The sequence below is a fragment of the Homarus americanus genome, unplaced genomic scaffold, assembly GCF_018991925.1.
Source record: "Homarus americanus isolate GMGI-L3 unplaced genomic scaffold, GMGI_Hamer_2.0 scaffold41027, whole genome shotgun sequence".
Lineage (NCBI taxonomy): Eukaryota > Metazoa > Arthropoda > Malacostraca > Decapoda > Nephropidae > Homarus > Homarus americanus.
The window spans coordinates 3221186-3445944 of NW_024745073.1; the positions used below are offsets into that span (position 1 = coordinate 3221186).

The following is a 224759-nucleotide window of genomic DNA, read 5'->3' on the forward strand; positions in this document are numbered from 1 at the left end:
CAGTGCCACCATGGTAATAAACCTCCCATCATGTGGGACCCGATACTCTTCCCTCCTGAAATACTGTAATGTCAGCCCGTGTAGAAAGGGGGCGAAATAAAAAAGAAAGAGAGAGAGAGAGAGAGAGAGAGAGAGAGAGAGAGAGAGAGAGAGAGAGAGAGAGAGAGAGAGAGGGGTAGTGAGAAGTTAATCTATTTAATCTCTTCATACCTCCAGGGCAAAAATACTGACGGGGAAAAAATAGATATTGAGAAACGGCTTTGGCAAGTAAGTTTTGATTAGTTTTAATTAGAAATATCTACTAATTCTTTGTTTTCTTAGGGTAGGTTGAGCTTTTGTGTGACTCAGAGTGTTTATCAACTAACAAATACAATTATTCATACATAACGCTTAGGAGTTACATAAGTGAATGTCACCTCACATTCGAGTCACCTAAACAATGACATTCATGACGCTCAATAATATAAACATTACTTCTTAAATCCATTTATGCTTGTGGGTGCGACCCTCAACCTAACATGCATAACTCATTGACAGTTCACCCTCATATAACACGATGTCCTCTTTCTCCAGTGAAACATACATGACTGTCAATGACTCATTTACTAGGGAGACCTGAAAGGAAAGGGACGGCTCCCCACGGTGAACACTGATAACGAAATTCTCAGCAACCATCACGTTACATATCACACGCAGTTTTAGACACAGTAAGATAGACGAGTCGATGGCTACATGGTTACACTGCTGGAACACACACACACACACACACACACACACACACACGTAATTGAACCTGGGAACAAAAGACTCAGCAGCCGTGGCCATGTATGAATCAGAAACAACTCTTCTCAGTATAACATTCATGATACGATCCTCCCCTTAATAACACACACCTGGGTGGCTACGAATCTCAATATAACACGGACGACTTAGTGGTGTTTCACTACAGCATTCATCACTGTCAGCGGGCGACACTCAAACACCCGTGAGCGTGAGCAAGCTTCACTGATATTCCCTGACCATCATGAACTTCACACTGTTATTTAAGATCGTCATTTTTAACATTTATGACTCACACGCGAACAATCAAGACCTGTACTCTACCGTTTATGCCTTACTTTGCAAACAGATCGTTCTAGGTTTCGTTTCCCGGCCAGAGAGAAAGTAGGAGCTAAATTATTTACACCATTTGTCAAGAAGTTAATCGATTGGTGGATCTGGTTACGAGGGTATTGATTAGCTAGTGTTCCTGAGATATTCCTTAACAGTAGGTCATACAGCTTATTTCCTCATGCTGTGACTGTTGTGTCGGCGATAGCTTCTACACCTTAAACAAACACAAGCTTAGGTCTTAGGTTCAGTCAGTAAACCTCGAATACTAAGGGACAACCATTTGCTGATGCTGCTCTTATTATTAGTCACGAGAACCTAATCTAACCTAACCTAACCTAAAACATATATGACCCTCCGTGCAACATTTATGACCTTACCAATATCATCTATGACCTTCAACGTATCCCCCATCCACCACCATACCATTCATGACCTTTACTTTAATATGCATGACCCAGCACCAGGAGGGCCGCCATTACCTTCATCACTGGCTGGACACGTTCGATCTTCAGCCAATTTTCTTCGGGTCGCTGCCAAGGTACAATGATCTTAGAGGTCGTGATCCAGCAGCGAACTCTTGTCTTCACTTACGATTAAACTTTTCGTATGCCTTTAGTAAATAAAAGTACTGTTAAAGTGGTCAGAAAATACACAAAATAAAATCCAAACTATTGCTTTTTTTAGGTGTTGTAGTAATCCCCCCCCCCTCTCTCTCTTCCGCCTTCACCACCTACCTCTCATTAAAGCCGTGTGCACTCAAACTCACCCGTGACAATGCATCAACCGCTGAAGTAAAAAAAAAAAAAAATGCTTCTCCTTTGAACTCTACCTAGCAAAAAAGATTCATTGTCATACATTCTGCATGGTGCGATTGTTTACCTCTTATTAAAAACACCAGTAGAGCTGCTAACGAAGACTGACTCTGAAATGACTTAAAGATATTCTGAGCTTAATTTCTGTGACGGTGTTGAATATTTTATGGTACAGTGTAAGGCTTGCTTGTTTTTGTTTTCACACTACATTACCGGCCTTATGTCACTTGGAGGCAGCAGTTTCTCTCTCTCTCTATCTTTATTTTGTTTTCTTCCTCACTCTCCCGTTCGTTCGTTCGTTCGTTTGTTCGTTCGTTCAATCGTTCCTTCCTTCATTCTGTCTTTCTCTCACCCCATTTCGTTTTTCTGAGCACTTTCTCACACCCTCTCTCTTTCTACCTCGTGTTCCCTCTCCTCCACTCTCTACTTTGTGTTATTACCTCTCTCCTTTTTCCTTTTTTTTCTGTTTATATATTTCTCTCTCTTTCTCTTGTTCCTTGTCTTCCCCTGTTTTCCCTTTATCATCTTCATAGTTCTCGAGTTCGTCATTCTATATAAAATTAAAAAGAAGAAGAAACACTATCACTTCTATTCTACATATGTTTTAAGAATATTAATTAGCCCACCTAACAGCTCCATTGACATTTGTGTTTTATATATATATTTTTTTTCTAGTGAGGATTCCCGAGCCCACATATGCCATCACACCCCTAAACAAAAACAACTAAAAACAAAAACAAAAACACCGGCTTTGTTTACCTATCAAAACTTTGCCTCGTAAAATGGTTCGTGTGTCTCTATGTTGTTCCCGCCTGTGTTGCTCCCAGTATCGTCTTGTGCTTATTCTCACAACACTCCCCAGACAGACTATACCAGTGACAGACCTATTATTATTATCATCATTGGTCTTGTAAATGAAGTGCGTCACTTAAGATGTCGCTTTATGATTATTCAAGTGCTGTCTGAAGGTAATCAAAGGTGGATTAATCTATGTTAACCTTGGTTTAGTCATTTTCCTTTGATCCTTTGAAGCTTATTAATTCTTCGTGTCCATTTTGTAGTGCATTTAGTAACTATATGAATGGTGACTACTGCCGGTCCTCTACGGAGGCGTCCTTTGAGGTGCACGAGCCACCAACATAAAGAAGGCCCACTCGTGTTCTCTTTTACCAGCGATGGACACAATCGCTGCGGGTGTCACTATCGCCCCCACAACCTCTGAGTCACCTCACAGTAATTCAGACTATGTAGGAACTGCTAACCCCAGTAGGCACTATTTTATCTCTAGGATGCATAATGTGACAGTCTTTCACAGCTCGAAGTATGAATTTGTTCACTTAATATGTTGTATTATTTAATAAACAACAGTGTATGCTCTGGTTAAGAAGTGTTGGCTAGTTCTTCTATCTAATCTTTGGTGAACTAAGCTTTATCAGTTTAGGATGTAGAGTGTGAAGGAGACTTATAAAAGATTCAACACAATAAGATTCACTTACTCTATATAAACATATAATCTTAATTCGTTCTAGTAGTAAATGTTAAAGTAATTTTGACACTACTAGCAACATGTAATCTTAATGTTAAATGTACACTACTAGGAGCCTGTAACTTCAGTTCACGTTATCATATAATGCTTAGTTAACTGGGAGGAGCAGTTCCATTGTTAGATTCACCAGATGGGAAGATGCGATCACACGCTTGAGAGTATCTGGTCGGGACGTCCCAACCATGCGCACTAAGCCGGGACGCTTACCAACTTTCTACATAAACGCTTAACGAAGAGAGATGCATCCAGTATAAATTTCTTTTACGACTCTGGGAAAAATGGTACACTTGGTGAACGCGTGTGTAAGTCAGAAGGAGGCTAGTGTGAACGTTAGAGCGAGAAAGATATACGGCTGGAAGGAACGATACACGACACATCGATGAACTGGATACTGACACACATTCTATTGGTGAATCAAAAGAAATACGATAAAAAGAGAATTATGGGAAGAATGTGGTAGAAGTGTAGTTAGCTTATGATAAACGTAAGATAAGGAAAGGTGGAAATATAGCAGTCACCTGGAGTAAATGAGGAACGTAAGGAGAACACACACACACACACACACACTCACACACACGCTATAATTTCCACAGGACACAGGTGACCTTGACTTATTGGTCCCCAGACACCAGTATAAGTTCTATTCCAGACTGCCTCCCTATAAGACCCGCTCCTTACCACAGTCCAATTCTTGTTCGTGCAGGATATGACGTAGAAAGAAAAATTTGACCTCACTTAACCTGCCATCACTGAGGTAGGTTATTCCTCGCATTCTTACTCAAGGTCATACTTGCGTCTAAATTAGGGTACAAATAAGCCTTCTACTCGATTATTATTTTTTTTTCTTCCTTCGCCTCTACTGTACCTGGAAAAAATTGCATGTTAAGGCACCCTGGTATGGATTTTGTTTTTTAAGTCGGATGATATTTCAGTAGTAAATTCTTGAAGATATGGGCTCACGAAAGGTATGTTATTGCATTTTTTAAAACCTAGATGATGGGGTTTTTTTTTACGACTAAGCTCATAAAGTTAGAGAACGTCTGTTATATCTACAAGGAACTTAATCTTGAATTATTTTCTATAAGTCTCGAACACTTGACGACGACGCGGTGGTCTGATTGCAGGAAGCACGCAAGTACTTATTTTTACCGACCAATTTACTGCAAAACTCTTGAATAAATAATACCTCTCACCCTTGAGTTAAGAATTCCATCCATGATTTTCTGGACGGTTTACATTATTAAATATATTCCCTCACACAAACTCAACACCTTCACGAGGAAAATGACTCCTTTTTTTGTAAAGAACTGTATCATTGTTATTACCCCGATAAGTAGACAATTATTGGTCGTTAATCATCTTTGAACGTTGTAATTAGGAAGTCGTAATAGTAGTAATTAGGAAACGTTAATCACTGGCGACCTTCAGGTTTAGACACCATTACCTTCTTAATAGTTCCGAACAGGTGTGAGAAATGTTGGTGGGTCGAATAGTGTTAATGAGAGTGACAGAAAATATAGGAATATTTATATTCTTTCTATGTGTGTGTGTGTGTGTGTGTGTGTGTGTGTGTGTGTGTGTGTGAGAAAATTCGTCTATATTTATGTATAATTATGCTTCTTCCAAATACACGTGTTCTTCTATTTCATGCATGAGACCCGGGTAAGGTACATTTACTCAAGAAATCTCCTCGTGTATGCTATTGTTAATAAATCTTGCTATTTCAGTGACTATTACAGATAACTAGAAGCTTCAGGATATCCTCAATGAAAGACTACGTAAATTGTCTAAATTACTAATACACTAGAGTAATAAAGTAGTCAACATGCAAAGTGTAGTTAAAATCATAAAAACAAAATGTGTAAATGAGTAGATGTAAAAGATGTAAACAGATAATAAGTCACACTTTACAAAATGGAAATTATTCTGTACAGTATATGGTACTAACACCCATCTCGTTCATATGATTACTATTAACCAGAGGGATGTAATACCAAAAATTTCAGTAGCTATTCTTTAATCTATCAGCTAAGTAATTATATGTGATTAATAACTGTGGTTGTTGTAGCACAGTAAAACCTTATGTTAATGTTGTTGGTAACATTTTTAACATAATATCTCCAGTGTCCTATGTGTTAATTTGTCCTTGATATCCTCCTAGACGGCTCAATCGATCGGAGGCAAACTCGAAGTGTAGAATCTTTCCAGCTGCAGGTAAGGTCATGTGTGTGTGTGGGGGTCACGAGAACTGCTTCCCAAAAGGTATTAGTTCTAAAGACAAGAGTGATTCTCCGGCATTATTCCCTAATTGACTGGGTTTTTTTCTTAAAAGCTCAAATAACTGTTACCATCTACAATATTATATGGCGATTTTCAAGTTTTCTTTCGCTTTCGGGTTTACGTTTCTGGGACCCGGGAGCCGTACTCTGGGCCTGCAGCGTGGAGCAAGAGCACGACACAGCTATAGTACTATAAATGTAATGTCCTGGAAATATTAGTGAGATGTACGGATTATATTTTACACTGCCAGGTCGCACCAAGAATTACCCCCATGAAGTGCTAAAACAAAAGATTACTTTGCCACTTGTTGAAGTCTTTTACGTAATTCCAGGTGAATTTAATTTTTTTTTGTGATCAATAACAGCAACAAGATAGATGTGTGTGATTATGCTGGCTCCTCCCACACGGCACTAGTGAAACCAACTGTGGGTTAAAATCTTGTTAAACCTAACAGCATTACGACTTAAAGAAAACGCAGTGCTGTAAAACTTCTGCTCGAGTTTTTATGTTGGGACCAAATTCTGTTTACTTTGAAATTATCTTGTGGGATTATCTCTTGTGGAATTCTGGCCGGGTGGTCTTCGTTCTTGCTCCATGTTAAATACAAAGGCTACGTAACATTGTCGTCTCGTTTGTGTAAGTGAATTGTTACACAGTCGAGGCAGTCCTTTCTATCAGTGATACTTGGACGACTACCCATTTCTTATAACATTAAAGGACGTCATTTGTAGGCAGGCGCACGCAGGCGTTATCCGGGATGAAAAGGAACGCCAGGCGATGTTTATTGCTCTTACTGGCGCTGTTTTTTATGGTCTAAGTTGTTATGTTTCCAAACTCTCTGATATGTTGCCCTGTCCAGTTATAAACCAATTTGCTTTCAAACCCATACTGTCATCGCCATCTTCTGAATCACACTGACTTATACTGACGGCAGAGGAGACTTTGGTTTATCTGAGCGACGCAGGTAAACTGAATTCGTCCCGATTTACAAGTGAAACGACCCACCGAGTGCATTCACTCGGTTTCAGAATGGGAATTTGACTTTCATGGTGCGATCAAAAGCGTTCTTGTCACTCTGAGTATGAGAAAGAGCGTAATTACGGAATATCAAAGTCAGCTTTAATAACTCACTTGGTCAGCAGGTTATCTGAGGGCCACACAACATACTGTACTCGATGGACCAGCGACCAGAACTATGACAACTATGACGCCCTTGTGTGCGTGATGTAATAATAACAAATGGTTAGAGTACTACGTCTGCATACAGTGATTGTTAGTATTATTATCATTAGTAGTAGTAGCAGTAGGATTACCAACAATATCATAACATAAACAGTAATCAAATTTATGATGCAAATTTTTTTTTGAAAATCTATAACAATAAAAGGACGTGTCTGTCCGTGTGAGTGTCTGTCTGTTCCAGCCATAGCTCTAAAACGGAAGCGGTTAGAGACCTGAAACCTTACACACATATTACAGGGGTCCCAAGGTTGTGCACCTTGTTATTACTATTGACCACGGACCCCCGGGTGGTCCGGGCAAGAACCAAAATTCTTCCCCAACTGAGATATCGTCACGGCGATTGCGGGAGGTAGTTGCCCGTGTCAGAGAGGGCAAACTGTGACAGTCAATGTTATACTGTATATACCTAACCCAAGCGAAGCCGGGCAATTTTGTTAGTAAGGAATAAAGGTACCAGACACCCTATTTACTCAGGAATACAAAATATTCTTCCCCAAAGTTTAGACAATAACTCGAAGCTAAACAACATTAAACTTCCAGATGCGAGAGACGAGGACAAAACACCTGAAGAGAAAAATTGGAAGAAACTCTTCCATACCATCTGTTCATGGCGGCGGTGTTGACTCAATGACAATAAATCCCAACTTTAGAGCTTTCGTCTGGGGGTTATGGGTGACGGGATGGAAGCAAGTGGGGAATAGGAGAGTGGCAGCAGGGAAACGAATAATGTGTGAGGTCGGGGGTGTGATATTAAACGTAATGAAGCAATCAGAATTCATCACGTTGATTCTTTTTACAGCTGTGGCATAGGAATGGGGGTTGGTGAAGGGAACTGGGTGTTGAATGTCTTAACTTTAGCTAAATGAAGGGACCATAGACTTTTAATTTAGCTAAAATTTAAATACAAGGTATAAATGTAGAGGGGAAGTTCGTGGTGTAATGATATTAATAATAATGATGATAATATTAATAATAATAATTCATTTCACTATGGCTACTAATATCAAAGAAAATATATACTATAATATTACTACTTATAATAGTCGGACATTAATAACTGTTATTATAAACTCAAGTAATTTAGTCAAGTAAAATATTTCCGAGAAAATAACCTTCTTGCTCCATCTATTGTCAAAATAATAAACTAACCAGATACTCAGCCAATCACACAACAACGCGGGATTATTCAACCAATCAGAGAACAGCAAGTCACAGGAGTGCCTGCCTTCCAACAGGTGAACTAACACAACTACCTGTATCATTACCTAACTGCTACTTCCGTGTCATGAACCCCGGCCTGTCTCTTTATCTTCCAGTGTATGAGCCATCCATATTTGACGCCCTGCTAAAGCTGATTTCTTATTGGCTAAATGATTGTCAGGTCATAATTTTTGACAATAGATGGCGTAGGCATGCAGAGCTTAAGATTCCCTACCTTTTTATTTTTGTCAAAGCGTCTTATTGCCGACCTATGTTCCCATTGGCATGAATAGAGCCCTTATACATTTTTTTATTGGCTGAACGAAATAAACTATTCTTATATAAATAATTCAGTAGTTGTGTCACTTGTCTATAGTTGATGTTACAAGATACTTTTTTCTTCGCCTATTAGACAGTTGAAAAATTCATCATTGGAATAATAATAATAATAATAATAATAATAATAATAATAATAATAATAATAATAATAATAATAATAATAATAATAATAAGTCAACCCCAAAGTAATAAAAAAAATCACCTTATGAATACACTCCACGATCTGCTCAAGTGCACACATGTAAAAATATATATAAGTTGCCAAAGAAATGTATATTGCAGGAAGAATTAGGAGTACAGTGCGTGTACCATGAACTTACCTACTTGGTCTCTCTCATCTTTTATGACATTCTGAATTATTACTGGTCATTCACTCACACACGAGGGTAATTTGTGCAGGGGGTCAAGGATACAGTGTACAGTACCAGGGTCTAACGAAACTCACTTCCTGTATAAATGAAAAACTTGATAGTAAGTATGTGTAAGTATCATATCCCTACGGTTATATTACGTGAAATATAACAAATTAAACGTAAAATTATTGATCAAGATGTAAAGATAATTAGACAAATATTCCTCGTAAACAATAAACGTATAATGGACAAGCACTGAGGAAATGTCACCAATAAATAACTTGGCCGTATAGAAGAAAAACTCCCCCCAAGAAGTAACATGAAGTGGCTGGTGAACTTCTCGAGTTGCCAATATATGTGTGTGAGTTGTGATATAATCAGTACCTGTAATCCAATAATGTTTCTACCTACTCAGAGAACGTGGTCTTATATTCATCTACCTGTCTACCTGTAGGGATACGGTGTCCGACTGGGATATTGCTCTTACTTCCTGGATTAAGTTGTCGCTGGATCGCACCTTAGGGACCCTCAGTCCACCCAGCTGTTGGAAAGTCCAGGTGGTTGAGTACAGTGTTCTTCAGCGTGTTTGTATTTACCTTGCCTATGGGACCCTACTACCTCCTGTCTGTACACTGATAATCTGGTTATATATGTTTAACCATCCACCTGTTTATGTCGTCACAGAAAATTTACTGAAAAGTGCACATTTTAACACACCCACACACACACACTAAAAAAATATACACGCAATCATGCAATATCACAAGACAAAACATTAATACACTATTCATGCAGTTCTTTCATGGATCATTTTTTGCTTTTTCGTCGACAACAATTTAGCTACCAGTCAAGATGGGTCAAAGAACAACCCTGTATACACCCATGGCAATCAGTAAACCCGTCTTTATTGATTTTGATGCAGTAGACAAACAGCTGATTTATATTGTGTACGTAACGAGTAGCCGTGATGGATGATAGACAAGAAGAGCGCCAGGATGAAGATAAGTGTGTGGTAGGATAGTGTGAATTTCATGCGAAGACTAATTATTTAAGTGACGGAAAATAGGAGAGGAGGGGATGTTGAGAGATGGATGTTATGAGGAGGAGGGACGTATGTTGGTGTTTAGTTTGGTATATTATGTCGAAGAAAGATGAGTAGTATGCCAAGTGTGTGTGTGTGTGTGTGTGTGTGTGTGTGTGTGTGTGTGTGTGTGTGTGCGTGTGTGTTCTAACGTAAAAAAAATTACTTTTGTGTTGCTCTTGAGAGAAAGTAAGTCAGGTGGCATACAGGGGCTGTCAGAAATAATTAGGGTAATAATTCTTCCCTATGTGTTCAACAGGTAACCCCTCTGGATATTGCCTTCATTATGACGACGTGTTGTCACCTTCCTTCTACATTTGTGTCCGTGGGTCATTAACAAGTGCTTCATATTTCCACAGTTCTGACTCACAAGAACCAGAAAGTGTGTAGATGGCCAATATACGCTCAATAGTTTCCATACGGTGATGGTAACTGATGCTCGTGCTTTCGACAATGACGCATAAGTTTTCTTCTTTGATCTAGATGCTCTAAAATCCAGTCTTATAGCACACCTGGAAGGTTAACCTTTACAGCGGCTAGGTACAGGCAGTGTTGACCTTTTACTCTGGGAAGGACGCATCAGTGTTCTCCCAGCTACACAGGTTCATTCTTAACTTTTGCACCTGGAAGGTAAAGTCTAGTTCCAGAGTAGAATTTTGGAATATAAGCCAATTAATTAGTCAACTTCCTACAGTATTGAGTTCACTGTAGATTACAGAGAATTACTAACTCTGTACTGTACATACTGCAACTAAAATATATCAACCAATATAAAAGTGGAGCATTTTTATACCTAATTTTATAAATGTTATGAACCGCTGAGGAAACTAGTTACCATACGATGACCAGGAAACATTAATAGCATAAGATACACTCAACTTTAAAACACATACAACTATCAGTTGCGTTTGGGAGTATTATGCTTTACTTAACATCTTAGCTATTACTTTCTTTGTTCCTCCGGCGACTATTTTCATCTTCATAAGCCTCAATAAACCTCACAACAGGTGTAGCGCAGCATAAGATAACGCTAGATATACTTGTACATGCTTCAGGGAGGGTGATGGTGTGATAGATAATTAGAATGTCAGCACAGTCGTCTTGGGGCACAATCTCTCTCGACTTGAAAAATAAACGAAGTAATCTAGGATACCGTAAATTGGAATTCTAGACGAGACATCTATGATACTATTAAAAGCTGAAAAGACAATATATTTTCGACACTGTAGAGGGGGAATTCTAAACAGGAACAATCATTAGGTATTTCTGTGGACTAGAATTCCTGAAAAAAGAATTAATGAGTTACAGTCAGGCGTATGGACACTATATGAACCTAATGAGGTGTGGGAGGGGATGTCTCCTTGACGGGGTGTAGAGTGGGATGCGGTAATGGGTCACTCAGCTTCTAATTAGTGACGATGTGGGAGGAATAAGAGGTAATGTTGCGTAATACTGTATAATGTAAGATGAAAAAATGCTGACAATGTTTATGTATTTCTTTGTACACACACACACACACACACACACACACACACACACACACACACACACACACACACACACACACGCACACACACACACGCACACACACACACACACACACACAGCAGGACAGACTACACTGAACAGTTCTCAACATCCTAACTGTTCAGCGTGTCAGAAGACAGGCACCGTCCTCATGACCTCTTCAGAACAATTAACAACATCAAACTCATCCACTGGAGCTAGAAAATACGAAATTTAGTCCGAAAAATAAAAACAATATTATACTGGTTTTCATATTCATTAAAATAGCAATTTGTGTTGAAACAATATAATTAACTCGGGCAGCAGAGGGGCCTAAAATGTACGATATAAACATGATAAACTTACCCTAACAATTCGAATATGTTAATGTTAACCCTATACATAGATTATATAATTGCCACATGTTTCCCTCTTAAATTAATGAATGTCGATGACTAACGTTTTTAAGCCTAGATTACATACTAGGTGACTATGAGTGACTGTATGAGATTAGGTTAGGTTATTGTTGTTTTGACCCATGATTCAACGTTCTGGGGTAGTGACCCATGGCCCAAACGACCTACATTCCTTAACAATACAGAGATAGTTGAGAAGTAGTATAGGATGCAATAATTAAAACAATAAAAATGTGTGGAAAAGGATATGTATGAAAACACTTAATAATGTGAACGAGACTAGCAACTCCCACACCCCGTTTGCTTGAAAAAACTGGGTATCACTATTATTCTCATCATAACTGCTACATCAAAATAAAACTACATAACAATATTCTATTTTGTGCTTCCCATTTATTGCCAGCCATTTGATCAGTTAATATGATATTTTGCCATTTCCTAATATTGTAAAAGATCACAATATGATCACACTCAACGTTTCAAAGTCTTTTCTCCTGTCTCACTACAAGTACCTTACGGTAATTCCACCTCTGGTAGTATTTTCCACATGTTTAGCCAAGACAAGCTATCTTTGTTTCCCTACCAAGATTAATGTGGTTGGTTCTTACCGTACTGGTGAGATGGATCTGGTCACATCTGAGACAAATATTTTCAATTGTATTTTTCCACCACTGAGTGTAATTGATATACGTTTAGAGGAGATCTTGGGTATTATTTACTTGTATTTTCTATTCCCTTCCCCCTTCCTTCACATCTCTTCCCCTTCCTCCTCACCCCTCCCTCTCCCCCCATGCACGTCATTACCACTGCAGGTCACCGTACTTTACAGGTCGTTGACATTACAGGCCAGGTCAGTTTAGCAACCACTATTTACAGTTCATGTTAGTTAAGTTGCCATTGCTAATGCAGGTCGCCATCATCACTACAGGTCATATCAATGAAGCCACCACCGTCACTTTGTATGTATGTATGTATGTATGTATATGCAATACCTAATGGCTACATCGTGCAAGTACACTGTACAATATAAATAGGCATTACAGGTATACATAGACAGTATAGGTAAACTATATACTTAGACAGTACAGGTATACAATGTATCTGTCTGTCTGTCTGTTTGTCTTCTTAATTCACTTTTATTTATGGGTTTTAATGAGAATTGATCATTTTCCATTATAATACACCAACACAAATAAAGTGTGTGTTTCTCTATATATTTTATTTTCTGTTGAAATTAAGTAATAGTAGAGAGTAACAGTAATAGTAAAAAGAAAATTGATTTTGAATCAAAGTGAAAGTGACTCTAACGGGCGGTGAGGATATAGCACACTGAGGACTAAGCCTTCAGTACACAACCGAGAATTAACTCTACCTCCTTCTACTTCCCATCAAGAAAAATCAACCAGAAAAAATGTAAATATTAATTCACTAATGCTTTACCCGTATTAGAAAAAAATTATTACACCAGTCTAATTTTCCCAGATTTTGACAATCATTATATATTTTAAATTGAAATACAAATGTAGTGGAAAATTACGTGTTCCATGACGGTAAAAACTTATTGAATGTGATCAAATACATGGGTAAAAATAATTTTCACCAAAAATATTAATTAAACATGTAAGTTTTTCCACCCGACTCCGGGCTTTTAAATAGAAAAAAATCACTCTAGATACGACAACCATTGAACGTAAAAATAATCCATGGAATAAATATATTATATTTTAATATACAGTAAATCGACGAGGTTTATCAATAGATGTTACACATCAAACACTTCTACTGTTAAGAGAAAAAAAATGGTTATCAACACGCATGAAATGAATTTACGGGTCGTTTGTTGAATCAGCCGCACTACGACGTGTTGAATATTGCATATCACGTTTCGATATGTGATTTATAACGTAGATATTGGTAACTGTAACAATTTGTAAAATCCTCTGAACCGATATCAGCAATCTCTGACCTGGTGGCCAAGGAATTATTTCTGCAATAAAACATTTTAGTCGTTTGATGAAAACTTTTTGTTTATAGATCTCTTTGTGAAGACCTCATTGCTGTGTCTGTTTCCATTTTTTATTAGGCTTTTGAGGCTGGAAGGGCTAAACCATCTGTGTAGCTCTCATCAAGAGTAATCATGGATCAACTTACAGTGACGAGAGACGAAGGTGAAAGGATGAAAAGATATCGATATGAGCATAGCCAGTGTGATATATGCAGTGAAATTGTTTCATATGAGTAGATTACAAAAAACACGTTTTGATATTCTTAACATGGAAAATGGAAGATTTAGCGTGAAAAACAAAATACATGTGTATTGACGCCTGGTAGAATGAATACCTTTACTCATACCAGTTCAGTTTAACATCAGTTTTCCAGCAATAAAAGAAAGTTCAATCACTTGTAATCTACTTTCTTGGGAAGATAAGAAGCCTAGGAACCTTATATGCGTTTCTAAAACATTTCCCAAGGGCCTCCATAATGGGTGTGGGTAGAGGGAAGCCTTCAGTGTTGAGTACCACCTGGGAGTAGACCTGCTGAGGAGGGAGAAGTACTGTGAGGTGTTGCTGGGAAAGTATGTATCTTCTTTACTTGGTGTTTCTCCATTTGGGTTACATGGTAGATTGTACGTCTGGTATATAAATATATATATATATATATATATATATATATATATATATATATATATATATATATATATATATATATATATATATATATATATATATATATATATTTATATATAACAAAATACCTTCCATCTTAATGTGGCATCCCTCTTGTGTGATGCCTCTTCTTTACGTTACACAAACATACTAATGAACGTAACTTTAGAGCATAGTTCGGTGAAAGCACGGAGAGAGAACATAAGACGTTGTTGTAAATGACGTCTGGCAGTCTCAAGTTTCGTAAGGGTAAATGCAGAAGGAAAGAATCTCTAACTAAACTAAAAGATGTTTAGAAACACCATCGCCAGATTGTTCGATTTGAGTTCATTAGTCAGAAGTCTAAGAACACTACACGACTTATAGAGCTTATCAGATTCGTTTTAGATACGTAAGCGATATGATAACATGAGTAACACAAGATGAATAGCAAATCAACATGGTAAGTCTCTTGAATAAATCTCTGTAAAGGCAAGAAAAATTCCGGGACAATGAATGGTGTTAATCCACTAGGAAAGTTAAATGGGAACTGGAGGTACAGGAGAGTTCCGGCAAGTGTTGGCAAATAGGACAGACTATTACAGTTACTCAGGAAAGCTTTAAACAGCGACCTCATTCACCTGACTCGTTGTCCTTTACCAAGAATCCCCTAAATTTTTTTTAGTGAGAACCGTCAAGAACTATGTTCGGTAATGTAGGGAGAAATTATCCCTGACACTGTTCATAAGTGCAACTTTAGATCTGTTACCACTCACTGGCAGTCTCCTGCCTTCCAGTGTCTGCCAACTGAGTTTAACCTTCCATAAACTCCCAGACAAACTGGTCGTTGAGGTGAGATATTCACCTGACTTACTGCCACAACACAATGTCTTCCCAGTTTGAGAATCTTGCCAACAGACCTACCAATCTTTTTTTCATGTAGCTCTTTCATGAAAAACAAAAACTATTGTGAGGGAAAAAAATTGAAATGGCTTATATACTTTACAGACTAATGAGGCGTTCTGTCGAGATAATTTTACTAAGTTATCATCTTATGGAAACATATCAAGTATTTTTTCTTTGACTTTAATTTCTATTATTATCTAACTGTAGTACATCACTCCTTCATCACAAAAAGCTAATAATTCGTTGAGTTCCCGTGGAGAAACACTGTATTAGTCCAGTAACCATTTATCTAACTCCAGTCCTTCCTTCCCTTGACATTAAAACTAGGAATTCTTCTCTCTGTGAGGTGACAATGGAAGCGTATCACATCTCTGTTTCACCCCAACAAAATTAATGACTGGGCTCCCCCCTTAGCACCAGCACCGCCAGTCTAACCTTTGCTTTTCAACATCCAGAACGATACAACACCAATTCTCCCAATAACACCACACCCGCTTCATTACACAGATTCTCTCATCTAACAATAGCCGAATACAAAGGCTTTTACTGCTAAAATATTATCAGGGCAATATTTTCAAGGGTATGTGTTCGTTCCTGGTCTCACATATCAGTATTAAATCTTCCTGCAGCCTTCTCAAATTACCAATTATAATCTGGTTTTTGTTTTATGCGTATTTTATTCTTCCCTTTTACGCTGACGTCTTATTTATTCCATAATATTTTTGGCACCGTTGCTTTTAATCACTGGTAAAGACCATATGAATTGTATCAGTCCTTTAGAGGTTATTTTTTCCCTCTGAGTCGTTGGAAATAATGATGGAAAATATTTACGTTTCCGCTCAATATTGTCTCCCGTCGCACCCTCCTGCCTAAGGGAGTATGGGCTTAAATTGCTTGTTTTACATTCATGTGTTTGGGAATTTTGAGCACAATAACTTGAGCAATTTAGCCATGACTATCAACCAGACTTTGTTTTCTGGGTACAGCACAACAAGATTTCTTAAGTATTTAGCATTTAACTTTTCCTGTTGTAAGTTTCTAGAGTTTTGGTGCTGTGTGTTTGAGGGGAGAGGGGGGACTGACCCATCTTTAGTAATGATCTTATTTATCACCTATTCCTTTCTCTCCCTATCTTATATTAATTACTAGTTCCTCCTCTATAACATTCGAGATAAAAACAGGATATTTCACATTAGGAAGACTTTATTACAGTATATAACTCCCCATTGTATAATTTTCCCCCCATCTCTTTTCACTACTCGATTACAAAAACACAAATCCAATCCCATCATCGAAGCCTTTCTCAGTCAGTCCCTCTTTCTCACTCGCTCTGATACTCACAAAGAGCGATGAGACGCATCATAAGATTCTGATGAGAAGATAATGCAAGTTGACAGGTATTAGGGAGTCTGTAGCACCTCAGTGTGAGAGGGATGGAAGGAGGAAAGGAGGGAGGGTGGGAGGGTGGGTGGAAAAAGGAAATAAGGAGGGCAGGAGAGAGGGAGGGAAAGAAGGAAGGAGGTTGGGAGGGTGGGTGGGTGGAAAGGGGAAGTAGGGAGGGAGGGGCGATGAAAATCAAAATCACAGAACAAAATCACAGAAAAAAATTGGGTACTTCAGTTAAAAATGAATATGGAGCGCCCCTTCCCGTGTGGCCATAAATCTTGATTAATTGCAGTCATAAAGTTTGAAATAGAAATTCCTCTTTGTATTGGATGCGATGCTGACATTCACTCACCCTTGTCGATCCCTGGTTAAGTAGAGACGGAACCATTTTTACTGGCGAGGGGACATTTTGTAGTGGCAGTGGAACAATATATGCGCGATGCTGTAGCGGCAATGGAGCAATATGTGACATTTTCCTGTAGCAGTAGAGCTAATATGTGTGGTATTTTGTAGAGGCGATGTAACAAAAAATACCATGTTAAAGATTATTTTTTTCTGTACGGAAGCTGAATGGTTTTGTCTCCAGCCAGACCTAAACAGCCAGTGTTATTTTTTCCGGTAAGTTGTTCTTATTATGACATTTACATATTTAAAAACGAAATGGATGTATTGTCTAGATATTTACATGTTCATAGCCGTAACGAAGCAGTCAGATACAGCTCTAGTCTTCATTATTTTACCTGAAGAGACTAAACACCATTCTAAAAAAAAAAAAAATATTATTTTTCGCCATACACAGAGAAAAAGCACAAACGTACAGACAAACACAAACGTACAGACAAACACAAACGTACAGACAAATACACAATCGTACAGAGAAATACACCCCACGTACAGACACACACACACACAGATATACAGAAAACACACAGACGTAAAGTCAAAACACAAATGTACAGACAAACACACAAACATACAGACAAACAAACAGACATACAGACAAACAAACAGACATACAGACAAACACGCAGACATACAGACAAATACACAGACATACAGAAAAACACACATACAGACAAACACACAGACTTATAGATAATCATAAACTCGAAATGAAAGCAATAACCTCTTGATGCCTGAAGACAAGAATAACGATTTGACATCACGATATATAAACTCTTTCATGACGAAGAAAACTTAAAAACATTTGGGAAGATTTTTTGTGTTTTTTTGTTGGGGAGGAAAATGCTGAATTGTAATAGGATCGTAGTGGTACAATAGTCGATAGATCAAGGAGAGATATTTCCAATCTTTGTGACTTGACACTGGCCTTCACAGTTCCCTGGTCACCTAATTACTACCATCAGCCGTCTCCTCTTCCACTTGTTCACCTTCAACCAAATCTGACCTCTCCTCCCTCATCACTTCACCTAACCTGAACTCTCCTTTCCCATCACCTAACCTAATTTCATCTCTTCTCTCCCACATTTCCCTCCCACCTACTCAAATACTTAATTTCTCTCACTATTCCTCATATCTGCTTCTCACTCTTCAATATCATACTTAAAATGCCTCACTTTCATGAATGCATCCATGTGTGTGTGTGTGTGTGTGTGTGTGTGTGTGTGTGTGTTATACGCATGTAAGTATGGATGTCTGGATGTGTATGGGAATATAGACTTTCATTCGTCCCTGTGTGTGTGTGTGTGTGTGTGTGTGTGTGTATGAGGCGCGTGCGTGGAGGCGAGTGAGTGAGCGTTGTGTTCACGGGTGAGTGAGAGAGTGCGTGAGACGCAGGCCAGCTCAGTTCGGTTGCAGCCTCGTGACTGTACCACAGTAGGGAGCGGGCAGGCTGGCTGGGTGTGTAGTCCTACTTCGTTGACAGACCACACACATATACTCCTTCCGTCACTCCCCCATAACTTGAAAGTCTCCAGATAACTAACAAACCTTAACTAATCTAACTCTGTGGCTATAGTGATTCATGAATTAGAAAACTTTCGGACGAATACTCAGAGATTTATAATTCTCTCACGACACCAGGAAGTTTCAGAGACGGGTGGCAGCCTGTTGCTCTATGTTAATGTGGACGTCTTCCGGGAACATAGATATTTGAAGGAAGAAATTTGAATTTTTGGGGTTGTAAGTATTTGACTCGTTTTACTTCATACTAATTGATTGCTTAGACACTTATTGTGTATGTAAACTATTTTTATATGCATCTTGTGAACATTGACTGAATATGTGCTAAGTAGCATAGAAAAAACTATTTACTTTCATTTACAGTAAGAAAAGGTATGTATAGCCAAACGCATGATGTTATGTATATGCAAATACAATCCCTATACGAAAAATTACCAATACAAAATCACATACATACACAAATAAATAATACTCTCCTTCCATAAGAAATAAATAACGAGAAATTAATCCTCAATAATTGCTGTTTAAGATAGGGAAATAATAATGTAGATATGATATTACATGATTATCCAGGAAGATCTTTGAAACAGTGTTAAAATCCCCGATGATTTACACGCTATTAAGTTATCACGAGGCTGACAAGTCTTCCAACATTGGCACGACAACATTGATCTCTCTATCTGTGTCCAAGCCGTGTGTGTGTGTGTGTGTGTGTGTGTGTTCTTTATATTATCGCGTTCACCACAGCTACCAGTCACTCACATTCTCAGTCACTCACATACCTTGCAGTTACACACATTCTCAGTCACTCACATCCCTTACAGTTACTCATACCCTGACAGTTACTCACACCGCTCACAGTTACTCATCACCTCTGACAGTTACTCATCATCTCTCACGTTACTCACACCTCTCACAGTTACTTACACCTTACAATTACTTACACTTCCAGCCACTCACTCTCCCACAGTCACTCACACCTCACAATTACTTACACTTCCAGCCACTCACACTCCCACAGTCACTCACACCTCTCACAGTCACTCACACCTCACAATTACTTACAATTCCAGCCACTCACACTCCCACAGTCACTCACACCTCTCACGGTCACTCACACTTTCACAGTTACTCACACTGCCACAGTCACTCACACCTCTCACAGTTACTCACGCTCCTACAGTCACTCATATTCTCACCATATTCACTACACCTCACCATCAATCACCCCCCCATAACATCTCACCTTCAAAAGCACTCTTACCTTACCTCTAAATACCTTTCAAACTTGTATATATAAAACGCGGTCTGCAAAAATTGTATACCTTCGAGGGAATTTTACAACATTTCATCATTTCACCTTTAAACACAGACAAACAGACAGGCAGACAAACAGACAGGCAGACAGACAGCCAGACAGACACACACACACACATTAAAAATAAATAAAAAAAAACCTTCACACGAGTCGTAACATTCCTAAATATTTTTCGACAGAGCTTAAATAACATGGAAAAATATCCGCATGAGGATGAACACGTAATCAAATAATTTAACAAGAACAAGAACAAAAGAAAAATACATGAATACAAACACAATGACAATTTAAACACATACCGTACGAACACTGACAAATTAAACGGACCAATTATATAACCCCCACTTATCATTAAAGGTTTCTTTTTACCACACATGCACGAAAACATTTTAACTTCTGCTTAAAATGAGGAATTTTTTGGGTGGTCTCTGTATTATAGGGAATTTACATCACCAAATACTGCACTACTTTCTGTGTTCTTTTGGAAACAAGATAAGAGTATTGGAGGTTGCGAAGTGGCTCAGAAATTTCTTCGAATGTGTGTGTGTGTGTGTGTGTGTGTGTGTGTGTGTGTGTGTGTGTGGAAAATACACATAACCTCCAGACTCCCAGAATTCAGGAACAAGAACTGAACTTAATAAAAGTCTTGCTTCTACCTGGGTATCAGATGCGAGGTACGTGTGTGTGTGGGCAGGTAAAGGGAAGAGTCCTCTTGTCAGTAAAAGAAAGAGTAGCGACTCTTCCTGTGTGTGTGTATGTGTGTGCGGGGAGTGATGGTATGGATCAGGGTCGAGGCTGGTGTGGTGAGGGGATGGTGTTGTTGGTAGTTATGGAATAAGTGGAAGTGGTAGCAGTAGTGGTGGTGGTGGAAGTGATGCTCGTGGTAGTAGTAGTAGTAGTAGTAGTGGTGGTGGTGGTGGTGGTAGTGGTGATAGTGGTGATGGTGGTAGTGATAATGGTAGTGGTAGTCTCGTCGGGGTGTTTGGCAATGACCTTCAAGATAACATAGCTTCCGTTATGTTCTTTCCAGACGAGAGTTTCAGGCTTTTATATTGGGGATCTTCAGTTGGTTGTATAACGCTATGCGATACTAAAACAAGCAGGCTAGTGGCTTTACCCTTGCAGTGAAGCCACCTAACAGCGTCATGAATATAGATAGAGAGGAATGCTCGACAAACATTTTACCAGCCAACAGGGAAGGCGATTCTGTTCTGCGTTTTTTTTTACCATAATATTTATCTATCAATGGTGGTATTAAATAATGTGAAGTATATTACCTTGACCCCTGAAGTATTCTACCCTGATCCCTTATATACTAAAGTTGCTAAGCTTGATTGCAGCCATTCTGAAGTGACTTAGTATTATAATCGATATTTACCACTACAATCAACATAATCGACTTTCTAATGTGTCATAACTTCAATAGTGTGTAAGTGTGATATATGAAGATTACCAGAAGTTCAGCATCGGAAGTTATATTCATTAAGGGGATTACATTCCGTCTAAGATGCTTAATGTAATAACCGAGTTTAATTACAATATTGTTAAGACATTCATTACGGGATGTTAATTTTGGTGTATAATGGAACTAATGCACATATTTGCTTTAAATTTGATACTCTGGTTAAATTCTGTAATGAAGGCTAAACATTAAGCTGTTGGGATATTTAAGGTTAATTGAGAGTGTAAATTGTTACACTGTTACACTCCCTAGCGAGAATGTAAGATATAATGCTATCCCGCACGTCGTTATGTCCAGCTCATCCTTGGCCAGTGATTCCTATGAACCTGAAAACAACACTTGATTGACTTACCAATTTTCTTGAAGTTTGGCAAGAATATTGGTTCCTCTTCGCCCCCCTGCCTCTGCCTCCCCGCTCACCCTCCCTTCCCCCCATTCTCCCACCCCCCCATTCTCCCATCCCCCTTCCCGCTAAGAGCCCGGGTGAGTTTCATAACAAGGGTGATCCAATTATTTTAATCAAGGTAGGTGAGGTTGTTCGAGGATAAAACATGTGTTTAACTTTAGCGAACGAAAATAAGCGGAATGCAGTTTTGAATAATCAACCCTAAAGAGCAAATTAATATCTGAACATGTAATCTTATTTATTCAGTTTCGTGTTATTGGTAATGTTACGATTTAGACAATAAGGTGAGATGATAATCATTAAATTGGCCCAAGTCCTTTATGGTTCCATAATTCATCACTTAGAATCATCGTTTGGAAAGAGACATCATCATTAACACATGATTGTAATATTAGTCTGGTGAGAATAATGTGTAGGGAATTTCTGTCAGTGTAACGTAGCTTTTAATGTATACTGTGTAGGTCTGTATACATGGGCACTACTGAACGTGGTGACTGGTAAGCTTCAATCAGATCTAACCCAACCTAATAATGAGGATTGGTGATTAGTCTTAAATTGATCTAGTCCTAGTGGACTCCACTTCTAATAGGCTCCAGTTTCAATTGTTATGGAGGGTCAATATAATACTGAACATAAAGTCACGGGAGCTCCACTATTACCAAACACTATGTGGCAACCATTTTTTTTTCACCACACAATACCGAACGTGAATTTGTGGTATAATGTATGATTGACACGCGCTCTTACAGCCATCAAATGTCCTCAAACAGCTCGAGGCAATAGTCGAGTTAAAAGGGAAATAAATAAAATTTCCCAGAAAATATTATACGGGCGCTGTTGATTTAGGCGTAAAAACAAATAATGAAAAAAAAAATCATAGCGCCTTAAGGGGTTTCAAGACCGTGTGCTGGAAAGTCGTGTGTAAATAGAGCAACTCTTTAGCAGTCTATAAAATATTTCGCCATCGGAACACTACAACACTACAACACGTTATCATATAAACTGATTACTTAGGCAAAATATCTGGAAGGAGAGTATTACATGTCAATCTAATAATGTCTTTACACAGGTCACCCAGTCCATGGTAACCAGAGGTAATTGTGGCAACTGAGGAATTACAAACCATTACCATTACCTGTCGATGGTAATGGTAGAGGAATGAACCACCGAAGGAACACATTTTTTTGTTTTAACAAGAACACGATAAAATTTCGTTCACCAAGATTGCTTCGTTAACTCTCTGGGATCCTTAAACAACTTGAGGAAATTGAGTTGAAGTTGTGGTGGGTGTATCGGTGGCTGGCTCACAGGGCAATGTTAAGTCGCAAGTCTTCACCAACTTGTGTGTAGTCTTCCTTCTCTTCTTCCTTCTCTTCTTGTCAATTTTGTTGTTGTTGATGTTGTTGTTGTTGATGTTGTTGTTGTTGTTGTTATTATTGTTGTTTTTGTTGGTGTTGCTACTGTTGTTGTTTTTATAGTTGTCGTTATGGTTGTTGTTGATATTGTTGTTAGTGTTGTTGTTGTTATTATTCTTGTTGTAGCTATTGTTATTATTGCTATTGTTGTTTTTGTTGTTGTTGTTGTTATCGTTTTGACTGCTGTTGCTGTTGTTACATCCTTCGCCTTAATTTAAAATTTTCCTGATCACTTTACTGAAATGAAGTTCGCCACGTCTCTCATGCAATACAAGTCTCCTGTTTTTCTTTCATACACTTCGGATGAGTCGCCAAAATATTGCAGTGTTTGTTGAGGATTCATGTTGGCGTAAAATTCTGCCCACTCCTTTGGAAAAGACTTTGGTAAAAGGATATTGACGAGCAAACTTCATCGCTTTCGTTCTTATCGCCTTTCTTATCACATTCCCCTTGTATATCATCGTAATTTTACATATCTATCGTCCGCCAGGGATAATCACAGGCCATCAAAGTTCTTATCACAAGCCTTCATGTTTTCTAATTTTCCTCCTGAATACATTACGTCAAAACCTATACAGGAGACCTCACGACTGCTGTCTTTTGGGGTAAAGAAAAATGAAGATTTAAGAGTACAACCCACTGTAAGATTTCTTCAGCAAACTCGTTCTTTTTAATTTAATGCTACTGTAATGTTCACTTCACAATATATGTTTAATGAGATGATTCAACAATTACTCTATTTTCCTTTATACAAATTAAAAGATTTTTGTGTTATTGTAAATATTATTCATAGGTAGTTTATTCAGGAACATAAGTGCAAATGCAGCTACAGGTATTAATTATAGTTATATGAATTTCCATATGCCGATAATATCACATAAATATAAGTTCATGTAAGAACAGCTTAACTCAACGTGTCAACTTGGTTCGGTGATCTGATTAAAAGATGACAACTTCCCTTCCTGCCAGTATTTAAGACGCCACCCACACAAACACACCCACACACACGCACACACACACCTCCGCCCCCCCCCACACACACACCCCACACACGCATACACACATACACAGTCTAAACTGAAGCTGGCGCCGGGAATCTGCAATAACACTCTTTTCCGAGAACGCCGGGGAAAAGATCATCTGGACTCTTGCTTTTGTTATCGCCTTTTCAGTTAGAGATAAAGAGATATGCAGCTCTGGTCTGGAACTGTATGTAATGTGACGGTAAGTAAGACATCCAAATATTTCCTCACGTCTTACCATGATAAATTACTTTTATTTTCGTTTATGCAGAACTGTTTTATCTTCTTTGGCGATAATAAAATAAAAACGTAGAAGGCAAAACACAATAAATAGAAAAAAAACTCTAGATAAAAGTAGATAAAAATATAGGAACTGCCGTAAATGTTTTGGATTTGGGTAAAGTCCGTGAGTAAATTGCCCATGATGTCATAATTAGTCGAACAAGTGGACTCAATACATAATTTCGACACTTTGTATCCAGCGTATACAGATCTCTGTAATGTATAATCTATCGGTGCTCATGGTTTACACCCTCTGTATACTTCGAATCTAATATACTATAGGCCTAGGCGTGTGTCTGTCTGTCTGTCTGTCTGTCCGTCTGTCTGTTCTGGGCAGCCGAAACGGCTCAATTGTTTTTCATCAAACTTGGTGGAAAAATCGCAAAAAAATCGTAGAGTGGAACAAACCTGGTCTCATGTCGATGGTTTCCTTAGGAAGGCATTAATTAACCATTTTATTTACGATGGAAAAGATGCAAGTCTACGGACTTGGCTCACCCTCATTTGCTGTACGCTAGCCAAGCACGAGCATTCAAACTTTCACTGGGCACGAACGTGCCCGCGATCACTTGTATACTCTACACACGAAGAATTATGGAATTTTATTTGTTCTCGTGTGTGTGTGTGTGTGTGTGTGTCAAGGTTATAATTTCCTGACAAACTCAACCACACTCAACCACATTGTTATCTGGATCTGAAAAGACTCACCTAAGTTCTCTGGTGCTAACTTCACTTCAGAGTCTTTTAACACCTTGTTTGCCTTGTGTCATCTGTGTCGTGTCGCTTATTGATACAACACGCCTAGATTATTTGAACATTCTGAAAGGTAAAAAAGTTTGCCCTGAACAAAATACAAATAAGAAACAAATAATGCAAAACAACTAGGTCATTATTGTATTTTAACTCAAAACTTGTCTGACATATTGGCGAATAAACAAACAAACAACAAACAAACAAATGGAGCAGCAACTAATGAAACCTCTCTTTTTGCACGCGTTTCCCTTGACACCTGGAGACGGTATGAGGGAGAAGGATGGGGAGGGGGGCGGTATACAAATATATCACCAGTGGCGTGAACTCTTGAAGGATATATGTTGATATATTAAGCCGTAAATTAAATGTAAGGGAAATATAGCGAAGTGGGGTAATATGGTGAGGTAGACCACGCGAGGGTAATGTATTGCGGTAGACTATGCGAGGGTAATGTATTGCGGTAGACTATGTTTTACACTATGCAATGTTGTGTTCCAATTATTCTTGTCATTGTAATTATTCTAAGTTGTGTCTGTCTGTAAACGATATCAACTAGTAAATGATAAAGATTCAATAGATTGCTAACTGGTTACTCCTTTTAATAAGTAAGTAATTAAAACGTAAGTAATATATAGATAAAAATAAGGTAAAATGTGGATAAGGGTTCGAGCTCTCCTCACTTTTCCACCTGATACACGGGCACTTTGTATACATTAGAGTGAACGACGTCACCGGATATCCCAGCCTGTGATGGGAGGGGCAACAGAGGAGCACAATGTAGTGAATACATTAAACAGTTAGCGTTTCAGAGTCTAGTGACCGATGTCCCAAAGTGCCTCGTCAAAGGGAAGGAGAGAGCGAGAGAGAGAGGGTGTGATGAAGCAATGTTTCACCATGATTGATCAACGTCAACAGTGGTGGTGTGGTGTGACAGGCCGCGGGCACACACACACACACACACACACAAAGTTGGTGTATAATATAATAGTCTGAAGCTCTAACCGCGTTATATCGTTTCTAATAGAAGATATAATTGTTTCCTATTAATGTTAATAGTTTGGTAGGGATACAAAGGAAATTTATAAGTTAAAAATACGAATAGATATGAAATGGAAAGCACTACTGTAGAGAGCAGAGACTGACTAAATCATAAGGCATTCCACAAACACATACTTCACGGTACAAAAAGAAAGAAAAAGTATTGACAATTGCATGTAATAAAGAAAAGGATGTAATTTAGTGGAGTGGTTTACCAGTGTGAGAGGGAAGGTGTGCATGTGAGTGTGTGTGTGTGTGTAGAGAGAGAGGACAAGAGGCGGCGGTGGCTGTGACGGGAGGGAGGTTGATCAGGAAGAGTGGCAACAAAGCGCCAGCGGTGAAGATCGATGACTGGGAATGAGATTCAAGATCAGAAGAGTAAGTCGCCTAAATAACGGGAAGATGAAGAGGAGGCGAGGTAGGTAAAGGCTCTAAATCTTACCTGGTGCGGCTAACGAGGGAATGAGAAAGTGACTGGGAAATGAGGATGTAATGTGGAATGGGAAAATTACTTGAAAATGAGGAAATAATGAATATGACGTTGGGAAATAACTTAAAAATGATAAAATAATGAATGTAAAAAGATTGGTCAAGCAAATAATTATGGATTATGATATTAAAACAAGTGGGAAAACTTTAAGAAGTGTAAATAGAATAAATCAGTACAATACAATTAGGAAGACAGAGTTAATAATAATTTAAAATTCTTCAGATCTAGGAAGCGGAAAAACAATTTTGGTGAGGATTTTATATCTTCCAGTTCTAATGATTTACGTAATTGTACAATATTTATCACAATCAACTATAATGAGTGATGATTAGATTTATAGGATTATGAAATAGGTTAGAATTATAGGTCTTATTTTAACAGCACTCAAGACGTCATTCCTTTGGTTGTAGAAGAGAGATTATCAAGAAAATTTAAGTTAATCTTCAATTGTGTACAAATGACCAAGTGTTTTATTATTTATTAGCCCAAATTATGTTACCAATAGGAGCCATGAAACCTAAAGGTGCCACTGAGATCATTAGCTTTTTCTCTCGAGCTGCCATTTTAGGCACTGATAAGGTAACATGCTAATAATAATCCTTATCTCTCTTGCAAATAACCCTTATCTATATCATGATGGTTTAGTGAGGGCGAACTACCACGCGACACCATAAATTAATACCTCAGAGTCTAGTATATCCTTTATCGCCTCTATGATCATTGATATATGGTGAACGTGAAGGTAAGGACACCATCTATGGGATTGAACAGAATTATTTTTTATCACACACGAATTAATTTAATTTCCTCGTCCCCTTTACAAACATTAAAGACTATACAAATAATAATAGAAAATATTGACAATATTAGTGGACATATCTCTCTCCATATACAAATTTATTTGGGGGAAAATTTTCAAAGGGAAGTAGATTACGTATATCAATTTTTGTGACCAACAACTAAAAAAAAACAAAATTCTAGTCTGGAAATATTTCTAGACTCAATTAACCTTCCAAAATACACAGACGAAAAATAGCTAACGAAGAGGAGAAAATATCTAAAACCTGTTATTAGTAATTAATTTTGCCTGCGTTTGTAGACTTAAGAAAAAAGTTTGAGCGCCGATGAAGTTAAGCTATCCTTTGGTGAGAGATTTGTTCACAAAGCCGAGGGCAGAAAGCTGTCTCGATTGGTTCAGTTTCTTTATGCATATGTGTGTACTGTATATACCTCGTATTCATGTGAGCAATTTTGTGCATATTGATGTATGAATGAATTTATGGATGTGGATCTGTTGTATGTAGATTACGTACGTGTGTGTGTGTGTGTGTAGTTAAGGTGGAGGTCACTATATAGGTCACGTAGTGTTGTATAAGGTCAGCAGTAGGTGGAGGGACACACAACACTCACCACACAGGAATAAAATTAATATAATACGTCTTTACCACAAGTATATGTGACCTTTGACTCCTGTAACATCAACAATATGTAGCATGAATTCAAACTATGTCAACAACTGTTAGTGAAGTGTTACCAAAAGGAATAGTTGAGTGGAGTTGCATCTTCGTGTTGTTTATACAGTCCCTTGATGTTTTTGTTTACATACACAGAGGAAGATGACCTTGGCGATATATACTCCATATACCTATTTTCTATATATATATCTACATTATAGTTTTGTATATATTCACAGTAGAATTTATAGATAACGCATCGTGGCCTACGGTGATGTGTTCATTAAAATATCATCTTAAAACAATTTGTTACTGAAAATAATGGATTAAATACCCATGTTTTGGATGTATGACTACCCCAAGGGGACTCTGTAAACACAAACATCGAGGGACATTCGAAAACCCTGAAAATTAGTTTTTTATATGACGTAGCATAAAGCAATTAAAATATCTTTAAAAATATTTAAATGAACAGATTACCCAATATTTTACAGTGCCGGGAGGGATTTGGCATGAGTGCATTTTTAGATAAATTTCACCTTTAATTAGAAACGTTTCGTCACAAGAAGTTTGGAATGGAGCGCGGCGTCTGGAAATGTGCATTCATGGGCCATCTATTGAGAAATTAATGAACTGTCCAACCAAGTGGCCAATAAAACAACAACGCTCTAACATTCAGTCAATAGAAAAACAGCAAGTCAAATTAGAGGTTTTTTTTCTTTTTTTTTTCACTGGCCTTCAAGGATGGCGATGAAACAAGACCGACAACCATCAGCTAGTTTCTGTGTTGTACCGCCATCGTCCATACTCAGCGAATCAAAACTCTTTTTTATGATTTACTGCATTAAGTTGCCTTCTCATTAGTTGGATGTTGCTACATTGTCGTCTTATTGGTCAAGCGATCCGTCACTTCATTATCTGACAATAGATGGCGTTTGAATGCACTTTTCGAGCTTAAAAGAGTGTGTCATAAGTTGGTGCTATGACGGAATATAATTGTTTGTACGTAATAACCAGATGAATTTATTAGTTCTCAATGACTTATTCAAAATAAATCTTTATTTCTCAAATCATTAAGTGCCTAAGATATTTTCGTACATGGTGTTGGGTGAAAATACGTCGTTCAACCAAAATACAATATAAATACTATATTCCTGAGTAGTGTCATCCACCTATCCTCTTTGTTTATGGCGTCTGATCGTTGTCAATCAATAAATCAATCAATTCGTCATCCTTATGTCTGACGGTTGGCGACCAATATAGCCTCCACTCCAATATTTATCATGCTGTCTTTACCTCTATGCATAAGATCAACAATATCCCACTAACTCACAATTTGTCTACATGAAGAAGTGTTCGTTCTCAAAAATGATGTTTGTGTGAGTCTGTGCGTGTGTTAGCCCATCATTGACTTCCATAACTCATCCCCTCCCCTTTACTCTGTCACGCACCGGGAGAAAAAGAGGAGAGAAGAGGAAGAGAGATGGTAGGGGAAGAGGCGTGTTGGGGGACTGATGGAGTTGGAGGTTACACGAGTAGACGGGGGAGGAGGGGGGGGGAGCAGAAAGGGTATTATAAATGAAGGAGAGAGTTGATCAGGTGTGGCAAGAAGGAAGTAGAGTTTGGATGGAGGAAGAGAGAGGTTTGAGGAGAAGTAAGGGGAGGGAGGGAGGCGAGGAGAGGTGGAGGTGAGGGAGGGGAGGGAGGGAGGCGTGGGGGAGAGGGGCGGAGGCGTAGGGGAAGGCGGTGGGGAGGGGGCGTAGGGGAGGGACTAAAGGGGGGGAGGCGTGGATGGATGGAGAAATAAAAATACGTAGAGGGAATGAAGGAGGGAGAGGCGTGGATGGATGGATGGATGGATGGAGGGAGGGAGGGAGTTGCTGGCCTGAGGTGTATTGTGAATATCTGTGTTTCTGGACAGACAGTTGATAACGTTCTCTGAATATCTCAGTATGATACCCTAGGTGTGTGTGTGTGTGTGTGTGTGTGTGTGTGTGTGTGTGTGTGTGTTCTTTTGCATTTTTTCATATCAATTATACTTCATCATAATTATAACCTCTTCCATCATCATCAGTAACGAAGAAAAACTACAGAATATTCCTGTGTACATATTGATATTAGGATACTTAAAATAAACTCATTAATCATATAATGCGACGGGCGTATTGTATAAACTACTTGACTGATGGAATACAGTTAATTAAACAATTTATAATTTGTATGTAATGTTAAAAGGAAATTGAAATGGAACTGAACTTTTAAGAAAATTTTACTAGGATCGTTGACTCGTACGAAGACCTCCAGTATACATATGTACACCCTTTACAAGTAGTATTGTGAGTGATACATACTGAATTGAACACCTAACAAGTCTTCCATACTTGCAATGTACACATATATCGACCTTCATCTGACTCTTGAGGTAGTTGGAATGACATGTTTTTGCTTCCATCACCGAGTGTTATTTCCAGATCAGTTAATCACCTTACTTCCCCTTCCAACTACGACCTAACCCCCTGTACCACCCATATCCACGTATCCTATATATCTGTGTTTTCTGTCAGTATCACATGATCATTGTAACCAACATTACCACTACCCCCATTACCAACAGACTTCTTTCACACAGTGCCCGCTGCCGTTCCTTACCATCAGTACCGTTACATGGGTCTCGTTATGCTTGTTGATGTCCCCTACTCTCAGACACCCTTCACGAATGATATTTACCATTACATAATACCTGCAGCCCTCACGCGGTGCCCACGACTATCACACTTACTGTACATGAGGCCCACACCCCTCACATGGTGCCCACGACTATCACACTTACAGTAAGGGGCCCCACACCCCTCACGTTACCGTTACATGTTGCCCACTAGCCACATTTCCCTCACACTGTACCTCCCGCCCACTGTCGCCACACGTACTCCACCTGCTGCTGTGAGGCCCTTTGTGTCACCTGGGAACACGGGTCCTTTCTGCTATAATTATACCTAAAAAAAAATTGATACTATTTATCTCATAGGTTAAGGACAAATAAAATTATAATTGTAAATTAATTCAATGATTTTTTTAAAGGCGACGGATATGGTGGTTATGCCAAGCGTCGACCGAGCGCCTTAAGGCTGGTTTCCAATACCTAACCTTTCTTCCTGTTTCTGCTGCCGAGAGTCTCTGTGTGTGTGAGGAGGTATTTGTGTAGTGTATGACCTCCTCACTTGACGCTCTGGGCTAAAGCCTTTTAGTCAGGTAAGTGAAGCAGCATAGATGGATGAGCGGGTTAATAATTGTACGTCATAGAGGTAATTAAGCCATGAAAGGCAGCTACCTGGAGCTCGCAATTACAAAGAAAATCACTTTGAGAGGTGATACAGACAGACAGACAGACAGACAGACCAGACAGGCTGACAGACAGACAAAAAGGGGCGGAATGAGACTGTGACAGAAAAGGGGAGATGGAGACACTCTGAAAGGGGAAGAAAGAGACAGAGAGATGAAGAGAAAAAGAAAGGGATAGAAAGAGAGAGACAGACAGACAGAGAGACAAACACAAACGGGGAAGGAGAAAGAGACAGACAGATAAACAAACAGAGAGGAAGAGACAGACAAACAAACAGACAGACAGACAGGCATATGATAGATAGACAGAGAAAGAATCAAGGTAAAAATTACTCAATAAAATACAGGGAAAACGAAAGAAGAAGAAGAAGAAAGTATAAAAGAAAGGAGAAATATAATCCACTGATTGATAAATAGAAAAACAGATAAAAAAATGCTGTGTAATATTCAGTGAGAGTTTTTAGAAAGAGCCTCAGGTATTCTCACAGTCCATGCAAAAAGTAAACACCGAGGGGAACCACCTCTCCGACCACCCTACCTGTCATGTTGTAAATAAGTGTCTAGGAAGAGCTGGACTACGCACAGAATTACAAGGGAGATGGAAAACATTGAAAGAATCTATGAGAGCATCCGATGATAACGTTTTAAAGTATTTACATATGGCCACCCAATAACAACGTTTCAATTCCCTTCATGGCCACCCAATAACAACGTTTCTAGTCCCTTCATGGCCACCCAATAACAACGTTTCTAGACCTTACTCGGTCAGACAATAACAACTCCAGGGAGAGAATAATATACACTTGTTTAACTAGCCGACACAACCACTAAGGTCCCCGATGTGTGTGTGTGTGTGTGTACATTGGCACTCACATTTCCAGCACGAAAGACCCCGAGTGGGCGAGGAGCGGCTCCCTCCCCACCCCCCACCCGGCCTTGTTTTTGTGACCTAACTTTTGTTTTCATCCCTCGAGGAAAAAAAAAACTTTCTGATAGTTACCATTGCAATAAATATCCTCTGTAACAAAAACACGAATAACTTTCACACTGGTCTGATTCTGTTTGAGTGTGTGCGTGTGAAAATAGGTTGGGTTGCCTATTTGTAAACGAGTGATTTGTATACATGTCTGGGGATGATCTTACACACACTCCCACTATATTCAGGAACGGGCGACAGTATGGAAGCACCACGACAGCGTAAATTCAGGTGAATATCCCCAGAACAGGACTGTCTTACACTTCACGGGTAACTTGACATGCCTATACACATATCGTATGCGGTAATACGTTTCTCATGTGAAAACAAAAACAAAAACACGGAACTAGTGCAATAATATTATCGTCATATGAACTCAAATATTTCGATGTCGCTTCATAAATTGTTTTGGTGATTGAATTTTTTTACGTCACAATGTCAAGAGAAAATAACATGGTATATAAAAGAAATTACTCCTAAAAATGCGTTAGCAAATTGACCATCTACCACTGCCATTACCTCCAGGAAACTGATCCATAAATATGCAGCCCGAATTCTAAGAGGAATTATTTCTGAAAACATTCCTTAAAAAAATGATTTTTTTCTCTATAAAAATCTATCGTGACATCACATTTTTTTTCACCTTTACTCATATTTTTTTTTGGCTTTATAATTCATATTTTTTTTATTATTTCTTATCTACAGCATAAGGTTCTTCATTGACCAGATTACCTTCTACATATATTCGTCAAGATGGTTGGTTGTATCACTGCGTTGATGATAAGGAGGCTGGCAGCTATTTCAGGAATTCAAGAGCCTCGTGAGAATTATCTTCTTCTCAGGTGAATCAAATAACAGACGTAAAAGTAAAATTTAACACAAATTTATGCATGAAAAACACAGCCTCAGTTCAAAATACGTAGATATTCATTTGTCAGACGTAGAATAAATACAGAATACATATAAAGAGAAATGGAAAGAGATTAAGTTTGGAATTCATCGGGTTCTTTTGTCTAATCGTCACGTTAATAAGTTACACGAGAAAACGAAGCCTTACTACTCTAAAAGCGAAAAAGGTTTAACACGTCGTAATTGTTTCATGGCCGGCACGTCGAGTTTTTCCGGGGATCATTGAGCGTGGCATTTGTACCGGGGGAAAACTTACCGCCTGGCTGGAGGGGACAGTGAAATCCACACATAACAGATAGAGACTACAGCTCTAAAGCAGTGTTCTAAATCTAGCCAGCGTCCAAAGCAAATGAAATTGGAGATAAACGACTCATCTTGCAGGGCTCGACAGTGCATTTACCACAGCTGGACAACAACACAATTCCGCTAGCTAACTCGAAAGTCCGGACAAGTTGATTGAATTTTTTGATATTTGAAAACTACGTTGTGTTCTTGCAGAAAAAAACAAGTTTGACAGTAATTTCAATGTAACTTGTTTTGAATGACAACCATTTCCTTTGAAATGCACAGTCGCGGACAAAAGTTCTCTCCCCGTGATGAAACTGAGTCATGGGAATGAATCTCCGAATTTACTTACCCTGGCTGAGGTTGTGCTGGTTCATCTCATTTGGGGTCGATACTGCTTCATTTTGAGAGGGAGCGAACTTTTGACCCTGACTGTACAATACACATACCTGTACATGGTCGCTGCTGTTGATCAATTTTTACGTCAATAAATTGCAAGATAATTAAACTGATATGTATGTTGATCTCAATTCATACTACTGGGTTAAATGTAAACTTGGAATTAAGTGATAGCCGCCCTCTTGGGGTTACAGTCTCACACTACCTGTAAAAACAAAACAAAAAAACTGTTCCAACGACTCCTAAGTGACCAAGAGGATAAATACATACGAACTTTTTATGCATGTGTACAAGAATTGGAGTTTTAGAAGGGATTGGTGATTGGGTGCTTAGAAGGGGGAGGGAGAGAAGGACAGAGGGGGGGGGAAACTGGAGATTGGGGGTTTAGTAGGGGAGGGAGAGAGGGAGGAACTGGGGATTGGAGATTTAAAAGAAGGGAGGGAGGGAGAGAGGAAACACATCAGGTCTACGGGGAATAATAATTCACTATCACAAGGAAGCTATATATCTTTCAGAGGGCCATCAAAGCCTTTTCTCGCCGCCGGACAAAGCCTCAAGGAGATGAGGGCTGGTAAAGATCATTATAGTACCTTTATGCTCCTCGCCATCAGCACAACGCCTCGTCGTCTGTAAAAGCGCCACCGGCAACACGCATACATTATATGGGTCGTTAGAGAAGGAGAATCCAGAGAAGATATATAGAATTAAAAAATTTTCCCAATTGATAAAAAAAATTGGTTGGCAAATGATGGTTTGCACCTGGTATAATGTTTGAACGAATCCTGAGTGAAGAGATATAGAAGAAGTGCCTGCAGGTATCTTAGAAGCTTTATGACCGTCGGAAAAAAATGTGTTTGTGACTTCATGCATTTTTTTTTCGAGGTCATAAAAACACGTGGTTTATAGCTGGTGTTATGACTACAAGATCGTATAATATTATCGTGTCTTGCCCTTGGTGGTGGTTGTAATAGTGGTGATAGTGGTAGTAATAGGTGGTATTGGTAGTAGTACAAGTGGTGGTAGTAGTAAGTGGTAGTAGTAGTAGTAGGTGGTAGTGGTAGTAGGTGGTAGGTGGTAGTAGTACTTGTGGTGGTAGTAGTAGTAGTAGTAGTAGTAGTAGTAGTAGTAGGTGGTAGAAGGGTGAAGTGTGTTGTTTCAGGATCTTGGGTGTGTTTGGGTGTACAGGCGGGAGGTTCTGTTCAAGGTGTGTCTCCTCAGGCCAGTCAGTATACACGTCACCTCACTTCTTAGGTGCACACATATTCTTATAAACATACATAGAGACACATGAATGCATATATACAGGGGGTAAGTACATACATACATACATACATACATACATACATACATACATACATACATATATACTCTAATACAGATGCACACACGATCGTAGACAATATATACAGTATTATACACACACATTAATAGCCTTCTACCGTTCATCATAAGACGTGAATACTCAGTGTCTCACAGAGTAATGTTATCAGGTAAACTGTACCACAATATAATAAGAAACTCAAAATAACTCGATCTGTTTGTTTAGCAGTTTACCAGCAACTACAATGTGTGTGTGTGTGTGTGTGTGTGTGTGTGTGTGTGTAGAAAATAGTGTAAGCCAGAAGCAGCAGCATCAGCAGCACACGAACCCACTTGAACGACCGAGTGTTACGATTAAATCCCGAGAATCAGCACCGGGGCTTAAGGGTCAATTAACCACAGGTAGGCTGGTATTAAATAGGTTTATCTCCCCTATACCTGACTGGACATTCTGAACGATTTTTTTTTTAAAGTCGATAGAGATATGATTACTGGGGCTAGGTTACACAAGCTATACAATAATCAGATACCGACACCTCGTCAATCGAAATTTCAACCTACGGGTGTATGTGCCACGTGTTTTAAACTAACCTTACAGCTCTGTGAATACTGTTCCTTGATTGACTGATAGGGAACAGCTTTGCAACATCCTGCACTGAGGCAATTTATGACCAGTTCTCGCTCACATGTTTTTCTATTTTATGTTCTGCTTTAAGGTAGTCATTTCAGGTTCACTTTCCAAGAAAAACGAAAAAAAATTAAATGCGATTACTTGTCCTTTTTGGCAGATATATTTTGAAGGTTTAAGGGAGGAACCGTGTATAAAAATAAAGTTTATTAGGTTACTGGCAATGTTGGAGGCACAGAGGAGGATCAAACACGATTTATTCAGCTTTGAGAGGATAAAAAATATGGCCGCTATATAAGACGGAAGTGGGAAAAATTCGATGACAAAACATTTATACAAGATACAATAAAATATATTATTCTTACCGTATCTAACATATTATTATCATAGAAGACAATTTAATCATTATGTCGTAAGATCAAGGATAATTCTCAGTTTCATTATCCTGTTTTTCTTGTGATTAGAGCTAAGTGGATTGTTCTTACCTTGGGCCTCACTAAAGGAGACATTGGCGGAGGAATGTTTACTGCTCCCTGAAGGATATTATCTGACCCCCCCACGTGCTGTTTGTTGGCTTTGCGGGGAGCAGAAGGGGGAGGGGGGTTGTTCCTGCCTGCTCTGTAAACGTCAAGATTCTCAAAGATTCGTAATATTTTTTGTCGTAGCACGGAATTTATAATAAGACCGAGACGTGGAATTTGTGGATTTGTTTGAAAATAATGTCAAGGAGTTTGGATAAAATTTTCATCATTGTTCTAACTATCGCAGTCAACACTGAGCATTGGGATACTCTAGACATCTACCTCACATCTCGTTATCTACAAAGATCAGATGCGGTTCCTTATTCCACGTTGATAGTTTAGCTACGGTTTATAATATAGATAGAAATTTAAGACAAAATATTTTCTTCGAATAGTTTAAACATGAATCCTCCTGTTCTTTAAGGAATATTTATGAAATTTTCCTCCTGACTGACCCTTAGTTATCAGGCATAGGTGCGACTCCACAAAAGGAATATCACTATAACAAGACACCAATCAAGCCTTAGTAGCACTTTTAGGAGTCCACCACCAAAATATTTCAGTCTAAGGAAAAGTTCAAGATAGATCCAGGTTTATTGTATCTAATTGACGTTCTTGGTTGGAACTAATACTCCAACCTAAGTATTAATTTTTTCTAGAGTGATCCTTGAACTCTAATCATTCAATTAGTTAGTATAGAAAGTCATTAGAGTTGGTTGTAGTGTGGAACTAATAAATACGATAATACTTTAAGTGTGTGTGTGTGTGTGTGTGTATTGATAGAGTCCTGCTTTGAGGGTGAATATAATATAGACAGTATCCTACTCTGATATCCACATAAAAGCGGCCGGCTTCCCCCTTGCTGTAACTACTTTAGTGATGAAGTTTTTATGTGATTTTGAGAGTAAATCCTGTCCCCTTCATCATGCTTTTATATTCTTCCTCTACCCAGCCACTCTATGGAACTCTAAAGGCCCAGACTTCTCAGGTCCATTCCCTAAATTAAACTTTTCTCCTCTTTCTCTTTCTGTCACATTTTCATTTCTTTGGCTCTTTATATTTGATGTTACCAGTTCCTATCGTGTTTAGAAGCCCCTTGGTCCTCTGTTGTGATGAGTCTTTCAGTTCAATTAGTGCTGTGTCAGGTTTATGCTATGTGGATGTTAGTGGCGGTGCTCCAAGGCGCTAACTCAGTCTCTCATGAAAGTAAATAGTTTGGGTTTGGTGACTCTCCCCCTCTCACGCCTAATGGTTTTATGTTTATGGTGTATCCATTGAAGAACCCATTAGAGAAATGATTCACCCTCATTCACGTCATGCTGGTGTAAATATCAATGACATCAGTTACTTTAGGAAGACTGAGGTTAAGTAATAAATTAAGACTAAAATTCCTGATAAAAATTAATTACGTATTTTAATTTTCCATCTTGGGGTTATTCATAAAAATCAGCTTTAATCTGCCTGTGTGTTTTTTGTCACTAAATTTCTTTTATTTAATATTTTATTATTCTCTTTGGCTTTCAATTATTTCCTGTGTTTCTCTTGTCTAAATCCTTCTTGGTCGTGTTCATGTTGAAGATTCAGTTATCTGTCTCTGTTCTATTTTTTTCTTTTTAAGACAAATATTAGTTGGCAGCGTCAATTAACCTCAATACAGATCCTTCCTGGGGAGTCGTGTACCGCGTGAACCTGCTGCGTCTGCTTCTTATACCTCCCGAAAATGGTCTAAGTGCCTTCTTTAATTACCTGTTTTACCTGTGATATTCGCCCTTACAGTGTTAACGCGGGATATATAATATTTTCTTATTTTGGTATGGTATTTTTTCCTTAGTATTACAGTTAGCGATGAGACAGGATTTGCATAAATGTGTTTCTCTCAAAATTAATTTTCTCTGGCAGTTCATTTCTCTTGGTAAGTCCAAACCTTGATTAAAATTGCAGGGAAATTCACGAAAGATGTATCCTATCTCCTTCCATTCAGTACTTGTCTTGTTCAGTTTAATCAGTAAGACCGCAAGAATATATATTGCTTGACTGTGTGGTCTTGGCGCTACTGAGCGAGTTAATTTTCGTTGCTGTTCTTGTTTCAGCTTTATTATATATTACTGTGGCGACCACGGCCATCTATCGCAAACATTTTCGTGCTGACTTTACCAATTGTCTCAGGTTTTATAAGTCTCCGGGGTCGCAGCTTTTCATTTCTCTTTATTCTTTCTCGTTTCTGCCTCCCCCTGGCCCTTTTACTCTCAGTTTTACTCATTAATATCTTTTCCTTTATCCCCTCTTTCCTACTTAAACTCTGGGCAGAAGCTGCAATAAAAGATTACATTATCTTTCTCTTGTCTAGGTAAAAGTTCCCCACTTTGCCTCCAGATTTCAGCTGTTGAAGTTTTCTTATTTGTGAGCTTCCTCTTCCATTCCGCCTCACGGACCGTTAATAACAAGCTTGAAGGTTCATTGCCTTCTGGAGAAATTTCTTCCTCGTGGTACACCAGTCGTGTGGTCAGCAGCTGATGATGTGCTGCCAACGTCACTGTAGGCCAGTCATTCTTTCTCTTTCTCTCTCTTTCTCTTTTTTGCCCATACTGAGAGCCAGAGACTTCTTCCAACATATAAACTTTTCCTTAACCAACAGATTCTTCGAAACTATTGTTTTCACTTCTGCTCGGGAGCCTGAGTGATGTTTTAAGTGACCTAGTTCATCCTCTGAAGCAACACTGTATTGTTCTCAGCAGATGTATTGAACCTGCACGATCATGGTATCCTGGGAGTCTCACCAGAACTGTATTTCAAACACAGCTTTACTCGAGTTCCTTGTACATACACCACCTACTCCATTTCACCTGCAGGTGCTACACAAAGGATCTGCTGAAGGGGGTACTCTGTGATTGCTCCGTATGCTTGTTTGCTTGATTACTTGTCCAAACACTTTCTGATCCAGGGAGCTGAAATTTGGACACAACAGTAACCAAGGGATTTTTTTCCTCGTATATACAGTAAATATATTTTGTTCATGGCATTAGCATAGGTAAGGGGGGGGGGCGGTGTATCTGAACGTACTAAAACTTGTTTATGGTCTGGTTAAAATTGTATCTCTACTGATAACTAAGACCACTTGAAGTTGCTTTACATTTGGGTTGAGATGTTGCTTGGTGAGTCTCTAGAACAATATGTGGTTGGGATTGTATCTCTTTATCTCTACCCAAGGTTGTTTGTGTTGACAGGAGTCGGTAGATTCCAATAGTTAGTTTACATTACCAGGGTCATGTGAGCATAACAGTAATTACGTGCGCCTTCGTCCACACACACACACACACACACAGCTGCACCAAGGTAACAGAGGTGAATCAACACAAGATGAAAGACTTAGAAATTAAGCAAGAAGCAGTCAAGAAAACAGTATCGTAAGACGGTGAGAGGAAACTTGAGAATATCTTGGAGATAAAGAAGGCGTGAATTCTGTATTGAAAATAGAGATAAGATACGATAAAAAGGGCGCCTTTAAGTCTACATCCTGAAGCAGATTCCATTTATTATTTATTTTTCATATACTCTGATATAGTGTATTTATTTTATTATTACTTTATTACCGATTTGCGTGTTATCTATTACCGGTTTACTTTAACCGAAATCTTATTGTCTTGCAAGAATTATTAACGTATGTTTTTTTTCTGGATTTTCAATTTCGCTTCGATATTATTATCGTTGTTTTCGTCTCATACACATTTATCTTTTTTCACCGTCATTACTCTTGTATATCCTGTTTTTTTTTAATTCGATTAATTTTTGTTATCGTGGTTTAATGTAAAGAATCTGTCTGTCTTGTTAAGGGACCCAGCTGGGCACTTGACTGTCAACAGGAGTGGCAGCACCAGACGGTTGTGGACAGTGAACAAAAGCAACACTTCCTCTTAGCCTCGGCCTCGTGTATTACTCCCATCATCTCGGTTTATTGTTCATATCGCTTGTCAAGACAACAGTGTAACCCAAGATGTTATCACAATACTAAGTTTAAATGACACAATATTGTGGTCACACACACACACACACACACACACACACACACACACACGAATTATACAGTCTAACAGCTTATAATGTCTGCAACAATACAAGTGTTAACGAAAATTTAAATCGAGTATATATGAGGGAGGGGTGGAGGAGTGAGGGCGAGACTCACCCACTCAGTAAATGGAGGACAGGCAGGGGAGTAGGAGTAGGAGGAGGAGGAGGAGGAGTTGTGTCAAGGGTTCCTGGAGACTCCTGCAGGAGGACTTCACACTCCTTCCATCTACATATTGATGTTGGGAAGAAAAAAAATGCTAGAAAATTGGTTTCAAGGAGAATTTTACCATAAGGGTGAAGACACGAGGGGGGAGGAAGATGAGTCTCTTCGTCTCCGCCTACTGCACTAGTACCTCCCACGTCTCCACTTTGCATAATAGATTTTCATTTAGGTTTGGGGTTTATATACTGCACGTGTGGCTCCAACGAGGGCGTGATTCTAGTACTAAATTAAAACTATCATTCATATCAACCGGTGCAGTTAAATAGCGCTTAGAGAAATTTATGCGGCTAATTCAGAGAGTTTGTATCATATAATCAAGTCATTATAGATTAATCGATAATTACACCAGTCAATCGCGTCGTTTAAATCTAACAGTCGAAATATTACTGACACTTACATCATACAAAACTGAGCAATTATTCTCCTAAATCACAAAATGTCTTATTTATAGATTACCACAGCGCTGTACCCTCAAGACATCTTTATATACTGTAAGTAACGTCACGGACAAGTAAATAATAGAATCCACTTATCCTTGACATCTCTGGTACTGCAAAACATGACACTGACAGAGGACATTTGGGTAGAAGATACCGTCAGAAGAGGAACAGTTGTCATAGACTAGATAAGCGGACATGAAGAACGATATATAAACCTCAATTATGACGAGAAGCAGTTAAGATAGAACCATTGATTAAATAAATATGGATTGTACTTCAAGGGGAAACTTAATTCTTATTGCCAATCTTGAAAAAAAAAAGATGAGGAAAACGTTGTTGAATAAAATGTCGAATAAAACGCTGATGAATAAGAGTTTGGTAAAAAAAAAAGACTTTTGTGAATATGAATAGGACATAGAAAAAACTGAGAACAAGGATAATTACAAGGCCACAGTGACCCACATATGGACCTGTAGGTTGGCATAGTGATAAGAGCTGTTCTATCCCCTACAGTCAACACGTTTATCAATATTTTCCCCTCACATTTTATCTAAAGTGTTACTAGAGGGGGGACGGCAGGTGATGAGTGCTCAGTACACAATATAGTATGAACTATAATAATGAGTTGAGATACCTTGTTGATTATGAAGTAGAGAAATGGTCACAGAAAACGGAGAACACAGTTGAACCTCACCGTCTTTTTTTCTGTGTCTTTGTCGCCTTCAGGGAAATGGCTGAAAAGGTTTATGCTATCAGAGTACAACAGAGATAAACCTTGAGATAATGTGTGTGTGTGTGTGTGTGTGTGTGTGTGTGTGTGTGTGTGTGTGTGTGTGTGTGTGTGTGTTTGTGTGTGTGTGTGTGTGTGTGTAAAAAGATCTGTTTTCTAATTCCTAATGCCTCATAATTTTTCTTTAACAATTAGTATATTTCAAGTAAATTAAAGTTTTTTAGACAAGAACTAATTCACCACTATACAATATAAACCAACAGTTGTGAGGTATGTATATATATAAACTTGTCTTTATCTAACACTCAATGGTAAATTAACAGTATAATGATCAGTAGTGTAAAATCATCTCAGTATATAAAGCCATGAAACTGATCAAGGTTCCAAGTAATTTCAATATCACTCAATTTATTTTGTAATGAATATGGTTAAATTGCTTATATTATCATCATCTAATATAGCCACATCCACCAGAGTTCTCTTCTCGAGTAGGGGCTATATCTCTCATGCATCTCTCCTTTCAGTTACTTCTGTCTCTCTTTCTGTCTCTCTTTAAACCATCTCTCTCAACCTCCACCTAACTGCCCTGCACACTTATTTTCCTGGGTTAATTATATAGTACCTCGACATCTGTTATGTAGTTCCGTGAAGGGTAATGGTGTGTGTGTGTGTGTGTCTCTGATGAACACATTACTTCCAGTACTTCGTGTTCCTCCCTCATATCACTCTACACCCCCCCCCCCTTGACTTCCTGTATTTTGGGGTAATTACATAAAACTATCTTCTCATTTTTCCTTGGTAATACCCCTCTTCCTTCCTCCTACCTCCCCTCTTATCACCAATCTCCCTCCCTCCCACCTTTTATCTCATCTCCTCCCTACCTCCCTTCCTTCCTCCGTCCTCTTTAATCATCTCCTTCAGTCCCATCTTTCATCTCACCCCCTTCCTTCCTCCACCCCTTACTTCTCTTCCCCTCCCTACTTTCTCTCATCTCATCCCTCCCTTCCTCCTTCCTCTCCCTTTAACCCCTCCCTACTTCCCTCTCTCCTGCCTCTTCCTTCATTTCCCAGCTAATACCTCAACATCTCCCTCACTATTGAACCGTAGTGTTAAATAACAATAACCTCCTGATAACAAATATCTAATTTTAGCCTTGAACGTTATCCCTCCTTTATGAGCAACCTCTGCAGCTTTGATTCCCTCCATTGGTGAAAATATAATACCCTCCGTCTCCCATCTGTGGCACCCCCTCCCCCTCCCCGCCCGCTGCCCTGTACCATCAGTTTGGTTAAAAATATTTGATAAAGAATTTGATCTTTTTTGGGGGGGAAGGACCCACACCACCACCACCACCACCACTACCACCACATACTATAGCTGTGAGACACGACCTAACTCCAGCCCCTCCCTGATAATTAATCCCCATGAATTACTCGTAGACTCTACCCTCCAATTCTCATGGTTGACCAGCAATTGGTAAACTTTCCCCATGAACTACCTCCCAGCCTCTACTACTGTACTGTAATAGTTCCCAAGCCTGCCAAACATCGACAAACTTTCCTAATAAGTCTACCCTTAGTACTAACGACTTGCCCGCATCCCCCACAAAATACCCTACTAGGTAACTATAAACTTTTCCTATGAACCTTTCCCCTACCCAAAGTGACCGTGCCTAATCCTCACGAAGAGGTTATGATTAGTTGCTCCAGTTAGGGAAGCCATTAAACAGCGGAGTAATCAAGACGAGCTGCAGGCTCCTCGATGATGGACCAAGTTGAAGAGCGCCAAACTCGAGTACACAACTTGTGGGGTTTCCACCGGCAGGTTGATTTGGTGGTAACACTTCGAGACGAAGTCGTAGTGTATCTTGTCTGTCTTGAGATTATATATTACATTATATTATATATATATATATATATATATATATATATATATATATATATATATATATATATATATATATATATATATTAGCCAAGAGGGAGAGGGAGAGGAAAACTAATATGAAGGAAGGTTCTGTTAAGTCCCTCTTTTATCCGTGGCACTGCCCGCTGAGCCGATTATGTCACCAGATATCTCGTTCTTATTTTGCAGATTTGTAGAATAAGTCGCCTTATTTCCCCCAGCTGCCAGCCTTACTATGTCCTTCCTATATCTTGAGGCACAGACAAGAAATTACTTTTTTTATATTATTATTGATGTATAATCAGTAGGATAATCGCCAGCCATCAATGATAAGTTACGCTTGTGTTACATTAGTTGTGATTATTCAGACATATGAAACAACATAACAATACATGCGTGTGTGTGTGTGTGTGTGTGTGTGTGTGTGTGTGTGTGTGTGTGTATACGCATATGTATAAAGTACATCATAATAAACACACTGGTGAATATGCTGCCTGACTATTACAAGAAGAACACGATACTTGAACGTTACACTATCTTAAGTAATGTCCTGAGCTAAAATTTTAACACTGAAATAATTTATATAAACAAAAAAAAGAAAAACATAATACAACAGAATAAAAAAGTAATTGATTTTCTTCTCTGGACTTATTGATCAAAGTGACAATAGTGAGGATGGTACTACTAGCGGGCGCGTCAGGCTGGATCTGTTGGCGACCTTGTAGTGAAGGAGACCACGGGGACGGTGATGGCGCTACAGGATGTGTTAAGTTACTGTGTGAGTGGAACTTGGTCTCTCGTCACTCATTAAGTCGCTCTAAGTATACAATGTGGAGAGCTTCCCCGTATATCGTGTCATTACAGTGGTGTGGTACTGGAAATGTGAGGAGATGAAGGTTGTGTAAGATGTCGTCAACTGCAAAACAGATAATCCACATTTATGGGTCCTCCTCGGTGCTATTCGATCCTCTTCGCTACTCCTCGGTTCTAAAAGGCCTGTGTAAGCTTTTGATATAATTAAACCTACACTAGACCCATCTCAGATTACTTGAGATAATATCGCCCAAGAGAATAATTGGGATCAGTTAGTCCTACATAAGGGTTATCCATGGGATGTTAACTTCCCTATAGTATTATTCTCTGATGTAATATTAGCCTTCATTCTATTCGTCTTGCCAGAGTTGATGAACGTCGAATTTTTTATCTACGTAACTCAATATACCAAATAGCAACTAAGAATGTGTCTAGATTTGTTACAGCACGGTAACAATTGTAGGGTTACCTGCAAATGTGAATCGATTTGTGATTTAGTGGTTATATAAGTGTGCTAGCCGGTGGTATTATTTGATTTTATGAAAGTTTGTAATGTGACTTGAATGTTGCTCATAAAAAAACAAACAATAGCCATTAACACTTCTCTTTTTTTATTCCTCTTTCTACGTCCGATAGGAGGTTTATTATAATATGCTTTTAGGTAATTTTTAGTTCATTTTACTAATATATAATTATATGTTTATCATCACATTTATACGGCCCCGTGTTTTATTTTGATGTCCGTGTTCTAACTATAGCTTTCCTTGATTAATTCGTTTCAAATATTACGAAAATAAGGTTGATATGAAAGTACAGGTCAAGTTCTCTAAGGGCTAATGTCGGACAAAGGTTATCAATACAGGTCACCAGGCGCTAGGATGCATGTAAAGGGATACACTTATTCACAGAGCGTTACGAAGTATTCACTAATCAAAGAGTAAAACCTTTTCCAATAAACACTTTACTCCAGATCATCTTACACCACTGACCGTCTAACTCTAACGTAAATGTCAAAGGTTACTAAAAGGTCATATTCTCAGTTTTGCACCCCAACGTCTATAATTTCCATCCGAGTGTTAAGAAAATTATAAGCTAATTGACACTGATTTAACAGAGGGCCTGCACGCATCTGGTTCACATTGTATGAAGGGCAAGTTCAGGGGCCAGTAAATATCAAGAAATATCAAGGCACGGAAGCCAGTCATTAAAATCACTGTAAAACCATTATATATGAAATACAAATTAGTGCATAGCACATACGCTGCAACGAACTTTTAACAATTAGAATGTATTAAAAGAACACATCAAACAAAATTATTTCTAAACATAAACCATTTTGCAAATTCAAAAGTTTTTTGCGTTTACATATTAAAACACATTTAATAATAATAATACTGATAATGATACCGAACCCACAAGTTCTGCAAACTCATAAGAACTGTGGACCTTTCGTTACGTGTTTAAGTAAATAAGAAATGTGGCAGTATTATACTCCTCATATAATTTTATCAGGTGATTTAACATTACTGAGAAAATATTGAATGTTTTGAGAATAATTTACAATGATTAGAGTCTTTCCACGTTATGGACAGTCGCCTGCACTAATGCCTGGTACAGTAGCTGGCGCGTTCTGTGAGATGTGGCACCTCTGTGTTTGTTTACATTGTATAAAAACTCCCAGAATAGCCCTACGGAACCTCGCAATAGTAGCCAGACTAAGGAAGGTAGATAAGCATTCCACAGAGTTACTACATCTAACAAAATGCGCCAGCCACTGTACCAGGTATGAATGCAGACGACTGTACTTCTCAGAGTTAATAGTTTCTCTTTAAACTTTAGGTAACAGCTGTGTGTACTAATACTGTCGCGCTTGATTACGAATATCTCGATAATATTGAATCATTACACCTCAGCTAGGTAAGGGTGAGGTACAGTGGTCGGGAAGGAAGGTAATTTGGTGGGGGGGGTGGGGAGACACCACGGCCAGTAACAGCAGAAACCAACATATATTAGTAATAATAATAACAATAACCAACATACCGTTTACATACAGTATTAGTAATAGCAACAAAAACCATCATACAACAACAACTACCACACAAGCAAAAACAACAACAACCACCACCATAATAACAATAGGAACAAATCATTACTCATTTCAACTATTACTATTTAGCTAACAAGGTACTACATCACTGTCAAGGCTAATGTAGCCACCGGGTAATTATAATTATTCTGTCACTATTAGTACTGTCAATATCTATGTATCCATATTTAACACGACCATTACGCATATATATTATTATTATTATTATTATTATTATTATTATTGTAATTATTATTATTATTATTATTATTATTATTATTATTATCATTTTTATTATTATCGTCTCTACTTTCTCTCGCTATTTTACCTCTTTCTTATTTATATTCATATCTATTTTGTTATTTTTTTCTGTTACTTTATTTATCGTTATTTACCTGTTTATCATGTCTCCCCTCTTCTGTAATTTTGTACCCCCCCCACCTGACCCTCACTTCAGATAGGTCAAACTTAGTGTGATCCAAACTTCCTGTAAACACTAAAATAATATGACTCTTGATATTTGAGAATATTTTTTTTGTTACTCAGTTTTCGCCATAAGTCTTTAAAAGAAACTAAAACAATGTATAGTTCAGATGTTAATATGATATAATTTTTTTTACTGTTTCAACAACTGAGGCCTTTAAGCGCGTAATGTGGTTAATAAATACAATAGTCTAGCAACTATGCTATACAGATAAGATCATTAGCAAAAGGTAAGATTCAGAATCCTAATGATTCGTAAGATGAATATTCCTCGCAAGTGAAAAATGTAAAAACGTTCTTAGTTGGTTGACTTGCGGTAAATGATAAAATTAATATGAAATTACCCTGTGACATGTAGCCTCCTCTCAGCACCTTAACAAAATTACCGTAGGGATAATCTAAAATATATTGCATTCCGTACCTGATGCTAAGTGTTCGTAGAGTCTCAGTGTGTGTTATTTAACCCGGAAATCTTTGAGAATCTTATCCCATAGTTTAGTTCAATTTCGACATCATTTTGGCTTCCTGTTTGTGCCTTAGCCTAATCTAGCCAGCCATATGCAGCCTCACATTTCCATTTAGCGGAAATATTCATGATACGAAGCCTTGAAACTCCTTGTCCTGATTGGCTTAGCTGGAGATCAGAGGCTACGCGGCGCCGTCATCTCCAAGGTAACAGAGTCCGCCATGTTGGTTGAAGAGTGTAAACAAACTGCTACTTCGGTGCTTTCTCGGTCGGATCCAGTCGACTCATGTCTTCCGCTTTGTGCGTGAGAATTGCTCCTCCTGCCAGATTACGCTTTGCTAAGAGAGACTTGAGCAGTGTATGAGAGACTCCCACGTTGTATGGTAGACTCCAAAATGGTATAATAGACTCCCCACGTGATATTTTAAACTCCCACATTGTATAAGAGACTCCTATATTTTGATGAGAGACTCCCACATTGGATGAGAGACTCCGACACTGTACAGTATAAGGGACTCACTCCCATATTGTATGACGAACTCCCACATGGTGTAATTAACTCCCACACGGTATAAGAGATAGGATCAGACTAGTAGCTATCTGCTGCCGTATTTTTCTCTGTTGATCAAATACAAATATCAAGTGTCGAACCTCCCCCCTCCCCCCACCACCCACCCCCCACACACACACATAAAAATACAGTGGTACAATAAAACCATAAAGTTAGTGAGGAATACAAAGACCTAATGGAACTGATATGAAGTTAATTCTTGACATTCTCCACAAGCAAACGTGATAAGGACTTCAGTTGACTCGGTACTCTTATCTAGAACCTTTGTCTGGGTACAAAACTTCAAGTGTATTGAGTGTATAATGATCACTCCAATATACCTGATTTTATTTTTGGGGGGTTTAAGTTCGGTATGATGCTGTTTTGGGTCACCTACAGATTATTCACCCATTTTTTTCAATTAAATATTAAATAACCTAACACTAACCTATGTTAATTTAACCTAACCTAACCAATGCTAACTTAACCTAAACTAACCTCACTTAAAATTTAACCACCCCTCAAGTAACGTAAGGATGGTTATTGCTCAGTTCAAATGAGCTGGGATGTCTAATCTTTAGGTGATCCACTTAATTTGGTTTATGCTCATGAACACACGGTTAATATCTTATTTACACACACACACACACACACACACACACACACACACACACACACACACACAGATCCCCAAAAGCAGAGTCATGCCAGCTTTCAATCCCGGATATGACCTTCTGAGCCCGAGTCCCGCTGAATACTAAGTCCTCAGTACACAAGGAGACTGCACAACACTCTGCCGCCTTCACTTCCTTGTCCACAACTGGGGAGGAGGAGGAGGAGGAGGAGGAGGTGGGGGACTTGGGTGACCTAGACACGAACCAGTGATCCAAGAAACAGGAGAACAACACTGTATCCACTCAGCCTCCGTATCTTATAATCCTTTTAAGAACAAGGAAAACAGAAGTAGCTAGAAATGGGGAGTTGGATTTTGAGAGAAGGGAGTTATGCCTCAACACCTCCAGTCAACACATGAGCCCATTCCTGGCTAATGAAGTTTCAGGGGACGATAATTCTCCCGACTTGACATGTTCAGTATGAGACTGGTCATTACCCTAGTCCTATTTCCGGTTTTGATTTACATCCATTAGTAAGTTCATTCACATCTGCTTAACGATACCTTTCTATAACACAGCAGATAATTAATATGTTATTTTACTCATACTTAACAAAACTAAGAGACTCGAGGGGAGATAGCTACATATAATACATAAACTGTAATAGGAACAAAATTAACTAGACCACAAGTTACACGTTGAGATACATAAAGTTATATTTAGGGTCATAAGATATGCACATTTGGATTACTGATATGTGAGTTCTGTGATGTGGACTGTTATTTACATGTAGCTCAGCAGTGATTAACCTCAGTGGGTATAAGCTTTCATATCAGATGCGTTAACGTGAGGATGAAGACTCACAATTTTTGGATGATTACACTACCACACGACCACACTGGGAAAGAGATGTCTGATGTTTACACTGGTCGCTCTCTGGTTACCCGATGATATATAAAACTTTAATTATATTTGAGAGTCAAAACAACATCAACAGTGTCAAAGGTAACCAAACACGACGCTGTGCATTTTTTTTATGATCTCTCCTCAAGCATACTTGATTACTTACATACATTCTTGTCAGAGTGTAAATGAGTAGTTTCATCACGGTTGGTGTGTGTGTCGTGCTTATCACTCTTGTCCATCGTCTCTCGATATTTTTTTTTACCCAGGCGAGATATTATGGCCATATGACTGATGGTTATTCGTGCCTGTGTGTGTGTGTGTGTGTGTGTGTGTGTGTGTGTGTGTGTGTGTTTCACCATTTTTGTTTTATGCTAGTTCACTGACGACAGACGAAATAATGAATTTACTAAAATAAAATCCCAGTAGTCGGAATTGGGTTATTTACTGAAAGGCAATTTGTTGGATTCGGTTGTTTCGAAGGTGACGCCAAGATAAAACTCGACTCATTAACCCCGTGTTGGGTGTTGAAAGTTGATCAGGTGACACTTGACTCTACCTTTGTGTTTAATTCGGAATAATGATATGAAAATGTATCCTCACGTAAAAAAAAAAAAAGGCATTCATAGCCATACCAAATAAACTAGCTTACATTTTACCATTACGGACACAAACCCCCCAAAAATGTTCCTTATCTACTCAAACCTAATCTTCATACACAATAAAAATCATATATTGACATACTTATAAAAAATGCCGCTTAAATATTGTTGAACAAGTATCATGGAGACTTCGACGTGGAAACAAAGACACCCACAATACTATATTTAACATGTTACCTATATTCAGGTATAGAACTGCCCAGTACAGTACCCCGCTTCAGACCTATGACTTAAAAACTCAAATATCATAACAGACATTCAGGCAGTTGACATAAAAAACAAACGACACTTGTAATAATTTTTTTTTCGATACAATTTATCCATATATGTATATTACGAATTATGAACATAATGGAAGGCTTTACATAGTAAAATAAATTGAATCCTCGTCCATTAAAAGCTGGACATCGGGTAATTTTTTTCTTATTGATGACTCTTCAGGGGAAAATAAATAAAAGATATGATATCCACCTGAAAAATCATGTGGGCCATTTTATTGCTTGTTCCGGTATAAAACATTAGCGGCGTAGGAAAATGTGATAAATAGCAAGATGGAAACTGAGTGTCTGACGTGAGATGAATAAAGAAGAAGAATGAAAGGTAAAGAAAAAAAAGAAGAATAACTAACGTAGGATAAAAAAAAAAGGATAGAAAATATAGTGAAATTCTGTGCCAAAAAATTAACAAATATCACCAATTCTCTCCTCAAAATACACAGTACTAACTCGACAATATGGTAATAGATATACGGTTATTTTCTCATGAGACAGATCAGTCACTCGGTACATTACACTCGTATATCATACCAGACGCGGCCACACACTGCGGGGATTTATAGGACACTAAACAATAACAACCTTGTTTAATAGGATGTGGAGAGAGAGAGAGAGAGAGCGAGAGAGAGAGAGAGAGAGAGAGAGGTGTGTGTTTCGGATTCTGTTAGGTAACTAGACGCACAGGAGCCAAGATAATAGTTATGGTACAAGTGATATAAAATGATACGATTATGGTAATGCAATAAAGAATAGAAGTGTGATATAGTGATAGAGTAAGGGGCCGATACATAAATAGAATGTAAATATTAGTGGTTTAATACAATACTATAATATTGTACCTGATTTACAGTAGTATAAATATTATATGAAAATTGTCATATATTGTAGTATGATATGACAATAAAGTAATGTAATGATGGAATATTACAATGATATATGCTAATACAGTGATATAGCAAAATGGTGATACAGTACAGAGTTATAGAAGGATGGAAGTTATAGTACAGTGACAGGTTATGAGAGTTGTGACATAGATAAACACAGGAAATATTAATTTAATAATGAGTCCATATATAAACCAGCGCTGTGTGAGGCAGTGAGACCACCTGGGTTAACACAACTCTGCGTCACGGTGTAAATAAACATGGGAATTATGACCCTCAGGTGGGTTGCCACACACTGAGCATGCAATAAACACACCCACCACATCCTTGACAATGTGATTTACAATGAGATTTGGACTGTCCACCAGAAACACGCTGGTAACATTGTCCGTGCTGAGATTATTGTTATCAAATACAAATTCCTCTTTTAGAAATTTATCTTGGTGTATTGTCGGTTTCAAAATATAATACAGTCTCCGATTCATATTTGCTCCAAACAGACTCGGGGGCTAGTTTATTAGGCACCACTTTGTGCTTTGTGTAAAGAGAAGCACAACAGCATTACAGGTGCCTCTGTAACTGAAATCAACAACATGACCCCGAACCTCTGAAGGTCAATTGTTATTCAAAATTTAATAGTTATTTAGGTTAATGAAGTATTAATACTACCCCCGAGGAATATTAACACCATTCGGGCACTGTCAATAATAACCTGTAACTCAGTTAATTTTAAATAACATAGAATATATATACCTCTAATCTCGTTGATCTAAGCCGCTGTAAAATACTACATATTACTGTTCACCGTAATTACAGACTTTTAAGTTACTCGTTTCCTCTTTCGCTTCTCCACTCTTTACTTACCTCAACTTCACTTCAGCCAAAATACACAGACAGAACAAATTATATATGTGTGTTGACTGAAAGACTTTATTTTTTTTTATTTTAGGTTTTAAGATTATTTCATTATGGTAGGCGCGTAAAGGACTTCAAACATTAATGTGTGGGTGACAGGATTAATGATATAATACACACTCCAGAAATCCTTAAAAAAATCTTTAATCACACACACATTATATTATATTATATTATATTATGTTATATTATATTATATTATATTATATTATATTATATTATATTATATTATTTTATATTATATTATATTATATTTATTATACAAAAATATGTATGAACATCACTTCAGACATAACCACACGTCAGGTGTAAGAGCACTCAGCAGGTGTACACAAGGAACCAGTCAACAACATAATGTCCTTAACGCTCCAACACATGATAATTACCGTGAAGCAGTAATGAATATTGACACAAATTATACTCCTTAGCAACACCATTTCTAATCTACTAGGTGACACATTATGCTTCCCTGTAAGATTATGCTAAGTTTCACCTTATTATCATATTCTACGACTACGTGAATACTTAAGAGAAAATGTGTTTTAAATTGTAGATACTATTAGTGGTTATATACTGTGAAAGTAGATTTTATAGACGTAATGTGAATATTATTTTTTTCCGCTACATAATGAAGGAATTTGGTAGAGGGGCTTCACTTTCTCAACTGTCAAGTGGACACAGGTGGTGCCCCTAGCGAGAACCAAAGACCCATAGGACAGGACGTGAGCGTTGTACCACTCAGCCACCACAGTTTAAGAGTCAAATATACTGTACGTCAAAATAAATTACTCAGTCATACATTTTTCTCCAGATTAAGGAAAAATGTGAAAAATAGTAAGTATTTTCTCCGTCACAAACCAATTAACACTGCAGTATATAATTTGTTTTCGGAAAATAGTGAATAATAGTGAATAATTTGGTTGTCACGAAGGAATAAAAATAGAATGAAGGTTAATTTGGTACAAATGATGATGCGTGTTTGTAATACCCGGAATATTGCCCAGTGTTGTGGTACATTATTTACACTAGCATGTGTTCACGTGTATTCTCTTTTACGTTTTAATATTCTTTTCTTACACGAAATTATATTAGAGAAACTGCAACGAATATAATCTTGAATAATTTAGAATTTGCAAAGAATGTTGTTGTTGCTTTTTAAATTTCAAGCATTTGTAGTGAAGTTTAACTAACACACCTCAGCACACGGCAACTAGACCTAGATTAACTGGAGGTGTGCTAAGACCCTTAAAGAGTTATTATTCCTTTAATTGAAGAATATAATTGATGTGATAACTACCTATGTGTATGAGCGAAAAAAAAACAGTTTCAAACCCCACGAAAAACGTATTTTACAAGAAAGAACAAACAAACAAGACTGGGCACACAACTTCATTAACCCATAACCTATAAAACCTTTCCCTCCCCTTTTCTTGTCTATAGTAGCCCACCCGGGTGAGGCCTTGCCATATATCAGACGCTTTCCACCTTTGTGCCCTAAACGGTTCGCCATAAATCCTCCCCTACAGCTGTTATAACACGAACGCCACACCTTCATAATCCACCGCCGTTTGGGTCCTAAGTTATACCAATATATTATGAGATTTGGTGCTGTGGACTCCTGTTCTCGTAGCTTATAACTTCACAGTACATAATATAAGCCAGTAAATAAACAGTGCTGGTTATGACAGGTCCGTAAAGACAGCCCCTTTATAATGGCGTTGACAAATAGAGAGTAATATTTTAGGGGGGTGTCTTGAGTGGTGACAGGTGTGTGTGTGTGTGTGAGAGAGAGAGAGAGAGAGAGAGAGAGAGAATTATAAGGTGAGAGAGATACTCACACGAGCCATCACTGAAGCACAAATTACCCTTCGTCTGTCCTGAAACAACCTGCGTCCGGTGGGAGGTCATTAGTCACTAACGAGAGGTAATGACATCCACCGCTCCCACCAGAGAGCCTCATTTGTGCCATCCTATGGTGATGTATCCACCAAAGTTGTCTAAATGGGCCTTAAGATGCCACGTTTCCCTTTGTACTACACCCACACTTAAGTATATGGCTGCACCCATGGGATCATTACGAAGAATGACTATGTACATTTCAGCAGGAGGAAAGGAACACTTATAAAAAACGGAAAATATGGAGAAGAAAGTCCGTTATATCGAGGGCCCTCCTGATGCGCAACCTCCATCTAATGGAAATATGGAGAGAGAAGTCCGTTATCTGAACGTTTCACTGTTAATTATTTTCACCGTAACTGGATGGGGAAGAGCATTCATCTTAGTATGGTAGAGTCACAATGCAATTTTCACTTCATGATTATCGTAAAAAAAATCGTATTCGCTTAAGCTCACGAGAGAGAGCAATAGTCATTCCTATGTTGTTAGTTTGGAAAAAGGGTGATTCCTTTAAATAGTTCTCATTATTTGGATGTTCATTAAAGCTGAAACTTGTGATAACTGTAACTTTTTTTTTTTTACTGGGATTAGTCCACTGGTGACGTGGAGTTCCATTCAAATTGTCCCCAGCCTAACCTAACCTAACCTCCCAGGGCTGTAGGACCAATTCGTCCTTTTAGTAGGGTTCCAATCGTAATAGATCCTAAATTTAATGGCTGGGTTAGATTAGGTTGGGGCCTATTGGTACTCGAGTCTATTAGTGTCGGCGTCCATTTGACAAACAGCTAGCAATATGAGCCGTCCCTCACCTGGCCGAGGGATGGAGTCGAGAGTCGGTGTCCAGTGTGTTGGTATGTCGATGAGGGGAGTAGGATGTTGCCAAGCGTGAAGATTCAGAAATAGGGTGGGTATTTGTTTGTGTGTGTGTGCACGCATGAGAGAGGGAGAGGGAGGAAGAGACACTGTTGTTTACATGTGTGGGTGAGTGTATTGAAGTTGTGAATAACCAAGAGCAATGAAAATTTAATTAATTACTTTTTATCTGAAGGTTACATATTTAGTCAGTTATAAGTTCTACAAATTTATAATGCCGAGGACGCATTCACTTTTTTACTTTTCTCTGAGTCTGGTGTTCCCGCCCTGTGTGAATGTGGTTCATTTTTAACTCGACAGTCAAACTCGGTTGGTGGCGAGTGGTGGACCACAGCTGTTACCAAGCTGACTTCGGGCTTTGGATTTTGTCATTCATCACTCAGCATCATAGAGGTAACGTTGTAAGTATATATACTATTATTATTTTGATTTATAATGCTTTATTCTTATGATAAATCATTTATTATATCATCATGTTAAGCGTTGTAAGTCGTCGTATATTGTAATTGGCAGTGACAAAATTTTGTATGGTCATTAATTTATTTTGTACCCTGTGGATTGCTGTTTAATGACACACAATGAGCCTGACAATTCCAAACAGTGCCCTGGTGTACTTAAAAGTACCCTAAAGTGCCTTAGACTTTAGAGTACCCTAGTGTGTACCTAAAAGTACCCTGAAGTACCTAAGAGTACCCTGATGTACCTTTGTTACGTCAAGTTAATTTAGGAACACCTGGGTGTACTATAAGGGTGTTTCTTTTTCCAGGTGTATGTGTTTTACCAAGGTGTTTATGGCCTCAGTCTGGAACAACTGGACTAAACAGCCAATTTTTCCCAGTGTGTAAAAAAATTCCCCCTTAGCTATCTTTTGGAGCGTGATATTGGCCATGCGAGAAAATACACTCAATTTCATTCTATCCATGCACATGAAACTCCTACAACAGCTAATTCGATTATACGTAATGTACTGTACATATTGTATTGTATGACAAGGGTTTACATTTTCCCTAAAAGAGTAGGTTTTATGTCTTATAGAACAGTGATGATTGTTGAAAATGTGTTCCTCATTCATCTGTTGACAAATTGATGAACTTACTATTCAGCCAGTCAATGAGACAACAGTGGAGGAACATTCAAACCTAAATTCATTACTTAATTGATTGGATTGAGAAACCTGTTCGATCAAACTCTGCAATATTACAATACAATATCTTATATTTAATCAATGGCAGTGGAAAATTGATTAAACGATAGTTAGAGATGAAAGTCAAGAACTAATGAATCAATATTTGAAAATAATTCTTTTTGGTTACGGTGACAGGTGTGAGGTCAAGGTTGTTGTCAATTTATAGCCTGTCGTCTGTCAGCAATCACGTTTTATAGCCAATTTGGACATGAAGATAGATATAGAATCTGTATGTTTCTTTTATTAGTTTTTTTTAAGAATCAAAGGTTACAAAAAAAATGGTCGGGGGGGGGGGGGCGGTTGAGGTAGATGAACTGTATTCGTTCACCGGGAATCAATGTTTCTATCTTAAGTATTACCATAACTCCTCCCAGTAATTCTTTTCTCACCACAACACACTATTACACGTCTCTTCAGCAACCATCGCCATATATTCCTTCTTTTTTTTTCATCACTCTTCCCTCATTTATTGTTATTTTTATTCTACGAGTTTCCCTTTTCACCTTCCCTCCATTTCCTTTATGTCTTCAACAAACTTCCTCCGTCACCATACTTTTACTCCCAAGTTTGTCGTCATCAAAGAGTCTGTCGTGCGGCGTTGTATATCTTTATGGCCTCAAGTTGTAGGCCTGAGGGAGGAGGGTGGGGTGGACTGGCTGTTGGTATTGTGTATTAAATAGCCCGTCCACCTCCCACACCATTTTGCTACGATAATTTACTTTTTTCTTGTGATTTCTTTTCTTAAGAGCGGGGTTGTGTAGCTGTCGTGGTCGTGGTCGTGCGTCCTCCGACAAACAGTAATTTTTTTATTTTTTTTCCCTGGGAGAGAAACATAGCGCTTTGTTGTATCTCACGTCCTGACAGAAGTTTTAATTGAGAATGAAATCGAGTAATTTTGAACACAAAAGCTTCTGAGAAACTGTTCACGGGTAAAGAAAGCTTGGTGGTATCAAACTAACAGTAGCGATATTTTCTCTATTACATTAACGCTGCAATTTACATTGGAAAATAGCACAATGGAGTTTAGCACGGGAAGTACGAGGCATTAACAGTCCGATACATTTAATAATTTCCTTAGAAATTCTCAAAAAGAAAAATGGTTCGTGTCTTAATATAAGTACACTAAAAGAGTACACTGTATGGAAAACGCCGAGACGACTGGCCAAGACGCCTCGGAGATTTCTATACCAGAATATCTCTCCTACTAATGTGAAACCCGTAACATCAGAGACACGTAAGAATCTCTGAAACACTAGACACTCAAACATGAAGTCATCTCTGGTTTCACCGAGTGTAAACATATAATTACTGAGGCGATATTGTCGACCCTAAGTGCCACGTTAGTTCAGGGGATAAGGCTTTTCATGTTGTTGTGTTTGTGATGATCTCTGGGTGAACCAATGACTGAGGCTGAGTACGTATATGAAGATATATCAGGACATGCCAAGGTGTAATGAGGAGCGTATATGTGTGTTAGGTCTCTGGCAAAGTTTACAGGTATGGGTGCTGCCAGGTGTTGGACTGTCCCTAACTCCCGGCACGATCTATTGCCAGTGAGGGGAGATAGTGATTTGTATCTCTTCCCTTATTATATGTCCCTCCCTGTGTCCTGGTTCACACGATCTGTAAACTACGCCTCTGAACACACAATTAACAAATGATACATGGCATTTAATAGTACCTAAAAAAAATAATAGATAAAAGAGTGAACTTAATAGTAAGAAAAACCCATAAATAAATTATATGAACAAATAAAAATATAAGTCAATCTGATGGAGTCTGTTATTTTTACCAGCTAATCTTTCAATATAATTCATTAACATTTGAATCCCAATGAAACTACAATGGTCTTAACCTCTCCATATTATGTCCTGAGGGAAGTAACTCTAGTTCATCATATATTTTTCCCAGAGAATATTATGGTAATGTTGTAAGGGAAATATGTCAAACACTTTACCTGCCGGCCATTGGTGAATAGATATTAATTATTATATTATTATTATTATTATTATTATTATTATTATTATTATTATTATTATTATTATTATTATTATTATCATTATTATTATCATCTCTTGTCACGGGTCCATCGTAAGCGGTATAGCAGGTCCTTAATAATTGAGATGTCTGACTAACAATTATACAACTGGAGTCGCTGATGACACGGCTTGGGAGTTCTCGGGCTGATAGGGGAGTGAGGGGTAATGTGTACATGAAGGAGAGGAAGAGAGAGAGAGAGAGAGAGAGGAATAAAAAATAAAAATGATCAAGAGAGACAATATATAGAACTCGTTACATACCATTAACCAAAAACAAACCTAACCTCAACTATTATATCTCGTCTCCTCTAGCCTTCTGTTTCTACTTGACCACATCACTGACCGACCACTGGGCACGAGACACGATAATCACCACATAAAAGAGATGGTCTTATGGCAAAAGAAGTTAATATCTAGAGTGATTTATCATATTGGTTAACCGTGTGAAATATTGGGGGCTACTCTCGCGAGGAAGAAATATATAACATAGGAAAAAAGTATCTCTCTCTCTCTCTCTCTTTGATATATATATATATATATATATATATATATATATATATATATATATATATATATATATATATATATATATATATATCAAAGGAAAAAAAAATATCTCAAGGGGAAAAATAGCCCATTGGGTAAAATCCTTCCCCTATAAAACACCACCAGCAAACAATTCCTTTTTTTTTCAGTGGATAAAAACACCCACTGGCTGTAGGATTTCTATGAGGGCAAAAACCTACTAATTTTCCCACAGAATAAAATCCCACTTCCACTATTTTTACTGTCGAGTTTGTCTACGTTACGTTATGAAGGATTATCTCCCCGACGGGAAAATAAAAGTAGCTTAATGTTTTTTTTTCTTATTTCGTTTCTCTCCAATTTACATTTCATTCCTTTAGGCATTTTCAGTTATCATTCGTAATTCCAGGATATAGTTTCGCCCCGTGTATATTTGTATCTATAAAAAACACTGAATATCTAAAGTAAAGAAACAAAAATGTTTTCCTCTGGCATATACAAACAAGAGAGGAATTAATTAATAACCTTTTTGAAGATTTTTTTTTTTCAAGACTACTCCAGAATCACTGCATAAATTACAACCATAGTACGTATTTTTCTCTCGTGTTTTTGTTTTTTGTTTTTAGATGGACGCGGTAGAGATGGGTGGTGGTAATGTTGCGCTGCGTGAGAGGGAGGAGGGTGTTGGGGGGGAATAGAGGCCGACCAGATAGGTACAGTAATTGGGTGGGAGGGGGGGTCTTGCTGTGATAGTTGAAGACCACAGCACGACACATTTATCGCAGCGAGGGACTGGACAGGAATGAATCACAGCGAATGAAAGAGACAGTTTGTGTTTACAACTGTGGTCTCTGGCTACTCCCATAACGGTATGAAAGATAAAAGGAGTGAAATATACCTGTTTTTGTTGACCTGTTTCACTATTATATTCTGGGTATTTTTTCGATCACTCTCTCTATGTTATTTCCACATCATCTTTTGCTTATACAGTAAAACTATTATTTGCCTGACTTATATCTCTGTGTCATCCGTTATATAGAGGTTTTTAGATCAAATGAACCCTCGATATAACGGAATTTCATATCTATATTGTTCATTAGATAGAGGTTTTACATCTAATGGACTAATGGGCCCTTGGTATAACGAGCACTCCTCTACCATATAATCCGGTAAATAAAGCTTTCACTGTATAAGTACAATTACCTAAAAAAAAAAGATTAACTGCCATGGGATAAATATTAACCCATTTCTACTGCAGTGAAATTAACAATCATCAAATTTATCCCATAAAGGCATTCAATTCATTTCAATTTTTGTGGACTGTGATGTGTGATAAATTTCCTTGTTTTAGGGAGTAAACTTTCACAATTATTTTATTTCCATACACAATTTTTTTTCCGCTGATTCCCTTCCCCTATTCATTTAGATCAAACACACACAACTATTCAACCCCAATCAGTGATGTGTTAGGTGGATGTGTACTGTTGTTATCATGCCAGCCAACATTTTATAAACTATAGATAAATATCAACATTTAGGCAGAGAGAGAGAGAGAGAGAGAGAGAGAGAGAGAGAGAGAGAGAGAGAGAGAGAGAGAGAGATATCGACCATGCAAGAAATGGGATTTACCAAAGTCTGTTGATACTACAGGCCTGGGTGAGGTGAGGCAGTACAGTACATAACTCTAGCAGAAAACACTACATTATGCAGGCTTTAGTTTAACTCTCCGTCTCGGCTCACATCATTCACCTTCCGCTGTTATCATGGTGGGAGAGGGAGAACAGAGGCCCCCTGGGGTTAATTAAAACTTTGTATTTGTGACTATGCAAATGTAAATAAGTTGTTTCGAAGAATTAAACATATTTTTTGAGGATCTTTTTTAATGTTCTTGTCATACTGTTGATATTATTTGTCTGTCTTTCATTGTTGTTGTGGTTGTTGTCTTTGTTTGTGGACTTCTTCTATTTTTGGATGGTCCTAATACCCCGCCACTGCCCAAGGACTTATTCTAACTCCTTACTTTACTAATTGTTGTTTTTATTTATCCTACAGGACGCGGACAGAGACTAGGGAGTGAGCTGTAACTGACGAGGAGAACCTAAGAGGTGTTGCCTATAGGTCCAGTGATTGATAGTAAGTACACGTTTGTCTTCTGGTGTGTATGAGGGAAGTGTAGCTCCAGTCAGTAATCTTCACGTTCACTTGGTTGTATGTTTACAAATATATATTTTTTTTATATCAGGAGTACTGTTAATAATGTGACCCTTACAGCTGTGAAAATATTTTGGTTGTTTTATGGTTATTTGACAATTAAAGTGCGGCCTTAGGAAAACATTAACGCATTTTTGGCTTTTCAAATAAATATCTAACTAAAATTAACTAAATCAACTAAAATCTAAAGTCAGTCAGATTAAAAACAGGTTTAAATCGCAGTGCTGGAATTGGGTCATATGTCAGGTCACAGGTGAGTTGATACGCCCAGTTTAGCAGGTCAGGTGAACAGCAACACAATGTTACTCGAGACGTTGTGTTGAGCAGACCTTGTGGATATTCTTAGAGGCAATACGAGATATGCTTACTCCTCACAAACTAAGTTATTTTCAAATAACTGAATATTTAAGTATAACCGCTACCTAAACATCAGGGATAGATATCACTTCTTCAAATTGTAAGATCTGCAACGCAAGGCTGAAGAAGGAAACATAAATTTTAGGTCAGAATGAAAGGAAGATTTTATATTCATCATTAAAAGCGGGAAACCTATGTGCCTTATCTACAATGCATCAATCACTCGCTATGAAGTCAGCAACTTGAAACGTCACCATGAAAAGAATAACAAAGCCTCTTCGTTTGAGTATGCTGAGTATCCTTTTTTGTCAGATCCGTAGAGAAATAAGCTACGTGTTAAAATCATGCTTAAATAGCCAGCCGACACTAGACCATTTTCACCGTCTAGTAAGGAAGCAGACATATCTACAGAAGCTACATGGGAAATTTGCTAAGAAGAATGTTGCTGAAACTGTTATAGTTTTGGATCTAAGGCAACACAAAATTTTCGATGCTAAGACCATATACTGATTATACTGTATTTTAAATCCACGCCACATTAGGGAGAGGTGCCCCTCCTAGTTCAGTACAAATATTATAAGCAGGATGTAAAACTATCTGAAGAATCGTCTATCATTTAGCATAATTTTCAGTTTTTACCTACAAAAAGTGCCTGGTATATCACCTGGACAACAAACAAACTATTAATAAAAGGAGATACCGATGAGTAACCCAATTTTGCGACTCGTATCCTCAGGGCACACACTTCGCGCAGCACCTGAAGACGGAATGTGAGAGGTGAGGAGGGGAGAGGCGATATACAGGAACATATTTTCACAAGTTCTGTATGAGCAAAGGTCTCTTGGGGAACCTGACTCCAGGAATGTTATTAAGTCAGATGTTCGGGTGTCGCTGTCGCTAACTGTTGAAGGGTAGGCCACTTGTCTCCTGCAGGCGGGTGGAGGAGAACACAAGTGGGCCAGCCTGACAAATTGCATGTAGTGCTGGCACATTCCAACACCTGTTGGTGTCAACTTCGAGAGCGATATATATATTTTTTTTTACTATCTTGCCGGTTTAGTAAAAGGAATTTAACTATAATTCCTCAATATCGGGTATGAATTAAGTTATGTATTTGTGGCAAGAAACTAAATCTCTGGAAGGCTGATTCATTAAGTGTAACTCCAATTAATGTAAAAGACAGTGCCTTACAAAAATTAATGGTGGTGATTTTGTTTTAAATTTTTTCCAATGTATTTTAACGTTTTTCAAGACTTAATATATCACCTGTCAGTTATATATAATTATTAAAACTCCAATTTAGGTCTACGTGTAACACAATAAGCTGCACCATTTCTTGTGCCACATAACTTATACAATGTTATTCGTGTAAATATTAATACATTATAACAAAACTCAAATTTAGTGTTTCACATATCTGACCAACACAGTTGTAATTAACGGTAGTTTATATTTCCAATCACCAGAACTTTGTGAGTTTATTAGTAATAAATCACCTCCATCATTGGTGACTAGGACACTTGATCATCGCGTCCGTCATGTTTACTCTTTGATGACACGTAAATAATGTGAAACTAGTATTGCCTGTACCTGAGTTAAATAGTCACCTGACAATATATTCAGGTTAGTTAAGTCTTGGAAACATGTAAAATAACTGTTATTGTCAACAGGAATATATTGAAAGCTCTGGCTATAAAATGCAAACATCTATTTTGATTACGTACAGCCTAAAGTATCAACATGGCCACGTGACCCATTAGATGTTTGTTTGATGTCCTTATATAAAGTATAATGACGTGACGTACCAGAAATTTTCATGACGTGACGTACCAGAAATTTTCAGTGTCGACAACTTATCACCTGGTAGTTTGATGACTCAGACACATGTCAACACGATGTTACACGAGTGTAATGAGTGACAACACTATAAACATTCGATAGCAATCATTACTCATATAAAACATCAATTTCAAGGGTTACATCAAACGAACTCTATAAAGCTTTCACTACATTGCATTTTTCGGTTATCATGTACGCCTAAACCAAAATAATAGTAACCCTTTGAGGAACATAGTTTTGGTTATCTGATCCTCATGGGGATAAAACATCATTAGTCTCGAACCATCGTCCTCAGAGGATTAAACCATCGTCATGAAAAGGATTAAACTATATTTCTCAAAGTTTTTAAATATCCTCCTCAGAAGATCAAACTATCGTCCTCAGAGGGGGAAAAAGTCTAACTTATATCATTGACTGTCAATACATACCCAGTTTTGTAATAAAATAAAATAACGATATGGCATTCAGGTGATAGAATGATTTCTATTAAGACTTTCTCATAACATTATATTATTATTATTATTATTAATTATTATTAAATTATTATTATTATTATTAATTATTATTAAATTATTATTATTATTATTATTATTATTATTATTATTATTATTATTATTAATAATAATAATATTATCCGGTCTGATATGGGTAACTATACACTTTCTTTCTTTTCATATTGTATTTGCGTATTCATATTCTAAGAAGGAATAAAGGTGACCAATATCTCTTTTTTTTCTTACTACGACTCTCAAGAAACCTTGCACAAGCCTGATGCAGATACACGTAGGTGTTGACAACCACACAATAATATCCCACACTGAAAGCACCGAAGCCTTCTTGACGTTAGGCTTCGTGCCTCCATCTTCCCATTGCAAATCCGGCTGATGTGAATACCTGAGTGGAATGTAAACCACATGAATCACGATTGCTTGGGAAGAGTAATGTTGGATGGCCTTACAGAGATAAGAGTGGATTTCCAAAGCACGGGTTAGCGACTTTGCTCAAGATCTTGTGAAACATTCGTAAGGAATTGGATGTTTTGTTTTGTCAGCTTTGACAAGGGATGAGATGACGAGAGTGACTAGACACGTTTTAATATGTCGAGTAAAATATCACTGAATGTCTGTAATTTATCGTTGGAATTTTCGTTGTATTAACCATATAGTTAATGACAGGTATAAGAGAAAATATATAAGTACACCATGTATTAAGAGGGAAGAGTCTCGTTAACAAGGTATTCTGTAGAGGAGGTTATGGTTGAGGTGCAAATTCATTCAAGAAAAAATTATTACAATGGATTGACTGAGTGGATGGAATATAACACAGCAAGACTCTATGATAAAAATCCTTAAGCAACATAGATGAAGGAAAACATAGGATCCATATATCAGCAAGGACAACTTTGACTACAAGCATAAAATATTCACAAAGTTAAATAGTGTGGACGTAGAATAGTATCATCAAATAACACCACAATTGATTTTTTCTAGCAAGATAAGATGTACAGTAGTATGTGCAATGTGTCGTTGGTGTAAGATTTTTAGTGTACTGTACCTAGTTTACTCGTCTCTAGGGCAAGAATACGTGAAGTGGCCTTTGTGTTTTTGATAGTGGATGACCAAGATAGTGACAAACCTGACAAACAACAACGAGGGGTCTTAAAGTTGAGAATCAGATATAAAAAAAGTTTAAAGATGAGCTGTATAGGAAGTTAAGCGAGGAGTACCTCGTAGCCACATAAAACCGCTGAAATGAGATGAGTGTGTTGATGAGAAACCTAAGAATATCTCATTAGTGGATGCGGAGGTCACTATGCAGGGAAGTAAAGAAGGAGGAGAGAGAGAGAGAGAGAGAGAGAGAGAGAGAGAGAGAGAGAGAGAGAGAGAGAGAGAGAGAGAGAGAGAGAGAGAGAGAGAGAGAGAGAGAGAGAGAGAGAGAACAGAATAATGAGACGAAGATATACGAAACAAAGATGATGATACTGAGAAGAAGAGAGAGTCCGAAGGTTTCACGTAACGACAAGAAACAACAAACACTGAGAAAACAAAACATACAACATTAAAAATATAAAGATATATATGTAAATTAAAGAACAAAATCATGTCATTTAATACGTAGAAAGGCAATGAAAATATCAGGGAAAGCGCTATCAACATCTTGAAAAAAAGGTAAACGAATGCAGAGGGGACGTCAGCGTGTGAAGAAAGAAGACGTGTTTAACAGGGTGCAGGAGGATTTTACTGAGAGAGGGTGAAGCCTGCCGGAAATGGAGAGGGTGTTCCTGAAGAGTTAATAGGATGGAAAGAGGGGAAGGTAACGATAGAAGAGGAGGGGACCTGACATTACAGGGTTAGACGACGAGAGAAAGTAAAATGAATGGAGAGGAATAGCATCATCTTACAAAGAGGATAATTAGAGTAATATCGATACAGGGAGTGAATGGAGAGGAATAGCACACCTTACAATGAAGATAATTAGAGTAATATCGATACAGGGAGTGAATGGAGAGGAATAGCACACCTTACAATGAAGATAATTAGAGTAATATCGATACAGGGAGTGAATGGAGAGGAATAGCACACCTTACAATGAAGATAATTAGAGTAATATCGATACAGGAAATGGAAAACCAAAATGGGAGGCTTGGTGGGGGTGGGGGGAGAGATTTACTGTATTGATTCATGAAGACTGGACCTTGGAAGACATCAAGTGGAGAGGCTGCTAATGACAGAGCAGAGTGAACTAAGGACTAGACAAAGATAATGACCATGTTGGCGAGTAAAAGGAAAGACTAGTAAGAGCTAATTCCAAAACTTTAGTTGAACAAGTCTACTTCAACGTAACTGATAAAGGATTGTAACTTACCTTGTGAAAAAGAGGTTACGTGGGAGAGGTTCGAGAAGAGATTCGGGAGTAGTTTGAATATGTGTTCGCATTTAACACTTGTACTGTATATAATAATGTATAAAGAAGGAAATATATTCTCTCCTCAAGGTATCAAAGAAGTTCATTGTAACATTAAATAGAAAATTGCTATTTTTTTATGTATATAGGAAACACCTGAAGGCCTTTTAGCGACCAGAAGGGACCATTTCAGTACATTATTGCTTATCCCAACAACACACACAAGGTGAAGGAAATAATTTATAATCCCAATACTCTGACATAAATATAACCAAATAATCGTAGTTATTCAAAATTATATTGACTTTTAAACGCAATTAGTTTTTTACTATATTCAACCTGTTCATTAATTCAGGGTGTGATTAATAACCTTTTTACGTGGTTAATGACTCTAGGTATTAAGACGTAGTAATAACACCGTACAGGACCATCTCTTAATTGATCTGGGGTTTTGCTCCGCCTTAGAAGAGCGAGATTTATACATTTTTAGACACACTGAGCTGGCATCACCTCTAGGATGCGTGAGAGGGAGAGGAAAACCCCCAGAGAACTGCCGAGTATAGAGGAAAACTGTGTAGTGACGATGATAAAGAGAAGGTCAGAAACAAAAATGAATTAATGGTCGAAGTTACTGATATATAGGAACAGAAATGGAGGAAGCTGTGAACTAAATGAAAAATTATAAGACTTGCGGGGTTAGGTTGATCAGCCTTCAACAAAATTCCTAAAATGGATAGACATGACTGGGATCAAAGGTGGAGTAAAAAAAAGATACCGCTTATCACTGCTCCAGTTCCAAGCCTCGTCGACTATATGGCAATAACGAATACGGCTCTTAAAATTAAAGACGATTATAACTTGACCTAACGAGCTTAACATCTTAATTTTTAAGTTGTTACCCTTAGATAAATTAAGTTTCTAAATCTCTCTTTTTTTTGCGTCGTAGCTCAACAAGAATTCCAAGAACGTGCAAATGCCATATACTCAGAGTACGATATTAGTCATTCTTATGTCAATAACGATTTGATATTTTTCGTTATTTACCTGGTGAAATATGAACACCAGAAGAAACAATATATTTGTAATAATATTTTCGTTTCACCAATGGGTATCTTTAATGCAAGTTATATTATCTTCCTTATACATATATTACTTATTAATCACAAAACTGCTGTAGAATGTTCATAGTTTAGAAACTTTGAGGAGGGCTCATAAGGTATTAACAAAGTTTAAGGAATCACTGTTATACATAATATATTTAGGCCAGTGGTACCGCTCTTGCCTTCACAAGCGAGATGTCACGGGTTCGATTCCCGGGCCGGTGGAAGTTGTTTGGACACTCTTCCTAGCCCCCATTAGTCCCTGTTCACCTAGCAGTAAAGTAGGTACCTGTTGCAAGTCGAAAGTTGCGAATTCGTATTCAGGGAGTTGTTGGAGCTTCCAATAACTTGATGACATAAACCACTGACTCTTCAGGCTTCTACGCCCTTGACTCTTCAGGCTTATGCACTTCACCTTACACAAGGATGTAGGGGAGTGCCCAATAAAAAAAAAAATTGTAATGGACTTAGAGTTATAAATAGTCAGGGCAGAAATTTGATTATTTTTTCCTCAGATTTTTCTCCCAATCCTATATAATTTTTTCCCAAGACTTCACATTGCACGGGATATTAATCAGCATAAATGGAGGGTTTTCAATTGGTAGTTCCACGGCCAATAGACCGGAATTGGAGTGCAAATTGATCATATTCACGCTTACTGACCTCTTGGATTCACTATTCCACCAAGCCGCTGAACCCAGGCACCGAGAAAGAGTTTATGGGTATTGGATTTCACCTCCTGGGTATTGGGTTAAGTGCAAATATTTTTCATACTTACGAAAAGTTAAGAGGCTGAGTCTGGTCTGGAGTACCGTGATCTTCCTTATCTTTTGTATATTTATATATGAAGGGGACCATACTAGAGCCTTAGGTACTCTCTGTGTGTGTGTGGAGTTACCATGGTGTAGTGATATAAACACTCACCTCGTTAGGGTGTGATCCCGGTATAGGATTCTGATCGAGGCATAAATTTGGGTAAAATCCTTTGATCTATTTGCCCTCTGTCTACCCGACGGCAGTAATTGGTTACCAGGCTGAAAATTGATTTGCGAATTGTGCGGAAATGATATATCAGTCTCGTGGGCCAGTTGTCTCTGTGTCTGGGTTGCACAGCTCGCTAACTAAGGGAAGTTGGTGGGGGGGATTAGCACGCGGCAGCTTCTACACCTCAGACAAATTTCCTCCCTTGTGGTTTAATCTCCAGCCATCCACTATCATCAGGCACGACTATTGTCCGTGTTGTTGTGTATGCTTGGAGTTTGGTGCGCACGCATGTGTACGTGTGTCCTTGGAAATTGTCGAACATGGTGTGTGTGTGTGTGTGTGTGTGTGTGTGTGTCTGCGTGCGAGCTTGGGATTAATGAATACACTTGCTAGCGTATGTACATGAATAACTAAAATTTAATTCCTGTGTCCGGTACAACGGCCTTGGAGTCGCGTGTCCAAGAGGGTAAAAAAACATAGATTTACAACACTTTTTGATTTTAATTAAAACGCATCGACTTACACTAACACGCGTCCTTGTAAAGTATTATTGAAAACACATTGTTCTATTCTCACAATACCGAACCTTAACTGGGTGCTCTAGTGCATTCCCTTGAAATTCTAAGACTTTTGCTGTTATAAAAATGAGCTAAGATTTGAGCTCCGTACTTAGTAATCCTCGCAGCTAAAGGACTCGTAAAGCTAAAACAAAAGTCACAGCCAAACACGAAACAATAAAATCGTCTAACATTAGCAAAATAAAATAATAAAAGTAGCGCCCAGTATTAAAGGGTTTAAAAGGGTGGTCCAGCTATCTATAAATTACACACTGAAACAAAAACAGAACTTTTCATCCAAACAATAGCATATATAAACCATACCAAATTATACCACTGTATTGATACCAACCACCAATTAATCAAAAATTACAACAATAATTAACAAATTACACACCAACAACAACCACTCCACTGCACCATACCAACAGTTCACCGTAACCACACCAACACCACCACATCACAACACACTCACTGTAGAGTACCAACACTTTACACTCCTAATGTACCATACCATTCACTCACTGCACCATACCAACACCACTACGGTACCCGACATACCAACAACACTCACTAAAATTACAGCCCAATTCACCAACAAAATTATTATCACACTGTACCATACCAACACCACCACTGCACCATACCAAATGACCAATTAATACCATACCAACCACCTGATTTGCACCATACCAACACCACTCATCAAATTATACCAACACCACTACACTGCACCATACCAACACCACTAATGTACTATACCAACAACACCACTCACTGCACCATACCAACAATTCACCCAATACCACATACCAACACCACTCCACTGCACCACACAACACCAACACCACCTGACGTAACGTTCAACACCACCACTGCACCCATACTAACACCACTCAATGTACCATACCAACACCACTCACTGCACCATACCAACACCACTCACTGCACCATACCAACACCACTCACTGCACCATACCAACACCACTCACTGCACCATACCAACACCACTCACTGCACCATAATAACCCCACTCAATGTACCATACCAACACCACTCACTGCACCATACCAACACCACTCACTGCACCATACCAACACCACTCACTGCACCATAATAACCCCACTCAATGTACCATAGTAACACCACTCAATATACCACACTAACACCACTCACTACACCATAATAACACCTCTCAATGTTCCATACTAACACCACTCACTGCACCATAATAACACCACTCACCAAAATTACACTAACACCACTCACTACACCATAATAACACCTCTCAATGTTCCATACTAACACCACTCACTGCACCATAATAACACCACTCAATACAGCATATTATCTCACACAAACCTGACGAATTTACATGTCGAAATACAAGTTAAGGAACAGAGTTTGTAGTCCAGTTTGACGAGTAATATATTCTCCCGGAAGAGTGCATTAGGCAGGAACTTGCTCCGTGAAGTACTAAGTGTGTGTGTGTGTGCTGACGTCGGATAATTCTTTCCTCCAGAGACTTTGTTTACAATGATGCGTACAAATACCTGATTTAGGAACGTAGGAATATTCAAAATGTCTCCTCTCTGTCTCTCTGTCTGTCTCTCTCTCTCTCCTTTTGTCTCTTCCTTGCTCCCTTTACCTCTCTATCTTTTTTTTTCATTTCTCTTTCTCTCAGACAGACAGACAGACAGACAGACAGACATTAGACACACATACTAGATTTTCACATTGCCAATATTTCCTTCAGAGGAACGCCAAAACCAAGAGGATGAGCACCAATATGTGTTATGCATAAGGTGAAGTATGACGCATAATCTTATACTGCATAAAAAACCCGCCAAGTGGAACAGAAAGATCATTTGCATATATATAAGATGATAAGTTATCTTGATATGCATGTGTTCAGAGTCAGCTTATTGGATGATGATAACTTTATTGTCCCTTAAAATATTCATATGAAATTACTTTTTTTTAAATTGTATTGAGGTTAATGCATATATGTGTGTGTAGGGGGGTTGTGTGGGGAAGGGTGTAGTGTGTGTGTGTGTGTGTGTGTGTGTGTGTATGTATGGATGTGTGTGTGTGTGTGGTCATATGGATCTGCTATGTATATTAAGGTAGCTCTGTCACCTTATACGCATATGATTATGAATATGTATACAGTCATATATGTATAATTGTATCATAATTATTTGCTATGAGAAAATTCACTCTATACGAATACGTTTCCTTAAATGATAAATAAGATAAACTCTCCCAGATTTAATCAAACTTTAGTCATCAAGTGATTTTACAACTATTAGTTATTCGAGCAATATATGACAAGGCTAAAAAAGAGTTCATACCAAATTCTCCATAAAAAAATTGTTGCTTTTATTGAAGTGTTAAACCTTGCATTCTCAAACCACGCGCCTGAGTCACCGTCGTACATTTGGCAATATCCGAAGAGTTGCCAGATGTACCACCAGTGACTAATTTATCAAGAAAGAGCACCACTATATTAACTCAATAGTTATACTTAAGGCATATCAATCATCTGGACGATATACTACATGCCTCGTTCAACTGAATGTATATTTCTAGGATATAAAGTTCCAACCCACATATCTTAAGTCCATGGTTTAGTATTAACATTCTTCTCGCCTTAAAGAATGTTATTAAGAAAGTTGCAAGACGATTATAGTGAGGGAACGAGTTGCTGAGTGAGAGGTGTTGCTAGTTGTTGTATTGCTTCAGAGTGTTATAGTTATTATGGTGAGAACTGTTTCCCCCCAATAACTTCAAATTAGTATAGCATAAGCTACAGATAATAGAGGGCATTGGTTTGATTCATTGGATGTTAGGAAGATAAATTAAGAAAATAAATGTCAGAAGCTTAACCCATTGCGTATGATGTCACTTCTCTGAGTATAATAAAGTACCCCCCCCCCCCATTGAATAACGTATGACACCCTTTCAAGTACGATAATTTATCCCCATAAGTAACATAATCCATTTTGTTGTGGTGTCTTTACCCCTTGAAGTACGATGGCTTATTACCTTAAGTTCGATAATTCTGTATTATTAGTACCGAAGTGGTTGTCTTTGTATTCAAGAAGGAGAATACAAAAACCAAGGTTGTAATAGAAGACAATTTTAGTTAGAATCACGGAGTTTAACTGAAAGTGAAGAAACAAAAGAAGAATGACTAAAGAAAACTTATTACAGTGAAATATATAACTTGTTGACATGTAGTAGTGACAGTTGGGGAACTACATAACAGGTAATACAGAAGGATACATGAGAAAAAACTACAAAATACATGGATCAGCGAATCAACCAAATAAACTCAAAACTCTTTAATTTCACCTTTTTAATTCACCGTACACTGTAGACATAAACCAACGACTCTTAGGACTAAAGACGAGCGTTGAATCCACTAAGCCACCACACCCGCCAAAAATATTATCAATTACATAGGAGGTAAGGTGTGAAGTCTTGTGCAATGGAGTGAATCGTTTGTTTACACCAGGCTTCACCAGTTACTTTACACCAGGCTTCACCAGTTACTTTACACCAGGCTTCACCAGTTACTTTACACCAGGCTTCACCAGTTACTTTACACCAGGCTTCATCAGTTACTTTACACCAGGCTTCACCAGTTACTTTACACCAGTTTCCCCTCGGACATTAAAACTAACCTAAGCTCGGTAATGGCTTCAGAACTTGTAATGGTTATTGGCCGTTTAATAGTCTTCGATTAATGTAACGAGCTGTGTGTGTGTGTGTGTGTGTGTGTGTGTGTGTGTGTGTGTGTGTGTGTGTGCTATAATCTGATTAAGACTACACAGTATCTACACCATTATATTTTCTTTAAAATCAAGTATTATTAACATGACAATATCTAATCAGGTTCTGTGCCGCTATAAGGGATTCAAAGCCATAATATAAAATATAGCAAGGTGGTTCATCAAGGTGCCACACATAATTAAATTCCTTTACTTAAATCCATAAATTAGACTCGTGTTGTTAATGATGTATTTATTCTGTCATTGTGTTTATTAATTGCCTTAAGGGATGATTTACACAAGACAAATTACAAACCATTGTTACAGTAACAGTCTATAAACGAACTGATAACCAGTAACTCATTAAGTGAAAAATTCAATTCCCTTTACACGTCGTAGCGAATCAATAATTGATTTAATGAGTCATAATTCACTATAGGATACAAATACGCAATAAACCCTAAGATAAATTTACTCCTTAAGAAACGCCGATCATGTTGTAGCTTCGTAATTACCTGCATCAGTCACCAACATATCAAAAAAGGAATTGTACTCTAGGTGTGAGATATAACCTACTTAACGGGTAAAAATAGAAGAAATTTGGGCACACGAGCCGAGCAAGACAAGGCATATGTTATCCTCAGGAGGCCAGTTGCAGAGTGGCGCCTGGTTGTTTTGTCGCTGGTTGACTGGCTGGCTGCTGGTCTGCTACTGGGAGGGGGGTAGTGGTAAGGAAGGGAAAGAGAAGGATGAGAGATAATGGAAGGGGAAGTGTTATGGAAGGGGGAGACAAAAATGACAGTTAATGGAATGGGAGGGGAGGGGGGGGGTGAAGGAACGGAGGAATTACCGTGATTAAGGGATTTCTATCATACAGCCAAGTTTTAAATAATTGTTGATTAACTTAAGGCCAATCTTCCCATCTAAACTAATTTTTAAATAATACTATTGTAATGAAGTTATATATTGTTCTTGTTTGCATTAAAGCATCTCAATAATGATAGAATATCCCTCCCTAGTAAGGAATAAAATTAAATGAATAAAGAGTTAAAACAGATCCATTATATTCTTCTGTGTTCTGAAAGTGCGAGATTTAAAAGGTACATTTTCTAAGCCACGGAGCAATATCCAGGAAAGTATAAAGGAAGTCAGGAAATAGGTCCAAATTTATGTGGGAGTTATATATATAATAGTCTCATTCCGGGAGGTAATTAGGAATAAACAGTCGCTTATACCAAAATAAAGGACTAAATTGCCAGGCCATTCTCTTGAAATTAAATGATTATGATCCCGCAGCAGCGATACTCGGCTGTGAAACGTACTTTAAGGTGCCCTCAAGAGCTGAAACTTTGATACACCTCCCCTTTTCTCTCTCTTCCTCCCACCTTTTAACCACACCACCCACCTTCTAGCCACACCACCCACAACCACTACCTGTATTATTTTGACACACATACATACACACACACACACACACCTCCCACCCACGCCTACATAACCAAACATAACCAAACCTAATTTAAGCTAACCTGACAAATAGAATCTAACCTAACCATTACCCCTAGTTAGCGTTAGGTTGTTTAACTGTTTAATCATTTGGTCTGCCACCACACAGGCCTCTCTTACCACACACAGTTTGTCACACGGAGGCCTATGTTAACACAAACATTGTCACCATATAAACACCCCCACCACATAAAACTCAGCCACCGCCACGACCACCAACATTACCTCGAGTCGTGTTACTGCCTAATGGATTTTTTGCTTCTTCCTTGAACAACTCTCTCTCTCTCTTTTCGTCTATCTATTTTTATTTTTGTTTCCGTAATAACTTTCGCACCTTTGAATGCATGAAAATATATCTTAAGCCACAATGATGTACCTTCATGGAGATACAGGAACAAAAAATTCACACACACACACACACACAAACACACGCGCGCGCGCTCAGACATGCACAATGGTCCACAAAGGTCACCCTGCTACCACTAAGGACGAAAAATATATACTTTATAATAATCGTAAACTACACGCCCAGGCGGTGGGTGTACAGTGTGTACTCTGCCATTCATACAGTGAACAGAAGTATTCTCTCCTGTGGACATTAGACACACTGAGAGGAACTTCGGTTTCACCATGTTCGATACGTGTAATAAGAAGCTTCATGTAATTGTTCTGACTCTCCCCAAATACTTGTGCAAGATATGTCGTAACTATCGAACTATCGTAAAAATATGAACTGATGTCAAACAGAGAAGAGTTAAGGGAGAGGAAGACTGACAGTGTTGTGTCCTGTGATGAATGATTGGGAAACTCTAGCTTAGAAAACAAGTCCGAGGAATCATTAATAGAATCTCCATATCATATTAGAAGATAATCTTAAAAAAATCCTTTCCTGGAGCACTCAGGGACAGACATAGGAATACTATTTCACTACTTCTACGTAGTATATCACACAACACTTACTACCGGATACAATAACCCCAAGGTTGACCTAAGGCAATGGGTTGGACAGCTTTAATAACAATATCTCAGACAAGCAGAGAGGGTTAATGGAAAGTTATATGCACATACATACATACGCGAACGCACCTCCACCATTAAGGCCCCCGGGCTCCCCCTGGGTAAATAGCAATAACCCAGCGTCCCTCCGCCTCCCAGGGTCACCAAGGTGTTCCCGTCAACTTCGCTCGAAATAACGTTAAGTTTCCGAAACATTTTGGTCTCGGATGAAAATGTCTCGGGAAGAAGCCGATGCCAGTATATTCACTTTCTTCGTAGATGATATAGTAATTTGGTTTTCCAATTTTCAAGGAAAACATTCAAAATTTGAGAGTGAACGACCTCGTATTTATTTATAAGTAAAGGCATAAATATACGGTTACAGTTTTGTAAGCCAGGAATATCAATAATGCGTTATATGAAATAATAATAATATACCTTATAAGGATACTGATACTATTAAGAAAATGCATTTCAGTATTACTACAATATAGAAAGTACATTATTATATTACTACTAATAGTAAAATAACAATCATAAGTTATTATAAAGTCAATCATTTAGTTACGTAAAAGATTTCCGAGAATAGGACCTTCTTGCTCCATCTATTGTTAAAATTATAAACTAACCAGTCACTCAGCCAATCACACAACAGCGCGGATTATTCAACCAATCAGAGAACAGCAAGTCACAGGAGTGTCCCTTCCAACAGGTGAACTAACACAACTACCTGTATCATTACTTAACTATTACTTCCGGGTCCTGAACCCCGCCTGTCTCTTTATCTTCCAGTGTATCAACCAATCATAGATGGCACCCTGCTGAAACTGATTTCTTATTGGCCGAATGACTGTCAGGTCATCATTTTGACCATAGATGGCGTAAGCATGCAGAGTTGGAGATTCCTTTTTTTTGTGTTTCTTTGTCAAGGCGTCTCATTGTCTTATTACTGATGTATGTTCCCACTGGTTGAATGCATCACTGGTGTAATCTTATTGGCTGAACGAAATAAACTGCTCTTACATGAAAATTTCGTCAATTGTGTCAATTGTTTACTGTTGATGTTAATATATTGGACGATTTTAAAATTCATCATTTGTCTTAATAATTATAATAATAATAATAATAATAATAATAATAATACTATACTACTATACTAATAAAAAAAATCTATTGTATTTCAGAAAAGTTGTCCGCCTCGAAGCTAAACCAAACAGAATCAGATGTGCGGAAAAATTCTCTCAGGTCGTTCACTTCAGCCACAACCCATAAATTATCACCTGTTAAAATAGTCCCCCAACAAAGTATTTTCATCTCGAGAAATAACCTACAAAAGTATTTTTTCTATACATATTTTTGAAATGGTTATATATATATGCAAGTAAATCACTGTAGGTGCGCGTGATCTAGGTATATGCTGATAACCACAAAGAAAGAAGAAAACACGAAGTTCCCAAGCGCTTTCGTGTTTTCTTCTTTCCTTCTTATCCTTGTATATATATATATATATATATATATATATATATATATATATATATATATATATATATATATATATATATAGATTTACACATATATACATTCGTGGATATTCATACACATAGAGTATATAGTACCTGGATATGTAACGCGTTTTAGGGATGATAGTCCAATCAAGGTTTTAATCCCCAGTTGACAGTGTTACGACATAGATCTAATTCTTTGTATTACTAGAATTCCCTGGAAATTAATGCTTATAATTATGGTGGTTAGTTTAGATTAGGTTGGGTTAGGTTAGGTTGGATAGAGTAGTGTTAATGCTATTTAACTTAAGTTTTTATTATATGTATTTACACGATCATTCCAGTTCAAACCTTAAAAAATAATAATTAGAACTGTACTGAAATTATCGCTTTATGCCGATTCAACGGATGAATGAATGAATAATAAAAAAACACAATTTAAAGAGACACGTAAACTCCTGCACCTTAATTGATAAACCTAACCGGGTATTTAAGGCGCTGAGTGCGACAAGGGGCCATGCGCCATCCCCCCCAAAATTTAGTTATAGTATTACCTGTACTTCCTGACCTTTTCTCTATCTGCAGAAAAAACAAACTGCCCCAGTAGCGCAATATTTGTAAGGCTGGGAGCCATATTAGTGAAGGTAGGCAAAAGCGCCTCTACATAGCGTGATATGTGCCTCGAGACGGACTCAGGGGAAGAGGGGGACAACTGCCCTAGTCCCCCCCCCCAAATCGTAGCCCCTCTAGCTCATAGCGACTCATTATTTTCCGGTTTCTTAGCTAATGGGAGTCCATGTTTCTACAAAAATGTCATAGGGATGCTATGTAATAACGCTTGAACCTTTTTTTTTTTCCCAACTAGCAGAAAGGAGGGAGGGAGAAAATTAAACAAAACAGAGAGGAGGAACGGCGAGGAGGGTGGGAGTGAGGGCTGGCACTAATAGGGTGAAACAGAGGGAGGAGGAGGTATTTTAGTCGTATAGTTGCTCCTATAACTGCCTCAACCATCATTCTTTTATAAACAATAATCTATCAAGAAAAACAAGAAATGAATAAACATATAAACAATAAATTCACAAAATGACTCGATGGAAAAATAAAGATGGTTCAAATTACCCTTCCTTCCTTCCTTCCTTCCTTCCTTCCTTCCTTCCCAATCACGAGCTGAATAAAATCCGTTTATCTTGGCCAAGACGCTCACATCCTCCCTCACTGAAGATTATTCAAGTGTGAGGACATTTCTTTACAAACTTTCGGGATAATACGGCAAAAGCTGGCAACAATCAACTGGTTTTCACCTCATTAACTGCCGGGGACCCCGTCTAGGACCTCTTTTGGGCCAGATTTTTTGTGCCAGATTTTTGTGCTCTTTATTTCTGCTGAAAAGAAATATTCTGAGTTGTAGAGAGGGCTGAGGAAGACAGTGGAAAAGTGTTGATTGATATTTACGTTTGAGTCTCACCTTGAGAATTTATATATATAGTGTGTGTGTGTGTGTGTGTGTATAGGGGTGGGGGGGGGGGTTATAAGCGTAATTGTTTAAATACGGAGAAAAACTCGTTCAAAGTTTTCCAACACAGAAAATGTCATAAGTGTCGAATGTGGTAACATAGTAACAACATTTTATTTTGTTTTACGGTGAATTTTGTCCACTTTCATTGTTGAATGTTTTTAATGCAACATCTAAGCCCCGAGATTTATGAGATAATAATACATTACTTTTTCGAACATCAATTAAGATTCGTTAACCTTAAAGTCGTCCACGTTGATTGGTTATACGAAAAATTACAAGTCAGTGATGGGGTTACTTTTGTAATGGTTGTCAGGTATTATCCTACAATGAATATACATAATAAAATTCTACTCACCAGTCCAATGTCAGAGAATACCACACATTGACCGGGTGAGTCTGTAGCATCCCGTAAAGTCAAAAGACGGGCACTTCACTGTACAGAACAAGGAAGGCCACAAAACACAAGCGCTGTCCGACAAGTATGGTCACAAGCCAAAGTCACGACTTGTTTTTGTTCTATTTTGACAACTTTCACTACGTTTAATGCCTCGTGATCACTCTCTACACGTCCTGATTCACTGTTCTGTTCTATTATGATTGTCAAAGGACACGCTGAGTGGCTAGAAATATATGCCAGCACAACACGTAATGCAAACTATGGCTCGTTGACTGAAACAGCGGCCGGGGTAGGGTAGACATATCACTTTCTCCCGCCACACACAGACACACACAGACTTACACACACACACACACACAGTATGCTACTTATACTTAGTTGACCTGCCACGTATACTAAAGAAAGATTAACTACGCCTTTATTTTCCTCAATAAACACCATAAATGCCGCCATATGGAAGGAAGAAACGATCATTAAAGGTGTGTAAATGTAAACCCAAATCATTGTAGCACACGACAAGACTTAGGACTGGCTGACAAGCGTTGAAAGTCCGAGAAACACCGATATTCACAAGCAATTATAGTACATCTTCCCTCCCACTGTTTGTGTACATTGACCCTCTGAAACCCAAACACAATCAAATCTACTTTAAAAGCTTTTTGTATCCATTACTGTCTTATATTGCTATACAGTCTTGTCCTTATTGGCCTTAATTAATGAAGTTGTGAGTGAAATAACCTTTGCTGTCCCCTGCGCTTCTACTTGATACAGTGGCTGGCGTTCCTTAGGGCCATTCCGGGAGTTTGAATACGATGTAAACAAACACAGAGTTGCTACATCTCACAAACACATTTTCTTAGACTTCAACAAATAATCAAGTATTGAATCGATCATTAATATTGATACAACTACCTAGATGCTTGTCCCTTGGTTCAGCCCTCTAGTGACGTCATATTTTAGGGTCACTGCAGAGTTGATATGTCAGAGTTGATATGTTATTAGTTAAATGACTGATCAGTTCATAGATTTGTCAATAGATGGTGCAAGAAGGTATTTTTCATGACTTCATCGTTGTTCTTTTATAAAAATAAATAAAAATTGAAGCTCTGACTGATGTTAAAACATTTTGTGAAATAAGTACTTAATTTATATTTCTTATATAGAGGAAATGTCGTACGATTTATGAAAAAAAAGAATAAAATAAATATTTTTCAGTAAACCAGCCGCAGTAAGCAAGCAAGTGACAGACATTTGCTCTTTTTATGAGTGGTCACTGACCCCTGGAACACTAACACAACACACTAATAAATCTAATTGTATCTCTTAGCGCTGGTTCTCCAAAAATTAAATTGTGCAGAGCTCCGTTTTTATTGACTAAAATATAAAGGAATGGCTGTTGAAAAACCTAATATTGCAACTGTTTTATCCTGGACCCTTCTCATTACGTTAATTATGTAGATTTTCGAAACAAATTTGTTTTAACTTTTGAAGTTTGCCGTAAAGCATCTCGTCACCAAATAATTTTCCTTAATATTTCGTGTTTATGTTGTTGTGTTTTACCACCAAAACATAAACCGCATTACAGAATTAAAAAAAAGGAAAACTATTTTTTTAGGCAGATTTATCACAAACCAATGTTCGTTCACACTCAAAGGAAATACGGAGATATTACTAGAGTCTCACAAGAGATGGTCAGAGATATATTACTTACTACATACTTATCAGACACAGAGAGACATATTATAACAGTCTCATAGAGGTCAAGAGAGATACATTATTTACTCGGATTCAATTTTCATCAATGGTTCGTGACTGTAGGGGGAGTGGAGAGCTGCAGGGACTAGCACTTCAAAACCACCATATATTGCCTAGTTTACTTCTCTATTGGTTTTTCTACTCGTATACATTTTCTGTTTTATTCTCTCGCTCTCTCTCTCTCTCTCTCTCTCTCTCTCTCTCTCTCTCTGGTTCCCAGCACTCGTCGTTTCTTCTTTTTCAATGTTTTCATTTTTTTATTGTTGGTCTATCTGTTTTCTTTTATTTTATTTTCAATCCCTTTCTTCTTCCTCCCTCTCTTTTTTTTTTCGCTTTAACTGCTTACATTCATCCCCCTCTCTCTATCTCTCTCTCTCTCTCCTTTATTTATTCCTCTTTCTTTTTTCTATCGTTAAACCTTATCAGCCACTTCCTCCTCTTTTATTCACACACTTAAGTTACTGGTCTTCTTCTCCTCTTCCTTTCCTGCCCCACACCATCTGGTCCCGCTATTCTTTCTGATGTCACCTGTAAATCGATGCTCGAGGGACTAAACAAGTCCTTTTTATCAAGTGTCAAAGGGAAGTGTCTCTTAACATGGCGGGGTGGTAGGAGAGAATGGTTCGTAAGACGTCCATATGTCCTTGACCCTCACAACTGTACTCCTCACAGGACCCCGGGGAGGAGTAGCAGTGATCGTTCCTCTATATATCGGTAATGACCAAACTTTTTTACAATAAAAATATTTCTCTGCCGACGGGTGGCCCGTAATAATGTGCCAGCTGAGCCCCATTAAGATATCTCCACGGTCTGGTGGAAAATTTATTGACAGATCAACACACAAACACACATGGGACCTTAAATAAATACACATAAGCATATAAACATGTGTGAGTAAGGGGAAATATTAGATAACTAAAAAAAAAATACATTTGAATACCATTATATACACGTAAGTTCACATTTTATCCTGTTTTACACTACGGAACGAAGTTGAATATGAACTTTAAAAGTGAAGTTTGTTGTTTTTCTAAATATGATTTCCTTCATCCCTGAAATATAAAATGACACATCATCTCCTCCCCCACTTACTCTACAGGCAGGTTCCTTCATACACCTGGAGAGCGATTTAATACGTGAAAATGCTGACTTTTTTTAAGCAAGACATTATAGCAAGTATTGTCGTACTCCAGGCAGAAGGGTTATTAGAAGCAGGGTTGATGAATTATACATTAGAAAGTGTACTACCACTGATTAGCCAGAAGGTGGGACCAGGTGTGTGGCCGCTGTGGCAGGTGAGGTGGCGTGTGTTTCCTGGTGACGTGATGTGTGTAACACGTGATACAATAATAAAGCGCAATAAATACTTACTAACAGCATGTGTACGAGACATATGGCGTTCAATGTCTTTAGAATCTTTATCATCATTCACGCTAACATAAAGGTCACTATATATTATCTTCAGTCTTGTATTTTGTACTGAAAAAAAAAAGTCTCGAAGTATCAATAATCCTTGGCGTCACTAAACAACCGTCAAGGAACAACAACAATAACCAGTAAAAAGTTTCTGAAAATACAGCAACAACACAGACATCCCTATATAGGGACACAACCTCCTGGAGAAGAACAACACCAACCTACCTTCCTCGGCGACAAAAGAACGGACTGCCAGAGATGTTGTGAATCAAAATGAGCTTTGATTTATATCCCCTCGTGGAGCGCTGAGAGTGCGCCCCGTTTTTTATTCTAGCGACCAACACTTTGCTGTAATCTTGACAGCGGTTCCTGCCACTTGGACAATGTTTTTTCTTATACGTCTATAAAGAATAACCACGATTCATGGACTTGGAAATTCTACCGGATTTTCAGAGGCGGGGATGCTGATATGCATTTATACTTGAACGACGTAATTCCAACAACTCTACCAGGCAGGAATTTCATCCGGTTATATCACGATTTCATTTTGTGCAAGACAAGGAGAAGGAGGAAATGTTTTATGCATTTCAGTGAGTCTGAGGAATGCAGAGAGCCAGTTGTTAAGGGTAGCGTGTGTCCCTGAAAGGAGTCTGTCAAAGTCAGGGTGGAAATGGAGAGTGACTACCTCCTGCCTACCCTGTAAAACCTAATCTCTGTCCATGGCTTTCTGTCTTTCCCTTTGTATCTCTATTTCTATGCAACTCTCTCTGTTACTCTCTTCCCTTCTTCCCTCTTTCATCTCAATCCCTTCATTTCTCTTTCTCTTTCTCTCTCCCACGTTTGTTATATCATATCCTCTCTCGTTCTTTATTTTTTCTCTCTCCCTCCCGTTTCTCATTTTATTTTTTTTCTCTTTCTCTCTCATTCTCTTATTCCTCCTCTTTCTCTCTCTCTCACTCACCTCCCGACTGGTATCCCCTCCACACACAGGTCTCAGTGAAATTTACGTATGAGAGGATTCCTTTGGTCAAGTGTACAACCTCAATACAGACTAACCTGAGTGGCGTAAAACACACCTGAGCGTAAATGGGATCCGAAGCTGCTGAGGCGAGTTAGTTAATGTTTAGGGTAAAATACTACAGGGCTACGTTTATTCAAATACACAAACACAAGCATGAAAAAAAAAATCTGGTTTCGAGAGAGACAACGTTTTTGGTAGACTGAAAACGTGTGTAACATCGTCATGGCTCTCAGTTGATGTGTTTGAAGATGATCTGATGTTATGGATATGTAAATGATGAGTAAAAAATTAGAGCTTTTTATATCAAGGTATATATTTTTTTTTTTGTCTCATAATTCTCAGTGGCTTGGTGTCACTGAGAAAGGATGTGAAGAAAGATCATCCACTATTTTTTTTTTCAATGTGGCAAACATCCCTATGTAGTGTACAGTATAACGTCTGGCAGTTAGGAAAGTGTAGAAAACACTTAAATCATAATACAAGATATCTGCCATAATATCCAAACTGGCAAATTTCTTGATGTAGCGATGTAGCGTCTGCCATTCAGGGGAGTGGATAATGACATATAATGATTACATGGATCTTAAACTGTCAGTCACAGAGACCCGTTCCTGAGGTCCATTATCACCCATAATGCCCCGGCCAGGTGGAGGTGACACCCTTCACTGTGAACCTGGCGGGATAATGTATAACCCGCCTCAATATGTATGCTATCATGGACACACACACACACACACACACACACACACACACACACACACACACACACACACACACATACACAACGCTACGAAACTAAATACACAAAATACACAACCACTCAGTATGTAAGAGTGTGTTGATGTTATAGTTTACGATCCAAGTGAATATATTTTACAACAGCTCTGTCATCTCCAGGGACCAGTTCATACCTACAGCAACATTGTCCTTTAAAGAGTGTTTAATGCTCAAGGTACATCATACTTCTCTCTACAATACTTATAACAGATATTTTGGTATTTTTCCTAGCGTAGGGTTTTATAAGTACAGTTTACAGAAATGTGATGGAATGTTTCCTTTTACTCTCTCTCTCTCTCTCTCTCTCTCTCTCTCTCTCTCTCTCTCTCACCGTGAGTGTTTCTTACAGATTATACTTGCGATTAATTACAGGTTAAGAATGCTAATGTTACTCTCCAGTTAGATGAATTAAAAACAGTTTGCATCTTTTGGGATATTGTCTTAACTGCAGGGAAATTAATTACATATCAGTATATCTCAACACTATGTATATTATATAGATCAAAAGACACACAAGACTGAAATTGAAATGTGTACTTCTATTACATAGTCCCTCTGTGTTAGTTACAATTAATACTTTCCATGAAATTAATAAAACTTTGACAAAAATGGTAATATTCTTTTAGCTTAACTTGGATGGAAATTTCATACAGCATCCATTTACTTTACTACTCATTCGTGACGTCATCTGAGGGGCCCTCGTCCATTTAATACTTTTCTAAATAAAATTACTGTACAAGTTACATCACAAAGGTCACAGGTTAAAATATTGGGTCAATAATTCTATTTAACGTAAAGTTATACAGTATCTGGATCTTATAATTACAAAATAAGTGATGTACAGTATAAGCCTCACTTAATACTGTGTTAATTATGATGTGTGAGCCTAACTACCTGTGGTGGCCCCTTGTTGTGTGTCGGGCACCACCACAACCACCACCGTGTTTACCTGCACACAGTGACAACGTTCAGGTGGTGTTTTGTCTGACGCCTCATTTCGCTAAACATATTTGATCAAAAGGTAGTGAATTAGTTAAAATGATTTATTAACATATCTATCTGTACAGCTCCCAGTCATTATAAATCTGTCGAAATAAATTTATAATAGAAGTGTGAAAATTACTATGAAGAATAGAAATTTATTCTAAATGCAAGAAATAAATTAAGAAATAGTCATAAAAATTAAGAAAAAATTCCATACACCATTAACAATTTTTTAACATATATATAAATGATTACGATTATTTAAATAATCATTACAGAAACATAAAATTACCATAGCTGTTATAAAATTGGTGAGGTATATAGAATAACATTGAGAATTCACCTGCCCGGCTACTGAACACGGTGGCTGAGAATGTTAAAGTGGGACGTTGCCCAGCAGGATGATCACAGCGGCCCCAGCATTTGCACTTTTCTTTTGGGGTTTCAAAGCTGGAGAGTGCTATAATTTAGAGGCAAAACTCTGTCAGGGGGACCTTTTTCTAGGTGGGAGTGGGGGCGATATTTATCCAGCGTACGTCAAGTGCTCGCCCTTTGAGCGGTGAAACCAGCATCCGTAAAGGCTTCGGAAATTTGAGGCTTTATTTTCTTTAGAACTTTAAGTGTGTGTGTGTGTGTGTGTATTAATAATTTCGTGGACGTAGAGTCTACCATGTGTGTGTGTGTGTGTGTTTGTGTGTGTGTGTGTGTATTAATAATTTCATGGACGTAGAGTCTACCATGTGTGTGTATGCGTTTGTATCTACGTATGTGTGTGGGTAATTACTCTTTCACCAGGTGACTCATAACACACGGTGAAATTAATATTGTACTAACAATAGCTCAAATTGAAAACAAAAATAATTCGGTACACAACATCACGCCACTTAACGAGAGAACCTGTTATATTTTTTCTCTCGTAATTGCCAAAATCGCTGAGTAAACTACCTGGAGGATCAAGTTGGTCGCTGCCGCACCATCGGTCACGTCCAGCAAGCACAAATATTTGCCTTGCGATCATTCTTTTGCTCGGGGGTCCAAATTTATCGTCCACTCTGCTCTTACACTACACCAGGCTCCTCCTGTTCATCCTCCTTCCTTCCGTGTTGTTTCATTTTTTTTCCTCTGCTTCTACACCTTAGTTTTTTTTTACCCCTATCATTTTGGGAACGCCACTTTTTATATTTTATTTGGCTAACGATAGATGATTTTATTCAGCACAGAAGGGATCCCGTACACAAGGGGGTTAAGCATGTAGACTAAACTAAGTGGGCTTTATACACTAAGTCAGTCACTTCATGCATTAAAGAAAGTTACAGCTGTTTATATAAAATGAAGGTCTAGGCTATTTGTGTGGCCGATAATAATTGAATAATTCTCGAGAAACCTAACCTAACCAAACCAAACCTAACCTCGCCTTAAGTATGACAAAACGTGAACACAATTTCTCGGCCATCAAGAGAGACAAGGCTACTAGATTTATCCATACGAATAACCTCGATGTATAATGTATTAACACATCTTAACAACTTAGGCATGTTAGTGCGTATTCTACGGTAACACACACACACACACACACACACACACACACACACACACACACACACACACAACATCAACAATTACTGCTCACTACAAAGTCACGATCTTTTTCTCATATGTTTCTCTATCCTGACGTAATAGTTTGTTTGGAGGGGTAGAGTCGATCATCAAAGTAGTTTTCGTAACATGATTAAATTTCTTCTCCGTGTCCATCCACTGTTAGGTCAACTATATACTCTTATAAAAGTCATCGGCCAGTACAGTACAGTGACGTTCTTATTTTCTTCTTTAGATTATAGTTTCCCCCCTTAAGTTGTTGCTGCATATTGAGACATACAACAAGATACTTAGTGAAGGCATTATGAACACTTTGTATCAGGATGTTCAACTTAGATTTCAAAAGGAGATTCATTTGATAATAACCAATTGGCAAGGGACCAGTCTACCTTCCTCACAATGCTAGCAATAACACGACCACTTATGGGCATAGATTTGTCATTCTCTCTCTCAGCTGCTGATCGAAGGTACTAGAGAGAGAGTGAGAGAGAAACAGAGATGAGGGAGCGGGAGGGAGACAGATATAAGAGAGAGGAACAGAGTAGTAAAGAAGAGGGAGAGGCAGAAAGATAAAGGTCGTGGAGAGACAGAAATAAGGAAGAGGAAGAGAGACAGAAGGTAGGAAGAAAGAGATAGACAGAGATAAGGGAGATGGAGAGAGTTGTAAAAGAGAGGAAAAGGCAGAGAGATAAAGGGGGGGGGCAGTGAGATACAGGAAAGTGAGAAATTGATATAGATGAAAGGGGAGAGTGTGTGTGTGTGTGACGCGGTGAAAACAATGATGTTGGCGGAAGCAGCCACTTAGGGTGAGTGATGACAGGACTAGTGAGAGGGAAACAAAGTGAGAGAGAGCGAGAGATGGGTATACAGTAGTTCCAAAACCCTTTCCTGAAATATTGTATGTTCCTATCTGCCTAAATCCATCTCTTGACTCTCTCTCTCTCTCTCTCTCTCTCTCTCTCTCTCTTTATTCTATAGTCTGCCGTTCAGTCGTATTTTTCTCTCTGTTGCTCCCACTATCCTCGCTCACATCAGTATTTTCTTTTGTTCTATCGTTATCGAAACTTGTTAAAAAATCCAATTTTTTATTATGTTTCCACCTCACGTATCTCTATGTTCTTTTATCAGTCATTTGTTATATTAGTTTCTACGTATATCACAATTTATCTAGTATTTTACATTTCTTTTTTATTCACGTTTCAATTTATATTTTGTGCATATTTCTATTTTCCAACCTGTTGTATGGAATAATAAAAGTGACAGGATTTGGCTCATAGGATCACATGAAAAATAGACACCCAGTTAATGTTATCGTAACCTAACCTAATCTAACTTACCCTACCCTACCCTAACCCCCGCCACTTAGCGCTAAGGTGTTTAATCTTCAGGTGAAACACGCTGTGAAGTTTAATCTTCATGTGATCCGTTTCTTTAAATCAGCCAGTTTTTGTCGCCGTCTTATAAAGATTTGCTGTATATGTATTGTTATTTGTTTATAGTAAAAAAACATTACAAAACATTGAGACAAACTCCTGTCATTATAAATCTCAGGAAGAAAACTCACTCTAAGCCACCAACCAGACAGCAGCTGATTCCCACTACTGCTTGTTGAGTAAGACAAGTTTTGCTACGACTCCTCCACTCACACAACAGTGTCTTGAGGGAGTCACTGTTGACGGCCAAATATTACAACGTTTAAAAGTCAATGTCATCAAGTTATACCTAAGAAACTAAGGGATTTCTTATTTTAAGCAGCGTTTACTGTTTACACATTTTTCATGAGTAAACATTTTAGGTTCGCTTGTTTGAGTAGGCAAGTTATCGCAAGTAGCTCGAGTTTTTCATTAAAAAAAAATTATTCCTCCTGTAACCAAAAAGAACTACTTTTAGTGCAGAAAACAAAATCTAGCAAAAGTATTCGTGGACGTGGCAGAATACTTTACAGTTCAGTAGATGTAGAACAGAACTTGCAAGACAAACATAAGACTTAACACTATTTCTTGTGGAGTGTCTCTGGATCGAGGCACTTAAGAACACCTGATATATCCTGGATACCTAACCTGTATATAAGATGAAACCGGACGTGAAAAATAAAACTTTAAAACAAGCTGATACTCTATAGCGATATATTGTATATACTTCAGGCGGAGGGGAACCATATTTCAGTATCTGTATTACGTCTCTTATTCTCTAACCACTCACTAGTCGTTGATGTTGACGTTATAATGTTATTACTGGGCTTCAACAACTAAGGCCTTTCAGTGGGTAATAAGGTTAGGCATTACACTAGTCCATAAAAAAATGAATAATTATGAAAGATAGAACTCTCTGTTTCACTACTCAGAGAATTAACAAGTATATGCCACCCTTGTCCCCTGGTCCTAGATCAACTAATTATCCAACTACCGGCCAATCAAATGCGCATTCTGCTCCTCATTAAGGCTCCCACACTGTCTTTCTCCCTTTGCCAAACTCCTCCCTCTATCCTATGTCTACATCCAGCAGCAGCAGTGTCGGAGAGAAGGGGAGAAAGGCTGAAACCGCTGAGTGGACAAACAGTATGAGTAGTTTTGTCTCCTTTGTGGTGGTGAGATAAAGGTTAGAACCAAGAGTGATGATGGTGAGTGCAGGGGAAGACGCACACACACATTGTATCCTGTAAACACTATATATAGCTTTGAGTAATGACAGTTTCTTTCTCGGCCTGTAATGGTAAGGAGAGTAAAAAGAAGAATATCATGGGAGAAATTGAAAAAAAAAAAAAACGTAAAGGGAGAGGGGAAGAGAGTTGTGTTCATAACCTGTTCAAATTTCGGTATCAATAACAGGAAAAAAATATAGAAATCTAAACTATAGTCTTCACTTGTAGAGTAAAGTGATCTAAATGTCGTGTATCCTTTTATTCAAGCTTTACAAGGGTTACAAGCCAACAATAATCGATAACAATTATTATCTTTTATCCTACTGTTCCTTTATTTCGGATTTAATTCTACACAACGAGACATTTTCACAATCCCTTTTATTATTTGCTGAACAGATTTATAAAGTTACTCGGTTGTGTTGATATTGCACAAGTCATCAGGCAACAAGCGATGAAGGAGACATATTGGAAACAGCTTGTATATTCTCTTGTGTTTCTAGGTCCTTCAGCCTTCCCTAATCACATCTAGCCTGAACCTTCTTGTGTGTCGTAACATATATGCATTTCAGGGGTCTTAAATGGTCTTTGTCCTTTGAAATGATGGTGCTTATGATATTTAATGTAAATGTAAAATGTCTTATGTAAAATTAACCTCGTATGAGAATATCTGAGAAGCCAGCTGTGGTGTTGTGTGTGTGTGTGTGTGTGTTGTGTGTGTGTGTGTGTGTGTGTGTGTGTGTGTCTTTACCTCCAACAACTGACTACAAAGTAAACCAGATGTGTCATGTATAACCAATAATCTTTAAGAAGAGTATTTAATATGTAAAGCGTCTCTCATCTCTGATCAGGCCACTCCCTACCACAGTTCATTCTGCCTTGTATAGCGGACCTTTGATGAATTTACCATCGCCATTCCAATTATCTCCGGTAGTGTGTGACGCTATTAACGGCACTCATACAGCAGTGTACTTCATCCGCCTTGATGGCACTCATCTTGGTTTTACTTTCTTGACTTCACCCCTTCTTAATGTTACATCTGATCAACTTTATTCTTGAGAATGTTAAACAAATATAACTGTGAATTAAGAACATTTCAGAGAGCATTACCAGAAATTTAAATTTCATGATCGACTCGTTAAATGCAAGCACAGAATGGCAGAGTAATTATTATTGTATGTTAATTAAATGAGTACCGGTGTTGACATTCACTCAGAGAACAATTTTCACTACAACAAAAGTAGAGAGACCAGCAGGAGGAGATGAAGCCCTGCTGCTGCTCTGACGGCTGTCATCAACTTCTCCCCCGCCGTGGCGCTTATCGCACGTACCCATCTAGACTCCCATTCCTAAAGTCCACGCTGGACCACGTCCGGAAATTGATCTGTAGCAGAAGTTTCAAGGCGGAAATAGAAATCTCAGTGTTGAGTTTGACGTTCAACTCTACTGAATTGAATTGTCGGAACACCTTGTAAAAGTACAGATAAAATGGCGTATGTGTGGATAGTCTATACTGAACATTTGCATCTTTACTGTAAGTGGACACAAGGGACAGCCTCAGTGAGTTAGCCAGTGCTTAAGTCGGGGCCAACTTCTCAAGGCCATTCTCTCTTATATTTGCAGTCGTGTCACGTCTCACGGATAGTGTCCTTGATGTACTCAACCAGCAAGCAGTTTTATAAGTGTTTTGTGGCCAAACAGAACACACACACACACACACACACACACACACAGAAAGGCGTAGGCACAGACCCCCTACAGTGATACACAACTGAAAACAAACAGAAGCATAAACACATACATTTCATACACACACACATACACACAAACAAACTACAACATAAACATACTGTACACCATAAACTCACAAGCAAGTAGAAGCACCGACATATTTATTTCTAGACACAACAAACAAGAACCTGACACTGAGGTTAAGCCTTGGGTGGGATTTGGTTCGCATCTCCTGTTCTTACTGTACTGTATAATTGTGTTGATTCTTTTCATATTCTCCTTCGTGTTTATGATTCATTATCGTCGTTTGTTTAATTATGCACATTATATACAGCCATTAATAACCGATATAATGACCAAATCTCTAAAACATTTAATTTGTGTTAGATTTATATCGTTTAAAATTCAGATACAGCTGGTAATTATTTTAGTCATGTGTTTACGAGATTAGTTGCTGTGTATGTATGTGTATGTGTGTGTTAGTATGTGTATGTGTGTGTTAGTATGTGTATGTGTGTGTATATATACGTCTATGCTTCCTTATGTATGTCTGTGTATGTAATGTAATGTTAGTTTTGGTATGTGTTTATTCAATATATATGTCGATGATTTTTTTTTTTTTTTGTGTACGTTATGTGTGTATTTTTTTTCGCATAATTACACATGAGTGGGTATAAGGAACTGAGATCACACACGGGAAGGTTCACCCCCCTGAAGACCTGCTAATAGAAATGAGACACAGGGGATTTAATTTTGTTTAGAAAGAGAAGGTGCAGGACTATAATTAATAGCCTGGATAATGGTTGTACGTCTGTTTTGTAAGCTCTGATAAATTGAGAGTAGTTTTTGGTTCATTGGCTGCTCCTGATTGCATTTTTTTTTTACAGCGTTTCCAATACATTTATCGGGAGGAACCAATTTTATACTGGTTCACTGGGCCTGTCGACCACCCTGGACTCTCACGCACAACGATCTTAACGACAGCCCTTTAATGCATGAATATATATTTTTTTTTTACACCACCACTACCTTGGGCTTTATCATGTATACCTGTGGGTGACGGACCTCCTACAAGACAAAAGAAACAAGAGAGATAAAAGAGACGTGCCCATTGATTCTATTGGGCACTAGGGCACTAGTCTTGATAGGCCCTAATCCAAATGGTTTAAACCTACCGTGGCCTAAACATTATGAATGCGGCCCTCTGAGGTTTAAGCTCGTCTGAACTAGAACCTAATTGTAGTGTTTAAGGTAGGATGAGACCTATTAGGAGTGGTAGGTTTTAGATACTGTATAGGTACTATTTAATCGATCACCTTAAGATTATTTCCATCAGAAGTAAGGCCGCCATTGTAGCGTGAAGTAAACAGAACGGACAGACTGTAAAATTATACCGCCAGCTGTCGCGGCGGGTCCTCCATGAAACCGCGGGAGGGTGGGGGGTGTTGTTTACATGTTAATGGTACTTCACATGCGGGACCCAATTTCTCTCCATAAGATTATTCGGTACCAAAATGGTCTCGTGAACTACTATGTAAAATTTGATATATTTGAGCATTTTTTTTCTCTCAGAAATGGTGGTAGATTTGGTGAGGATTATTTTAGGATGTCAAGTGAACCTGCTAAAAGGAATGTTATTATTATATATTATTTCTCGTTTTTTTTGTATTATCCGAATGACGTGAACATTTACGTCCTTGTTCATCCATCACACCCCTTCAGTCAGAGATCTTTCTTTAATTAAATCATGTGTAATAACTACCGCTAAGTTGAAGAATTTTAGGAAATTGTAGGAAAATTTTTATTTATTTGTTGGTTAATGTCTCTTTGTGTAGGAATTATAATATATATAATCTATGTCATCCTCCAAATAATATCTCGTAATTATTCTCACAAGATTAAATATTCCATACGCATCAATTCCTAATCTTATCTCTTTTTCTTTCAGAGGGAGAATGACCAACAGTGAGGTGAACTGGTACTGACACAACACTAACGGCGTGAGGACATTAATGACATTATCATGCAGCGGCTGTGATACTTTATGATATAATGTTAACTGAAGCCGACATAGATAAAACGAGAAAAAAGTTAAGAATTTACGATACAACATCACCAACAGACGAAAAAAATTATCTTGAGTATCGCAAGTTTAATTAAATCAGCTTAATTCAAAGTGGTTATATTATCTTATCTTAATATTAATAAGTAGTACCTTCAAGGGGCTGATTAATATGGATAGACTCTCCTTGATAGTTTAACAGTTTTCACATGACCTTCACGTTTAGAATTTTTTTTTACATATTTCCAATAAATCCGAATCCAGGACACAACTCCAAAGCAAATAATGACGAAAGAACGACTCGTATGTTTTATTCATGCGTATGTAAAAACCCTTTGTTCAGCCGTATTTAATATGAGGTGAAGGCATGGTGTCCCCAGCTACGATAAACATTAAATCTTTTAAAATTTTAGAAATACAAGGAAGAAATAGTGAAAATGGTGAAATTAGTGATGGTATATAGACTTCCGGAAAAATCTATGAAGTGGTGATAAACTTACTTCCCTCTGCGACCAGTTCTAATATGTTGAATGTAAAATGGATTATGAAAACTTATTATTTTCCTCTTACTATTGCAAATCAGATAATAAATATATAAGTCCTCTACTGGTAAAAATAAAGTGGATTTTTAACACAAAAGTTTAGAGATGAACTAATATCAACAAATATAAAGAAGGATCAAGAACATAAGACTAACATATTCACAAAACGTCTGTGAATATTCTTCTAACATTCATCAAGCTTCAACGTTGTTAAACTTCCCCCAACCTTTAACCTTCCCCTTGTCACTTGTTCAAAACTAGTGTCTACCTGTGAATTACTGTTTAGTATACATTCATTACCTGTTTGTGAATTGACGCCGTTACTCTTTAATAAACACGAGAAATTTAATTGATAAATCTTAGATATGACGTAGACACAGTTTTCAGCCCCATTCACGCCTGTTTTACCTCTCCCTCATTTCTAAGTACCTTCACTTTGTTGCCAGTCCTATAGTAGTAAGTTCTCTTTGGCCAGCCCTTACTGCAGCCCTTCCTGACCCTCAAACAACCTCGTCATGGAGCAGGTGGAGGCAGCAGGGGGCCCTGATGCCGCAGTAACACTGACCTTCATCACCGCCCTGGTTAATGCTACCATTGACCCAAGTACCTACAGTGACTACATCGAGGACTACAGCTACTCCTACAACGACACTGAAAACGCGACACAGCCAGATCTCGCCGCCAATGTGAGTGACTCCTGCTTGTTGTGTCTTGTTACCTATGCGGGATGACAAGAGCCTGTGTGTGCTGTATTGATGATATTAGTAGGCATACCCTTGCCCCCCCTTGATATAATTATACATACACTAAGAAATAAACACACTCAGTAACACACTCAAAGCGTAACCAAATACTCTCGAGTAAATTTATACATAAACGATTCACATATCACAAAAAATATAACTGTCAGGCACGTAACACGATATTAAACTTTATAAGGTACAAGAGGGTTAATTAAATCGTATTCCTCAACGGGTTAAACCATTGTTCTACGTGTGTTAAGTATTCAGGAGGAGTTCTGTTGTTAGGTCAGCCGCAATTATACGTGGGAGGGAGATATATTATACAACAACAACAAAAACACCTCTAAGATATATAAAGTGGATGATATTTCTTGTGTCAGGAGTGTAATCTTTTCCAGGCCGGGTAGTCCTGCCTTGACTCAACAATTGTCTCTGGGCGCTCGGGGGGTAGAGGGTGGGGCTGATGTATTGTCCTGGAGGGTGGGGCTGATTTACTGTCCTGGAGGGTGGGGCTGATATGCTGTCCTGGAAGGTGGGGCTGATGTACCATTCTACTAGGGAGATTGATGTAGTGTCCCCGAGGAGGGGGCTGATGTACTGTCCTGGAGGGATGGGGCTGATGTACTATCCTGGAGGAGGGGGGCTGATGTACTATCCTGGTAACGAGGTCTTCGATGTCGTAGATAGACAGGAGGCAAAATAAAAGGTTAGTATTGGTAGAAAATCCCAGCCAGTGAGGTTAAATGGCAAATTAAGACAAACGGTGGCTCTCTGTTGTTATTCCAAAGGTTGCCCACAGCCAGCAACACAGATCTATGTCCGGGAGGTAATGCCAGACAATGCACCAATAAACTCCTAATTGAGTCCCAGCCTTCAGCAAACTGTTAAGGGGCCAGCTGAACACTACACATTATTCATCTTAATTAATGTTTTGGATGACTGATATCAAGTGACTTAATATTAATCGCATAAATTAAACTCCTCTAGCTTATTACTTCAAATTTTTTTAGATAATTTTTATTGCAGTGAATATATTAAAGTTCTAGATATCACAATGCTGTATTAAAAAAAATGCCCAGTGTAACGAAAATACCCCTCCTCCCCCCTCCTACACCAGACAAAAAGACAAAAACACTCAACATGTAAATGATATACGAATGAACGAGGACCTGACATAATATTTTGGCTCGCGTCAGTGTTTTAATCTATCGTGACGTGGACATTAGTCATACAAAAGAATCATTTTATCTAGATATGGTCACGTGATGTCGTCCCAGTATTGACATCAACTTTATCATCTTTTTCTTTTTTACGTTATCATAACTCTCTCCCGTCTTTCTCCAGTATTTATGATGAAATTTGTAGTCAGAGAGAGAGAGAGAGAGAGAGAGAGAGACATTCATTTAGTCTGGCGTCATTGAGTTAAGAAAATTGACGCTTACCTTTAAGAATAATGAAAAGAAAAAAACAAACATATTTACACATCTGAACTCCTTTCTGTCATTCATTTTTTGTTTATTCTTCAAATGTGTTTATCCAATTACAACACTTATTTTACATTTTTTATATTATTAGTGAGGTATTGAATGGTAGTAGTCAGGATCCAGGTTATATTAAAGAGAGTAGAGGGGACAGAGGGAGGAGATGGATGAGAGGACATGTGGATGGTGTGGGGAGGGGGGTGAAGGTGGATAGCTGAGTGGTGGTGGTAGTGGTTTTGGCAATAATGGTCAGACGTGCGGCGTCGCTGGGCACTGGTGAACCAACCTTCACACACACACACATATATATATACACACACACACACACACACCACTTTCTGACTATATGTATAGCAGTCGATGTTGTGGGGTGATTTAGGGTGTCTGTTAGTCCACTCTCTCTCTCTCTCTCTCTCTCTCTCCCTCTGTCTCTCTCTCTCTCTCTCTCTCTCTCTCTCTCTCTCTCTCTCTCTCTCTCTCTCTCTCTCTCTTTCTTTCTCTCCCTCTCTCCTCAATTTCTCTTCATCTCTCATTTTCTCTTTCCATTCCCCTTCCCGGATCATTTAATATTTCACGGCTCCTGAGCAAACACTGACACACGCTACTGTAGCTCAACAACAACACGGAAGTACCTGGAAAGACTGCCAGTTCAGGAGATGCCAACCCTTCCTCACACATACGGATGACACCTCGATTAATAATTGATCACCTTAATAATTATTAGTATCAACACCATAAAAACCCTCATGTAAATATAGAATAAAAAAAAACACCTCTAATACTTTGGAAGTAAATTCAACAAGTAGAAGCTATTATCACTCCGCGGATCTTAACACGTTCCGTAATGATAGCGGTCTGGAGCACATTCTAAATCGACCTTAGCACGAACCTCACGTGAAAGGGGGGATCAACTACTGTGTGAATATCCGGAAACAACAGTCCTTTTTTTTCTTTGTTCCTTATTGATTGATATTACTCTTATATATACAATATTTATATCATATATCAATCGTTAGAGTGTACTGTATTTATTATATATATATATAAATATATATATATATATATATATATATATATATATATATATATATATATATATATATATATATATATATATATATATATATATATATATAAATGTATTTATAACTATTTTCAAGAGGTCCCTTCTGGGGTTACAAGGTGGAGGACTCACGGGTCAGAATCCTGGCTGACTCGACTGGATCAAACGATGTTCCTCTATGACTTTTCCCTTTAAAGTCGTGGAATTATCTTGCTTCAGCCAGCTCGAGGGAGGATTATTGATCGCTTATGAAGAATTGAGAGTTAAATTGAGGAGAGTTTCTTTGATGGTGAGAGCGGTGAAGAGGGTGGGAAGGAGAGAGGCTGGCACAGAGGCTCTACCAATACTGACACGAAAGGGCAAGACGGAGGAGGAGCCGTGTGGGTGTGGCGTTACTAGCTGGGTGTAATAGGTAATTTACTATCATTTATTCAACTATAGTTTCACCACTTACCAGCTTACTATACGTTCGGGCGGTTGGTCTGTTCTGTCACTTTGTTATGAACTTTTTTCCAATGTTAGTAAATGAGGAAAACTTTTAGCTGTTTTAGGTGATACAGGATATGTTAACAAATGTAGTTTAGTGTATTTGATGCTTGCACAAATACATACACACTCACACAAGGTCATACATAAGAGCAAGCACTCATATAAACAGAGCAATAGTCACACACACACACACACACACACACAAAATAAACCTTCCTTTGACTTTATGAAACGTTCCAATCACCGTTGAGGAATATTATTAAAACAATTTATTAAAAAAAAACAAACATCAAGCAGTACTGATGAAAAGGTATTTATCCATCATTAAAACTTCACATAAGTCCTCCAATCCCTCAGCTTTAGTAAACAAACGAACATCATCAACAGAGAGCAGCAGCTGGGATTAGTATACTGAGGAGTTGTAGTTCAGTCTTTGGTTAAATTCGCTGCCTCTGATTTCCAATAAGACAGAGAAGAGCTTTTTTAACATTAGAGAAAACGAAGCAGATAGATAGATAGATGGATAGATAGATAGATAGATAGATAGATAGATATATAGATAGATAGATAGATAGATAAATTATCACATAGACAGTGCAGGTATACAAACAATGTACAAAGACAGTGCAGGTATACCGTACAAACAATGACAAAGAGAAGTAGCATCAACCATGGATAACCCAACAAACCCCACAAGAGCTGTTGGCTGTCTGATCCTCTTGCGCATCTATCCGTGTAAAGTGGTCAGGAGATATATTATGTCCTCTGTATTATCGGATTTAGCGAGGATGTTTTTGGGGACTCTGCCTGTGTGTTTTTCACCCCACCCGTGAGAGCTGTAGCAATCCAAAACACAGAATTAATCCCAGGCAGTTAGACTAATGCATATACACTTGTTTGGTTGTGACTGTGGACGCCGAGACCAGAGACTATGACAATAAATGCTCTGTGGAATATAACCGAACTTTTAGTGAAGAGCCTGAAGTATGTAACCCATTTATGGCTTGGGGAATTAAACCAGTATTTCTATATTGGGGTGAATCTTGCTGACCGTATATATACACGTGCAAATATATGTAACTACACGTACAGTACATATTCACATACACGTAGACATAAAATAACATCACTTCCCCCCCTACTCCCACAACACACAGGGACATGAGCACCACAAATAATTATATAAAAAGGATTAATGTCTCCCACGTAAGATCGGCTCCTTCATGTCCAATCTTTCATCCAACTTAGCCGTCCAGACCAGGTACCTGCCTCGCGAGAGTAAATATTAGGATACACAACACCTCACTGGGAGACAAACGATCAATTGTTTTAAGACACTTGCCGAATCACAACAAAGTTTACCTTCTTTCAACAGACTTACGTAAAATAGGTCAGCTAGGATGATATCTGTCTGTGTTGCTCTTGATGCCCGACACTTCGCCATATGTGACACCGTAGAATGTGGGAGTTGTTAAGTCTTTAGTATAATATCCTTCACCACTATTTCTCAAGGGCAACAAAAATATTAGTACGTGCAGTGTTTCCTTGCGCTGTTCAGAACTCCGGTAAGAAATTATGGCAGAGGTATTATTGTGCAGAATTTAGTGAGTGATGTTAAGAGTTCCTAAGACCTCTGAAATATACACCAGTTTCCTGGAGCTCAAGATGGCTAGTTGAATGGGTCCCAATCTTAAGATACAATAATACTAATGGTTATGTTAGGCTAGGGTGTACTAGGCAACACCCATTTGATCTACAAGTGCTGAGAGAGATCGATAGAGAGGAGCACTCATAGCACTGCATAGCTTATATAAGTCAGAATATATTGTTTCTAATAATATAATTCTTGTTGATACAGTGCCCTTGACATTTTATAGAATCCCTTAAGTCTGCCCGATTAAACCGAGGCTTTGGTCTGGCTATCGCTTTCTTTTTAAGTTGACAATGTCTAAGACTAAGAGCTTATTTATTCACCTACTTTCTTTTTTAACACTGACTTGTAACCAAAGTACTAAGCTAGTTACTGTGAGTTTCAGGCACTTTCAACGACATATTGTTGGTGTTTTTTTTATGGTGTAAATGAGTCAGTGAAAGGCATCCTCATTCGTCAGGTTACTGAGTAAAAAACAACTAATTTTCGTGAATTCAGATTCGGGAATACTAAGAGATTTTCCCTTGGGTTGTTCCAGCATGAGGCTGTCGGTGGCGGGGTATGGGTCGAAGCTTTCAGGCCTCATGATAACCTAGAGTTAGGAAAGCCCTAAAGCAGCCCTTAAACCAGCTTTACGCGGAACTCACAAACTGCATTTAGTAAATAGGCAGCCCGCGTGCATTATGCAGAAAGCTTTTGGGTCTATGTGCGTCGTGCAGCTGGCTGTCAGGACCCAAGATACAGATGATCGACTCTGAGCACAGCCTTGGGTGCTCTTGTGGGAATGATGCCACTAATTGATATTTTCTTCGTGGATAATATTTACTGTTAATAAAAAACGAGTTTGATTTCTACAACACTGAATTGTATGGATGATAACTAATCAACAGTCTCAAGCGTAGTACTGGGGCTTTATGGAAACGATGCCATAAACTGATGCTGAGAATATTAAATTTCATGCACTACAGTGACTACACGTACTTTTAAATATCGCCATGATTGTTTTTCTAACGCAATACTTTATTCTCAATAACTGACAGCAAACTTGGGCACATTGTTGTGATCTGACGGACACATGATGATATTTTGTTTATACCAGAGAGTTTCTGTTACAAAGACAACAGTAATTTATTCTTCATGATTATTTTATGTATGAAGAATCAGGAATGTTGCATCATCACAGTTTAATGATACAACGAAATGTATACTCTTTTCTGATTTACCTCAATGAAGCCTCAAGTTTGAATGCATTCTTGGTGCACTAGTCAAGTAAGCGTGTAGCGTAGCACGAGTCTCTTCCTTGGTTATAAGATTACAGTGATACCAGAGTCTGCAGTTTGGCGTGGTAGTAATCACTGGCAGTCAATGTTCGAGAACCGGAGAGAGACTTTGGATTACCTCTACCAACTAATCGTACCAATGGTGAGTGATCTGTGAGGTAGTTCTCCATCGTCTGAATAGTTTATTAGTTGAAATGAAGTATAACAATGTGTCTTTTATAAGAAAAACACATCTCGCATTTTTTTTCTTTTTTTGCTGATCTGTTGCTCCTTCTTGTGAGCGAACACTAGGAGGGTGACAAGCTCTGCATCACGCTTAACTCTATACAGAATATCCTCCCCTCCCAACAACTTTGAGATTCAATGTTCAATGTAGTCACTAACGGGAGAAAGGCGGACTGCGTATCGTGGTCCTAATTGTTCTGGAGCGAGAGAGGCCCTTAGTTTCAACGCTTTAATCACTAACAAAGCCAGGATACTGAAATCAAATGGATCTCAGTTTCGGAGGATTAATCTGTACTGCCTTACATCAAGACTTCCTTACTGGATATGTCCCGAGGGATCTTAGCGATAGTCCATTGTAAACCTGCCGGATGATCACGGATTTATTATAGTCATGATCAACTTCCTCAACAGATCAGAAACATCAAAATTTTAGAAAAAGAAAGACCATAAACACATAAGGATTAGAGTATTCGCTGTATATATGAGAATAACGACATTAGAGCGAGAAGAATTTCTCAGTGCCACTCACAAGTTTTATATTCATTTGTTAAATGTCTTCATGAAGTGATCCGGCTCACTGTGCAAATCCTAAAGGATGACCTTAGGGAAGAAGACCAAAGGCATGACTACAAAGGTCCTCCGCACGTCAGATAGAAAATAATTTACATATTTATTGACAACAGAGAAGACGTCACTTGGTCAGTTCCTTTACTAAGAGGTCAGAGGTTAGAGTAACGAGAAGTTTTAATAATAAAAAAAAGGTGTTGCAATTCGCTATGATAGATAATTTTCTTACACAGGAGTAAAATTATCTCACACCATTTCATATTGACCATTTTTAATCTTCATATCTCAGAGAAAGTTATTCCTGATATGAACTTTCCCTACAAAAAAAAAATATACATACATATATATATATATATATATATATATATATATATATATATATATATATATATATATATATATATATATATATTGGATCGTGACTTTTCATCTCTTGGTAGGATCTTCTTTCTTCCCCGTTGACAAGTGCGATGAAGGAAATTATTGCAGTATTGGTTATATTAATCATTCAATAACTTAACTTACCTCTGTTGTTATTCTCTTGATATGCTAATTGCGTAACGATTATTAAAGGTTAGGGTGATGCCTTCTGTGAAATTATTAAACCAAGGCACTTTTTTTTTTGCAAAGGAAGGTTTTAAACTCGCCTTTCTCATCTAACTCCTGGTTACACCTTTCCCCCGAGGCGATAGGGACGCTCGCTGCCTTTAATGATGAACATACAGAGGAATTTATCATTTCTCTGACTCGGGAATTCACAGTCGATTATTTTTTTTATTTAATAGTTCTTAATCCTTCTTTACTGTTGACTGAGAGACTATGTAATGTAATGAGTAGGAGAGAAGCCATTGTATAAGGCATGATGTATAGCAGAAAGAGAAAAGGTGTGAACTATCTTGTGTCTCTAGGTGGTCTCTGGGTGCATATGATGTTATAACAAAGTTTTCATCACATTTCTTCCCCGTGACCACACACACACACACACACCCACACACACACACATCAAATTAATAAAATAACTTTACAACATGACAATGAGTTTCAGCAAAGGAAATGTACTTATAATTTAACCAGGTATGTACTGAAGGAAGGAGGGGAGTGAGAGGTGAGACGGGAGGGATGATGGAAGATAAGAAGGATGAGGAGGATAAGGGAGAATAAGGGAGAATGAGGGAGAGAGGGAGGGAGGGAGGGAGGGAAGGAGGGAGGTAAGGTAGACCATCTAATACGATTATAATTTCTTTTAAACATATTCATCAAGTTTAATGAGGCACCTTTCGGAGTTTTATCTGAAAAACACCCCAAAAAAGTTTCAATTTTTTCCTCCTGTCTAACTTCTTGAGACAGCGAATATTATTAGTGTGTGTGAGTGAATTGGTTAAAGAAGGTGGAGAGAGATTTTGTTACCACAGGGGGAGTTCATCAGACGGGTGCCTATTACCTCTCCCGTTCATGGATTCCTCAATGTAGCTGAACACGTTGACGTTATGATGTTATTAATCCGCTTCAACAATTAAGATCTTGAAGCGTGTAACTAGTCCATCAACGATTATGAGAGAGAGAGAGAGAGAGAGCACACACACACACACACACACACACACACTCACTAACACTAAGCTAAGTTACTTTGCTGTACGCACAAACACTGGCCCATGGCACCTACGTCCCTTGATGATGAAGTACTGTAGAACGCCCAGGTATATTTAGTCAGGTCATTGAATCTTACGGATATATTTAGTCAGAATATTTTGTCTTATGGATATATTTAGTCATGAAAATTTTGTCCTGAAGGCATAGTAGAAAATTATATTCTCCAGTAACCTTCAAAACTAATTAATACTAATACTAATTAATACTAATGCTACTACTACTATTAAGAAAAGCAACAATAATAAAGAATTTCACTAATGATAATAATGATAATGAAAATACATATAGGCTATGGTACTATTATTGTTAATAGTAATATAGCATTAATAACAATTATTGTAAAGTCGATCATGTAGTTACGTAAAATATTTCCAAGAAAAGAACATTCTTGCGCCATCTAGTGTAAAAATAATAAACTAACCAGTCACTCAGCCAATCACACAACAGCGCTGGATTATTCAACCAATCACAGGAGTGTCGGCTTTCCAACATATGAACTGACACAACTACTTGTATCATTACCTAACTGCTACTTCTGAGTCCTGAACCCCGGCCTGTCTCTTTTTCTTCCAGTGTATCAGCAATCCATATTTGACGCCCTGCTAAAGCTGATTTCTTATTGGCTGAATAACTGTTCTTTTACATGATCTTTTTATCTTTACGTTTAATGTCCCATCTCATTTTTTTACTAGTTTTGTCTTATCTCTCATATCTTGTTGTGTGTAGCCTGTGATCATTATCTATCTCCCGGCATCTTCATTAGAGTGTCTTCCATATATCTCATTAAGTTCTTTATGAATTTGTATATAAGCCTCAATTTCTCTGTCCAGCTTTGATGAACCTTGTATTAATTTATTTCACTATACATTACTGTAATTTGTGAATATAAAGTGTTATGAATATATTGCAGTATATGCTATACAATTGTATTTATCGCTAGTCTTATTAATTATTCGGTTTATATACTTGTGCAGGAGAAATACTGCAGCACAGAGGGATGGAACCACTTCCGGGAGAGTTACCAGGCGGTGCACGGCTGTATGTCGCTGGTAGTGTGTGTCTTCGGATCTATCGCCAATGTGATCAACATGGTGGTGCTGACGAGGCGCTCTATGTTATCACCAACCAACGCTATCCTGACGGGGCTGGCTATGACAGACCTGCTAGTGATGGTGGAGTACATCCCCTACACCATGCACCAGTACGTGTGGCAGGGCCGCCCCCTCACCTCACAGTACTCTTGGGGCTGGGCCGTCTTCGTCCTGTTCCACGCGCACTTTGCTCAAGTCTTCCACACCCTCTCCATCTGCCTCACTCTGATATTGGCCGTCTGGCGCTACATCGCTATCGCCTTTCCGCAGAACAACACCACCTGGTGCTCCATGCAGCGCACCAGTAGAATTATCGTAGTCTCCTTCTTCTGTTCGGTAATTTGCAATATTCCCAACTACCTCAACTTCACCATCAGCACGATAGAATACAATGGTCAGACATTATATATTGTAGGCTTCAGTGAACTGGCACAGGCGCACGGTGACTTAATGAAGAGCATCAACTTTTGGATTTACGCAGTAATACTCAAGTTGCTGCCATGTGGCGCCCTCACCGGCTTGTCTTTTGCTCTTATTCAGGAATTATTATTGGCCGCCCGAAGACGCACACAGCTCATGAAAAGAAACTCAGCAGGCCGCGCCTCTGACGCTGGGCGACAAGCCGACCGGGTTACAAAAATGTTGCTAGCCATTCTTGTGCTGTTTCTGGCCTCTGAAGTACCACAAGGTATCCTTGGACTTCTGACGGTCATTCTAGGCTCCGAGTTCTTCCCTTGCTACCAAAAACTCGGGGAAATCATGGACATGTTGGTGCTCTTTAACAGCGCCATAAACTTCCTGCTATACTGCGCCATGAGCCAACAGTTCAGGGACACCTTCAGCAACCTGTTCAAACCGTGCTGTGTGTCGGTGCTATCTATCCGCACGCCTCGATATATTCTAAGCTGGAAGGCCGTACCCTCGGCAGATCCAGGCCTGGAGAGCAACAACACATGTATCACACATGTCTGAGACACAGAGGTGCTTCAACTAAACATGTGTGGTCGCAGTGCGCGCTGCTGCCGCTCCTTGTATCCCCAAACATTTATGAACAAATTAGTCTCAGGCACCAAGCCAAGAGCTTTTACCGTTCATTTATTCAAGTTGCATTTTGAGGAGCCATGTTTTTCTGACAATGTTTAAGAATGATTTTTGTTGACATTTTATTCACTGACTGAAAATAGAAGATAATGGACCTTTCACTCGTAAACTATTATGTAATATAAGTCTAAAATACAGCCGTAGTTGTCAACAACACTTCGTAGAAATCCTGTCGAGTTTTCATTATTTTCACGCTCGATAAACTCCCTGCAATTGAGACATAACTTTATATTATATACATCATAATATAAATTTAACCTTAAAAACATTTTGTCAAAGTTAATGCGCTAAAAGTGTCAACAAAGGAACAACAAACTGATGATCTGAATACCATCTTGAACATACATTTACTGTCAAGGATAACGACTTTAGAATTACACCAAAGAGTTGGGACATTTGTTCCTCATCCACAGCGTGATAATATGTTGATTCAGTACTGGATCTGTGTTGCGAGTTGAGGTTGTATATATTCCTGTGATGAACTCCCTACTACTGTAGAATAACACGGAACATTACTTAGATGAAAGACGGTGGAATGATGAAATATTTTGGCAATAGAAATGTTTGTAATTCATGTTATAGAAGATCATTATGAGTGATTTATATTTACAGTTTCACAATGCTTAATATTCTTGTGTGTGTGTGTGTGTGTGGAATGAGAGTATGTATATAGACAAGAATAATGCTGACATGTTTTACAGAGTGATTAAAACAACATCAAACTTTAGTGATTCATAAATTACTTACTCCTACTGAGGTGACAAACTAACAGAATCTAGAACTGACTAATTTATTTATGTATTTATTTCCCAGATCTCACAGCCCAGGGCCTTAACACAGCTATAGAAGATTTGCCTATCGTGTAGGTATTTTGTGTAAGTCTGGACCAAAAGCAAACAAAAGCAAACAAAATGGCATATTAAAAAACGGGTCTAGTCAAAAAATATATTCTACTCTTAAGACACGTAAAAATTCTTGTGAACAGATAGAAATTATACAAAAAAGATTATTACACTGTATATAATATTCATATATATGTATAACATATTTATATAGATAGACAATTATATGGGTGAAGAGACGAGATGTAAATTGACATATATATATATAGAGGTAATATGATCCAGTGTATGTGTCAGTGTATATTGGATATGTAAAGCTTGATATGTGATACTGTTATGTGTTGCTTGATGGTAGTATATTACTGAAGTCCCCAAAACTGTAGGTGTGTGTATTCAGTAGATTCTCTTGTTTTCTGCTTCAGGTATTCTTAGGTTAGAGGAAGCAGCAACTAACTGGTCTATGTTTCAGTGTATATGTTAGGTCATCCTGTATCACTTTGAAACATAGTAAGCTACAACAATTTGTTTTTTCTTGAAGGCATGTACTTGTTTAAAATATAACACTTGTTTAAGAGCTCAAAAAAGACATTTCTTTGTAAATAGTAATATTTTTTTAATGTATAATTTAGTGTAGAATTAAGGTTCCTCTTCTTCTTATGGAGTTGGAGCCACGTGAATGGAACATGTATTGAGCTACATTCATAAACCTCCATCTTAAAGACCTCTCCTCACAGATAGTTGATTATTACTTTATTCTTCGTATCAATGCCACATTAGATAATATGAGATTTGTTTTCCAATATTTTGTATATAAACTCGAGAGCGATGTTCACGTAATAAACACACACAGTTTTCGTCCACTTGATGTGATGTGTAATTTTTCTCCTCTGAAGCTGAACACTGAAATATCAATTATGTCAACTGAGGAATTCTGTCTCAACTTACACACAAGTTTATATTTTATATATCTGAGAAAGCAAATATCATTCAATCTATTTTCCTGTCTATCTCCAGCGACTTGAGCCTCATTTGTGCTCTGATAAGTTTAAAATGTTTCACTTAAACTTGTCAGTCTCCAGAAATCCCATGTCTTATCTCCATGCTCCCTCCTGTCATATCTTATACACACATTCTTCTCCGTTTTATACAGCTTTTATCATCATATCTACACACCCTTCACATCACACATTCCTTCACTACATTATCCATCACTATCCTCATCATTCCTCTTCTCTCATATTCCTACTTTTTCTTACGTGTAGTTCTCTTGTTACTTCCCTTTCTCTCTTCCCATATAATATTTCTTCTTATCTCAAAGATCTCATACTTATCTCCCATGTTTCCTCTTATCTCTTACATCTGTGTGTTGTCTGGTACGTCTATTTACTGTTCCTCTATCATCACTGCTGCCTATAACCACCAGAGGATGTTGCCTTTCTCCTGCTCGTATTGTACTGTTCACGCTTGTTGCTAGTTAGGATGGTGGTAGGGAAAGGTAGTGGTTGTGTAGGGTGATGGTGTAGGGTGGTGGTGGTGGTGGTGGTAGTGATGGCAGCAGTGGTGTTGGTGGTAGTAGAAGTGGTGGAGTGTGGTGATGTTGGAACGTGGTGGTGGTGGTGGTGATAGTGGCGTTGGTAGTGTTGGAGCGTGGTGTTGACGGTAATGGTGGTGGTTCCTGGTGATGGTGGTGGTGATGATGGGTGTGATGGTGGTGGTAGTGGTGGTGGTGGGGAATGAGGTCGTCCCCTACAGAGCCCAAGGCTGGACGCCCACTCCCCAAACACTACCGCCCGCCACATTTACACACAAATAAAATAATTACATCTGTATAATCTGCCTTTCATTATCCTTTAACGTGATTGTTCCCCCTTAATAATACTTCACTAGCATTATCATTCTAGGCTTTATATAACCTGAGTGCTCGTAGATCTTTAGATTATCATACAAGTGGGTTAAACCTTCCAACCTCCTCCTCCAGACCACTTTACCTGTCATACGTTGTTGAAAATCTAGTAAAGTTAAGGTTATATGATCAATGGTTTGTATTTATATGGATGGTGTTGAATGTCTACTAGACAACAGAATAAGCTGGAAATTCATCACAGGTCTACTACCAATATTATAAACATTGAATTAAAGTTCTTCAATAAATTCGTAAACTTGGGCCATCCTGTGTCCACGAATTGTACATAAGTAAGGCAAAACAAACGCACCTTCAGTCCGTCATTATTGGAAATGCCTTACCTCTGTATATAACTAATACAGCGAACAGAAGAATAAAGTAATTTATTAACTTATTCGTGAAGATCTTAAATTTCTAATTAATATGCCTTACTGATCCTAGACCTTTGACTCTGACTCTACTTCTTGAAAATTAAGAGCAGGAACATAAACATCAAGAGGCTGCCAGCAAAGAATATTAGAAAACTCTCCTTTGGTGAGAACTACCAGTAATATAGAGAAGTAATGCACTTAATATCGTGATTACCATTAGGTCTGCACCGCAGGAATATGAAGTACACGAAGAGAAATCACTCGACCTCCCCATGCCTGGTCAGAGAGATTGTTTATACCCTCATACTCGTATACTGCCTTACTGTTTCCAGCTGCCAGAACTATACTATACAAGCAGTCATTCAAACATGCATATTTCGTAGTATTACCAGAATCGCTGTATGTGTAAAAGGATGTTAAGCTACATAGTAATGATATAAACGATATTCCTTCTGTTGTAGAATACTATTTGATTATTACCATATATTCGGAAATAAATGGCCAGATATCTGAAAAAAGTTGAGTGTAAACCTTCAGGACACTTTTGTTGACCCGTGTGAGCTGTAGTTGTATCCTGGTAAAGTCACACACACACACACACACACACACACACGTCACCTCAGCTCATCTGTAATATTAAGTCTCTCTCACTATACTTTAACTAATATTTCAATAAACTCATCAGAGTACGGCGCATCACTCAGAGTAGCGCCAGCACAGGACAAGAACACCACTAATGGAAGTAAACAGAGTGAGAGGTTACTGTAGCGACCACGCCCCCTTCGAAACCAAACGAGGTAATTATAATGGTTAGATCATTGTTATAAAAACCAAATATCCGTCAGTATCAGGAATATCTCCCTAGTAAGATGATGACCCTCATGTGAAGCACTGTACTGTAAGCTTGGGCTATACATTATGAATGATGCTCTCTTGCAAACACATTCTATCTCCATTAGTTGTTCTTCCCTCATTCTCACTGCCGGTGGAAAGTGTCACATGAAAAAGTATATTTCACCCCATCATCGAAAAAAGTAATTTATATCATTTAAAAAAAGAGAAGCCAGATAAAACTTGTACCAGAGATGTTAGAGGAGACAGATAATAAGATGTTATCTTAATTGTCTTATAAAATAAACAAAAACTTTAACACATTTCCGAAACCCATTTAAAAAATCCCGCTTAAGATCAGTATAGATACAAGTAAGGTTTTTGTTTCATCAGCTTTATATAAAATATTTTGTTCGTGTAACTTAAACAATACAGTATTACATCTTGCAATAATAAGCATAAAAGATTAATTCGGTATTAACCTTACACATGTAACCGCCACCTACCAGCCCTCATATAACACGCTGGAGGTTATAACGCTAGTATATTAATTTTCTACAAAACGTACGTCGTGAAAAAATAAGGTTTTTAATTACTTTACACACCATAACAAAGAGAGACAAAACAAGTTATTCATCACAGAAAAAACAGACAGAAGCTCAGTAGCACAGCACTCCATCTGATGGAATAACATGACGAATATTTACTGAATATGGAGGACTTTGTGGGGCTGAGAATTCTTCAGGATCAGGTGACTGAATAATTGGTGATGAGAAGGACCACAGTCTACCGTCTAAAGAGCCATCACAAGAATCAACAGACTCAATGCTGAGTGTTGGTGACGCCTCCCGAGCTCCTTTCTCAGCTCCTATCTTCACTTCCTGGTTCGGTGACTCATTCTGGCTTTCTGGGTTTTCGTCTTTCTCGATGTTTTTATGTACTACAATCTCCTTCAAGTGAGGTTGCGATATCTGTAAAACATGGAAAATACACCTATGAGTATTTTACGTATGGATATTTTACATGATTAGAATTTGTTCATAAAGTTAATTTCTTTTACGAACAATTACATATACATATACAGTGTAGGAGACTCACTTTCTTTGGCACCGTGATAGTTAAAACACCATCCAGAGACATAATAGCCATGATTGCTTCGATCTGGACGCCACCAGGAAGAAAGAAATGACGCAGGAATTGTTTTACGGACTTGGGGTCCCCTTTCACTTTCTCCACACGGCCCTCCACCACCAATTCTCTCTCGTCCAAGAACTTGGCACTGATCTCACCACCATTTGCGAAGTCGTGTACATCCAAAACAAACTGAAAAAAAAATATTGACTTAACTGTACTTCATATATTCAGTGACATAATGTCTCTTTTCCATTTACAGATTGAAAATACCATTAAAAAAAAATATATCAACTAACTTTATAGTTGAATTCGTTCTCGGATGATCTCACAGCTTGATTATCGTCCCTCATGTTACGAGCTCGTAGACTTCTGTAGCAGGTCATGTCGTCTGTGGCGGAAGATCCATCACCCCATTTTGACACAACGTCCCTCACAGCGTCCCGGAAGTCTTGCCGGCTATCCGCAAACACAGGATCTTTGAAGAAAAGACCTCTTGTTGGGATAGAAAGACTGGAACAGCGTGGAAAATGGGAATCACTGCATGCACTGATAGTTTCTCTCTCTGGAGATTTAATAAAGAGTGATTTTAAACTGTTCTTTGTTGGGGCATCTGTAGTATTGCTTCGATGTATATCTTTTGTCTCTTTGTCGTTTACAATACTTTTTTGTGAGTAAACTGAAGGTGATTTTGTTTTTTCACGAGAACATGGCAAGTATTCGCAGGATAGTTGTGAGCCCTTAGTTTGTGAATAAATTTCGTTGCTTGCAATATCTGTGTCAAAAATTTCTGATGTAGTTTCTCCTTCTCTATAGTCTTGTGAATTTATAACACCTTGGCGGAGTTCCTGTTGTTGATAGTCTTCCAAAACACACGTTTTCTCTTTATCTTGTAATTTCAGAGGGACGGCAGGTAGGCACTTGTCGGCCACAGCCTGAGTGTTCAGACCAGGAGTGTGCGTGTCTTTGTTACTAAGGACTCCGGTAATTCTTATGGGAATTCTCGACCACACTTTCCTTTGTGTTTCCTGTTGAAAATTATATGGTATAAGCAAGCAGTTTTATTAACATGAATCTTGATCAAATTTACAAAAAGAATATAGAAAATAATATTTCATTATCCTTTCATACACCATGTAGTTTATAATACTCTCTAGTAATATTAAAATGGACTTTAGTGTGAAACAAGACGTTAAATTTTGTCATATCCCTGATTGTATTAGTGACTGTGTGCTTTAATTTCAATTCCATTTTGCTGACAACCAACGCATCTTACCATTTTCGGTACAGTGACGGTGAGAATCCCATCGGATGATATTACTGAAGTGATGCTCTCTATTTCAGTCAGGTCAGGCAGGGAAAAGCGACGCCTAAAACTCTGGCAGGAACGAGAGAATTCACCATTGTTTGTCTTCGTGCGTGCCTCCACTACAACTTCCGTCTCTCCGACAACCTTCACCTTCACCTCCCCGTCCATGAAATCATGAACGTCCATCACTATCTGCAAGAATCAACATACCTTATCAAACTTACTGTATTATACGGTTGTTGACTTAACCGACTAATAAAAAGTAAAACAGCTGTTAATGATTATAACACATCTACATGTGTTTCACCTTTAACACTTTTCTTTGACACCTTACCTTATGGCCCGTACTATCAGAGGTGACGGTGACGGCTTGGTTCTCCTCTCCCTGGTGTTGTGCTCTTAGCCGCCTGTAGCGACTGAGGTTCTCTGAAAGGCGGAAGTTTGTGTCGTTCCATGTGTTACCGAGGAACCCTGTCTCATTCCATCTTCTAAGTATATCTCTAATAGTGTCGTCGAAGACCTGGCGTACATACTCAAAGAAAGAGTCTTGTAAGAAAAGTCCTTTACGGAAGATAGGCAAATAATAGTTCAACAAACCGTCGTCACAACATCTACAGACACAGCTGTTCATCTTCAAGGGAGAGCTGAAAGTCATGATAGAATGAACCTTCTGGTCGTGGATGGGAGCCATGTTCTTCTCAGCTGTGAAACACCTGAACAGCTCTTAAGGAACAAGTGAAGATCACCGGAGTCTCACAGTGGTTCACCGTGCACTGGCGGACGTCAGCATGGACTCAGCTTTATACAATAAACTCCCACCTTCTTCCGTGACGTGGCCGAGGCGTCACTTGTTTATTCTTAGACCTGTGTGTGGTGCCAAAGATCGGTGCCAAACATGTCGAAGATTCGCTATGTTACTCATAAGTGATTTTTATACTTAAGATGGCCATGTATTTTCAGTTTTTACAATATGAACCAAGGGTCAAGGTCAGTTGTGCGTAAATTTCATTAGGATTATTTATCAGTCTGTCTGGAGATTCACAGCCTCTCAAGCCAACTGAACAGGGTATAGAACGATGATCAGTCTTGTCTTTTGATATTGTATACTCACCACATACGACACAAGTCACGTTTCCATCAGATTTCATTAGGCAATTATAATGGAATGCCATATATGGTGCCAACTCCCACATCATGGTAGTTGAAAGTGCCCCTATGAATATTAATATATATGATAAACAAATATTTATTGAAAACGAGATACAACACTTCCTTAATCCTAGGATATTCCCAGTGTATTTATTTTCTAAGACTATGCCATATACTGTATTTGATATAGGCAGCTTTAACAATTTTCGTCTCTACCAGTCTACATAACTGTATACTGTATGTGTCTGTCTGTTTCTTGATTCTTGGTGGTTATTGTCATATACAGTAAACACACACACAAAAAAAACAATGAATGCTATCATGAGAACGGGTGGTTTCTTCGGTGAGCTTTAAATGTATCAAGGAATTACTCTTATATTGATCGGCAAAACTCTTAAAAGAATCCTTGGTCTAAGGCAGTATGCAACAGAGACGCTCTCTAAAGATATCATTTATTGTCACATCATGTACACTCGCACCAAAAAGTATCGGTGCAGGGTGAGATCGACGAGTTCCGAAACGATACGTATACACTGTGATATGTCGGGAAGGTTGGTAAGTGTATCCCCATAACCCCCCCCCCTCTTCACTAGGTGTTGCCATATGGCTGACAATCAGGGCTGCCAACATACGGCTGGAACAACTCGCCTTTCCCAATACCTATCGTCACTGGTCTCAAATTGTTCACACTACAGTATGCACCGATAATTTTTGTTGCGAGTGTACACAAAACATCTTAGTTTATCCTTTTGGAACAAGCTTAAGAAATTAATTTATAATGTCTACCCATAAACTTCACTGAGAATGACAGTCAGCTCCCAAAACGCTATTGAAGATACTTCAGAACAAGTTACTTACTTCCCAATAGTTTATCAGTTTTCGTGTGCTAGTATAAACTGATAAACTAAAAACACAATATATCACCAGTCACCTCGCCGTTCACATGCTCAGACGTTTTAGTTCTCGGTCAGGCCAGCAACAAGACTGACCTACCCATCATTGAAACTCTCTTTCAATATAAACTAAAACCTGCTATCAGTGATATGGTCTCGCCTGAACTAATGTGTTTCTCATATTAAGGTTTGTGTACCTCTATCTTTATTCCTCTTATGTAAAGTCTCGTTCAAGATTCTTCGAACACTGCTGGAGACAGCTGGCAACTTAAGGCCGTTTGTTTACTATAGTACGTAATATAATATAATACGAAACAACAAAGCCCAACCATTAAATTAAGAAACGGAGAGCTAATTAACCAATCATCGATCACTTTTACATTTCTTCATAATTTTTACTACGTACCATAGTAAACAAACGACCCAGAGTTGCCAGCTGTTTCCAGCAGTGTTCGAAGAATCTTGAAAGAGACTGTACATTTGTGTTCTTATTTCAGCACTAACACTTCTTCACTTTTGTATTTGTTAATATTAATGTTGTGACTTTAAAACAATATTAAATTATGTATTCCATTATTATAAATTTACACGCGTTCCGAAACGAAAGCTAATCCTTTAAACAACTCAGTACCCAAGATGTTTGTGATTTCTCAGGGTTCCTTTTTGTCATCAAACTACGTTTTCAACGTAACAAGTTTATTGTTGATATACAGGGTGATTCAGCAAAGAGTACATTAAATTGGAGGATGAAATCCTTGGTTAATTCTAAACCACAATGTCTCCATGGTAAAATGTCAGATTCTGCATCGTTCGCGACAGGACATTACCATTGCTTCAACTAAAGCAACACAACTTTAAATGAAGGAATGTTTTATGTTCTAGTAATGGAGTCAGCCAGAAAGTCAAATAAAAGTGTTTTGTGAGTGATATCGCTGTCATATTTTGTATACTCCGGATTAAAAAATGCATATTGTCTACAAAGTTTATATTGTCACTAAATTTTCGGGCAAATCAATTTACACTCATCCGTACTCAAGATGGTGTAGATAGATAGTAATTTTCTCCTCTATTTTGAATTTCTTTTTACTCTTATTTTTTTCGCCCCCCCCCCAGGCCCTGTTGTGGGTCGATGACCTGTGCCCGGGTGAGCTATTCCCTGAAAAAAAAAAACAAAAAAAAACACAGAAGTAATAAAATTCAATTAACAGTAAATAATTTTCTGCCTCTTTCAAATTAAAACATCAAATTCAGCTTTAATTTATTCGCTTAAAATAAATATAAATCACTGGAAATTAATCCTTTCCTTCTTAATTTGCCCAGTACAAAAACGTTTCAAGAAAAAATATATCCCGTAAGTATAGGAAAATTTCTTATAATTAAAATTGTTTATTGGAGGAATATTGCTGGTGGGAGCGGTGTGTGCTGCTGATGGTGCGTGAACTGCATCCCTCAGATTCTTGAGCGGACTTTCGCACATTTTTTTCCTCCCATGCTTGGCCTCCGTCGCTGTGAGCATCCTTCCTTGATTTACTTTCCATAAACATCTGCTTGCTTCTAGCGCCAGTTTCACTTGAATGTTGCAACTTCGGGGAGATGATGGTGAGGACGCCATCTGAGGACATGACGGAGGTAATAGCCTCCAGGTCGACACTGGGAGGAAGAGAGAAGCGTAGTAGGAAGGTCTGTGTGGCCACTGATGTTCCTTCTTCTTTATTGGCTCGTCCTTCAACCACAACTTCTTTACCTCCAACAACTTCAACCTTCACATCACCTCCAATAAAGTCATACACGTCGACGACAATCTGTTAAAAAAAAGATTCGTGACACAGACGAAATATATTGTTGTGTGTTAATGAAAACTTCCGGTGTGAATAAGACAAGAAGTAACAAACCCTTACATATTACATCCCTACCTTTAAGGACTGTTGATCTTCCTCTACACGGACGGCTTGATTCTCCTCTCTTAGATCGAGCTGTCGCAGATTCCGGTAGGTAGTGATGTCGTCGCATTGGAAGGATCCTCTTTTTGTCCTCTTCAGTACATCCTTGACAGCAGCCACATAATTTTCCCTGGCATCTTTGAAGAAGGAATCATTGAAGAAGGCTCCTTTCAAACTTATGGGCAAAGCTCTGTTTTCAAAGAGAGAACTTGATTTCAGACCTTGACGACGGTTGTATTGATTCACGTTTGACATATTCTTGTCTATGTTAATATTCATATTTTTATTGGCATTGGAACGAGTTTCCAACCTGCTGACTTGATGATCAGTCTCAGTTCCTTGGAGGTCGGGAGCGACTTCAGGTTTTACATCGGCTTTACTGACATTCTTCTCAGTGACATCTTGTTCAGTAAGAATTTTGTTTACTGCCGAGACATTTTGCTTCTCCTGAATGTAGAAAGATTTTCCTTCCTTCTTATCAGATGTTTCAGTCTGAGATTCGTCTTCCTCAACAACATGAACTGGAATGACGTGCTCCCGTCTAGGACCGACCTGTCAAATGTAAGATTCGCTCTAATGACATGATAAAAAAATATTATATAATCATTTATCTTTGTATCATGAAAACTTACAATTATACTACATAAAATTAAACAGAAAAGGTGCAGATGTAAGTTACCGTGGCTGAGGCAAGAGAAGAGTTGTGTTGAGTTGAAAATTCCTCATGTAAAGAAGCCTCAGTGTCAGCTGATGAGCCCGAGGATAAATTTACAGTTGATGAATCAGAGGAATCATGGGCCTTGATGCTGACTGCCGGGGTCGGTTCTCGAGTTTGTGTTTCAACTCTTGTCTTCAATGTATCACTTGATGACTGGTTATAACTTTCGGTTTCTTGGTTTCCTTCCTCTACGCTAATAGGCACAATCACTTCCTTGATATGAAGTGATTTAGGCTGAAAATATCGATAATATAAGTTAGTGGTGTGAATTCGGACAAAAGACATACTTCATATGGTAAGAAAATTCCTAAGCAAGTAATACCAAACTCTATTTACTTCCACTATTTTCATTTGTAAACAAATAGACAACTAACCTTCTTAGGCGCCGTGATAGTTAGGACACCATCTGCAGACATGACTGATGATACTGATTCTAAATGAATATCCCTTGGCACAACAAAACGACGAAGAAACTTCTTTGTGTACTTGGAACCAGCTTCTTCTTTCTCAACTCGACCCTCCACCATCAACTCTCTGTCGTTCACTGCCTTAACGGAGATGTCCCCACCAGTTGTAAAGTCCTGGACATCCACAAGAAACTGGAAAAAACGATGATTCAATTAACAAATTGAGGTCGTAAGTAAATAAACTTAATGATTTCATTGCCTTATCAATGTTCAACAATGCCTTTGATACATCAACTCACCTTATAATTGAACTCGTCCTGAGAAGACTTCACAGCCTGATTCTCGTCCCTCATGTCACGAGATCGTAGGCTCCTGTAGCTGGTCATGTCGTCGTTGGCAGAACACCCTTTACCCCACTTTGACACCACCTCCTTGACAGCTTCTTGAAAATCTTTCCATGCATCTTGGAAGAATGAATCATTGAAGAAGAGACCCCTTGTTGTGATGGGAAGAGCTGTCGCCATGGGGATGTGCATTGCACTTGACTGAGAAGTAGACTGTTTCTCGTCAGAGTGCTGAGAGTGAGATGTACAATTCGATTGGGCAGAAACACTTGGCAACTTCACATTCCCGTCATTTTGTGCTCTAGCGGTTCCTGTGGAATCGTTTGTGATTTGGTGACACTTTTTCTTTTGACATTCCTGAGCCTCACATTTATCTTCTTTCGTGTCAAACTTTTGTGAGATGCTGGATGAGGCAGAATTACCCGAGGCACCTTCAGAGACAGTGGTTTTAGTAATCTTTGCATCGGTAGGAGTATTTAAATCTCCCTGTATTGTGATAGGAATGGTGGTAGTGGTGTCCTTTATTTGGCTTACCTGTCAAATAAAGAAAAGTTAGACTCGAGGTGTTTTACTAATTCGACACGAAGCCGTAAATATTGCAATGAAAAGACATTTAATTTTATTGTGAAATACTCACAGCAATCGGAATGGTGATGGTGAGAATGCCATCAGATGACATGACAGACGTAATGGCCTTCGTGTCAGTCAGGTCAGGCACAGAAAAGCGACGCCTGAAACTCTGGCAAGACAGAGAGAATTCACCATTGTTTGTCTTCATGCGTCCCTCCACTACCACTTCTGTTTCTCCGACAACCTTCACCTTGACCTCCCCGTCCATGAATTCATGAACGTCCATCACTATCTGCAATAGTAAAGACAACTCTCTTAATGTCACTGAATTTATTAAACCGAAATAAACATAAGAAATTAAAAAACATGAAATGAGTAGTTTTGTTTCTTGTGAAGGGAGTTGTAAACTGCTGTTATAACCTAATCAAATCAAATAAGATTTTTTTTTGCTGTGCATATGAATATGTATATGTAATATAAGGCAGTGAACATTTAAATAACGAGATATCTAGAAAAAGGAATAGCCATAATGAAAATAGTTTATCGCAAAAATAAGTCACCAATTAATGTGTTATATCTACCTTTCAGTAGCATTATAGGGGAATGATAATTTTCTTAGCTACTTATTGGTAATCTTCGAAGGCATCATAGTTCATTAATACCTACTGAATATTTATAAGTATCCCTGTGTATGAAAATCTGTTTTATCTTTCACATGCTTAAGTCTTTAACAGCAAATAACTTACCTTATGACAAGTACTGTCTGTGGAAACAGTGAAGGCTTGGTTCTCCTCCTTTAGATTTTTCGCTCTTAGCAGTCTGTAGCGACTGAGATTGTTGGATATAAGGAAGTTGGTGTCATCCCATCTGTCAGTGAGGACATCTGTCTCGCCCCACTTCCTCAGTATCTCGTTAACAGCGTTTTGGAAGTCATTTCTACTATTCTCAAAGAACGAGTCATTGAAGAACTGTCCCCGTCTAGTGATTGGTAGAAAACTGGACTTAGACAAGGGAACATTACGGATTTCTGTGGCTGTTGATGAAGATTTCTCGGTGTGAACTTCCGTGTCAGAAGTGTTCTTCATTTCGTTATTGGTTTTGCACTGAGACTCTTGTTTAGATATTTCTCCTAAATTACTGGAATGTTCACTTGAACTTTGAACGTCACTGGAATGAGAATTGCATTCGCTTTTAACCAGCGTTGAATTGATCTTAATAGGAACTTTTTGTGCTTCCTTTAGACGTGTGATGCTCTTTTCCTCTTCGTACTTTTGACAGCAACCTTTGCAGTCACATTCTTCATTTTGGTTCACAACAAACTGACCGTCGGTAGAGGAAGTCGAGGTGTTTGAAGCAGCCTGAGAAGACGAGGTGGTAGAGCTGTCAACAACCTGACCATTTACTTTTCCTTCAACTTGAATTGGAATAGTTGCGCATTCTTTTTGTGTATCATTTTCCTGTTGATAAAAATGTAAATTAATGTTAAGATATTCTTAGTATAAATTATCGTATCCCCAAAAAGTTGAGTGTTTGTTATGATTTTGTTGGAGTAATTTTGCCCTAATAATATAATTTTCTATGCACAGACGTCTCAGGCTAACAGTTTTTCCTATAAAGACATGCGCACACTAACAAATGTAAACATATATATATGTAATGTATAAATGTGAATATCAAAATTATTTATAATAATTTCACCACGCCAACTTTTCAGTCATCGTGTACTTACTATTTTAGGAGCAGTAATTGTTAGTATACCATCAGAGGACAACACGGCAGTGACGGCCTCCATGTTGGTCATGTGTGGCAAGATGAACTGGCGTCTGAAACTGTGGGAGGACGCGGAGCTTCCGTTCTTTGTTTTCTCTACGTGACCCTCCACCAATACTTCTTTCTCCCCAACAATCTTCACCTTCACTTCCCCGTCCATGAAATCATGAACATCCACCACGATCTGTAAAAGTGTCAAGAATTTGATGAGTCTCTTAAAAAATTACCATGCTTAAATACACAAATATTCTCTTTTCTTAAAGAGAATATATATATATATATATATATATATATATATATATATATATATATATATATATATATATATATATATATATATATATATATATATATATATATATAATTTTTTTTTTTTTTTTACCAAAGAATGCACCTCACCTTATGACAAGTGTTGTCGGAGGAGGCAGTAATGGCTAGGTTCTCTTCCTTCAGGTTTTGTGCCCGTAGCTGTCTGTAGCGACTGAGATTGTTAGATAACCGGAAACTGGTATCATCCAATTTGTCAGTGAGGAACTCTGTCTCGCCCCAGCTCCCAAGTACCTGCCGGAGGGCGTCTTCGAAGAGAGCATGTGCATGACCGAAGTGAGAATCTTGGAAGAAAAGTCCCCTTCGGCTGATAGGCAGGTAAGTATTCCATAAACTGTTCGTAGAAGAGTTACAGTGACAACTGGTCATGTTTGATGATGTGGAAGAGTTGTTGGAAAGTGAAGTCCGACTGCAGATGGGTGCCATGTTGCCTTTCACTTGATTTATTCTTGAAAAACTGTTTACGACTTAAAGTTTCGATGGTGGTCTACAGCGCTCAGTTGTGTACTGAGGGCAGAGCTATGAGCGTTGCCTTTATACCAGAGACACCCACCTACGACTCTGACGTGGGTGAGGTGTCTTTGTCTTATTTTTGGAGCGGCGATCACTGCCAAGTGTGATTAAGATTTGTGCCAAGAATACTGAAGATTTATAATGTTAGTCATGAACTGTTTTTGCACGATACATAATCTTCTTCCAGTGGCTTCTTAATATATATATATATATATATATATATATATATATATATATATATATATATATATATATATATATATATATATATATATATATATATATATATATATATATATTGATTTATTAATTTTTATTTTTTACTTTTCACGGGCGCAATATTCATAAACATATATCATATCTTACTTTAAATACTTTTTTCAGTGATCATCATAATATTTCATGAAATCTTACTATATTATTTTATTCTATAACTCCCTTATTTACGTACGATACTTCCAAATGAAACCACATAGGAAAAGAGCGATAATAATAATTTGAACTTATTAAAAGCCTATGTATATATTTCTTAAATATTTTAAGCGGGATATGAATCATAATTTCTAAAATTTTTATCCACCAAAATAGCAATGTAATACAAATAAAAGGAAAGTGAAGCTGGAAGTACGAGTTATGAATTACTTTTTTCAGTAGGTATCCAAAAGTTATCTACTTTGTGGATTGTACTAGCACAATTTTTCCTAACCTCTTGCATATAATGGATATGCAGTATTTTGAGTCTTAATTGAAAGTGAGATAAACTTTGCTGATTTTTATGTTAGTGATATCATATTCTGTGACTAGATTAATTAAATATTCCCCCAATTATTAAAACGTGCCCTTCCATGCTAAATGACTGCTAGATGCAAAGACAAAACATGTCATGAATGTTGCTACCAATAATGGAAGTAAAAAATTAATTTTTTGGGGGTAATTGCGGACGGGTCGTAAGCTTGGCAGTGGTGCCTTGTACTGTACCTGTAGGTTCCCAGTTGATGGATTAGGCTACCCGTCCCGCGGTCGACCAGAAATTGCTTTGCGATCTACTGGTAGATCGCAATCGACGTTTTGGCCAACTCCTTGGAGTGACAACGTCATTCCATGAATAAAATGTGAATAAAAAACTGTAAAAAATTTAGTTTCGTAGCTCAAAATATGTTTCATGCATTACATGCCCAAAGAAAAGAACAAACTACTGAATAAATAATAATACAGAAAAGCGACTGAGTAATCCTGTATCAACGAGCTCCGCACAGCACTTGAGTCGGATTGGGTGAGGGGAGAGTACAGGGTACGAAATTGTGCCGAGTAATTGCTCATTATTGCTGTGCACAAACTGAGGTTTACCCATTTGGGACTAAAGTGAGAAATACTAATAGTTTTCTTAAGGTTTGGTTGCTGGAAGTAAACTCAGAGACACCCTCAGGTAATTATTATATTAGATATCCCAATTTAAATGTTCTTAACTAGTTTCAATTTTTACAGTGTGCTGTATTAATATTTTGCTTTGGATAACCACAATAAAAATTATTTCACCATTATAGAGCGATTTCCCACTATAATGTGGCACTTCAGTTTTCCTATGTTGTTTCCATTCAGCAGCACCCCAGTTATTTATCTGGTTTATCCCATGTCCCTGATTTGTCCATTCCTCATAGTGGGACGAATATCAGGTACAATCATGCAAATGATCACACAAACATGAAATTTGGTTTGAACATTCAATATTGGTTACTTATTAAATCTATCCGATTGGAAATTCAAAATTCCAAGATGGCGGACATTTTTCCATGATGGCCGCCATATTTGCCTAACCGAAAACATTGTTTTACATACAATTACTTAGTATTGGGAAATCTGTGCACATAATATATCTATTCCTATATTTTAAAGCATACTGGAACAGATTATGATTGTTTTGGTATCCTCGGATATGTCTTTTATGCATAAAGTAACGGTTCTGCACATACCTCTACCTTTTTTCATAAAAATTATTGAAAGCGATTCTTAGTTAAACAGTGATAAACATGTTTATATCGTGCTCATATCTTTGGGAGATATTATTATAAGAATTCTTTCATATTTACAGCTGCTGGCATGTGCATTGTGACGTGACTGGTCCTCCTGATGGGCTGGACGAGGACGCTCCCGGGACCTACCTACCGTCTGCCGTAGCCAAGTGCTGAAATTATTACCGATGGAATTGGTGTACCGACTGCTCAGGGTCATATGTGGACAAGCTGCTGAGTGGACTCTGCACCTGTCAAGACTCTGCGCCATCTCTTGCTGTAGGAATCGACTATGAATACTCCTCTGTCGTATTCGTCCTTAGCGGCGGAGGTGTGACGTGACGTTGAGTCCCAGGGGTAGAAAGGATCAATTAGAAACTTCCGGAACAACAACAACAAATCATAGCTAGATCACGTGGGTATGGAACGTGTGAAGCCGGCTGAAACGTCAGAGGTGACGTTTCATGGCGCCACTGGAAAACTGATGCCTGATTGGTTGTAGATTCCCGCCAAAATGTGATGTGGTAACCATAGTACACTGGACAGGAGGAGAAGCAGATTTGACGCGGCTGAGGGAGGTGGAAACGGTGGAAGGAGTTCAACACATAGCAAAAGACATTTACTTGAGTATACATTATATTGTTGAGAGTCTGTGAGGCAAGGAAAGTGGAGGAAGAATAGGATAGGATATCGTCTGTGTATAGGATGTAACATTGTGTAGGATATAATATTGTGTACTTGGCTTGAAATTTCGTAACATTATACTGGTAAAAAAACGGTGATGTTATATAATCTTCTTTGTATTGAGTGGTGTACCCCAACCCTCGTTATTGTTTGCTTAATTGTCACTGTTAATTATGATTAACGTAACTTGTTTGTCTGCTTAGTTGTGAATATTCCCAAATCGGTTAACACTTGTAAGCATTTTTTTTTATTCATGTTTTTGTACTTTTGTTAGATGCTTTATTTCTTTTGTTAAATGAATTTGTATTTTAATTTACTCTAGTGTATTGCTTATTCCTTTCATTTATTAATTTCATTGGCGACCTTGTTATTTTTTTTACTGTTACCGGAGTGGTGAACCTGTGGTTTGACCACACAGAGCTGTGCAAGTGAGACCAGAGCCGATACATTTACGTCACTGTCCACAGTCTTTCTCATAGCAGCTCGCTGCTAATGGTGGGAGGTCTGTCCAGTGCATTTGCCACATATCTCCTTTCTTTTTCCAGCCCTAGTTAGCAGGACTTGGAATGTCTGGTTGGGCTACTGTTGCCTGACCCCAAATCATTCCACTCCACCTTGATAGGTTGCACGCTTTACTTGTTACTTTGGGGCAGACCGTGTTGGTGGAACTGCATTATTATGATCTCAGTTTACGAGCAAATAAATCAAGTCTTGCACCATAAAATATATAAAGGTGGACTAGACCTGTCATACACCACCACCACAAACTGATGTAGGACACTGACTGAGTTTGGTGAAGGTACTGGAGACCTCGCTAAACATATTCCATGTTTGCCATGCAGTCTTTTTACCTTTACCACAGAAGGCTGACACAACATCACAACCACTGAATGCATGGAAAAAATGTGATTCCATTGTTTTTTCAGGCCCTATGGCTACAACTAATTCATAAACAGGAATCCATCTTGTATAAGCCCCTTGGCCATAAGATCCACATTTCTTCAATATCAATTTATTCTAGTGATGTGAACACAGATATAGCTATGGCAATGATATTCGTGTCATTGGCTTTTACGATAACTCTTTTACTGCCTTCCAATACAGCTTGTCTTTCATGTACAAAGAGGCTAGTATCTGCCTCTTCATGGGAGCATGGAGTTAACTCTTCCACTGTAGAAGCGTATCATGGTTGCTAATGGCATCTTCTCCCTCTGTTACAATAATTGTACATGGTGTAACAATTTCACACCTCTTGTCCGCAAGGAAGTGAAAAATGTCAGTCTTGTTATTGTCATCTCTTACAAAACTTCTCCAATTTGTTGGAGCTTTGCTATTTCCTGTCACCCTTTTATCTGATACTCTGACCTTGTTTTTACCTGGTTCCAGCCTCTAAAGTGTCCTTTTTAATGACATCAAACACAACATCCGCCCTCTTATATTTGGTAAAGTCAGATTCCAATTTTGGAAGAATATCTTCACTGGCACATTCTTTGAAAGTTTTTCATGACTTTGGAAGAAAAGCATTAATCATAGATGAACCATCTATTATTATGATGTCAGCAGCTGTGTCTAGCTTAGTCGCACCAGTTTCAAGAATTTCAACTAGCTGAGACTTTTGACAGGTATGAAGTTGACAGTTGTCACTCAATAGTGCAGGGTCAGACTGATTCTCATGTTTGAAGAATTCTTACAAATCACATTGTCTGGTCTGGCAAGAAATGAAAAACTGTGAAAATAAATGACAATCATTCTTCAGGAACTTTTTCTTTGAACTGTCAGCACTTGTTCATGTTTGAAGAAGTTTACCTTGTTTCTCTTGATTGGCTGGTAGAAGGAATTGTTCTCATTAATTTCCAGCCTCTGCATGAATGTCTGAAAATTGTCTTTGCCCGTTTGCAAGTGTGTATAAACCATTTCAGTGAGGGTAGGATCAGCAATGTCCTTTGTATCCAACACAATTAGGTCAGTTGGCTCGTCTAGAAATGGATTTCCCATTTCTTGCAACACATTGCACAGTAATTTTACTTTATCGTAGAACAACCTTTGAGTATTTGGTTTCTCTTCATGGCATTCACTCTTTATAAAGACATTTCCTTTGAATGCTATCCATTTCGGAGTTTTCAACACAAAAATCAGATTCTAACAGGTAAATCAATACTGAAATCGCCTGAATTGATGAACACAATAGCTTTTATGCCAAAAAAGAAAATCTGGCATCCACATTTGGCGACCATCTTGGAAAATGGCGGTCATCTTGGAATTTTGAATGTCCAATCAGGTCGATTTGATAATTAACCCATAATGAATCTTCATGCAAATTTTCATACTCGTATCACCATTTGGAAGATTCCCTCAAAAATTTACACTTAGCCACTCCGCTAATACCATCTACTCCGTCTGTTACTCCAGCTTCTTAGTTTTCTCACTTCCCTTCTATTATTCGTCTGGAGTTATATGCTCTTTTTTACTTTTTTTCACTTACCAGTCTCTCGAAGCGCCCATGCTATATTAATAAGCGCTTGTCTATCATCTTGTATCCAGAATCCACGCTTTTTATCGAAGTAAAAGTTCTGGTTTGACGAATCATCTATACATTTCTATCTTTGGGGCCATAATCGTAGGTTCCTCTTTCTATACATTTTTCAATGCACCTCTTGCATATTTTTTCACTAATCTGTGATCTAGTTAATCGTTCATTCTTTCTTTAGCTAAATGTCAACTCCAACCTTTCTTCTCATATTTTTTCCGCTATTAAACACTTAATGATTTGTTCAGTAACACTTTAAAACATTTCATCCATCATCTACCTGGGCACTGCGTCCTCATATACCACAACCAGGCACGGAATTTTTTCTCTTACCATTATTAATACTATGACCTATCCTACTTATCCATTCATGGATACCATGAACAAACACGGCAGTTCTACACAACGCTGACGTAGTACTACTATCACTGGGAGGGAATTTCTCTTTCCAGCACAAATGATACCTTATATGTATCATTCTGCCGAATGAAAATTCCGGCCAATGTTCTTCAATTTTCCATACATCTTTCTTATCATTTTTTTTAATTCGTCCTCAGTCCATACAGTATATCACATTCAAAATAATTTCTTGCCATTCTCCAAAAATTTGGGATTCATGGTCCTTAAATGGTAAAACTGTTCAATAACTATGATGATTCTTTCCTATAACTTTGGAATGTTATATACCACGGCATTGTTTTTAAATTTTATTTATATATTATATAAACATACATATTGAAACAATTTATATAAAATAATCACAGTCAATGAAGCCCATCATAAGAAACAATAAATTTTTTTACACAAGACGTTGTTATGTAAGAATTTTCTGTAAACGAAGAATGAAAAATTTACTTATGAAGGAGGAATGAGAAGTCTGCTCTTAGGATGTAAGGCTTCAGCGTTCCGAAAGTCATGGCATCTGTTGGAAAATATAAAACTGATTACTGAATTTGGAAGCTGTTGAGTAAGAATATATCAATTATCTTATTTTTTCTAATCTGAATTTGGAGAAATATTGCATATTCAGTAGACTATTCATAGTATTTCTGTATTACATGTAGAAACAGTTGTCTTACCTTATGTGTTACTGCCAATCACATTTCGTGCTTCTGGAAGTTGCAAAGTAGGTGGAATAAAGATATGATTTTCATAAAACAAATTAACATGATTTTGTATTAGAACTTCATTAAACATAAAGAATTCATAAAACTAATAATTATTGACGGTAAATTAGATGCTCTGGGTAAAAAATACTTAATGTAAATTTGAGTGTTTTTTTTCATTAAAATGGTTTATTGGAGGAATATTGCTGGTGGGAGCGGTGTGTGCTGCTGATGGTGCGTGAACTGCATCCCTCAGATTCTTGAGCGGACTTTCGCACATTTTTTTCCTCCCATGCTTGGCCTCCGTCGCTGTGAGCATCCTTCCTTGATTTACTTTCCATAAACATCTGCTTGCTTCTAGCGCCAGTTTCACTTGAATGTTGCAACTTCGGGGAGATGATGGTGAGGACGCCATCTGAGGACATGACGGAGGTAATAGCCTCCAGGTCGACACTGGGAGGAAGAGAGAAGCGTAGTAGGAAGGTCTGTGCGGCCACTGATGTTCCTTCTTCTTTATTGGCTCGTCCTTCAACCACAACTTCTTTACCTCCAACAACTTCAACCTTCACATCACCTCCAATAAAGTCATACACGTCGACGACAATCTGTTAAAAAAAAGATTCGTGACACAGACGAAATATATTGTTGTGTGTTAATGAAAACTTCCGGTGTGAATAAGACAAGAAGTAACAAATCCTTACATATTACATCCCTACCTTTAAGGACTGTTGATCTTCCTCTACACGGACGGCTTGATTCTCCTCTCTTAGATCGAGCTGTCGCAGATTCCGGTAGGTAGTGATGTCGTCGCATTGGAAGGATCCTCTTTTTGTCCTCTTCAGCACATCCTTGACAGCAGCCACATAATTTTCCCTGGCATCTTTGAAGAAGGAATCATTGAAGAAGGCTCCTTTCAAACTTATGGGCAAAGCTCTGTTTTCAAAGAGAGAACTTGATTTCAGACCTTGACGACGGTTGTATTGATTCACGTTTGACATATTCTTGTCTATGTTAATATTCATATTTTTATTGGCATTGGAACGAGTTTCCAACCTGCTGACTTGATGATCAGTCTCAGTTCCTTGGAGGTCGGGAGCGACTTCAGGTTTTACATCGGCCTTACTGACATTCTTCTCATTCACATTTTCTTCAGTAAGAATTTTGTTTACTGCCGAAACCTTTTGCTTCTCCTGAATGGAGAAAGATTTTTCTTCCTTAGTTTTCATGCTATTCTTATCAGATGTTTCAGTCTGAGATTCGTTTTCCTCAACTACATGAACTGGAATGACGTGCTCTCGCCCACGACCGACCTGTCAAATGTAAGCTTCGCTCTAATGATATGATAAAAACATTATGTAGTCATTTATCTTTGTATCATGAAAACTTACTATTATACTGCATGAAATTAAACAGAAAACTGCAGATGTAAGTTACCGTGGCTGAGGCAAGAGAAGAGTTGTGTTGAGTTGAAGATTCCTCATGTAAAGAAGCCTTAGTGTCAGCTGATGAGCCCGAGAAGAAATTTACAGTTGATGAATCAGAGGAATCATGGGCCTTGATGCTGACTGCCGGGGTCGGTTCTCGAGTCTGTGTTTCAACTCTTGTCTTCAATGAATCACTTGATGACTGGTTAAGACTTTCTGTTTCTTGGTTTCCTTCCTCTACGCTCATAGGCACAATAACTTCCTTGATATGAAGTGATTTAGGCTGAAAATATCGATAATATAACTTAGTGGTGTGAATTGGGATAATAGACATACTGCATATGGTAAGAAAATTCCTAAGCAAGTAATACCAAACTCTATTTACTTCCACGATTTTCATTTGTAAACAAATAGACAACTAACCTTCTTAGGCGCCGTGATAGTTAGGACACCATCTGCAGACATGACTGATGACACTGATTCTAAATGAATATCCCTTGGCACAACAAAACGACGAAGAAACTTCTTTGTGTACTTGGAACCAGCTTCTTCTTTCTCAACTCGACCCTCCACCATCAACTCTCTGTCGTTCACTGCCTTAACGGAGATGTCCCCACCAGTTGTAAAGTCCTGGACATCCACAAGAAACTGGAAAAAACGATGATTCAATTAACAAATTGAGGTCGTAAGTAAATAAACTTAATGATTTCATTGCCTTATCAATGTTCCACAATGCCTTTGATACATCAACTCACCTTATAATTGAACTCGTCCTGGGAAGACTTCACAGCCTGATTCTCGTCCCTCATGTCACGAGATCGTAGGCTCCTGTAGCTGGTCATGTCGTCGTTGGCAGAACACCCTTTACCCCACTTTGACACCACCTCCTTGACAGCTTCTTGAAAATCTTTCCATGCATCTTGGAAGAATGAATCATTGAAGAAGAGACCCCTTGTTGTGATGGGAAGAGCTGTCACCATGGGGATGTGCATTGCACTTGACTGAGAAGTAGACTGTTTCTCGTCAGAGTGCTGAGAGTGAGATGTACAATTCGATTGTGCAGAAACACTTGACAACTTCACATTCCCGTCATTTTGTGCTCTAGCGGTTCCTGTGGAATCGTTTGTGATTTGGTGACACTTTTTCTTTTGACATTCCTGAGCCTCACATTTATCTTCTTTCGTGTCAAACTTTTGTGAGATGCTGGATGAGGCAGAATTACCCGAGGCACCTTCAGAGACAGTGGTTTTAGTAATCTTTGCATCGGTAGGAGTATTTAAATCTCCCTGTATTGTGATAGGAATGGTGGTAGTGGTGTCCTTTATTTGGCTTACCTGTCAAATAAAGAAAAGTTAGACTCAAGGTGTTTTACTAATTCGACACGAAGCCGTAAATATTGCAATGAAAAGGCATTTAATTTTATTGTGAAATACTCACAGCAATCGGAATGGTGATGGTGAGAATGCCATCAGATGACATGACAGACGTAATGGCCTTCGTGTCAGTCAGGTCAGGCACAGAAAAGCGACGCCTGAAACTCTGGCAAGACAGAGAGAATTCACCATTGTTTGTCTTCATGCGTCCCTCCACTACCACTTCTGTTTCTCCGACAACCTTCACCTTGACCTCCCCGTCCATGAATTCATTAACGTCCATCACTATCTGCAATAGTAAAGACAACTCTCTTAATGTCACTGAATTTATTAAACCGAAATAAACATAAGAAATTAAAAAAATGAAGTGAGTAGTTTTCTTTCTTGCGGAGGGAGTTGTAAATTGCTGTTATAACCTAATCAAATCACATAAGTATTTTCTTCTGTCTATATTAATATGCATACGTAATATAAGGCAGTGAACATTTAAATAACGAGATATCTAGAAAAAGGAGTAGCCATAATGGAAATACTTCTTCGCAAAAATAAGTAGCCAATTAATTTGTTATATCTACCTTTCAGTAGCATTATAGGGGAATGATAATTTTCTTAGCTACTTATTGGTAATCTTCGAAGGCATCATAGTTCATTAATACCTACTGAATATTTATAAGTATGCCTGTGTATGAAAATCTGTTTTATCTTTCACATGCTTAAGTCTTTAACAGCATATAACTTACCTTATGACATGTACTGTCTGTGGTAACAGTGAAGGCTTGGTTCTCCTCCTTTAGATTTTTCGCTCTTAGCAGTCTGTAGCGACTGAGATTGTTGGATATAAGGAAGTTGGTGTCATCCCATCTGTCAGTGAGGACATCTGTCTCGCCCCACTTCCTCAGTATCTCGTTAACAGCATTTTGGAAATCATTTCTACTATTCTCAAAGAACGAGTCATTGAAGAACTGTCCCCGTCTAGTGATTGGTAGAAAACTGGACTTGGACAAGGGAACATTACGGATTTCTGTGGCTGTTGATGAAGATTTCTCGGTGTGAACTTCCGTGTCAGAATTGTTCTTCATTTCGTTATTGGTTTTGCACTGAGACTCTTGTTTAGATATTTCACCTAAATTACTGGAATGTTCACTTGAACTTTGAACTTCACTGGAATGAGAATTGCATTCGCTTTTAACCAGCGTTGAATTGATCTTAATAGGAACCTTTTGTGCTTCCTTTAGACGTGTGATGCTCTTTTCCTCTTCGTACTTTTGACAGCAACCTTTGCAGTCACATTCTTCATTTTGGTTCACAACAAACTGACCGTCGGTAGAGGAAGTCGAGGTGTTTGAAGCAGCCTGAGAAGACGAGGTGGTAGAGCTGTCAACAACTTGATCATTTACTTTTCCTTCAACTTGAATGGGAATAGTTGTGCATTCTTTTTTTATATCATTTACCTGTTGATAATAATTTAAATTATTGTTCAGATATTCATAGTATAAATTATCGTATCACCAAAAAGTTGGGACGAGTGTTTATTATGATTTTGTTGGAGTAATTTTGCCCTAATAATATAATTTTCTATGCACAGACGTCTAAGGCTAACAGTTTTTCCTATAAAGACATTCGCACACTGAGAAATACAACCATATATATATATATATATATATATATATATATATATATATATATATATATGTATATATATGTATATATATATATATCATATATAATTTCACCACGCCAACTTTTCAGTCATCGTGTACTTACTATTTTAGGAGCAGTAATTGTTAGTATACCATCAGAGGACAACACGGCAGTGACGGCCTCCATGTTGGTCATGTGTGGCAAGATGAACTGGCGTCTGAAACTGTGGGAGGACGCGGAGCTTCCGTTCTTTGTTTTCTCTACGTGACCCTCCACCAATACTTCTTTCTCCCCAACAATCTTCACCTTCACTTCCCCGTCCATGAAATCATGAACATCCACCACGATCTGTAAAAGTGTCAAGAATTTGATGAGTCTCTGAAAAAATTACCATGCTTAAATACACAAATATTCTCTTTTCTTAAAGGTTAGCATTTCTTTTCATATGACAGTTATAATTTACTGTACAGACCCCTGAAGATGTGAATTACACGAAAGCGCTTGGGAACTTAGTGTTTTCTTTTTCCTTGTGGTTATCAGCATATACCTGGATCACGCGCACCTTCAGTGATTTACTTGTATGTATTTATATATATATATATATATATATATATATATATATATATATATATATATATATATATATATATATAATTTTTTTTTTTTTTTTACCAAAGAATGCACCTCACCTTATGACAAGTGTTGTCGGAGGAGGCAGTAATGGCTAGGTTCTCTTCCTTCAGGTTTTGTGCCCGTAGCTGTCTGTAGCGACTGAGATTGTTAGATAACCGGAAACTGGTATCATCCAATTTGTCAGTGAGGAACTCTGTCTCGCCCCAGCTCCCAAGTACCTGCCGGAGGGCGTCTTCGAAGAGAGCATGTGCATGACCGAAGTGAGAATCTTGGAAGAAAAGTCCCCTTCGGCTGATAGGCAGGTAAGTATTCCATAAACTGTTCGTAGAAGAGTTACAGTGACAACTGGTCATGTTTGATGATGTGGAAGAGTTGTTGGAAAGTGAAGTCCGACTGCAGATGGGTGCCATGTTGCCTTTCACTTGATTTATTCTTGAAAAACTGTTTACGACTTAAAGTTTCGTTGGTGATCTACAGCGCTCAGTTGTGTACTGAGGGCAGAGCTATGAGCGTTGCCTTTATACCAGAGACACCCACCTACGACTCTGACGTGGGTGAGGTGTCACCTGGTTATTTTAGGGGCCGAGGCTGGTGCCAAGTTGCTGCACCCTGAACTTGATATTACTCACAGGCGTTTCTTTCATTCCGGAAATAGCATCATCTGTACTCTATCTATATATGTTTCTGTTGTATCTGTCTGTCTGTCTGTATAATACCTGTGAGCAGATTTTTACTTGTTTCCCATCTCAAGTTAATTACACTATTTCTGCCTAAAATTATACCACTGTCATTTTCATACAAATAGATAATGTAACTTCCCTCTGAGGTAAGTTTTGAGAACTTAAAGGCCACATAAGCTAAACCACTTTCCTCCCTATTCACCTGAATGAATAGTGTATTTTTCTTTAAAGGTGACACCCTATTTTCTTTCATTGTATTTTAATCAAGACCCAACAAGATAAAATCCAGAGCCATAGTTACCGAAAAAATTAAATCAAATGTTGCTATTACTTACTCAAGCATCTTACATACTTACATTTGTTTTAACTTGCATAATTATTCTAGTTTTACACACTGTGTGATCCGCGGGCAGCAGCTTACAGTAGTACCCGCGGGTCTCTTGGTTACCAATCACTCGTATATCTCTACCCTCAGCCCCTTCCTTATCCGGCTATTTCTACAGTACAGTATAATAAAACATCATTAAGGAATAAGTGTACTGTGTGCAAGCCTTCACGTGGCCGACACTCGCATTCCTAAACTAACCTAACGATGTGTGTACACCTAATCACAATGTGTTGACGAGGCTGCTCTCTTCTGTCGAGCATCCTTCCTCCCTGCAGCAATGTAGTAACGAGGCTATTCCTTCAGTAGACACTCCTTCTCAGTTACTCTCTCCTACTTCACTAGGAACCAATAAAACCGTCATCTTGACACCAACATTGTTTAGGCCTGATAGTTAGTATTTGATGAGTTGTACGACAGGGATAGAAAATTTGCCCCTTTTCCAGGAAACTATACAATAATAGTGAGTCTTCTTTGTGTTTTAGGTTAAAGTATAATGAAGTCCTTATATTGTATAATAACATAAGGTGCTATGCGTTAATACCCAAGTTAATAACTAACTAGAAGGGGAATACTTGCAACTGTGACAACAATATACTAAACAGTTTCACTCGATAAAAAATCGTTCCCAATGATCAAACTGAACACTGGTGTAGAATTATCTGAGATTTCAAACATTGAAGACGTTTAACGGACATTATTTTCAAAACAAAGACAGCAGTTTAACAAAAAACCTTGGAGCCACAGGAGTATATAAATGCTATAGGAAAAAAAATATTGGACCTCACATGCAAGAGTGGCTCTATTGGTTGCAGTGTGAGGCAGCATGAGTATGAGCTTAGGAGTTTTGCTAACGTGTTTAACCCAATGAGTACGAGGACCTCATACTCAGGGATTAAAGTTGTCATTGCGTCTATTTATTAATCTATGGAGAGAAAATCCTGTGACCGGAAAGGAAAAATAAACTCTATTATTTTCGCGATTCTCTCTGACTGAAGATTATGAATTTTATGTTGTATTAATAGATATGAATGAGAGTTTGGGTGTTTAGATAATTCTGGTGATACTGTGAGTGTTGCTCCAGTGTTTCATATTATATATATATATATATATATATATATATATATATATATATATATATATATATATATATATATATATATATATATATATATATATATAGGAAATATACATATATCTTTGAAAAAAAGAAACTACCAGGATGCAACATAAGAAAGAGATTTTTAACAATTACATTTATTAGGATTCTATCATAACACAACGCCATTTTTTATTTGTATAAGCCTCGACGTATCATCCTTTTCTATTTCAGCTAAAACACAACATTAATTAAATTTCCCAATCAATGGTATAATCATAGTATTAATATTAGTCCTATTGTCTATTCTTCCGTTTTACACTAACCCCACAGATCCTTTGGTGGACAATATCCCAGAAAACTTATCCTGGTCTCCCATAATACAAGATGCCATTAAAACGAATATCTAAAACACTGTTAAATACAAAGGTGATGCGTTGACTCACTGCTCTACTGAGTCGGACAATAACGGCACTTCCTCCACGGTTCTATATTTAAAGTACACTCGAATCTTAGGCATGGCGAGGGGCCGAAAACGGACCACGGTAGGATGATTCTCGAAAACTTGCGGCTAGTGTTTTAAGCTTTATAGTTTACTTTAGGACAGGATGAGTCACGATAAATATAAGTAATATTAAAGCAATTGTTAAGGTTTATACGATCTGTTGGCATCACTGGCATCAGCTACAAGGTGTGGCCACGGTCCTCTCCTTTTGGCTAATACACTAGTAATACCAAGTGATACTAATAGATAATCCAAAATGAGTACAGGTTACTGAAGTACTAACGTAACCTTAATGTCAAGAATATTGACTACAGAAGATCTGGTAGATAAGAGGAATTGTAGACAAGACTTAATGCATAATAACCAACAAATACTTTTACCAAAGACAAAAACTAATCTCTGAACACCGAGTAGAATTTACGTAGATATACTTAAAAAGAAAGACATTATGCATAAAAAGTATTTCTATTTGAATAAGGCAAATATTAAAAGAAAATATGCCTCTGAAACCCAGGCAGTTGTAGAATCACTCTAATAAATAAGCCCAACCATATGAATACTATAAAAAAAAAATAAGCAATTTCTTTAGCATGAGTAGGCTTTAAAAATATGCTTGAATTGTAAGTCGTCAGGATATGAATAGGCGTGATAAAGAGGAGGTGGTGGTGCCGTCACTCTTGGGTGAGGAAGCAGCACCAGGAGGGACGTGAGTTAGTTGGTATTCTGGTCGTGTGGGATTAACCACTTGGCGCCCGTCGTCCCATCTTACGCTGTTACGCAATATAACTGTGACTACCACGATACATTCTCTTCATGACCCTTCTGGAACAAATGGATTACACACATATAACCTTGTTTCGGACATAGGACTTTTGGGGTTACAGGGGTTTTGATGATGATGAGAAGTATGATGAGCTAAATGATGGCTGTACGTGAGTTGATTTATGTGGCAAGGCAGGAGTGCAAGCTGCAACCACACATCTTGGCTTTCCATTTTCCTGATCCAGTGGTGCAACGACTGGGGAGAGGGAGAGTTGCGATGGACTGCCGATAGCCCAGTTTGTTGGGTTTTGCCTTAGTAGCCTGTCCATCATGCATTGCCTTCGTCTGCCGGTGTAATCGTTGGGTTCCCATGGTGGTCACCTCTTCCGCCTATACCGCCCTTGGGTTCTTCTTGGAGCTCTGTAAGCATGGCTGCCTGGTGCGGGACACCACCTGCAGATTTTTCGTTCGGGGTTTACTCCTGTAGCGCGATACCTACCAAGGTTAGTCCACAAGGCGGCGGGGCAGTGGTTGGTACTAGGCGCCAGGACCAGTCCACATGCCAGTGGGTCTATGCGCCGTCCCTCTGGGGTGCACTACTGCTCCGAGACCCCCTACTGGTCTAGCCTCGGCCCACGAGGCACCCAATTACCGTGTGTTGCCACGAGGAGGCATAGCAGGAGTTTTGATGGTGAAGAGACTGTGTACTGGCAGGGGAGGACTTATGCAGATTGTTTCCCTGTTCGTCACGAGGGCTAGCCAGCAGCGGTAGCAGAAAGCGAGAGGAAGAAAGCAGTGCTTGCACCTTAACACTAACATAATGCTGCCATACTAGATGCAGTACACTACCCTGTGTTCACACACACACACACACACACACACTGTATATATCATATAGGTCCATCTATTATCTCCTATTATCATGCTTCATACTGGACAGGTATTGTCGAGACCCTTGCTTGCTCTTACTGTTGTCGAGTCAGTGTGTCAGGATTTGTAGATTACTTTCTGGCATTTTAATCACAAGGAGGGCAGAGAGCTCACCTGAGGATTTAATTGAGCTGCCCACCATTATATGGACGTGACAGCTGACATTAAAGGTTAAGGAAAGGGAGAACAACGTATTAACCAAGTAATCGTGTAGAGGACCAGCTTACCGAGGAACTAATAATACTAACCTAGGGCCGGAAAGATGAGCTTAAGATGAAAGGAATGTTCCTATAGTGTAGAGGAAGAAACCGTGTCATGTTACCATTAGCTCTTTTAATGAGATATAATTTTTATGATTACCTCCAGTAACAAACTAGTGTGATAATTATTCATTCAGGAGTTGAGTTCCAAAAGAGATTTTGAGAAGAATGATCCAGTTTACTCTGTGGTGATGTGTGTGAGGAGAAAGTGGTCATGACAGGGCTCACTGGGCATGCGTCATTATTACTATTAACAGAAAATAATCTATACTAATGCTTTTCTCTTCATCTGAAAATTATTATTTTGTCACAATTTCTCAGATCCTTGTGAAATACAGAACATGATTTTTGGAATAAACTTATGTTTGGTAATAAAACCCATCAATCACTTTGTTTAAGTATTTACTTATCAATTGATTTATGTCACTGAATATATTTATGTAATTTTTTTCATTTAATCATGTACAGTTACGGTAGTTCACAAAATTGCATTCGGACAATAACCCTAACCAGAGACCTTCCCTTATGATTGATTGAAACACGCAGGGTATTTTAGGAATCTTTAGTCAGGTTTGTAACATATCCCATAATGTCACCCCGGCCAGTGATCTGCAGCTTCCCTTCAGCACGAGTATCTGAAGGAGGCCCCGAAGTCTTTGGTGTGCTGGTGAGTCCACTGGTCAATCTTGGCCTGCTGCTCCGGGCTGAGACGCTTCTTTCCGTCCCCGACCTCCCCTGGTGGACACACACCGAACTTATTATCACCGTAAACAAACACCGGTTTATTAATAATTGTAATATTCTATCAACGATATATGGTTTTAAAAGCAAAATTGGGACCTGTAGGGCCGAAGAACAGCTAAGGGCACTGCGGATACAGCACTTTGTAAACTTAGCCTTTTCTCAGCCCAGAGGCGATTGCGTAATCGACATTCACTCGACTGGTTTCGCTTTCCTAGTTGTAAAGTTAGACATCCATTTACAACTGGGTGGACTAGGAGTTCTTCCGGATCGAACTACCCACCCTTAGGACAGGAGGCGAGGGCCGTATCCACTCGATGGCCGCCTCACCCTTAATTCATGCTTGTAACATTTGGAAAATAACAAAGAATTCGTCTGGACTTCAGTTCACAGAGAATGATGAGCAAATTCACTTCTCCATGACTGATTTTTTTTATATCACCTGATCCTTATCCATGATAACCTCCCACTTTAATTATTGCCTCAGTACAAACCTGGAATTTGTCAAAAGGTAGCGAGGCCACTGAAACAGATCTGGAAAGTGTTTACATTTCGTCCAAGTTCTATTTCTCGCAGTTTAATCGTTATGATCTTCCTTCCCATTGACTGTGATAGACTTGAGAGGATATCCAAAAAAGACTAATACTAGCGTTTTTCAAGACCGGTTCACTGCAACTGTTCAAATGTTTCTTGTGTTAGAGTACAAAACTTGCCAAATTATCAAAGAGGGAGGTACTACCGCCTGGGAACATATTGGAAGCATAATGTATCGTCTAATTAGTAGACCCTGCTGCCAAATAGCATCACGAAAATTGCGACCAAGTCCCAGGTTGCTAATCTAACTTTCTGCCTCATTTACACACAATTGCAGGGTTTCTCTTACTTTGACAACGCAACATACATATATCGTTTCTCACTTTTGATATATATATTTTTTTTTACTTTATACTGTATTTCTTTATTATTATTATTATTATTATTATTATTATTATTATTATTATTATTATTATTGTTTTTGTATTTTTTATTATAAGTTATATGTATTATGGTATTATGGTATTATTATTATTACATGTTCGTCCCCCATGCTCGATGTGGGTTAGTGACCTGTGCCCGGATGGGCTAATCCCTGTAAAAAAAAAATCTATTAACTGACCTTTCCTGAAGTGTCCGCCATCAGCCTTAACAACGTCCTGGTTGAAGAATGGGTCAAGTTCTGGTTTGTCATCCTCCTCCGCCCGGGCCTTCATTACGCTGAAACTGGTGTATTTGGCCACCTATGTGTGACACTTTGTGAGACTTATTTACCTTATTTACCTAATGGCCAACCACTAGAGGTGGCCATGCTGAAGGAAAGTGGCCAGTGACCTTATGATCCCCCATTTTTTCTGATAATTAACCATGTTGTGTCTTACAGATTCCTCAAATGTCTTAATATGAGTGACGTTACAAGAGAAAAGATAAAATGTTTGGCATCATGAGATATAGTGAGCAGGAAAGCTAATCGATTGCAAGAAGATGAGGGACTTGTATCACACACTACACTTACCTCTGACAATTGCTCCTCCGTCAGGTTCGTGTTCAAAAATTTGTTGAGTTTCTGAAGTTCGACCATGTTGTTGGTTTTGACGTCCTCATAAAAGACGAAGTGCATGTTAGGGTGGTCACGCTTCTCCCAGGCCTCTTTCATGTGTAGCCAATAAGGCCCATACAGCACTGTTAACATAAATAATACGATCAACAGTTTGTCATACACTTTTGAATGTTTTGTAAATCCTAACCAAATTTCTAATAAGAAGTATAACAAGTTAACGTTAATACTCACTGAACATAGGCTACTACAGTCACTTTATTAATTTACGGCACAGTACCGAAACACATTATCCGACCCTCAACACTTACAGTCGTCGTCAACGAAGTACTGAGTGAACTGGTCGAGGGAGCCATTGAAGTCGTGGCATAGGATGAGTCGTGAGTGATGGTAGTAGGAGACGACAACGTCCTTGGGGCTCCTCGCCACGTAGACCACCTTCACCGTCAGGCACAGTAAGAGGGGAAGGGGGAGGAGGAAGTATGAGACTTTCTTTACGATGTATCAAAGACAAAAGTCGTGTCGCGGTTTTATCCGAATGTTAAATATAACTCCTGAAACATTATGAGAGCCCCTACCACAAGGCAGAGCGCACCAAAAGTTTTAGCCCTTCGGCATATGTTTTCACCAAATTTCACTACACGATTTTTGTCTTTCATTGTACAAGGAGAAACAAACTATCAAAATAACTTTCAGGTGCTCGTGTTAGTTTCCCATATTACAGCAGCAATTTGGATCTCTTTTGACTGTTATATATTGTTTCTTCTGAAATGTATTGGTATCCAAGGGATAATGTCGTCCATTTTTACTGAAGAAGTCCGAAAATCACAACTTTTGAAAGTTTGTAACTACCTGATCACATATTAAATAGTATTACACCAAGGAGTCTGGTGAGACACCTTAAATTTAGTCTTACCCTAACGTATTAGTTTACTCTCCCCTTGTCTATCTAACCCGGACTGTCACTGTACATCTTCCTCACCTTAGCAGTGTCGAGGAGATCTGGTGTGAGGAGGGAAAAGGGGAGATGAGTCTTGATGGTACGAGGGTCAGGGGTCGCCTCCGACATCTGCAGTAGTAAGCCGTCTTTGGGGTCTTTACCTGGACACTGTTTATTGAAGGCTTCTAGAAAGAAGCTGTCATTTATGGAAGAAAGCTTCTTATTCTCCATCAGCATGTCACAACTGGGTAAATAAAATCAAGCATAGACTCATTTGTATATGAATGTATTTGAATTTGTTAACTGCCCTAGCTTTAAATGTGTAACAATACAAAAATTATTGCAAAAATGCTAACACTGCATTTTCTCAATGTTTGCTTCTTGGAAATATGCAAACAAAATTTAAATTTCAGTCTTTCATAATTGACATTCATTTCTATGAAAATTTTCCACCCAGAGGTGTGGGGAAGCTCTCTCCTCGTCTTGGATAACCATTTAACATGAACAGTGATATAAATAGTGACTCACTCCAGAAAGGGCGCGCGGGCGTTGACCCCCATCTTGGCCAGAGGATGATCAAGATTCGGGTTGTTCCTCATTGTCCAGATGATCTCCTGCATCCACGTCGTGCCAGCCTTGGGCCACGTCATCACCACCACGTCACTCGTACGAAACTTATTAAAAATATTAATGATTTGTTGTTGTTTAGGAAACAAAATCCCAATGCCAGTTAATTATCAAAGCATAGTGTTTCATATGTCTATGTAGTTTCGTAATATTAAGAGGTAAATAGTATATTCGTTTCGTATTAGTCGCAGCTGTACGTTTTCCAATTTTCTATGTACTGTACAGTAGTCACTATTTAATCACTTTATTCACTGCTGGATGTCATCACATTATCCGGCAGTTTAGGTTCTCACAGAAAGATCAAAGTTGGAGACTAGTGACTTGGTAGGCCCTTTAGCATCAGAGTGCCTAAGAGTGACACACCACTTTCAGAGGAAGATGAAAAGGGAATAAAAAGTGTAGAAGAATCACTGCTGGAAGAAATGCAGCGCCTTTTATGTTGCTTGGGTAGTGTTGCACCACGCGGCCGGTTACAACTCGGCAACTCAGACTGAGTCCGACTTGGCGGTAAATCCGACTCAGAGAAGTCCAACTTAGAGAAATTTGATTGTATACAGTATATAAAATTTCTGGATTATAATTAATTGAATTGAAAAAAAATATTTTATTTTGGTAGATGTCTTTCTCTCTTCCCCCGGTAGCCACCTCTCACGCAAATATGAATAACAAAGTGTGTGGCCAGGCACATACCCAAACACCGCTGTACTCACGCAGTTGTGAATAAGTCACCCTGTATGTACAGAACTAAACAAAGAATGTATTTTAAATTCTCGATAACATTCAATGCCATAATATCCTGACCACTGGAACTGTTATACACACCTTTTGTGACCTCCACTCTGTATTCCTTTTGCGCTACCGCTTACGCTTACAGGATGAGTGTGGAGTGCACAATAAACTAGCCCCTGTAAGTGGCAAATTTAATGAATTAAATAACATTGAGACATGAAATCAAGGAAGTCATATTTATCTTGTTCTATTCAGTGCTCCTGTTATATTTTGAATAATTTCACCAGTTTGGGATTGTCAGGGAATAATAGGTAATATATTTGTGAACGGAGGAAGAGCACCATTATCGAATTTAGATGAACAATTTCAAATTAGTGTATGTTGTTCTGAGGACCGTACTGTACCATCGCCTGTATTTTGTTTACTTTATTTTAAATGTGATTACTGTTGATTATAAAATCTTTGATAGCCTGATAAGTTGTAGAATTAATGAATGGTTTCCTTGGATGTACTTCACAAAGTGGAATTCTATTAATGTCATCTTTGACTGTCAGCTGTTATTTCAGAGTGTGTCTGATTAATGAGCCTAGGGGTTAAGGAGCTGCTGAGAAGAGGTTTATCAATAGTGGCTGTGACAGTAGCATCATAGTATAATAACAGTTAACGTCACGAACAATCTCCAAAGTAAACAATGTCCCCTAAGTTGTAGCAACCTTCCTCTTACCCACAAGGCCACAGAGAATGCCATCCCCTTCCCTCCTTCAGGGCACACAGGAGCCCAATGTCCATTTTAATACAAATAGAGATAAGGCTTGTGGCCTACCTCACTGAAGATGACAAGGGACGTTATGTTCTTCCGCCTCTGTCACTGCCACAGAAACACACATCTGATTATCTTGTACTGTTGGACTATCTTACCTTAAACTTGTACAAGTTGTCAGCAAACTTTGTGTAGTCGACCGGAAAGAGCCACCTGCCGGGGTTGAGACGAACCAAACCTTTATCGTAACCTTCAAAGTCACGCTGCTGCCGCTCCAGCTCCTCCCCCTGCAGTGTTTCCACCACTTGACCACTCATCAGAGCCATCCTATACCTGTAAAAGAAATTATAAAACGGTGATAGGAACCCTTTGACGTAAACCTTAAATTCAGAGTCATCAGCGTTTGCAAGGAAATATTCAGGTGGTGGAATATATATTCGTATATCTATATACAAAAGACATTGGTATATTAATATTAAGTAACACGCCACGAGTAACCTTGTATTACTCATATTGTTGCCATGTGCATTGTGTACAGTAAGACGGCCCCACCACTCCTTCCATCATTGTGCACATTTTTATTAGTAAAGATAGAGAAAACGCGCTTCACTGTTTTAACACCCTGTTGACGACTCGGAAATCCAAAAATATAATTAAAAGCCAGCGACCGAGAAGATACCGCCTTCAACTCCTGTCATAAGGATCATCATTTACCTAAATTTATTGGTGGAAAAGTGAAGGCCATCAAATTCAGTGTTGGTCACGCTGCTATCTGGTGTACTAAAGTCTTACTAATGCAGATTTCTGTATCCGCGCTGTTATTATCGAGCTGTCGGGTGTACAGTATGTGACTTACTTTCACTCCACTCCGCCGTACTGCACCACTGAGCTTGTCACCACAAGACATAGTGGTCTTTACCATCTACAACTAAACAGACTGAATATTTTATCTTTCTTATAAATAACATAATCATGATTGCACACTATAAACCTTATACATTAAGACACATTAGGGTAATAAAGAAGTTAATGAGAACATTACACTTCCCATTGAACACGTGAGCGTTGTTCAAGTCGGACTCACACTGACTAACAAAGTCCCTCTGAAGGATAAGTCTCGACAGTTGCAGTAACGTAATTATGAGTATTTTTGTTTTGTTTCACTGTCTAAGAGTATTATAACCTATGTCAATGTTTCCATAAGACCATGTGTAGATTTTTTTTAATGATTCTTTTTTTATATTTTAAGAAATAGCAACATTAGACTCACCTTTTAATATCAATTGTTGATATTATTTCCTGCTAAAGCAATATATATTCCTTCTCTAGTCAGGTATTCCGTTGGAAAGTGACGCAAACTTAAAAAATCAGATTACTTTTCTTCTCTGTTAAAACTCGAGAGAGGATTACTGGCAAACAACGCAACACAACACTGCCAGAACCAACTTGATAGCCGCCCTCTTCCTGACGCAATTGCTCGCTTTACACTGAGTCAGCGACGAGTTACCTCATCCTGCCTGGCGGTGGTGGTGGCGGATGAAGGAAAACCCCAATCTATGACAACCCTGATACAACAACGCGCCGGAGCTGAGCTGTATACACGGACGGGGCAGTATCGTCATTACGTAGCAAATCGATTCTCAAAAGATAAAACAACTTCAGGTAATTATATGAAGAGTCACAGAGCCGGTCACGGTAAGGAATGTGTTCGTCTTAAACTTGGAGTGGAGAATTGATAAGCGTCAACAATGTAAGTCCGTTTTTGCTTTGTGGCGCCCAATCAGATACTGTACAAGCACACGATTTTTTTTGTCCAGTATAATACTCCTCAACTATTAGAAAAAATATATATAAATATAAATATATATATATATATATATATATATATATATATATATATATATATATATATATATATATATATATATATATATATATATATATATATATATATATATATATATATATACAAGTAAATCACTGTAGGTGCGCGTGATCTAGGTATATGCTGATAACCACAAGGAAAGAAGAAAACACGAAGTTCCCAAGCGCTTTCATGTAATTCACATCTTCAGGGGTGAGTACAGACTAAAGAGAAGTACAAAACAAGGTGTATATATACAGAGGGGGGTGAGATCAGGTCCACAATGGTCAGGTATTAGGTAATGACCCTACTAACCTTTAAATAGCACCGCAACGGTCGGTAGTCAGGTCAGAGGGTAAGGTGACCCAACCTTCTCACCTGGTTACAAATCTTCTTGATTACAAAATTGTCCAGTTTGTACATGCCAGTACTCAAATTCACGTTGAATGCTTCGGTATGTTTAATGACACTAGATTCTATGATGTTCCTACTATCAATTGAATTACAAGGTAATATTGAGGAGGCACTATCCCAGTCAATGCAATGCTTGATATCCCTCAAATGGACAAACAGAGCATTGGATTCCTGGCCTGTCCTAACACTATATTTATGTTGTTTAAGTCTAGTTACAAGATCTTTACCTGTCTGGCCTAAGTAAAACATATTACATTCCTTGCAAGGAACTTTATAAATGCAACCAATTGTGTTGTCGGGGGAGTTCTTGATCTCACCCTCCTCTGTATATGTACATGTACACCTTGTTTTGTACTTCTCTTTAGTCTGTACTCACCCCTGAAGATGTGAATTACATGAAAGCGCTTGGGAATTTCGTGTTTTCTTCTTTCCTGTGGTTATCAGCATATATCAGCACGTGATCCAGGCATATGCTGATAACCACAAGGAAAAAAAAAAAGTTCCCAAGCGCTTTCGTGAAATTCACCTGATATATATATATATATATATATATATATATATATATATATATATATATATATATATATATATATATATATATATATATATACAGCAATGAGTATCAGTAATAAGGTTTTAATCGACAAATTCTATTATACATTATGACGCGGCTGTATACTCAATGTTTGAAGCTGTCAAGGTAAGAGAGGATAAGATACAATCTGTTGATGATTATTTTATAAGAATAGGGAAGATTTGTTTTTAGATTAGATAAAGTGATAAGTGGACTGTTAATGCCTTTATCTGCTGCAGGCTTGTGAGCATCTGTATAGGTAAAGTTCCATGAGGTGAATAAAAATGACCTAACCTCCCTAACTTGAGCTGTGTTCTCAACTGGCTCAGCCATGTTAATATTGTTATTATTATCCACACTGTATCTGTGTTTTTCTGGCTGAATAAACTGTTTCAATTCAATTCAATTCAAAACCATTATTGTCATTCCTCAAAAATTTTGTCCACCATTCATTACAAATTACAATGCAGTGGCGGACTCCATGGACATAAGGTGCTCTTGGCATTTCCAAATCATGCAGTCGCAAAGTTGTCTCATTGTCCTCTTATGGACAATTTGATTTATATTTTGTGTCCAATCGCAGAATATACATAATTATGGGAAGTGTTTTTTCACTCAAATTCTATCAATTCTTGGGTCCCTAAGGATTCCTAACTTATTATTGTTATTAGTATTATTACTATTATTATTATTATTATTATTATGAGAGAGAGAGAGAGAGAGAGAGAGAGAGAGAGAGAGAGCCAAGTTCTCTCTTTCACCAATATAAATGAAAATGGTTTAAAAGCGTGCATTTCAGGGGTAATAGTAGTAGGAATTAATGTGGTAGAATACACGTTATAGTTACCTTTTCATTTAAATGGGACTATGTGAAGGAGTGAAAGATGAAGGGAACCGAACTAGCAGATAAACGCAATAGTGTAAACCATCCCAAAACCGAAACTTATCCCTGTTGTTAATGATATGTGAAAAAAGGTGTGAGGTGTCACTGTCAGGTAGTGAAACTTGGTAATATTAATTTATGTTCATGACCGTAAGAAGTGTTGAACATTTATTTCAGGATGTTAATATTACTACTGTGTATCTGGCAGAATTGTTTTAAATATTTTTTGTCTTGCACAGCTGGCTTTAATAGCTGAAAGAAGTGGATGGCAAAGTTGAGGGTGGTAGTCGAATACTACCCTGCCCTTTTGATGTAATAATTCTATTGTCAATAAAGTATTTCAATTTCGGTGTGTGGAAATGGTGTTCTCTCTCTCTTGTCACTGATAGGAAAATTACGTCAATTTTTTTTCATATTTATTGCCGAGGTTCGTCACCATTTATCACGTGATCACCATTATATGAGCTATATTCGAACTGTGCTTCGAGCTAGAGATGGTTCAGTGTATCGGTGTAGTAGAAGCGAGGGTGAACCTTGGAGGGAGGCGACGAGGGGTGGGGACGTAACAATTGGCCTACATTTGCCCATCCTACCCAGACACACACACACGGACCCACTTCGTCAAGGTCACCGGCATCACATCCAACAAGCAAGATCCACGTCACACGTCCGCTGTTCTTCACATTTGACCCAGTTAAGTAATTTTTATCAACCAGTAGTTTATTTACACACCTGCGTTAATACTCTTTGTCTTTATCAGGTTATTAAGTAATGTAATAAGGATTACTGGGACAAAACATCTTTTAATAACATTAACCAACCCTGGGGACTGACCGCCGCCATGTTGTATATGTTTAGGTCGAACATGAAACTTCATATTTTTATTTACAGTATATAGGGTAAAAGAGCAAAACAATGAGTAGGACTGGAGCAGGTGGCTAACACCAGGAGGAGCAGTTCGATTTCGTTCATTTTTCCATAGATGTTCTTTGGGTGGTAGTAAGTAATAAAAACTACACGAGACCTGTAGTGGGCAGGGTATGAAGAAAATTGCAGGGTAAAACACGGTGAAAAACTATTATCATGTAACACTAAAATGATGCCTCTACGTGCTTTGTAATGGATTAAATTAATTATTTATCGTAAATATTCCTCCGAAATATCTGCCGTTGTCGGCGGGTGTTGTCATCTGACATGTTTGTTTACAATCGACCCCTTCGGTCCGAGTGTACTCACGTCCGCAAAAAAAATAAAAAATAAATAAATAAAATTACACCATGATGCTTTAATAAAGTTGCTTTCTTGGTAAAAAAAAATCGCTTTAGGACCAACACAAAAACTACCAACAAAAAGGGTTTTCCTTGATCATTCCTGTATTTACCTAACCTAATGTAACTTAACCCAACAAAGCTAACTCAGTCACAAAACCAGGATCTATATCTAACCTGGACTGTTTCGAGTACTGCTGCTTCCTGGGGGGCAGGATCAGTGATTATACTGTATTCACACCAGGGGCATACAGTATATACCCAGTATCTGCCCCATGGAACGGGGAGAAAACAGCTGTCAGTTAAGGGTTTTCTATCCTTGTCGAGAAAATAAAATTCTCTATTTGTAACCACACATTTGGCAACCTAGGTTTAGAGTTGACCTTCTCGTGGTAGAGATATTATCTGTATAAAGTTTGTTCTTATCTTATCTGCGCCACCTGATTCCCATCGAGGCTCGAGGCCTTATCACTCATTTTCTCAATTAACCTTCTAATCATGTTATAACCTCCTTCCTCTGTTCTGTTTTCAAACTTTGTACCTGTGCATCTGTTTTTAAATCTAGTGAAATAATAGTAAATATCTGTACTATATACGAGTACCATTACTAGTAGAAGAGGTGCGAACATTAGCCTGGTGTATACAGTATATCCTTAAGAGTATAATTGAAGGGCGGAATGTTTGTACAAAGTCAAGTGCTATTGGTTGCTGGTGCTAGTAGTGTAATAAATAATAATAATAATAATAATAATATTAATAATAATAATAATAATAATAATAATAATATTAATATTATTAATAATAATAATAATAATAATTAACGGTTTATTGAAAGAGCTTGGCAGCCAGAAGGCTGAAAATATACAGTTACATATTTGGGGAATGGGTTTCGAATTACAAATAATATACAAGTCACATAAGTGATACAAATAAGATATATAATAACTAGATGGGGAAAAGCTCAAACTACAGTGCATTTCAACATAGTGACAGTGCAAGAAGTAGTGTTTACTGGGAGTGAATACACTGGTTTATTACAAGTTATTGATAAGGTAGGTGTGTTAGTGCAGCATACACTGTTAATAAGAAACAATGAGGTCAATAGTATTTCCTCCCTACACACTGACAGGTGACTTTTATAATGTTTGAGGCTCCTCGGGTGTCAATATCTGTCTGTCTCTCATACAGTCGTTGATTGACAACCTTTACCCACAACTGGCAGATATAATTTTTCCTTCTAGCATAATATTCATTCTACCTTCTCCGAATTATTACTCCTTCTTCCGTCTTTAATAGGTAATATTATTTTTGCCTTCTGTAACAAATAATATTCCCTCTACCTCCCCAGGATTATAAATACATTAATATTTTTATTTTTAGTAGTCAATAATTTTATCAAATTACAATTGTTCATGACAAGTGAAATTTAAGAAACAAAACTGAAGCCAAGGATCAGAAGTTGTTGAAGGAAACAAGGAAGCTGTAAATGATTCAAATGGTCTTGCACATTTTTTTGGCCGGGTTCAGGATGATGTTGAAACTGATAACGACAACAAAATCTAGTCAGGATTATAACATATACCCTGATGTCTCCCAGTCGAGCGAGCTGCAGCTTCCCTTCAGCACGTGTATCTGAAAGAGGCACCGAAGTCTTTGGTGTGCTGGTGAGTCCATTGGTCAATCTTGGCCTGCTGCTCCGGGCTGAGGCGCTGCTTCCCGTCCCCGACCTCCCCTGGTGGACACACACCGAACTTATTATTATCTGGTCACCGTAAACCAACTCACCGCTTTATTATTTACTTAGATGTTGTGTCAATCGACTCAAGGTTGCACTATCACGACTAGATGTTCACTAATCTCTGCAGCCATTTCATGTATCATGTCTTTCCTCTGGTCAACCTCACGTGATCAGTTGTATCAGACAAACATCAAACATAGATCTAATATTGTAGTGCGTCAATATAATGTATGACTATAAGGAGCCTAAAGATTGCACTCGTAACTGGACACATTTACCCAAGATATAAAAAGAAAATTATTGCACTCAACAGTGAAGTCTGCTTCTGTGTGTATTAAATCGGATTCATTATTTTATTTCAGAATGTCAGAGATACATAATAACGGGGAAGAAAATCCTCTCTAGGGGCACTGGAGTGTGTCCCTCCCCGCATCCTGGCAGGAAATTGGTAAATATTGTGCTGTCAGACGCAACCTCCTACATTAAGACAATTATCGATGTAAGGATAAAATTACGTGGAGCTCACCTGATAGTTGAAATAAAAGGAATATTTAGTGAGACAATATTCCCTTAGGAAGATATAATTCCTGACTTACATCATCAAACTCCACACACTGTTGGTTAAGTTACTTTGTTGTAGCGACAGCCTTATGATGCAGCTCAGTGTCCATCTCACTCAAGCATAGTATGACCTGTGTTGTTGTTTTTCTTATGTATCAATTAAGTTGCCAATTTTATATTCGATAGTCGTCAAAAACTTAGGCAATACAGACCTATTACGGCTTAGTTTTCTTAATCGTATTCAGTTGTCACTACATGTTTGACAGCCACAGTTTCTGGATATTCCCTCTACTCGTTCATAATTCCATTTTGGATCTGTCCAAGCTTTATCCATGTTCATTACCGTCATATAAACACTTGAGCACAATCGACTCATTTGTGATGAAGCAAAAAAAAACCGCTTTGTTTCTGGAGACATCAGCATGTGACCGTAAGAGAACACTGACAACAGATATAACGGATAAACAAAGGAATAACTTCATATGATTATATGACAGTATATACAGGGTGTTCATAAGAGATATGAACGATTTGAATCTTTAATATTTTCAATACTAATTAAGGTATAAAGCTAGAACCACCTTTAAACGACAGAACAACTATTAAGTTTGTTATTAATCTGTTCGCTTGATTACTGACTGATTGATTGCCAACTGATGCGGTCTGAGGGTACCGTGACATCAATTACCTATTTTAACTTGCTGGAGCAATTTGTGCTTCCACAGTTACAAATACTGTATTGCAGCCGGACATATTCTTGCAGCAAGATGGAGCGGCTCCACATTGGGCTCTGGATGTGAGGGACAAATCCTTTGGCCTCCAAGATCACCGGACATTATGCCATTGGATTTCTTCCTCTGAGGTTTTGTTAAGAGATGTTGTGTACAAGACCAAGGTTGCCACCATCCATGAACTACGAATCAGGGTCAGGGAGACAATAGCGATGGTTGATGCTGGCATGCTTGAACGCGCATGACGAGGTAATTGATAATTATCGATTGGATATTTTACGGGCGACCAATGGCGCACATGTTGAAGTGTATTAAACATGTATGAAAAACTTTATTGTTGCTCGATTGCTTACACATAATTTTAACTTCATATCTTAATTTGTATGGAAAAGTCAAAATAACATAAATTTCATACAAACTAACCTTTCCTGAAGAAGCCGCCGTCATTCTTGAGAACATTTTCGTTGAAGAATGTTTCACCCAGATTTACAAATTCCTCATCACCTCGGGCCTGCATCTCGCTGAAACTGGTGTATTTGGCTACCTGTGGGTCACACTTTGTGAGACTTGTTTATCTTATTTACCAAATGGCCACCCATTAGAGGTGGCCATGACATTGTTCTTGATAATGAACCATGTTGTACCTCACAAAAGAAAAGATAAGATAAAATCGTTGGCATCATGATATACAGTATAGAGAAAAAGATAGCTAATCGATTGAAAGAAGACGAGGGACTAGAAACACACTACACTTACCCCTGACAATTGCTCCTCCGTCAGGTTCGTGTTCAAAAATTTGTTGAGTTTCTGAAGTTCGACCATGTTGTTGGTTTTGACGTCCTCATAAAAGATGAAGTGCATGTTAGGGTGGTCACGCTTCTCCCAGGCCTCTTTCATGTGTAGCCAATACGGCCCAAACACCACTGTCAACATAAATAATACGTACTCATGTCTACACTTTGTCATACACTATTGAATGTTTTCTAAATCCAAACCAAATTTCTAATAAGAAGTATAACAAGGTAACGTTAATGCTCACTGAACATAGGCTACTACAGTCACTTTATTAATTTACGGCACAGTACCGAAACACATTATCCGACCCTCAACACTTACAGTCGTCGTCAAAGAAGTACTGAGTGAATTGGTCGAGGGAGCCATTGAAGTCGTGGCAAAGGATGAGTCGTGAGTGATGGTAGTAGGAAACGACAACGTCCTTGGGGCTCCTCGCCACGTAGACCACCTTCACCGTCAGGCACAGTAAGAGGGGAAGGGGGAGGAGGAAGTATGAGACTTTCTTTACGATGTATCAAAGACAAAAGTCGTGTCGCGGTTTTATCCGAATATTAAATATAACTCGTGAAACATTATGAGAACCCCTACCACAAGGCAGAGCGCACCAAAAGTTTTAGCCCTTCGGTATAGGTTTTCACCAAATTTCACTACACGACGTTTTGTCTTTCATTGTACAGTAGCTAAAACAACTATCTGTGCAGGTGGGGGTCGATGTGCTCCGAATTTTTACGTGTGACAAGTGACGGTCCTCATATACCAAAATCCATCGTCCATGGTCTCATTTTGTTCCCCACAAAGTATGCACAGATAGTTGTTTTAGCTACTGTTCAAGGAGAAACAAACTTTCAAAATAACTCTCAAGTACTCCTGTTAGTTTCACCATATCACAGCAGCAAATTACACTCGAAGAGTCTGGTGAGACGCCTAAATAAATTCAGACTTACCCTAACCCGAACGTATTAGTTTACTCTCCCCTTGTCTATCTTAACCCGGACTGTCACTGTACTTCTTCCTCACCTTAGCAGTGTCGAGGAGATCTGGTGTGTGGAGGGAAAAGGGGAGATGAGTCTTGATGGTACGAGGGTCAGGGGCCGCCTCCGACATCTGCAGTGTTAAGCCGTCTTTGGGGTCTTTACCTGGACACTGTTTCCTGAAGGTGTCCATGAAGGAGGCGTTATCTTCCAGGGGAGTAAGTTTTTTACTCCCCAGTAGCATATCAAATCTGGGTATATGTAATAAATTTTAGACTCATTCGTGTTTGAAATTTCTGAATTTGCTGATTAATCACAAAATTAGAAGTTAAATATTAAAAATTTGTATTCTTACAAAACTGTCTTAATTTTGCACGAAGAACAATGTTTATTTCCTTCTTGTCGTTATCTGATTTCTTATTTCTTCTCACACTGGAAATACGTTAAATTTTTGCCATTACTGCAAATTTACGGATCAAAGGGATTCAGAAAATGTATGGGTTCAGGGGGTCATTTCCCTTCATTTGGGAGGATTCAAGCTGACAAATATTCCTACTGGTGTTCTCTTTAGTGATTGGGGGAGGTGGTGGTGGTAAGCAGACAGACAGCTATGATAAGTGATGACACTATCCCTGTATCCTTATGGTCCTGTAAGTGTTAGTCATGGCGTACATAACAAATGCTGAATTCTGTGATTTGATAAACATCTTTTTTGTTGACATTCATTTTATAACGAGTCGGTCAACAGCAAGGGAACAAGATAAACTGTTCAAATTGTAAATAAAAGGGAAAGAGATCCTTGCAACATGAACAGTGATGTAGTTAATGTGTGACTCACTCCATGAAGGGTGAGCGGTCATTGACCCCCATCTTGGCCAGAGGATGATCAAGGTTCGGGTTGTTCCTCATTGTCCAGACGATCTCCTGCGTCCACGTCGTGCCAGCCTTGGGCCACGTCATCACCACCACGTCACTCGTACGGAACTTTTAAAATTTACAATTAATTGTCGCTGTTTAGGAATTAAATCCCGAAGGCCAGTGAATCATCAAAACACGAAGTAGCATCACAGTGTAATAACAGATAACATCACGAACAATCTCTAAAGTAAACAATGTCCCCTAAGTTGTAGCAACCTTCCTCTTACCCACAAGGCCACAGAGAATGCCATCCCTTTCCCTCCTTCAGGGCACACAGGAGCCCAATGTCCATTTTAATACAAATAGAGATAAAGTTTGTGGCCTACCTCACTGAAGATGACAAGGCTATTATAATTTATTCAACCTCCCCTAGTGCCACAGAGGTCTAGGACTCTAGGCTTCCTCATTCCCCCTCGACCTCAGGGACGTTATGTTCTTCCGGCTCTGTCACTGCCACAGAAACACACATCTGATTATCTTGTACTGTTGGACTATCTTACCTTAAACTTGTACAAGTTGTCAGCAAACTTTGTGTAGTCGACCGGAAAGAGCCACCTGCCGGGGTTGAGACGAACCAAACCTTTATCGTAACCTTTAAAGTCACGCTGCTGCCGCTCCAGCTCCTCCCCCTGAAGTTTCTCCATCGTGTGACCACTCATCAGAGCCATCATGTACCTGTAAAAGAAATATTGATACTGTAATGGGAAAACTTTGACGTAAAGTTTATTTTCAAAATCGTTAGCTTTTGTAAAGAAAGTTTATATTGTAATTCATTGGCTCTTGATTAGGTAACATGCATATCAAAATTCACGATCCCATTTAGGAGTAAAATTCAGAAATTTATTTTCACTATACAGCCGCCGTACTGCACCCTTGAGCTGCGACCATAAGATATAAAGGAATCCTCAAACAGGTTCTAAATACCGTCCACACCTAAACACCCAAACATACCAGCTCCAAAATAATACGAATTATTCAATCTCGGTAACGAGTAAAAGATGTGGTAAGAGAATAAAAATATTTAGTTCTTATGAGTAACAGAATCATTATTGAACACTGTATACATTATGCATATAAGATATATTTTGGTAATAAAGTTTGAGAAAACCCAGATAGATCACGCCATAATATAGCCCCAGTTAATACTTCTGTATAAAGCAATACGAGAAACCCCAAGTAAACTTTTGTTCCACCCTTGAACATATTGTGCACGAAAGGCTTCAGTGATCGATCACGTCCTGTAATGATCAAAGGTTTCCCCAAACATACTGTTTGTGAAATTACTTTCACTTTCACAACGAAAGCTTATAGGGGCAAGTTGCTACTCTTCAGTTCACCCCAAACCCACACACATATACATCTATGTTCTAACTGGTTGACATGTTATACCAGTTTCAAGTTTTTACCAGCTATCACTGTTGCTCACTCAAGTGTTTAGTTAGTGTTAACCCACCCCACCAAAAAAAAAATCAAAAAGGAAAAAAAACTTTGACATCAAAATGAAATCCCCGAGGTGTATGGCCAGTCCACTGTAAGCTTCAACAGCTGCAATAGTGTAATACGAGTATTTTCTCTGCTGTTTGTTAGGGTTTAATTTCTAAACTTCGTCTATTTCTCTGATATTGTAGAAATTTTATTTTATGGTTTTCAATATCTTAAGAAATAGTACCATTAGCCTCACCTTTTGATATTATTTGTTGATAAATTTCCTGCCAAGATGATACAGATTCCCTCGTTGGTCGGGTATTCCTCAGAGAAGTGACGTAAACCTCGTGAAACTTGGCTTCTATATTTGCTTGTCAAACAACATTCCCAGAACCAACTCGATAACCGCCCGCTACCGGACCCTGACGAAGACTAAGTGAGTAGAGGCTCCACGGCATCCCGACTGGTGGTGGGACAGAGATGTGGTTTGCATATGATATTACCGCTGAAGGTCAACCTCGTTACTTGGGTGAGGTGAAGCTGAGCTGTGTTTACAGGAGAGACATTAGTATGTAGGTTCACGAATGGGGAACAAAAATCCGGTATTGACATAAGGTGATAGAATGTAGGACAGGGGAAGGAATACGTTCCTCTTAAGTGTGTCGAGGAGTACACGCAGTTGACAAGCCAGTCGCCACACACAACCAATACAATGTTTCGCAAAGCTTAGTTCAGATGGAATTATGATCTATTGAAGTTCCAGTAAATATGAAAACGTTAAAAAACAAAATCGTTGATAACATTTCAAAATACTCGTACTGAACGCCACATAGATCTGCGGCTTAACTAATTCAACACAGAATCATGTTTCGAAGAGTCATTAATATGTTCAGGGAAATATTATGTAACGCATTCACTTTTCTTCGAAGAATATATTCAGGATGTTAATTCCGTTACAGTGATCCATAACCTCCTAAATCCTTTCTTGACCCTAAAGTCTTTTTACCTGAGCTTTGAACTCTTTATTGCCGAGGTTCGTACTTCAGTGGATAAATTATATACTTTTAGTACACAAACTAATCGCAACTAACCTCGTTAAACATGATGTAAACTAAACTGGTAAATTGTAATATGTAAACATCTTTTGTTCAATCTTTGTATGAAAAATAAGACAAATATTAAACTCAAGCATGTATAATCGTTTTAATGAGATTTTAGGCAAAACTTTCGACGTGTAAACTAGTCACTTCAAACAAGGCACTCGAGATAACTATACAGGTGTGGTCCGGATTTTCCCCAAATTTGCATAGATGAAAAAATTATTAACCAGGTAAATTTTTCATATTTTTTAGATTTTTTTAGCTAATTATTTAGTTCTAAGCTATTTTTTAATAATCTTTTAATATTTTTTAATATTTGTATTATTTAATTTATATATATTTTTAAGTAATATTCTTCCTACGTCATTTATTCCAAGGTCTGCATTCTTTTATAAGTAAATTTCTTCATTCAAAATAACCAGATTTTTCTCAGCTTTTCATGTCAAAGTTAAGAATATCCAGCAAAAATAAGAAACAATTTTTACAAAAACTTCGAAGACATTTCAATATCTTTATTGGTCAATCAAAGAACTAGTGTCCAGTAACTGGTACAAAGGTAAGCATAGTAAATACATAATGTTAGATTAGTTCAATGATTCTGCTGTTCTATCGATACATGGCTCTCAAACCTCCTCCTGTACGGGTTAGACTTATCCGTGCGCTCACTGAAGAATTAAAAGGCTCCAGTGGACAGGGCTTTGGTTGAAGTCCCGTCCAGTAGACAAGATGGCGGCTCTTCGTGTAATTCACATGCGGAAGATCTGAAGGAATCACATCCAAACCTCTAGAGACAGGTTCAGTAGCTCCCTAGATGAAACTGCACAGTGCATTCCATTTCTTGCATTACTATGAACAGTCGTTTACAGATATTAACACTAGGAACGTTACTGGGACTTTTACTCTGCAAGGCTTCCAGTGCACTTTTATTATTAACAAAAATATGTTCTTTGCTGTTCAATAGTACAATCTTTTCTTCTCTAGCCAAAACTTTGACAAGTTTCTGCCCACCACTTGTCCCCGGCTTGATGCAAAGCTTAGGCAGACAGTGAAAATCAGCAGAATTGTCGCAGAGTCCAAGGATGACACGTCCGACCAGTACGGCCAGCGTTCAGAGTAAGTAGTGTAGTTGAGACGAAGGATGACAGCTCGATTCCCATGTCTTCAAGTACTTCCAGCTTAGTTTCTAACATGCTGAATAGGGGCGACATATTACTTATTGTGAATCACCTGGAGGAAAATATAATTTTGAGTCGTTTCATCTGAGAAAAATTTATGTACGTGATTTCTTACCTGGGCATATACCTTTTACTGATACTCGATTTCTGATTCAACTCTTTGCTCACGAAGTATCAGTGACTCATACGAACATAACAATGGAGGAAACTGTAGCGGGCCTATTGGCCCATACTGGGCAGTCCCATTTACACCCAACCCCTATTGCTCATATAAGCATCCAACCTATGTTTGAAGCTATCCAGCGTATTCGAGTTAATGATGATATTTAGTAACTTGTTCCATTCATCCACTACTCTGTTTCCAAACCAAATTTGTCTAATTTTATACCATTGTTATGAGTTCGCTCCTGGTTGGATAGTTTGAGTACCCTTATAATGTCCCTTTGTTTAGCCCTGACTTCCATTTATACACCTCTATCATGTCGCCCCTCGCTTTACGTCTCTCGGGGGAGTGCAAATTAAGATGCCTTAACCTGTCTCTATACTCAAGGTTCCTAATGCCCGGGATTAGTCTTGTCATTCTCCTCTGAATTCTTTCCAAGGATTCTATATCCATTCTGAAATACGGTGACCAGAACTGAACTGAGTAATCCAGGTGAGGTCTCACAAGCTCAAGATATACTCGTAAGATGACCTTGCTAGTCAATTCAATTTCAATTTCAATTGTTTATTCCTTGATAGAGGAAGCGGGATCCTAGTGCTGTCACTAGGTACCCCTGTACAATGACACCAGAAGCATCTGGCAAGTGTGACAAGTATATACAGTATGAATATTATAAAGGGGCTTACTAAAGCCTAAGGAAGGCAGGAAGGATATTCCTTTAACACATAATCAATATTATTTACAAAATATCTGGCCAGTATGGAAGGATCATCGTGTCTCCGTCAGGGGGTCGTGGAGTGGGGCTCCAGCAGGCGTCACGGAAGCGTTGTGTGTGGGGACATCTTAGGAGGTAGTGGATAAGGGTGCTGCTGTCGGGTCTTCTGCATAATGCACACCTTGCTAGTCTTATATCTAACACTCCTTTGTATGAACCCAAGTACTTTATTAGCCTTGTTACGAGCAAAAGCACATTGTTTACTTGGGTTAAGGTTCCTACTTATCAATACTCTTAAATATCTCTCGCAGTCGGATTTCTCAATGGCATCGTTGTTCATCTGGTAACTGGTTTCCCTGTTTACATATCCTATACTGAGTACTTTACATTTGTCCACGTTGAATTTCATCTGCCATTTTTCAGATCCATTCGAAAAATTTGTTTAGATCTTCCTGTAATTTTGTGGAGTCCTCGTCAGATTTAATTACACGTCCTATTTTAGTCTCATCAGCAAATTTACTTATGTTGCTGTCTATGCCGATATCTATGTCGTTTATGTATATAATAAATAATAATGGTCCAAGTACTGAGCCTTGGGGAACTCCACTAGTGATGTTGCTCCAATGGGATTTAGTGCCGTTAATGCTCACTCGCTGTTTCCTGTCCTGTAACCACTCCCCAATCCATTTAAGGATATTACCTTTGATGCCATGTGCTTCTACCTTTCTAATTAGTCTTTCGTGGGGGACTCTGTCGAAGGCTTTGCTAAAGTCGAGATATACCACATCATAATTGTGCCCCTCGTCCACCGATTCGAAAACTGATGAAAAGAATGTTAATAGATTAGTTTGACAAGAACGTCCGCTTGTGAAGCCATGCTGGGAATCATTGATCAATTGGTGCTTCTTCAGGTGATTTCGAATAGAGTTTGATATGATTGCTTCCAGTAATTTGCCTATTATTGATGTTAGACTGATTGGACGGTAGTTTGATGATAGTGATCTATCCCCCTTCTTGAAAATCAGTATTACATTTGCTATTGCCGGGTTCAGGATGTTTGGTTCACACTCAGGATGGGGCGGAGAAAGGAAACTCACAATATGCTCTCTATATACACGTTGTATTAGATGTACAATTCAGCTTGGTGGTGGGAAGGCAGCATGGTTACAAGCGTGATGTAGAGAGAGCTGGTTGGTGAGGATGCTCGGAGAAGGACAGCTTGTGGGTCGCCATTCACCGGCGGGAGCGAGGACCGCCAGGCAGGCGGAGGAGGATGAGGTGTTGCTGGCTGTTTGGTGTAGGTAGAAAAAGGCAGGTCACCATCAGGTCTTAAATAGCAGGGGTAGGCGTGGCTTAGTAGTTGACCCCCGCTCCGTGATATATGGCGGCGCTGGTTGACGTACACCACGAGGCATACACTGGGGAATTGGTGGGGTCGGCTACTCGGCGACGAACAGCGTTTGTAGGGGAGAAATCCACTACAATACTCCCCCTTACCTCCAGGCGGTGTAGGAGACTTGTTGTCTGCAGAGTTGCTTAGCACATGTGAGGCAGAACGGGCGGTGCATGCCTCATGTGAGACAACGGCGATGGCGTGGATGAGCCTGTCGCTGGATACAACTGTCTAGATACACACTATCTGTGGGAGAAGAGAGGGACAAAAAGGGTGTGTGGAGGCGATGAATGTTGTGCTTCCCTCATGGCAGGTACAAAGTCGTCAGATGCGCCTGCTGGGGTTTGTGGGCCTGGGTCAGGAGCAGGGGCTGCGTCAGCAGAAGCGGATGAGGGCTCGTGACAGCAGCTGGGTCCACGACAGCAGCAGGGTGCAGGACAATAGCAGGGAGTACCTGAAGGAGAAAAGAGGGGTGTGTGGGTCCGCACTCAGGAACAGAGGCCGCGTCAGGGGCGGCAGGGGTTACTGCTGGGCCGGGGTCGGCGTCTGAGGCAGGACGGGTGTGCTGGGGTCGGTAGTACGTGGTGCTTGGGGCAGGAAGAGGAGCTGGTGTCTGCTTAGAGTAGCAGAGCTGCTGTAGGGTGTCTAACCTGAGGTGTAGAGACAGTAGTTGTAGAGCCGATGAGAGCTGCTTCTGTGTGGATAAGCCAGTCTTCCATGTTGCTTGAAGACTGGGAGCATGATCAGTTTCTCCTCCATCCTGTGTGAGTGCGAATCTCCGGGGGGTCACCATTTGTGGGGTTCAAAATGTTTGGTTCACACTCAGGATGGGGTGGAGAAAGGAAACTCAAAATGTGCTCTCTATATACATGTTGTATTGGATGTACAATGCAGCTTGGTGCTGGAAAGGCAGCATGGTTACAAGCGTGATGTAGAGAGAGCTGGTTGGTGAGGATGCTCAGAGAAGGACAGTTTGTGGGTCGCCATGCTCGCCGGCGGGAGAGAGGACCGCCAGGCAGGCGGAGGAGGAGCGAGGGCCGCCAGGCAGCGGCGGAGGAGGAGGTGTTGCTGGCTGCGGCTGTAGGTAGAAAGAGGACAGGTCACCACGAGGTCAGGTCTTAAATCGCGGGGGTAGGCGTGGCTTAGTAGTTGACCCCCGCTCCGTGATGTATGGCGGCGCTGGTTGACCTAGACCACGAGGCATACACTGGGGAATTGGTGGGGTCGGCTAATCAGCGACAAACAGCGTTTGTAGGGGAGAAATCCACTACACTATCCTCCAGGCTTCTGGCACTACACCTGTTTTTAAGGACATGTTAAACAACTTCGCTAAGGGCATACTAAGCTCTTCCTTACATTCCTTTAATACTCTGGCAAATATCTCATCGGGACCAGGTGACTTATTAGGCTTTAGTTTGTCTATTTGCTTACTAACATCGTTACTAGTCACTACTATCTCGCTTAATTTGTTTTCTTCACTATCTCTGAATAGAGTCGGTGCCTCGGGAATCATGTTTAAATTTTCGGTGGTGAAAACTGTTAAAAAATATTTATTCAGATTATTGCTCATTTCTCCGTCGTTATCAGTTAGCTCGCCGGTATCTGACTGTATTGGTCTAATCTTATCTCGTGTTTTAGTTTCATACATTTGATAGAATCCTTTGGGGTTTGTCTTCTCCTCCCTTGCTATGTTCACCTCATTATTCCTCTTTCCTTTCCTTATCTCGGTCTTAACCCTACTGGCCAATACCTTATAAAAATCCCAGAGGTAAATTTCGCCACGATTTATCCTTCTACCTATAGCCTTCCTTTGGCCAATAATGTTCTTTAAATAATTATTTATCCATTTAGGGTCATTGTTGTCTGATCTGAATTTTTTGTATGTTATGTTCTGCCTTTGTGCATTAACTAACTCATTATTTAAATTGTCGTGGAACTCGGCAACCACAGATTTCGTTATCAGGTCGGTTTCAACCGTCAGGTTCATGGGTGGGGTGCAACTGGTATGAAACTCCCACATCATTAGTTTACTAGTATTAGTCATGTCAACTCAAAGTTTGTTGCTCTGAATTGGTAAGACTTTTTTATGGATCTGATAAATGTAGAATTTGTCTAGTTTTCAAAAGTCACTAGGTTCCACTTCAACATGTAAACATATATATATATGCAAGCAAAATATTTGAGTCTACCTAAATATTTTTAGTTTTCTTCGAAAATCTTTAGGAGAAAATGAATCTGACAGGTGCAGCGAGTATCTTATGGCAAACTATGTTAAAAGTAAATACTTTTTTTTTCTCTTACTTTTATCCTCTTCACCAATGATCGACTCGTTAGCCGTTTGGGCAGTCGGTCACGTCTCGGTTATGCACTGATGGCGAGTACTGGGCATGCACTGGCTCCTGAATGTATCTGAACATCCCTCATTAATTATTGATCAAGTCTGTCTTGAAAGAGCTCATTCACGGTGCCGTCACAACACTCTCTGGCAGGTTGTTCCAAGAGTTCACAATTCTCACTCCGAAAAAGATTGCCTTCACAGTTTTATGAACTTGAGGCTTCTTCACCCTAAAGCTATGATCCCTTGTGGGGCGGGCGTCCGCCAGCTCAGGTATGGACACTAGACTGAGTAGTGCCCTTTGAGGCATTCAAGTGCAAGCTTGTAATAACCAAGGCGTGTCTGTCATGAACTGTCTATAAATAGCTATAAAGTAATTGTACAAACCTATATTGCGCTCTATTGCAGAGGCTCATGGTAATCATACCACAGCGCCAGATACACAGATAGAAATTTATTACGTAAAAACATCATTCTATTTCACCTTAGTGTTCCAAATACCTGTACTGTACATTGACAGGGCTGATGTACAACAAAGATGACTAGTAAGTCATTTTTATAAAGACTATTCCAAGAAATCCGTTAAAAGCTAATTTTTAGTGGGTCCTTATGTACTGTATGGTTGAGGTGACTAATCAACATTTCTTGATCAATAAAATGAATACATTTGTGATGTTGAATTAAATTTAATTAAAACACTCCTGGGACTCTATTATCTCTTGATGTGGTTTCAGCACCTATGATATGCTTATTTCTAATTTTGAACTGTTGAATAATATAACCTGATTTATTGCGGTTAGGCTAATAGGATGTTAACTGTTTGATTAGTTCTTAACTTTTGTCGTCATTCCCTATAACAGTGATGTGTCGACCATGTGAAACTCATATTGTCGTTTGTGACTTCGAAACACCATAGTTAGTAAGCCTCCTGACTAGTCATTCCAGTTTATGGGATCATCTGAAGATTAACCATCTTAATAATACCTGAAGGTTAGGTTAGGTTAGGTATAGGACATATTGACTGTATCTACTTATCATCGACTTACCGGGACACTACAAGCTAAGTGAATTATTTTGTTTCTCTCTTGACTAATTTACTAAGTCACACAACACAATTCTAGGATGTCCAGAACGCAATATTTTTTTAAAGTTTGTAAGTTAGGGGACAAAAAAATACCCAAGTAACCTAGATATATAGATAAGTTTTCTATGATCTATTCTAATCCGTTTTCTCTTCCTGTGTTGGTAAACTTCGTAGTCTTAAGCACCCGGGAACAGATTCAGGGAGGCTGAGTCTAAACCATTAATGACGACATACCAGCTTAAACAATCATATCTAACCTGAACTAAACTATATTCATGATCTTAAAATAATTTCCAAATTACAATAAGTGAAGTAGATTCGGTTTGTTTGCTTTTCCAGTCGACATCGAGGGTTTATACCAGCATCTGGCGATAAAGCTGAATAGACAACAACAACACCAACTCGTGATAGGAACATTGCTCCATTAAAATTACTAAGATAAGATGTTAAAATAAATTAAATCTCATTGTTTGAAGCAGCCTAAAACAATCACAGTTGGCAAGTGAACCCTTTTATTTGTTTCCATATACTGATGTACACAAGCAAGACTTTGTGGTGTTATGAACTAATGTGATGTTTACCGATGTCATTTGATTTTCATTATATTTTTATTTTGTAACACAGAAATATTATATACAAGGCCACAATTCTACCGGATATTTTTGAAAATTTATAATGGTCATCAGAGACAAACACAGGCGGTTCATTCTGCAAAAGAACATTTAGGGAAACAGCCTGTCTAATATATATATATATATATATATATATATATATATATATATATATATATATATATATATATATATATATATATATATATATATATATATATTGTAGGTAGTCAAGAAAATTAATATTATTTTAACCCTACAGGGGCACAAAGGCTATTAAGAGACACATAACACCTTCCTTGCCCAGATATAAAAGTGGGGATATGGCACTAATGGACGAGGCCTTAGCAGCAACGCTCCTGCAGGTGCAGTGCGTCAGGTGTGGTATATTATTGAGTAGTGGAGTAGGGTCCAACACCTCCACCAATTGTTGTGGGTCATCCCTGATGCTCAGCCTCTTAATAATGCACGGGCAGCACGTGCAACATTCATGGACGGAGGTGAAGAGGTGTTTCTGGTGCGGTATTTGTGCTGGGAGAAGGAGACATTGTGTGCTCCTCTGTTGACTGAGGACTAGAGCAGCCGACATCGCCCGGTGCTCCTTTTCACTACACTTTCATAAACTTATGGAACTAACGCCATACGAATGTTTGCCAGCTTTTTGCCAACAGTATCACCCTTTTATGTTACGAGTGTGAGCGCCGAGTGTCCTTTGATTTATATGTACAGTACCACAGTAAGCATTAGTTGTTTTCAGATGGAAGGTAAGCACGGTTTTGACCTTATTCTTACACCACATGGTGGCAACACTCCCGTTATATAAAGAAAGTCTCGGGAAATACTGTCGAAATGAAATGTCCCAAAAATCAACCAATGACTACTCGCACCCATTTTTCATTAGACACGTCTGATAGTGAAGATCAGATTGAGAAATACTCAGAAATTGATGATAATCTTTCAGATGACTTTTTAGAGGGATATGACTGATTATTATCCTAAAAATGAGATAGATATTAGCGAAGACAATAGTAGTGGCACCACCTCTGCTAAACTATCAGCTGCAGTAGTTCACCATCTCCCTACCTGGCCCCTTCACCTCCACTCCTTGTTCTCGCGCTTATCAGATCCACTTGTAGACGGATAAAAGACCAGACATTTTGGTGCAAGAACTCGACTTCACCCACAAGGTAAATAAACATAGCAGTACTGTGTATGATATAAAGTCCACACATACTGTATATATTTATACATTTCCCAGGTATGAACATTTTAGTATAATAGAGTAAATAGACGAAAGCATACAAAAAATAACATTATAAATAATTTTATCATTGAAGCTACAGTTTGTTGGGTTTATGTGATCGTAGATGTAAAAATAATTAACATTGGATGAACAGTGTTGGTCAGTGTGGGTAAGGGTATAATTGTATCCCCCCCACCCCCCCCACCCCCCTTGCACTGCACAGTCTGGGGTGGGTGGGAGTGCGGTATGAAGGGGGGAATAAGGTTGTTTACATTGGGAGGAGTGCGCAGTAAAGGTTAAAATAGATACTTGTCCCGGGTTACTGGTGATTATTACAGCGAGGTGACCCAGCAGCTACTGAACCAGTCGATGGAGATAGAGGGGATTTATTTATCCACAGACAAAATCCTATTAGCCGGATCTACATACTTAATTTGTGTCAGTAATGTGTGTGTATTTGGTGACCTGGTTTGTGTCATGTACATACCTAGTGTATACACTTTGTATATGTTCTTCGTGTATGAATGACGAGAGTAATCAGACAGGTCAATTTGTAGTTTCGACCAACCCTGGTTCTCGAGTTGAGTAATGTGTTTTTCCAGTGGTTTAGACTATTTTAAGACACCATTCTTCTATGACGTTTCCCTCGCAAATGACTTAAAAATACCGCGGGGTTCAGGGAGGCGTAGCCCCCCTTCCACCCCTGTTAGGAGGTTATGTTAGGTTAAGTAGTTTAGGTCATCTGCGAAGGAAACGTCATAGAAGAAAAGTGTCTTAAAATTGTCTAAACAATCGGAAAAACACATTACTCAACTCGAAAGCCAGGGTTGGTCGAAACTACAAAGTGATAGACAACATTTCTTCACTAATACATAAAAATGTTGAGGCTATAGTCCAGCATTGACCAAATAATGAGGTACCCTGCGGAAGACTAAGCATCTCTCCTGCCCTTCTACGACACTCGCCAACCACCGCCCAGCAGCCAAATACAGTATGCTCTACTGTATATGATAAGGGGATAAACGATATAATCAATATAGATCTTGGACTAATTACTTTCAATAGTACTCCTTGATAACTTGTTGAAATATTGAGCGTGAGGAGAGAGCCTTGGGAACAACAACAAGGCGACGACCACACCCCGGTATACAGTATATGCATTTTCTGCGTCCCTAAATATTGACCCCGTGTTTATTGAGCCTTCGGCCTAAATATTCCGTACATGGCCCCACCAAGACCCCCCGCGGGACGCTGAATAAATAAGAACAAATAGCGTCCCTCGCTCCCTCCCTCAGACAGGCCATTGCTTCTCTTCCCCTCAACACATTTTACCACCATGGTTATCAATATAAGATGACGGACCACAGGACACTTGCCAGTTGGTGAGGCTTTGGGGCTGTGAACAAGGTGAACAATGCCATTGTTGTTCAATGTACTTTGTCTTTCGATATATGAAGCTTACAACATCACTTAGATGGGATTGATGGTCGGGTTACCAATGGTTTCGTTGTCATCGGGGTAAAGTAATGCTTGGCAGATACATTCTCATCATTGCAACTACATAAAAGAAAGATTCACACACACACACACACACACACACACACACACGTATGCCATTCTTAACCCGAAATAAAGTAGCACTGGTTCGTCCAAGATGGTGGTGAACTGTAGGACATGAATCGCACTGGCTTCGCGTCTCGAGGTTATAGATTTCATCCACCGCGGGCTGCTGCTGCTGCTGCGAGACAGAAGAGCAATGTCGTATCTATGTATACCGTACTCAGTGTAGTCTTCATGTCTACCAGCCTCAAGTAATTAGTATCGTTATGTAGTTTAGTTTGGTGGTGTATTCTATCCATGTTCATTTGACTATGACGGAGTTGTGATATGAAAGGTTAGATTTTCTCTCTTCTAAGTCTATAATGGTTGTCACTGTACACGGGTCATCAATGTACTCATATTGTCACTGTACTCTAAGCACTAGTGTAGCCAGAGCACTACAATAACAACACCACCACCACTGTAACCATCACCCCACTGTACCCAGGATATTACTGTAGTAAGGCCGCCTCTATAATCGTGCCACCACTGTACTCGGGCCACCACTGTAATAGGGCCGTCACTGTACTATAGGACTAGGATCGTCACTGTACTCGGGTCATTACTGTACTAGGTCTGTCACTGTACTAGGGCCATCACTGTACAGGGGCCGTCACTTTACTAGGACTAGGGCCGCTACTCTACCAGTGCCGCCACTGTAGTCGGGTCATCACTGTACCCGAGGGACGACAAAATGACATTTGGGGGTCGATCAATAGTGTGGGGCGGACATAGAGAAGACCAGTAACATGGCCCTATACCCTCTCAACGACCCCCGTAATAACTATAGTTTTCCACCCTTCACTGGACTGAGCGGTGTAACGATGAACTGTACGATAATTCTGATGTTTACTTGGATAAACCAGGAATGTGAAGAAGTAAACAAGTACAAAAGTGACTGAAGATAAAGAGAGGGAGGAGGGGGGTAGAGAATGGAGATCCAGCGACAGTGTGTATGGAGACGTATGTCTGTAGATGAGGCGGGAATTGTGTTGCGCGAGAAAGGAACTCAACCAACTCCGCAGTGCGGGGAGCAGCTGTGCAGGAATGGCAGCTGGGTTTTTGTTTACATGTACAAGGCCCAGAGAAATGACTATTATCCAGGTACTATCCCGCTGCATCCATCGCTGACCGTGTCACATCTGTTCTGTATTCCATGAACACAAACACAGGGAAACAAAAGCAGAGGAAGGGCGCAGCAAATACACCTGTCAGCTGGTTGGTAATAAACAGACACACACTTCTCCGTCCATCACAGAAAACGGGGCAGTGGTGCCACAGCGTGTGCTATTCAAGCCTGGTATCAGTCTCTTCCAGTATTTCTTTTCGTGAATATGCGTCTGCCATTGAAAAAACCTTAACGCTCGCTGAGAATACGATCTGTATCGTCGACTGTATTCAGGAACAGATATTGCACTCCAAATCTTCCGAGATTAACCCACTTGGAGCGTGGGTGCGAAGTGCGAGACGTTGGCAGCACTGGAACGGGTCTCCCAGTGCTTATAACTAACGCAGGCTGTCTGCTACACGGCTAACGAAGCGATGTTATGTTTACTGAACCAACCGTCCAACTTTACAAGAAATGGATTCAAATCATTCAGAGTCATCGCTATGAAATGAGCTTAGTGATTGGTGGCGCTCATAATTACTGTGTACAGCTGCAGTTCTAAAGAAGACAAGATTTGACTGAGACATTTGGGAGCAGAGTTCTCCAGGTTTGGATCTTGAATTCTCTACAATCAGTATACAACAAAGAACTCGTGTTGTGTCAGAGGTAGCTGGTGAATGTTTTGTGAGAATGAGAACATGAAACTATCTCAAATTAATACCCTAACAGAATATGAACGTCACAGATAATACTTTTTGAACAAATTATCAAATATCCGTAACATAACAAAGAGCTCTGTTCTACATAAAGTGTGTTGAGTGCCTCTTTGTTTGACTCTTACCACCAATGAAAATACTGATAACAAATTTAATATTGTTATACGTAAGTATAACAGAATGCTTATGTTCTACAAAACATTCCACACACACACGTCCTCGTCATCATCGTCGTCATCATACACACCAGAATCATCATTTAGGAGAGTGACGTCATGGAACACCTACACGCGCCAGGTCATCAAGAGCGAGGAAGCCAGGCGGACCCAACACCGGGTGTATGTGTAAGATGAGGTGCACTGCCGCGATAATACTCTCCACGCGATCACTTAGTGTAGTGGAGCACCTCACCCCTCTCCCTCGTCCTCCTCCCGCATCTTCCTCTTACCACCCTCTTACTCCTCTCCCTTTCACTCGCCCAGCACCTCCCTCCCTCCCCCCCCTCTCCTACACACTCCGTTCCCCACCACTCACCGCCATGGATTGTGTGCAATACTCTAGACCAGCAGTTGCGCTGGAGTCAAGTATCAGGAAGACCATCCTAATTCATCCCCCTCCTGTTTCCGACTCCTATCCTCGCCTGTATCATTAACTCCCCTGCTAAGGAAAAATAACCCCAGAATAAAGCGAGGATACACGAGTAAACCCTCAGAGATCGGTGTGAAAATGGAGAAACAAATAACAGAGGGTAAATGAGGAGAGAGGGGGGAGCGGGTGGCCTCTGCTTATCACCGTAGCTCAGGGAAACGGTCTCGCCGCGATGCTAAGTAACGCACACGGTGGCGTAAACTGCCGGCGCGTGCCGGGCCCACCCCGCCACCACCAAGATTGGCTCGCGCTTGACTTTTTGGCGGCAAGTGTCAATGGGAAGTACGGCCTAAAGATTGGATTGTGGGGGAACATAAACTATTTGCCCGGGGTGATAGGGATTCTCGCCATGGCCTCGATCGATGGGAGGTCGGCTCTCCAGATTGGATTCCCGCAGATAGTGTTGAGGGCCGATGGAGAGGGATTCCGACGTCCCTGTCACACACGCTCTTGCTTCTCTTGTAGCTTAATTCTGTAGTACGGATTACTGGCAGCGTTTCTTTAACTCGATGTCTGATTAAATTAACATTCTTCGTGAATATCTAACAACATAACACTGTACCGCTAATGAACTTTGTGATGAAGAATTCTTATTTACTAATTTAAACAACTAACAAAGAAATTAAACTAAGAATATCGCGCGTGTGTGTGTGTGTTTTATAATGTATGGTACGCAGGAATATAATAATTTTCTAACCATTCCGTTCTCTATTCCTCCTCCGTATAAATCACAATTGTACAGCACAAGAATCACACACCTTACCTTCTAGATATATAAGTAGATCGATAGACGCATGATTAAGCGAATGGAATGACTGTATTACTGTATGAACGCATGAAAAGATTGATGAATCTTCAATGAGATATTTACCTATTTGTTTCCTTTGGTTGATTATGAACTCCCATTATCCTGGGATATAAAGAAAAATACGATCGAAATTAATGTTTATCTACATGTTTACTCTGGCAAGGTTGTGAAGTCCATCATCCTGGGATTTACAACGACGATTAATCTTTCTTTACGACCGTCGTATTTCTCCTCGGATCAATCTCAGATCACGACGAACGAGTCCTTCCTCCGTCTCGTCTCGTTTGAACTGACGAATCGAAATATTTATTAGGGTGTCGAGACAACATATTTATTACCTGTCTTAGCCAAGTTTTATCGAGGAATATCCACATTATAGACAGATAGATAGATAGATAGACAATATTCTTCAGAGTCACGGGGGGAGAAGTGATCACGGTCCAGGTGTCGGTGGCATGTAAGACACTACAAATGTGGTAATTTAGGGCATCTGAGGAGGGTTGGTGGGAGTGAGGTGCGGAAGGGAGATCTTTGCCCTGGTTGAGTGATTGGTAAGTGGGAACCAAAGACGTGTGACACTATTGCTGGGTAAATGTGTTGGTGGTGAGGGGGAGCGAGAGCCGGAGTTAATGCGAAAGTGATTAAAGTGATTTAGCGATAAGGTAAGGGAATATTGATTACTGATGGAATGTTTGTGTGAAAATATGAGCTATATTGGAAAATACTCGTGTATTACAGTTGGTGATAGAGAATGTGTGTGTGTGTGTGTGTGTGTGTGTGTGTGTGTGTGTGTGTGTGTGTGTGTGTGTGTGTGTGTGTGTGTGTGTGTGTGGACTCGTATCGTAAAAAAAAAATTTTACCTACAAGAACATTGGGACAAAGTTTCATCTGAACTGAATTCTGAATAGAGGACTTATCGGCCTTGAGTATTTACGTTTAAAAACATACATATGCACACGGTAGGAGGATGACGTTGGACAGTCTCATCATAGAGGAGTATCACTTAATGTTGAAACAAAAGATGATGCCGGGTGTAGGTGAGAAGTGTTGAGGAGGTGAATTAGGAGAGAAAGTGGTGGTATTAGGAGATGCATCAATACTAACAAGAAATCGAAAATATCTAAATTTTTCTACATAACATTTGAGGATGAGGGCATGTATAATATTAACGCCTCTACACCTGTGATGATCAGTCTACGGAGTGTTTGAGCTCCTGAACACTAACACTGCTGAGAATAATATCATCTGTACGACTGTTTGTAGCCAGAGAGATTCCATTACTGAAAGTGTAAGGTTGACAGGACTATGGGAGGGATAACAATGAGAAGGGGCAACAAGAAAACTGTTCGAATTATAAGTTTCTGATTTAAGGATAGGTTTACACAGACGTGATCTAATTTATTCTCTCTCTCGTTCACTTCCTTTGTTTTTAAGGTCTTATATTTTCACGTTCTAATTTAAAATGGAAATATGAGTGTATAAAGTCAAGAATTCTTAGCCATTCGCACCAGATTTACAAATCCTTCCTCCCTGCCCACCAACGCTCACAAATCCGGCCGGCGACCCATCACGACGCTGACACTTGCCGGCAACATGTCCCTGCTCCAATCTCTGTCTCTCTCACCTCCTCTCTCTCTCACCTTCCCATTTCCAGCGAAATTCTTCTCGAGCCTCCGCAGACTCCAATTTCTTAATTCAGGCCATGTCATGGCTGCGACATTCCTGCCCTAACAGGAGCGACCAAGACATGGCGGTACACCACCCGGGAATGCAGGTTACCACATCACCTCTCCTTGCACATTCCCACACCACAACCCTGAAATGTTCCCGCAGGTGCTGTGTTGTTGTGCAACGAAGGTTGGAGAACACAAGGAGGTCATGGACAGCTTAACACTAGAGACGCAGAGGAGGGAGAGGGGGTGGGAGAAGGGTGAAGGAGTGATGGAGAAGGAGTGTAAGAGAGAGTGTGGCAATTTACTTGGGATGACTGTGAGGACTTAAGTTAATATAGGACAAGGTAAGAGCGGGAGAAAGAGGCAGTGAGACTATTGATGGGAGGGGCGAGACAGGGAAGATAAGGGAACAAGGTATGAGTAGGGAGGGGGAAGAAGGAGGTAGGAGGAGGAGGGGTGGGGGAGAGCGGCCGTGATGGAGCGTGGTGAGCGTGTCATCAAGGCTCCGTGATAATCCTAGCGCGCTGACGAGTCTAGGACGCTGCATTAATTCCTGTCGCATCACCTCAGCTCAGAGTCAGCGTCCGGGCGGGGAGGTGTCGCCCTCACACTGCTTCTGCTGCACCTGCTGCCGTCTCACCTGCTGCCGCTGCTGCCTTACCTCCTTCTGCTGCTATGACCTTCACGTCCTGGATCTGACCACTGGGTTGGGCTGGGCTCACTAGAGACTTAAGGGGAGCGACCACAATGATTCCTACAATGTGCACTGTAGTGTAAAGCAATGCAAATGTTGTGTTATGTGTTGATGATACTCAACAATGCTGACAAAGAACACCTGATTCCCAGTAAGTCTCAATGCAAGGTATTACCTGTAAAACTATGTGCCAGTCCATACTTCAAAATCAAAGTTGTTTATTTATATTTTTATCAACACAACGATTAAAATTTGTGTTTTGGTCTTAGATTTAAATAAGATTAAAGAAACATAACCATATTAAAAATAATTATGACCTCTATTAGTACTTACAGCTACTATGGGAGACGCTAGGGTAGGTGGGTAAGCCTGGGGTGGTTGCTAGTGTGTAGTTGTGAGTATGGGTGTGGGCAGGGCGGGTAGAGCAAGGGACCTACCCAGGCAACTGTAATCCCCACTTGACGTAAACTAGGGAGCCTGAGTCTCCGTGACCGTGACTGCCGGAGCGAAGATTCTGAATGGATAATATAATAATGAGCTCCGTGAGGCACTAATCCCCGTGTGATGTAAACAAAAACATTTGTCTCAAGTTTGGATGACGAAAATCTCGTGATTTTAAGAAGTTAGAATGTTCTTAACTTGTTCACTTAAACTAAAATAACATCAACATTATATTGAGAACATCTTATGTAGAAAGTTTACTTAACATCAATTAGGAGACAAAATTAATGTACATACATAATTTTTGAAAAGGGATTGTGTGAATTATATTCGACGCAATACTTTGATCATCAAATAGACCCACTTGAGAAACACTAGAAACACATGTGAAACACACGAGAAATATGCATAAAAATCCTCTAAGCACACACAATCGATACATTAATTTATATACCAATGGTCCTTGGCCTTGAATAAACGGTACACACACACACACGCGCGCGCGCGCATATAAACACGTACAGTACAAGCAGAGACATGCTCACATACACTTGAAAAAAAAAGAGATCAAATTTTACCCTTTAAACAAATATCGAACTATCTACCAGGCGTGTACCTTGGTGTTGGTATTATGGTGGTGTAGGTATTGTGATTGTGATAGGTATTGTGATTGTGATAGGTATTGTAGGAATGTTGGTATTGTTGTAGTGTGAGTATCGTATGGAGTTAATATCATAATGTCATTGGTATCGTGGTATTAATGGTATTGTTATGTTGAGGGTAATGATCATTTACACCTATTAACACTCCACTATAACATCCTAACTTATACCCATTAACTCGCCACTATAACTATCACCATTACTCCACTATGATCCCTCCCCAACAGTGCAAACACCTGCACCATTATATCCAATGTAGATCACTATGGCCCCCATCTAGAACTGCACCATAAACCTATTCATTATCACTATTCTTCAACATTGTACCATAGATATAACAAATGCTACACAATGCATCTTCTGGCACTGACTATGTCTTTACTGTTACACACTCTCTCTCTCTCTCTCTCTCTCTCTCTCTCTCTCTCTCGCTCTCTCTCTCTCTAATTACCTGTAGAGTGTATATCACAAAAACTGCCACTACTATCACTACTACTATTACCCCTACCATTATGATAACCACTATAACCACTGTTATCACTATCAGTCACAATGCCACTATCACCACTATTATTTCCACCACCAATACCATAATTAAGACCATTATCACTATCATCTCCATCATCACCACCACCACCATCATCATCATCACCCATTACCAAACACCATCATGACCACCACCACCAACACCACTACCACTACCACCACCACCAACACCACCACCACCACCACCACCACCACTACAACCTAGGGTGGTGATGGTGGTAATGGCGTGTATGTATATAATGTAACGCGTGTATATTGTTGTATTCAAAGAGAAGGAAAGAGAGAGTGCGTGAGAGACTGACAGACAGAGATAGACAGACAGACAAAGAGAGACAGACAGACACAGACAGACATACAGACAATGTGGGACTAAATATATTCTCTTTGGAGATCATTAGTATTACGTGTTGGAAAAGCAGAAAACATAAAGGGTAAAGGAACAGAGGAAGGCCTGGGTCAGTCTCCCCTACTGTGAGTCAGCCAGCCTCGTCCTCCCTCAATGATATTTGTCAACAAGGACGAAGAATTATGAGATATTCCAACAGCAGAAGAAGAAAGTTATTAAAAAAAAACCTAAGTGTATGATTAGACTCTATTGTGTTTATTTATTTGCAGTTATGTTCAAAGTTATTCTCTCCGTTACTCAGGTGTAATGGAAATCTTCTGACATCTTGATGATCTTTTTAAATTATCAAAGTTTGTTTTTGCTAATTCCGTGTAGAGAATATACTAGCCTGGGCCGGCGACCCATACGGAAAATGTCGAGCCCACACATGAATAAATCCATTCATATTGCACAAGTTCTGTATGTGTGTGTCACTACAAACTCTTATCTTGAATGACCTTAATGTATGATATCATAAACTACCAGCAAAATTGCTCATGGAAACTCAAAATTCAGTGTTTCGAAAAGACTGGTTCCCGACCCAACGTTTTCGGTCTCAGTGCTAGAGCTTTCCCGCGCTCTCAAGTCCTCGGAAACGTATTTGTACGAGTCCTCCTACGATAAGGAAGATTTAATGTGTTTATTGTGATTTTTCTGTATTTTCACCGTTCACTAAATGATCAGGAAAAATTCGGGTAGTGCGATAAGAGCCCCGTTTTCTCTCGTCAAGTCGAAGGGAATGTGAAATTGAAGTCGACGGTCCGGACGATTCCCATTTTCATTCGGCCGGTAGCGCTCATGTGAACCTCTCGCTTCGTTCACCCGCGTGGGCAGTAATTAAGATAAAATTTAAACCACCGACGCTATTTTCTGTTCAATATTCACTCTGGCCTCCGCATTCAATCCTTTAAAGCTTCCAGAGGTACGCCTACATAAGTTCCTTCACAACAGCAGGATATTACAGACTCCTGGAAAGCGGAATATCGACAAAGCAGCGCGTGAAAACAAATGCCTGTCGAACTATAGCCAGCCGCCAGCGTCCGAAGCTCTACCGCAAGAGCTGAAGAGTACTGGGATCGGAGTTGACTGCGTGGACGGATTGATGCGAGCGGGCGCTGGGGTCGGGAGGAAAGAGAGGCTTAAAGTGTCACATTGGGGCAGATCTACGGCTATACGCGGCAAATAACTGAAAATAAGCAACGTGACTGGAATAGCCCTCCATTGCCCTGGCTCGGTGGGGAAAAAAATGGAGGCAACATGGCCTAAATACTGTATATTTTTAGTGTAATTTGGAACAGCAAAACTTTTCCATTATTCTTCAGGGTATAGATAGGGAAGTATAGGCCAGATAGCGCTAGTATGCCGGAATGGGAGAGGGCAAGAGAGAGAGGGCAATAGATATGTTGGTGAGGAGGGGATAGATAGACAGATACAGAGGGAGAGAAGGAGAGAGGGAGAGTGCGCTTGTGAGTGCGTGAAGAGAAAGGGAGGGAGACAGAGAGAAAGTCATAGGAGAAAGTGAATATTCCTTGAACTAACGAGACTAATAATTAATTAACCCTTTCAAGAAGTGATAAAAATAAGAGAAAATAAAGATAAAAAAAGAGTAATTAATAAAAAAAATATTAAAGAGAAAACTGTCTTGAATCATCACCACCACCACAGTGTCTTGAATCATCACCACCAAGAAGGTGTCTTGAATCACCACCACCACAGTGTCTTGAATCATCAACACATCACAGTGTCTTGAATCATCACTCACCACCACAGTGTCTGAATCATCACACCACCACAGTGTCTTGAATCATCACCACCACCACAGTGTCTTGAATCATCACCACCACCACAGTGTCTTGAATCATCACCACCATCACAGTGTCTTGAATCATCACCACCACCACAGTGTCTTGAATCATCACCACCACCACAGTGTCTTGAGTCATCTTCACCACCATAGCGTCTTGAGTCATCACCACCACCATTACCATAGTGTCTTGAGTCATCACCACCGTCAAAGTGTCTTGAGTCTTCACCACCATCACAGTGTCTTGAATCATCATTACCACCATAGTCTTGGGTCACCACCACCACCATTACCATAGTGTCTTGAGGCATCACCGCCACCACCACAAAGTCTTGTGTCACCCCCACCACCATTACCATAGTGTCTTGAGTCATCGCTAACACCACCACAGTGTCTTGGGTCATCACCGACACCATCACAGTGTCTTGAGTCATCACCACCACCACCACTACAGTGTCTTGGGTCATTATCACCATCACCACAACAACCATCACAGTGTCTTGGGTTACCACTACCACCACAGTGTAATCTGTCACCACCACCATCAGTGTTTTGAGTCATCACCACCACCATCACAGTGTCCTGGATCATCACCACCACCACCAATGCTTCTCCCTGTATTCTTGGTTGATTGTTTCCTCAGGTCACCACAAATGACGGATTTTTCGCCTTGTATTATTTCTGTGATATTTTTAGAATTATAGATTTAGAAAATTCCTAGTCAGTAAATTGAACCTGATGCTGACCCTTCCCTGACTACTGCATATATTTTGTTTATATTCACAGTGATTAGTAAGATGATTTTTCCTCGTAACTAAAGATGTATAAATACACCTGACGACTTAACTTAAGGCAGTGGTTCCCAAACCTTTTTGGTAGCGACACAAAATACAATCTTGTCCTGGCCTGGTGACCTTAAATGCTGGTACATGTAGTGTTAATTACCAATTATTTGATATTTTGTGTTTATTCATATAGTTTTATTGAAATAAATCTAATTACTAACACATAATGAGTTTCAATAAGATTTTAATTGGAAGAAATGAAAAACAAATTTTCAAGAAAATTAGACTTTATTACATAATTCTGTAGCCTAAGTAACAAAACCAGAATTTTTCAGTGGCCAACGTGATGCTGCTTTATTCTTGGAGTGAGCTCTCTTAAGTTTTGATTGTATGTTGATAAATTTTAATAATTATAAAAATAAATTTCATTATCTTTTTTTAATCAGACAAATGAAAAGTATATGTATATGTAACCATCTATTTTACTATAATAGCAAACTAATTTAGCAAGGATAGAAAAAATACTATATAATGTCTTCTTAACATTAAAAAAAAAAGCACGCACTCGTACGCTCAAAACCAAAACGCCATCACGGTCACTGGGTGTCAAACACCCAAAACTCGAAAAATAACGCTTATTTGCGTCTGATCAAATGCTTCAATTTCATTGAAAACCTACTCGAGTGAAAGAAGATATTTAAAAATCGGTTGTTGTAAGAACCAGATACACAAGTGTTATAAATTGAGAATAACAGAAAATTTTGCTTTGGTTTTATAACACCAGCGACCGTAATGGAGGGTTAATTACAAAGTTTAAATTGGGAAAAATCCAGGGTTTTCTCAGTGGCTACCATGATACTGCTTCATTTTGTGGGTGAGCTCTAAGTTTGGTTTTATGTTGATGGACAAAGAACAGCGCAAATCATGCTGAGGATCCACGCGGTTCATTGCTTTAGTGTTGATCGTAACAAGACCTGAAAATCCTTGTTCACAGAGATATATCGTTGGACAAGGGAGAAGAGTTTTTTTCAGCCTCCTGAGTCGGAATGGGCTTATCCTTGAGTTGGGTTCAAAATTTCGAATACTGGAGGCTTTCAAAGCGTTGTTTTTGCACTTGAATTTCCTTGAGGTCTATAAGCTCTTTTTGAAATTCAGGAATATCTTCTCCGACTTGACTAACGTTCACATTGAGCACATTCCAGATCCAGCTATGCTTCTCGAGGTCGACGTTTTCTGGAAAATACCTGTCCATTTCTTCCTTGGCGCACGAGTATTGGACGTGAACGGACTCGAACATTATTATGTTAAGTGTATATGGGTGCTTTATTATCCACATTTATTCTACTTTAGTTAGTATTTCAATAATTCTTTGTATTGCGCCAGTGATGTAGTCCAATTATATCATTGTAATATTTCATAATTTTGCCTTTTTTTTTCGAGACTGTCCCGCGACCCTCAGGAACACCCTCGAGACCCTCATTTGGGGCGCGACCAAAATTACAAGAGCACTTTGACACGTTCAGTAAGCAACTAGGCAATAATTAAGGCGCCCACCGATCTGTTGGAAGAATGTAACGTAATTTAGTCTCCTTACTTGTGCTAATTGATTGCATCAACGAACCATAGAACAGGATTCGAAGGTTGTATTCACTCAGACTACTCACCCCAAAATCTGTCGCATAGTTATTTTGAGTCTAGGATTCACTCGCTGTGTTTTGTGAAGCAACAAGCTTCCCTCTGTGGTATCCCGACCATCCAGGCGTAATCATAAGAATCTCGAACTCGAATCTGATCCATACTGGGGATATTTTGAGAACTGATCTTATGAGGGTATAAGGGAGGGCCAATGACAATTCTGTTAAAATTCTATTCTGCACATCCTCTGTATACTTGAATTTATCTATACCATGAACTAACTATAGAACCCCTTGCCACGAAGTGTGTTATCCTCTCCTCCATCCGTTCGAATCATCCTGCTTTAAACATCTTCAGTCATTGACAGAGGGACTCCGAGGTAAATGGATTTACCAACGACTATTGTTTTTCTTCTACTTGTATTCTTTAATTGTTGTAAAAAAATGGTAGATGTTATGTGGACTCTGTCTCAAGCTGGCTGGTACAGTATCATGAAGACAAGGATAAAATAAATCACCCTCTTCCACTCTTACCTAACAGAAACAAAATTTTGGACTTTCCGAATCTAAATCCTCAATATAAAACATCCTTTCCTTTCCCCTTCCTATGACTACTGTACTCTTGTCACTGTGAATCCCTACATTAAAACGTACATATTTATATCCGTCGTCCAGGACAGCTGACAAGATACTGTGGCATCTGTTATATAAATGAATTTTATCGTCATTCATAACTTTTGAGCGACTGCAGGTATTACCGAGAGATATAAAAGTGTTTGTTATTCACAGCACCTGACAGTTTACACAGCTGCATCAGTTATGACTGAATTTTAATGACATTTCTAGTTTTTGTGAGCGTTTTTTTTGTCGTTCATGATAATTATATGCATTGATTACATTTTTCTGTTCCATGTGTATGAATTTGGTTATTGTTTTTTATTGTAATTATTATTATTATTATTATTATTATTATTATTATTATTATTATTATTATTATTATTATTATTATTAGTAGTAGTAGTAGTAGTAGTAGTAGTAGTAGTAGTAGTAGTAGTAGTAATAGTAGTAGTAGTAACAACGGTACTGTTTTATGATTATTACTTCTGTTCATTTGTCGTTCTTCATAACGTCTAAATGTATCGATAATATTTGTTATATTTTATTCCCATTCAACCAAACAGCAACTGCCCTATGTTATGACTGGAAGTGCGTTTGTATATAGAGTGTTATAATAATGTCACACACACACACACACACACGGGCAGGCAGGCAGGCAGGCAGGCAGGCAAGTTGGACCACACTGCCGAACACCCCCAATATCGTCACTCGCTCTATTGCTGGTGAAATGGATTGGAATATTAGGCCTCTTTTATGACATTTGCTTTGCATTTTGGGTCCACCAGCCGGATGCTCCCCGGGTGCTGGATTGGAAACATTATATATCTCGGTCTGATTAAGAGATAAACAACATCAGGGTGGGGGACTATTTTCGCTATCTGGGGTATTAGTTTTTTTTTTATATTTTTTTCCTGCAGAATATAAAGTGTAAATAAAGAATTGCCATCTAGAGTAGAAGGTGAGAGAGTGGGAAAAAGGAGGAGGGGGAAGGGAAGGAGAGTGTGTGTGTGTGTGTGTGGAGTGGGGGAGTGAGTAGGAGATGTTTGACGATAGAGGGAAGGAAGAGAGTAAAGAGAAGGGTATGAGGGATGGAGGAGAGAGAGAGAGAAGAAGGATGACAGGAGAGAGGGGAGTGTGAGGGAGGAATGAGAGAGAGAGGGAGAGGTGGGGTGTGAGGGAAAGAGGAGAGGGAGTAGCATGTAAGGGCAATGAAGGTGGGGAGATATGTGTAAGGTACGGGAGGTGAATGTGGTGAGAGGAGGGAGGGGTGGGAAGAAGGAAGGAAGGGAAGAATGAGAAGAGGGAAGGAAGAAGGAGCGAGAGCGGGGGAGGAGTGAGAGAAGAGAGAGGGAAGAGGAGTGAGAGGAGGGAAGGGGAGGGGTTAGAGGAGGGAAGGGAGGAAGGAGTGAGAGGAAAGAAGAGAAAGAGGGGTAAGGGTGGGAAGAGGGAAGAGGGAAAGGGGTGGAAGGAAGGAAGGAAGAAAGGAAAGAAGGAAGGAAGGAAGGAAGGAAGGAAGGAAGGAAGGAAGAAAAACAAAAGTGTCAAACGTGAGGTAAAGGTAAAATCTTCGTGAGGTCAAGACTATTGCTAAGATAAAAAGTACTGAGAGCTGAGGGGTGAGGCGCAAGATGACAGGGGTGAGAGTGGCAGGGGTGAGGCTTGCAGGGGTGAGGACAGCAGGTGTAAGGGTGGCAGGGGTTAGGGTGGCAGGGGTGAGGTGAGGTAGGGAGGAAAAGCAGGAAGACAGGGTTAAGGGTGGCAGGGGTGAGAGGGTTGCATGGGATGAGGGTGGCAGGGGTGAATGTGACAGGTATGAGGGTGAGAAAGAACGCAGGAGGAAGTTTAGCAGGATAGCAAAAGGTGAGTGTAACAGACAGGGGTGAGGCCAGCAAAGGGTGAGGGTGCTGGGGTGGGCAGGGGTGAGGGAGGGCGGGCGGGGTACAGCAAGGGCCCGGCCACCACCATTAACGAGCGCCCGTCGCCGTCACTCCCCACTATACTTTGAATACTGGGCTGGGGAACGGGGCTGTTGAATCGCATCCTTTTAATGGCGTCCGTAAACCAGTCAAGTCCAGCGTGTAATTTCCAACGCACCAATGTATTGTTTTGTTCACGACCTGCCATGGCGGAGCAAAGTTAGTTAGCACTCGAATATTACATCCCCTTTTCCTTATGGGATATGCAATAGCTATGCAATCTTTTCGTTCTATCGTTCTTGTATACATCAAAATGTGAGCTGTATTTTAGATCCTTTTTGGGGGGGGGGAGGCAAGATTAAGGCTATTGTTTCTCTTTGTGATCTCCTCTCTAGTATTGAAGGTTTTTGAAGAGCTGTCATGAAGTATCAGAATGTTTTGTCTCTCCTCTCTTGCTGTGTGTGTTGTGTGTCCCAATAACAAGGCAAGAGGAAGGAAGACTGACTGGGGTGTGTGACTTGCCTTACACACAGTAGCATGTAAGTCCTCTAACCTCCCCCACCCACTTCTCCTACTGTGACTCTTCCAGCTAGCTTCGCATCTCTCAATCTAGCACCGTGCCAGCCCCAAACCTCCCTATCTAGCATTCCTCCTTACCTAGCATCCATCCTGCCCCACTCCTCCCTACCTTGCAGAGCCCCTTTCCCAGTACACTCAATCTATGAATATATCCACATACATTCTTCTTCGGCGACAAACTGACTAATTTAATCGCTTCCCACACAGCAACAGGCTAGTCCCACGCCTCCCCACAAAGCAACAGGCTTGTCCCATGCCAACTAATCCAGACACAGGCAAATCCTTCACCTCCTTACGCAGCAGGAGGCCAGTCTCACGCATTCCTCCACAACATAATGTTCTACCCCTTCCTTCACACTCACAAGGAGACCTCTCATCGTCTTCAAAACTTAGACATGACAGATTTTTCAAAGAATAACATAGGTGATTATTTTACTCATCAGTGGTATATCATAATATCCGGTGTTTGTGTGTTTTCAGCGGTTGGTTTTGTTAATTTTTCTTATTATGTTGGATAATATTTTTTCTTAAAAGTGTTTCATTCTTCTTAAGACTCTGGTAATGTTTTATTATGTATACACTGTTCCTTTATTTAATTATATTTTCCTTTATTTCCTTCTCTTCTTCACTTATTTCTCTCTTTTACACCTTTTCTCTTCTTTATACACACTCCCAGATATCTGTATATACAAACACATTAATTCATCAACTATGCTTATCTGTCCCTTCCATTCCCCTCCCTCATCCTTATACAAATCCAAAAACTATCCTCCTCCTCATCTCCCTCCTCCTCCTACTCCTCGTCGTCCAACTCCTCCTCACCCCATGTATCCCTCTCTCTCCCCTCCACCCTCTCTCTCACTCTCTCTCTCACACTACCAAGCACCACATCGCCCGTGAACTCATTATTGTGCAGTGAAACGCTAAACAAATGTACAGTATCAATCCCGGGGCGGTAATAATGTGCTCGATCACAGGGTAACACACAGTCAACGCGGATTACCTCCCGCCCCTCCCAACAGTGGCGTCATCCTGTCCAACATTTATACTATCATTCTTCTACAATGGACCTTTATTGCTGAAACCCCCTCCCCCCATCCTCCTCCCTATCCTACCATCCCCCTCTCCTAAAAAAAAGCAACAGAGAGAGATAGAGAGAGAAAGAGAGAGAGAGGAAAAAAAAATACCCGATATGCATGGAAATGTGAACATCGTTGCCTTTATACGCTGGGACAATCAGGCTGAAAAATACAAGCTCATATCACTTGTACAAACGTACATGGGGAGGTGAGGTGGGCTAACAACAACACGTGACATACGGTACGGACACCCGGGTAATGACCAGCTACAGGTATTGATACGGGCGTTGTTGTTGTTGGTGGTGGTGGTGCTAGGTTTAGGTGATGGTGGTGTTGAACTGATGGTGGTGGTGAGTGTCGTGTTGTGTTGGTAAGAGGGTGGTGGTGGTGGGTGTTGAACTGTGTTGGTGAGTGGGTGATGGTGGTGGTGGGCGTGGAACTGTGTTGGTGAGTGATGGAGAGGTCCTGACAATAAGCGGTGTGAGGATGAATGATAGCATGATAACGAATTAGCTTCCTGATGGGTGATAGGCAAACTAATAGTGAATAAAATTAATGATGAATAGTATGAAGTTAGAATAAATAATAAGAAAATAATGAGAAAAAAAACCAATAGGTGTAGTGAACATGAGATCTAGGAAAATAGTGAATCTTATAGTTTAGTGGGATGGTAGAGAGACGAAAAGTGATGGTGAGTGTTATCAAGTTATGGTGATGATCAAAGAGTAATGGGAGAGGGTTAGGTGGTGATGGTGAAGCGACGGGATTCCAGGTGTGACGAAATAAATAAAGGAGGCTGCATCAGACTCTAAGTGGGCTGCCATCCGTGTTTCACTAGTGGATTCCTCTCTCTTGTGGTGATGCTGCAGCATAGGAGCGATGAGGGTATTGTAATCGGTGTGTGTGTGTGTGTGTGTGTGTGTGTGTGTGGTCAAGGTACAAATTACTGTCTACTGGAAGGTTAAGATTAGTGTACAAGAGTTAGACAGTTAGTGAGGATTACTGGCAGATTTTCCCCGTCCCCTCCCTCCCACCCTCGCCTGACTCAGTGGGTGCTAGCACCTTGGTGGGTGGAAGGAGTAGTATTTAGTCGTCTCTAATATTATTATCAATTACCTCAGATTCACTTTGGTGGGAAACCTTCTCCGTAAGAGCCATGTTTAACTAGTGAAGACTCCAATGTAAGGGAGCTCCGGTAACTATAGGTTCTGTGGACAACAAGAGATGCGGACGGATAAATAGAGACGTTTAAATGAATATTTTTATTTTGGAAAATTTTTGCTGATAAATTTAATGATAAAATTTTTTTATATTAATTTATTCATACAGCATCTTATGAAAAAAAATCATTATATACGTTATACAGTACTTTGACGTAAGTTACTAATGAGAAAAGCCTTAAGACACACCACTAAACTACTGAAGAACAATACATATATAGCCTACCTGTTGTTTCTCAGCAACAAATAAGAAACCTGTACCTGGCACTGACGTAATGTAAGACGATTAAAATCAATTAACTTGACTTAAATTTGCAATAGAAAGTCAACGTGAATTATAATCCAAGAGTTTCCGAGTTAACAGTATATCTATAATCCTGATACTAATACATCTATAATGTCTATATTGAATTACACCTCAGTTAATGATTATGTCTGTTCTATTACACCCCGCAACTGTTTTAACTCAGGAATGTATAATGTCTCATCTGCTGTTTTGTTTGTCTTGATATCTTGTCCTGTAGCGGTCATATCTTATACACATTCTCAGATTCTCATTGATTCTCTTCCTGTCATCTGTTGTCGCTGGGAGTCGTTCTTGACCATTTAGAGAATTCAATGTCCACCCTTCATGAGACATGGAATTACTATGCATGTCTTGTCTCAGTTATGTATCTAGACGCGGAGGACAGTAGCAAGACAATATATTACTGTACATAGAGATAGCTTTAGTTACTTCAAGGTTCTTAAACATATCGTGATGAATTAATTTGTGTATAAAGGATCATTTATGTTAGGTCATCATTGTTATTCATTGTAGCCGTCTTACAAACGTTCAGACGAGATTGTTATTGTTCAGGTGATGCTTTTTTTTTTTTAGAGGATATCAGCATCGATGTGGTGAGGTTAGGTTGTGTTTTCGACAGATTGGTGGTGAGCGTTTCTGACCCCACACACTGTAGCGGCCGTAATGGTGGAAGTGAAATGGTTTCTTTGTCTTCTAGCCACCATAAATTCGCTAAATGTTTATACTCCATGGTGATTAATATTGCGTTTTCAATCCTATTAAAACCATTGTAGGAATTTTTTTTACCCCTCTCCTGAATTAGTTGACCGAAATTATGTGATGAAAAACGCACGTAAATTATCTTTTTCCACGTTGAAATCTAGATTTGTTACTTTGGTTGTGATATAAGCCGCAGGTTTATGTTTTTTTATTCAATTATCGATGAGAATATATTATCACGAACCTAGAAATTCGATTTGATTTCACGTATAACATGTTCCCAGAAAAAGAATCCATTGAATTATCCAAACATTCCATCAAATGAATTATCTTAAAAAAATAGTAATATAATATAGTTTGAACAAATACATGATATATACAGATATGATGCTTAAGTAAATACAAGGCAATACAAATAGGTTAAGTGGCCAAGGTGTTGATTCACTGAGGGTCGTGCAGTCGTAACTCAAGCTATAAGAATATCCCTCATTAGTTAGCACAAAATCCAACAATAACATTAAAATTATACTGAGATTCCTCCAGTTAGTAGTGAAATAGAGATGCGGCGGCCGAGTGGATAAAACACTCTCCTCAATTCTACCCATCTGTTAGTTTCATAAGGGAAAGTACAGTACTTGATCAGGCACTGCGGTGGCGGTCTTGTATATTGAAAGTTGAGTGTTCAGTATACAAATGACATATTTCACATCCACACTGATTCAAAACTAACTATCCATTGTGCGCACGTATGTGTATGTGTGTGCGTGCGTGCGTGCGTGTACCGGTGTGTGTGTGTGTGTGTGTGTGTGTGTGTGTGTGTGTGTGTGTGTGTGTGTAAGTAATGTATACCTGAAATATAGAACAGAGCCCGCCCCCCCCCATGTATCGAAAATACTTTACCGTGATCGACACAACATACACCCAGTCAGCCCCAGCCCGACCCACCAATGTTTTTTCGGTAATATTCCCATCTGTGTTGGACTTTTTATAGATTAGACGCATTTCTTTCAATACACGCGATGAAGGTTCCTCCATAAACAAGGTATCGCCTCACTACCTCCCTCATACACCTAACATATCAGCCATCTGACGGGCTTGTAAAGACAGGTAACATGTTTGTTTTTTTCTACTGTATATTTTAATAATATTCCAATAATGGGACATTGCAGGGGACAAATTTTGTTCTCTACACTCTTTCTTGCACTTTATTATGATAATTGGGTGAGGGAGGGGTAGGGGATGGTGGGTTAAGGAGAGGGTGAGGGGAGGGTGAGGGTGGGATGAGTGGATGGGGGATGGGTGAGAGGGAGTAGGAGGGATGAGAGGGATGTGTGAACAAGAGTTATAAATTGGTAATATAACGCAAAATTTTCCAATATTTTCAAACATTGGGTATTGCTTTCTGGTGTGATAACCGAGAACTACTTCCGTTTCGAACATTAGTTGTCAATATTGGTACGATAAATAATTAGCCTCCAAACACATTTTTAATACACCCAATAGCTGCCTTGATGTAAACAATTAAAATGACATCAGGGAGATGTTAAGGGTGGAGGTAAATAGTTAGCTCCTTAACCTTATCCAAGTTATATGATTGTCCTCGCAAGATTTATTCCCCGTGCCGCGTGGTCATGTAAATTTTCACCTTCTTTCTGGTCCCTTCCTTTACTTGAACCTCATAGATTAACCTCACAGTTTAACATCAAAGCTGAACCTCCCAGCTTAGCTCTATAGTTTATCTTCACAGCTTTAGCTCACACTATTGACTTTGACTCAGAATCCGAGGCACCACGCCACCACCACAGCACTTGACACACACACCACACTCCATAGAGCCCAGCACCACACTAACGTCTCTTACACTTTATTTGAGGATAAATAAAGTGGTAGATTTATACTGTGTAACAAAACAAGTTACTGTTTCAGTCTTACATTGTCCACTACAGGACAGGTATTATTCAATCCACGTTAAATGAATGAAAAGTGTCCACACTACATCAATCAATCTATGTAAACGTTGCTGGTCCATGTGGCGAGTCAAATTATATGATTCTGGTCCAAGACAACTGTCTACACCTCACGTCTTAGAGGCTTCGGATTCACACTCCGATACTCTCTGAATTCACACCTCACGGAAAGAGTAGATTGACAACGCTGACTGTACTAGTCGGAAATGTCCCCAACTGTACATGCATTATATTTTGCCTTGTCCTCCATCATATTTGAACTAAATTCTACATCATCACGACTGCAACAGTAACCCTCTTGTGTACGGGCTCCTCTCTCTGCCGAATTAAACATTAAAAGTGGCGTCCCCGTAGTGAAGGTGTTAGGGGATATAAACTTCTGAGGAGTAGTGTCGCACATAGGTGCTTCATGATTCTATTGAGCTGAGAGAAACACTTACCAATCAATGGATTAAAACCTATCTCGATTAAACATAATTCCTACTGTAGAATGTACAGTAGACCACTTCCTCTATTGCGCGGCGACTAAGGTCTTAATCCAGCCTTGTATCATTATATAGTGACAAACGCCCTGCCCGGTAGCGTGGTGGAGAGGGAGGGGTTGTGTACAGTAGGCTGATGTCGGTCTGTATATTTATTGTTAATTAACTCGGGTGATTGTGGAGGTGCGGGGAGTAAAACCCATGTGGGCAGGAACAGCAGCAGCGGTGGTGGTGGTTGACGAGCGACACACACGGCGGGTCCCCCTTCTCTCTCTCACACACATACACACACACTCACTCACACACTCACACCAGGACGGACGCAGCTCTTCGCTCACTGCCACCACCTCCCTCGCTCTACCTTACTCCCCACACCTTCTTCAAGACTCTCCCAATGAAGGCTCTTGTCGTTTTCCACGCACCTTTAGTTAATCCGACAAAATCCACTCTAATACATCTCTGGAAATTCACCAACAAAACTCCAGCTGCGAACGAAGAACAAAGGGGTGTGTTTGCAGATTTGAAGGACTTTGACGAAAATTGAATGCAAGCTTAATGCCGTTGCGCGTCACTTCGAATACCAACCCAATTCATCAGCAGACTTCGCCCACCACGAGAACACACGTCCGTTTTCCCCTCGCGTGGCTTGGGCTTACCCCTAGCACCAACCATCACCTACTGTTTCTCTCTGATATTATCTATTTATCATCAGAAACATGTATTCCTCTATAACAAATAGTCATTCATGATTTAGTAAGAGATTGAAAGTCTCGTAGGTGGTAGAGTGAGTGGCGTGAAGTTTGTTTTAGTGTGGCAAGGGAAGACCGGTGGTGATGGCTGATAGAGTGTTCGGAGACGGCCAGATGAAGATGAGATTTGCTTAAGAGAGTATTGTGATGATAATACAGTATACACCGTGTCTCAAAAACGTTCCCAACATCCTAGCTTCTCTCCTCCACCTCCTACTACAGTCCAGGTCTTGCCAGGGGTCGTATCTTGCCAGGGATCATGTCTTACTATACCGGGTGAACTTATTATTATTACCACCACCACCACCACCAACAACAACAACAACAAGTAAACATCATGGTGTCAGAATTATCCACGTGAACAACATGAATGAAAAACATCTGATATCCTCTCTGGGAAAAGTAAATTATGTGAACAAATAATTAGAACTAGGCCCAGATAACGTATACATTATATGTCAGTAAATATCAATGATAAGAAGAGGCTGGTAGTGAATATATAGACAATTGTAAAAGATGACTAGCTTTACCTTATGTAAGTTCAGTTAATGGTTATTTTTAATTCGTTTTCATTTTCTAGTACCGATGTGATATCGTAGTCGCGTATATTCAATGCATTTTTTTCTCAATCAGATCATTGAGTGAGCATAATAAACTTGATCCGATGTCAGCCTAGTTATAAAACTGGACACACACACACACACACACACACACACACACACACACACACACACACACACACACACACACACACACACACACACACACACACACACACACACACACACACACACACACACACCTATCGTAATCGGAATACAAGAAAAAATAAGTAATGAAAACACCAAGAAATACAATGCTAACAACAAAACCTCTCCCGTCCTTAAAGACAGACAGACAGACAGACAGACAGACAGAGAGATGAATACACACATCTCTGTATCATGAAGGTATAATGACCTGAACACTAAGTTAACAATACACCGTCGAGGAAATGATATGGAACTCTATGTGATACAACACCACCACGTCCTCCTCCGGCACACAAACAGTCAAACAGATAAAGAGAAATAACCTCCCGTATGTTACTTTACGAACGATAACATGTAATTTACTCTTGAGATATTGTATGAAATCCACCATGGGTTTTTTCTTCTGTTTATTGAAAAATTTTATCTTTCGGAGTTTAATAATGATAATAGTATGGTTTTTAAGGGTTCATTTCAAGGGTTCAGGGATTCAAAGGTGTGTGTGCGTGTGTGTGTGTGCGTGCGTGCGTGCGCTTGCGTGTGTGTGCGTGTGTGTGTGTATAAAGAAGACACATATAACGTATCTAAGGGCATAAAAAATCAATCCCATATCAACCATGAACATCTTTAATGACCCTCTTAAGCCATTTGATTCAATTTATATCAAATATTTTAACCGTCGAGAATTCTCACTACCAACTTGAAGAGAAAGTTATCTGTAACTTTCTAACTCTATAAACTGTTTCAATTTCACTTTCTATTTAACTTGTCTTTAGAAGATTGTATTAATAAACCTTGATTACTATTGACTCCATTATAATATTTTGACTGAACCTTTGTGGTATTTATCTCAGTTATTAGGATTCACTAGTATAATTAATCTAATTTTCTTTTCATTTCGTTCGTTTTTCTTTTATATTACGTTCTGTGAAGCTGTTGTTGAGGATGATGTCTGTACCAACCAGGTTATTGGAGTGATGGGTTCTTTTTACCGGTGTCGTTTCCATTCTCTTCTTCACTATCATCACCCATACCATCATGAGGTCCACCATTCTCTCTCTCTCTCTCTCTCTCTCTCTCTCTCTCCCTCACAAACATCCACATCACTATGGGCACTCATTTCCTCTCTCTCTTCCCCCTACTCCCTTCCTTGCCAGCACCAAACATACTTTTTTTTTGTAGAGAAAGGAGGAATGAAGGAAGATTAGAGGTGGGGAAGGAAGTTATAGTACATGCCCACCACCACCACGAGAGCCCCCACCCCCCCCCTCACAACCTTCTGTACCATCCTCCCTCACCATAGTTCCACGAGTGATGTTCTGCGGCAGAGTACAGTCCGTGTAGCAGTAGACATTTATTGCTAATACACCCACGAGTTCCTCTGTCAGCTGCTGCCTTAGAGTTCCTGAGTCAGTGTCACATCTCTGTGATTTTACTTCCCTCGTGAACAAGATGATGTGACGTAACACTGCCCTCCATTGATCTTTTATTATGTTGAAGTATTATAATTCTATGATCTCCATATTATCACTTGTACTTAAACATGTACCTGTATTGTTTCTTAACTAATGGTATTAAATGACTAAGATGTCGTACATTAATTTTAACCCGTATATTGATAATAAATCAGAGCTATATTATTTTTGTCTCCTTATCACAAATTTTCCTCTACCACCACCACCACCATCCTCCTTCTCTCAAGGCTCTCCATCACCCCCTCACAAGGACAAGTGGTCGTGAAGTTCCCAAATTCCATAAAAAACTAAGGATTTCTCCACGATTCCTTACCTCCTTCTTCCAATATAGCTTTAATCTCTTCCTTTATAAGAGTAGTGGTAGAGACGGCGGTGGGTGGTAAGGGGTCGTCGTGGCCACTGGCGTCATCGGTATGGGCGTGGCTGAGGAAGTAGTGTCAGGTCGTCTCATATCGCTGCCCAGCTACTTTATCGCGTCATAAATACCCATTAATAATGGCCCGGCATGCCAGCGGTCGCTCCTTCTCCCCCCTCCTCCCTCCCCTCTCTCCCCCTCCCCACGCTGGAAGATTCTACAAATATTCAGCTGTTTCCAGAGTTTGAGAATGTATTTTTGCACTCTGATACTTGAAGATAAAAGTTAAGTATTTGAGAGGAGTTTATGATAATGAAATTTGAGAGTATTATAGGATTAAGGAAGTTGTAATAGCTTGGTTAAGAGAAGGGTTCAGTAAAAGTGTGGATGCTCATACCGTCTGTGGCAGGGTTGTGGCCGTAGCGTAAATCTGGCGCCAAGTGTCGCATCCACTCACTTAATGTTGATTATCTCCCGGATGCCATTGCGACAACGAAGCGATATCCTACACCCCCCCCCCCAACCCACCCAACCATGAAGTAAAAGGTCAAAGGAAATCCTACAAAAGACTCGAAGTCGTGTGATTTTTGTTAAGGAAACAAGAGACCATGCAAGAGACGTGATCTGATCGAGGAGGCAAAATGTGCCGGGGAGGAGGAGGTGTGGGAAGAAGGAGGGAGGATGTCGGTGGCGGTGTGTGGCAGTCCAGGCCGAGGACATTCAGGGCGGCCAGTGTGGACGATAAAACAACCGCGGGCCGGCAGGGGGCGGCCCACCTCTGATTTATATATGACCAAAAACCACACAGGACTGCATTGGTAGTAAACTGTCCGTCCACACCCCACCTTCCCCCTTCCCCACCCACCCCCCACCAGACAAAATGTGGCCAAATCAACGGTTAGAATCCCAAACAGTCAACTTTGGACAAAATGTGTCCATATTGACGGTCAGAATCGAAATATGGACAAAATGCGACCATAACAACGTTTCGAACCCAAAACATTTAACTTTGGACTAAAATGTGATCATATGTCCGGTCAGAACCCCAAATGTGGTTCAACTCAGGACAAACTGTGACCACATTAACCTTTAAGATACAAAATAGTTAAATCTGGACAAAATATGGCCAAATGAAGGTCAACAATTAGGCTGAACGTGTAGACCCTTGGACAGAATTTTACTAATCCTTATCACAGCTTTGACTTAATCCGATTCTATCCGTCCGTGTTTCTGTGCTCGTGTGTGTTCGTGTGCCCATCCGTGTATCTTGTACCAGTTCATGATCCTGTACCAGTTCATGATCTTGCATCCGGCCTTATTTATGTTCCCGTCCGTATTCCCGTGCCCGTCCTTGCTCCTGTACCCGTCCGTGTTCCAGTTAAGTAGTTTAGAAGATCACTGTAATCTCCCTCTGAACCACGAATCCCCAGAGTCAGACTCGTGAATCCTGATTCTGGGGGTTCGTGGTTCAGAGGGAGATGTGACATGCCTTATGTGGGTAACTACAGTACATACTCTTTTACCAGTTCTTATCAGTTCCTAGTGACCAAACTGACCTCTTCTTCCTTACAGTCTCCTCCAAACGAACTATTTTATCTCTTGTTACTTATTCCACTTATTTTATTTTTACATATCATCTTCCAATTCATATTTTTTTAATACACAAGATAGTTATTATGTCATTAATCTTAGTGTTTTCCATCTTTTTCTCCATTATGACCATTTTTTTACACTCTGAACACCCTTCCTTACCTTATCTCGTGACCCAAGCGTCGAAATGACTTAAGTTGGTGCCAGAATGTCCCTAATCACACTCTCATCAAAAGATTGGAATGATTTTTTTTTTAGTTATGATTCATAAATTTTCAGATCGATCAAGTTCAAGCTTCTTTTACCTTCACGGTTAAAGTATTATTAGGTAAATATAGTATTATGAATACAGTACTGTCAGGGTCAAAAGTTCTTTCCCTCGCAACCGTAAATGAAAAAAAAAAAAAAACACCCTCACCATATGCCAGTCAGTGTAAGCTCGGAGACTCGTTCCCGGAACTCAGTTTCACCACGGGAGCGCGAGTGTACTGTACATCATGTTGTGGTTTGTATATTCTCACAGTAAACTATTTAAGGTTGTTCCTGGTTTAATCTTGTTCTAGTTTGAGGTCAGCTAAAGGTCAAGGTCACGAGAGTAATTAATTTCGGCTGAGTGTAAACTATGATTACTCTCGAGATTTCAGATTATAATTATTCAAGTCTTCAACTATTACACTTCCGAACATTATATTGCGAATTTTCACAAAGTTTAACCTTCGATTCCTTCGTCCTCAAAGGCTTAAGTATTTTCAACGTTACCCGAAATATTCAAAGACATTCAATTATATTTTTCACTCTGCACATATGAGACTCCTTATCATCGGCAAAGAAAATCAAATATTAAACAGCAAAGTTACAAAAGAACACGAATTTATATGATGTTGGTGGTGGGTAATATAGTTACTAATGCTAAATATGTTGTTGTTTTTCATCGCTGATACATACTGTAAAACAAAAACAATTGAGCAGAGGATTGTTAAACCCTTCACTACAAGGACGCCAATTTTATTATTTTATTTGGCTAATGCTAGACGATTGTATTCAGCTCAAGAGGGGACCCCGTACATAAGGGTTCCTCCTGCCTATCAGAACCACATCCACCACCTATTATGGACAAGTCTGGGTTAATTCTCTCAAAGACTTAAGCAGCTCGAGGCGAAAAACATTGCGTAATAATCAACACAAATGATGTTCTCAGAAAGTTAGTAAGATGCTCTTGACAACAGATATGATAATATAATAGCCATGAATCAGCGTCTCTGACCATTGGGTAACTGTAAGTCACCAGAGTCAATTAGATCCCCGAGCGTCTCCTCATTATTTTCATGGCCAATAAAGTATTAAATGAATCATTGAATGTCTGCCATTATCATTAAACATGACCTTTCACTTTATATAGATCAAGACCTTCCTACCGTAAAGATTTGTTTGATGTGGGGAGGAGGGAGAGGAGCCGTTAATGGGGTGCTGATTTCTCTCTCTCTCTCTCTCTCTCTCTCTCTCTCTCTCTCTCTCTCTCTCTCTCTTTAACTATCAATTATTCCTCAACATTCCTTTCCCACTTCTTTTTTTTAACCTGCACCAACAACACCACCACATACTTCACTGTGTGTATGTCTGTATATGTTATTAACTTCTGGTGAGTCGATTAAAGGGTGATGGTAAATCATTTCCTTTACTGACTATGTATAATCCAAATAATGAGAGAGAGACGAAATTTTACCTTGCGAATATGACTACGAATAAGACAATTAGCACTCGAGGTGGGGGGGGGGGAGGGGAATCTGTTAATGCAACCAGCTACACTAACCATTCAAACTTTAGTATCATATTTCTCAAATTCTTTCAGAAATTTAGGCGTCGATAGCTGGGAGGCAGAGGAGGACTTTATCAACCTGTAAACACGGTACGATACGCCTTCAGTAATCTTGTCCTTCTCTACCAGACGTATGATAACAATCGGTATTTAAACTTTGGGTTCACTATGTATATCAGCACGAGGTAGCCAGATTCCTTCTCCTAGTTGGTCAATGGGGTATAGAGAAGGAGAGGTGGAAGGTAGGAGAAGGCCCCGTGGAAGGGATGAGGAAGAGAAAGGGAATAGGAGGTGAGTTAGGGACGAAGAGGAGGCGGAGAGTATAGCATAGAGGAGGACAGTAGAGGATAGGAAGGATGGAGAAAGGCTAGGAAAGGAGAGGTTGAAGGAAAAGTGGAAGGGGATGTTACGAGAAGGAATAGAAAATGGAGAGAGAAAAGAGAGAGAGAGAGAGGGAGAGAATGGAGGAAGGGGGTGGAGGGGGAAATTTCACGTACCCTGCAAACTTCCCTTTCTGACGACTCTTCCACCTGATTGCCTCCTGTAACTTTGCCCATTTTTACTTCAGTTGGTCATGGCGTCATTAACAAGTATCCAATCAGAGGATCCCTGAGAGTGAAAGGCAAGTGTGACACTGGCTGGTAGGTGTAGGTGTAGGGAGGTTGGGGGGGGGGGTCACAATCTCACCTACCCTACCCTACCCTACCCTACCCTACCCTACCCTGATGGTTTCATTATCACAGACAAACAAACAAACAAGACAGATTGACAAAGTAAACAAAAATAGGTTATCAAGTTACTATAGAGATTATATATTGCTTTTTATTATCACAATTATTATATCATCAATACATTAATACCATTAGTCGCTGAGATGTGACGCTAAGTGAGGTTGGTACAATTTATTTTAGCCTGTAATTCCCTTCTATCATAATGACATGAATGAGGCTTTTGACAGCTGCCTTTCTTGTTGATTCTCGTAGACGACATGACAGACTGACAGGAGAGACCCATACTGAAAATATTACCAGCTACTATCGATCAACAGTGCCTTAACTTCCTCCTCTCAACCCCTCAAGAAAAGGACCCATGTCAGTTGTACGATTTTCCAGGGTCTGTTTAGTGATATTCTTTCATAGTACGACATTCTTAACTCCTTAGCCTCTTTCGTCTGGCATCATTCACACAACGTTATACTGTGTTAAGTATACCATTTTTAATTATCGGTTCTTAATAGATGAAACTTTAGTGAAATTTAAATTATTATTATTATTATTATTATTATTATTATTATTATTATTATTATTATTATTATTAATCAGTGTCAGTCTGTGTTCGGTACTTAGTGACTGACTTAACTTTTTTTTTTAACGAGGATGTACTTTCTGACTCGTTCTTCTTCTTGTTTGATTTTTTCTTGTTTTATACGTTGAGCTCAAATTAAATAAATAGTCTGCCAGGTAGGGTTAAGTTAGGTTAGGTTAGGTTAGGAAATAATCAAACACTTCACTTGTAGTTTGAATTACCACAAGATGAAAATAGAAATCGATCATGATAAACAGTAGGTGGGGATAGAGGAGGATAGAAGGAAAGGAGATAGAGGAAATACAAAGAATGGAGAGGGAGAAAGGCAGGGAAAGAGAATTACGAAGAATTAGAGGGTAAAGAGATATATGTTACAGAGATAAAGTGGGAGATAGGGAGAGGGAAGACGAAAGCAGGGGAAGTATGAGAGAATAAGAAGAATTTTATGAGAGAAGGAGGATTAGGGGGAGGAGGAAGGCAGTGTCAGAGAGTAGTTGTTGACAACAGAACAGGAGAGTAGGAGGGGGAAAGGAGGGAGAGGGGGAGGAAGAAGAAGAGGAAGAGGAGGAGGAGGAGGAGGAGGAGGAAGAGGAGGAAGAAGAAGAAGAAAAAGAGGATGAAAAGGAAGAGGAATAAGAGGAGGAGGAGGAGGAAGAGAAAGAAGAAGAGGAGGAAGAAGAGGAGGTAAAATACCCAATATCAATGAAAGCAATGCATTAGATTATGAAAGGAAAAGAATAAAATGAGGAGAAAAAGTAAGAGAGAGAGAGAGAGAGAGAGAGTCAGGGAGGTGGGCAAAGACAGACGGGTGTGGGCGCGGCTGACCGGGCGTTGGGGGGAAGTTTATGTGTGTCTTCATGTTGGTGGGTTTCCGACGGGGGTGTCCAGGAGGCGGCGAGGGTGAAGGACGGCCTCCGTCACAGGAAACCCTTCGTCAGGTGACCACCACGCGAAAGAGAGAGCGCCTGATGGAGAGGTGAACACCCCCTCCCCCCTCTCCTTCCCAACCTCCCTCCGTCTCCTTCGTTCCTTCCCTACCTCCTTCGTCTCCTCTACCGGCACTCATAAATCTCATTGGTATAAACGAAAATAAATTATTCCAAATATTTTAGACGGAATTTAGTAACCAATAACATCGAGGTTATTGCTGGCTAGATTGCTAACAAATAATTATAATTAAAATAATAATAAATAACAATTATATCATCAACTGATTATATAAATGATATTACAGTTACCAATATTACCATCACTACTACTACTACTACTACTACTACTATTACTACTACTACTACTACTACTACTACTACTACTACTACTATTACTACTACTACTACTGTACTACTACTACTACTGTACTACTACTACTATTGTATTAATACTACTATTGTACTATTACTACTACTACTACTACTATTTACCAAAGAGTTTCCAAGGCAAAGTAATAAACTCAGCCCTATATAATTCATTCATCAAACTCGTTAGTATTTTCTGTATTGAGTTAATTACTTGTTAACAGGACGAGAGAGAGAGAGAGAGAGAGAGAGAGAGAGAGAGAGAGAGACCGAATTAGAGAGAGAGAGACCGAATTAGAGAGAGAAAGAAGGAAAGAATGACACCGAAAGAAAGGGATAAATAGAGAAAAATAAATAAAGGTATAATTGTGAGAGAATGAGAAATATTGAGATATACAGAGAGAAAACGAGGGAAAGAGAGAAGTTGTAGATAAGAGAAAATGGTTAGAAACAGATAAAGAAAACATGAAGGAATTTAGGCCAGACGGAAAAGAGAGAGAGAGAGAGAGAGAGAGAGAAGATATAAAAACAAGAAAAAAAATAGATAGATAGATAGATAAGTAGATAGACATACACACACACACACACACACACACACACACACATACACACACACACACACACATACACACATACACCTCATATAACAAAATTTTAACAAGACAAAATACACTAACTAACACAAGAATAATACTAATAAAAATACATTACTTAAGAAACAGATTATTAAAATTTATACATTACTTCGATAAATAAAGTATATAGAATAAAATGCTTATTATCTCCGTGTTATATAGGTCTTTAAGCGGGTATTGTAGTTGAATATTTACACAATTTATTCCCATAAGATAGATTCACTTTTCCATATATATATCAATGAATATTTTTCTCTATATATTATCTTAAGACTAGAAATATTTATTCGTTAATTTATATATATTTTTTATTTATTGTCTATACTCGGGTTATTTTGTTATTATTGTTATTTTCTGTTATTAATATTATTATTATTATTATTATTATTGTTATTATTATTATTACCACTAGCGAAGGACAGTACAGTAGTTAAATCTGTCTGTTGTATCACGGATTGAAGTTCAGTGTTTTCGTCAATTTGAATCACAATATACGTATCAGGAAACTGTTTTGTATATCTAATATTGCAATAACGAGAGAGAAAGAGAGAGAGAGAGAGAGAGAGAGAGAGAGAGAGAGAGAGAGAGGAAATCACACGGGGTGGACGATGACTGTGAAACACGGTGGGTGATTGCCGGAGAGTTTCACACGTCAGGGGACAATGGACCATTTTCTTTTAATGGTGGACGGAGGGATAACTATTTTAGAGCGTCCATCAACTGACGCCTCACCATGTGTGAGAGAGCAGAGGGGCCGAACTCGTCAAAACTTTAGAATGTAAAGAATAATAAAAAAAATTCTCCCCCCCAAAATAAAAAAATCTTATTCATATTTACACATTTAGTAATTATAAGAGTTAGTCATAAACACCTACTGTTAATTCTACTTCGTTATTAGTTACGTGATATAATACACACACAGCAACTACGAACCTAAATAAAAAGTAAAAAAAAAAATTGCGAGCTTAAGATAATCTGGTAAATGAGTTCTGAAGCTCTTAATGTAGAATGTATTATTCATTGAAATTCAGTAGTTGTGAAATACGTAATATCCCCGGCCATTACTTCAGGGCACCAGCAGAAGTGTAATGGTACTATAACATTAACTCAGGCAGCTTAAACAGTGGCGGGCCAGGAGGTGATCTCCTAAAAAGATCATGAAGATGGCCTGATGAAAGTTACTGTGACTACCAGCTTAGTGTGGAGTTACGGTTATGGTGACACCCTCCCGCTTCCTCTCTCCCTCCTCTCACCCTCCCTCGCTCCCTCCCTCCCTCACTCCCTCCCTCCCTCGCTCCCTCCCTCCATCTTCCTCACTCCCTCCCTCCATCTTCCTCACTCATTCCCCCTTCTCTATTTCCCTCCCTTTCCCCCTCTTCCTCACTCCTTCCCGTCTCCTCACTCCCTCCCTCTCTATCTTCTTTCCTTTCTTCCCTCCTCTCTCCTTCCCTCCTACCTTTTCACTCCCTCCTTCCCTTCCTCCTTCCACTATCTCACTCGCTTTTCCACTCTCTCCTTTCCTCTCCTCCATTCTCCAATCTTACCCTTTCCACCTCTCCCACTCCTTCCCACCTATCCCATTCCCTTTCTATATCCTCCTCACCTTTCTCCTCCTCCTTCTCCTCCATTTTGTTTTGTTTTTGTTACATTTCTTCTCATTTAATCCTCACCCTAATCCTCTTCCTCCTCCACTTCCTCCCGTCTCCCCATCATCATTTTCCTCCTCCTACTTACCTCCGCACTTTTATGCCCCTCCATTCTTCCATCACCCCTCCAAAACATCTTCCATCACCCCTCCAAAACACCTTCCATCACCCCTCCAAAACACCTTCCCTCACCCTCCAAAACATCTTCCATCACCCTCCAAAACACCTCCTTCCATCAACCCTCCAAAACATCTTCCATCAACCCTCCAAAACATCTTCCATCAACCTCCAAAACATCTCCATCACCCTCCAAAACACCTTCCATCACCCCTCCAAAACATCTTCCATCACCCCTCCAAAACATCTTCCATCAACCCTCCAAAACATCTTCCATCACCCCTCCAAAACACCTTCCATCACCCCTCCAAAACATCTTCCATCAACCCTCCAAAACACCTTCCCTCATACTAACCATCACAAAATCATCTTCCCATCCTCTTAATATCCTTAGAGTTTATCCTTCGCACTTATAGTTTCCGTAGAACATCCTTCCTACCCTTCAGAAATCCTACGCCCCCATTCTTCCACACTCCTCAGCTCCTATCTCCCAAAACGTCTCTCTCCAAGATCCTCCGTTCCCTTACCTTTCTTTACCTGTTTCCTTAACCCTTCTCACTTTATTCTCACCTCGTTGAATTATTTTTTTTCTTCTCTCACCATCTTATCTCTTCCACTGCGTCTCATTCACGTTCTCCTTTTGTCATTACCAACTCCTTGACATCCTCCTTTTCCTTGGACAAACTTTTGGACTATGTTATCCACTTTTTCCCCCCTCTCCTATGTCCCCTTTTCATCCATTCTTCTCTCTTTAGTGTTCTTTCTTTCTTTCTTCCTTTCTTTGGTGTGCATATTCTTTTACTTCTCTCCATCACCTTCAAGCAGTGGCGGCCTTTATCTTTACCTGGTTTAAATATTTCTTCATCGATATCCAGTCACTCATTCCACGCTCAGGAACTTACCCCACCTGACAATTTTTCGCCGTTAAATAGTGATGACGATGTTGTACTTTCACTTCGTTTAACTCCGATTTCTCTAGAGTATGAGTTAAGCTTTATACACATAACCAAACATTGTATTTTTTTTTTCATTGGCGTTTTAATGACAGAAAACATAATATATATACAAGATCTTCAGGGGTCTTATGTAAACATTATTGATATATAGACACCACTCATCTCCCCCCCCAACCCCCCACCTGACCTTCCCAGATACGTGTGAGCCTATAGATAAACATACAAACACAGAGAGTCTAAGCCACTCCTACTGACCTCCCTAGACAAATTGGATCACCCTGTTTAGCCTCAACCTACAAACACTATAGTCTTTAGGTTATGTCAATGGGAAAATAAGAAATCTATAAATCTTGTTAGTGATGGAGGGAGAGAACAGGTTATTTTACCTTTTCAGTGTGATATATTTACAGACGACAAACTAATGGAAGGAAAGACAATTTCTTGAGGCATTAACCAAATTGTGTATATAATGGTGATTAATTGCTGTGTTGATATTACGATAAATATATATAGATATATATATATTTTTGTGAAGAGTAATGATGACTTTCTTATCTCTTGTGGGGAAGTGAAGTTAGTGTGTTGAGGAGGTGTCTCGCGCGGCACTGATCACCTCGATGAAAAGTTCCGCGCCCACCTCCTGTTGCCACCCCCCCCCCCCTACGAATTCAAAAACAAATATTTACTGAGACATATGATCTCTCCTGTCTTTTTAAAACTAACTTCGAGGGACACTAATCACATGCTTTTTGAACTGGAAACTTTACCGCTTCCTCCAATGGAAAATAACATGAATAATCGGCCATTTTCAAAAGTTTGTCTGACTCGTATGGCGCATCAGTTTAAAAGTCGTGTAAAAATTCGCACCGGGGCCAACTGCGCCGGATAAGTCGGCCGTTCGTCACCCAGAATTAGTCAGTTATCCTGGAAAAGTGAGGACGGTCCGATCTTTTATCAAAGTCGGATATTAATTGCTTCTTTCTGTCAAACTTCATCAGAAATTATCGTTTATGTCTTAGGGGAAAAATTAGAATGCTTGTCCTTTTATGAAACTCTGATATTTATCGCGTAGCTGTGTCGTCTTATTCAAAAACTTGAGCGGGATGGTGGAGGTTTTCTGGGTTGCATTTGCAGTATGTCAGGAGGAGGCAAGGGACAGGGGGGAGAGTGGGGAGGTGGGAGAGTAGGGGGAATAAGGAAGGGGGAGGGGAAAGGAGTAGGGGAAGGGATGGGTAGGGGAGGATGAATAGGTAAGGGGAAGGTGGAAGGAGTGAATACGGAAGGTATGTGGGGGGGTAGGAGTAGGGAGTAGGAAGAGGGGGGAAAGGGGGTAGGTACAAAGGGGCGTGGAGTACAAGCGGCAGGTGGGAGGGAGGATATTAATGAAGACTTCAACATAAAAAACAAAAACCACACTTACAGATCTCTAAAGTGGTGTGAAGCAGGGGGCCCAGGGTAGTAGTAGTAGTAGTAGTAGTAGTAGTAGAAATACGTGTTCGGTGGAAGTGAGATCAAAATAACAAAGGACGGCCAAAGATACCTAGGCGCAGTAATCGGCACGGCGGACTTCAAGACCGAGTACGTAACGGGAAAGGTGAATGAGTGGGTTAGGGAAATCCAAGCTCTGTCTGAGATTGCTAACACTAAGAAGGAATTCGTGATTTGTAGCAACATTAAAGGAAAACAAAACAAAAATGTGAGGTAAGACTGGTATTAATGATAGACAGGGAAATAAAAGAAAATCGCAATAGGCCTATGGTGAACTGCCTGGTACACTTAGGCCTACAGTATTATTTCAATCTGTATATCCCTCCCACTCATTCCACCAGTGTTAAGTGAAACAGTAAAATATAGTTTTAAACAGTCATCTAGATCAGTATAATCTACTCGCGTTTTATTACCATGCCATCAAAACCATCAACAAATTAGCCTGAAATGAGGAAGTCATGTCATAGGTTCATAGTCAGGTGTGTGTGTGTATGTGTATGTGTGTGTGTGTGTGTGTGTGTGTGTGTGTGTGTGTGTGTGTGTGTTTTGTCATGTCATTAAATTTTAAGACTGTATACGAACTTAAACGCCTCATCTTCACACACACACACACACACACACGACACCTTCAAACTAGGTATTTCTTTATTACCGTTGTTTGTACCTCAGATTTAAGAAGTTTAATTGTTAGGTTTTATAGTAATCGTCTCTCTCTCTCTCTCTCTCTCGCACATCTTTTTATCAAGTTTTCTCTTTAATATCTGCCCTTTCCTCACCCCTCCTCCCCCCCTTCCATCAGCCTTCCAATACCCCCTTCCCCTACCCTTCCACCCCCTCCCTTACTTCCCTCACACCTCTTCCTCCCTCCACTTCCCAATTCACCCCCTCTACCTCTTCCTCCCTCCCCTCCCCTCCCCTCCTCATCACCCATCCACCACTCCCACCTTCTTAATCCTCCCCCTTCTCCCTCCTCCTTCCATTCTTTCTATCATCCCTTCCTTCATCCCTCAACACCCCTGCCTCCATCTTCCCTAATTCCACACCCTCCTTCTATCCCCTCCCCCCTTCTTTCCCATCTCGCGCTGCTCGTCTTCTTCAGAGTGGCGAGGGACAAATAAATAGCTAGCGACGTTGATGGGCAAGGGGGCGAGCTGACGGGGCCGGCATCTCCTTTCACCGCCTGATCATGAGACACGTGACCTGCTGGACCTATGTCGACCCATGTTAGGTGTCCACTCCACCACCACCACCACCACCACCACCACTACTATCACCACCACCAACCACCACTACCACCACCACTACCACCAACCACCACCACCAATTACCACTATCACCACCACCACCACCACCAACCACCACCACCCACTCACCACCACCAACTAAGTGGAAAAGATAGAGAACATCAAAACAAGACAAATACAAAACAAAACAAAACAAATAACAACAACAAAGATAGAAGGCTGTGAGGCAGTGTGAGGAACAGAAAACAAAACAAAACAGTCAAACAAAAAAAATACCCATGAAGAAGAGGAGAAGATGGGGGATGAGGGGTGTTCACTACGTTATATGATATAAAGAAATTAATAGAGGAATGAATGGATGAAGGGAGGTGGCGTAGGAGGTAGGGGAGGAAGGGAAGGGTGCAGGAGGTAAGGGAAGGGGGGGAAGAGAAGGCGGTATATGAGGTAAGGGGAGGAAGGGAAGGGGATATAGGAGGTAATGGGAGGAAGGTAAGGAGGTGTAGGAAGGAAGAAGAGAGAGAGGGAGGAAGGAAGGGATGTAGGAAGGGAGAAAATTTAAAGCATAATAGTGACGATTGAATATTAACAAAAATAGTAGAAGAATAAAGAATAATAATGGAAAGGATTCTTGAAATGATTGAAAAGAATAAAAAATAAATTAAAAAAGATAGTCTGATATATTAGTACTGTAGTTAAGAACAGTAAAATAAACCTTCACAAACAGTTACCTGTACTAGGGGATGGGGGATAGAAATAGAAGATGGAGGCTAGAGGAAGGATTGAATTGGATAGAAAACACGTTGACTAAAAAAAAAAAGAACAGCTGGGTTTTTGGGGAGAGTTAAAAGGGTTATTGGAAACGATTGGGGGAAAAAAGGAAAGGAACTGAAGAGGGAGAGACAGAGGCTGAAAAGTAACTGGAGAGTGGGAAGGGGTTGAAAAGTAACTGGAGAGTGGGAAGGGGTTGAAAAGGAACTGGAGAGTGGGTAGGGGTTGAAAAGGAACTGGAGAGTGGGAAGGGGTTGAAAAGGAACTGGAGAGTGGGAAGGGGTTGAAAAGGAACTGGAGAGGGGGAGTGTGAGTGGAGGTGAGGTGAGAGGAGGTGAGGTTATGAACAGGTAAGGTTGAGGAGGGGTAAAGATCAAGTGTAATTTCTGTACTAGGAAATAACACGTAAGGGACAAAGGCCTTAAGGTAAAGCGTAATTGAATCAGTAAAACAACAATAACAAAAACAAAGGAAACATCTCTAGATAGAGATAGATTCATGAAATTATCTATATCACGGATACAAAAACTCACATAGACACAAACACGTGCGCAAGGAAAGGTACACACACACACACAGCAAACACTCAAGAGCACACAGCCAACAACACGCCCTGCACAAAATGGAGATAAATAAAAATACCAATGGCAGAAGAAGCATCGACACGTAGGCAAATCGTGTTTGGCAGGGCTGGAAACACCAGCCAACCAGCAGCACACTGGCAGCAGCTCCCGCCCTATAAAAGTGAGTAACACAAGTACAGAGTCATTACCAGCCGTGAGCCTCGCGCCGGCGCCTCTGCCCCTCGGCCTCAGTAATCTGGAGCAGTGAATGTGTGACCTGTTGCTCCGTCAACACCAATTCCCGTGCATGTTGAATGTTGAGGACGGTCGGCGCGCGCCCCGTCATAGCCGCTCCTCATCAAAACTCCCCACAACAATCCAAATTCTGGAAGAATAAAAGAGGATATGCAGGTGTTGAAGTGGGGCTTCATGCGCGCCCGAATATATAAATTGTGATTTTAAAGCTTCGGCACTAGAAGGATGGGATTATTTACATTGTTTGCCGATAAAAAATGGAAAGAAATGTGAAGTTGGGAAACTTAGCAGCTGATGTATCTGGTCTTAAGTGGCCTTTATGTTGTACGTCGGCTCAACTTTCGTCAATCAGACCGGCCCACCTGCACTACAAACAAATTCCCACAAGTTTGTGTTCGCTACAGTTCCTTTTCGTTCTTCTCGTCTCACTCACCATGATGGACTCTTTCTTCTTTCTACAAATAGTTCAGTTACAGATCATTTCTTGGCGTATAGTATTAGCAGCATATCGAGGGTGGTTAATTATGGAGAGAAGGTGAGAAGAAGGCGTCAACACAGAGGGCAGGAGAGGAAGTAACATTTCCAACAGAGAGTGGAGGTGAGCGAGGCATGATGGGGGGTGATGGTGTTCCTCGTCTGCCGTGCCAGAGCTGTTTCTAAAATTTACATTATTCAGACCTCCAACAAAGTTTATAAGATTACAACACATACAGGAAATAAGAAAAAGATATCTGGAGCGGTGAGGAGAAAAAGTTGTAAAATAATTCCAGACGGCTGAAAACACGCAGAGGAAAATGGATGAAAAACAAGAGGAAGATGTCAACCTCTCTCCCTTGTTATTTGTTAATAGCTTGTGTCAAAACAGATGAACGTCACTTAGGGACGCGTTGGGTGTTTGAGTCACGTTTCATGATACATAAACCTTATTGTCATGGTCTGGGAGTTGGGTCGTCGCCCCTCCTACCACGCCCCCACACACCCCCACCACCTCAACACCCCCCCCCACCACCCCAAAACACTCCACACCCCCACCAACCCCCACACCCCCACTAACCCCCCACACCCCACCAACCCCCACTAACCCCACACCCCACCAACTCCACACTCCAACCAACCCCCACCCCCAACACCCCCACCACCTTATACCTAACATATTTCTCGTCAGACGACAAACATTAATATAATTGGATTTTTCTGAAAAGACGAAAACTATGAGGCAGAAGATGGATTTGTCACAATAGTCAAGGATACAATGGATATACTCGGAGATACGGGATACAGGAAAGATACAAGAAGATACAGGGGAGATAGAAGAAGATACGGGGATACAGAGACGATACAAGAAGATACAGAGATGCAAGGAGATACAGGGGATACAGGCAGCTTCAATTGAAAAGGGAAACAAGTAACGTTTATGGGGATGCTTGATAAATTTACAGACATTTATAGAGACTTACAGGAGATAAAAGGTAGATTTACAGGGATACAGGGTGGATTTACAGGGATACAAGCTAGATTGACAGGGATACAGCGTGGATTTACAGGGATACAAGCTAGATTGACAGGGATACAGGGTGGATTTACAGGGATACAAGCTAGATTGACAGGGATACAGGGTGGATTTACAGGGATACAAGCTAGATTGACAGGGATACAAGCTAGATTTACAGGGATACAGGCTAGATTGACAGGGATACAGGGTGGATTTACAGGGATACAAGCTAGATTTACAGGGATACAGGCTAGATTTACAGGGATACAGGCTAGATTTACAGGATACAGGCTAGATTGACAGGGATACAAGCTAGATTTACAGGGATACAGGCTAGATTTACAGGGATACAGGCTAGATTTACAGGAATCATCTCCTTCGTCCTCTTCCCTACCTCCCTCGCTAGATAAATAAACAAACCATCCTTCCATACACAAATTTACCTTACAAGTAAATGCTAATTAATGTTCAAACACACGAGACATAATGAAGAGAAGAATATCTGCCGGACAAATCTCTCACTTTTACGACCTCGTCTCCGGGGAAGTACAGGGCAAGTCCACGAGCTAAATATGGGCGGGTTGGCATAAATTTAAATGCCTTGTCGTCGTAAAACAAAGCTTCAGTTGAGGGACGTAATACCACTCCACTACAACGGAGGGATGATTTACACGCTGACTGTGGCAACGTGGTATTCTATAAGAGCGTCGTAAATTAACTAAGAGCTGTAGAACGGAGGGAAATGGAGAGTAATCTTCTATTGTGGGGAGGGAGGTGGGTGGAGAAGGGGATGGGAGGTGGTGGTGGTGGTGGTGCAGGTGGTGGTAGTGGTGTAGCTAGTGGTGGACCCAGGGTATTTAGTGGTAGTCGAGGTGGTGGTGATAGTGTAGGTGGTGATGATGGTGGTAGTGGTTGTCGGTAGCTCTCTCTCTCTCTCTCTCTCTTTGGATGTCGCGTCTGAGAGGTTGAACTTTGGAGTTTCTAGTCAGTACTCGGTCCTAGATATCACCTATATCGTGTAACCCATTATAGGTGTTCAGTTCTCGTGTACCCTTGTCTTAGATCCGTCCTCGCTTGTCCCCGGGTATCTTAAGTACATTCTCCTCAGACGTGATATAAATTCCAGGTTACATTTCTGCGCGGTGTTTGCAATATTAAAGTAAAATTCGCGATCGTAACTTACTATCACTTGTTTGACTTAGCTTCTGTGTCACTGAAGGAAGGAGAGTCGACCAGTTCACGAATATCTTGTACTGTCGTGGTTCATGTGTTATGCGAATATGAGAGACAAGGAACACTGAATTGCGGTGTTTCAAGTGAATTCATTGATATAAAATTTAAAAGCCAAGTGACCGCTCGTTGTACACATGAGGTTAGCTCAGCTACAACGCTTTTTATAGGTACAGTTGGCTTCACGCTTGAGTTTACCACTTAGCGTTCACTAGTGAGCGGGAAAGAGGGGGATGAATTATGTTCTAAGTAAGGAGTTCCTTTGCAGAAGGGGGCATTTATGAGCAAAGATGTAGAAGCAGCGAAGTTTTGTTTAACAAATTGATTACGAGATGGAATTTCCCCGGCTGAATAAAATCGTCTGGTGGCAGCCAGAATAAAATAGCTATAAAAATATAAGGAAGGGATTAATTAACATGATCATATATCACCTTCAACACTGGTCGATTTCTTGGTGAGATTTATCTGTTTTGGTAGGCAATAAATATTTGTGATGAAGAATTAAACTTACCATCCCAGCCCAACCGTGATTCTTGGTGCCCTCCGCTCACCCCTTCACATGTCACCAACCCAACCAACATTTGAATCTGGTCTGAATATATAGACACCTGTGTAGTTAAATGTAAAACAACCAATAAATGAATGTCAACAGCACTTACATTAAATTCCTATAAATTGTGTTACTCTACTGTCAAAGCGTTATTCTGCATTGTAATCTTCCCAACTGAGATACTGTACACTTTCCCTCGTCACCTCCATTACCCCTTTTCCCTCTATCCCCCACAAACAACAATTACCCCGACACACCTCACGGAGAGAGAAGATTGGCAACACTAAGTGGTAAACGTAGGAGTGGAGCCAACTGTACATCAGCAGCTCCATGTAAACCTATCCTTATCGACTGACTGGGTGACTGATTGATTGGTGACTGATCAACTCCTTCACTCGTGACTCATCCAGTCAGAGGAAATGTCAAGAAAATCTTTAAGTAACAAGACATACGCGGGTCTCTATTTAATCATTTAATCACATCCTGCAGCAACACGACTTCACTTCTGTAACTAAATAGCACTGGTTGGTAAATTCTCACGACCACGCTAAATGCAGAAATATTCGTTCCTGCCCCTCCCCCCCCCCCCCCCACCCATCGGTTCCCCGCCAGGTGATCGGTGATGTAAGACTCATGGCGACTGTTACTGGGATGAACCAATCATAGTTCATTATATTGTCGACTTGAACGTAACGTAGTATGATTGAGTCACAGCGGAGACACCAGACATCCCCGCGCTTTGTTTCACAGGCGTAAAAGTGACTTTCACGCTTGAACATAGTCATTTAAAGCTATTTTTATTGAGTGAAATTAGTGATCCGTGAGTGAAATACTCAGTTTTCTGTGTTGTAAACACACACACACACACACACACACACACACACACACACACATACACACACAGTCCTTAATCTGTGGCTCAATCCATCACTCATTGTTTCATCAGGTGCCACAGTCACTGATATCTTAAGACTTCATTTTTTATCTCAATTAAAATCAACCTTCCTTTCTCCCAGTCTCCTTCTCTTCTTGTTTCATCACTTGAATTATGCCCATATTTATTATTAGCTTTTTTGTATTAGACAGTTCCAAACTCATTGACTGATATTTACAACTTTTCTTCCACATCACACAAAAGAACAGCTTCACCTGAAAACCGCAACTAACACAACTCCCTTTTGCATCACGTATCATTATTTATCATTGTTCTTACTTTAACGTCTATGAATATTTTAAGCAACTACGGCGAGAACCATCTTTCACAAACTTCCACTGGTCATGATTGTTCTCGACAAACCCACATATATGTCATACTTCCCATATTGCATTCATGTATCTGCTAGTAAATACATAATTGCAGTAATAATAATAATGATAATAATAATGATGATGAGAAAATGAGCTAACTGACAGAGGTACAGGTATGGGTTTAGCGTGGGGGAGTGAGGAAGGTAGTTGTGTGGAGGAGTAATGTGCAGGTCGGGGGAGGTGAAGGCGGTGTGGGAGTTTCGTCTCAGGAGGACAGTGATAAGTGCCCGTCATATTGAAGGAGCGTGAGCATCTCGGCTACACTCCTTCCACCCCCAACCTTCCCGCAATGTTTCGCGTCACAGCCTACCCTCGCCAGGCCAATAACCCGTTGCTTATTGGTGTTTATGCCCTTAAACTCCTCTATATTTACAATAATTTACTCTACAATTTCATATTTTACAGAAGGAAATTACAAAATAATAAAGGTAGGTCCTAAAGTCTCAGGTACGAACTGGGATGAAACAAAAACGAGACCTTCTGCGAATTCGACCCCTAAGGTGGCGGTCAAACTTGATGTGCTTTTGTTTTCTTATTAATGACGTCATTAAGCGCTCAAAATGAAGATGAAGAACCGACGCTGGGAAAGGCGACGTGTTTTTATTAGAAGTCTCCGGTAAGGTATGGAAACAATTTGTATGTCCCGTAAGATTTCCTTCCCCCGTGATGACTTTATAAGAATGAAAAAGGAAGTCTTTTAAACTAGTTAATAGCATGTGTTATTACGGGCGGGAGAGGTTTGGTGTTATGGTTCTCCACAAACTATCGAGTGACCAATTATATCATTATAATTGTTAGAATGTTTTTGCTTTGTTAATCCTAAGACTCTCATTTATTTGGTCTTTTTTTACGAAGCATAGACTAGACTTGTTGTTGTTTCACTTATAGGTTTAGTTGGGAAAGTGTTTGATGTCACTTGACCTGTCGCCCGTGTTATTATATAAGTGGCATAAATTGATACATAATTTCTATATATTTAACATTTCATTTACCATTTCATCAAGGTTTTTTTTTACTATGTGTTGTTTTCATTTTCATTTATTATTTTCCATTTCATTTGTTTATCTAGTTATTTTCCTTTGTATTTGTTCAATTAACCCTTTGCTAACGATGGTTTAACTCTTTGATGATGTTTTAACCCTTTGAGGATGATGGTTTAAGCCTTTCAGGGCGATGATTTAACCGTCCGGGACTCAAAGGGTTAAGAATAAGGAATAATTGAACTGATAATTACGAGTTTATTGATTTAGGAGGATAGGATTAAGTCAAGTTGGTGTCCTACTCAGTAAAGGTCAACACAATATTCTAAGCAATGTTGTCTGAGGAGAGTAGAACTTGTCTTCCTTATGGAGTTATGGTATGGTTAGGAGAGTGTTAATGGGTGACTTGGACTGAAAATGTTTTTATTTCTTAACTCCGGCTTCGATTAGAACGACGATGATTAGGACGATGGCGATTATGACGATTACGACTAGGACGATTACGATTAGAACGACTACGGCGACGGCTAATAAGCTGGGGTTACACAATAAGCTCTTCTGTACTTTTTCCTGGAGGTGAGGTGACAGGTGTACGTCAACACCGTAAAATGTTACATAATGGCACGATATAAGAAACTACGCTTATAATATACCGAACAAAATGTGGTGTTAAAGGCTCTTCTATGAGTAAATGCACGCACACACACACACACACATTATATATATACTGTATGTATATTATATACATGTCCAAAAAATATGTATAAGCCTTGGAGGTCAGAGGATATATTTAAGCAGTAACAGCTGGGCAGCGAGGCTTGGACCCTCCTGGCGATTCATCTCCTTTGATACTTTTTTGCCGCATATGGTAAACTTCATGATGCCTCTCACTCTCTCTTATTGAAAACGCTGCAAATTTTAATCAGATTAATATGCAATTTTGGCTAAGTTAATCGAGTGTGTGTGTGTGTGTGTGAGTGTGTGTGTGTAATGACTGATGCCTGGATGTGGTTGTCTACATGTATACTCATATATGCATACGTGGACACCAGTATGTGTTCGTGTTTGTGAATCCACGCTCTTGAATACTTCTGTAGTTAATTGATATACATAATACGTCTAATATTACAAAACAAGACAAGACAGTGCTATACCACAATAATACATACCTTCCTCGAGCACCAGTGGCTAACACACACTACTCCTCCCGAGCCTTATAACACTGGCTAGTAATAACATCATCTTAACACCATCCTTTAACACCTCAGCTCCTGCTCCCCTGTGGCAAGCAGATGACGGGACTGATCTTTATCTGTGGTGAAGGTGTCTAGGTGTCTGGTAGATGGTTACAATATTTTCTTCCCACCGCCCATCAGAGCCCCAAGGGAGGTTGTGGGGTAATGTTAACACCCTCGAGAGTGTTCGTAGTAGGCCCCTAAGGCTACTGCCATTCGTTAAGAAGTAGTTCCAGCACGAGAAATCGGTTGATAATGGCGATCACAGCCACTTCCTCACCAGTGCATTGAGAGGGAATATTAATGCTCTCAAGGTCCACAATATAAACACAAACCTAAGGCAAGTATTCGCTGGCATATGACGGAGTAATGGCACGTTATGTAAGCTGCACTGACGATTATTTTCGTTTATGGAGCGTGTATATGGGCCTTATTTACCTGGCCCCGGAGCTCCTCCACTCCTTCAACTTGGGGGTAATAATTAAGCGAGATTTATGATCGTGCAGTTTCCGGTCTCCAGTGGACTTGACTCGTTGAATATCACACGGTAGTGGGGCTCTCAACTACTATAGACTACCCGACGATACAAAACTATCACAGATGACAAATACAAAAGTGCACTAAACACTTACACTGAAAACAACAACAAAACAGCCACAGGTTGTTATAAAATATTCTAGTATCATCAATAATTACTGATACAGATAAATTTAAATGTCTTCGAATAGCAATAAAGGTAGACGATTATAGATGTCTCATTCGTTTGTATCTAGAGAACGTAAACAAGATTAATCTGGTTTTTTTCCCACCAGGTGTGTTTAGACAGGTATCTTCTATAAAACTCTTAAGTGTATTTAGTTTAATTAAGAAGTAACTTTATCCCCTAGAGTACAATAACATAATTCCCTGAGTACAATAAATTCTCTCACTAAAATATATTAACCCCATGACTAAGTTTATTTAACCCCTAGAGTACAGAATTAGCCCATTGAATAAGATTAACACTACAGCTATTTAATCCTTAAATTACAAGTGTCTTAACCCTTTAATATGTTGACCTATTCTTTTGAGTACGATGACGGTGTTCTGAGGGTTAAGTCATCTTACTCTAGGGATTAAACTCATTCTTTTCCCAACTCACTTTTTACGTTGACAATCTGTTTTTGTATTTCTTTTCACTTTGTCTTTCGATCTCTCCTGTATGTCAGTCTCTGTTTACACACACACACACACACAAACCTGCAAAAAAACAAACAAACACAAACAACACACATAAACAAGAAAATCACTTACACACAAAACAAAAACACACACGAAACATAATAAAACCACACACACACACACACACACAACATAAAACACACACAAAAAAACATGTACACAACCCCACAAACCCCAGATAATACACACACACACACACACATAAACACACACAAATCAAGGTGAAAATGCTTTATCACCTCGTAAGTCACTCAGTCTCTCCTCCACCACCACTCATTACACACATGATCCAATTTGTATTACGTCGGTCCTAAACGTATGATATAATGAACACGGAGTTATGACTTAACCGCAGACCACAGGAATGATTCTCTCTCCGTTTGTTTACACTTTTGTCAATGGAGGCTTGCACATACACACAGACACACACACACACACACAGGTCGGTGGGTGTGGCTGACTGTCCCTCTTCCATACACCAATCATCATAATTATCTTAATGACTCTCTCTCTCTCTCTCTCTCCTTGTCATTTATCATGTCTATTTATCTCCCTTTTTACAGTCTATCTTTCTTTTTACTCTGTGTTTTATTTATTTTTCTCTCTCTTTCGGTCTTTCATCTTCTCTCCCTCCCCATATTCTCTCTCTCGGCTTCTCTCATCAAACTCAGCGTCACACTAATTAAATTCGTTTTAAAGCCCTCAACGCGGTCACCAGACACCACTGCCCAAGTAAGAATACAGAAATTGCTTTAATTATATATAATAACAACAATACTCAACAATTACAGGTAGTATAGAGACACTTAAGAGGTGAAGCAGCAGTGCATCGCCTTCGTATAAAACAAAAAAAAAGCGATCTAATCAAGTGACATCGAAGCTAGCGAGGTTCTTCTGAATGATAAACATTACATACATAAAGGGTATATATACAGCCTAGAAAATTGTCATCTCGATTCTGTGTAAGGGTTAGTCATATGGTGGTTCAGGCCGTAAGGGAGGCTGCCAGTTTTGACAATCACATCCTAAGATCTAATTTGTGGTCTAGTGAGAGGCGTGAACACTACCTTTAATGGTCACATACTTGATTGCTTGTACAATTTGCTCGCTGCGAGTCCTTCTATGGTCTAATAAAGAACCTAATAAAGATCAGTAAATACAGTTATAGTATTACTTTAGCTCTGTCATTGTGGAAGTAGGGCGTGGGGCGAGGAGCAATTGGGGGAGGCGAAGTTATAAAAGTAAAGGAGGAGAAGGGGGAAAAATTACCGTTTGCAGGGCTCAGACAATCACGATAATGATCAGTCTCAACGATACCTTCCAAAACTATAAACGATTACCGGGACATGTAACAATTAGCACGGTGTAGCTCCCTCCTCCGTGTGTACCCCTCCCCCCTCCTCTCTCTCTCTCTCTCTCTCTCTCTCTCTCTCTCTACGCCGTGATATTGCATCTCTGTTCCTTTGCTGCCACTGTGGTCACTGTTACTCACAGCTTGTACCGTACACCACACACTCTACACACACTCAAGGTTACACCGGCTTGTACCGTACACCACACACTCTACACACACTCAAGGTTACACCGGAGATAAACTTGCTTCTCTTGTTTACGACACACCCTATATACTGTAGAAAGCTACTACGTTGAAATTACGAAGGATAGGTTACACCTATCCTTCATTAATTTCAAAACAAAGTACATTTTTAATTCATTTTCCTTCCTTCCTCCAGCTTTCACATCGTCAACAGATGGAGTTACGTAATTATTATCCGGAGGGTTTATTTTTTTTACCTTTAACTGATGTCTACTTCATGGCCATGTAAAATCACCATAGTTGATCTACTTATTCTACTCCCTTCAGAATCCTGGTACTAAAATCATAAGTTTTCATTACTTTGACGACCAAATATGTATTTATTTATTTATTTTACAAATTTCTATTATTTTACAAATCTTCACGTGGTCACTCGCTCATGACAGTAATTTACTATTTCTATCTAGAGTTTACATCACTCTAGGACCTTTAAGATATGTAACCAACAACCAATGAATGAAGAGCCCAACAATCAGACGTCATGTTATCTGTTGCCTCACAAGTCATTTAAAGCGCATTAATTCCCGTAGAGTTTCACACACCGAAATATATCAAGAGGAGGTGCCCCGCGCGTGACACCAGAGTGCTACCTTTACGTTGATATTATCCGAACCAGAACAAGTAGGGCTATGTGCAATAACACTGACCTAATAATTCAAGATCATTTTATAACCTTGAGTCAGTGTTTATTAGCGCCATATTATCTTTTGACGTCATAACTATGGGTTGTATCGTTTCTGATTGATATGTTTTGGTTATGACTGTGTCTCTTGGAGTAACTATCCCATGTGGAGAGTATCGGTGTTTATAAAGGATGCCTCGATTAACGAAAACACACACACACACACACACACACACATAGAGCCGCGGTGGCCATCTGTAAGCCATAGGTGCTTAATGTGTGGTGCATTATCTGGCTAAATGAAGAGTTCCATCTGTCTTCCAGAAGTCATTGGATCGTTGTCCCCGAACAATATGAATGTCAGAGTAAGTAAGATTCGTCACATTGTGTCTGTTTTGCTTGGCTTTGTTGCGGAGACGTAATGAGTGAGAGTTATACTTATCACGAATCAAGTTGTAAATGAGGATAAAAGTAATGATCTGATTTGGTAAATTAATAAAGTTATTTAATTACTTAATATTATACTTAAATTGGATTCAAACATTGGATTCTATTAAGTACGATACCAAATTCCCTAGTCCAAGGAATTAGACATCTCAATTCCTTCAATAAAATGAGTTGACCCCTTGAGTACAATGACTTAATCCCCTGAGTATCAGTGGGTGAAGTGAGTGCCTTCAGAAATTTTCCACATTATTACAACAACAACTTTATATACCCGTCATAATTTGGTGGTCTAACGTAATAAAATAACATCACTCCATAACGCGTCATTTTCTTAACAGGTTGTACCAAAAATGATTATTCTATTTGTATATGTATATCACCCAGGCTTTTGGGTACTCTACACCTGTGGTCTCCGTCATCTTATTTGATTCATTAACAAGAATCAAATGCCCACTCGTTACATGCATTCACGTATATTAATAATGGTTAAAGTTCTGCATTAAATTCTTTGTTTTATGGCAGTACAGTGTAATTAGATCGAAGCTACAGTAGGCATGATGAATATAACAAAGGAGGGTTGTGTAATGACGTGACGTACGGGAGTGGGAGATGTGGCCTTGTGAAGACTCATCCACCAGGGCGAGGAAAGAACTGATGTTTATCACTGAGACAATAAGAGGCGAGGAGGTGAGAGATAAGACCGCAGGTAAGAGAAACATATATATACCATGTTGAGTGATGATTACTTCTCGGAACAACAGGAATGAGTGTGTATATCCTTGCTAGCGCACACACACACACACACACACACACACACACATACACACACACACACCCATGCATATACCGTATATAGATTCATAATACATATATTTTTTCTACACGTGATGAAAGATAAAAAGGAGGAAAAAATAAAAAAATACACAGGAAAGAAGATAATGAATAAGAGTAGGGAAGGATAATATGAATATTATTTAAGATGTTTATATGACCATTTCCTCAACAACGTTCGGACCAAAGTGCAGACATACATATAGACACAGCAGACAGACAAAAGTATAACAGCAAGAGGCTCTCCTGATTATTGGTCATAGATTGACATATACGATCAGGGTACACAAAAAAAGGGGGCATCCAGAGGAACAAATGCTAGGCGAGGTGCGTGGCCGTCCAGGAAAAGATTGCAGGAGGCAGCAGCGTCTACAAATGATAGAGATTAGCTGTAATATGTATAGCCCGTCAGCAAAGCATTGCCTTCGTAGCAGCAACCTTGGCTTCCAGGTTGATCGGCAATAACTAATTACCACCAATCCTCAGGTTTGCTCCGGCCAAAGATAAGTCATTTTTTGTGGGCCCACACCTTGTAATTAGGCTATCACCTCTGACGGATTTATGATCACTATTTTCTCCTGCTTTATGGGCCCGACATGCCACTCTTATCCATCATAGGAGGATTTGATTTGAAAATTCGTAATTTGGGTCATAAATAAAGTGGATTGACATGTACACGACGTGGCGCTGCCCGGGGCGAGATGTTCTTGTGGGCGAGCCATAAGCCCCGCTACTTATACTCTATTAATACTTATTTGCAAAGATTGTTCGGTAGATTTATGATTAATTTGACCAGCGTTCAATAAAATTTATATAGCGGATTAAGTGTACGGGGTTTTATTGAATGTAATAAGACGATGTGGCCAGATAGGGCGGCAGAGGACGGCCGCCTACCAGGTTTGGGCGGGCTGGTGGTGTCTCGTTCGTCATTATGTAATTTATCGTTATTTCTCGGGCTAGGTTATGCCCGGGCCTTTGTCTGCATGAGCTGAATGTTTATGTGGCCGTTGATTTGCGTCACCTGTGGCAGAGCGAGACGCTTATTTACCTCCCGTGTCTATTTTGTAGGACGTGTGAGGTGAGGGGGTTGACCGGGCGGGGTTGAGAGGGTGGGAGGGAGGTTGGGTGGTGAGGATGTCTACATTACAGGGGTTGGTGGCCGCTGGGGAGAGAGAGAGAGAGAGAGAGAGAGAGAAGAGGTGTGGACCGTGCCAAGGAACCCAGCTCACTCACTCTCACTTCTGGCTTTTACGTCGAAGCTCATTGTACGTCGGTGCATTATACGTCGGGGGTTAATTCGTATTATTGTTGTACCTTTGTTACCGTTTAACCTCATTTATGTTTTACCGTGATTGGCCTGTTTAGTGCATTGTTAGGGTGTTGGGTAGTCTTTCATGAGAGTGGTAGTTAGTGCGTTGTTGGGTGGTTTAATGCGTCGATTTGGTTGAGTAGTTAAAAACTCTAATACCCACCATCCATGCGTCACCGTTGTTGGGGAATAATTGGAATAGTCTACTTTATGCGTCGCCTTTATTGGGTTGTTGAGAACACTGGATTCATCCATGCGTCGTGATGTGTGGATGATACGTAGTTAGTGCGTTACTTTTGATTATGTGATAGTCTTTGGGTTCGATGATTTATGAGCAAATTTTCCCCATGCACCATAGACACTAAGAGAAAGGCGCATTAATGTACCTTATGCGTCGTTATTGTTCGCCTTATACAGAATAACGAACTTACTCATGAGTCGTGGCTGTCAATTGGTCCAAGTGGTATGTTAATAATTCATGCACCGCAATGATGGGGTTGTCAATGTGGCGCCTTGCCCCCCTCACTCCATCCCCTCACATTTTATGGTCATTGAAGTGCTTATGAGATGACTTGGTTCGTGAGTCGTGAATCCTGGATTAGTTTCTGAGATAGCAGGTAGAGGTGGGTGAGGTCTCGAATCTTCATTGTTCATGTCTGGCTAAATTAGTTTTTTTGTTACACTGTGATTATGACTTTATGGTTGTTCTGTGGTTGGTACATCATTCGTATTTATTCTGTGGTTTGTACTGTAATTTGGTCCTTACGCTGGGGTGCTTTCGGGTACTCAGTGTGGTGGCCGGTCGACTTCAGGAAATAGAATAATCACTTCAGACACGACCTAACATTCAAACACATACCGAGTGATTATTGACTTCTGAAGTTGAAATTCTCGCGAGTGGTTATGTGCCTATGTGTGTGTGTATCAAGTATGTATGTATGTATGAATGTACGAGTATGTATGTATGTGGCGACCTGTGGTGTAATTGGTCAGCATGCTCGCCTCGCAAGCGAGTGAACCCGGGTTCGATCCCAGGGCAGGGTGAAACTATGGGCAAGTTTCTTTACGCCATTTGCCTCTGTCTACCCAACAGTAATTGGGAACCTGGATGTTAATCGATTTGCGGATCGTATTCCGCGGTAATAGTTAGCCAGTGCAGCTGGCGAGTTGTCCGGTCTTCTCGGACTATTCCTTGACACCGGATCATGCAACTTGTTAACTCAGGGTGTGCTTGTTGTGTTGGTGACAGCTTCTACACCTTAAACAAATTCACGCCTAGGTGGCCTTTGGGCCGGCCATCCTCGTTACACGAGGGGCAACCATTATGTATGTATGAATTGGTGACGCTTTATATGTCTGAAAGTTTCCATATACTAATTCCACTATCATTCTGGAGATGAAAGCCAAATATTTTGTTTTTAATTCATAGTTACTTGAGACCAAATAAATAAGACCAGATATTAATGGCCAAGGTCACAGTGGTAAGTCAAACATTATGGTTAACAGCTCTCTCGATAAAGCTCTAGATTTAGCACTTTGCTGTAATACTTCTGATATGTTCATTCGAAAGGGCAACTATTACCACAAGAAGGCATATTAAACTGTGAAGCCACGATACGTCTGGACGAAAGTAAAAAGAGAAAAAATTCCTCACTTGGAAAATGAGAGAAATAACTTCATCAAACTCCAACAGCAAACCTATACTAAAGCAAAGGTAAAAAAAAAAAAATTATCAAATGTTCCTCTTCTCCATCTTACCCTCCTACCTAACCGCTGTAAAAAGTGGAGTAGAACCGACACCAGATAATGAGGGTGCACCGACTGTGGTACTGGTGGAGGAGGAGCGCTCGCACCTATGTTTACGGCGGCACCTGCTGTCACTCTGCTTTCCGAGACGTTTTTCTGACGTGTAATATCTATGTTCGCAATACTAAAATGGAGAATTGATATGCTCTAACCATGGAGGTTGTGGGTCTTGGAGACATATATTGTAGGAGGTTAGTGGGTGTATGAGGCTAGTCTGTGGTGGGGGGCGGCGGGGTATGATTGCTGCGGCCCACACTGCTATCAGAACTCTGCTCAACCAGATATGTGACTGCTAGTTCGTTTATCCCTTGATTTTTGTGCATCAGAAATTGACTAAATGCATGGCCGCGTTCATCTTAAACAGGTTTTTACGGTTGCTGAAGAAGAAGAACGCACATTATAATGAGATTAAAGTGTTTGCGTGTAAGAATGTTAAAAACTGTATCGCCTGGAAACACGTAATGAGCGGTAACTCATATTACTTACTGTCTCCGCCATCAGCGTTCTCTAAATAGTGAGTGTCAATACTTCAACCATATGATGACCACAAAAAATAAACCCAGTTCTCCTTGAGAGAGAAAATTGATGTTTCAACTTTATATAAACTAACAAGTCTGGTCTGCAAAAATCGACGTCGAAATAGGCTGCCAACATTTTGACAAGCTGTTAGAGGTGGACATGTTTGTGTACGTCACGGGGTCGCGAGCCATAATTACTGTGGCGCTATTTGCAGGCTACGACGCTCTTTATGTGACATCAATGATGGCTAATTGGACCTGCTCACCATCATTACCTCAACATTCAATTACTATTATAATGAGACTTAATACAATGTCGGGGCGGGATTCACTTCTCAGACTCTCCCTAATGTGGAGGTATCGGCGACTGATCGATGGGCCCAGCGTTGCTAAGGGGTTAAGGCGCTCTAACCTTCATTATTCAAGATTTTTCTAAAACTGAAATGAAATAAGACCTTGATATTTGATATTACGCTTTGATCTAAGACTTTGACCTGAGGCGCTGCTTGTTTATGGTGGTTAAGTGTGCCTGATCTACAGCTTTGCTTGTTACATACCTTCGTTTATTTTCCTCTCGTGTGCTTCACCAGGCAACTCGCTATCGTGTACTCAGTATCTCTCTTGTTGAACTCTTTTTTTTTTAATGTCGGATTCTCCTTATAAAGCAATATTGTCTGACCTGTTGGCTTCCCGTGTAACACATATACTCGTAACATCTACCATTCTTCACGTAACACGCTCGTCACACCTCCTAGCTCTCACCGTAAGACACAAAACCTCATTATCTCCCTCAGGCAACTTTATTCATCTGTTTTATAGTGCACTTTTATGGCTTCTTTCCCTCCCTTACAGCGGCCTCCTGTAACCACTGTATTCAAATATATTGCACACACTTAGGGGCGTGACGTCATCGCTCTCCGCGGTGAGAGGTAAAAATGGGTGTCGTTAGTGTGATGCATTGTCCTGTTGGTCCCCACCGAGGTACTGCTTATTATTCCTTTTTTGCTTCTTCTTCTGTTCCTTGGTTGTTCTTCTGTCTCACCTGTCGACCCTGAAGAACACCTCTTAAAACTCTGATGGGATACAGGATGTGAGAATGTCCTAAAGTAACGTCTCCTTTAGGCGATTTTCTTGGATTCTCTCATAAGACTCTGAGACTTATGGCCTGACGTGTCTAGACGATTAATGCCCAGCCAGACATCTCAGAATTTTCACATAATGAACCTGAAGTTATGATTAGCTGATAAGGAAACCCTCTGATTTAAGTGACTCTCTCTCTCTCTCTCTCTCTCTCTCTCTCTCTCTCGTTGATCACTGGAATAAGAAATACTTGTGGTCACTCATCTTCGGCCAGTGTCTGCACCAGTGTACCACCCTACACACACTGTACACGTATTAAAACAAGGATGACGAACGTAGAACTAGAGTCTACAAGATTAGGTTAGGTTATTTAGGTTAGGTTAGGTTATTTTGGTTAGGTTAGGTTAAGTGAACTTAATTAAGTTAGGTTATACCAGTTAAAGCTATCTTGGTTAGGTTAGGTTAGGTTAAGTGTGATTTTTACCCAAACCGTAATTGACAAAGTAAAGAATTATAACCATCCCATTCAGTAACAAGTATCATAACCTCGCCTCTTCACCCTACACTTGACCCTTGCATGCGCTAAGATACGTACAATTGAGAACCACATATACGACCCAACGAGCGCATTAGGCTATCAAATTCCTCCTCCCATAAGTACAAAAAGCCACTCGCCTGCCATTGTAAAGATCTCAGACTATATACTTTGCGCGTTGCTCCTACACCAAAAAGATACTGTAATTGTTGTAATTTATGTATCATTTTTTGTATCTTCTGTAATTACTTATGGGAGGGGATATATGTGTGAGTATATATGTGAAGGTATGTGGTGGGTGTGGAGTATATATGTGAAGGTATGTGGTGGGTGTGGAGTATATATGTGAAGGTATGTGGTGGGTGTGGAGTATATATGTGAAGGTATCGGGTGGGTGTGGAGTATATATGTGAAGGTATGGGGTGGGTGTGGAGTATATATGTGAAGGTATGTGGTGGGTGTGGAGTATATATGTGAAGATATGGGGTGGGTGTGGAGTATATATGTGGAGGTACAATATATTAGCGGGTTTGGATTATATATATAAATATTTATCAGCATGTACAATAAGTGGCTTAATCGAACCCTGAATATGGAGAAACTCAAGAAAATATAATTCCCAGGTATAAACAAACTACCTAATTTGTATCTGACTTTTGGATCTGTACAGTAAACTCAACACTAGGATATAAATACTACCTGCTGCTCCCAATCCGTCACCGTAATGACATACTTATGGAAATTACGCTACAGACTAACGACAACTCGGAAAATTAAGAGCATGAAAAGGCGGCAACATCCGGACTTCCTCTTTCAAAGGATATGTTGCAATATAGACAAACGTTGTGAACCTTCCTTTTTCCGGATGGTCGGACGAGAAGGGAAGTGAAATTTTGAGGGTAAACCAAGAACAAACAGTAGAAAGCGGGGTAGGAATTTACTTATTTATTTGTCTGTCTGATTGTCTTATTTTGAACTCTCGACGCCTTTGTGACAGCTGAATAATGTCGCCTTAAAAACGAATATAAGTGAAAGGATGAGACCGGAAATACACGTTTTGCTACAGAACAGATGTGTGGGCGACGACAATGCTTGCCTCATTTCATCACTTTATCGAATACATGTGATACTTTAAAATAAAAAGGGCAAAAGAAAATAGTGGACTCTTTTCCTTGATTGTGTATGTGTGTCTGTCTGTGCTGCATTTTATTCTATTATATTGTTTAATGTTGTTTTTATTGACCCTGTGTTGCGTTATGTTATGTTATGCGTTGTTCTGTATTATGCGTTATGTTGTGTCATGCGTTATGTCATGTGTTGCCCTGTGTCATGCGTTATGTTATGTCATGTGTTATATAGTGCCGTGCGTTATGTTGCGTCATGCGTTGTTGTGTCATGCGTTATGTTGTGTCATGTGCTATCTTATGTCTTGTAAATAAATATAAATAGATAAATTATAAGAGAATTCCGCTAAAACTTATGACCTATTAATAACTGATATATACAGAGAAATATAGACATATAGATGGAAGGTAAACAAATTGTGTGTAATAACTTAAGAATACATCTGCTTTATATTAACCTACTGAACACACACACACACACACACACACACACACACACACGGGGGATAGAAATACGCATATTCAATAGACACATGATAATATATAGCTTAATCTGCCTTTCAAGCTTAGGACAGTCTCAGGGATAATAGTGGCATTAATCCCCTCGTAAAACGTCATTTCATAGCCATGGAAAGACATAAATCCTTACCTTCGTGATTATAAATTTATCTTTGGCTGATATTATGAGCTTCATTGAACACTACTAAAAAGACCACTTCTTCGATGATTTTGTTCTTGTGTTTTGTAACTGGAGAGCTGATAAGGAGGTGCATTAGGGATCTGGAGACTAAAGGAGTTTATCTAAGGCTCTTGACTTAGTGAAGGAAGATCTTGTGGTGTTTACTGTAAGGTGTAAGAAATTGCTGTTGGGAGTATGAATTGATGACGTGTGTGTGTGTGTGTGTGTGTTAGTGATGTCACGGTGATGAGTGGTTGCGGTTATTTGGTTTAACTTTAAACTTAGATTAATGCTGTAACCTGTGTGAACTTTTCAACTTATCTTCCTATGGTTTTTCGTTGTGAGGGAAGGTGTGGTGTGGTGTGAGGGAGGGTAGAGGTGTGAGGGAGGGTAGAGGTGTGAGGGAGGCTGTGGTGTGAGGGAGGCTAGAGGTGTGAGGGAGGGTAGAGGTGTGAGGGAGGCTGTGGTGTGAGGGAGGCTAGAGGTGTGAGGGAGGGTAGAGGTGTGAGGGAGGCTATCGTGTGAGGGAGTCTGGGGGTGTAAAGGAGGCTGGGGAAGCCTGAGATAAGATACTACACTAAATGATAATACCTTTTTAGTTCTCTTCAGTGACATCCCAAAGCAAATCCATACCTTTGTCTGGCTGTGTCTACTGTCCTATAATTGACACGTAGTTTACCTATTTCACCAGATCACAGCTTCGCCGGATCGATACTCGTCACCTATTTTACTCAAATAAATGTAAAATAAGCATGACCAAGAATTTGACATAGATTGTATTGAAATCGCAAATGCAAAGGAACCCTCGCGCTCAGAACAGGAAAGTCACACGCACTACTACCATGACCAACACGCCACACCTTTACCATTTCCTCCATGAACTCCATTGTTATTATTATTATCCCACCGCTCCTTGGATCGTCATTAACATAATTTTCATTATTAACATGACGTTTAGCTTCACCACTTCCTGTACCACCATCACTGTCACTCCCATAACCATACAACATAATTATGACAGTCACTCCATCATCACCACGAACGTCATAACTACCACCACAATCATTACAATTACACCACAGCACTATAACATTACCACCCGTGCTTTCACTATCATTACTATCACCGATATATCGCTTCCAGCACCACCATACAAAAACTACTAAATCAAAACCATCACACCGCCACACAACACCACAGTCACATTACAGTGTTGTCACTACTACCCTCGCTATCTCCACCACCACCGCCGCCGCTCCAAGACACCACCACACCTAGCCTAGCAATAATTCCCCCTTCCTCCAGCTCCTCCTTGGCACGAGGGGTTGAGCAGGTGGCCAGGTAATGACCCTCGACTTGATTACTTCCTGTGACACTATGCAAAATATGTCCTCTTCATCATGGTTCCCAGGTTTCCGGTAGCGAGGAGGGAGGCCCTAGCTATAGTCCATATTTTTCAGCATCACACACACACACATTTTCTCTCTCTCTCTCTCTCTCTCTCTCTCTCTCTCTCTCTCTCTCTCTCTCTCTCTCTCTCTCCTCAGCCTCGCTTCGCCTTCCCACCCCATATGGAAAGGGAAGCCTCTTCATCCTTCCACGTCATATGAAGGGAAAGCTTCTTCGTCCTTCCAAGTCAAACACAAGAGAACTCTCCTAGCTCTCCTACACCACATACAAGGGAATCTTCCTTACCCTTCAACGTCATATGGAGGGAAAAATCCCCCTTGGCCTGCCACACCACAAAGAAGGGAATAACTACCGTCCAGGAAGTGGTGATTTTTATACATTTAAATGGTTGTATTTTGAGACTAACGTGACGGTAATGGAGTAGTTCTTACCCACGCGACGCGAACCCGACAGTAACAGTAGTTTGATGAGGTCGACCTTGGTAAGAAAGAGTTCTTCATGTAGATGTTTGTAGTTGACTGTGACAATAAAAATATACAAAGACCATGAGATGTGTGATAGGGAAGATAGCTTTAAGATTTAAAGAAAATCATTTGCTTTTATTCGTCAATCACTTGAGGAACAAGAATGGAAAACTCTCTAAAATCCCTGTGAAGAACTTTAGTGAAGATGATGACGGTACAAATGTAAACGCGTGTCTGAAGTAACAATAAGTAGAAACTTTAAGGACTTTACATGCGTATACGAGACCAAAGACTGAGGCATACCTCATTCCAACGAGATGGTATTAATAACTGATTGTGCAAGTTTAGGCCTTAATTTACACCTTAATATACTAATTCCTGTAACGACTTTAATGATGAATTATGCTTGTGATAATGTATTACTAAGGTTTGGTGTTGAGATACAAATATAACTATCCACAAACAAGGGATTACTTTCTAGCCACAAACAAAACTCACTTCAGATTAATAAGTACACACAAAAATACTAATAATAAACACTCGCAGACAAACACATAAACAAACACAAACAAATCATAACCATTACAACCTTTACACACACGTATACATATACAGTATGTATACCCTCTCCCACCAAACACGTCAATTCCCAATCATACGCCCTTCCACCTTCCTATACACAGTGTCATATATACAGAGAAAACTTTACTCTATTTCTACTCTATTATTTGTATGGAGAGAGTAGCCTCAGGTTCAGACTAGATATATAAATAATTTACTTAATAGATCGACCAAAATTGTTGAAATAAACTTATCTATTAAAACAAAATGCTGGTACTGTATTGACAACGACAATATTTATAATGTACTGAAGGCCAGCATTGTGGGAACGTTCGCCGGGGTGTGTTTAAAACGTTTGGAGATAATTGTTTATAGAGCTTTGAGTTTTGAGGACGACCAGTGAATATAACTTTACATTGTTAGCATAGTGTAAGTGAGTAATGTTTTGTGTAAACTAATGTACAGTTGTGGACAAAAAGAATTCAGCAGGGAGGAAGACTAAGCTGCGTTTTCCTCATAACTAGACTAAAAGAATCAATTGTGGTGTGGTAAAAGGAGACTCTTAATCGCCACCTCTATGTTATTTTACCAAGTCTCCACCTACCCCTACCTTCCCATACACTCCTCCTATACACCACCTCCCTCCCTCCCTCCTTTCCTGCGAATTATTTTTGTCCACAGCTCTACATCCGCTCATAGAACAAATACGTTTACCAGATTAAATATAAATATAAATCCTGTGATATTAGGAAAGAACGTTTTGTGTCCGTTCTGGTATGAGTAAAATACAAATATAGAGAAATAAGGGTAATTATGTTAGTGAGTGGTAGGTTAGGTTGACGTAATTTGATATTTCATTGGTTCCGACCAGAGTGATATAATTATAACGTGACTCACGAACCTTTTAACAGACAAGTTTCACTGGTAAGCTACACTATAAACTTACCAAAAATAGCAGTAGATATTTATAAGTGAAGGAATAATTGATGATAAAGAAGCAGTTTGTCTTGTTGTACTGTATTCTTATTGTCTAAGTATATGGTAATAACGCAAGAGTCGCCCGTAGATTGATGATACATACAGGTGTGGTGGGTTGGGTAGGTGTAAAGGCTGATAAGTATGACTATGTTCCGTAAACCGAGCTTTGCGGAAGTACATGTCACTGTCATCTTAATTATAAGTTAGGGTGATAC

General features: G+C 39.3%; 5 protein-coding genes across 5 annotated transcripts; 2 read left to right on the forward strand and 3 right to left on the reverse strand.

Annotated features, from left to right (window-relative positions):
* Positions 1–18650: 18650 nt before the first annotated feature.
* On the forward strand, positions 18651–105453 carry LOC121878437 (G-protein coupled receptor dmsr-1-like). Its single transcript, XM_042384668.1, has 4 exons — positions 18651–18967; positions 61351–61431; positions 92810–94151; positions 103589–105453. The coding sequence occupies exons 3-4, from the start codon at positions 93981–93983 to the stop codon at positions 104675–104677; spliced, it is 1260 nt and encodes a 419-aa protein (XP_042240602.1). The 5' UTR covers positions 18651–18967; positions 61351–61431; positions 92810–93980; the 3' UTR covers positions 104678–105453.
* A 3611-nt stretch (positions 105454–109064) lies between these two features.
* Positions 109065–111956, reverse strand: LOC121878438. The gene is made up of 5 exons (XM_042384669.1): positions 111528–111956; positions 111161–111385; positions 110184–110912; positions 109852–110076; positions 109065–109724 (listed from the first exon to the last, which is right to left on the reverse strand). The coding sequence occupies exons 1-5, from the start codon at positions 111882–111884 to the stop codon at positions 109413–109415; spliced, it is 1848 nt and encodes a 615-aa protein (XP_042240603.1). The 5' UTR covers positions 111885–111956; the 3' UTR covers positions 109065–109412.
* A 2654-nt stretch (positions 111957–114610) lies between these two features.
* Positions 114611–131776, reverse strand: LOC121878490 (serine-rich adhesin for platelets-like). Its single transcript, XM_042384747.1, has 18 exons — positions 131278–131776; positions 130712–130936; positions 129688–130398; positions 129012–129236; positions 128330–128908; positions 127998–128222; positions 127585–127857; positions 126867–127460; positions 126332–126755; positions 119384–119778; positions 118944–119168; positions 117961–118671; positions 117282–117506; positions 116600–117178; positions 116268–116492; positions 115855–116127; positions 115149–115727; positions 114611–115037 (listed from the first exon to the last, which is right to left on the reverse strand). The coding sequence occupies exons 1-18, from the start codon at positions 131629–131631 to the stop codon at positions 114612–114614; spliced, it is 7248 nt and encodes a 2415-aa protein (XP_042240681.1). The 5' UTR covers positions 131632–131776; the 3' UTR covers position 114611.
* Positions 131777–136227: 4451 nt separating this feature from the next.
* Positions 136228–153814, reverse strand: LOC121878492. Its single transcript, XM_042384748.1, has 15 exons — positions 153629–153814; positions 152448–152622; positions 151868–152013; positions 151076–151280; positions 150380–150506; positions 150020–150186; positions 147663–147965; positions 142275–142333; positions 141389–141563; positions 139643–139788; positions 139157–139358; positions 138486–138612; positions 138133–138299; positions 137740–137860; positions 136228–136577 (listed from the first exon to the last, which is right to left on the reverse strand). The coding sequence occupies exons 2-15, from the start codon at positions 152616–152618 to the stop codon at positions 136465–136467; spliced, it is 2229 nt and encodes a 742-aa protein (XP_042240682.1). The 5' UTR covers positions 152619–152622; positions 153629–153814; the 3' UTR covers positions 136228–136464.
* Positions 153815–203981: 50167 nt separating this feature from the next.
* LOC121878493 lies at positions 203982–204359 on the forward strand. The gene has a single exon (XM_042384749.1). The coding sequence runs from the start codon at positions 203982–203984 to the stop codon at positions 204357–204359; it is 378 nt and encodes a 125-aa protein (XP_042240683.1).
* The last annotated feature ends 20400 nt before the right edge of the window (positions 204360–224759 follow it).

What these genes read in the sequence shown, in the direction of transcription:
- LOC121878437 (XM_042384668.1), top strand. Translation starts at nt 93,981, where the DNA reads ATGGAGCAGGTGGAGGCAGCAGGGGGCCCTGATGCCGCAGTAACACTG. An exon ending in AGCCAGATCTCGCCGCCAAT is followed by an intron (nt 94,152 to 103,588) that starts GTGAGTGACTCC and finishes ATACTTGTGCAG; the next exon opens with GAGAAATACTGCAGCACAGA.
- LOC121878438 (XM_042384669.1), bottom strand. Translation starts at nt 111,884, where the DNA reads ATGGCTCCCATCCACGACCAGAAGGTTCATTCTATCATGACTTTCAGC. An exon ending in CTGATAGTACGGGCCATAAG is followed by an intron (nt 111,386 to 111,527) that starts GTAAGGTGTCAA and finishes TGATTCTTGCAG; the next exon opens with ATAGTGATGGACGTTCATGA. An exon ending in CCGTCACTGTACCGAAAATG is followed by an intron (nt 110,913 to 111,160) that starts GTAAGATGCGTT and finishes AATTTTCAACAG; the next exon opens with GAAACACAAAGGAAAGTGTG.
- LOC121878490 (XM_042384747.1), bottom strand. Translation starts at nt 131,631, where the DNA reads ATGGCACCCATCTGCAGTCGGACTTCACTTTCCAACAACTCTTCCACA. An exon ending in CAGACAGTACTTGTCATAAG is followed by an intron (nt 117,507 to 117,960) that starts GTAAGTTATTTG and finishes TTACTATTGCAG; the next exon opens with ATAGTGATGGACGTTCATGA. An exon ending in AAGATCAACAGTCCTTAAAG is followed by an intron (nt 115,038 to 115,148) that starts GTAGGGATGTAA and finishes TTTTTTTAACAG; the next exon opens with ATTGTCGTCGACGTGTATGA.
- LOC121878492 (XM_042384748.1), bottom strand. Translation starts at nt 152,618, where the DNA reads ATGATGGCTCTGATGAGTGGTCACACGATGGAGAAACTTCAGGGGGAG. An exon ending in CGGAGGAGCAATTGTCAGGG is followed by an intron (nt 147,966 to 150,019) that starts GTAAGTGTAGTG and finishes TGTGTCCACCAG; the next exon opens with GGGAGGTCGGGGACGGGAAG. An exon ending in GCTCACGTGTTCAATGGGAA is followed by an intron (nt 141,564 to 142,274) that starts GTGTAATGTTCT and finishes TTTCTTTTACAG; the next exon opens with GTATAGGATGGCTCTGATGA.
- LOC121878493 (XM_042384749.1), top strand. Translation starts at nt 203,982, where the DNA reads ATGGGGATGCTTGATAAATTTACAGACATTTATAGAGACTTACAGGAG.